The 288358-nt window shown below is 40.9% G+C and overlaps 3 protein-coding genes, 2 long non-coding RNA genes and 1 other non-coding gene across 9 annotated transcripts; 4 read left to right on the forward strand and 2 right to left on the reverse strand.

Annotated features, from left to right (window-relative positions):
* Positions 1–1158: 1158 nt before the first annotated feature.
* Positions 1159–101589, reverse strand: UBE2H (ubiquitin conjugating enzyme E2 H). Its single transcript, XM_055590907.1, has 7 exons — positions 101456–101589; positions 45188–45264; positions 44345–44419; positions 27341–27380; positions 25977–26029; positions 9732–9860; positions 1159–5477 (listed from the first exon to the last, which is right to left on the reverse strand). Exons 1-7 carry the CDS (start codon positions 101506–101508, stop codon positions 5353–5355), a joined length of 552 nt encoding a protein of 183 aa, XP_055446882.1. The 5' UTR covers positions 101509–101589; the 3' UTR covers positions 1159–5352.
* A 2701-nt stretch (positions 101590–104290) lies between these two features.
* LOC129658638 (uncharacterized) lies at positions 104291–105905 on the forward strand. Of its 2 annotated transcripts, none has more exons than XR_008717472.1 (4): positions 104291–104519; positions 104894–105029; positions 105139–105263; positions 105514–105905. It is a non-coding gene; the product is annotated as an uncharacterized LOC129658638 (long non-coding RNA). The 2 variants fall into 2 exon arrangements; XR_008717473.1 differs by having other exon boundaries at positions 105145–105263.
* Positions 105906–172452: 66547 nt separating this feature from the next.
* Positions 172453–188583, reverse strand: ZC3HC1 (zinc finger C3HC-type containing 1). The gene is made up of 10 exons (XM_055590908.1): positions 188157–188583; positions 186052–186163; positions 182614–182764; positions 181986–182069; positions 179226–179353; positions 177768–177922; positions 176544–176787; positions 176001–176213; positions 175333–175539; positions 172453–172888 (listed from the first exon to the last, which is right to left on the reverse strand). Exons 1-10 carry the CDS (start codon positions 188300–188302, stop codon positions 172820–172822), a joined length of 1509 nt encoding a protein of 502 aa, XP_055446883.1. The 5' UTR covers positions 188303–188583; the 3' UTR covers positions 172453–172819.
* Positions 188584–212704: 24121 nt separating this feature from the next.
* On the forward strand, positions 212705–274341 carry KLHDC10 (kelch domain containing 10). Of its 3 annotated transcripts, XM_055590909.1 has the most exons (10): positions 212705–212984; positions 248322–248408; positions 263872–264093; positions 265463–265617; positions 266762–266910; positions 268505–268589; positions 269456–269522; positions 270152–270199; positions 272002–272141; positions 272758–274341. In XM_055590909.1, exons 1-10 carry the CDS (start codon positions 212819–212821, stop codon positions 272965–272967), a joined length of 1329 nt encoding a protein of 442 aa, XP_055446884.1. In that variant the 5' UTR covers positions 212705–212818; the 3' UTR covers positions 272968–274341. The 3 variants fall into 3 exon arrangements, with proteins under 3 accessions (XP_055446884.1, XP_055446885.1, XP_055446886.1); XM_055590910.1 differs by lacking the exon at positions 248322–248408 and having other exon boundaries at positions 212706–212984; XM_055590911.1 differs by lacking the exon at positions 248322–248408 and having other exon boundaries at positions 212706–212888.
* A 5257-nt stretch (positions 274342–279598) lies between these two features.
* Positions 279599–283967, forward strand: LOC129659496 (uncharacterized). The gene is made up of 2 exons (XR_008718093.1): positions 279599–281114; positions 281500–283967. It is a non-coding gene; the product is annotated as an uncharacterized LOC129659496 (long non-coding RNA).
* A 1606-nt stretch (positions 283968–285573) lies between these two features.
* LOC129659774 (U6 spliceosomal RNA) lies at positions 285574–285680 on the forward strand. Its single transcript, XR_008718243.1, has one exon. It is a non-coding gene; the product is annotated as a U6 spliceosomal RNA (small nuclear RNA).
* Positions 285681–288358: the final 2678 nt, after the last annotated feature.

Below are 288358 nucleotides of genomic sequence, written 5' to 3' on the forward strand. Positions count from 1 at the left end.
GTCTTGAAACCTCGGTGTTTTCTCAGGTCGAGACATCTTCTTCTCTCAGGATACTAAGATATGATATCATTTCAGAGCCCAGATGGAGTTGTGAGTCCTAAAATGTCAGTCAAAGCCTATTAGTTTAGGGACTTGATGTTACAGATGAACCTGAGGCCCACGGAGCTCAAGGCCACACAGCTGGTTTCAACAGGCGAGATGGGACCAGGACTCACAGCGCTGGTCCAGTTCTTCCGTCCCCTGCTCCCCTGGCGGAGAACTTAGTGAGCTGTCAGAGCCGGCTGTCAACTGTTTTGTTTCTGAGCACTGCGGGCAGCCAGGGGAGCTGGACATGCTTGCTGGCACCAGAGCAGGGTTCCTAGGTGGTCCTGCCCTCCTCTCTGGTAGATAAAAGGCTGTGCCTCCAGTTGAATGCACTGGGATGCAGTGAGGAAAAAAAGAAGTGTGGGGGAGATGAGTAAGGAGAAAACAGTGCAAGAGAGTTGGGGGGATGAGGGCATGTCACCAAAGGAAAACTCTTCCCTTTGTCTGAAGGGTCTTCAAACTTAATCCAGCGTAGGACAAATGAGGAAACATCGCCACCTGCTGGCCGATATGGACAAGTGCTGTAGAAAAAGAGTTGAAATGTCAGGCTAATCCACTGATTAGCTTCCGACCCAATACCCACTACTTCCTCCCTTCCTTGTTGAGGCAGATGAGCCCTGGCAGGAAGCTGTACCGCCTGTGAACTCCAGGCCAAGGGGGTGCCTTTTGCTCAGCATGAGTTATCAGGGTCTAGAGGTCTGGGCTGAAGAGCAACACAGGAGCCACGCCTGCTGAATCACATGGGGTTAGGCCAGGTCCTCCAGCCTACAGAACAGATGGCTTTTCAAGACGTTAGTAGGGAAGCCTCAAAGACAGCCCCGTTTATAGCTGGCAGTCACCTGCCACTCCATGTGTAGGGACAGGGCTCTGTAGGCAGTTTCTACTGTCTACACACGACCCTCCCTTCCCAAACTAACCCAGTCATCTGCCTTGTAAGAAATTCTCAGTTAAAAAAAAAAAGTCAATGTCTGCTGCTCAAAGGAGCCAGATGAACAGGGCGGGTGTTTTTGAAAAAATTGGGATCAGTAATCACAGGGGCTATTATCTTATTGATCAAGGTCCAGCCATTTGCCAAGGTATATACACATTTTATTTAAAAAAAGTTTACAGTTTTTCATTATACACAACTATTAAGAGGTTATAGTCAGAAGAGGCATTTGTCCTGTTGACAGAAGTGCCCACTAGATCATCACAATGCAAGGAGAAAGGTGGGAGGGAGGACAGGGGGCAAGGAAAAAATAAGTGATAAAAAGCTTAGATTTCAATTAAGGGCTGGTAAATCCCTTTTATCTCTTCAAGTATCACACAATATGTACCAAATACAATCAGTAAATAACGGCCATTTCTTCCCAAACCCACAGCCAAGACGATTATTTGCTGACTTAAGAGAGTCCTGGCCCTTCCTCAGGTGAGTGGAGAACCTGCACCCCTTCCCCAATGGGCCTCCACTCCATCCAGTCCCTAATGGAATCTCCAAGGTGTTCAGTGGCCAGAGAAAATATGAACATGGATTCAGAAGTCCAAAGAAACGCAGGTCTGCGTCCAATCAGAAATGATTTGATTTCAGTCAGTAAGGCCGTGAACCCAGGCAGGAAGATAATGAGATGAATAAAACTCTTACTAACTTTTGTTAATGGCTTTTACCTTTCTGATTGAGTCCCCAGAACACAGAAGGGTCACATGCCATTTAAAAATCAAACACGAGTTCCCAGAAAGTTGGTGTCTAACAACTTCACCATGGAGGCTAGCAGAGGATCTGTTTTTCATGATTCTCAGCCACCCCAACAGGACGCCTAATAAAAAGCAAGTGTCAGGTCAAGGCCAACTAGGGCTTCTGGGAGCCTTGTGAGGGGGAAAGAAAGATTGCTTCAGAGGGAGACACTCTTTTGGAGCTTAGATCAGCCTGTTGGCAATTAGAACCGCTTTTGGAGTGGAAGAAAAATGTTAGGTACTGGAGAGATATATGGCAACTTCTGATAATTATCTCACTAATATGAAACGCTGGTAACCTGCACAGTAACCTCAAGGAGGGTGATACAATTGATGAAAATGCATAAATGCCAGTGTCTAGGTTGGCTACCATAAAATGCAGCCCGTGAGGCCCCGGTGCTGGGGAGGCTGGAGGGCAGTGGGCCATGGTGAGGCCATCTCGTCTGTTGTGTTTGGTGAGAGATGGAGCTCGGTCATTTGAACAGGGGCAAAGAATGCTTTGTGCTGATAAGCCACCAGGTAGGATTTCAAAAGTGAGGGGTACTAAAGAAGGGGAGGGAAACTGCCGGAAGCAGCTCTGATCTACCACTACCACCTTTAAAAATGTGCAGCCTTCCTGAGGGGCTCTGGATGCTTCTCGAGAGTGTGGCGATGGGACAACGTGGAAAAAAGCTTTTGGTGTCATACCACCCCTTGCTCCAGACTCACTCGACCATCTGTTATTGGGGGCCTAGAGTCCTCAGAATCACAGCCAGACCCTCTTCCAGCTTCCTCTCCTACCTCTCTCAGGCACAGGGAAGGGACAAACGTTAGTGTAAAAAGGGAGTCTGTTCAGCTTATCAAAAGGCAGTTTCCCCGTGGAGAGGAAAAGCTTCACACAGAGCCCAACACATGCACGGGACCAAGGTTAGTGCCCAGAAAGCACAGGCTTGAACAGAAGGCGGGGGAGTTCAGTGTGACGCGGGCAGCTATTCCAGGAGCTTCCAGTGCTCACAGAGAAGCCTACAGGCACCATCACCACACAGACTCGGGTGGGCGCGCACACACACGTGCACACACACACACTGCAGCCATACTCGTACCAGCTTCTGAACCCCTGCAACCGCCCCCAACAAATCTCCAACTGGGAAATCCTGCACCACCAGACTCCTAGTGCCAGTGCTCTCGAGTGCAGCGAGCTGGAGTCTTTTTGTTAGACCAACACGGATTTAAGCTGGGGAGGAGAGCTGTGGCACGCTCGCGAGCCTTCCCTCAACTTGCTTCTGCTAGTTTTGTTGCTTTGTTTTCTGACAAGATTAAAAGCAATTTTTATCTGGACATTATTTTTTTTTCCCGAAAGGTAATTAGAACACTATTGTTTATACAATATTGAAAAAATACAATTTTTTATTGTTTGAACTCAGATCACCACCCAGCACTTTAAGCCTACCCTAAGTCGCACCTACAGATTATGGTTATAGCACAAGCAAACTGCTAATTCAGCAGGTAAGCAAGTTAGTGCCAGCAGAGACCCTCCCTCCCCCAAAGTAATGAGAAGACAACGTGCTAGATAAGAGTTAAAGTACACCATTACATGTTAAATAGTTAATACTACCCTTCCAACAAGCCACAAATGCTAGAGAGAACTCAGTACGTGAACTAACCACAGCCCTACTTGACTGCACTTTTCTTTTTTTTTTTTTTTTTTAAGAAAACCTTTTGCTTCATGCCCGTAATTAACATAAGTAAATTATTTGCTTTTTATTTAGGAAAATAATCATGCTAAAAGCAGGTTGTATTTCATATAGATTTTCAAAGAAAAGACTGATTGTGCTTTCTGAATAAAAAAGATAGGGTATCTTCCAACCTCAATGACTCATATCTTGTGGAATATAGCACTTCTAAACTAAAAACACACATCAAAAAGAAAGATTAAATTCTCCCAGTAGGACATTCAAAAATCATCTTTAGAAGATTTTAGGATTGGCTGATTCTGCTATTGTCCTATTGGTTGTGGCAAAAAATCAAAAACAAAAGTCCACAGAGCTACTGTCTGAAGTTCTCCAAATTCAGCAGGCAACACTTGGATCTGAAAGAAACTCTGCCAGCAACCTGGACACATGGTTAGCTGAATAAACATTTGATTAGCAGGCATTGAAACTGTCTGATTTCCTTTTAACATACACAGGAGAGAAAATTCTCTTCCTTCAAAACCTGTTCTACATCGTATTTCTGAATCCTTTCCTCCTATTCAGTCTCACTCAGGAAAAAAAAAAAAAAAAGCTGTTTTTCCCATGGAGAGTCACTTTAGGTACAAGAACCTTTATTTGTTCCAATTATTACTCATTATAAATTTAGAATGTGTGTTGGGTCTACAATACCCGTTTCCCATTTCCACAGGCAGATGATGACCAGGCTGCTGTCAAGAGCGCCAGCAGAAGGGAACACACACTCAAAATGTGAGCGAGAGGACCCAGGAGGCACAGCCGCCAGCAGGGTCTTCTTCCCGAGTCTAATGGTCCACTGAGCGGCTGTCCAAGGGGGAGGCCATCTCTTGGAAGGTGAAGAGTAAATGTGCAACCTAAGCACGATGCACACACACGCACACACGCCAAAATTAAAAAAAAAAAAACCATCACCAACCCGAAACCTTGAAACAAAACCCCCCCACGAGCACCCTCAAAGTTAAAGCTCTTAGTCCAGGGCAGCGGTCTCACAGTGGCCAACAGCACAATGAGGGCGGACTCTGCCGCAGGAGAGGAAACTTCTTCCCAGTCACTTTTCTCCTCCTGTCCTGTCCTCTCAAAAAATGGTCTGAAAAATAAGTTCTACCCCAAAGAAAAAAGAATCCAATTCAGCAAAACCATTTCCAAAAGGTTCTCCAAAGCAAAAAAAGAAACAAAACACTTGTGGCTGCAGGGCCTGGTAGCAAGAAGGGCAGAGATCTACATATAAAAATGTACTTAAAATCCAAGTCGAAAAAAATCGTTTTAAGTTTCAATACTCCAATGAGCTCCCTGTTTTATATTGTTACTCCACAGAAGTGGGGCCACCTGGGATGCACAGGAGGGAGCAGCTCTGATCCTAACGTGGCTGGCTCTAAATGCTCCCACAGCAGGCCTTTTCCTCCCCAATTTTTTCCTTTCCGTTTTGAAAAAGCACTATTCTATCTTCACATCCGAGAGCTGGTTGGTTTTGGTTTGTTTCTTTGGGACCATCAATAAAAGAAGCGACTTTTTCCTGTTATTTTGACTCAGGCCTATCTATCAGAGCGGCTATTCCTTTTGACAGTTCAGTAGCACACAGGCTGACTTGGCCAAATGGACTTATCAATGCATGCATTCGGACCGCATATTGCTACCAAAATGGAATGTGGGAATATGCTATGCACCTCAGGTTGAGAAATGACCAAGAAATCAAGATCTAAAGGGTGATATATAATATATATATATCAATGCTATTATTCATAAAAACCTTGTTTAGTAATAAAAAAAATTGCTTTGTTTAAATATGAATATTATAGTCTGCTTCTCATGGTTAGGAAATAATAGTCTTTCTGAAAAGCAGGTGCTTTTTCTACTACAACTCCATATCCTGGGCCTCGTCTTCCGAAAAGTCAGACATAGAACTCTCCGATGAGCTGTCTCCAGTGCCCTCTTCCTGCTCTTTCAGTGCCTCCTCCGTTGCATATTTCTGGATGTACTCTGCACGGGGGGTGGGGAAGAGAAAACACAGTAAGCAGGCGGGCATGTGCTTCAGTGACCCCCAAAGCTGCCAAGTCCAAGGGAGCCTCCGGCTCTCCCTGTGCTGCAGGGGTGGGGGACAGGCTGACAAAGATGACAGTTACAGTCACTAGACCATAAGCAAAGGGGGAAACGGCACAGGGGATGTCTTTGGATGTTATGCATTTTGCCCGCTTGGTAAGAGAGGCAGAGCTGAACACCTGATTTGCAGGGGAAGAGACACTGCACCACCACCCTCAAGTCTCCTGTGGGCCATCACCTCCCCCGTGGGCATCTATGAGATAGCTGACCACCCCTGGCATCGGCAGCAAGGCTCAGGACAGCTGGCACACGTCCGGGCCCCTGTCCTCCAGCCACGGTGCTCTCCCTCTCTCCTTGCTGTCTACTGATATGGCTGCACTCCTCCAAACTTGGTGGACCAGGGAAATGCAAACCCCACTCTTTCTTTTTACTTCCCATATTCAGAAAACTATTCACCACTCCCCCCTTCCCCAGACAGAACAGGGCTAATTATGATTTCATAGTCATGTATAAGGAAATCCCCCATCATTTTTTAGGGTTGCAGTTATGTAATTACAGTCAGCCCAAATCTATTATTTTAGAAGTAGGTTTTAGTCTAAACAGATCCTGCCTGTCAGGTTTTGAAGCAGTGGGTGAAAACAGTCTCTTGATCTGCTCAGGAATGAGCTGCTATCTGGGGACACAGAGAGCCTGAGTGTGACTTCACCTCCTATTCATTTATTTACCTGAAGATTTAAGTTGTTGTAGCCTAGGCTGAATCTGCTGGTTCAAAAAATGTTAAGAACTGCTGAATAAACAAACTTTTCCTAAAAGCTCCAGGTGCAGACAGTTTTCAAGTAAACAGCCTATGCGTAATGTGAAAGGCAGGGCAGACTCCCACCCAGAAGAACACATCCTCACGTTCCTATGCTGGTTGTTCCCCCTCTGGGGTGGTGGCGGTGAGAAGAGAAGGTAAATGGGCCAAGTCTGAATGATTCGGTGCAGGGCCAGTGAAAAGTATTTTTTATATTTTCAAAGGATTGTTTAAAAAAAAAAAAAAAAAAGAAAAGAAGAGTATGTGACAGAGTCCATATGTGACCAAATCTGGGCCTTAAGAGAAAAAGTTTGCAGGGTTCTGACTTACACCCCTGCAGATTCATTACAATGAAATTTCATGCTGAAAACAGGATTTCAAAAGCCCCTGGCTAGGTAGGAATCTGCCTTAATTCTTCTTAGTGTGAAAGAAACGTTTACTGAAGTCTTAGAAATTTTATTTTTATTCTCTGATGGGCTGGCTATTTTGTTTCTTTGTAGAAAGAAGTTGCTGCATAGTGACATTGCTCTCGGACACTGTAATTCCACACTATCAGTGCATTCAAGGAGACCATCCTATATTAAGGGCTTACTGGGAGGAGGCTTTTCAGGAGACAGAGAAATGCAGAGCAAGGTCACTGATGAGCAGGAGACACACAAAAAAGCAGTTAGGTAGGGGGTTCAGTGCCAGGCAAAGGGATGCAGGAGGAAGGGACTGTGGTCCTGGAGAGCCAGGAAGGCAGAATCTGCCCTGAACCTTCAAGCAGCTCCTTGAAGCAGCACAGGAGATGCCACCCCAGGGGAAAGGCGTAGACAGCCCCGCCCCAAGCACAGGGAGGAGGAAGTGGCTGGGATGTTGAGACACATTCAGACAGAACTTTACATTTGTTTTTTCTTTTAAAAAATCTGAAGCAAACAAGGCAAAAGGTACAGGCTTTGCTACAGTTGGATAGTGGGTACACAGTTAAGTTATTCTGCTTTTCTGCATGGTTGACAACTCTCCCTGACCAACTACAGAAGCAGATACAGTTGGGTATCTGAAACTCTTTAGAAAGCTCCAGTGGTGCTCCGTCCTACAGACAGTTCAGTATCTACAAGATAAAACAGCACCAACTAACTATGAATCATGCACACGGTAAGAAAGGTTACACTTACCTACGCTGACACTGAAACAGTAAGGGGTGAATTAGCTTCCTAATGGGTAGGTGGAGTGGAGCGGTGAATAGAGAGACTGAATGGAAGTCTGGGACGGGAAAAGTTCTCAGAAAGGCAAGGGGTAAAAATACCACAGCTGCAGGGAGGAAAATGTGTCTTGAGAAAAACCCAAATGATTAAGAAGAGAGGAGGTCACGGATTCAGCAGAAGAGGGGAAGAGAAGCTAAAGCTAGACTCCATGAGTTTCAGGGAAGGAACCGAGAAGTTTGAAAATTAAGGGAAATAAACAGCGGGACTCGAAAGGAGTCCACAGGAGCAGATGAAGGCTTTTGACACGGGGAGACCTCTGACAGTCTGGGGATGGTGGGGAACCAGGAGGAGGAGGAAGACTAACAGTGCTAAGAGGAAGGGGATAAATGAAGAACAAGATCATGTTGGTGGGGGGACTGGGTCTGAGAAATAAGACAGGATCTCCTATTTCCTATAGGAGGAACCAGAAAAGATGGGGATATATATATAAAGGTAAATTTATATACCTATAAATATATATATATATACACCTTTAAATATATATATGTACAAAGGTACAGTAGGAAGCTGGGGTGTGCTCAGGTCTGGTAGTCATGATCTTCTCACATTTCTAAGGAACACAAAGTGAGACTAATGTTTTGGATCTAGAGCCCCCTAAGCTGGAGCTTGCTGCTCGAAGATAAAAAAGGAAGTTAGGTTCCTATAGCAGATATGTACTAAAACAGGAAAAGTGCTAAACAGAGAGGCATAATGACTGTAAGAACTATAGAAATATGCTCTGCATAGAGATATCTGTGGGTTGCAGACACGAAGTGATTCTTATGTCAAAATAATACAGTCTCGTAACAGAATTTTATCTGGTTTAAAAGGAAAAACATGTTTTCTTGAAATATATGTTTCTTTGGCTATGTCAATTTCTGGCTACATAAATTAGATATTAATTGGCAAAGCACTTGAGACTTAGGTAAGTTAACAGAGTAGATTTATTTGTATTTCATTTCAACACAAAGTACCAAATACCCTAAGAGACTAGGGAAGAATGAGAAAACAAAGGAAAAACACTGTTCAACAAATAGCCCCAGATGACCCCATGTGTCTCATACTTTCACATTTGAGACTGAAGACCTATGCATTCTGGGCTTTCAAATTATTTCTACTGCCATCGCTTGCAAATGTACTCAGAGGGGCTGGCCACTTTGCAGAAGCTCCTATTCTGAGCAGCTCTGCAGATGAACAAGTCAAGCTAAAAACTGGGTAAAAACCAATGCCTGCCATTTGTTAAGAGCCTGTTTTCATGGACTTTGAAGGCCTCTCCTTTCTTGTAGAACTTTATGTATCTAGACCTTCCACTACGACAGGTCTCAAACATCTACAGAGACAAAAGAATGTGATGAATGCCAGTAACCCAGTGTGTCGCTTTAGCGGCTCGCTCACAACCCCCCTTTCATTCTAATGAGACTCGTGTCCCGTTCGCACGTACGCTTAAGAACGGGAAAACAGGATTCTAAGTCGTAAAGGATGAGCCACTACCATTGGCACAGATCTCAGCTTCAACAGCACATTCTCAAGTTTTGATAGAAAAATCCACAGCACCAAAGCACTGAGACAAATCCCTGCAGCAGAGAGAAAAGTACCTTAGATGCAAACTTCCCCAAATGCAGGCAAGCCAGTATGGGAACAAGAAGTGAGTTCTTGGGTAGTTGGGTAATTTTTAATCAACGGGTAAAATGATATAATAAAAAAAAAGTGTAATGATGAATTCAATAATTATTCCCCAACTCTCAAAGTTAACTGCTGTCCTGAAAGGCCAAGATGATTTCATGTATTTCAAAAATGTGAGATTATGCCTTTCAATTAATACTTTACCCTCAAGTAAATTTTCTAAATTACAAGACAAGAGGAAGCAAGTGAAGGCAAAAGTTCTTTCCGATAGGGGGTCACAGGGATTTCTAGCAGGGTTATGTCTGCTTCTACCCAACTGGTAAGTCTCCACTTCCTCATCCTTTGTTACTCTGCTTTCTCCTCTTCTTTGAAACCTTCAGCTTTTTAAAGGTGTCTCTGGCCCTTGAAGCTACAGAGGCTAGTGAGCTCTGCTTCAGCCCAGAGCTGTCTCTTTTTAGGCCTGAGAAAAATTATGAGTAACTAAGAAGGGTTTTTAATGATGAACACCTAACAGACTTAAGTTCTTTTGTCTCCAGGCTAAGCTATTTGCCTTACCTTTAATTTTCTGCTTGTATTCTTCTGGTCGATGGAGGTACATAGCTGCAGCGTCACCATTGAGAGGATCTATGGGGTTGGGATAGGCCAACAACTGGGGCAGGAAGGACTCAAATATATTGGTAAGATCTGAAAAACAAACAGAAGTATGTCATGTGCATCAAGTATGTCAAGTTCACCTAAAATTCATTTGACTTCAGTAGTCAAAGCTTCTTACCTTCCAACATATTTAACTACATGGAAATTTTCCATAAAACCGTGGTCTATTACATGTGACTTATATTACATATTCGTTTCAACACCAATTTTAAAATTTAATTTGAAGAAACAGATCAAGGTACACTTGATATTCTCTATGAAAGGCAATTGTCCCAATTCTAATTCACTCCACTCTGTAAACTGTGAATTCAGAAATACTACAAGGTTTATTAAAACTTGTACCCCAACACCGTATAAGCACTCTACATTCTTACAAAGTGAGCAGTTAATTTCTTAGCATCAACATTTTCTATGATTTTGTAAATCCCCATTCTGAAAAGTATTCAAGCACCAGGTCTTATGAAAACTGAATACAATTTTATGGGCCTTGACACTTACTTCAATTCTCCTAACTTCTAATGGAGGTAAATATAATCAGTTTTTCAATTATTCTGGGCAATGAGGGTAGGAACCTATATGGACCATTTAAAATCATAAACCATTGTAAGACAGATAAGTACCAACTTACTCCTTTTATTAATACTCATTTAAATAAACATTATTAACCCCCTCCTTACCAGATTCAGCATAAGGTGCTGGGTGTACACGGATGACATCTACATATACAGCAAAAACAACAAAACCCTGTGGTTACCTAGCATTTTATGAAGGAAGTAGGCCTTGAAAACTTCTTAGCACAGCCACGTAACTTTAGAGATGCTCTGACTTCCATCCTGTTCACTGCTCAGTTAGCAGACAGTGGACTGCGGAACCTTAGCGCTTCCATCTCTTTGCCCACTCTAAGTTAGTCACCATGTTTTATAAAAAAACATTTCTGTTTCTGGAGGGAATGCTGAAGAATAGTAGCATACGAACTACTTTTCAATTTATTCTGCTCTTTTCATGGATTTTGTTTTCGAGTGGGCGCTCTCATGCAGTATTTTTTTTTTTTTTTTTTATGGTTAGTATTATCATGCAGTATTATAAGTGAATGTTTTGTCAAGCCACGTCACTTTAGTGATTCCCAGCCAGGGGTGATTTTGCTTCCCAGCGGCCACTTTAGCAATGTCTAGAGAAATCTTTGGTTGTCATAACTGTGTGGGGGAAGAAGTAGGGGAGGCTGGGGTTCCACTAGCATCTAGTGGCCAGAGGCCGGGGACGCTGCTGAAACGTCTTACCACGCAGTGCACAGGGCAGCCCTCCACGATGATTATCTGGGACCAAAATGTCAACAGTGAAACACCCTGGTCTAGATAAAAGGGGTCAGCAAACTTTCATAAAGGGCCAGAGCAAATACTAGTTTAGGCTTGGTGGGCCACACTTGGTCGGTCATAGCTACTCAACACTCAGCTCTGCCATGCAGCACAAAAGAAGCCATAGATAACTGATAAACAAATGGGTGTGGCTGTGTGCCAATAAACCTTTACATACAAAATCAGGCAGCCAACGTTTGCTGACCTCTGCTCTAGAAAAATCCTACAAGAAGCAGATTGTCCTTGTTGTTATAAGGTTAAAAAGCTGAGCACTCAAAAAACTCTATGACATCATGGATGGACCGGAATGGCATTATGTTAAGTGAAATAATTCAGACAAAGAAATACTGTATGGTTTCACATGTGGAATCTTAAAAAAAAAAGAAAGAGGAAGAAACAAATAGCGAACAGACTGGTGGCTGCCGGAGACAGTGGAGGTGAGGCGGGCGAAACGGTGAAGGGTGTCAAAGGCATGCGCTTTCAGCTATGGAATAAACAAGTCCTGGGAATGTAATGCACAGCACGGGGACTACAGTTAACAGTACTGGATTGCAGATTTGAAAGTTGCTAAGAGAGGGGATCTTAGAAGTTCTCATCACAAGGAAAAAAATGCTTTCATTTAGTATGTATGGTGGCTGACATTAACTAGGCTTAATGCAGTGATCATTTCTCAAATGTATAAAAACATTAAATCATGTTGTACATCTGAAATAATGTCATATGTCAATTATACTGCAATAAAACAAGAAACAGAAAAACAAAACAAAGCCTATAATTGCACTATTCAGCAGAACTTTCTGCGATGATGACAATGTTCTGGATCTGCTACTAATATGGTAGCCACTAGAAACGTGGCTACTAAGCACGTGAAATATAGCTGGTTTGACTGTGAGGACTTAGTTTTTCATTTTATTTAATTCTCCTTAATTTAAATAACATGTAGCCAGTAGAGCCCATATTGGACAACTCAGGTCTGGAGAGTGATCTATGGAGAGTCCCATGATGGCCAAGTGTATTAGTCACATAGTCGTGTCCAACTCTTTGCGACCCTATGGACCCTGCCCACCAGGCTCCTCTGTCCATGGAATTCTCCAGGCAAGAATTTTGGAGTGGGTAGCCGTTCATCCCCTTCTCCAGGGCATCTTCCCAACCCAGGGGTTGGCCCTGGGGTCTCTTGCGCTGCAGGTGGATTCTACCATCTGAGCCACCAGGGAAACCCCAAGCACAGTCCTATTCTCATGTACAGACACTGACGCAGAGCAGGTTTACCTTCAACCCCAAGTTAGGGACTCGGTATTACTGATGAGGCTAACTTTCCAAAGAACCACATTACAGTACAATTCTCACATACCAGAAAACAAATGTGGATATCCTTAATCAAAAAAGAAAACCAAAATGATCCTCCAAGATAGCCCCAAACGTTCAGCAGGATTTTTCACTGTTGTTTTATTTTTTTTTTTTTTTAAGGAAGCAACATATTTAATAAACCAACTGATGGTACGAAATCATTGAAAACTATTTGTAAAGCTCAGGGACAGAGAAAAATGCTTATGTTATAATACTGAATAGAGAAAGTCTGTAGAATATTATGTTCTCTAGAGTTATAATGATGTACTCAGTATGATGCATAAGAATATTTTTAAAGTTATGTCAAATTACAACAGGCTTGTAATTTCTACTTTTCACACTTCAAATAACACTTTACCTTTTTTTAACCTTTAAAAATAGCCATTTGCCTATAAATATGTACTTTCTACTTTTACATATGTTTAAAACATTTAATAAAACATGACAAGTCTGAAAAAATTTTTCCTCTCTTTAACCTTTAGTAGGTGGGTTATCAAGGCAATGGTAGAAAATGTTAAAAGGTAGGCAAATTAAGGGTAGCTTTGTGGGTAGCTCAGCTGGTAAAGAATCTGCCTGCAATGCAGGAGACCCTGGTTAGATTCCTGGAATGGGAAGATCCCCTGGAGAATGGATAGGCTACCCACTCCAGTATTCATGGGCTTCCCTGATGGCTCAGATGGTAAAGAATCTGCCTGCAATTCAGGAGACCTGGGTTCGATCCCTGGGTTGGGAAGATCCCCTGGACTGGGCTTTCCAGGAGGCGCTCTAAAGAACCCATCTGCCAATGCAGGTAGACATAAGAGATGTGAGTTTGATCCCTGGGTCAGCAAGATCCCCTGGAGGGAGGGCACCCACTCCAGTATTCTTGCCTGGAGAATCCCACTGACAGAGGAGTCAGGTAGGCTGCAGCCTATAGGGTCGTACAGAGTCAGACACAACTGAAGTGACTTAGCACTAAATTGAGAAAAAAAACAAGGGGTGTGAACCCCGAGTTTTACAGCTTAAACAAGATCCTAGCACAGAGAAGAGTTACAATAACACTAATGACAGTAACGTAATAGTACTGGCAGTAAGAGTTCACACTTACACAGCCCTTACTACAAGCCAGGCCCTGCAAACACTTTACATACATACTCTTCGTTTCACTACAGCCAATGAGGTAGGCACCATTACCATCTCCATTTTACATACAGGGGAAATGAGGCAGAGAGGGGTTAGGTGTCCATGGGACTGGGTTTCAAACCTGGGCTTTTGCACTATGCTGCTTCTGTTAGTGGATTAAAGGAACGTTGTTCTCAACCATGATGGCACAATCTCCCTACATCCCTGGCCATCCCCCTCTCCGAAGGTTTTCTTTCTTGTATGTTCAAGGCCAACAGGATGGTCTCTAAGCAGAGAATGTTCAGGAGCTTCTTGGTTGAACTGTCAGGTGTTTCTTCGAGTAGCCCAGCCCCAGGAAGGAGCCATGGCCACTCACAGATACACACGCATAGTAAACTGGGAGCCTCTCCTGCCACATGAGCATTCTAGGCGCCACCCTCAGAAGATTAACAGCTGAATGTTCCTATCAAATGGAAAAAAAAAAACCTTGAAGATTTTACTCTTTGTAAGTTCAAAAGTGTTTCAGGACTTGAGAAATATTGCAGACATGTCTCATATAACTAGGTGTTCCATGTGTTCCAGGAAAAGACTTTATACCCTTCCCCACTACTTTTAAAGTTTTTCAAGCTATCAATAGATGGCTTTGCCTATGTATTTGTTCCAAACAAATAAAAGAACAAATAAAAAAACAATTACTGCTTTTTCCTTCTTGTGTCTGTTGTCTTCCTATATTAATATACGTTTGGTCCATTTTACAGAGGTGCTTAGTCACACCTCTAAAGACAGAAGAAAAGAAAAAGGAAAGTATGCAGCCCAGTTTTGGGGACGATGGCAGCTTCTGGAGGCCAAGATGCTGCGGCCACGGCCACTGCAAAGCAGCGAAGCACTCCTGAGAGTGGCTGACAGAGCGGCTGACCACTGAGAGGGCCCTCCCCAAAGAAACAGCTCTCAAACATGCCGATGTGCACAATATCTTCAAGATAAATATTTTGGCAGGAGAGACATAAACCATAAACCAAGTATCAAATAAAGATACTCATCTTTGGAAAAATCCATCATAATAAAATTTTTTTCCCCTAGAACTGTTAATAATAAAAAACTTTGATCAGTTCCGAAGTCTTTCAAAAAACACTGACCTTTCACTTTTTGAAAGGGAGAGAGCCAGACATGGATCACCCAATCTAGAGATTACAGTCAGCTGGCTCCATTACTGGATACCTTAATTTTTAAAGCAAGTCCCAAGATCCCTGAGAAGTGTGGTTTATGATGAGCAAACAGCTTTTCTTTTCCCTTGAACTAAATCAGCACTTAACAAAATGCTGTCCATTAGGACTGAGTCTTCAGCCTGATCTTACAGTATTAATGTTAACAATATTACTACCGTCATAGGCTCAGTTCTGTTGTTCAGTCACTTAGTCATGTCCAACTCTTTGTGACCCCATGGACTGCACCACACCAGGCTTCCCTGTCCTTCACTATTTCCAGGAGTTTGCTCAGACTCATGTCCATTGAGTTGATGCAAGAATACTGGAGTGGGTAGCCATTCCCTTCTCCAGGGGATCTTCCCGAGCTAGGGACTGAACCCGGGTCTCCAGTACTGCAGGCAGATTCTTTACCATCTGAGCCACCAGGGAAGCCATATAGCTCAGTTTAGGCATATAAACTAATGGTTTATAGCCGTATTTAATTATAAGCAAGACAGTTCCAGAAAAACATCTATTTCTGCTTTATTGACCACACCAAAGCCTTTGACTGTGTGGATCACAACAAACTGTGGAAAACTCTTCAAGAGATGGGAATACCAGACCACCTGATTTGCCTCCTGAGAAATCTGTATGCAGGCCAAGAAGCAACAGTTAGAACTTGACATGGAACAAAGACTGGTTCCAAATTGGGAAAGGAGTACATCAAGGTTATATATTGTCACCCTGCTTATTTAACTTATATGCAGAGTATATCATGAGAAATGCCAGGCTGGATGAAGCACAAGCTGGAATCAAGACTGCAGGGAGAAATATCAATGACCTCAGATATGCAGATGACATCACCCTTATGGCAGAAAGTGAAAAAGAACTAAAGAGCCTCTTGATGAAAGTGAAAGAGAGCAAAACAGCTGGCTTAAAACTCAACATTTAGAAAACTAAGATCATGGCATCTGGTCCCATCACTTCATGGCAAATAGATGGGGAAACAATGGAAACAGTGACAGACTTTATTTTCTTGGGCTCCAAAATCACTGTAGATGGTGACTGCAGCCATGAATTTAAAAGATGCTTGCTCCTTGGAAGAAAAGCTATGACCAACCTAGACAGTATATTCAAAAGCAGAGACATTACTTTGCCAACAAAGGTCCATCTAGTCAAAGCTATGGTTTTTCCAGTAGTCATGTATGGATGTGAGAGTTGGACCATAAAGAAAGCCATCCGCCGAAGAATGGATGTTTTTGAACTGTGGTGCTGGAGAAGACTCTTGAGAGTCCGCTGGACTGCATGAAGATCAAACCAGTCCATCCTAAAGGAAACCAGTCCTGAATATTCATTGGAACAACTGATGCTGAAGCTGAAACTCCAATACTTTAGCCACCTGAGAACTGACTCATTGGAAAAGACCCTGATGCTGGGAAAGATTGAAGGCAGGAGGAAAAGGGGACGACAGAGGATGAGATGGTTGGATGGTATCACCAACTTGAAAGACAGACTTGAATTTGAGCAAGCTCTGGGAGTTGGTGATGAACAGGGAAGCCTGGCGTGCTGCAGTCCATGGGGTCACAAAGAGTCAGACATGACTGAGTGACTGAACTGAATTATTAAAAACACTCAAATCATACTGATCTCTCACCAAAGCAGCAGTTACCCAACTTGGTCTAGAGCAATGATTCTTCAGCAAGTCTAAGTCCTGGATGTTCATCCATTAGAATTACCCGTGGAGTTTTTCCTATGTACCCTAGGGATTCTGATTTAGGATTGGTTGGCATCAGCATGTGTGTGATATGTGTACAGAAATGCACCACCTACCCTACCCCCAATGACCAAATGAAAACAGTTATGTGCTGGTGGGTTCTTCAGCTCAAGAAAATGTTTAGGTCTTGGCAGCTAAGCTGCTGCAGAGGCTCTAATTTAGCGGCCCTCCCCGACCCTCTCATCATTTTTTTTTCCCTGCACACTGCTATCACCATCACTTCCTCCAAGTGGAAGCATTCCAAACTATAAGTAGGAAAGGCAGGTCTCTTCCTCTCTGCATCTCAATTTCTTCATCTGCAAAAAGAGAAGTATAATACCACAATTCCTTACAAGAAATATACATCTCTAAAAATGACTGTAAAATAGTCTTTGAATTGCACCAAAATATTAATTTAGACTAAAATATTAATACTAATATGCCATCTTCCCAGAAGAAATTTCAGTTACCTGTATCCCTCAAGTGATACGTATTAAAAATTAAAATGAATCACATGCACAAAAATGTACCAATTCTTAAAGTAAAGCCACCCTACTCCAGGTGACTCACAAAAAGATGGGTACGTGGCTTAAGGCAGAAGACACACAGGAGAGGATGAATCACATATCTCACATTTTATTCTTGGCTGTTTATGAACCAGTGACCGTAAGTTATTTCTTCTGCCTCTATTTCCTTTGAACATTAAAATGGAAACTTTTGTAAAGCATGCTGCTATCTTCAGGTTAAAACCCTGTGAATGCCAAAGCTTGACGTGGTCAGCCCCACCAGGAACCACAATTACCAAGCAGGCAGTCCTCTTAGAGACCTAAACGTCATAATCTTCGTTTGTTTTTCATATTTAACATCCAAAATGCTGTGACTCAGAAAATACCACCACTGTACAGCGCAGTCGTGGACAGGTCCCACCAACCGTGAGAGCCCTCCTCCATTCTCCAATGCCACCTCTCACGCCCACTTTTCTCAACACCCTTCAGATGCCCAAGGCCCTGGGTTCCTTCTCATTAAAGCTAAACAAACAACACACAGAAAAACTTGTTTGGAAAGACATCGGCCACCTGCACAGCAATGTGAATTCTGTGGTCTTTGTATTAATACAAAGAGTGTATTTTACACTCTTATTCCAGGAAGTTCATCATCTCACAATTTTAAAGAAATTAAGTCTATGCTGATAACTACCAAACCAGTCTTTTACATTTTTGGTCTTAAACTCGACATGGCCTACAATTATTTCCCTGAATATGCCTTTCTCCTAACACCTACGTTGACTGCTCTAAACCTCTGGAAGGACCTTGGTTAGGTTTTCCTCCTTTATTCCATGTACTCAATCAATTTTCCAGACTCACTATTTACCTTAATGAAATGCCTCTAGTTCCTCTTCTATTTCCCCTGGCATGTAACTATATCAAGTCCAATACATCTTTCTGGCCACACCACGCAGTTTCGGGATCTTAGTTCCCTTATCAGGGATTGAACCCGGGCCATGGTAGTGAAAGCGCTGAGTCCTAACCACTAGACCCCCAGGGAAGTCTTCCAGTCTATCTTTTTAGATCTGCATCAGGACAACCATCTCTGGCTTCAACCTTCCAGTCTCTAAACGCTAGCCTTTGGAACCAGAGAACATGTCCTTAAAACAATCACTCAGGTTATTTCCCATCAAGAGCAAGTTCCTCTCATTTTTCCTACAGTACTTTGTATTCCAGAAGCATGTTATCCAAACAAACTTATATTTTACTGACCCTCTCCCTCCAAGAGAAGGACTCCTGGCTTCCCAAGCTGAGAGTCACTAAGTTAGCCACAACTCCTTAAGGTGTTTAACTGTTTTGTAATTCAATAGGAAGCAGGGCTAAAAGAAGAGTAAAAAAGGAAAAGTACCCCTTACAATCAGAGAGGTAAAAAGATGGGCAAAAGCAACAGGGTGTAGATTCTGGTGGCTTAGGACTCTTGACTCTGTGACCTCCTCTTTCCATGGCTTTAGGCCATTATAGTTGAAGCTGATGGCTAAATAAGTTGAGATCACCAGGGAATTAAAGCTATGTTATCCTTGATTTGCCAGAGAAAATCAGCAGCTGACCTTTTAAAACCCCACTGACTGACTCTGCTTATCTTATGAAGAATTAATTCAACATATTGCTAAGTAAGCTATGGATTTACAGTTATATGTTCAAAATAAAGCCAACCATAAAATTCCATCTTGCTTACTCAAGTTTTTTTTTTTGGGGGGGGGGTAGGATCTGTATGTATAAAAACACACTAACATACATGTAGTCAATGTTTGTAAGATTGAATCAGGGCAAATACAATTTCCAGGTTTCCTCAGGTTATTTAAGAATTTGGGGTTAATTAATAGATCTTTACTTTTCTACTCTTGTCAGCTCCTAAGAAGCTGTACTACTAATGATGGATTTGAGTTTTTTTAAACTTTAATTTTCTTCTGCTTACAGTCTGTGAATATGAAAGCCAATCAGGAGGAATGCCCTCAGATAGGTAGGAGGACTTGAAAAAAGAAGTGGCTTTGAGATGAAATATTCTCTAACTAACACGAACCTAACTTAATATGGAAAGCCTATTTCTATAGCTGTTTGAGGGCACATATGTGGCAAAATGAAGCAGATTACTACGAAGACCTGCTGTGGTACCGTGATACAGAACCAGCTGGCCACAAGGTTTGTATTTAGTATACCAAATGCTAACATGCTTTAATGGAATACTATATCCAGCACACCAAAATGCTAGATGACATACTCAAGAATGTATCCAATCACTTTACTGAGAGGGTCTTCTGTGTGGATAAAACATAGGAAAGGTCTGAACTCATTAGATTTATGCGTGTTCTCGTGTTAGACCATGAAAATGAAAGTCACTCAGTCATGTTCGACTCTTTGCAACCCCATGGACTGCAGCCTGTCAGGCTCCTCTGTCCATGGAATTCTCTAGGCCACAATACTGGAGAGGGTAGCTGTTCCCTTCTCTTGGGAATTTTCCCAAACCGGGGTCTCCTGCACTGCAGGCAGATTCTTTACCAGCTAAGCTACCAGGGAAACCCATGTTAGTCCATGGGGATATTTTAAAGACAGAATAAGGTCTCATGCATGCAAAAAAGCAACTTCCCTCCTCATACCTTCTACACAGAATTAGTAGGAATTAGTAAGAATTAGTAAACACTTGAAGAATTTTTGCAATATTCATGATATACTTAATCTCACTATTGAAAGCATTACACTTTTAAGTATTCCAAGCTAAAAACAAGTATTCCTGTCATACGTGGGAAAGAGCAATGTCAAAGACATAGGGTGTTAATTAAAACCTGGAGGAATACCAGATACATTCTGCCAAGTGTCGGATCACCAGGTCACCGATTAGAGGTGTAGTTTTATAACATGGAATGTTTTAAAGCATTCTGCTATCTTAGAAAATCATCTTTCACCCACTGCCTAATTACATCCCCTCCCAATAATGTCTTTAAACTGCAGAGATCTGCAGAATGAAATGAATGCTACTACACAGATCGGAAGGAATAAAAGAGACCCTCGTTCAACAAAAACATTCCCCTTGTTGTCATATCAATCTCGAAACACTTTCCACCTTACCTAGGTGTTCTTTAGAGGTCATTCATCCTAGTTTAAACCTGGCATGACCCTGCTTACCTTAAAAGATTGCAAGCTAAAACATGGTAATAGGATTTGTTATTAGCCTTCTAGAAATGAGGGCAGTTAATGTATAATTAGCTAGTTGGATTGGAAAAGGCAATGGCAACCCACTCCAGTACTCTTGCCTGGAAAATCCCATGGATGGAGGAGCCTAGCAGGCTGCAGTCCATGGGCTCGCTAAGAGTGGGGCACGACTGAGTGACTTCACTTTCACTTTTCACTTTCATGCATTGGAGAAGGAAATGGCAACCCACTCCAGTATTCTTGCCTGGAGATCTCAGGGACAGAGGAGCCTAGTGGGCTGCCGTCTATGCAGTCGCACAGAGTCGGACACGACTGAACTGACTTAGCAGCAGCAGCAGCTAGTTGGATATTCTTACAGTCATACTAAAACTCATTTTTAAAGTTTTAAATTACTAGGCAACAATTTAGTTTGTCTTTAATGTCAGAAAAGAACAAGATAACTTCATGGAATTATAAGATAAGTGGCCAAGAATGGGGAAAAATTTTACCTAGACACACTGATCACAAGCAAAGAAAGAAAAAACAAATCTATAAAGTCACAGTCACTTTCTTTGCAGCTATAGCCCCAAAGAAAGAAGAACATGGCTGTGGCTGTCTTTCAGGACCATAGCCTGGTTCATGTCCCACGATCCACAAAGCCTGGACTACTCCATGGTTCTAATGCTGACCGTCAGCAAATGTGAATGTGGTGTTTTTAATGAATTTCTGCTAAGTTGTTCAACCCAAGGAGGCCCCAGTTTTCTGTGCATAGCTAGTTAAATTCTTGGGCCACAGGCCAACACCAAATCTAAATATCTACAAACACACAAAGGAGGCGGATCATGAAGCTAGCACTGTAGAAACCATCAAATCCCAAACTCCAGCATATTTCTTTTTTATCTGTTGCAGGTGACATCTCTCCCTTAGTCCGAGAAACAAACTGTTCTACCTGGCCTCAGTCTAGACTCATAATGAAATCCAGCTGCTCCAAAAGCAGGATGACATTTGTGATTCCAACACGGATCAATACTGAGCTCTCAAGCCTGTTCAAACAGTAGTTGTTGGCGAGTCAATCATCCATGCAGACAGATAAATGTATCTCTTATCTCTACAACTACACTAAAATGTCTAGAAACATACCAAGCAAAACTCTGAAACAGCCTAAAGCATTATTGTAAGATACAGTTACCCTCAGGTACAATCTGAGTAGTCTGGAAAGATTCACAGACTACCTGATTGAAAACAGGGGTGTAACAACAATGTATGTCCAATATGGAAAGGCTTAAATTCACTTAGCAGCTTAAAGTCATTAAGTTATAGCACAGTACTATTAAGTAAATTTATGACTTAAAATTTTTCTAAATGCCTAGTAAAAGAAGCATTGTTTCTTCTGCCTAATTCCAATCTCAAAGTCCCCGAAGTACTCCTTTCATTGTAGTCAACTTCATTTGTCTGTTATTGACTCTCCAAATGACTCCAGGGTAAGTAATTTCCCAAATGTTGATTATTCTCACCAGCAAAATAAGAGGAGTATCCAGTCCATTGGCTAGCAACCCTAAGGGTGAGAATAAAATTATAAACTGCCCAATTTTATAAGAAAATTGTCTTCCACATTACTTGTTCACACTTAATCCACAAATAAGTAATTTATCAAGTCAGTCGAAAAATGAGTAAAAGGAAGGCTAGAGACTGAAACATAATTTGTGAGGATCAGGTATGCATGGGCCAGAAGAGTGAGAGAGAAACTCAAGTTGTATAATGCAGTAAAGGTACCTGACCTTCCAGGAGTGTGGGTTGAAAATACAATGATGGATAAAATATATTTTGGAGTAATAAGGAAGACTGGAAAACAGAAGAGGAGCTAAGAAAGCTACCTACGGCTTAATGAACTTTCCTTTCACCAGTCTTTAAAATTACAGTTGTTTTTGAAACTGAAATCCAGATTCCCTTGGCTGAACTGTAAGTTTTCCAAGCTTTTATCACTGCTGCCTGCAAGAGCAGAAAGGGATATAAAAAAGGATGCTATCATACAGGAAGCCAAAATGAAATCAATCTTCTGATGGCATATGCTACTTTCCTTTTGATGTTGCAAAGAGTGACAACAGTAACTCCAAACTCAACAGACAGCTTCATATTGATGACAAGCAGCATCTTCAGAAAATTAACCATATTACCTACTATAATTCGTTCTCTGGTAAGGTACATAAAATTTAAAAATTACTGGGTGATTCAACTACAATTATACCAATTTTGAGCTTCTGAATGAACAAACTGCATGTACACTCGGTAAAGGAAAAGCAGGAGGAGAAGAGAGGCAGTAAGTCAAATGGGCTGCCAGAAATCAATTTTCTTTTGCAGGGTTGCAGGTGGTAGTCACGGTGGTAGAGGAATAAAGGACTAAATTTGCTACAAACATAAACACTGTTTATTATCAGGTAATGATGAGTATAAATCTGAAATTTCAACTAGGAATTGCCATTACAATAAAAATATGTATACATATTGCACAGTACATACCCAGGGCAAAGTTAATTGCAGGAAATTTCACAAGTACCTCCCTGCTCCTTACCATATTATACAGTAGAGGTGCTGAAACAAGTTTTGGTTACCAAGCTAAGCCTTTTGCTTTTCAGTTGAACACCCATGTTAACTTGCCAACTTTCTCCTATTAGTTGTTTCATATTAGGTTAGATTTTTTTTGTCCTTTGAACTAGAATAAGAATCACAGCAGGAGACTGAGTGATTCAGAATTTACCAATTATGAACTAACCTTCAGCCAGAGGATTTAGCAGTTTGTAATAAAAATTCAGTTCAGATCTCAAGGTCAGATAAGTCTAAAAGAAACTTCAAGGTCACCTGAACCAATCCTTTCTACCAGTACTTTTATTAAATACATAAATTGTAGTTACCTGCTCCTAATAAGACTTTTCATAGAAGAAATGCTGGATTTTCTTGAGGAATAGTTTGGATTTGAGCAAAATGTCAAAACAATTCTCCCGTGATGAGTATAATTTTAACTGTACTCTAAAAATATTTCCTTCCTAGTTTCCTACACTTACCTATGTGTTCATGTTCTTGTATTATGGAACACTTAAAGGTAACTCATACACATGTAATTGGGAAATCAAAATTTGCTCTGATCAATGTGGTTTAATTCTTGTTACTAAGTGCTTTGCAAGGTAATACAAGAACATATTCTAAAATTTTGTAGATGTGATGAAACCTTAGTCATATTGGCCTTATGCTTGAAAGTCTATTATTAACCTTATATATTATGACTGTTGGTGGGAATCTAACATGGTACTATTTCGGCAAATAGTTCCTCAAATGGTTAAACAAAGTTATTGTATCACCCTAGGTACATACCCAAGAGAAAGGAAAACATATCCACATAGACTATGTGTGGACAAATATTTATAGAGGCATTATTCATAATAGCTAAAGGGCATAAACAACTAAAATGTCTATCATCTGACAAATAAAAATGGTATCCGTGCTGTAGAATATTACTTGGCCATAAAAAGGAATGAAATACTGATACATGCTACAATATAGATGAATCCTGAAAACACTGCAAGAAGTGAAAAAGCCAGTCACAAAACACCATATATTATATTAATATAATTCCATTTATAAGAAATGTCCAGAATAGGCAAATCTATACAAACAACAAGTAGGTTAGTTGTTGCCTAGGGCTGGGGGAGGGGCTGGGAAATGAGGGGGTGATAGCTAAAGGGTACAGGATTGCCTTTTGAAGTGATGGAAATATTCAGTGATAAAAACGTGGCAGTGGTGTAGTGAATAATTGTGAATATACTAAAAACTATCAAAGTATACACTTTACATGTGTATATTTTACGTATGTGAGTTAAAGTTCAATAAAACAGTTATTTAAAAAATCTATTCTGAGATGTGAGATGCTTGAGAATCAGCAAACCTCGTCCCCAAAGCTCCTCTGGTCAATAGTAAAAAAATTAGTCAAACTGAAGTCCAATTTACTTTATTGTAATTGGAACCAGCTTGCAGTATTTAGTTATGTACATTTCTAAAATGTGAATGCAGTTTAAGACAACACATCATTACATCAGATATTCCAGGCAGCCTGCCACGAGACATTTTTACCAAAAAAACCATCTTGAAGGGAATTCATTTAATAAACCTCAGAGTAGATGTTCTTTCCTGTTCCCTCATCTCCTTATAAGCTGCCGTTTCCCTAAACTCTCATGTTAAACAGTACTGGGCATGGTTAAGTCACTTATTAATTCAACAAATATTTGAACCCTTACTGTACACGAGGTACTGCTTTAGGCACTTGTACCTATGTGCATACACACACGAGACAAAGTCCCTGGTCTGGTGGAGCTTACAGTCTGATAGGACAAGATGAACAATAAACAAATTTTAAGGTTTTTAAAATAGAGGGTGCTGCACTATGGAGGGACATTATTTTAGGTGAAGCGGCCAGGAAAGGAGGCGTCTCTAAGAAAGCATGTTTGAGATGAGAAAAGAAGGTGCCAATCACACAGAGATCGGGGAGGACAACTCCGGGCAGAGGAAATTATTTCTGAAAGAATCGGGAGGAGGGAAAAAGAAGGATTAACTGTGCTGCTGATGACCAACCTCTGTGGTTCTTATCACCAGGTCAGTGCAAGGTGACTCGCAGATGGAGTCACCAAGACCCCTGGAATAAGGGGTCTTGTGTACCTTCAGACCACCAGAAGGTCTCATAACAAGAGGCGGCCGTCTTTGCTTAACCCCTGCCTGATGTGATCTTTCCCTCTCTGCACCTCTCAGTAAGTGTCTGCTGTCTGGACCATTCATTCTTACAAACACACTGGTGCGAGGCACTGTGCTAGGCATGCCAGGACTTAAAAGACCAATCAGAAGGGTGCCTTGCCAGCCCTTAGGGCAGCAAATAATCCAGTAGCACAGACAATGTCGGGGCAAACAACAAACACTAAGTAGAAAGCAGAAGCCACCACCGCCCCCTCGCCCCAAAAAAAAGAGCTGTAAAATTGAGCCAAGTCCAAAGATTACTTCCAGCTGGAGCATCAGGGGATGCTGATGAAGTGGGGGCATGAGAACAGGGAGACTCTGGGAAGCCTGAGAACTTGGTCATGTGGGGAGAACACACAGACTGATCTGTTGTATCCCTAATTAGCTTTAAATATATTTTAAAATATTTTTAGCTCCCCAACCAAGTTATAAGCTCAGGGAAATAAGACCTGATACTCTCTCTCTGTGACCTCAATTTACGTGCAGATTCACTGTAAGAGATGTCAGTTTCAGCAATGAAGGTAAGGCTAAATGATTCTTTGCTTCATAACAAAGTTTTGATTTTTGAAACAGATGATCTCCCAAACCTCCTAATTACATCATTTCATTTCAAAGGGATATTCCTAAGGGTTTTCCCAAAACTAAAAGGCATTACAGATAAACATGTATACAATGTGCTTCAGAATAACACATATATGTTTCTGTTTGTATTTGTGTGTCTGCATGTGAGTATCAGTATACCTTCATTTCAGAATCTTAAAGATTATTTCAAACTTTCACTGCTAAACCAAGTCTGTACTCATGAGAAAATATGTTTTTTCACTGATTAAACTTTCCCACCAGGCCTTCAAAATCCCTTCACATTCCCAACAAAACATCTTAAACCAGAGAAGAAAATCCAAACAACTTTTTTTTAGGCATTGTCTCAACATCTCTAAAAAATATTCCATAGCCAAACTCACCATAGAGAGCTGTCCAAGTTTGATTAATTACATCTAGACACACAGTTCCTGACCTGAAACAGATGGAAAGAATGGCATTAAAAAAAAAAAAATCAGAAAGTTAGTTGCATGTATCAGACAACTAATTTTATCATCAGAAATATTTTTAGTAGATCATTGGGGGAAAAAAAAAAACAAAAAAACAACTCCAAAGAATCCCAATTGGTAAAAACAAGATGAGGAGCAGAATATACAAAGTCTTAAGGGTCTCTTTGCAAACTGAAAGGGAAAACCAGTAACTATACAGTGAAGAAACCAGACAACACCACAGCCAGGTGATGAGAATTAACACTGTAATCAGGGTAGACAGACTTGTGTGCCTCCAAATGGAATACCCTGGGGAGGACACAATCTTATCTTTCGGTTTTCCAGTCTTAAGAGCATACTCTGAACCTAATAAGGGAAAATCAGACAATCCCAAATTGAGGGATAGTCTATGACATAACTGGTCTTTATTCTTCCAAAATGTCAATTCTGTACAAATCTGAGGAATGGTTTCAGATGCAACTACTTTAAAGAAACATGAAAACTAAATGCAGTAGATGATACTAGACTGGATCCTTTAATGAATGAAAAAGCACATTACCAGAATACGGCAGTAGATGAAAAAGTACTGCATTAATATTCATATTCCTGAATCTTATGACTATATTACAGTTACAGAAGAGACCATCTTTATTAGGATGATTGACAGTTTTAAAAGACAATGGGGCATGATACACACACACACACACATATATATACATACAACCTCTCAGAGTTCAGAATACTTCACATGTATACACGTGTGTATATATGTAATATCAAATTTTAATGCTATGACAATGAAAAACTGTGGGACAAATAGTATTCTAAATTGCCTTGGAAGTAGAAAATAGGAGGCACTTTTAGCACATTTTAAAATACCACTAAGAAAATATTGGAAAGAAAGGGGTAATTGTGATTGATTAATTGTTTGCTTTACTCTCAAGAACTGAGAAATACTTCAGGGGCTGAAAATAATACACTCTGTACACTGAAGACCAATCTCTGGACTGTGTCTATGCAAAGAGATGGAGATGCGGAATAGTACAAATGTTAGCTGGATATCAAGGGAAATGAAGGACTCGTTCGTGACAATGGAAAAAACCAAGGAGTCCAATAGCAGACTTTGAACTAAGTGGTTTAGAATATCATATTCTTGGATTCTATAGTGTCAGTGACCTTTCTGACAGTCCTATCTGTTGATAAAATCCAAAAAGATAATTGAGACTTTTTTACAATACATAAACTCTAATCAAGGGCAGTTGCTGCTAAGATTTAAACATTTTAAAATAGTTACTTACGCTTCATCAATGTTGGGATGGAAAATTTTATTCATGAATCCTGTAAAAAGAAATGTTAATTAGCAGCAAAAAGTATCCAGAGAACAATTAAAGTATTTCAGTACTGGAAATAATTTCAGTATTAGGATAACTCACTACTTTCAATCTTAGATCTTTGGTTACTGATTAGACTATATTCTCCTGACAGTGTCAATTACTTAAAATATATCAGCATTCTATTAATCAAATGGGCAAACTTTGAGAGCAATGAAGCTTCTAATAATCATTAGATTATTAGAATAATCTAATGAAGCTTCTAATAAACACTAAAAGAATTATTTTCTGAGTTATGATGATACTTGCCAAGAAAATGTATAGTATTAAATGGTTTATAACTAGTGCCATGATAAAAGTTAAGAAAGCTACTCTGACTTTCCTCCCCCAAAGTTTTATTGTTCAATTTCTAAATGTGGAGGTTCTGCATTTGAACTTCTCCTTCTGAAGCTCAGTTACTGGCATCATTGTGCTACACTGTGTGCGGAACATGAATGAAGCTGTTGAAACACTGAAGGAGTACTGCTTCCAAACCACAAAGGATTTCATAAGAAGAGTGACCAAAATATTTCCTTTAACTTTAGTCTACTCATTCCAGGAAACCCAGTTTTGATTAAAATTGGGGCAACCAAGAAATTGGGCAAGGTGTTTAAAAAAATTCTGTAAGATGGCTATATTTGTCGGGGATTCAAGCTTTTTGATTTATTCCTAGAAAAACAAGTAGGTATAGACTTTTAAACAAATGTATTGGTATTTAACTTCTGAAAAGAAATTATTTTCTAACATAAAACCAGTGATTTAATCCATTTGCATACGAGCAAATGACGCCCTCTCAAGCAGAGCCCACCGTCAAAGCTGGCGTTTTGTCATCTTCACCGCCTAACTCCCTTTTAAGACTTCCTTATTCAGCTCCCTAGTTTCAATAAATTGAAGTTCCTTACTAAGGTGAGCATCACCACGTCCCAATCCCACCCTCCCTCACCCCATAGCTCACATTCACCTCTTTCATTCATTCAAAATATATTTGTTCAACATCTGTGTATCAGGCACTGTGCTTATTTAAGGTGCAAAACCAAATAAAGACAGTACACTATTCTTGAGGAGGTCACGAGACAGGAGCAATGGGACAGGAGACATGAAGAATAATTGCAAGATGCACAAAGAGGTGACAGGGAAGCATGCATGAGGAGAGGAAGATTACAGGAAAGAGGCAGACAAGCGGAATCAAAGGAGGATTCTCAAGGATGAGGAGTGACAGAGGTCAGCTCCAAAAATCTAAGAAATTTCTCTAGACTTAGAAAATGGGGATTAGACTAGATGAAGTTCCAGGCATTCCAACCCTTACTTGCTCAAGCCACTCCAAGTACTAATCATGGTTCCGATTTTTGTTCTTTAATCTTTGGTGTTAAAATAGCTTAATGCTTTATCTACCTACTATTAAGAAAGTCCATGCAATCTTTAAATTACTCTGATGCAAAAGGATTTGTGTCCAATTACTATGTCATATTAATTTTTCATTAAAGATGTCTCAAAGTCTAGATTCCCAAAGTATGTGTTTATAAGGAGATTACAGTAAGCCAATGGAAACATTCATGCCTTAAATGTTAAAAGAAAAGGCAGGATAGAAGTTCTACCTAACCTTAGAAAAACACTAACACATGTATACAACAAGACCCGTAAGGATACCTTTTGCTGTAGTGTTTATAAAAACCAAGAACTAAGTTCAACCCCATCACCAAGGGACTGGAGAGATGTTGCACATCCTTGTACTGGGAGTCCTATACGGCTGAGGTAGTGAACTAGGTCGGTATGTATCAATTAGGATAGAGCCAAGGCTGAGGGGAAACAAAAAAACTGCAGGATGATATATATATGCATCATGACACCGTTCAGATAAATGAAAACAAAGCAAGACTGCATATTCTCTATGGTAACAACAACAGAAAACTCTACTGGACCAGCATATACCACATTTACAAGAGCGATTATTTTAGTGAGGGTGCAGGGTCAAGGTCATGGTGGAAATGGGGAACAAAATGGGGAACAGTGATCAAGGATGAATTTAATTTATAGAACTATACTCCTTTAAAAAAGAGATGGTGCTTGCTTTGGCAGCACATATACTAAAAAGAGATAATGTGCTTACATATTATTTGCTCTTTTTTTTTAAAGTGTGCACACAGATAAAAAAACTGGAAACAAAAATGTACAAATATTAACAGTGCTTCATTCTCAGGGGTGAGGATATTTTCTCCACAAGTTCTAGTGAGGTGGACACACCCAGAGCCTGTTACACAGAGTGAGTAAGTCAGAAAGAGGAAAACAAATATCATATATTAACACACATGTATGAAATCTAGAAAAGTGGTACTGATAAACCTATTAGTGGGGCAGGAAAAGACACGCAGACATAGACAACAGACTTGTGGACACAGCAGAGGACAGAAGAGGGTGGGACAAATTCTGAGAGTAAAACAGCTAGCTAATGACAAACCAGAGGGTGTGGGATGGGATGGGGAGTGGGAGGGAGACTCTAGAGGGAGGGGACGTATGTATACTTATGGCTAACTCCTGCTGTTGTATGGCAGAAACCAACACAACACCGTAAAGCAATTATCCACCAACTAAAAAAAAAGAAAAAAAAAAGCACCTCCACCTCTGTACCAGAAGTAGGACTACAGCAATGGAAATGGGCTAGAAGCAATGAACTGTCAGAAAACTAAATAAAGCATCACTGTTTAATCTAGGAACCCCACTCCTGGCTTATATCCAGACAAAACTTTTAATTCAAAAAGACACAGGCACCCCCCATGTTCATAGCAGCACTATTCACAACAGTCAAGACATGCAGACAACCTAAATGTCCACTGACAGATGAAGCAATAAAGAAGATGTGGCATATATACAACGGAATACTGCTCAGCCATAAAAAAGAACAAAACAATGCCATTTGAAGCAGCATGGATGCAACTCGAGATCATCATATTAAGTGAGGTAAGTCAGAAAGAGAAAGACAAATAGATACCACATGATATCCCTTATATGTGAAATCTAAAATATGAACAAATGAGTCCATCTATGAAGCAGAAACAGAATCATGGATGTAGAGAACAGATAGGTGGTTGCCAAAGGAAGGCTGGGGTTAGCAGATGTAAGCTTTTATACACAGGATGGAGAGCAACAAGGTCCTATTGTATAGGATAGGAAACTATATTCAATATCCTATAAGCCACAATGGAAAAGAGTATTAAAAAAAGAAAATATATGTATAACTGAATCACTTGGTACAGTAGAAATTAACATCACATTGTAAATTAACTATATTTCCATAATAAAAATAAAAGAATGAAGCTTCAATAATGTGATGTCACCGGGGACCTCAAAAGTATAAGCCAAGGAAACAGCCATGGTGAAACAAGCCTGAAATGTTTATCAAAACTGTCTCTAAAAGAATAAGGTGCCTGACTCCTTGTACAAGGTCTGGAGATTACATTTGGCACCAATACAGTTTCCACACCGTTTTCAATTAAATCTAGATTTTGGCTTGGTTGAGTTCAAAACTACATAAAAAAGAGAACCAAAAAGGGCTCAGTAAACATATTCTTTAGTAACAAATGGGTTGGAGCCCAGTCCCCATTGTCCCTGCTGAACCCCATCTAGGTGTGATGTGGAAAGCAGAACCTGACTGGAAGGGTCAAAGTGCTAATAGGGGCTTGACTTCTAGTCCCAACTCTGCCTTTTAACTGCAGGCCTTGATCAGGTCACTACACTTCTGTGGGCCTGTTTATTTACCTGCAAAGAGAGAAAGCTGGACATGATCTCCAAACCCCCTACTCTTATTTCTGTTTGTAAAAGGACGATCAGTTCTAAAATCTAGGATTTAATAACAATGGCCAGAGCTCTGAGAACAGAGAACTTAAGGAGAAATGGCCAATGGTTAAGTCCATTAAGGAAATTAATTCTGTGAGGGCACATTCTAGGTACAGAAGTATTCTGGAGAATGTAATACAAAGCTTCTAACATGCTAAAATACCACAAAGAGATACAAAAATCTGCTGACTATTCCAAAGTAGGCAGAAATGGAGTTTATAACCTTGCCACTGAGAAACAAGCACAGCCAGACCAACTCTACCAAAAAAAACAATTTCCACAGTACAGTCATCTCTTCCTACACCAGTTTTTTTCTATTGTTAGAAAAATTACCCGATGCAAATAAATGGAAAGGGGTATGTGTGTGTGTCTGTATACACACACACATACATATATACACACACGTCCTTTACATTTGTTCTTGGACAAGCTGTGGGAAGCATTTCTGGCAAAGCTATTTACATTCTGGATAATGATGGCAACAGTGGAACTTTTGCACAAGGAGGGGAGGAGACGGATAAAGAATAAGCTAGGAATTCAGGGAAGGAACGTTCTCAGGACTGAGCGTGTTTGCCCTGGCACGTTTTCCTTCCTTTTGGCAAAGCTATCACCACCCTAATGAATTTGTCTGCAACAACAGAATTTTCCCAACACTTGTTTCCATTCGACCAGGAACTATTTTGAAGATATTTTAAGAGAACATGTTTTGAAAACTGCTTTTATGGAAACATGACAAGTGGAAGCAGCAAGTCATTTTTAATCCACATAAGATTTTATTCACTACCAGACATCTTCTAATGGTACATTTCAGTGATTTGTTCAGATAAAATTCAGAACTCGTTCCAATTTTTTGGACAGTTATTCTCTGGTATGGCTCAAGCACTTATAAAAAGGGGGACAACAGGTACAAACGTTTAGCTGAACAGCTTACCCCCTCTGTCCTCTATCTTTTATCAGAAGGAAATCAGATTTGTAATTCTGGAGGAGGAATCCAAACCATGCTAAGCTGACGCAAAACTACACATCTTAGAAAATAAAAGCACAGATTATTAAAATAGAAAAATATGCCATGCTTTTGCTTGTTTCACTCACTCCAACAACTCAACTGCTCTAGAGTTGACCCACAGGCTAATAAGCAGAGAAAGTAAATAATACCATGCCGAGTCATGCTGAAAACTTTTTTTTTTTTTTAAATTTCAGACTGTTTCTGTATCCAATCCCAGGAGGGGATCTGTACAAAGTTGTACACACTTTCAAATAACTGATACTGGATCAATATATAAATAAAGGAGGCAGAAATTAACCATACTTTCCATCTTTGTTCCTTTTATTCGTGGGGATATTTTTAGTGATCAAATTTGTGGGTAGAATGAAATACCAAGGGCCAATCACCTATTCAGAAATTGCATCCAGAATAATCTTGGAGAAATGAGAGGTCAAACAAGGTGACTCATGAAACAAGGTAAATCCACCCTAAGGTAAATGGGTGAAAAGCATGAAAGGCAGAAATGAGAATTTTATCCTAGAGAAGAAATGAACCTGGACTTCAGATGGTTGGGGCAGCTGTGGCTGATACAATTTAATTATAAGCTTATGAATCTCTGTAAGAAAGTATTAAGTTACTCTGGTGTTTCATCTTCAGGACAAATACCCACATAAAGTAGACCATTCAGAATAAAAATGATCAATTCTCTATTTTTAAAGTAGATAGAATTATTTAAAATATATTTATTAAAGATTAAATCCTATCTTCCCTAGCAGTGTCTCAGACTATAAATTTTTAAGGGCAGTAACTCGGGTCTTCATTCCTAGCGTGCAGGAGGTGACTGGACTTAGGATGCTCCAGCTGAAAAGGGGCGTGGATGCTGCCAGCTTCGTGGTGACCGCTCTGCTGCCAGCTTTGTGCGTCAGTGCTCCTCAGACAGATTTTTCATCTTACCTCAGCCAGCCAGGCCCGGCCTGTGGCAGCCCGCACCCAGGCAGAAGTCTCTTCCGAGAGCTGAGCCTTTCCTACTCAGGACAGCTGGACCTGGGCCGGTCTCTTCTTGAGTGAGGAACCAAGCAAGGAGTTCACTCTCATTGCCCTGTGTCATGGGAACTTCTGAACTGATCTTGTGTGTGTTCAGGAGATCTAAACTCAACAAGGGGTCCTCTTTTCTGTTTCTTCCTTTCTCTCTGATAATATGGAATCTGAGGAATGGGCTGGATGGATAAGAAAAGTTTATTTATAACTAAGAAAAGGTGAAGTGTTATCCTTCAACAGTACAACTCTTCTACCAGCCTAGTAGATTACCAAAACCTGCTCTCTGGCAGTTCCATTTTTTGGAAGATCACCTTCTTTTTCCTGTCTCCACAGTTTATCTTTCACTCTCCTGGTCACTCATAACCACACTGACTCAATCAGGCAGGATTTATTTTCATGGTCAGAGGCAGGGGAGTATGAGCAGAACATCCTGGACGTGAAACTTCAAGACTTAATTTCAAGTCTCTGCCACTTACTATACAAAGTTGGGGTTAAAATATCAGGCTCCAGTCAGGCTGCCTAAGTTCCACTTAGACCTACTGAATCTCTTAGCCTGTCTCCTTGTTCATAAAGCTGGGTTAAGTAATGGTATCCACACATCACAGGAGTGTCACCAAGATTTAATGAATATATGCAGAGCATGTGACCAGTAACTGGCACACAGTAAGTACTCAGTAATGTTACTATTAGCTGATAGAGTTCAGGCACATAATTTCATATCACTTTCCTCATCTTAAAAATGAAAATATCTGCCCCAATATAACCTTCTCTTAATCCTTCAGGAATTGTCAAGCGCATTATAAGGTATTTTGATTATGGGATATTAGTTTGTTTGTTTTTTTTAAATAACCCTATCACACTGGAAACGGAAAATACAGCTACTCTAACATTTATTATTAAAAAGACTGTTCTGATTGCATTGGCATATGGAAAGAACACTGGAATGGAAGCTAGAAGGCAGACTCTGCAACTAGTCAGCAATTCTGCATCTCTGCCTTCCTAGGTCTCATTTTTATCATCTTTCAAATAAGGGAACTGGATGGTATAAAACACCAAAGTTCCTTCTAGCAATATGGTTTTCACCAACCATGGTATTCACAAGAATATGAACAAAATCTTCAACTGCATGAACAAGCTTTCCCAAAGGAACCAAGATATTATTTAGTTTTTAAAGTTTTAAATGAATTTCATTTAACTAAAGAAAAATGAAGCTAAGAATATATGTTTTCATTAGACTACCAGTCCTAAAGGGAAAGTGAATTTTATGCCCAGAAAACGACAGAATAACTAATCAGCTCTAAAGCTAGAGGTTATCTACTATAGTTAAAGTAGGACCTAACCTAAACAGTGAGTGAGGTAGGATTTCTATACAGCAAATGGAAAGACTATATAATCATAAATTGCCAAAGGTAGAATCAAAACTGACATCAGCCAGCTTCAGGAAGGAAATGGGTGAATCTTCTCACAGAAGCAAGCAAGAATAAAAGCAAAGCTACCCCTCAGAGGTGACATGGGGAAGGGAAATGAAACCGACTACTATTTTTACTCTGGCTATACAGCAAGATGAAGCTAAGTGGACTTAGATATTGCAAACTGTGCACAACAGGTTTTTCAATGAAAGGGCCAATTTGGCAACTGACTTCTTCCATCACTGAGAACTTCAGCACTTGGCCCCCAAGTTTCTCCCCCATCAACTCCGGTCATTTTTAGTGACATTAACTGCCTATACAGACCATCCTCTTCATACCCTAGCCTTTCAGTTATCTCAGCTTCTCCTCAATGATCTTTCCTCAGTTCTATCTCATTCACACTCTCAGGACATGCTTTTGAAGTCTGTCATCCCTACAGACGGCTTCACTTTCAAAATCACAAATTCAGACATCCCCTCTCCAATGACAGTCTCCTATCCTTGTCAAAGCGCTTCCCACCCCCATGCACAATTCTTTGGTCTGTGAACTCTAATCCACTGGCCCTCCCCTTTTTCTACCTGTGTATGTGCACGCATGCACACGTGCTCAGTCGTCTCTGACTCTTTGCAACCCTATGGATTGTAGCCTTCTTCCTACCTACCACCCTATTTTCACTCCTTCTCCATACTAAGTCTAAGAGCTATCACCATCATCATTCTCTAGAACTCTACTAATTCCCTGCCCTCTCCCCTCCAAAATGCCCGTCTACAATGGAAGGATACCAATCATTCACAATGTCTATACTTGGACTTGAGGATGCCACTAAATAGGCATTCACTCACTGACTCAAACAATATTCTTCTGCAGAACAGGCAATGCACCAAGTCCTGAGTTGGGGAGATAGATTTTTAGTGAACCATACCCAGGGACTGTCTTCATGTATCTACTGGGTTGGCAGGGAGAAGAGATGTTAAGTAAACAAATATACCAGTTTTTAAAAATACACTCTATAATCTTTTGTGGATTCAACATTCCCTATAATTTTCCTCTCTCCTTTTTGTAGTAGCTTGCTCCCCCATTCTCCAATGACTTGTACATTTTACCAGTATGCTTCAAATCTCTCCTTCCCTTTGGTCCTCCATTTCTCACTTAATAGGACTTAATAGCCCTGTGTATTTTTCACGCGAAAGTGGGTGCTAATCAGCAGGACCCCTCATTGTCCCCAACAACCCCCCATGCTAATTTCTCCTGCCTGAACAGCTTGCTCATATGTCCATGGTCTTCTCAAGTACCAGTCCTATCTTGTCCCTTCCTACAGTGTCAAAGGCACCACTCCTTCATCCTCTCTTTCTAGACATCACCAAGCTTTCCCTCTCTTCTAGACAACTCGCTACAACGAGCATATAAACATCCTTTGAAATCTCCTAGAAATAGAAAGCAAAGCCTTCCTTTTATCTTCCTCTAGGTACTAGCCTCCTTTGTATGCTTTACTTAATACAGACGGATTTCTTCAAAGTAACGTGGATCTACATCACAGATTTTCAACCTTGGCACCTTGACCCAACCCACTAGTATCTCTACTATTTCCCCACAACAGCAGAGTGGTCACTGAACCTGTTTAAAACACTGTAATGATCTTTTCCATTACATTAAAAATATAACTCAACCCTTTAATCTGGCCTACGAAGCCCTAATAGGGCCTCGCCCTGCCTACAGTTTGGACCCTTTCTCATATCTCACTCTCTACCCAGCCTTCCAGCCTCATCTCTCTTCCCTGAGCAAGCCAGCTAAGTTCCTGCCTTAGTGTCTTTGTCTTCACAGTTTTTCTGCCTAAAATGCTCTATCTCTGACCTTGGAAGATCAGGGCTGGCTTTTTCCCCCTTTTCATTTAAACCCCGGCTTAAATTTATTTTGTCAAAGATCCCTTTCCTGAACACCTAATCTAAGACAGCTATCATGACTGTCAATTCTATTACATCAATTCTCTAAATAAACCTATCAAGACATTAAAAATTTTGCTTTATCAGCCCCCCATCCTCATTTACCCTAAAAGGATTTAAGGGTCAAGAGACCAATCTGTTCACTTCTGTGTCCCTAGCACCTAGAATAATGCCCTGCACATAGCTGGTGCTGATAAATTTGTGGAGCTGATGTGAAGAAATAATATAAGCTGTATCCATTTTATGAGAAAGTAGGTTCTATCTCAGATGCCAAACATAATCTTTTCAAAATCATATCCCCAAAAATTTCATTTTCACAACACCAGTAAAAAGAGAGCTTTTAACAATGGCTTATGGTCTCATAGCATTATCTTAACATTTTTTTTAAGGAAATTCTTCTACTAGAACCTTGTTTCTATTGGAATTCAAAAAATATAGATCACTACACAGTAGCACTTAAGTAACTATTTTTAAACAGGAACTACATTCAAACCCAAAGTTATAAAAGTAGAGAAGTATACTGGTGATCTTAATGGACTTTAGCTTCTTCAGTCTAAGAATTCATTCTATTTGTGGAAATACTGTGGTTCAAATCAGTCTTTGTTAAATGACTGACCCCAAACCTCTCATGAATGACACTCCTCTCTATTTCAAATCCTGGTCCACTCCTGACTAAACATCACTCACTTAAAGTCACTCACACTAGTTCCTGAGGGAGTAACTATACAATGTTTCCAACCAGGAAGAGGCAAAGGAAAATGCTAAGTATTCTAAGCTCTAGAGTTAGTCATACACCATATTAGAGAACTCCATTCCAAAAATACTGTGAGGTAATTTCTGGCCATGGTGAAATAAAAAGTGTATTATGCCAGAAGAGTCTGCTAAATCTGTCAATGAAAAAGGTGAAACCATTTCCCTTAACCACTGGCACAAGTAAAAAGAACACGGTACACTGATCATCAGAATACCTTTTTAATTAAGAACTGGCAGCAGGCTGGGAAATTCAGAAGGAAGTCTGAGAGGTTATCTAGTCTAGTTTCCTTTTGGAACAGAATGACCTAAAACCATTCTATTTAGATGATAGTCTGAACTAGTAAAGGCCACTGGTATGGCTCAAAATAGCATTCTAATTTTTGTTATTGCCCATGACTTTCATTTTGTTTCTATTTACTTAAATGGATTTGACTACCTCCTGCCATATGCTATTGACATCAATCATACTGTGGAATGAGCTTGGTTTTCCCCTAGCCATTCTATCAACACTTGGCAAACCATGATGTGGTCTCTCCAGAATCTTGCTCTCAACCAACCACTCCTTTTACACAGTCAGCTTTGGTATCATCAAATTACAGTCCCGACACACAGTGCATGTAGCCTGCTCCTGGGAGAAGGTCCTCCTCACTGTTCACATGGAGATACACACATGTAGTACTTCGTAGTCAGTTTCGAGACTCGTCAGCTGGCTCTTACAACACAGTTTTCCATTTTAAGAAAGTATCAATGGTGACAGAGTTCTTGAGCTTGTCTTAAGGTTACTTACAAAAGATTCTGTAATACTCTATAGTTCTATCTGAAATCAGTAGAATGTATGTCTCTTAATATATTAGCCAGTAGTCATTTAAAAATAAGGTTCAATCACAACTTTAAAATATTCTCTCGAATGCTATTGTTCAAGTAACATAGGTAGATCTGATGGATACTAATGCAGATCTTGGACTGACCTTTTCAAGACCTTTAGAGGCTAAAAGCCTTAAATCCAATATGTCATATTTTATTAAAGGCATAATTTTTACCCCTTGGGTTAGGTTTATCAAAAGGATTACTGTTATTAATAGCTACAAAGGGGTCTTTCTGGTTCACATGAAGAGAAACATGGAACAAAGGAGAACAAGTGGAAGAGTCAGACTGAAAAAACAGGTAAGAACTGCTCAAAGTAACAGGACAGGAGAAGGCAAAAGGGGAAGGCCAAAAGGAGAAGAAAGGAGTGGAGAATGGTTACATGGAAAGGTGCAAAGATGCTCCAAGAGGGAGTAAACCAAACTGTAAGCAAGAGAGACAAAGGACACAGTATGTACACTTACACGCTGCTGCTAAGTTGCTTCAGTTGTGTCACACTTACATGCACAAGTAATTAAAACTGAAGGAAAAAAATTAAGGGGAGTGGTGGGAAACATGGGGGCCAGTAGGCCCTTAGCAAACTGAGAATTCTGACCAAGGACTGCTTGATGGCTTTCTGGAACAACAGACAGGAAAAGCACAGACTCAGACAAAGATGCAGACAGGACATCCGAAAGACACACACTTGCCATAAGTTTCTTAAATACTTACTTTTTTAATAAAAGGGAACTTCATATAGACTATTTGGGAATTACAGGAAAATGGCTTTAATTCCTTTAACAGCAATGGATAACTATAGCCAAAATTTGGCATTCAAACTTGGTATTTGCATAGAAAAAAATTATAGTTACACTATTTTATCTTTTTTTTTTTTTTCATTGTACTGTGTGCAACTTGCAGGATCTTAGTTCCCTGACCTGGGCCCCTGGCAGTGAGAGTACCAAGTCCTAACCACTGGACCACCAGAGGATTCCCTTTTGTGTGTTCTTTCATTAAAGATGGTGTTAACTATTTACAATAGCTAGAACATGGAAGCAACCAGATGTCCATTGACAGATGAATGGATAAAGAAGTAGTGGTACATATATACAATGGAATATTTCTCAGCCATAAAAAGGAACGCATCTGAGTCCTAATAAAGTGGGTGAACCTAGAACCTATTATACAGAGTGAAGTCAGTCAGAAAGAGAAAGATAACTATTGTATTCTAATACATATACAGAATCTAGAAAAATGGTACTGAAGAATTTACTTATAGGGCAGCAATGGAGAAACAGACAGAGAATAGACTTATGGACATGGGGAGAGGGGAGGAGAGGGTGAGATGTATGGAAAGAGTAACATGGAAACTTACATTACCATATGTAAAATAGATAGCCAATGGGAATTTGCTGTATGGCTCAGGAAACTCAAACAGGGGCTCTTTATCAACCTAGAGGGGTGGGATGGGGAGGGAGATGGTGGGGGAGGTTCAAAAGGGAGGGGATATATTTATACCTATGACTGATTCATGTTGAGATTTGACAGAAGATGACAAAATTCTGTAAAGCAATTATCCTTCAATTAAAAAATAAATAAAAAATAAACATAGTATTAAAATATTAAAATATGAGTAATGGCTGTAAAACATTTTGTCCATTAAAATGTACTGTAATTTGGACATTCCTGGCAGAATCCAGCGGTTAAGATTCCATGCTTCCACTGCAGGGAGCATGGGTTCTCTCCCTTGTTGGGGAACTAAAGGTCCTACATGCTATGCGGCCTAAGAAAGAGGGGGGATAAAAGGAACCATAATTTAACTACTTTATTTATCAACTGAGTCGTTAGGTTGCTTCCAACTTTTAAGTTTTAAAAATAACACTGCAATTTACATACTCCTGTGCATTAATCTTAGTGTACAGGTCTGAATATTTCCTTATTTTAAGTAAAATCATTCAAAGGATATAAAATTCTATCAATATATACTGCTAGGTTGGCTGTATCATAATACCTTTGCCAACAATGTTTAACTTGCCAATTTAGAAAGTCATATATTTTCTCATTTTTCAATCTTTGCATTCTTTGGATTGGATACAAAACTATTTTGTATCCTATGCTAATTGGTTATTTTTCATTTTTAGGAAAACACTGCTCTACGTGACGTCTTTATACATGGAATCACTCATCTTTATTTCCCCCCAGGCAGCAACTGCAAGTCTGTTTCCTTAGATGGGTAAAAGCTTTTTCTTAGTTGAGCACATGTGTAATGACTGAAAAGTGTGAATCTAGAGAAGTACGGAAAATGACCGTCTCCGCAGCCATTTCTTTGGATAGAACAAAATCTTCATGGACTGGGCATTACTTGCAGTTTTGAAAGAGTATTTATAAAGTCCTTATGTTCACCTTCACCTCTCTGAAGCTTTGTAAAGACTCTATTCTCAATACATGAGATACAATTCGTGTAAACATCTATCTCCTCCATATATTCTCTTCCTCAATTGAGGTGCTGAGTCACACTTCTAAAAAGCAATGAAATGCTATCATTAGAGCAAATGCAATATTTTAAATACATTGATATTTTTTCCCTCCCATCTAGTGAAAGCCTTATATACAGCCTTCCTAAGTATCTGGTGGAATGCCATATATCATATATCCTGAATATTTAATACACTGGTCAGTATCAAACATGCACAGTCCATTTAATCACAGTATCTCATTTTCTAGAAGAGGAAACAAAAAGCTAAGTATCATCCGAGTCAAGGAGAACTGGGGCCAGAACCATTCTTTCCTGATAACCCAGCCACTGACCAATCAGACCCTCCTAACTACACGGTGACACGCCCAGCAGCGCTGCTCTCTCTCTAGTTTCTGAATGAGGAGAGAAAAGTCTGGACCTTCAAATAAATCAGAACTCAGAGATTCAAATATGATTTATATCAAAGCAGTCTCTCTGGAAAACGATGCCAATATTTCAATGATGTTACAACTGATTAAAGGAGTTTTAGAATTTTTTTCTGAAAGAGCCCAAAGGGCCAGTTTAAAAAGTAAATCATAACTCTTAAACTTCAGTCAGTTTCATAATCATATATCATTATAGACTTCAACTGATGTTACTCAGTTTTTCAATTCATCTTATTCTCTGGAATTAAATGACCTTTAGCCATTTCAAAAATTTATATCCAGCTTCAAAGCATCAAGACTTGCCATCACTCATGATATTCAAAGAGAATGTAAAATTCCAAAAGATGAGCTTATTAAGATGTTTGGAACAATGATGGCTTTTAAGAGTAAGCTGGTAACTTCCCCAGGAGGCTGTTAATATTCCTTCTCTTTCCAAAGAGGAGTTAAGATGTAAGTAAATTAAGGAGTTAATTTACTTACTTAAAGATGAAAATTGTTTTTAAAAGGACTTTTTCAGTTACACGTCAAGCAGTCAGGTAACTATTGAAAACTCCCTTAAATTGTGTTTGGAGTTTACAGTTTACCTGTAAAAGTACATTGCATATACACTTAGAGAAAAATGTTTTAAAATACATTTTTATGTACTTTATGTAAATAATAATATCCACTGAGGGACAGGATTAGAAGACATTCTAATTTTTCTTTAGTTTTGCTCACCTGGACCTTCCTACATTCTTATAGATAAGGAGCATTTATACAATTAAAAAATATACACAGCAACATGAAACAAAAAAGTATACACAGATATATATTTTAAAACCCGAAGCAAGACCTAATCATCAAAACACTTAATCTATGGAGGCAGGGTTTAAAAAGAACAGTGAGGTTGGATTTATCTTATCTCCTCTTCTGTATAGTTCTGCAGCTATCTATACAATTCAAAAACAAACCCTTGCCTACTCGGCAGGACCCACTACCTCTCAAAATGTTTAAAGCACATTGCAACAGTAATTACATTGTTGATGACCTGAAAATGGGTCACCCCACATGACTGATTAAAACTCTTATGCAATCTTCCTCTGGAGGAAACAAGGACAGCTTGTAAAATATTTCAACTAGATCTACTTCCCTAAGAAAAGATGGTACATACACATTTGTAGGTATCATCAAGGTCTAAAAGCACACAGAAAGGGAAAGGAAAAATTATCAAGAAGTTAAGTTAGCCTAGTCATTTGTCCTAACCAATTTCATGTTACATCATTAACTTAAGAAAGTACAGAGGCTTCTGTTGCATCACTTGTTAACAAACTATGTCTGAAGTTCAGATAGTTTTGCTTTGAAAGTTATGATGAAATAATTGTTACCTGGCAACAGGCTAAGATTTGAGAATCTTACATTTCTGTAGGATATGTAATTGCACTTCTTGGTTCATTGTCAGTTTCATCAAGCTATACTGTTTCCTTTCTGACTAGGAATCTAGGGTAACAAAACTAAATTTACTGCTAGATTTAGCAAGCAAAATTTCAGTTCTATAGGTAAATAGTTACTTATGAAATATACCTGAATGAATTTATATGGTTTGGATATTCTGTTTATAAAGGTTTAAAGATTCTACCTATATCCCACCACACTAGAACTGAGAAACAGCTGCTGTCCCACCTGTGCTAAGGTATTAAGTCAGATACACTCAGGAATTGTCTCAAAGATTCAACACCTCAGAGTACCCTTCCTATATCACCATCTGATAACTCTACAGTTGCAGGTTCTGATAGCAATGGAAGATTTCCAATTCAGTTATCCATAAACTCCTCAACTGTTGTTTAGTTGCTAAGTCATGTTTGATTCTTTTGCGACCCCATGGACTGCAGCTCGCCAGGCTTCTCTGTCCATGGGATTTTCCGGGTGTGAATACTGCTGTGCATTGCCATTTCCTTCTCCAGGGAATCTTCCCGACCCAGGGACTGAACCTGTGTCTCCTGCATTGGCAGGTAGATTCTTTACCACTGAGCCACCAGGGAGGCAAGCCCATCTTGTTAATTACCAAGTTTAAAACTCAGCTAAGAGCCCTTCAGAGGAAATTACCAGTTTATTCTTAAAATGAACATTAAGAGTTCCCAGACTAAAAAGGAATTATAGATGCTCTATAGTATTTTTATAGCCTTAAATTGTAAAACATATAAAGTAGCTAGATGTAAGGGGGACAGGTCACTGCATTTGATTGGGAATTACTAACATTTTCACATTATTTATCCCAGACAGAAATATGGGGGCTTAGAATTAAAACACAAAGCTCAGAATGTCTTTGGTTCATCTCTTTTAAAAAACCCTTTTTCAGGGGCAAGGGAGAAGTGTAAATTCCAAGAGTTTTGGCATTAGCTCTGACAATTCTGAATAAGTGATTCACTGTGAAGGAGAACGCTCTAAACATACTCCAATTTTATTTTCTTCTTCCTTCTTAAAATTGGCCAGTTCTTTGTAACATATAAAAATCATCTACAGAATGAAAATTTTAAAAGCTGGCTTAAGTTAGCTAAGTTACTACCATTCTACAGTCTCAAATTTAAAGGTATCAAGCTCAACCAAAATATACCCCCGCAGTATCTGATGCTAATACCTAAACTGTCAATGCCTTAATGGGGGTGGTAAGTTAATATCACCAATTATGGCACAAGATGAAGGTGAGGAAAAAATACCCCACTGAGGGTATTTTATGTAACCCTACTGAGGTTTGTTTCTATTCTACTTTCTTTAGCTGTTTAGAGGGTTAAAAAGATTTGGAGTGGAAAGAATGGAAAACGGTACACAGAGTTGGAGTGAACAAAAGCAAAAGTAGGGAATAAGGAGGATTTTTAAATGACAGAACTAGAACAGGCACTATATAATATTCATTTCAACAATCTGGCATTTAAAATGAGATTTAAGATGTTTATTATTTTACTGCTAATAGCCTGAATGGACAGTGGGTCTTAAAATTATTTGACCCTAAAAGACAGAAAAATCTAGAGTTACAGTCATTATAAGCATGCAAAGGATATATTTAAACACCTTTTTATCACACTATGGAAGTCCCTCCTTAAAATTACTAAATAACCTAAGCCAAAAAAAGGGGGAAAATTCAGTTGAGTAAATACTTCTGGAATTAATTAACTCCCATAAAATGTAGGCTTGTTGTTTTTTTTTTTTCCCCTCCATTTCAAAATTCTCTAAGGAAAGAAAATGGGTAGTTACATACCTATAGAAGGAGATTTGAAAGGGTATTTATCAGGAAGATCCACTCTAACTTTCCATACTCCGCCTTCATATGGTGCTGAAATAAAAGCAAAAATGTTAAAACATTAGAATTGTCTCCAAATTAGAAAACAGAATCCGACTGTAAGTTAAACATTAAATTCTAATCTCTTTTGAGAATCTTGCAAATTAATTCCTTCAAAAGTCAGGGAACTCTTATAACTAGTAGGTACTCTATGTTCAAATGTAATGCTTTCCTTTAAAAAAAATCTAGAATTAGCATAGATTCATTTTCTCTCTCAAATTTACCTGATTCTTCAAACATTGTTCAATTATTTGGTAAGTAATAGCTTACTATCTCAGTCTATCCTGTGCCTAACCCACCTCTCCCCCCAAACAACAAAAACATTTCCACAAAACCCAGAATTCACAATTTATGTTTAATACTGTCTCACAGGGCTTCCCTAGTGGCTCAGATGGTAAAGCATCCACCTGCAATGCAGGAGACCCAGGTTTGATCCCTGGGTTGGAAAGACCCCTGTAGAAGGGAATGGCTACCCACTCCAGCATTCTTGCCTAGAGAATTCCAAGGACAGACGAGCCTGGCAGATTACAGTCCATAGAGTCGCAAAGAGTTGGACATGACTAAGTGACTAAGTCAGACTAACACAGAGATAAGAGAAAGCATATAGAATATTTATCCTAATAGCAAGATTTCCTTACTGGTTCTAGAATTCAATTAAATTTACTTTTCAAGAACTATACATATCACCATCTATCTTGATATTCACATTGTCTATTAAGGAATATAAGTAAAATAGAAAAACATACCAACACATATACTTACTTCCTTGTGGTCCATAAAACTTCACTACAAATTCATTGAGTCCTCCTAGGATAGTAACCTCATGCTTACTCTCAATACTAAGGTGGAAGGTAAAGGAAATTACACAGGCTTTATGTTACCCAGAACTAAAGATGGTACCCCTAAGATATGCCAATGAAAGTGTTACCAACAGTCTACCAGAAACCAATAAAATATAAAATATGATAATAATTCTGGTAGTTTAAAAGGCAATATATAATCCTGTGAAAAGAATATGAATGAGCTTTAGATTCAGAGAGATTGGTGCTCAAATCCCAGGACTGCCATTTGGTGGGTTTGAGGCTAGACAAAATAATGTAAACTCACTCCCTGAGCCTTTTGTTTTTGGCAAATCAGGAAAACACCATTTTACAGACCTCTGTAAAGAATAAATGGGTTAAGTATGTAATATGTGTAAGACTACATTGTGTATGTAAGTAAATGAAAAACAGGAACTTAATTTTAGCTTTTCTCCCCTCTGTTCTCTCCCCACCCCAACCTCTTCCCAATGATCCTTTAATATAAACCCAGTGTTCCCTTTAGTCAAATTCAAGCATTCAGCAAAACACTGATTTTCTTGAACTGGAAATGCATGCCTAAAATTACAGATTTTCTAAGGAAGTCCTGATAATTTTCTCCTGGCTTAGAGAACAACTGAAATGACTAGTGATGTAACTGTGCTATAAGTAGCACTGCCAAATGCAAAACAAACAAACAAACAAAAAAATATATATATATTTTTTTAAACTTTGTCTGTAGTATTTATTTTCAGCTATTCTTTTCCTCACTCACAAACCTCTATCCTCCTTAGGCTTGCCTCTAGTTCTGTGTGTTTGGGGGCTCGAAAACACAGAGCACCGGCACTTCTGTGTTCTCTTCCTCATCAATTTTATGTGTCCTGAGACTCATTCTTTTAAGGTACTAAGATTCAATTACAGAAACCAAAACAACCCATTTCCAGATGATAGGGCTTCTGGTCTAATTTCTGTTTTGTCTCTGCTTTGTGGTCTAACCCAATAATGACTTTGGTGATAAAAATTTTAGGTGGTGGGGGCTTTGGGGAACTCTCAAATCCCACTGGAACATTAAAAAAAAAAACAAAAAACAACCCACCACAAGAAGATACGACAGACTGGCCTCATCTTTCTCAATCAGAAGTACAAATTACATTTTAATTATGTGTACTATTATACAAAAAGAAAAATGCCAAATAAAATTTAAGTGATCTCTTAAATAGAGAAAAATGTTATTTTTTAAGGCTTGAAATTTGACTCTCCAAATCCTCTGTCCTGTAGGTCACAGAACAGAGGTCAGGTGTATTTTTGGCAAAGTCCTTGCTTAAGAGCAACTAGAGATATTAAGTAAGATAATGTAGTCTATTTGATCTCATTCTTTTCTAAACAAAATCTACTTTTAATAACATGCACATTGAAAGGATTCAAATGGCAACTACACTGGAAAATTGGCTTCATTTCTCATGGTCAGATGACACATGAATGTAAGTTTTGGTGTACTAACTTCTTCCTGGCCAGTCACACTCTGACACCCCTCTACAAATATTTCAAAGCTAATGCTAATGTAGTAAGTTAAAGTAAGTGCTTGCTTTAAAAAACAAAACAACCAAAAAAGCTCCCTTGCATTAGTGAAAGAAAAAGTCAAATCTAGTTACAATAAACAAAATTAAAATTAAGTTCTCAAAGAAAAGAAACAAAAAAATTTTGGAGATAAAAAGGTTTAAGAATGACACCAAAGGCAGAAACCACAGGGGGAAAAACTAGCAGATGCAAGCACACATGCACATTTAAACTTCTTTATTATAAAAAACCAAGGACAAAGCACAAACTAGGAAGAAAAGGCCAGAACAGCCAAGTTAAGAAAACTGAAATTAAGCTATAAAAAGCCCAACTCATCAAAGTAGTTTAAAAATGAGATATTTTCCATTATTAATTGATAGAGATGAAGGAGCTGGATAAAACCCAGTGTTCAGTGGAATATAAATTAGCATTCCTGAGAACAAATTTAAACACTATACTCTAAAACTTAAAATGAATTTACTCTTTCACTTAAATTTCACTTCTTTGAAGTTATTTTAAAAAAAACAAAACACAACACTGCTGGCAGGAGTGATCCAGTTTCAACCATGTGAAAACTGCTGGCGCGGTGAGCTGCACACAGATATGCCCTATATCCATCAGCACTATTGCTAGTAGACAGGAAGAGCTATGTTCACCAAAATACATGTTTAAGAATGTTCATAAAAGGCCTCCCTGGTGGCTTAGTCAAAGGTAGAGAATCTGCCTGTCAGTGCAGGAGACAGAGGTTCGATCTCTGGTCCAGGAAGATCCCACATGCCTCAGGGCAACTAAGCCCATGCACCAAGATCATGGAGCCTGTGCTCTAGACCCTAGGAACCAAAAAGCTACTGAAGCCCAGCTGTCCTGGAGACTGTGCTCAGCAACAGTGAGAAGCCCCTGCACTGCAACTAGACAGGAGCCCCCACTTGCCACAACTAGAGAAAAGCCTGTGAGACAGTAAGTACCCAGCCCAGTCAATAAATTTAAAAAATTTAAAAAAGAATGTTCATATAGCACTATGTGTAATATCCAAAAGTTAGGTCACAACCCAAAAGTTCAACAATAAAAAGAATAAATTATGGTACAGCTGGGCTTCTCTGGTGGCTCAGTGGGAGAGAATCTGCCTGCGAATGAAGGAGACCTGGGTTCAATCTCTGGGTCAGGAATATCCCCTGGAGAAGGAAACGGCAACCCACTCCAGTATTCTTGCCTGGGAAATCCCCAGGGACAGAAGAGCCTGGTGGCCTACAATCCGTGGGGTCACAAAGGAATCAGACACAACTTAGCGACTAAACAACAGTGGTACAGTCACCCAACAGAGTATTACACAGCAATAAAAAATGAACCCGGAACTTCCCTGGTGGTCCGGTGGCTAAGCCTCTATAGTTCCAACGTAAGGGGTGAGGGTCCGATCCCTGCTGGGGGAACTAAGATCCCACATGCCCTACAGTATTGTCAGAAAAAAACAAAAACAAAAATAAAAACCACCACTACAAGTAAATGGATGAACTCTCACAGACATTACAGTTGAGTAAAAGAAGCCAGATACTAAAGAGCACATACAGTGTGATTCCATTTACACACAGTTCAAACAGGCTAAATGAATCAAGATGCTAGAAATTAGGACAGTTACCGGCTAGTGGGGACTATGGTCATTGTAAAGGGGTTTGAAGGGGATTTCCAGAGTGTGGATTACACGTTTACACTTCCATTTATCAGTGAGCTACAAAAATGATTTGTGCCCTTTCTGTATATCTATTTAATTAAAAAGTTTACTAAAAGTAAGACTATCTGATGTATGTATAATTTTTTTTTACCATAAATCTTTAAAATGAAAATAATTTGAGTATTTTGAGTATTTTTTTGTCTTGAATTTTTCTTTTGGCCATGCCACATGGCTTGTGGGATCTCAGTTCCCCAACCAGGGATCGAACCCAGGCCTTCAGCAGTGAAAGCAGAGTTCTAACCACTGGACTGAAAGGGAAGTCCATAATTTAAGTATTTATGACTAGGAAACTGGTTGAAGAATTATAAGCCATTTATACAACAGGCTGTTATTAGTGTCTATTAGTGTATACTAATGCCTTCTCACCATCTAGAGCTCCTCTAATATATGCTCCTGTTTAATTGGGAGGTATCCAGAAGTAGTCAAAATGAATATACTGTAGTGCCACATAAGATATCTCAGATCTTCAACTAAAAAAACTGCAAGGATAATAATGGAGTAAGGTAGAGGATTAAATTGGAGAAGGCACTGGCACCCCACTCCAATACTCTTGCCTGGGGAATCCCATGGATGGGGGAGCCTGGTGGGCTGCAGTTCATGGGGTCGCGAAGAGTAGGACGCGACTGAGCAACTTCACTTTCGCTTTTCACTTTCCTGCATTGGAGAGGGAAATGGCAACCCACTCCAGTGTTCTTGCCTGGAGAATCCCAGGGACGGGGGAGCCTGGTGGGCTGCCGTCTATGGGGTCACACAGAGTCGGACACGACTGAAGTGACTTAGCAGCAGTAGCAGAGGAATAAATGAGTTTAATAAAAGAAGTCAAACTAATTTTACAATATAAAAATCTGTAGAAGCAGCATTCCCTATCAGACCTAATTTGCTATGAATGACATTGATCTATAGCAATCAGTTAATTAATTATTTAAAACTATAAGTTATCTACATGAATGTCCCCTCTGGAAAATTGAAGATATCTTTTCTATCCTTTAGGTGGATGCAGTAAATGTGAGTTTCTTTCATTTTGTGATCTGTCTGGGATTAGTTCATGCTTTTATCTATTTTCCAAAGAAGATTCTCCTTTCGAAAAGGTCATGTTAAAACGAGATTAGAAATTAATGCTCCAGATCTCCTCTTTCCCAGGATCCCAGGTATAACCCACATTCCAGATACACTGGGTCTGTCTTTAATTACACTTATACTGTAAATTAAAGAGTTCTTATGGTCCATTTCATATGAAAAGCTAAAAGTAAACTGAAAGAAACCTTTAAACACTTCTACAAAGTTGGTAAAACGAAGAAGCTGTGCTAAATTTATGCTACCTTGCAATGGTACAGACACTAAATCAGATGGGAAAAAAAATTTTTTTTAAGTTTAGTTGAAAGAAAAACACTGCATTAAAAATAAGTCATTCCATCACCATGAATGAATGACTTGCCCAGAAAAACTATAAAATTACTTGACTACTGTTACCATGTGTATTTACGGTACAGGCCATGAGTTTCTTTCTGCTCTCTGCTGTAAAGTCAAGGGCGAGGAAGGCAAATGAGAAGGCAGGTTACAATGACAAAAATAATGATCTATTTTGGATATGTGCTGGTCAGACTAGTAGCCTGGTGGGAACTCACTAGAAGGTTCCTTCATTACTGCCTCACTTTCAAAGTCTGAAAATATAAGACACCCTTCAGATACTGGTCTGGTAAAAATATGTTAAATCCATAAAACCCGCATTTTACTCACCTCTAAGTTATTTGTAAAATACTGCTTTTTACTTACTTAATGTTTCACTATTAAGGAATATCAGCATTTTCAGTAGAATAATGATCAACATTCCCAGGAACCCAAGTTCATTTCACTTTTAAAATGCCAGCCACCCACCACTTTATTTTCCCTGAATGGCACTATGATTACACAATCTAATATTTAAAGGTTAATGCCAAACTGTCAAGAGATAATTGACATTCTTGGCAAAACGTGTCTATTGGGATTTTAGAAATGATTTTTATGTAGTTCTGGGATTTTCCAGAAAGCGAGTCAAGGGCTAAGTCTGTTAAACAGGTCAAGGATTCAGACGGCATGATTTCCTAAATTTGCTGATAATGAGTTATTAAGATAAAAGATGGTGACCTCCCTGAGCTGTGTCCATGACAGTAAGTGACCAGGATAAAGAATGGGCTTCTTTTGTGAAGAAGGTAAAGGCTATTTGCATGGCTTTCTATCTACATGTTCAGATCAGTCTGCTTCCAACTCTCCTTGAGATTAACTACATTACGAAAGTTCAAGAAACTAGGCAACTTTCTCTACCTAGCTTTCTTTTTTTTTTTTTTCTACCTAGCTTTCTTGATAAAAATATGGTATGTCTATTAATCCAGTAATGTTCAAAAATAACAAAGATAATACTTTGGGCGTTATGTTTACAAAGAATTCTTTTCCTTTAGAGATATAAACTGAAATATTTATTAAAACATATGTGTATGATTTACTTCAAAATAACTCATTTAGGAGAGAGAGATACAGAAGAAAGGACACTGACCTCGAGTCAACAATTACTGTATCTGATGATCAGTACATGGGGGTTCATTATACGTTCTCTCTCGTTTGAAATTTTGTTATAAGTTCTGAAAAGCTAATGTAGTCAGTTATCAGAACTTTAGTATTTAACAAGCATGACAATTTAGAAGAACTTAGCTACTGTAACTCTTTTAAGGGCTTACAAAACAATCCAACATTTTCCTGAGGTCCAATATTTAGTTTGAGGAAGAAAAAAATTAGCAAACGATCAGGTCTTCCCTGGTAGTCCAGTGGTTAGGTTTCCATGCTTCCACTGCAAGGAGCACAGGCTGGATCCCTGGTCAAGGAACTAAGATCCTGAGTGCCGTGTGGTGTGGCCCAAAAACAAAAAATTTAGCAAGTGATCTAGTACTTAAGGAAACAAAGACTTCACACTGAAAGAGAAGAATACTGTGTCAAGATAGTCAAATTCTAGAAGAATCAAATTTAAGTGGATTCAAAATGATGTCTAAGAAAAATCTAACCACAATGAAGGAAGATGAGCATGGCTTCTGCATATTCATGACAAATAGCTTCTGGGCAAAATAATAATTACAGACATGGCTTTGCTTAAATTATAAGAAAAAAACGGGTCATGTGTAATATCAAAGGCTCCTTGTTGAGATGAAAGTTTAAATTTTTTAAAAAAGTTTTTAAATGTTTGTGTTCTTTGTGTTAAGAGGAAGGGAGACTTCTATTCAAAGGAGAAATAATAAAAATAGCAGAAATAAAAGCTACTGAGAAAATAAGCATAGGGCAAAAAAGATGAAAGGTAGTAAGAGGGAAACATACACACACCATGTACAATACAATGTGTAATACAATGTCAAGAGGAATCACCAAAACAATATACTTGTGCCTTATCTCTTAAGTTCAGCAGTTTTATTCCTTGTATTTCCCACCCCCCATGAAATACTTATGCTTTCTACATGACTTAACAGAAATCCATAAGCTGGGCTATGCAGAGTATAATGTTAGCATCTATTAAATTCACAAAGATCACAGGCTTTAATTTCTACTGAAAGTTATGCTCCACATTTCCCACACACATATTACAAGGCAAATAAAAACCACTCTGAAACTGAACCTGCCTTCAAGAAGCTTAAATTTTAGCAAAAGATTCTAAGATCTGTACAAGTAAACGCAAAAAAAAGTTTGCATAAAGTGTATTAGAGTTTAGAGTAGAAAGAGTACAGCTAGGTAGACGGAGAGATGGTTTGCTATGGAAACGCAGGATTGCTGCTATACAGTACTACAAAATACAATGATGCCCTTTAAGAAATATACTTCTTTCCTGAAATAGAAATTTCCCACACTCTTAGGCTGAAGAGATTGGCAGGTTCTTTTCCTAGTTTCTCTTCCTTCTCTAGCCACGTTTGAGAGCTGTCACTGGGCTACCATTCCTTAAAATGGATCTATGGTAGCTTACAAAAATCAGATAACCAAAGTTCATGAAATTTTGTTTTTTAAAAAAGGGTAAGTAATTCTAAGTAAGACATTCTCCAATACATAATTTTTAGCTGTTATGTTTTCAGGTTTAAAGCAAGCCAAACAACTCTGGAGGGAAACGTGTGCTCAGTTGTGTCTGACTCTACAACCCCACGGACTGGAGCCCACCAGGCTCCTCAGCCCACGGGATTTTACAGGCAACAACACTGGCGTGGGCTGCCTGCCATTCCTTTCTCCAGGAGATCTTCTCAATTCAGTGATCCAACCCACATCTCTCGTGTCTCCCGCATTGACAGGCGGGCTCTTTACCATTAGTGCCACGTGGGAAGCCCAATGTGTGGTTATCAGAGGGGATGTGACTTATTTTAAAATAGTCTCTTCAGGGAATTCCCTGGCAGCCCAGTGGTTAGGTCTCTGTGTTTCCTGTGCAGGGGGCACAAGTTTGATCCCCTGGTTGGGGAACTAAGATCCTACAAGGCACATGGTACAGCCAAAATTAAAAAAATAAAAAAACACCTTCTTCAAAGTAAATATGTATTGTCCGGAAGTAAGTAGAGCAAAAAATTTGACAACTTATTATGATATACTGAACACTGAAAGCCTCATTATCTAAGTGGTAAAAAGTAGCATGCATGATTTTTTAAATTTAACAAAGATAGTCCAAAAATTAAGTTAAAAACCAAGCATGTTCATTACCACCCAGCACTCTATAAATTACACTATCCTTTGGAGTTTTTCTGTGTGTGGGTATTTTTTTCTTCTCAAGTTTATGCTTTTACTTAAAGCTTCCATGTCAGACACCAAAGCAAACACTGGCAAGACCTAAGTAAACATTGTTTTTTTAAATGGGAAAATCATTATAACTTAGCTCTTCCCTAGAAGCATTATTCTGCTACTAGGTTCCCAAATAATAAAGAAAAAAACTCAAAAGAAAAATTAAGAGTCATATGTTATGGAAAATAATTTTTTTGAGGTGGGTTTTAGAAAAAGGAAGTGTATCAGAAACACACATAAGAAATCTAAGACCCACTCCTACTCCACAAAAATTTTTATACAGCAGGTTTACAAAGTCAAATAGTCAGAGATGACCCAGATGCAGAAGTGAGAGAAAACAAAGGGAAATATGGAAAAACTATGATACCATCTTGAGACCAAGAAAATATAGTCAAAACAGAAATAAGATTTACATTTTCTAAAAAGCTTTAAAAACTAGAAACTTTTCTAAAAAGTGAAAATTCAAGTTAACCACCTAAAAATATTTAGAAGGCTACTGATAAAATTGCAACAGCACTTTACTTTACAAATTTTGATGCTTTGCTATTTTATGGCAACAACACATTGTTCATTATTAACTAAAAATGTATAAATCCATGTACACAAATTAATAATGTATTACCTAATAGTATATTACTCTTGCTTGTTGTTGTTGCTAAGTCGCATCAGTCGTGTCCGACTCTGTGCGACCCCATAGACGGCAGCCCACCAGGCTCCCCTGTCCCTGGGGTTCTCCAGGCAAGAACACTGGAGTGGGTTGCCAATTCCTTCTCCAACGCATGAAAGTGAAAAGTGAAAGTGAAGTTGCTCAGTTGTGTCTGACTCTTAGCGACTCCATGGACTATACTATAGCCTACCAGGCTCCTCCATCCATGGGATTCTCAATAACTCATAAAATTTTTCGTAGTTTGGTTTGTTACAGCTTGATTCACAGCATGTTAAAAATAAATCACTGTCCTAGTATGATAATGTTATTATGGTTACTTAAGAAAATATTAGTATTTTTAAGAGGGGCCTACTGATAGATGCAGGTAACAATGTCTGGGATTTGCCCTAAAATATTTCAGAAAGAAGAGAAACAGATGTGGGAGAAAATACTGATATTAACAAAATTTCAATTTGGGTAATGCGCATTCATTAAACCTTTAGTTTTGTGTACACTTGAACATCTTAATGAAATTATTTCTTTTTATTTAATATCCAATACTTATCATTTTTTAAAATCAGAAGCCTATATATATATTTAACTACACTCTACTTCTGTGGAAAGGGGACACTCACTGTCAACTAAATCAGCTGGTCAAATGTCCAATTTAAATCTGCAAACTTGGAATACACCTTTGAACTGCAGAGAAAAAAATAAAAGACTGGCAAGATTCTCAAGTCACAGAACATTCCTGAGACATCAAGTCCACAATGAAAATCAAAACCAATGATCTAGATAAATTGTTAAAAAAAAAAAAAATCTGGGGAAAATTTTAGAGATAGGACACATTGAAAGATTGCTATTGTTGTAGTTTAGTCACTAAGTTGTACCTGAATCTTTGACCCCATGGACTGTAGCCCGGCAGGCTCCTCTGTCCATGGGATTTCCCAGCCAAGAATACTGGAGTGGGTTGCCATTTCCTTCTCCAGGGTATCTTCCTGACCCAAGGATTGAACCCACATTTTCTGCTTGGCAGGTACTGAAAGATACCAGTACTTAATTACAATCTCCAGTTCTCCTGTCCTCAGTATGGAGGTACATGAAACCATGCTTCACATGCCACAGAAGGAAACAGAAAAAAGAACCCCGTCATTCCAAAGGCATACTACCTAATCACAGCAGGCTGGAAAAAAACACATAAATCACAACCCTACAGATGACAATAGTACCTGAAAACTTCAGAGTCACAGGCAATGTATAATTTCCCCAGAGATGATAAAGAAACGTGAGTGGTCATCTGCAAAATCTTAACGGAAACATCTATTTAAAACACATTCTACCTTCTCTTCTGTGATGCATGCGACTTCACCAAGCCATCCACAGTGCAGGGCAATGCACATCATGAAGCAACTTCTCAGTAAGAAGCTAATACGGATTTATGGAATATCTATGCAGTATATTTATATTCATATTTCCAGCATTCTTCTCTTCTCAGAAAATCCTTGACAACCTACTTCCTTTGTTGGTTTTAAATGTAGCAGAGCAGTTTTTACCCTAACACCTGACATATAGCTACAATGCCAATCAATGAAAATAAAATTAAGTTATGTGTTTCATAACACATAACAGATATTCTAATCAAGGCATATTCATTCGCAGTAAGCAGTGACATTTTAAAGGAAATATTTTCTCTGTACTCTAAAAGTGACATATAGTATATTACAACTGCAAAGTGATGTGCAAAAATTAATAAATACTGAGCAGTGGCACCCATTCAGGAGATGAAGATTATGGACAAGTGAAAAACAAATGGATCACAGAAATGAGAAGGAGAAGATCTTAGGTATCAATGTACAGTCAGTCACCTCTTAAAAAGAAAAAAAGAACAGTCAACACATCTTAAGGTCATGGAGCTACAGATGGAAAGACCTAGATGTGCAACCCAGGCCATGGCTCTTCCTCCTTCCCTCTCGGCACTGGCTAATTACGAGCTTGTGTCTCTGGAGACCAGTTTTTCCCCATCATAATTTTATGACTTCAATAATCTCAAGGAAAATTTCTTAAAGCAAGCTCTTTAAAATTAAAACAAATGCCTGTAAACCCAGATGAAAGAACGGAAGATAACAACTGGCTTGTTCTTACAAATCACTGCTCCATGGCCCTGGTCTGAGCCTCCTCACCCCATGCTTCTTTCCCAGAACATGAATGACCAACGCCTCCATTCCCTTTACTTCTCCAGCACGGTCACTGGGCAAAGCGGGTGTCAAGCATTAACAACCTTGATTTCATGAAAACTGTAAGTTGGAAGTGAGCAGCACAGACTCAGGCTTTTTAAAGCAATATATGTACAAAGGAATAAGTAACAGGTTCAAGATCATTGTCAAGATTTTACACTGAAAAAGGCAGAACTACAGATAAATACACTGGATAGGATGCTAAATTAAAGTGCAATCCACCACGTAGAGAACTCTGCATTCCAAAACAAATGAATGTGCCTTCGTTCAGTTGAGTCCAGTCTCCATTACCCATTTGGAAGACTTATGAGCGGTAATAGCTCTGTTGGAAATTTAATAAAGGCCTGGATAAAGTACGGGGAAGAAAAGGATTAAAAAGTAATCTAAAGTGATATAGAAAATAGCATTGTCTTCTCGACTGAAATTCTGCTTAAGAACTATAGTATATAAAAGGGTACTGAGTAGGCAAATGTCCTATTTGATAGGATCAAGTAACTAGCTGCCTTCATTTATTACCTTTATACACAATTAGAATGAAAAAACTCAGATAAAAAATTTCAACAGAAACTGGACTGTTGCTTTAAAAAAAAGTCCATACTGAAAAGAAGCAAAAGAAACTTTAAAATGGTGGTGGGGGTGGGTTGGGGGGGAGCTGCTTTTAGAGAAACATCCTACCATAAGAAAATAACCCCAATATGACTGAACAGTAGAAAACCCTGGAAAGTCAAGAGACGTGAGGTGAAAGTGAACTGTACGCTAGGTTTGCAATGCGATACAACCACAGGGAGGCTGCAGCTATTTAAAGCACCGTCCAAGGAACAGGTGACGGAGCTGAGACAGGAAGCCTTCTTGCCATGCTAGTGAGCTTGCTAGCTTGAGACCAACAGAAATGGTTAGTGCTTAGGAAGAAATGGGTTGTTGGGTACAATGAAGAGACATGGGAATGGTAAGTAAGTGATATGGAAGCTAGATTAATAATAATTTAAACAGAGGTTTGACGTTTAAATATATACAAACAGTAAATAGAAGAAAGGCTGTATTGCTATGAATCATTGCTAGGAAATTTTAAAAAATCAAGGTTCTCACAAGGATTACTTCCTGAATAATTAAACAATGTGGAAAAAAATCAAGTTATTTAGCAAAACAAGAAAAAATAAACCCAGACATACACAACAGTGGGTGTATATATAGTAAGAAAACCTGGCACTGAAAAGGTGACAAATCTATTAGGTTTCCCTCTCCTGTGTTTACACCATGGGGACAGGAAGGATTGACAGGCTCAGGTGCCACTAAGTGAGACAGTGTTCCGGGACCACAATCACAGGGCAGAGCGCAGTTCTGAGAACACCTTAGAGTACGACCAAATGATCTCTGGCAGTGAAGCACTGAGTGTTAGGCTTTTAAAAAATTGTCTTTTAAAATGTGACTGGGGCATAAAGCAGCGTCCCCATTCCTCTCTCTAATCCCACTTGCCCAGATATTACTACTGTTTATATTAAGGCTTATATATACATACATTAACATCATCATGTACACCCAGACACACAGGTGTAAACTCTTCTGTAAACACCTTTCTTTGGGTTATACACAGAAAACATCTTTATTAGTACATACAGACCTAAGCTCCCTTAAAAAAATGCCTGTGAAATATCTCTGTACTATAAATTAAATAAATAAGAATCCATTACTGAACAGTAGGTTGTTGCTGGTATTTTGCTATTGCAATGTTACAATGAACATCTCAGTACATGAATCTTGCTGTACTTTTGACAGTGCCTAAATGTCCTTCAAAAAAGGTTGCGTACAATCACTTTATAACACTGTCATATGAGCCAACCTGTTTTCCTGATACTCTCACCAGAATTGGCACTCAAGCTTTTAAAGTGAAACAAAGTTAATCTTTAAAAACTACCCCAATTGCCATCTGAGCTTCAAATTGGCCAGTGCTCTTTCTCACCAACTCAAGTGAGGCCCTGGCTGGGTCACCCAGAAGAAAAGGATCCACCATGTTGGGCAAAAAAAACTGAAAACAAGGCAAGTTTAGTCTAACATGGCATCACTCAGTTAAATGACCGGAGTAGTATCTTACTTATTTCTCTAAATACTTAGATCATTTATACTTTTACTTATCCCCTCAAGTAGAATGTTAACTTCTTATTTCTTGGGTGCTTCTGATATTTTAAATAGCTCCCCTTAGACTGAACTACTTTTGCTGTTACAGCATACAAAATAATGAATTCTCACAAAAGAATTACAGAACTGAATCCCTCAACAACAGATAGTCAACATTCAAAGAACTATGTTAGTCTCCAACTTACTAAACGACACAGTTTACCTGACTACAGAAAACAAAAGAAAGATCTTGTAATAATGGGCATATAAATATTACTGCTAAGCCAAATATCAATAACCTCAGATATGCAGGTGACACCACCCTTATGGCAGAAAGTGAAGAAGAACTAAAGAGCCTCTTGATAAAAGTGAAAGAGGAGAGTGAAAAAGTTGGCTTAAAGCTCAACATTCAGAAAACTAAGATATGGCATCTGATCCCATCACTTCATGGCACACAGATGGGGAACAGTGGAAACAGTGGCTGACTTTATTTTTTGGGGCTCCAAAATCACTGCAGATGGTGACTGCAGCCATGAAATTAAAAGCAGCTTACTCTTTGGAAGGAAAGTTATGACCAACCTAGATAGCATATTAAAAAGCAGAGACATTACTTTGCCAACAAAGGTCCATCTAGTCAAGGCTATGGTTTTTCCAGTGGTCATGTATGGATGTGAGAGTTGGACTATAAAGAATGCTGAGCACCAAAGAATTGATGCTTTTGAACTGTGGTGTTGGAGAAGACTCTTGAGAGTCCCTTGGACTGCAAGGAGATCCAACCAGTCCATCCTAAAGGAATTCAGTCCTGGGTTCATTGGAAGGACTGATGTTGAAGCTGAAACTCCAATACTTTGGCCACCTGATGCGAAGAGCTGACTCATTTGAAAAGACCCTGATGCTGGGAAAGATTGAGGGCAGGAGGAGAAGGGGGCGACAGAGGATTAGATGGTTGGATGGCATCACCAACTCGACGGACATGGGTTTGGGTGAACTCCAGGAGTTGGTTAATGACGGGGATGCATGGTGTGCTGAGGTTCATGGGGCCACAAAGAGTCGGACATGACTGAGAGACTGAACTGAACTGAAGTCACAAAGTACTATAAGATTTTTTTCTTTTCAGGATTTTTTTTTCCCAAAGAAATAATCACCACCCTAAAAAAACTAAGCAAACAAAGAAATAAATGTATCTATCATTATTTGTCCTTCAACTGCGACAGACTGTCTCCTGATGCTTAAACCCATCAAGATGAGTATCTGAGTATCTGCATTTGAATGTTTTCCCTCAAAAACTTACCTTCCCTACTCTTCAGGCTTGATCAGGTGGCGTGTGTTCCCCAAGTATACGCTGGCTAGACAGCCAAGGAAGGTGACTCACGAATATCCCAGCTGACAGAAAGGAAGCCGCCCAGGGATCAATCAATACCTGACTACTCTGCCGAGTGTAATGAAGAATTTTTCTATTAAAACCACTACGATCACTTTAACAGCAAGAGACAATATCCAGCATTGGCATTATTCAGACAATAAAATCCAGGGCTGCATAGGCACGGGCTGGAGACTGACAGGGTGGCAGAGAATTCGTACCAATCCCTGCCACTCAGTTTCACATCACTGGGTTGCAGAGTTCCGGTTCCCCAAAGGTATAGGGCTCTTTTCCAGGAATAGAGATCTCACAATAATACTGTCTGGAGTTCTAGTGGTTAGAGAGGGGGTTCATTAGCGTGAATCTCAAGATGCCACACGGGTCTTGGGCAGGCCACTTAACCTCTCTGTGCCTTCGTTTCCCTCAATGCACAAAGGAGGCAACAGTAAATATATCATAGGATTAAGGTTAAGGCTCAGTATTTGCTATTATCATGAATACTTCCAAGACAGTAACCTCAGATTTAACAAGGTACATCTATTCATCTAATCTACCTTAGTTACTAACCTACAAAGCTGAAATTACAGCTCTTCAATCTTGAGAAGAGTTAAGCACATAATGACTTTTTACCTTTAATATGCCTAGGTCCTTAATAATATTGATGTTAGCAACTGCTAATGAGGGGATAATTAACCTATAATTTGTTCCAAAGATAGCATTCAGCCCAATTTCTATGCCGGTGCAGCCCCTCCCCAATTTAAGAAATTGCTACTTCCCCTTTAGTCACAAATATTAACAGCTAGCCCTTTCAACACTTACAATGCCCTGAGCACCATTCTAAGCCTTTTGTACTAACTTACAACCCTCACAACAGCCCAGGGAGACGAGTTGTTATTACAAAGACAGGCTAAGTAACCCTCTCAGGCTCCTGCAACCAGCAAGTTGTAGAGCTGGGGCTGAAACCCAGGCAGCCTAGTTCAAGTCAGTGCTCTTAGCCACTCAGCATATAGACCAGAGCTTTTGGAGAAGGGTGGAGTATGCTCAGTCTTGTCTTGATTTAGGAAGATTAACTCCAGTGAGGCTGCAGAGCTGTCTGGGAGCCAGTGATGGGAAGGCCAGCTGGGATCTGATCAGTAAGAACAGGGAGGAACCGACTGGGAGCAGGAGGACAGAAAGGAAGCCATGTTTCAAAGAGATTTCTAAGAGCTGAATGAACTTTATGACAAATTATACGTGAGGGGAGAGAGGACTTGGTGCTGAAATAGTAGGTGGACCAGCAGAAAATAATGATGGTCAGTAAGACTAAGAGAAAAATTCTCAATGATACAGAAGGCTAAACTGGCTGTATTATAGGTTCCTAGGGAGATAAATTTAGGCATAAAAAGGCACTTCCTATGAGTGTCTGGCCAACTGTAAGCTGTTTCACACGTTAAGACTGAAATTCTCAGTTCTCTTCCAATCATTATTTGTGAAAACTATCTTTCCAGAAAAGAATACACAAAAAGAACATCTAGAATCACAAGTTCTAACAAATAATGCTGAATCCAGTTGCAAACAAATCTTAACCTGTATGAATCACCATATCAACAGTTGTCTTATTTTACTCATCCAAACCCATAATATAACCAACACATTCATGCCCTACTCTGCCTCCCTTTCAAGCTATGCTGGTCTTTCATTTCCCTGCAATACAAGCTCTTGCCCTTCTCAGAGCCTCTGCAATGGCTACTTCTGGCTAGCCTTAACCTCCCTGTTTCTACAGATACTTTGCTTCTTCTTATCCTTTATGTTGTGTCTTAAATGCCACTCACTCACTGATCTTTCTCATCACTTGGAGTGTATACCCCAACAGACCCCCAACTATTCTTTACTTCAGCCTAAGGTCTGTTTCCTTCTAGGTCTTACTATAGTACTATTTTGTCTAATCTCATTCTCCCTAACCTCCAGAAAATGTAAGTTCCAAGATGGCAGGGAACCTAATATCTGACTTATTCTTTGTCTGGAGTATGGTGGGTGCTCAACAAACACTTGGTTAAAGTAAATAAAGTGAGCGCCAGGCACCATGGCTACAAAGTGGGATCTGCTCTCAGAGAGCTCAAGTTCTTGTGGGGAAATAGGCAACCAACTACCAAGTGGTGAAATAAGTGAGTGTTACGGTAAGGGTTACCCAGAGGTGCTACAGAGGAGCACAGAGGATGCTCTAAATTCAGGAGGGTGGGGTACGGAGAGGGTGTTTTCAGGAGGTAATGATGCTAGCTAAACCCAAGGGGAAATGAGCCTTTTGCTCTTGGCAGCTACAATGAAGTTTTCTCTAAACATAAGAAATAAGAAGGCCCTCAAAGTTCAACTGAAGATCAACAGATAATGGCTAATAAGAGAGAGGCACAAGCCATCTAAAACAGAAAGCCTGGTTTGCTGCATAACAAGATTCAAGCAGAGCCAGAAAGAATGTACTTATATATGTAAAGAAACGAGGTATTCAGTGACTTCACTGGGGGTCCGGTGGCTACAACTCCCCGCTCCCAATGCAGGGGGTCCAGTTCAACCACTGGTCTAGGAACTAGATCTCACATGCTACAACTAAGACCCAGCAAGGCCAAAATAAATAAGTAAATATTTTTTTAAAAAAGAAAGAAACAAGGTATTCAACAACAAGGGTCTGCCCTGCAAGCACTGAAGAACAATGGAAAAGAGAAAGGCTGGTAGGGGCCACTGAAGTAAGTGGGCAGGAGAAGAGGACCTTTTGCTCACGGATGAGTTTTCTGGTCACAAAGGATCTCCCTGTTTGTTACGAGACGGACGGTAGCATCATTTGATCATGACAAGCCATTAAATACTTGATTCATCACATCACTTTTGTTCTGACTCCTTCTCGGATAACATTCTAATTATGGTATAGGCTTCTAGCTATGTCTAGGAGAGAATACACTGAAAATTATATACTAGCTTTCCAATTTCAGACTCACGAGTTTGGTTAGTCTGAGGCCAGGGAAATGGATCTGCTCTTAGTCCACCCCCCAATTAAAGACTCTCCCAACAAAGCATGAGGTTAGCCTATCTTCAAACAGAGTTAAGGAAAAGGATTTAAGGAAAATGTTTGAGGTGGATCTGACTGATTGGGAAGGTGAGGGAAAAGGGACATGCTAAGGATGAGTCCAAGGTTTTAGCTTCAGTTATCTGGGGATGGTTGATACCATTCAGCAAGAAAGCAACAACATGAGAGTGGGCATAAGACTTATAGACGATGTACCATTTAGGACATGTTGAATCTGTAGTCTCTGAAGGGTAGGTAACTGGAGATGTTCAGTAGGCATTTGGCTATCCGAGACTGGAACGCCAGAGACATGGAATTTTTAAAATTTGGAGACATTTGTATTTGAGCAATCATAGATGAAAGCACCCAAGAAAGGCATGCCAACTACCAAAAGATGAGGAACCTGAATACATCCATTATTTAAAGGACGGAAGAAAAGAAATCTGCAAGGTAGGCTGTGAAACAGAGAAAGGCACCTATAATTGTCCTAAATATTTGTTAGGTTATCTTCAATGTCAGATTTCAACAAGCACATCTGCAATTTTTTTTTTTTTTAAACAGATAAAGTAAAACAAATTGCTTATAGTAAAGTCACTAAAAAAGACACAAAAGTTCTTTCAGAATACCATAATATGGCTTCCTGGAACAGGAAGGAAATCAATGAGATACACCCTACAGACTTCTTACTAGGACTTGAAAACGTGAAATAAGGCTGGTTGAAAGGAACAAAGGCTTTTCTTTTGGGACCTACTTTAAATGTTTAAGTCTTGCCAAGAGTTCAAAGTCCATGATGCTAACCACCTTTGGATGAATGTGTGAGGCAGAGATAAAAGCGCCAATGTGCATCTTAATGACTAACACTGGTTTTGAGAAACTTGACTGTCCATTTATACGTTTTTTTTCACTCTGTGACAAATCAAACTTGCATCCCCGAAGAGATCTATAATACAGCACAGTACTATTCACCCCAACAGTGTCACTGAGCTGGTGACTGATTTTGAAGAACCACTGAAAAGTTTACTGTCAACAAGAACAATTTATTGTCTTTTTTTTTTTTTTTAAAGCAAAGCCATGTGCTGAAAATTGAGCTGTACAACATTTTCTACCCTATTGCAGTTAACAAGTTTGCTAGACAAGACCAAATTACTCCACAAAAAACCTGAGATTTCAATATAGATTGCAAAGTTAAAAGGCCGAACAGCAGTACACTCAGTCAGATGAGGGTGTAATTACTCAAGACCTGATTGTACAAGAAGAAAATGGGGTCTAAGCCAGATTTACGGAAAGGCCAGACAGTCGAGAAAAGAAGCAAAGTGAAGGTACAGCAGTGCTACAAGCAGAGTACAGATACAAGCAATGGGACGGATGCAGGAACTGTGCCAGGAATCAGCTGAACAGGTTTTGTTTGGTTCTGTTTTTTTTTTGAATAAGAGATTCATGTAGTTGAGCCGTAATAAACAAGGCCAGAGAAGCCAACAAGTGGCAAGACAGCTGAGCACAAGGCCATGGAGTTTTGTCCTTTATCCTATGGACAGTATATGGCCAGTGGTGGTTTTATGCACAGATGGGTGGTGGATGCAAAGCAAGATTTTTGGAAAAATCAATCTGGCAACTGCATGGAGAAGAGGTAACAAGACTGCGGTGTGTTATACATTATGGCAACCCACTCCAGTACTCTTGCCTGAAAAATTCCATGGACTAAGGAACCTGGTAGGCTACAGTCCACAGCGTCGCAAAGAGTCAGACGTGACTGAGCGAATTCACTAGCTCACTAGCTATTCATTTGTCAAAACTCACCAAATCTACACTTGAAATTGCCAGATTTTATTGTATGTATTAATACATTATACATCCCCAATGCTAATTTTTGGAAAGCAAAGGACAATCGCCAAGTCAGGAATGAGACAAGCATTAAAGGTACAGGCTGTAAAACTCCAAACGTTTAGTGACTGCGGTGAATTCAACAGTGTGCTGAAGCCTGCTGATCACATGCATCTCTTCTCAAGTTCAATGACCTCCCATCTGTAGTCTAAAATCAGGCATGATGGAGTATTTGTACCTCAAAAATCAGTAACTGCTACAAATAAGGGCTTTATCCCCCCATGGGTGGTTGTTCAGCATTCACCAGCACACCACTATGTCAATTCTACACAAGGTCTCCTATGAATATGGCACTAAATGAAGAGTCCCTCGACACTTTTGTCTAATTCAAAATAATGACATTGTTCTGAAGCACCATTTCTTAATCTTACCATCGACAGATGGTTACCAAAAAAGTATTAAGATTTTAAAAGCCTAACATTTATTTAGTTTCAAGAACTAAAGCATGCCTATGAGTAAGACAGAAACCTTTGTCTGCATCTCTCAATCAAGGTTTTATAGCTATTATGTGGTTGCCCTGGGACTAACACCAATTGATGATGATAATACACAAAAAATTCCAGCATTCACTCCAATATAGTAGAGGCTAATTGCATGGGCCTATTATTGGAATATGCTTTCCAAGTTCAAACTAGTTGCATTTCAATAGAGTTCAGAGGGTTTTCTGGGGAAACCCTATTGTGAAAAGATGAACTTTGTCTTAACAACTTTAGTTTCAAAAACTATTCACTTATAGATGCCTATTTCACATCTCTGAAGCAAAATGGCTCATTTGTTATGTAGATTACTAAGCAGTCACTTAGGAATAAAGAGATTTTTTTCTTTAGAGGCTCCAGCTAACTATCTGCATAGGCTTACATTCAAAACGAGCAAAGTGTACTCTAAATATGACAGCAAATAATTGTTTGAACCTTTCTGATTTAACTGCAGAAAGTACAAACATGCACCTCCTTCCTATTTTCCAACCAACTTTCCAGGGGCCAACCTGGAGTTCCTCCCAAGAAAGGCTGCCTTTCTATAGAGCCCCTAGTGAATGTGAAAGTGAAAGTCGCTCAGTCATGTCCGACTCTTTGCGACCCCATGGACTATACAGTTCATGGAATTCTCCAGGCCGGAATACTGGAGTGGGTAGCCTTTGCCTTCTCCAGGGGATCTTCCCAACCCAGGAATCACACCCAGGTCTCCCGCATTGCAGGCGGATTCTTTACCAGCTGAGCCACAAGGGAAGCCCAAGAATACTGGAGTGGGTAGCCTATCCCTTCTCCAGGGGATCTTCCTGATCCAGGAATCGAACTGGGGTCTCCTGCATTGCAGGCAGATTCTTTACCAACCGAGCTATGAGGGAAGCCCCATAGAGCCCCTAGGTCACCTGCAAAGCTAAGCAATCAGGGTCCACAAAGAGGTGGGGTACAACAAAGGGCAAAGGTTGATGTTCACCAAGCAGGCAAGCCCTTGGTGAACAGACAAGTTTTGTTTCAAAAGTTCTTTAGTTCATTACTTAAAACTCAGAATGTTAATTTCTCACAAATAAAAGCCAATTAAACTCATCTTTATTTTCTTGGGCTCCAAAATCATTGCAGATGGTGACTGCAGCCATGAAATTGAAAAGATGCTTGCTCCTTGGAAGAAAAGCTATGACCCATCTAGACAGCATATTAAAAAGCAGAGACATTACTTTGCCAACAAAGGTCCGTTTAGTCAAAGCTATGGTTTTTCTAGCAGTCATATACAGATGTGAGAGCTGGACTATAAAGAAAGCTGAGCACTGAAGAATTGATGCTTTTTTTGTTTGTTTTTTGTTTTTATCTTTATTTTTTTATTTTTTAATTAATTAATTAATTTTACTTTACAATATTGTATTGGTTTTGCCATACATTGACCTGAATCCGCCATGGATGTACATGTGTTTCCCATCCTGAACCCCACTCCCACCTCCCTCCCCATCCCATCCCTCTGGGTCATCCCAGTGCACCAGCCCCGAGCACCTATATCATGCATCAAACCTGGACTGGCAATTCTTTTCACATATGATATTTTACATGTTTCAATGCCATTCTCCCATATCATCCCACCCTCGCCCTCTCCCACAGAGTCCAAAAGATTGTTCACTACATCTGTGTCTCTTTTGCTGTCTCGCACACAAGGTTATCGTTACCTTCTTTCTAAATTCCATATATATGCATTAGTATACTGTATTGGTGTTTTTCTTTCTGGCTTATTTCACTCTGTATAATAGGCTCCAGTTTCATCCACCTCAGTAGAACTGATTCAAATGTATTCTTTTTAATGGCTGAGTAATATTCCATTGTGTATATGTACCACAGCTTTCTTATCCATTCATCTGATGATGGACATCTAGGTTGCTTCCATGTCCTGGCTATTATAAACAGTGCTGTGATGAACATTGGGGTACACGTGTCTCTTTCAATTCTGGTTTCCTCAGTGTGTATGCCCAGCAATGGGATTGCTGGGTCATATGGCAGTTCTATTTCCAGTTTTTTAAGGAATCTCCACACTGTTCTCCATAGTGGCTGTACTAGTTTGCATTCCCACCGACAGTGTAAGAGGGTTCCCTTTTCTCCACACAAGAATTGATGCTTTTGAACTGTGGTGTTGGAGAAGACTCTTGAGAGTCTCATGGACTGCAAGGAGATCCAACCAGTCCATCTTAAAGGAAACCAGTCCTGAATATTCATTGAAAGGACTGATGCTGAAGCTGAAACTCTAATACTCTGGCCACCTGATGCAAAGAACTGACTCACTGGAAAAGACCCTGATGCTGGGAAAGATTGAAGGTGGGAGGAGAAGTAGACAACAGAGGATGAGATGGATGGATGGCATCACCGATTTGATGGACATGAGTGAGTAAGCTCCAGGAGACGATGATGGACAGGGAAGCCTGGCATGCAGCAGTCCATGGGGTCACAAAGAGTCAGACAAAACTGAGCGACTGAACTGAACTGAAACTCATCTCTGAAGTATACTATTTTACTTCGAATTGTTAATCCTCATCTATACCAACATTTCTATTGGAAAGGACACACACATCCATACTAAGATGCTAACATCATGATTTGAACCTCACTGTATCTAGAGCCCCTCTGTCAGAAGAAGGGAAGTACGATATAGAATCATCATCATGAAGAACTCTGAAATGGAAGGAGCAGGGAGAAAACATCAGGTGGGAGAAATAACAATTACCAGGATATTAACATCCCCTGCCCCTACTGATAACTGGGTGGGGACAGTGTGGGGTAGGGATTCATCAGACGTGTGCACACACTCCTTGAAGCTCCACTGCTCTAGGGAGTGACCTGCCAGGCCATGAAGAGCACACAAGGGAATGGTTCTAAGCCCCAGGCCTGTTCACTGAGCATTCTTTGTACCACAGACCCTAGCCGAAACTTTCCTTTTGACACTTTCCTTAGGCTTTTAATTCCCTTGGAAGAGTAGAAATAAGAACTCCCCAAAAAGGAAAGAAAAACGTACATGTGTCCCTACCTCTTTATTAATGAACATTTACCATTCTTCAAAATGTCCAAGCCCAGGTGTACCAGCTATGGTTCTAGCAACGGGGGACAAAGGTATAAAAGATTCAGGATCTATTCTCCAAGGAGCAGCTTAAAGAGGTGGGAGTTGGATATACAAGCACAAACTGATTATAAACTGAGGGGAACACAAAGGGTGCTATTAAAATAATGCAGAAGGCAGGAAAGCATCTAAGGCAAATACGGAGATGGGGCGTTTGAGGAAGAACCAAGACTGGAGGAGTGGAAATTGACAGCAAAGGACTTATTAGTAAAGATATAAGAATTCATAGACTGGATCATTTTTGAGAGAATATTGAGGAAAAAAATCCTGGGGGGGGAGGGGGAAGATTAGTCATTACAATAAAAATTCAAAGAAAAAAAAAAGAATAAACCAAAGTTAGCCAAAAGAAGAGAAAGGAACTGCATAGATAAGTTAGGAACTGTCCTCTCCAAAGGCTGGTGTACTGCAAAGCGGGTGCAGCACTGCATCTCAGACTCTCACAGTAGGAAGGCAATACCTCTCTACTGAAATGACCTTTACACCAAGGGTAGGCTTTAAACCACAGGGACTGAAGAACAACCGAAGGTTTTTAAGCAGGAAGTGGTATGATCAGACGTAATACTAAAAACAGGATCACTCTAGCAGCAAAATGAAAGGCAGACTGGAAGGAGATCAGAGGCTAGACACAGGGAGCCCTGAAGTGAGGTGATTTGCAATAGTCCAGGGAGATGACGGGAGGCTGAATAAAGCAGTGGTGGTACGGATGGGGAGAAGCGGGGGAGTAAAGATTTCAAGGGGGGCAGAATAAACAGGACGAGGGAGGAGTTAAGGGAACATTCCGGTTTCCCACTTGGAAACAGATGACTGACCACACATAAAAAGACTACAGTCTGACTTTGAAGAATACAGTACTAAAATCAGTATCAGAAATGTTAAGGGGCTTGTTGGGATATTTATTCTTGGAGAGAAGTTGGAAGGCAGGCAGCTATACTAATCTAGAGTTTGGGAAACAATTCAGCTGAAGGTGTGTGTGTGCATGCGCATGGATTTCCCAGGGAAGAATACTGGAGTGGGTTGCCATTTTCTTCTTTAGGGTATCTTCCCAACCCAGGGACTGAACCCGTGTCTCCTGCACTGGTATATTCTTTACTGCTGAGCCACCAGAGAAGCCCAATTCATTGTATATATGAATCATTTTATGGTAAGGAAAGTTATGTGAAAAGAAGAATGAGGATCAAGCCCATGGGAAAACCAACCTTTAAAAAATCTACATCAACCTACAAAGAGAGATGTAGGCCCAAGACAGGGCTTTAAAATGAGACTGAACCAAGCAATTTTGTTTAGTCCAGGTGTCCACAAACCATGAACCATCATCTGTTACTACAAATATAATTTGACTCTACCATGCCAAGCCTACCCACTTATAAATAGCTGATGGCGGCTTCTGTGCTGCAAAAGCAGAGTCGAGCAGAGTTGCAAAAAAAGACTGTATGGTTGACAAAACCTAAAATATTTACTATTTGGCCCATCCCTGTTTTAGTTAACAGCCCTTCGGCAAGAGTCCATCCCTACTTCGTACCTCAGTTTCTCCATTTGAAAAAAGTACATGTTTTTAAATGCAGCAAAAACTTACAAGGCTCATGAAAGTTGTTAATATCAAAGCCTTTCATCAACCAATGTATTTCCAGTTAAAATCAAGGTTTTAAAGTATATAAAAATTTACAACACATAATTTAAGAACGCAGTATTTAAATTACAAAGCAATTTACTGATTCCCATGACTATAAAATAAATGGAATCCCAAACTGTACCTTAAATCCAATTCCGGTTACAGCACAGTCTACTCTAGAAAGTATTCACCGCTACAAAAACCTTTGGTAACAGAAGAGATGGTAACAGAAGCAGAATAAAACAGCACCATCTCCATCACCACTGCCATCATTTCCAGAACACCTTTCATGTTCAGACATTACGCTTAGCACTCAGTGCCTGTTTGTCTCTCATTCCAGCACTACAGCGATGGTACCCATCCATCTCACAGATGAGGAAACTCAGCCTGAGGAAGGGTAAAAGCCTCCTCTCACTCTCCTAGTGGAGAGTGGGTGGAACCGGTCACTAGCGCAGCCACAGTCAGAACCAGGTCTGACCTCAGAGGCTCTGGACTTATCCTAAAACCCATTCTTTTTAGTTTGTTACCCACACCAAGGGAGATAAAATCTGTAAAGGGACAAACGGAACCTGGAAACAACCAGGAACACATACCTATCTGCTTCTCTTACTCTCTTGAAACTCAAAGATCTTAGAACCCAGGTTGGTATCACAGGCATAAGAAGGTGAAATGTATCAATTGCCCTAAGGGGCTATGGCCTTGGAAGGACAATCAGGTACAACACTTGTTGCCAGAAGACAACGTACTCTGAGTTCCAAACTACCATCTCACAAATGAACTTTTTAAGCAACTCTTTGTGTAAACTGAGGGCAGCCAACACAAGAAATAAAAAGATCTCAGTAAATCAGATATTATAATAATAAAATAATAATAATCAGATATTATAATGTACTCTAAGAAGTAATACAATACACTTAATGGAAAGAACATGGGTGTTCCCTTTAAACTGACCCAGGTTTGAATTCTTGTTTCAACACCAGCCTCATGACAGTAAACTACTTATCTTTTCTGAGTAGACAACCTCCCGGAAATAAGACCATCCATCTCTCCACGTGGTCTGGGGTAATACCGGTACTACAGAATTGAGTGGCCCAGAGTCAAAGAGACTGGGTTTATCAGCCAGCTCTGCAACTTAACTTGGCATAAGCTGTTTAGTCGCTAAGTCATGCCGACTCTTTTGAGACCTCGTGGACTACAGTCCACCAGGCTCCTCTGTCCGTGGGATTCTCCAGGCAAGAACACTGGAGTGGGCTGCCATTTCCTTCTCCAGAGGATCAAACCTGCATCTACTGCATTGCACGTAGATTCTTGACCACTGAGCCACCAGGGAAGCCTGCAGCCTAAACCTCAGGTCCCTCAGCTGTGACAGGAAAAATGACAGTAGGATTTCCTTCTGGGGTTATTTTGAGGACTAAGATATCAAAAGCGCCACAGGCAAACGTCCGGCATATAGTAAACACTCAAAAAAAAACAAAAACCCCACTTTTTATCACTTTAAGTTACCTAATGACAAGTCAGCTTCCAACCCTCCTAGAACAGATCTCTAAGGGAGGCAACATCTTTCCCTGAGGATATGACATTAACTTTTATAGCTTTAAAGGAGTCATAGAAAAAACACTGCCACCACCACCACCCCCCCCCCAAAAAAAACAACCATGGCTTGGCTCCATTTTGTTAAATGTGAGAAGTTTTCTTCATCTCTTGCCTCAAACCTTAAAATAAATATTAAATAATACTACTGGTGCTTTCAGGAGGGCAACGCCCTTAACCTTAAAACAGAACAAGACTCTCTTCCCCCACATATGGTTTTCAGAGCACCAGGAAGAAACACTGGAAAGGCATCTGTTAGAAGCAGAACTTTAACTCTTTGTAAAACAGTCTGCGTGCACCTGTGGCCAGAGCAGAAGCACAGGCTGAGTGGGCCACGACCCCTGCCCAGAACTACCCCCGCCCTAACATGCAGTAGTACCCTTTAAGCCCCACCCCCTCTCAAAAGCCATAAAAATACTGAGTTCCACAGATTTTTCTTTCAATCATTAGCTCAAGATACAGAAACAGATCAAAGGAACTGCAAAAATAATCTATAATTTTAAAAAAATTCCTTGTCCTTTACCAGTCTTGTAAATCCATCCAGCTAAAATATATCTTTCACACCAAGTTTAATTATTAATGACAAGACAGAAGAAATCCATAAAACATTTTGACTCTCAGAAGGCTTTCTCAAATGCACTTTACATTTTCAAACGGCTTATAGCACTGCACCTGTTCATTTTCCTTCAAATGACTTCTGCTTTTTCTTTTTTTTAAGGACTCTCATACTCTAAACATAAAGTTTCAATGGGCAGTATAACTGGCTTAACACAGAAATCCTCTGCCATTAAATATAACCAATTCCAAATGGATCTAAGAAAATTGGGAAAACAGTCTTCAGATACAGCACTAGTTTTATCTAACACAGAAATCAACAAGCTCAGCCTTTACAGCTCTCAACAGATTTGGTTTATATTTCTCAGCCATTTTCTACAGAATATGCACAGTGATTAAGTCCTGGGCTTTCCTCTCACTCTTCCAAAACCATTTATCTGTGTTCAAGTTCTAACAGAATTTTTTAAAAAGAGAAATCCTCCCCAAAAATCAAACCCAGGACCAGAGCCATCATCTCCAGCACTAAGCAAATAGTCTAGTTCAGATTATTAACCTGACTTTTGTTTTGAAAGCTAAAGGGAAGTAGCTTTTCTGTTTTAGATTTCATTCCTGGGGAAATGGAAATAGATGCAAGATTTCAAGGTTATACAGTACACACAGAGAACATCCTGTCCACTTGCCTAACATACTCCTAGCATGCTTAGAGTTAATGGCCAAACCATCTGCAAGTCTCTTTTGCTCAGTCTCACATGTTGCCCACAAATTCAAGATTACACTGTTTCATTTTGTTTATTTTAGAACAGTTACCTTGTATCCAACTGATCCAGCCTACTTCTGCTGCCAAGGTGTTAACATGTATTATACTTGCTAAAGGCAAAAGTAAATAGGACAGGCCCAGCTCCCATCCTGAGGACAGACCCTCACACCCCTCTCTTCCCTCACCCAGTGAACTGTGTGTATTTGTGTGCGCATGTGTGTGTGTTCGCGCGTGTGTTACAGGCTGGGTGGGTGATAGGAGGATAAGGCTGAGAGAATCAACACTATGGGGGGTTTTGAGATGAAAGACACAGGTAGAATAACGGCACCACAAACTTCTGTCTAGTTCTTTTAATCCCAGCTATGATTCCCTCAATGAGCGCTCTCCCTGGATTAAGTCCTAAACTAATAAAAAGCCTTTTTTAGAGATCTCATGGAGGGAAATAGGTATTTTTAGGGTATCAAGTAGCTAGGAAAAACAACAAAGACTTTGCACTGTAAAGTTTAGAAAAGTTATTTTAGGTATCTACTTGCATATGATTTTCCTAAATTAAAAATAACATCTATGCAATAGTCAGTGTTGACCCAGCATCTCAAAGAACATACCTCTCCTTAAAACAAATGCCAAGTGTGACATTTATTATGAGTGCTAACTGTTCTGTGCTAGATGTTTAACATTTATTCTTTTAAGGCATGGAGAATTTCAAAACACATTTGGTATCTCCAACCTGGTCTCTAAAATTGTCCTATTTAAATTAGGTGCTGGCAGGCCTCAACTTTCACGCCTTAAAGCAAGATGAATGCTCCTATGAAATGCTACTATGAAAAAGAACTGGCAGCTGAGGGATGCCAAAAGCAGATAGGACCTCAGAAAGACCTGTCATATCATCTATACACACACAAGAGTTGATTGACAGAAAACACTCAAGCTTTCTTAAGGAAATTCTTTCAACTACACTCGTATTTGCTATGAAGCAGTGAAAGAGATGAAGACTGAAAATATCACCATGAAAGATTGTCCAGAACCACAAATTCCTAAAGTTACCAATTCTATGCAAACCTATACCCATTTGACGATAGAAAGAAAATACCATGAAGGCTGTTTGCTGTCCCACGTAAAACCAAGCAGCATGGATGAGAGCAAATGCATCGCATGCAAAGCTACAGATATTTCTGTTTTGGAAAGCAAATGACCAATTCCAGTTCGGAGGAAAAATATCGCTTTCTATCATCTGTTTCAAAAGGCAGTAATAAATAAAGAGCCAAGCTAATGAGCCTGAAACCCAAATTAAAAACAAAAACTAGATTAACTTTTAAAATACAAAAAATTCATTTTTAGACTTAAAAAAACCAAAAAAAAATTCCTGTTTAATACCCTGCTTAAAACTTTCACTGACGCCTGCGAATGCAGGCAGTGCTCAGCTCCTTCAGCCTGCCCACACGTCCACAGCTTCTCCTCTCCCTCGGCCGCCCAATCCTGGGACTCTCCACAGTCATGAACACTCAGTCAATTCTTAGAATGATTGGTTTTACACCTCTATGTCTTTGCCTAGTTCCCTCCTCTCCACCTGGAATGTCCTTCAACTTTTATGTGCTGTCTGAAAATGCCTGCTCATCTTTCAAGACCAAGGTCAGACTTCTTCAAGATCATTCCAACCGTTGTACTGCAACAACAGTACCCCGTGGGCTGCATACTGCTCCTTCCTCTGCACCTCTGCCAGTCATAGGCTGGCAAAGTTCACCCCGCTCTCCTAAAACAGAGAAGCCATGTCTCTTCTTTTGGTAGCATCTCTACTGCTTTACAAAGGGTCTGACAGAAAAGGCACTCAAAATATTTGATTAGAAAACAGGCTGAGAAAAAAACCCTGGGATACCGTTTCACATCCAGTAGACTGGCAAATGTTAGAAAGCTAGACAAGTGCTGGTGTGGGTATGAATAAACAGGAAGTCTCACAGGCTGCTGAAATGTAAAGTTTGGTACAACCACTTCCAAGAGCAATTTTTTCATGTCTATCAAAGCTGAAGATGTGCACCGTTAAGAGCAGCAATTCTGCTCCAAGTTATATACACTGAGCCATTATCTGTCAAATGTAGAGCCTGATTAGCATTTTTTGAGAGAGGTATCTCAAGGGTTTATGAGTAATCACTTTTTCAGGGTAAATATTATTATTACAAAAGGAAAGTTTCTGTTTTATATATATGTATACATATATACATTTTATTTATATACATGCTGCATCTCATTGTAAAGTACATTCCTTATTGTGTTCGATAAGCAAAAAAGCCTGATAAACAGTGCCCTAGAGAAACATATGTGGTCAAAAAGATTTTCACGAATGTTCTTTACAGCGCTATATATAGTGGTGAAAAACTGGAAATAACCTAAATGTACATTAACAAAATGGATAAGTAAAATATGGTAAATGCATGCAACTTTTACAAATGATCTACCGGAGAGCACCAAAGATGCATGCCTCTCCCTGACCACTGCAACAGCAGTAAAAGTACCAACAATGAGAATGATGATTTGTAATAAATATTATAATGGAAAAAAAAATGAGTTACAAATGAAGTAGATCTACTCCTGTCAACATCAAATCTCAAAAGTAGTAAGTACTGATATCATTTAAACATGCAAGATAATGCTACATATTTATGGACATATACATATACTAGAAAGCCTTTTAAAATGATTGGAAAGATAATTCAAGAAAGTTGCTACCTCTACTTCATGAAGAGAGAGAGGGAAGTGAAATCCAGGAGGATTCCAAGGGGGAGTGAAAGTAATCAGATCTTATTTCTTTTTTAAAAATAAATTTTCTGGGGAATTACCTGGCAGTCCAATGGTTAGGACTCTGTGCTTCCAATGCAAGGGCACAAGTTCAATCCCTGGTCAAGGAAACTAAGAACCCACAAATTATCAATCAATCAACCTTCTGAAGCAGTAAGGCAAAATGTTAAGATCAGACAAAATTGGGTAATGGATTCTCTTTTACTATCATTCTCTTATTCCTCATATTTGTTGTGGTGCTCAAAAAATTTCATCATTTCAAAAACATTCTTAAATGAGTAAATAAATAGAATACATCAAAAGGAAAAAAAAGGCAATCTTGTAAATGTCCTGGTGTTTACAGCTTCAAATCAATACACATTCCACATTTTTCCTTAAATTTGAATGCTTACAGATCAGACACTGCGGTAAGCCTTAAGTACACAGTCTCACTTAACTGATTCAATGGCCTCTGTGCCAGTCACTATTATTTTTTATTAGGATGACTGCATAGCTGCCTCTGGTCTTTAATCTTGAGGGTCCAACTGTACTTACCATTCCACATTTTCTGAGGGCAGAAAAATGGATTAATCTATTTTTTAAAGATTTTAATATATATTCAAATCAAAAGGGTTCCTTCTGCTCAACTTTCAATTAATTCAAAGAATCTACTCCAAAATCATACACAACTGAAAATTTACTAAAATGTATCCTACCTTTGCAGCTTTTTGTAAAAAATAAATATATGTACAATGAATGAATGCTAATCTAGGCTCCATTTGGTTGCTTTGCTTTAAAAAATCAATTCAATGAATATAGGTACACATGAAGTTCATTCTATGTAAATTGCTAAATGTTTAGAAGATAAGCAGCTGTAACAGCTAATTTAAATTCTAATTTAAATGCTGAATTTACAAATTATTAGAATGTGTGAAAAGTATTTTCCTTACTAGGATAGCATTGATTTTAAAGTAATCTTTTGGCACTTTGTCTTTTTAATACTGTTAAATTATTTAAAGCAAAAAGAAAATATGCTTTCTTACTCTGAAAATGAATAAACAGTCTCATCACTTGAATATTTTCTCCGTGGAAGTTACATGATTTAAGTGCAATTATTGTTAAAAGTATTTGATGTGATAATGGTTCTATGGTTACATAGGAAAAGTCCTGACTCTCTGAGGATGTATGTTAAAAGTAGTTAAGCTAAAATGCCATTATTTTTGCAACTTAGAAATGATTCAACCAAATATATATAATTACATGCTGCTCCCGCTGCTGCTAAGTCGCTTCAGTCGTGTCCGACTCTGTTCGGACCCCATAGACGACAGCCCACCAAGCTCCCCCGTCCTTGGGATTCTCCAGGCAAGAACAATGGAGTGGGTTTCCCTCTCCAATAATTACATATTTATATATAAATATATTTTTATAAAATGTTATATATCTATATTAAATATATAATTATTTATTAGTTATAAATATATAATTAAGCAAATATGGCAAAACACTTATTATTGAGTCTAGTGGGAAGATATACAGAATTTATTTATATTCTTCCCACCCTTGTTTATCTGAGATTTTTCATAGTAAACTAGAATGAAAAATTTCTGGTCAATACCTGCTGTGCAAATATAATACTGCCAACATCATGCAATTCTATCTGAATTACCCTTATCAATTAACAACCAGAATATAATGAAATTTTACCTGCTTTTGTAGTTTTATTCATAAAAATGTATAGCTGAAAGAAAAAATATTTACAATGTAGCCAAATTCAAGGCATACCAGTGTATTTTAACCAGTAAGTATTATTGAGAACCTAGAACTGATTCCTTAGTATTATTAGTCATAATTTAAGGCAGCGTGGACAAGCTTAGACTCTTTTTATGTGATTAGAAGTTATGTAGCAATTTAGAAAAATCATAAAACTGACAACCAATTTTCTCAATCACAACATTTCCAATAAGCCAAAATTTGGTAAAAGGATCTATAATTTAATACCTTGGTTTCATCTATCAGTGAAAATATCCGTAAAAGCAATTACAGATATCTGAGTTGATTTATATTAGATAGGACTGGTTCTAAAACACAGCTGCATTCTCAAATATTGTTCATAATGCCAAGGATCAGAGACCAAAGATGAAAGAAATTTACTGATTGAAATTACATTATTTCAAGAAATTCTAACACAGGCCTTCTCCCATCTACTATACCATACCGCTTCTCAAAACATACTCTACACAAAAAACACAACTGAAACAAGACATGAGGTAACCACAAGCTTCTCTCTCCTAAAACATACAATGAACAGACACACTCACCCCCTGGACAAAATCAGAGTGTATTCTTAACTTGGCTGCTCCCCATTATCAATGAAGGACCATAACATCTTGCCTCAATTTCATCATCTACAATAATGATAATAGCTGCTTCATTCACAGAGTTGGTCAAAATTTGACCTAAACATGGTAAACAAAGCACTTGTATTCTCAGGTAAATAGGTGATGAGTTAACACTGAAGAGAGTCTGAATAATTACACTTTCATAATACTTCAACTAATTCCAAGGATCCATTTTTAGAAATGAAAGAGCATTTAACAGGCTTTTCCTACACAAACTTAACATTAATACAGGTTTATAAATATGAAGCAACATTTTACTACCATATTTCAGAGTCAGAAATGAAGATGTCAGGGTTTCCTACTTTACTAAAAGCCCTAGTAAAAATTCATACCAAGAAAGTACTAAACTGCAAAAACTTACTTATTTTTGCTACCCCTATCTGCAAAAATAGTAAGATTCAAAATAAGATTTTAAATTTATGCTATAAAGCTATTTTCAACTCTCTAGTCCCTAGAAGGCAATGCCACGTATACATATGGCTGTGAAGGTCTTTCACTTCCTTTACATATATATATACATACATATATACAATTAAGAGTTATATACAAAATGCCTTCAGATAAAATCAAAATATTCAAGTTGCAAACACTCAAAATGTCTAAGCCAACTCCTTCTTTGATAGGTGAGGAAACAGATATCCCCAGAAGAACACGAAAGGTACACTACACAGCAAGCAGCAGCCGAGCCAAGGGCAAGCCTTTCAGGGAGTCCTCCTTCACACTAACGCGCTGCCTCTCCACCAACCTCCCGTGACCAAACTCCCAAATTAGGTCCTCTGAGTTAAAGTTTGAAGATACCAGCTAAATTATAAATGAAAAGTGCCAAGTGAACGTCTTCCTTCTTCTTTAATGCCCAAGTAAATAATTTATCACACCATCCCAGTCCCGCAACAAAGCAGAACCTAGAAGACATGGAATAAGGGTTAAAAGATCAATTTTTGTGAGCCAAAACGCAAGGCATGGAAAACCAAGCCTAAAATGATAATGCTCTGAAATATGTATGAAAGAGAAAAAAAACAGCAACTTAGCACTCACTGTGGCAAAGCACTGCTGGTTTCCCAACCCAATACCTATTCTCCCCTTCTTTCTTACTAATAAAATCCTGACTTTATTAAGGGTAGTCAAAAAGCAGTGTTTCCCAGCCTCCCATGCAGCTAAGGTTGGTCAGTTGACATTTCGTGCCTGGGATATAAGAAGTGCAATTTGTAGGAAAGGATGCTCAGAAAATCTCCTTAGAAGTCGAGGGAAGGGGAAGGGCTGTCTTAGCTAGTGCATATCCCTTTCACCTTACTCACTCCTTTCTTCCTCCTCTTGCATGAAACATTAATGTGATGATAGGAAAGACCCCTTAAGGAAGTGAGACACACACAAAGACGGTTGGGGGAAAAAAACAGAAAGCTGGGTCCTTGCCAACATCAATCCTGTCCTTATCTGCCAACCTGCTAACTCTATGTTACAGATATATTATTTTAGATCTTTTACTAGCGTGCGACATCGCTTTAATCGTGTCTGACTCTGTGCAACCCTAGGGAATGTAGCCTGTCAGGCTCCTCTGTCCATGGGATTCTCCAGGCAAGAATACTGGAGTGGGTTACCATGTGCTTCTCCAGGGAATCTTCCAGACCCAGGGATCAAACCTGCATCTCTTATGTCTCCTGCACTGGAAGGCGGGTTCTTTACCACTAGAACCACCTTGCTGCTACTGCTGCTAAGTCGCTTCAGTCGTGTCCAACTCTGTGCGACCCCATAGATGGCAGCCCACCAGGCTCCCCCGTCCCTGGGATTCTCCAGGCAAGAATACTGGAGTGGGTTGCCATTTCCTTCTCCAATGCATGAAAGTGAAAAGTGAAAGTGAAGTCGCTCAGTCGTGTCCGACTCTTAGCAACCCCATGGACTGTAGCCCACCAGGCTCCTCCATCCATGGGATTTTCCAGGCGAGAGTACTGGAGAGCGCCACCTTAGCCAACTACAATTTCTGAGTTAACTAAGCAAATACATAGTAAACGCATTTATAAACATTATTTCAAATAATCCTTCACACAATTCTATAATGTGGTATTTTATTCATTTTTTGGATAAGGAAACCAAATGCAGATGCAAATCCAAGTATGTCACTGAAACCTACAGTCATCCCACTGTAATTTTTCAAAAGTAGTACATATCTAGAAAAGTATATGCATTTCAAAACATTACCTTAATCATTCTCATGTAACATGCCATAAAATCCATGCATTCCCTTCTACTAACACCATTAAAATCCTGCCAATTCATGATCAGATTTCAACAACCTATGTGTGTAAATTCTTTTTACCAAGAGTCCTTCTTCGGTTGACTAAAGATGCGAGATCATACCTCTAGCAAATATCAGGTGTACACTACTGGTTCCATAGTGTCCATTAGATGATAAAAGGTAAAAAAAAAAAAAGCTCAGCCTATTCACCTTATAGCAACCATATAATCCTGATCACACACACTGCACTCTAATATATACATATTTACAGTGACAAATGTACAGCCTCTGATCCTTTCATCAATCTAAGCCACCAACCACCTGCCATCCCCACAGGCGCCTTTTTGCTTCTTTACCTCCAGTCTCTATGACATTCAGCTTTCTCCTTCTCTAACAGACTTAACTCCTCACTTTTCTAGGCTCTCTCTTTTTAAACTTATTTTTAAGGATACCTATTTCTACAATATCTTTATATCTTCATATCATGGTCCTATTCATTATTTATAGACACCGAATTAAACAGAGGCACTGGAGAAGGAAATGGCAACCTACTCCAGTATTCTTGCCTGAGAAAGCCCTTGGACAGAAGAGTCTGGCAGGCTGCAGTCCATGGGGTCTCAGAGTCAGACACAACTTAGCAACGAAACCACCACAAACAGAGGCACAAGGTTAATAATAGAACCTAGTAATTTATCTTTTACTAGAATTATTTAACAGAACAGAAAATGCTCTAAGATGAAGAAACAAGCATCTGTACCTCGCAGGTTCTCATGAAATCATGCAGAATACATATTAAGAGTCTTCAGACTTAGAGTAACAGATGCCAGGGCTTCCCTTGTGGTCCAGTGGTGGCTAAGCATCTGCCTTGCAACGTGAGGGACACTGGTTCAATCCCTGGTCCAGGAAAATTCCACATGCCGAGGAGCAACTAAGTCCATGAGCCACAACTACTGAAGCCCACGCTCTAGAGCCTGTGCTCTGCAACATGAGAAGCCACAGAAATGAGAAGTCTGTGCATGGCAACTAGAGAGTAGCCCTTGCTCACAGCAACTAGAGAAAGCCCAAGCAGCAACAAAGACCCAGCAGAGCCAATAAATAAATAAATATGTCAATTAAAAAAAAAAAAGATGCCAAAAGTAAACTTGTAAATTTCCTCAAGCTTCAGTAAATAGATTAAAATTTTTTAATTAAAAGAAAAAAATTAAAAAAAAAAAACTCAATTCTGCTACTCTCCTTCATTCATTTTCTAAGAGCTACACAGTAAAACCTTCCAAAGCTTGCTTTACCACAGAAATGGAAATAACTCAATACTCACCACTGTGGTCCAACATTATGATTAAATAGAAAAACAAAAAGCTTTATATATAAAAAACAAAATTAACATCATGCCTTACATTTTATTTTAAAAGCCTGAATTCAAGGATTATAGTCTTCCAGCCTGGAATAAAGATACGTGCTTTACGAATGGAATATTCTGACAATGGACCCATTGTCAACTGCCCATAGTCAACTCGGTGCCTGAAAAAAACATTTAATGCATCATACCCTGAAGCCCAAGAAGTAAACTGCTATCCAGTGTGTTTCCTCATCTCCACACAAGTACTATCTTATTTCATGACATCTATGACACGCCAAGAAAGAAAAGAGCTGACAAACTGATTCACAACCAATTCTAAGACATCTCAAAGATGTTAAGGGGAAAAAATGCCTTAGAATCTATGTAACATGGTGTAAACCTGGCATTCTTTACTAATATAAAAACACTTGCCATCTTCACACACCTATTTTCCTTCTTGGGTAAATGTGTATTTACATGGTTTACTGTATAATTCAATTCAATCTGATTCAAATATGTTATTAAAGAACCTACTATTTTGCCAACGCTATGCTAGGTACAAATAAAGCGCATCCTAGGCTTTATAATAACATGACAACTTCTCTATTGACACACGTTTGTTAGAGCGGCAGTTCTCAAACTTTTTGGTCTTAGCACCCTTTTCACTTATAAAATTGATGACCCTGGACTTCCCTGGTGGTTCAGTGTCAAGAATCTGCCTGCCAGAGCAGGGGATACAGGCTTGATCCCTGGTCCCAGAAAATTTCACATGCCACAGAGCAACTAAGCCTGTGTGCCACAACTACTGAGCCTGCCTGATGCAAATACGAACGTTTGTGCACCCCAGAGCCCATGCTCTGCAACAGGAGAAGCTACCACAGGAGAAGCCCATGCAACACAACTTGAAAAAGCCTGTGTACAGCAACCAAGACTCAGCGCAGGCAAGAAATTGAAAAATTTTTTTTAATTAAAAAAAATTGATGACCCCAAAGAGCTTTTTTGGTATATATATCTATTGATATTTATCATTGAAAAATGTTTAAACATTAACCCATTTAAAAGTACTAATAAATCTTATGCATGTTAACATGTTTATGAAAAAACATTTCAAAAAAAAAAACAATTTAGCAAATCTCTTTTATGTCTGGCTTAATAGAAGTGAGCTGGATTCTCAAATTTGCTTCTGCATTCAACTTGGTACAATATGTTTCAAATGTAGTTAGGAGACAGAAGAGTAGTTCAACAGATTTTTCAGAAAATTCTGAACATTCTGGTATCACACCAAGACTTAACAAGTGGTAGATTCCTAAAGGCTACCTGCAATGTGGAATCTGAAATAGTACAAATGAAATTTTCATAGTTACATTAAAATCCACTGCTCTACCTTGTATTTTAAACAAATCTTTTACCCAACACATGACTTTCTATCATGCCACTTAGAAAATACTAGTTTACTGACTTCTATAAATCTTCCCAACACTAACACATTTCATTACACAACATCAAAAAAATCACACTACTATCTTCACTGATCTCATCAGAAATGTCTAAGTATTAGACAACTGTCAAGCTCGTGGTGCAGATAAAAGTTTTTCCAAATTCTGATATTCACTTTAAAGCTTATATTATTATCACTGGCAACATACATTATCAGTTTTGCTTAAAGTGATGGGCTCACTTTGTTCCTTTCTGAGAAAACATCTGCCACACATCCAAGTCTGAATAACCAGTTTGTCATCCAGTCACACTTTCAAGTTCAAATGGTGTTCCATTAATTAAAAAAAAAAAAAAAAAGCAGCTAGTTTGGCTGGCAAGTCACCTATGTGCTTTTTCTGGAAACCACCACCATACTTTCAGTATGCAGGAATAGTGCTCCCCATTTTAACACAGAGAATATAGTAAGGAGACAGGTACTTGAGAGTTAAAATTCTGAGTAACTGTCAAAATTTCGAGTACCTGTCTTGATAAGTTACTCCTTATCAAGAGCATGTTCAAGTGAAACTGCCTTTTTAAAAAATTGTAGATGTATGGTGGCAAAAACTATGACAACCACTAATATGGTTCTGGTGTGCTACGGGTTCGATGGTGTACTTTGTGGCGGGGTGGGGGGTGGGGGGCCGGTGGTGTGTGGCCTGCAAGGTCTTAGTTTCTCCACCAGGGACTGAATCTGCGCCCCACTGGATCGCTAGAGAAGTCCCAAGGCTTTCATAGTTTAATCCATTATTGGTTTTGGCCCTGCATCATCAGTACAAAACATCACTACTGAAAAAAACAGAAAAGGGGAAAAAAATTAATGTAACTATGAAACAAGTTTTCGTTTTACCATCTCCCTGAAAGTATCCTGGGGTCCCCAGGGGCCTGCAGGCAACTCTGGAACCTCTGCATTAGAGAATTCAAACGACTGAAGAACTTACCAAAAACCTAAGGAACAAAAATTTGTTCTTCCCTAAGAGCCTGTACATGCACACAGAAAGAAAAAAGTATACTTATGTGCATATACAGTTTAAACATATCATTAAAGTTCTGCATTTGCAAAATGAGATTTTAAATATCTCACTATAACAAAGACATGGAAGCAAACGCCCAGTGACAGATGAATGGATAAAGATGTGGCATACATAATACAATACTACTCAGCCACAAAAAAGAATGGAATGACATTTGCAACAACATGGATGGACCTAGGGATCATCATACAGAAGAAGAATGACACTAATACATGTACTCATACATGATATCACTTAACAGGTGGAATCTAAAGTGTGACACAAACAAATTTATTTCCAAAACAGAAACAGACTCACAGACAGAGAAAACAAGGTTACCAAAGGGGAAAGGGTGTGAGAAAGGGACAGATTAGGAGTTTGGGATTAGCAGATACAAACTACCATATCAATATTTAGTATGGATAAACAACGAGGTTCTATGTAGAGCATGGAAAACTATATTCAGTACCTTGGGATAAACCATAATGGAAAAGAATATGAAAAAGCACATACACACATATATGTAACTGAATCACTCTGCTGTATAACAGAAACTAACACAACATTTTAAATCAACTATACTTCAATAAAAAGTATTCTTTTAAAATCCAACTATTACCAAGTATTCCTTCCATGATTCTGCCTAACTAAAAATAGGCCACGTATGACTTTTATAGCTTGCGTGAGCTGTTAAAGCACTTCTTAAAATCTTCTCTTTCCTCACAGAGTATGGGTAAAAGGTAAAAATAAATACAAAATGAAGGTCCTCAGCGAAATCCTGAACAGACCAACAAGTTCACGGTATCAAATATTAAGACAGTAAAAGTCATCTCTAGAACTACTAATTTGTAAGGGAGAACTTGAAACAGTTTATAAAGTACAAAATAAGAGTACTAATAAGCTAAATGATATGATGAGTTTAAGGTATTCAATTTTACAAATGGAATAACCAAAGTTTCAGCTGTTTCTTTTCCCAATCTTAAAAATTTCCTTTGATCTTAAATAAAACCAGCAATCAAAGAATCTTTAAAAAGAACTCCCCTGAAAATGCCATTTAATAAACAAAAGTATTATCATTTGGGACAATTTCAGAACACAAATACATATTACATGTGGACAAATGAACAATTTCCAGAAACAGCAGATGGCTCCTGCACGTAAAGGAACTTCAGTCCTCTTCATGTGAGGGGGATCCGCCTCTCTCCTGCGAGATTTCCATATTGCTTCTATAGAGAAACAATGTTTAATCTAAAACTGATCTAAGCGAGGACTTGGTGGAAACCTGTGGTATATTATTTATCAGAATTCATTGAACAGGTGTTTCCTGAGCACCTACTTCATATGCAAAGCTGAATATATGCTAGAAGGGACGGAAGCATGAGAAACTCTCATAGGCTCCAGACCTGTCACTAAAAGGACTTAATGCTATCATCTCAGCACTTTCAACCAATCTGTGCAGCTCATAAAAAGTGGGTCATAACATCTCAAAACGCAAGGCTTCTAACAGACTAAATGTGAAATATACCAGAATGAGAAGTAGCACATTATAAAACAAGTATCAGGGGATAAGAAAGGTAGAACTGAGGATAGAACAGGGCAGCTGTATAAAACTCAGCTACTTGCTACTAAGAGTTTTTTGTTGTTGTTTTTAAGCACAAAAGCGTATCTGGAAAAACAATTAAAAGTTATTATTAGCTCTGGTCACAAAAAAATGGCTCACCAAGGTGAATGGATAAACTGTGGCACATTTAGACAACGAATTATTATTCACCTCTAAAAAGAAATGGTTATTGGGCCAAAAAAAGACATGAAGGAAACTTAAATGCAAATTGTTAGGTGAAATAAGCCAATCTGAAAAGCCTACCTACTGTATGATTCTGGAAAAGATAAAACTAAGACTGTAAAAAAGATAAGGACTTGCCAGGGGCTGTGATAGGGAAGGGAAGAGTGAACAGGAAGAGCACAGAGAATTTTTCAGTTCAGTTCAGTTGCTCAGTCGTGTCCGACTCTTTGCAACCCCATGAATCGCAGCACGCCAGGCCTCCCTGTCCATCACCAACTCCCAGAGTTTACCCAAACTCATGTCCACCGAGTCAGTGATGCCATCCAGCCATCTCATCCTCTGTCGTCCCCTTCTCCTCCTGCCCCCAATCCCTCCCAGCATCAGAGTCTTTTCCAATGAGTCAACTCTTCGCATGAGGTGGCCAAAGTAAGAGAATTTTTAGACAGTGCAAATACTCTGTATGATACCACAGTGACAGATCCATGTTGTTATACACATGTCCAAACCCACAGATGCACAACACTGAGGGCACCCTAGTATAAACTTCGGACTCTGGGTGATAATGATGTGTCAGTGTAGGCTCATCAACTGAAACAAATGCCGCACTCTGGAAGGGGATACTGATAAGAGGGGAGGCTGTTTATGAGTGGGGCAAGGGGATACAGGAAATCTTTGTACCTTCCCTTCAATTTTGCTGTGAACCTAAAACTGCTCTAAAAAAGTATTCTTGGGAATTCCCTGCTGGTCCAGTGGTTAGGACTCTGCACCTTCACTGCCAAGGGTGAGGGTTCAATTCCTGGTCAGGAAACTAAGATCCCACAAGCCACTCAGCATGACCAAAATGAATGAATAAACAAACAAACTTAAAAAAAAAAAAAGCCTTCCAGGGTACTCAAACTTGAGAAAGTGAGCAAAGAAAAAAGGAGTACAAAAGAAAGAACCAGCTGAACATCTGCCCAGAGTCGTCAAACCAGGAAGATGTCACTGAGTGCTACACCACTGACTCTTAGCACTGACATGACAAGCAGGTGCTGTTAGGTCAAAGGTCTAAAAATGCACCACCAGAGTTACTAAAACAACAAACAGCTGGTTACAAACACTTCTGACTTACATACCAAAAACCCAGGTGTCCTCATGAGTTGAAAACATAAATTCTGAACTATTCTCTACAGTCTTAAACAATTTATTACCACTACAAATATTATAATATTTAGAACTAGCAAGATATTTACCATTAACATTCAGTTTCTACCGTTCTTCCTCACTGTCTTCAAGGAAGCCCCTGAGAGCTAAATATTTTAGCTTAACTTTTGAGCCTAGAAATCAAATGGGTTTGGTCAAATTTTAATATCTCATTATTACTTTTTCAGAAGTCACCTACCCAATAACCTCAACTATAAATATACTCTGCTGAAGAAAACAATGTATTGTAAATATTTTAATACTTTTATCATATGAAAATCAGTGTTATTCCTAGGGAGAAAGGAGAAAACAGCAAAAAAAGAAAACAGTCAAAATAAAATACACCAAAAACTGTCAGAGTAAACAAGTTCTCTTAAAGAAGAATTGCTTTGAAAATTCTCAGGAAGTTCTATGCAGTTTATCTTTCCATAATAATTGAATTTCTGGGTTAAAACTGTCAACTATATCCAAGTTTTCATTGAAACTACAAATAGAACTGCCAAAAACAAGAGAAAAAGATATCGAAATGGTGAAAAATACACCCCTTTAAGATAGAATAAAATGTGTCAATGGGTCAAAATAAGGACCCTTTGCTAGAATTCACAGCTAATAATATTTTTTTTTCTGTTATAAGTTAACTACATAACTAGTTAATAACAGATACACAGAATGTAATAACATTTTATCACTATCTCACACCCAAGTTCTCTTTCTGATCTAAAACTCAAGATGATAGAATTTCTTGAACTATAAGGTTTTAACTAACACTAAGGTTTTTGCAACTCATCCTAAGTTTATCTTCATTTCCACATGTTATTCTAGATCTAAAAACAGCCAAATGCTGAAAGGTAAATTTGCCATGCAAATTGCTAAATAACCAAACACACTAAATCTGTGTGCTCCAAGACCACATTCTCATATATCTACATCCCATTTTTTAAAAAAGGCAGTACCATTTACACTCCACTCAAGAGTAAGTTCTGTACAAAATCCACTAATAACTAAGATTAATGCATTACTGTGTTACAATCAGAAGTCAAAAACAATTACTCCCTCCAGGAGGTGAAGCCTACCTCCTCTGGCCTCCTTGACAGTCAGCTGCTGCTGCTGCTAGGTCGCTTCAGTAGTGTCCGACTCTGTGCGACCCCATAGACAGCAGCCCACCAGGCTCCCCCGTCCCTGGGATTCTCCAGGCAAGAACAATGGAGTGGGTTGCCATTTCCTTCTCCAATGCATGAAAGTGAAAAGTGAAAGTGAAGTCGCTCAGCCGTGTCCAACTCTTTGCGACCCCATGGACTGCAGCCTACCAGGCTCCTCCGTCCATGGGATTTTCCAGGCAAGAGTACTGGAGTGGGATGCCATTGCCTTCTCCATGCAAGTCAGCTAACACTTGATAAAGAATCTGCCTGCAATGCAGGAGACCCTGGTTCAATTCCTGGGTCAAGAAGACCAGCTGGAGAAGGGATAGGCTATCCACTCCAGTATTCTTGGGCTTCCCTTGTGGCTCAGCTGGTGAAGAATCAACCTGCAATGCGGGAGACCTGGGTTCGATCCCTGGGTTGGGAAGATCCCCTGGAGAAGGGAAAGGCTGCCCACTCCAGTATTCTGGCCTGGAGAATTCCATGGATTGCATACTCCATGGGGTTGCAAAAAGTCGGACACGGCTGAGCATCTTTCACTTTCACACTTGATGACTAGCTTTTGAAGAACAGAACACAGAAGGGAAAAACTAACTTTACAGTGGAGAAACTTGGCAAGGGCAACCTAAGCCAAGTGGATCAAAGTTAACACCACCAGTGAAGTCATGAGGACATAGGTACTCTCCCCCATACACACCCCACTTGTGATAAAAAGGGCACTTCATCTCTGCAGTATTCTTTCCAAAACCCACAAGAAGTTTGGCTAAATTTTAATACCTCACTATTATGAGGTCTAATCATGAGGGGGAAAAAATGAGACAGACTGGAATTGAGCACTCCAAAAACTGCCTGACCAGTGCTCCAAAACAGTCGAGGTCATGCAAAACAAAGAGAAACTGTCACAGACTAGGGAAGGCCAAGGAGACGTGACCACTAATACGGAAAACCTGCAACAGAAAAAAAACATGTTCATGGAAAAACTGGTGAAATCTGAATAAAGCCTGTAGTTTAGTTTGTAGTGACATACCAACATTGATTTCTTAGTTTTGAAACACGTGCCTCAGTAATATAAGTAACACAGGGGTAATGAGAATTAGGTGGGGCATAAGAACTCTCTGATCTTTGCAACTTCTCTGTAAATCTAAAATTATAAGTTTATCTTTAAAAATAAAAGCTATCAAAACATTAAGGCAAATCAGTAGAAAATAAGAAGGGCAGCTTACATCCTAAGCCTTCTGTTAAAATCACTCCAACTTTTAAAAAATTAGGCATCTAAAGTGTTTGTACATCCTTGACCATCTTGAGACTAATAATTAAAATTACCATAACACAAAGCAAAACTGAATCACTACAGACACTCAGTTTAAATATCAATAAAAATGCTGGCAACTAAATTTTCTTCAACAGATGTATCTTCAATATCTGGAGAGTATTAAGACATAAAGGTGTCTAAGCACTATTATTTCCACTTCATGATTTTGCAGAATGCAAGGTATTTCGGTAATGCATTTGTGGCATTATAACAGAAGTACCTCTATGTCAAAATTTAAACTACAATCTGAAAAAAAAAAGGACAAAGGTAAAAAAATATTTAGATGCTTAAATACTGAACTGTCTCAAACTCTTATGGGATCCTGTTGTGGCTGGGCATATTCTTTTACTCAATTATACCCACATTCCCTAAGTTTACCTTTTAAAACCTGAAATATAATTCAGGTAATTAAATACATAAAATTTTGAAAGGAACAGCATGCTGCCATTCTATCTTGATAAAAGCTTCCATAAATCAGGTACTTTTACAAGGCTTACTTTCTTCTAAAATTATTGACAGGGCACATACAATTCAGACATCTCAAGAATACCAAATACAATGCCATCTAATCTACTGTTGTAAAGAGATATCAGAACATTTATATTAAAAGCTATTTAAGTCAATTTTTTTCTTTATGATACATTCATAAATAGGATTAACTGACGCATTGGGCTATATACTGCTTTAAATCTATTTTTCACGTAATAAATGTGACTATAAGTAGCAAAACTGATTTTATAAGTCACAGATGAAAAGCAGATTCCTCTATCAACTTTGGGTTCTATTTTTTCCATCAATAACAAAAACAAAGTTACCAGAGTTTACTCTCCAAATCTGAAGTAGTACAGACAAGCATTAGTATTTCTCAAAGTGTTAGCTAAGGCCACAAATGATATTCCCTAAAAAGAATACAATTGTTACTTTCAACTTTCAATTACAAGGAGCCCTCATATTTAAAAAGGGCTTTGTAATACTATTATCTGCATTCCAAGTTTACTCCAAGTAGAACAATAGGTTAAAATATCTATGAAAGTGTAACATCTACTAAAATTTAACTTCAAATAATAAAATGCCATCAGAACTTCATCAGAGCTGACAAAACACTCTAAGAATGACATTTGAGAACTAAAACAGCCAGAACTGACAGACTAAAATTGTTACATTTTACCCAATTCTTTCAAATAATAAGCCAAATTTAAAAGCATAAATCATACACTAATTTTGATTCTATAAAAAAGATTTTTATTTCCCATTAAGCAGAAAGATAAGACATGTATCTCTTGTCAATTAAGATAAACCAGTTCAAAGGCTTACAGATCAGATCAACCCCCAAAATGGAGAATAAGCACAAGTAGATACGGTATTTTGTTAGTCATTCTTTGAGTTACAAGATGCAAAGGGGGGAACCCCCTGGAGGTTCAGTGGTTAGGATTTCATGCTTTCACTGCATGGGGCATGGGTTTGATCCCTGGTTGGGGAACTAAGGTCCCGCATGTCTGTGTGGCGTGGCCAAAAGAAAAAATGTAAAAGGGCTAAAATTTAATCCTGGGAGTAAGCTCCCAAGGGGCAGGAGACTCCCATTTACCTTGCCTGAAGAGCACAGGAGGATGCTGAGAGGGACCTCTAGACTCCCTACCTTGAGGACTTAAAGAAAATAGCAGCTCCTCAATCTCCAACACTGGCCAGGTTGCATAAAACCAGTTAGAAAAACCAAATTCTCTATAGCGATGAGAGATGAAGATCTTTAAAGTGTAAGAACTCAAGATTCAGGTGCCAAGTTCCACCATGTCTCAACTTCACTGAACAGAGTTAGGGCAAATCTAAGGCACAGCCTATTTTTACCTTTGGAGAATGGGTATCAAAGTTGTAAACTACTACTATGTTTTTAGCATAAGTAAGTTCAAGTTTGATAAATAAATGCCAAATTGCACAAAGTGAAATAGGCCAAGCATATTCTGATTTTCCAACTTCTAGAAAAAATAATCTGACTTTACTTCTACTTTTAATTAAGGAAATACCTTCTCTCCAAAGGTTTATTTGTGTACTTTCCTGCCAGTAAATTCAACTCTTTTGTCTGATTTCTAGAAATTAGTCACAGTATAAGAGAGGCACACTAATAGAAAACAGACATACAGAATGAAATATATGAAAAGAATTTAGTCTTTTTGAGTCACCAATAGTCTTCCTGATATGTCATTGTTAACATATTATAAAACTCTTGGCTAAAACTCAAACAAAGGAAAAGCCACGTTAATTACTCAAAGATTGATAGAATCTGTCTATTCTACTTTAAGAGCCTATAGAAAGAAAAAAGCAAGTAAATGTTCACAAGAAGGTGAATGACTCAATACAGGTATACTCAAATATACATCTTTTGATAATCAAAGGCAGCATTCAAGGGTAGCCTTTCTTCAGTACCAGAAGAAATGGGCAGCAATCCAGGTAATTAGACTAAAGAACACACTTAAAGGTCTACTTCCTCTCCTCCTCCCATTCATAAAATAAACCTGACTTAAAAGAAAAGTACTTTGTTTTTTAATTTCTGAGGATACAAATGAACAGAAAAGCAAAATACAGGGTTTGGTTTTTTCTTATTATCAAGATGGTGGCTCTGGTGAACTGAATGAATTAATTGGTAAAATCAACAGATGCTAATAATGCCAAAATCAAGTTGTCAAGATCAGTGATTCTGTTATCAAATACACATTATGTTCTACATTTTAATATACTTCCTTAAATATACTCAAAAGCAACATTGAGATGGGTCACCAAATTAAGATAAACAGTTAAAACTCCTCTCATAAGAAAACACTACAAGCATTTAAAATGCATTTCCCTTCTGTGTTTATCTACTTCATGTAAGTTTGTAATAAAGACCCAAAATGTACAAGAAATTCATGGGATGATTTCATTGTAGGAGCCTTAATCTACATTAACAATGTGACCAAGTTCCAAATTCCACTTGTAGGACTCTCAAGGTGACCATTTGTTAGAGAAAAAAGGAAATTCAGTCTCTTTCCTTTGGAATGAAATAAAAAGTATGACCTAGTTTCAAGCTTTGTTGCCAAGGAGACTTATTAATTTATTTACAGATTTAGATTAATAGATTAGCAAAAGGGTACTAAATATTCAGTAGTCTGTAAAACCGTAAAACAATGTATCTAACTATATTATACCTAGTGATCTCTTATGAACACAGTTCTAACCAAGTCAACTTTCTATAGACAGACACTACAACAGAAAGGTCTACTCAAATCTCTGAATTAATTAATCCTTCAAATTAATCTACACAACAGAAAGTCAACTGATTAAAAAGCAAAATTCAGATAACCAAAGTTATACTGAACCATCTGAATAAACAACTAAATCCATATTCACTAAGCTGAGTAGTAACCCAATTGCTTCTGAAGTAACATGAACCAGGCACACACTGTATCTAATTTTCTGTTTATATTACTAATCAACTAAGATTTTATCATCCAAGAAGCCTTGAAAAGCATGCATGATAAAAACATAATACACAGAAAAAGAAACATTTTGCCTAATACTAAAGCCAAAATGCAAAATTTACAATATTAATAACAATTTCTTATAGGGAGTATCTCTTACTGATACATAATGCTTTCTTAAAAATGTTTTACAAGTTGGAAACCAGGAAGCTGAACGAACAAAAGCCATTCCATTTCCTATCAATTCAATTTCCTATCACTTAAATAATATTCTGAATCCCTAAATACGGTTCCTCCAAGTGCAACAGCCCAGGTATCTTTTGAGAGCCCAAAGACAGACCCACCAGTCATGCCTGTCCTGACAAAGTGCAGCCAAGCCTCTCCACATTACATGGCTTTCCTATGCCTCCTGGCTGCTCTGCGGGACAGGTCAAAAGATCAGTAAGCACCTATTCAAACCACCCGCTTGATGCCCCAGATACCTAAAAGGCAGGGTAAGGCGGAAAGGATCCTTCACCCCTCATGAGCATGTAACTGCCCCGTGGGACTTTCCACCACCTGGGTCTTAAGGATTTGGGTTCTGCCCGACCACAAGCACCAGCCTGCAAACAATCTGCCAGCTTCCCAAGTATCCGATGAGGCACAGAGAAGAAATTATAATAACCATAGCACCCCCATAAAAATATAACAATTCTTCTCATACCCCACCTGAGAATTACCAAGGTAACAATAGCCTATCAAAAGTACACACTGACTTGCCTGTGTTTCCAAAGATTTCTACATTGCACTTAAATTACACTTTGGCAATCTGGAAATAATACTAACATATATGCTCAGAGCACCATCCTCATGTTTGAGGACTGAACCAAAGTCCACCCAGTGAATAAACTGTCACTGACTCCAACATAAAACAGGTTATCTTTATTCTTGTTAGCCAAGCTAAAAATTCCAGTTGTCAGTAGCTAAGATGTTATTTGAGCAACATGCATATAAACTAGTATACATTCAAATATTGGTAATGTATAAAAATGTGATAGTAAAGCAACATCTAATTTATTATTATAGCAATGTTTATTAATTATCAAATCACTTATATAGGATGCCAAAAGTTAAAAAACAAAACAAAAAACCCCACTATTTTGCTAAATATTAACTTTTTAAAAAAAGATTCCAGGAAAACGTATTAAGGGATACCCTCTTAGAATCTGTTTCCAGTTCTGCCACTGGGTTCCTCTTGGTTCTTTTTATCTGAGTTTTTAGTCCATAGGAAGGGGCTTCCCAGGTGGCGCTAGTGGTAAAGAATCCACCTGCCAATGCAGGAGATGCAGGTTCAATCCCTGGGTTGAGGTCTCCTGGAGTAGGAAATGGTAACCCACTCCGGTATTCTTGCCTGGAAAAGTTCATGGACAGAGGAGCCTGATGAGCTACAGTCCATGCAGCCACAAAGAGTCGGACGCCACTGAGCAACTAAACGCATACACAGTCCATATGACAATTTAGACCTTAACAGGGTCCTATGTAATTATTTGTAAACTGGAGGTGATAAGTAAAACTAATGTTAAAAAAATTATTATCAATACTTTACAAAAAGCAAGAAAAAGGTACCATCAACAAAGAGGGTGCTTACCATCTCACAAAAATACAGTCTTATTAGCAAATGCAAAAATAAAAGTTATTTGTGACCATATTTCTTGAAGTACCATTTCAAAGGGCCACAAAACAAAAATATTTCACAATGAAAATTTAACTAACTTTGAACGAGGGAAAGGGAAGGGCAGCCACAGAACTAGCTTTGACAGTTACGTTAGAAATCAGTGTTTAAACTTATGTTATTTAATGGGACTCCTTTAAAACACACAACTGAAGCAACAGTTCAATGCCACAACCATCCTCATTTAACTTTTTTAATTCAAGCAACCTATTATAAAGTTACATCTGTATCTACCACATGATCCAGCTATTCCACTCTAATATATTTACCAAAAGAAAAGGAAGCATATGTCCAGAGCAGCTTTACTTGTAATAACCCCAAGCGGAAAACAACCCAAATGTCCACAAAGGGGTGAACGCATAAACAAATTATGGTACAGCCATACAGTGAAATACTACTCAGTGGTTTAAAAAAAAACAACTACATGATAACAAGGGGGGATCTAAAAAATATGCGGAAAGAATTCACACAATACAGTATATGATTCCATTCATATAAAATTCTAGAAAATGCAAAATAATCTACAGTGACAAGAGAAACTGTGGGAAAATGAGTATGTTCACTATCTTGACTGTGGCAATGGGCTTCGTGAGTGATACTTACGTGAAAACCTACCAAATCTATCACTTTAAACATGTATAGTTATTTTATGTCAATTATACCTCAATAAAAAACAAAAGGAAAAATAATCAAGTCACTAAAACTCTACAGCTCTTACCAATCAGACAGCTCATGAATATATTATGTGCAACCTACCAACTCAGAGAAGGCACTTTGAGAAGTACAAAAGTATCCCTAATGTAAGAATCACTATTTTCAAACACACACAAAACAATATCAAAGTTTAAACAAAGAGATCAGAACTCATTTTTCATTACTATGCCAGGCTGACTGCTTCAGTGCTGAAAGGACACCAGCTAAAACACAATATAACAAAGTGAGAATTCACTGGGTGTGGACCTCAAGATTTTTAATTAAATATTTTAATTCAAAAGCTTACCTTCTCTGATCTAGAATATCATTTCTAGAAAAGAGAAATAATCCAAAAATGTAAGAAAAGCCTTATGCATGTTAATTTCAATCTTATTTATCACAGGAAAAAGGCAAAGAATTAAATCAATGGCACAGGCATGCTTTAGGTCATGGTTTAGCTCTTGTAATAGCCTATTACATGAGCTATTATATTTATAAATGGGAAAAACAGCTGCAAAAATATTAAGCAAAAACATGGCACATACAATATGATCAACAGATTGAAAATAATATATCCTGGGTGGGGGGGGAAGCACTGATAAGAAAAAACTATATAATGTTAACATTTCAGGACAATGGTTCTCAAATGGTGGTTGCTGGACAGAACAGCATCACCATCATCTGGGATCTTCTCAGAAATGTACATTCACAGGCCCCACTCTAGACTGAGTGAATCACACTATTTCAGGGGTGGGACCCATTTTAACAAACCCTCCAAGTAGGCTTCCCCCATGGCTCAGTCAGTAAAGAATCTGCCTGCAATGCAGGAGACCTGGGTTTGATTCCTGGGTCAGGAAGATCTCCTGGAGAAGGAAATGGCAACACACTCCAGTTTTCTTGCCTGGAGAATGCCATGGACAGAGGAGCCTGGCGGGCTACAATCCATGGGATCCCAAGAGTCAGACGCGACCTAGCGACTAAACCACCACCACTACCAAGTTGTTAAGATCACACTGAAGTTTGAGAACCAGTATTTATTTAAAGGATAGGCTTATGGGAGATGGTTTTCTTTCCCTTTTTGTAACCTATATTTTCCTCAATTATCTTACTACTCGTATAATCCAATTAAAGTTTTTTCATTTAAGTATTTTACTAAAATGTACGCTGCAGGTCTACAGTTAAAAAGCTACTCCACTGTAAGCACTTTCACAGGTCTGAATCATATGCCAAAAAATCCAGTGATTCTTGGAACCATTAAAATCTGGTAAGACTGAAACAAGATACTAAATTACATATAATTATGTATCTATAATATATGTAGATATGTACAGGTCAAGGTGCTGGGGAAACTGCACAATACTAGAAAACCAACAAATCCAGGTTCCTTTAACACACTCATACACACACACGAAAACAGGTAAGGGATTTTTATGGGTCACATCTGCAAAGATTGTTTTCCCCTAAAAGCTGAATTTTTAGGCTTGTGTGTAATTTACTAGAACTGCAGTGCAGGAATCAGATGTTCTGAAGCTGTGAATGCTTACTCATGCAGGTTCCTGCTTAACCAAAGTGCCAGTACGTTATATTTGTCACCAAAATCTAGGCAGAGAAGACAAATTCAGAACACTGAGAGTTGCCAAAGCTTTAACTTTTAGCTTGAAGACCATAAAACTGTTTCACCTTCCATCTTTTCATCTCACTAAAACAGAGATCACAGGAAATAAAAGGCAAACCACACTTTTCCAATGACACTGGAGTTAGTTAAAAGATAATAGAACCGTCTACACTTTTAGCACAAATAAAAGAGCAACAAACACTACTAACTTAGGGACAGAATAACTATGGATCAACAGCAAAACACCCAAGTTGAAGACAAATGGCTACACATTTTAATATTTGTTTTTCAGTTTTTAACATCAATCTTTTAAATAACAGGAAGAGAGATCCCCATATATCCCATCACATAAAATTCACTTTAAACTTTTTTTTTCACTTTAAACTTTCTATTCCTTGAAAAATCAATTCTGAAAGTAAATATGAGTTATTAAAAAAAAAAAAAAGGTGATACATACAGTCCTCACTTGCTATAACACAACACATACTTTGATTTTTTTTGTTTTAGTTACATAAGCACACACCAAATTTTTCACTACGAAACCCCCAGCATCTAGCCCCAAGGCTGGCACGAGAAGAGTGCAGAAATGACTGAGGGGATGAACCTGTTACTGAAAGCTTCTGAAACCCTAAGGCAGACAACTAGGATTCTATAAGATTCACTAATGCTGATAATGAATTTAGTATAAGACACTGGCCCTTTCTGATCACTGCTCTTAAAGCTTTTACAAAGGAAGCTTACCTTTCTACCATACTTATGAATCCCTGCAGGAGTCGGTTAAATACATTTAAAGTGGTGACTATCCGTTTTTAGCTACCACACTCCCTCTGAAAAAGGGACTCTTTGAAACTCTTGGTATTATAAAATTAAGTTCCAAAATTTCACACCAATAACAAACACAGTGCTTGCCAAGTTCTCGTTAGCATCAGATCCACTTTTCTGATTTAACCCTGAATATTTCTTGTACTCTTAACAGGTCAGGTTTTCCTCTCCTCTTTTTACCCCTTGAAAATACACTTGATCCTGTGACACCACTCACAAGGCCTCCCCAGCCCCAACTTCTTTTGTATATAAACACACTGGTCACACATTCCCATCAGCTGTTTGGTAGCTCCGCCCCTCCTCCTTTTCCGGGTAGTAACAGAGCAGCCAATAAGCTGTGAGGAGCTGTGCCTACGGCCTTTTGCCTGCATAGGCTTTTCCAAAACAAGCAGTTCCAGCCTTCAGCAGGGGCCACTGGTTCACAGATAAAAGGATCACCAGGCTGTGCAACAGGGTGAGACGAGTAACCCCCACCAACAAGGAAACCCGTGTAATCTGAGCTTGTTTGTTCCTCTACCCAGGAGAACTTAAACCGATATTCCTTTAGGGCAAATCACGCTTTAAGGTCACCAGAGTCCCAGTTCTCAGACAATCTAAATAATCAGCCGGTTCGAGATAGAAACCTCAAAGCTTGCCAGGCTGAGAACAGCACAGTATCACCCACCCACCTCACTTTGCAAAACAAATGGCAACACTATTATTCAACCACCATTCCACAGGATTTGGGCTTTTTGCAAGTTTTTTGATTGGGACACATTCCTACAGGGCCCAAGTCATGTACATCAGTTTCTAGGCTCCTGGAGAGGTTTGCACAACCCTCAGCAAAGGATCAGAAGAGAAACAATGAATGAGTCAGAGTTTCAGAACATAATCGCCCAGCAGACTATTAAGTGCATTGGTGCAAAACACTCACTCCCTCCATAACTTGGAAGTCAGCTCTCCTCCTACCAACCCGTCACAAAAGAAATATCACCAAACAACAACCAGAGAGGGTGTCTCTGAAAGGACCTAACGAGGTGCTGGAAGGCAGTGGCCAATTAGTTACACATCCTCTTCTTTCCCTACCCCCACGCGCTACTTTCCTACTATATAGATTCCCTGCCAGGCTGTAAATCCTGGTGGCATAATTATGCTCAGGAGACATCCAAAAATGGGCTGAAACAGGAGATTTCAACAAAACCAGCTATCAGCCTACACACCAAAGAAATCAAGGGGGCACTGAGGGGCAAAAAGCAAGTACATTCCTCCAGACCTTTCCTACTTCCTCCACACCATCTTTCATTTTCAACCCTCGACTGTTTCACACAATTGTATTCATTTTAGCAGTATCCTGGTAAATACACCTTGCTTAAATTTCATGGTAAATATACCTTGCTCAAAAAACTGTTGTCTCCATTTGGGCCTACTAATGTGAATTCAACAGAGAAACGAGGCCACAAAATCTCTCACACACCCACCCCAACACACATGCACAACAAAAGGAAATACAAAAAATTTAACTCAGACCAGAAAATAACAAACATGAAACAAAGATAACCTCTGGCTTTTAAATCCCGAGACTGTTGTCCTCCTATCTCAGACATGTACAATTTTAAAGCGCCTCTGCTTTCTTTTGTCAGAAAGGAGGAAGGTGGGGAAAGAACAGAAGGCCAATGCATCTTTGCCTTTCTTCATCTTCTACTAAAAATAAGCTATGAAATAAGCCACTTAGGGGAAGAAAAAAAAGAAAGACACCCTGCTGTTCTTTGTCTGTTTTCTTCCCCCTCTCCACCCCCCACACCCCGACTCCTAAATACGGTAATCATTCTAGATGCCACAACTACTAAATGAACAAAAGGCACTGTATGGAAAAGGCATCAGGTCAAGTAAGGCCTCACCCTCTTTATCCTCAGCCTTCTAAAAAAATATATGTAAGTATATAATTTGAGAATCTGACATTGATCAAAGACAGCTGGAATTCTCTCTCACCCCCATCCCAATTAAACATTAGGTAGAAATTTGCATTAGGTGTGACAGTAAGTCTCAACTCAAGATAAAAATAACTCAAGATTCTGCCACCATGTCATTTCCTAGTTTCTAAACAAAAATAAAACCCGAAACTGCTTTGTGTAAAATGTACACACAGCCATAGTTACAAGTTTTCCTGCCACCTTATGAAAAGCCAACATTACGGCTATCATTCACACATTTACAAAACTCAATCATAGCCACGAACAGCTCATAAAGAGTCAGTTTCACTTGTGCCTAAACATATATTTGGTACATAATATATACTTTATTACTTGCTCCTCTAATTCCCACTCCCACCTCCCCCAAATTCTAAACTTCTAACCCTAAACTGAGACGTTCATGTACTGTTTCTAATTTCTAATCAAGTTTTCCTGAGTGAAGAGAAAAACATCTTATTCCTGAAAAGATTATGGAGTTGGGGGGGGGGGTGGGGGGGGAGAATCACTTGCCCAGGCAACTTCCCTTCCATCCCCCACTTCTAAACCAAATGAAAAAAACTACTTTTTTAAAACTTCAGCGAATTCTTTAAGTGAGTGTTCAACAATAATCATCGATCTCTACAAACTGGTAAAACATCCAATCAAAAACAGTAAAAATAAAAGGAAGAAAGAAGGAATTCACCTGAAGAATCTAGCCAAACAACTTGAGTTATATAAACAAAACCCAGCAACAGGGGGAAATGGTGGGGGGATGGGGGTAAAGGAGAAACAGAAGCAGGAGACAGGACTTTTTAAACTGCGTTTCACACACTACCACTCTCCAGCCCCAGGTTCCCCCTCTTCCGAGGGATTTAGTCTTTCGGAACCCTGGGCTCCTCTCTCTCATCACTCTCTAAATTACCCCTCAAAAAATGTCTCGATTTGTCACAGGAACCTTCGCGAATTTCTCTAGCTGGTCATGAAATAATGGGTCTGGACTCCAACCAAAACCACTGCCTGAAGGACTCTTATCAGTTAGAGCTTTCCCACTGCTACCTCCAAAGTACATAAAGTTGGGGGTGGGGGGAGTAGGAAAATAAAGGGTGTCACTTAGCAAGAACAGGGCAGTTATTATGAGCACCTTATTCTCATACAGGGAGTTTGCTTAACTGGCTAGTGCAGGGGCTATTTGGTCAAGGAGATCCTCTTTTTCTCCTTCCCCCTCAGCTGTCATAGCCACAATATGGAGGGTGGCTTGCTGGAGGGCCTGGGGGTCCTCACCACATACTATGGGTGGGATAGGCTTTGTCGGTAGGAAGAAAAGAGTGGGGTTCTTCTAAGGACCAGAAAGCTTAATAGGGGTAGCTGATCTAAAATATTCAGAGCTCTTTAATACAAGAGGGGGGCACTGAGCAGACTACTCTCTTCCTAATATAGAAAGGAATTAGGGATAAAGGAGGTCACTTGAGTTACCCCAGTTCAAGAAGCACTGTGAGAGGAGGGAATGAAGGCATCTCAAGAAAAGGAGAAAGGCTTCGCCCTACGGAATTTCTATCTCGAGTCCCCAAATTCAGAGCGAGCAAACAGGAAAAAGAAGGTGGGCTTGGTGGTGAAGAGAGAGGGCTAGTGCTGCAAAAAAAAAAAAAAAAAAAAAAAAGGCCCATTTGGGAGTCCAAACGTCGTGGAGAAAAGTCACGGGGACTAGGGGTACGGAAAAAGCGTGGAACAACGCACATTTCGGGGTGCTGCAGATAAAGGGGGAGCTGAGAAGGATCTCGGCTCCTGGGAGGTGCCAAGGAGCCTCCGTAGGCACTGGGAAGAGGGAGGGGTGGGAGGAAGCCTTGGACAGTGGGCTGGAGTGCCACTGGGCCCCTGCTTAGGTTTCAGGGGGTGCCCCGGGCATCCCCATATCGTCCCCCACGTAGAACCCGAATTCCGCCCCCTCCACGAAGGATACAGCTTGACCACGTCCGTGTCCATCCGCCTCTTGCCCGGACTAGGGGATGACATGGTGTCGCCGCTGCCTCCCCGTCGCCTGCGCCGCCGCCGCCTCTCGCCCTTCCTCAGCCCGCCTGTCACGGGCCCCGGGCCCCGGCTCTGAGGAGCCCGCGGCCGCGCCGGCTCCTCGATGGAGGTGGCAACACCCCCGCGGTCCTGTTTGGTCCCGTCAGCCGCCGCCGCCGCCGCCGCCCCCCGCACGGGGGGGAACACCGGGCACTGTCCGGCCGAGTGGGGGTGGGGACCCCGCGGCGCACGGCTCGGGCTGCCCCTCTCCGGCTGTGGGTTCCGCCGCGGCCCGGACCTGGCGCTCCTCTGCGCCGCGCGTCGCTCCCTCCTGCCTGCTCTAGCTCTCTCGCCTGCTCGCCCGCTCACCCTCTCGCCGGCTCCCAAGCCGCCTCCACGACAAGCGGACGACTCCTGCTCAATCGGCCTCTCTACCCCAGCCTCGCTCTGGGCGCCGTGACGTCACCTCTGTGACGTCATCGGCGGGGCGGGCCCAGCTGGCGAAAGGGGTGGGGTGCCGCGGCGGCGGCGTGGGCTTTAGCAGGGGATTCTGGGAGTTGTAGTTCCTCTTTTTCCTGCCCGCCCAGCTTTCTACCCCCTCCCCCAACTCCCTCACACACTTAATCGCTCAACTGTCAGCGTCGTTGTCATCATCAAAAACGATAATGGTTAAATAATGGCAGGATCATCATATTCATGTGTTTCAGGGTAATGAACCTCCTTCCCACATACACTGTTAAAAAGTCTGTTTATTTGATTTAAGGAAGCCAAGGTGGCAATTAACCCAAACAGGCACCAAAATCTAGAAATTCCTAAACCAGCAGGTTCCCTGCCCTCTGCTCCCACCTTGAAAGGAGAGAATAGCCAGGCTTCTTCAAGCTTGCAAATCAGGGTTTGCTATCCTTCATGTGTATAGGGTCATTTTTTCAAGGATTAGAGTTGAGACAGCATGATGGCAAGTTGGTTGTAACATCTTTAATCTACACAGTATGAGGTGATTTCACAAAGTGAATGACTGAAAGAAGCAGAAGTACCCCAAATATACTGTTGTTTAGGACAGTTTGTTCTGCCTTCCAAACTCCTAGAGCAAACCTATAACTTCATCGTTCATTCAGTAAGCATTTATTGATTACCCATTGTGTGGTAATCACTCTGGTGGACATGAGGATATCATGGTGAACTTTAAATTTACACAGCCCTCCCAATGTGGTCTAGATCTAGACTGTCAGCATCACCTGGGAACTTGTTAGAAACGCAGGCTAGAACTTCACCTCAGACCTACTGAATTAGAATTTGCAATTTAACAAGGTCCCCCGGTGATTCCTTTGTGCAGTAAAGTTTGAGAGACACAGCTCTACAAGGCGGAGAAGGCAATGGCACCCCACTCCAGTACTATTGCCTGGAAAATCCCATGGACGGAGGGCCTGGTGGGCTGCAGTCCATGGGGTCACTAGGAGTCGGACACGACTAAGCGACTTCACTTTCACTTTTCACTTTCATGCATTGGAGAAGGAAATGGCAACCCACTCCAGTGTTCTTGCCTGGAGAATCCCAGGGACAGGGGAGCCTGGTGGGCTGCCATCTATGGGGTCCCACAGAGTCGGACACGACTGAAGCGACTTAGCAGCAGCAGCAACAGCAGCAGCTCTACAAGGCACTCCAAAAGAACTGATGTGGAATCCTGGAGTCAACCAGGCAAAGGGGCCAGGAAGGAGTGTTCCAGGCAGCTCCTGCATTTATATCACATTTTCGCTACCATCTATTTTCAAAATTTTTATCTATTCCCTTGTCCCCATGAACACGCTTGTAGTCTGTCAAACCACGTGCTGTGAGTTGGGTCCCCTTATGTAACCTCCTATGCATGCTCGCATGCACACACACATAAACATACACACACACACATGAACCTGGAGCAGCAGCAATCACTTAAAATTGAATGTTGTTTGTGCCTGTCATTTCATCCCCCAAAAGACCCATTATTGTTGAGTGTGTGTGTTAATTATACATAACACAAAATTTGCCATTTTAACCATTTTAAAATGTAAAATTCAGTGATATTAAGTATATTCACAGTGTACTACAATCATCATCACTACCTATCTCCAGAACTATCACTCTAAACAGAAACTCTGTATCCTTCAAACAATCATTTCTTACTTATTTCTCACTCTCCGCAGTGCCTGGTCACCTCTATTCTGTCTGACAAATACAGGCTATTTTAACTGCTTCTAAAAGGGCTGTATTGCTCTTTCCTATTGCACATTGCAGTTCTGTCAGAAGGAACACATGTTTGAATGACGAGATTTCTAACCCCCTTTATTTGACCACTTTGTTAAAGGGAGATAAGGCCAGAGCAGGGAATTGTTCATGACTGTGTCTCCTTTAGGCTCTCCAGGCTCCCGTTGCTGCTCCCTCCCCTCCCCACCTGGTTCCCTGTTCCCCTTCACCTGAGTGATTCCCAAGCTTTGGTGTGCTTCATAATCACCTGGGGAGCTTGTTAAGCTCACAAATGTCCAGAGCCCACCCATGGGGATTCTGATTCCAAAGGTCTGGGATGGGGCTTGGACATCCAAGTCTTTAACAATCTCCCCAGATGATGCTGATGCAGGCCAAAGTTTGAGAACCACTGCTGGAAGATTCCAATAGGCATCAGCACTATCAAAACACCTGCCTGACCCTCTAGGTGGGTCCTGTGCTTCCATAATGTCCTATGTAAATAAGGATGTTTTCTTCCCCACCTGATATCAAGTTAGCAAGCTTATAGAGGACCCGAAGGTATTTTGAGCTGGTCAAAGGTGGAACATATGAGAAAGAAGGGCATAGGGTGGATCTAGACATTTTCCCTGATGCTTTAATCTTTACAGATGTTATGCTGCTGTGATCTAAGTACTAAGCAAAAATCATCAGGGGAGTGATTAGAGAGGCTTGCTCTGGATCACTCTAGGGAAGGTGGGGCTGCTCTACCTAAGAATGCATTTAGCCTCTGAGCAATCCTTGAAAAGGAATCACCCTTCCTAGTAAGCATCTTAGCTCTGGGTTACTTAGGACAAACCTGCCCCTCCCCAGACCATAATTATGCCTCAGTTAATTGCTTATATCCTCCCTGAGCCTCAGTTTTCTCATCTGTAAACTGTGGCTCATAATGCCCTACCCACTTGAGTGGGTTGGTGGAATCAATGGAAAAGATTAATGTGAAAGCCCCTTGTAAACTATAAATTGCTTTTCATAATTATAAGTGTGACGATATTACTGGTGGTATTATTAATATCAGTCTCCCATTGCCCACTCCTTATATGCTGTAAGTCATATAAGAAGAAAAGCATTCACTTTCAGGGGGTATTTTTAATTTTATTAATATTTATTTATTTATTTGGTCATGCATGGCATGCAGGATCTTAGTTCCCCAACCAGTGATCGAAACTGTGGCCCCTGCAGTGGAAGCATGGAGTTCTAACCACTGGATCGCCAGGGAATTCCCTTTTCTGGTATTGTTTTAAGGATGTCATAGGGTCCATCTTTGCGTGAAGGTATGTTCACATTTTTACTGAGTTTCTCTCTGGGCATTTTGCCATCTGCTCCTTCATAAATCCACTGCCCCCTTTCTGACTTCTTCTCCATTCCCTCCTCTTTCTGGAGCTTCAGAGGGCTTCTGAACCCGCCCTTGACCACATAGGTTCAAAAGGTGGCTCCAAAATGGTGCCAAGTGACAGCCCTGGTTTGACATCTTTTGGCTTCTGGACCTGGAGCTCCTCTTGAGCAGAGTAAGTTTGTGCTCACCTTTCCCCCCAAGGTTTCAGCTATTCAGAATGTCAATAATTTACTCTAAAACAACACCAGGGCCTGGGAGTGTCTGTTTATATGTGTGCACTCATGGCAGTGCGCTAGAATGAGCCATGTTCTTCCTTATCAGGGACAACCAGTGGCGCTACGAGGGCACAGCTGTTCAGCCCTGACTGACTCGCCACTTTTGCAATCTGGGAAATGTATTCAGGCCTGTTTATCTCTCCCCAGGGCAGGGCCAAGCTTGACCAAAGGAGTCTCTGATCTAAGGAGCAGCTTCTCAAAGGCAAGAAAACAAGTTTGCAGAGAATATACTGCTTTGAGCAAGACATTCAAACGGAGTAAGATGAACCCATCATTCCGCAGAGTATGTAAAAGAGCCTAGCCCAGAAGCTTCTCTATCTCCGGAGGTCCCTACTAACACAATGGCCCTAAAACTAAAGTGAATTTATCACGGTCCCCACCAGATGTGAAAGTCCCCCAGATAAGGCCTTCTGATTCTGTTTGACCATTTCTGTCGAGAAATAGTCTCATTTTTAGTCTGGAGCTCTTTGTATCAGAGATCACAGATCCAGAGCCCTCAAGAGGGCAATAAATTCAGCAGTTTTCTTGCTGCCAGGAAATGAAAGCTTAAAACTCATTTCAAGTCTCCTCCGTGTAACCCTGTTACAACTTGTCCCCACAGAAGCAGTCAGTAGGGCTCGAATAGCCAGCAGTGGCCAGGATGGCAAGATTGCATCTCCTAACTGCTGTCATTCTCTTGGGATTCTCTGCATACTCCCTCTAACAGCAGGCCCCCTGGGGAAACACCAACACCCCCCCACCTGCACCAAACAAGCATGATTCATGTGGAACTTGGAGACAGATACCTTGATGTAACTTGGGCAAGAAACCTAATCTTTATGTCCCAGTTTACTCATCTGTAAAATGGGATGATAGCACCTGCATTACCCTTGCCTGGATCAAATAGAAGAAGAGATGCTATAATCTCTAAAGATCTAGCCTTGGATAAGATATTACCATGTCCTTCTTACACACACACACACACACACATACACACACACACACTCCATAATGCCAAGGCTCAAGGAGAGAGGGAGGTTGGAAATTATCCACACCTACATTATTCATTGAGGCCAGTTCCCTGTTTGGAACCCTTGTTTTGCCAGTCGTGGCTTCCTGTGTTTCCTTTGCTGCTTCCTCATCTCTCCGATCTGGAAATGCTAGAGGCCCCTGGCCTGCTCCCCAGGCCTCTGGGGAGCAGAGGCCTCTGTTCTCCTTTGTCTATGTTTAATCCCTATGTGACCTCATCCAGTCTCAGAGCTATAACTGCCCTCTGTGCTCTGACTCCCTAATGTACATTTCTGATTGGGACCTCGCTCCTGAACTCCAGACATGAATATATGGCTGCCTGTTCAACATCTTTTCCTGTCCAAAAATAAACTGCCGATAGCCTCCCCACCACCTCCTCACATAGTTTTTCCCTTCTCAGTAAATGGCCAGTATTAAGTTGGATACATGAAATGGTTACTTTTTAAGGCCAAGAACAATCAAATATCAGCAACATCATTTGGTTCAACTAAATACATCCTTCTAGCTGCTGAGGTCAAAGGCCATGGACTTTACAATCCTTGACCCCTCCTTCTAATACTGAAATCGGCATCCTTACTAGAATTGCTTCCCAACAGGCCTCCTCTCTTTAACCACTGAATTCACACAGATAGAAACCAGTGATCCTTTTAAACCATAAACCAGATACCCACTGTTCAAAATCCTTTGAGGACTCCCATTTAACTCCATACTAAAGCCAAAACCATTGCAGGCTTCCCATGCCATATAGGAGCTGCTCCTACCTTCTTCCCTCACTCACACTTTTCTAGCCATACTGGCCTTCTAGCTGTTCCTTAGACATACCAAGTATGCACCTGCCTCAGGGTCTTTGAACTTGCCACTTTTGGTCTAAAACATTCTACATTTAGCTTAAAAACTTGGCTTCCTCCCTTCTCTCCTTTAGGGCTTTACAGAGATGTCACCTTCTCAGTAGAGTCTTCTCTGGGCATCCTATTTAAAATTGCAGTCCTAGCTCTACCCCAGTGTCTCCTCTTCCCCTTCCCTATTTTGTTTTCTCCCTAGGACTTAGCACCATCTCATATATACATTCGGAGAAGGCAATGGCACCCCACTCCAGTACTCTTGCCTGGAAAATCCCATGGACAGAGGACCCTGGTAGGCTGCAGTCCATGGGGTCGCTAGAGTCAGACACGACTGAGCGACTTCACTTTCACTTTTCACTTTCATGCATTGGAGAAGGAAATGGCAACCCACTCCAGTGTTCTTGCCTGGAGAATCCCAGGGACGGGGGAGCCTGGTGGGCTGCCGTCTATGGGGTCGCACAGAGTTGGACACGACTGAAGTGACTCAGCAGCCGCAGCAGCATATATACATTACATACTGTCTATTAATTAGTTATGTTTGTCTTCTCCCTCCACCAAAATGTAAGCTGCAAGAAGGCAGGGATTTTGTCTGTTTCACTCACTGCAATTCATGCAATGGCTAGAACTGCATGTGGCACACAGTGTTCAAATATCATATAAATAAAAGGAAGAAAGGACGACTCTAGCTAAAAAGGCAACCAAAAATAAGCAGCTTAAAGCAGTCCTTTGGATGCTCACAAAGTTACTCCTTCCTAATGCCCTCTACAGAGTAGCAGGAAACCCTGTATGTTGAGCACCTTCTCTGTGCCAGGCACTGTGCCAAGGTGTGTTACAACCTAACACCTGAAAGGACAGATGTGATTTTGCCTATTTTATGGATGAAGAACCTCAAGTTCAAAGAAGGTAAGTAATTGGCCCCCAGTCACATAGCCAGTAAATGTCAGCACCAGGATTCAGATCAGCTGGGCAACCCTGTTTGTTAACTCACATGAAAATCTTCATTTGCTGACATTGATGAACTCCTTATTCTGAAGGCCAACCCCAATTCCACTTCCTCCATGCCTGACCTCCATGCATGACCATGAAGACTTCCAGGCCATTCTAAACCCAACTAATGTTCCTCTGTAAAGGAAGAGTCTGTGCCTCCGGTCCAGAGTTCCCCATCTCAGCAGATGGCACCACCATTTGGCCAGAGGCTCAGGCTGTCCTTGGAGTCTCCCTTAACTGTTTTTTCCCTTCATTCCCACGCCCATCAGCAAACTCCATAAGAACTCCCCTTCTGGGACACACTTGGCAAAACTAAGTCCTTTGCCCTGTGCCATCACCTAATCTGAGACGCCATGAAATAAGGTGAAGTGAAGTCACTCAGTCATGTCTGACTCTTTGCGACCCCATGGACTGTAGCCTACCAGGTTCCTCCATCCATGGGATTTTCCAGGCAAGAATACTAGAGTGGGTTGCCATTTCCTTCTCCAGGAGATCTTCCTGACCCACAGATTGAACTCAGGTCTCCCACATTGTAGGTAGATGCTTCACCATCTGAGCCACCAGGGAAGCTCTGCAATAAATCCTACTTATCAGCCTCTTTGCTTCCTCTCTTGTTCCTTCTGACCACCACACTCACCACCCAGGAGCCAGAGAGATATTTTAAAATATAATTTGACCCAAGGAACTCCTCACTCATGATTCATTAGTAGGTCATCCTTAAATGTAGACTAAAATCTCAATTCTGTGATGCTATATAATCTGGATTTAAGCTACCTTTTCAACCTCATTTCCTGCCTCGATGACACGCCCTCAGGCTCTGTCAGTGCTTGTGTCCAGGGACACACCAAGCCTGTTTCCACGTCAGGGCCTCTGAGCTGGCTGTTCCTTCTTGCTGGAATGCCCTTTCCTGAATCCTTGTGGCCAACTCCCTCCTTAATGCATTTAGTCAATGTCTGCCTTCAGAGAGGCCTTCTCTGACCCCCTTTTGTAAAAAGATTTACCCTTGGGATTTCCCTGCTGGTCCAGGGATTAAGACTCCATGCTCCCAGTGCAGGAGGCCTGGGTTCTGGGTGTGCAGGTTCTATCCCTAGTCAGGGAACTATAATAGATCCCACGTGGTCTGCATGCCCCAATGAAGGTCCAGTGCAATTAAGACATGGCATAGCCAAATACATAAAAAATAAATTTAAAAAAGATACACACCCCTAACCTTTATCTCCTTACCTTGCATTAGATTTTTTGCTTTGTAATTATTTTAGATTTTTATTTTGGAAATGTTCAAATATGCTCAAAATATGAGAAAACACAACAATAACCACCCAAATACCCACCATCCAAATTTAACAACTTTAACATTTTGCCATATTTGTTTTACTTGCATATAGAAGGCAATGGCAACCCACTCCAGTACTCTTGCCTGGAAAATCCCATGGACAGAGGAGCCTGGTAGGCTGCAGTCCATGAGGTCACTAGGAGTTGGACACGACTGAGCGACTTCACTTTCACTTTTCACTTTCATGCATCAGAGAAGGAAATGGCAACCCACTCCAGTGTTCTTGCCTGGAGAATCTCAGGGACAGGGGAGCCTAGTGGGCTGCCGTCTACGGGGTCACACAGAGTCGGACACGACTGAAGCGACTTAGCAGCAGCAGGCATGTATGTATATGTACATTTTTTGGCTAAACTTTTTGAAAATAATCTTCAGACACCATGACACTTCAGCCCTGCATACATCAGCATGCATACCTTGCAAACAAGGACATTTTCCTTTATAACCATATCATTATCACACATAAGAAAATAAGCAATGAGTCTCTGTTGTTGTTGTTCAGTCACCTAGTCATATATGATTCTTTGCAACCCATGGACTGCAGCACTCCAGGCCTCCCTGTCCCTCACCATCTCCTGGAGTTTGCCCAAGTTCATGTCCATTGCATTGGTGATGCCATCCAACCGTCTCATCCTCTGACATCTCCTTCTCCCCTGCCCTCGATTTTTCCCAGTATCAGAGACGTCTAATGAGTCATCTGTTAACATCAGATGACCACAAAATACTGGATCTTCAGCTTCAGCATCAGTCCTTCCAGTGAATATTCAGGATTGATCTCCCTTAAGATTGACTGGTTTGATCTCCTTGCTGTCCAAGGGACTTTCAGGAGTCTTCTCCAGCACCATGGTTCAAATGCATCAATTCTTTGGTGTTCTGCCTTCCTTAGAGTCCAGCTCTCACAACCATACGTGATCACTATATGGACCTTTGTCAGCAGAATGATGTCGCCACTTTTCAACACACTGTCTAGGTTTGTCATCGCTTTCCTGCTAAGAAGCAACCGTCTTCTGATTTCATGGCTGCAGTCACGGCCCACAGTGATTTTCAGTTCAGTCACTCAGTCGTGTCCGACTCTTTGTGACCCCATGGACTGCAGCACACCAGGCCTCCCTGTCCATCACCAGCTCCTGAAGTTCACTCAAACTCATGTCCATTGAATCGGTGATGCCATCCAACCACCTCATCCTCTGTCGGCCCCTTCTCCTCCTACCTTCAATCTTTCCCAGCATCAGGGTCTTTTCAAATGAATCAGTTCTTCGCATGAGGTGGCCAAAGTATTAGAGTTTCAGCTTCAACATCAGTCCTTCCAATGAATATTCAGGAATTATTTCCTTTAGGATGGACTGGTTGGACCTCCTTGCAGCCCAAGGGACTCTCAAGAGTCTTCTTCAACACCACAGTTTAAGACCATCAATTCTTTGGCAGACAGCTTTCTTTACAGTCCAACTCTCACATCCATACATGACTTCTGGAAAAACCATAGCCTTGACTAGACAGACCTTTGTTGGCAAAGTAACGTCTCTGCTTTTTAATATGCTATCTAGCAACAACTTTTCTTCCAAGGAGCAAGTGTCTTTTAATTTCATGGATGCAGTCACCCTCTTGCAGTGATTTTGGAGCCCCCCAAAATAATGTCTGTCACTGTTTCCACTGTTTCCCCTTCTATTTGCCATGAAGTGATGCCATGATCTTACTTTTCTGAATGTTGAGTTTTAAGCCAACTTTTTCACTCTCCTCTTTCACTTTCATCAAGAGGCTCTTTAGTTCTTCTTCGCTTTCTGCCATAAGGGTGGTGTCATCTGCATATCTGAGGTTATTGATGTTTCCCCTGGCAATCTTCATTCCAGCTTGTGCAGTGATTTTAGAGCCCAAGAAGAGGAAATCTGTCATTGTATCCACCTTTTCCCCTTCTATTTGCCATGCAGTAGTGGGGCCGGATGCCTTGATCTCAGTTTTTTTTAATACTCTTAAGCCGGCTCTTTCACTTTACTCCTTCACCCTCATCAAGAGGCTCTTTAGTTCCTCCTCACTTTCTGCCATTAGAGTGGTATCATCTGCATATCTGAGTATCTGAGATTGTTGATGTTTCTCCCGCCTTTCTTGATTCCAGCTTGTAACTCTTTGAGCCTGGCATTTCTCATGATGTGCTAAGGGTATAGGTTAAACAAACAAGGTTATAGCAGACAGCCCTGTTGTACTGGTTTCTCAATCTTAAACCAATCATGTGTTCCATTCAGAGTTCTAACTGTTGCTTCTTGACCCGCATACAGGTTTCTCAGGAGCCAGGTAAGATGGTCTGGTGTTCCCATCTCTCTAAGAGCTTTCCACGGTTTGTCATGATCCACACAGTCAAAGGTTTTATTGTAGTCAATGAAACAGAGATAGATGTTTTTCTGAAATTCCCTTGCTTTCTGTCTAATCCAGAGAATGTTGGCAATTTGAACTTTAGTTCCTCTTCCTTTTCTAAGCCCAGCTTGGACATCTAGAAGTTGTTGGTTCACATAATGCTGAAGCCTAACATGCAAGATTTTAAACATGACCTTACTAGCATGTGGAGATGAGTGCAACTTCAATGGTTAGCACATTCTTTGGTACTACCCTTCTTGGGAATGGGATGAGGATTGACCTTTTCCAGTCCTGTGACCACTGCTGGGCCTTCCAGATTTGCTGACATAATGAATGCAAAACCTTGATGGCATCATCCTTTAGGGATTTGAATAGTTCTGCTGAAATTTCATCGCATCCACTAGCTTTATTAACAGCAGTCCTTCTTAAGGCCCACTTGACTTCGCACTCCAGAGTATCTGGCTCTGGGTGACTAACCACAGTATCATAGTAATCTGGTTCATTAAGATCTTTTTTATACAGTTCTTCTGTGTATCCTTTCCATCTTTTCTTGATCTTTTCAGCGTCTACTAGGTCTCTACCATTTTTATCCTTTATTGTGCCCATTTTGGGGTGGAATCCTCCCTTGATGTTTCCGATTTTCCTAAACAGATCTCTAGTCTTTCCTCTTTTGCTGTTTTCTTCTATTATTAAGCACTGTTCACTGAAGAAGGCCTTTTTGTCTCTCCTAGCTATTCTTTGGAACTCTGCATTTAATGTGATGTACCTTTCTCTCTCTCCCTTGCTTTTTGCTTCTCTTCTTTCTTCCGCTGTTTATAAAGCCTCCTCAGATAACCACTTTGCCTTCTTGCTTTTCCTTTTCTTTGGGATGCTTTTATTCACTGCCTCTAATATCATCTAATTTCCAGTTCATAATCAAATGTTCCTAACTGTTCCCTCTATGGCTTTTTTTTTTTGAGCCAGAATCCATTGAAGAGTCACATGATGTATTTTGATTTTATATCTCTTTAGTCAGAGGACATTTGGGGAATTATATTTATATTTATAGTTCTTAGGGGACTTCCATGGTGGTCCACTGCAGGGGGTGCAGGTATGATCTCTAGTTAGGGAAATAAGATCCAACATGCAGCGTAACATGGCCAAAGAATAGAAAAAAAAATTTTTTTAATAAAAAAATAAAACATAGTTCTTTGGGTTTCAACCCTCCTACATCTGTTCTCTCACCCCTACAGCTATCACTATGCTATATACACAGAGGCAGTCAATAAATAATTGATAAGGACTAATTGAAAAGTCCTACTCTTGCATATAAATCTTGTCCATGAATGTTTATAAGCACCGTTATTCTTAATGGTAGAAACAACCCAAATGTCAATCAACTAATGAATGGATAAGTAAAATGGTATAACCATTTGTAAATGGTATAACCATCTGTAAATAATGGGATATTGTTCAGCAGTGAAGAGAAATGAAATACTAACTCACCCTGGTTGAGCCTTGAAGATATGATGCAAAGGGAAATAAGCCAGTCACAAAAACATTGTAAAATTTCTTTTATATCAGATGTCACAATGGAACTAGGTACAGAGACAGAAAGTAGATTGATAGTTGCCTAGCGCTGGGGAAATAGGAAGTATGGGGGGAATGACCACTGGCGGGAAGAGGTGTCTTTTCAAGGTGATGAAAATGTTCCAAAAATGTGGTGATGATTGTAAAACTCTGTAAATGTACTAAACAACATTGAATTTCACACTTTGAGTGGATGGTATGGTATGCGGCTTACAGCTCAACAAAGATACTACTTTAAAAAAAACAAAGCAAAACCCTACTCTTCCTTGTTGCTCTGGGTCACAGCAAAAACAACTGCTGACCGAGCATCCTCTTCCCTCCTCTCCAACTTCTCCTGTCCTCTGTTCTCTGCTCAACTTAAAGAGCCACAGCTTTTCTTTTCACTGAATGTCCTACTTTGCCCTCTCTGGGGCAGAACTCCCCATTCTTGTCCCACCAAATGTGGGGCTTACCCTTTCCTCCAGTGTGTGGGGCTGCGGGAGGCACAGGTCCCTTGCAAGGGCACACACAGCTGCCCATCTGAGACCATCGACTGGAATCACAGGCAGCTTGCCAGGTTCCGTGTGTGCCCAGCACTTCTAGCTTGTGGGTGTCACATGGTTGGCATAGCTACTTGTTTCTGGTGCAGCTTCCCTACTGCACTGTGAGCAGGAGTTGTCTCATTCCTCTTTATATTTTCTGTGCCTAAAACAGACATTTGCACTTAAAAGGCAGAACGTATGGAGACAAGGCTTCCACAACCAGTGCCCTGACCTGGCTCTCTGGGAAGGGAGGAAGAGGCTCTGGTTCTGAGGCATGTGTGTGTGTCTCTGTGAATGTGTGTGTGCTCAGTCACTCAGTCATGTCTGACTCTTGGCAGCCTCATGGATTGTAGCCTGCCAGGCTCCGCTGTACATGGAATTTTCCAGGCAAGAATACCAGAGTGGGTTGCCACTTTTTTCTCCAGGGGATCTTCCCAACCCAGGGATCAAACCCACATCTCCTGTGTCTCCCGCATTGGCAGGTGGATTCTTTACCACTGCGCCACCTGGAAAGCCCCGCCCTGAGGCAGATGGTTTCAAAATCTGAGGTTCTGAATTTCAGTCCCAGCTGTCTCAGGGCACCTTGGGAATTCATCTGCTGGACCCTGATAGACTAGGGGAAATTGGCCTAATACCAGGAAGGTTACACATACTTTGAGTCAGGACCTTTGAAATTTTAAGTCTGAAAGGACTTAACCAAATTTTTCTTATTCCTCTCAATGCCAGCCAAGCCTCTTTTGCTATACAAGAGGAGAAATGGAATTGTCTTAGGGTAAAGTGAGATGTGAGAATCTGCTGAGTTGAACAGAGAAAAAGCAAAAAGTGAGAAAATAGGACTCCTGGTTCCTTCTCCTTCCTAAATTTTCCTCCTCTGACTTTCTCCCAATATCTCAAGAGGCAGTTTGGTTTTTCCCAGGCACTCTGGTTGCTTGGGTCTTATTCCGGTGGTCACGTGGCAAAGGGGTGCCCTCAGCTGACTGGCCCACAAAGGCAGATGGTGGTGTGTGGGGGTAGGTGCGGGGGTAGAGGTGAGGGGAATGTTACCAAACTTTATGATAATAGCTTTAATTCAATCAACATTCTTCTTGGTTAAAAATGATCATATTGAAATATGTACATATATCAAATCACTATGTTGTACATCTGAAGTGAATATAATCTTATGTCAAATATTACTGAGTTTTTTTATACAGTACACATTGATATATGCATACATAAAGCAATAAAAAGATGTGCCTCAAAATATTTTTTAATTTGAAAGTTTTGTACTTCAAAGGACATATCAAGACAGGAGAAGGAGAATCCAGAGAGTGGAGAAAGAATTTGCAAACACGTATCTGACAAAATCTATGTAAATGCCTTTCTTGAATTTTGCATAAAGGTGGAATTGGTGGTGGCTGTGGTTTAATCCATAGGTCATAACTGACTCTTTGTGACCCCATGGACTGTAAACCACCAGGCTCCTCTGTCCATGGGATTTCCCAGGCAAGAATACTGGAGTGGTTTGGTGTTTCCTTCTCAAGGGAATCTTCCCAACCCAGAGATTGAAACTGGGTCTCATGTCTCCTGCATTGCAGGCAGATTCTTTACTGACTTGAGCTACCATGGAATTCCAGCTGAGCTATCTAAAATCCTAAAAGATAATGCTGTTAAAGTGCTGCGTTCAATATGTCAGCAAATTTGGAAAACTCAGCCATGGCCACAGGACTAGAAAAGGTCAGTTTTCATCCCAATCCCAAAGAAGGGCAATGCCAAAGAATGTTTAAACTACTGCACGATTGCGCTTACTTCACATGCTAATAAGGTAATGCTCAAAATCCTTCAAACTAGGCTTCACCAATATGTGAATCAAGAATTTCCAGATGTACTAGCTGGGCTTAGAAAAGGAAGAAGAACCAGAGATCAAATTGCCAGCACTCATTGGATCATAGAGAAAGCAAGGGAATTCCAGAAAAGCATCTACCTCTGTTTCATTGACTACATTAAAGCCTTTGACTGTGTGGATCACAACAAACTAGAAAACTCTTAAAAACGTGGGAATACCAGTCCACTTCACCTGTCTCCTAAGAAACCTGGAATATATCAATATGTCAGCAAATTTGGAAAACTCAGCAGTGGCCACAGGATGGGAAAAGGTCAGTTTTCATCCAATCCCAAAGAAAGGCAATGCCAAAGAATGCTCAAATTACCACACAATTGCACTCATCTCACACGCTAGTAAAGTAATGCTCAAAATCTCCAAGTCAGGTTTCAACAGCATGTGAACCATGAACTTCTAGGTGTTTGAGCTGGTTTTACAAAAGGCTGCTAAAACGAGCAGTTCTTTTAGAAAAGAACCAGAGACCAAATTGTCAATATCTGTTGGATCATTGAAAAAGTAAGAGAATTCCAAAAAACCATCTACTTCTGCTTTATTGACTATGCCAAAGTCTTTGACTGTGTGGATCACAACAAACTGTGGAAAATTCTGAAAGAGATGGGAATACCAGACCACCTGACCTGCCTCTTGAGAAATCTGTATGCAGGTCAGGAAGCAACAGTTAGGACTGGGACACGGAACAACAGACTGGTTCCACATAGGAAAAGGAGTACGTCAAGGCTGTATGTTGTCACCCTGTTTATTTAACTTATATGCAGAGTACATCATGAGAAACACTGGGCTGGAAGAAGCGCAAGCTGGGATGAAGATTGACAGGAGAAATATCAATAACCTCAGATATGCAGATGACACCACCCTTATGGCAGAAAGTGAAGAAGAACTAAGGAGCCTCTTGATGAGGGTGAAAGAGAAGAGTGAAAAAGTTGGCTTAAAACTCAACATTCAGAAAAGTAAGATCACGGCGTCTGGTCCCATCACTTCATGGCAAATAGATGGGGAAACAGTGGAAACGGTGTCAGACTTTATTTTGGGGGGCTCCAAAATCACTGCAAGAGGGTGACTGCATCCATGAAATTAAAAGACACTTGCTCCTAGGAAGTAAAGTTGTTGCTAAACAGCATATTGAAAAGCAGAGACATTACTTTGCCAACAAAGGTCCGTCTAGTCAAGGCTATGGTTTTTCCAGAAGTCATGTATGGATGTGAGAGTTGGACCATAAAGAAAGCTGAGCACCAAAGAATTGATGGTTTTGAACTGTGGTGTTGGAGAAGACTCTTGAGAGTCCCTTGGACTGCAGGGAGATCCAACCAGTCCATCCTTAAGGAAATCATTCCTGAATATTCCTTGGAAGGACTGATGCTGAAGCTGAAACTCAATACTTTGGCCACCTGATGCGAAGAACTGACTCATTTTAAAGACCCTGATGCTGGGAAAGATTGAAGGTGGGAGGAGAGGGGATGACAGAGGATAAGATGGTTAGAGGGCATCACTGACTCAATGGACATGAGTTTGAGTAAACTCTAGGAGTTGATGATGGACAGGGAGGCCTTGCGTGCTGCAGTCCATGGGGCCACAAAGAGTCAGAGATGACTGAGTGACTGAACTGAACTGAACTGAAGAAACCTGTATGTGGGTCAAGAAGCAACACTTAGAACCAGACATGGAAAAAAAGACTGGTTCAAAATTGGGAAAGGAGTATATCAAGGCTGTATATTGCCACCCTGCTTATTTAATATATATGCAGATTACATCATGTGAAATGCCATCCTGGATGAATCACAAGCTGGAATCAAGATTTCCAGGAGAAATATCAACAACCTCAGATATGCAGATGATACCATTCTGATGGCAGAAATTGAAAAGGAACTAAAGACCCTCTTGATGAGGGTGAAAGAGGAGAGTGAAGAAAGCTGGCTTAAAACTCAACATTCAAAAACCGAAGATCATGGCATCTGGTCCCATCATTTCATAGCAAATAGAAGGGGGGAAAGTGGAAGCAGTGACAGATTTTATTTTCTTGGGCTCCAAAATCACTGCAGATGGTGATTGCAGCCTTGAAATTAAAAGACACTTGCTCCTCGGAAGGAAAGCTATGACAAACCTAGACAGCATATTAAAAAGCAGAGAAACCACTTTGCCTACAAAGTTTCGTATAGTCAAAGCTATGGTTTTTCCAGTAGTTGTGTACACATGTGAGAGTTGGACCATAAAGAAGGCTGAGCACCAAAGAATTGATGATTTTGAATTGTAGTGCTGGAAGAGACTCTTGAGAGTCTCTTAGACTGCAAGGAGATCAAACCAGTCAATCCTAAAGGAAATTAACTCTGAATATTCACTGAAAGGACTGATGCTGAAGCTGAAGTTCCAATACTTTGGCCACCTGATCAGATCAGATCAGATCAGTCGCTCAGTCGTGTCCAACTCTTTGCAACCCCATGAATCGCAGCACGCCACGCCTTCCTGTCCATCACCAGTTCACTCAGACTCACGTCCATCGAGTCAGTGATGCCATCCAGCCATCTCATCCTCTGTCATCCCCTTCTCCTCCTGCCCCCAATCCCTCCCAGCATCAGAGTCTTTTCCAATAAGTCAACTCTTTGCAGGAGGTGGCCAAAGTACTGGAGTTTCAGCTTTAGCATCAGTCCTTCCAAAGAAATCCCAGGGCTGATCTCCTTCAGAATGGACTGGTTGGATCTCCTTGCAGTCCAAGGGACTCTCAAGAGTCTTCTCCAACACCACAGTTCAAAAGCATCAATTCTTCGGCGCTCAGCCTTCTTCACAGTCCAACTCTCACATCCATACATGACCACAGGAAAAACCATAGCCTTGACTAGACGGACCTTTGTTGGCAAAGTAATGTCTCTGCTTTTCAATATGCTGTCTAGGTTGGTCATAACTTTCCTTCCAAGGAGTAAGCATCTTTTAATTTCATGGCTGAAGTCACCATCTGCAGTGATTTTGGAGCCCAGAAAAATAAAGTCTGACACTGTTTTCCACTGTTTCCCCATCTATTTCCCATGAAGTGATGGGACCGGATGCCATGATCTTCGTTTTCTGAATGTTGAGCTTTAAGCCAACTTTTTCACTCTCCACTTTCACCTTCATCAAGAGGCTTTTTAGTTCCTCTTCACTTTCTGCCATAAGGGTGGTGTCATCTGCATATCTGAGGTTATTGATATTTCTCCTGGCAGTCTTGATTCCAGCTTGTGTTTCTTCCAGTCCAGTGTTTCTCATGATGTACACTGCATATAAGTTAAATAAACAGGGTGACAATATACAGCCTTGACGTACTCCTGATACGAAGAGCCAACTCACTGGAAAAGACCTGATGCCGGAAAATATTGAAGACAAAAGGAAAAAAGGGCAGCAGAGGATGAGATGGTTAGGCAGCAACACTGACTAAATGGACGTGACTTTGAGCATACTCCAGGAGATAGGAGAGGACAGAAGAGCCTAGTGTGGTGCAGTCCACGGGGTTGCAAAGAATCGGACATGACTTAGCAACTGAACAACAACAGCAAACACTTCTCGCCCACTTGGATGGCTATAATAAAGGAGACAGACAGTAAGTGCTGGTGAGGATATGTAGAAGCCTCATAGATTGCCAGTAGGAAAGTAAAATGGTGCAACCACTTGGAAAACAGTCTGGCAGTTCCTCAAAAAGTTAAGCATGTAGTTAATGTATGACCCAGCAGTTTCATTTTTAGGTGTGTACCCAAGAGAAATTAAAACCCAAAAAGCTTGCAGGAGACATAAGAGACGAAGTTTTGACCCCTGGGTCGAGATGATTCCCTGGAGCCTGCCAGGTTCCTCTGTCCATGGAACTCTCCAGACAAGTATACTGGAGTGGGTTGTCATGCCCTCCTCCAGGGTATCTTCCTGACCCAAGGATCAAAACTGTGTCTCTTATGTCTCCTGCATTGGCAGGTGGTTCTTTACCACTGCACCACCTGGGAAGCCCAAGATGGACTACTAATCAGGCATTAAAAGTACTGAAGTTCTGATACATGCCACAACATGCATGAACATTGAAAACAGACTCAGTAAAGAAGCCAGTCACAACAGGCCACGTACTGCATAATTCTACTGACATGAAATGTCCAAAATAGGCAAATTCACAGAGAAGGAAAGTCAATTAGTGATTTCCTGGGGGGAATGGAAAATGGAAAGAGATGGCTGATGGGTATGGGATTTCTTTTTGGGTTAATGATAATGTTCTAAAATTAATTATGTTGCTGGTTGCACAATCTTGTGAATGATCTAAAACAACTGAACTGTATATTTTAAAAGAATTAATTTTAAACTATGAGAATTCTATCTAAAAAAACAATAAACCATACACAGCTTGAAATAAATAAGTAACTTAAAATGATGCCGTACCCATATGTAAAATAGATAGCGAATGGGTAGTTGGGAAGCCCAGGTGGCTCAGATGGTAAAGAATCTGCCTGCCAATTCAGGAGATGCAAGTTTGATCCCTGGGTCAGGAAGATCCTCTGGAGAAGGAAATGGCACCCCACTCCAGTATTCTTGCCTGGAGAATCCCATGGACAGAGGAGCCTGGTGGGCTATAGTCCATGGGGTCGCAAAGAGTTGGAACGACTGGATGACTAAACTCAGTGAGAAGTTGCTGTATAACACGGGGAGCTCCACCCAGTGGTCTGTAACAACCTAGAGGGGTGGGATGGTGGAGGGGAAGAGGAAGGTTCAAGAGAGAGGGGGACATATGTATAGTTCTGGCAGATTCACACTACTCTATGGCAGAAACCAACACAGCATCCGTAAAGCAATGATCCTCTAAAAAAAATCATCATATTCTGATGACACAATAAAGCAGATTCTCCTTCCACTTAAAAAAAAATCATGCCATACCAATGCCATGTGTTTGGCTACCTGGTAAGCAGTTGGACCCACGGCCCAGGCTCCTGTGTTGTTGTGGGCTCCAACGGGCAAGGCTCTGGGTCCTTGCAGACAGTTGCAGCAGCATTTCATCAGGAGAGAGCACAGCTCTTTGTTTCGGCCCGTGCTTACCAAAGTTGCCGTCAAAAGACATCTGACTGCCCAGAGCATCAGGGGCCCAAAACGAATTTTCCTAAGGGACTGTCTGAACCCAGTTTATATACCTTCCCAGACTGACTAAGCCCCACCTTTTTTTTCCCTTCAGTCTCATCTTGCCCTGCCTCCCAGCCAGAGAAGTGCTGGCTTCTTTCTGTGGCCCTGCAGCCACAGCTGCTGTCCTGGTCAGGTGTGACCTCAGCCGCCCCGAAGGAGCCAGGGGACAGCATCCAAGTCCAGCCCAGCTGGCCACCAGGACCTCTGCCTGCCCAGCTGCTGTTCGGAGGGCTTATACCACCCAGATGAGGGGAGTTAACAGCCAGGGGGTAAACTTGGACCAGAAAAGGAGAGGAGACTAGGAGGGGCTGGCCGTTGCTCGCCCTGCTTCTTTCTCCCCAACTGACTCTTCCAATCCCTGAGCCGTCCCAAGGGAGGGAGGGAGCCGCTCAGTGTATTTTCTTGTGAGGCTGCTGCCAGTTTGATAACGCATGACCTTGTGTTTGCTTCCCCTCCTTCCTGGCCTCACCTCTCTTCCTCACTTTGCTGCTCAGGGCTGACAACCTCTGCACTGAAACATTAACCCTTCGGCTCTGCCCAAGCTTTGTTTTCCAGGAAGCCAAGCCACACTCAGCATGTACTTGAGGGTAAAGGGTTTATAAACCCTCAAAGGGCTCTTTGGGCTGTTTTCATCACCCTGCATTCCTCTCCTGCCCCATTAAATAGAAACTTCTGCTGGTTTCTCTGGGAGGGAATGGTATTGGAAAAATAACTTGAATTCTCAAGACCTCCCGCACCCCATGGGGTAAGCAGCCAATCCTGGCAGGAAGGATGGGGGGTTGTTTGCCCTGTGGTGATCCAGCTGCTTGGCTGAAGACTTGTGTGGGTAAGTTTAAATCTGAGTGGAAAAAGTAGGAAGCCCGTTTGGATGGAGGGATCAGCCACATTTTTCCAATCTAGCTTTATCAGAAAGAAAGTTATATTTTCATTTCAATTTTTCACATTCCTAAGATTTGTTCTCTTTTGGTTCAGAACCAGTAGTGGTTAAAAGGATATTGCTATGGATATTACAATAATGATGATAAGCCCTTAGTTCTCCCCCCAGGTTAGAACAGACATCTAGACCACCAGGGCTCTCCCAACATAGTCCAGGCATAGCCTACAGGTGGGGACTTCAGCATCCTATTAAAATGTCCTTGTTTTCTTCCGGGCATAAAATGAAAATGTGTGCCCAGGTGGCACAGCACTGAAGAATTTGCCTACCAGTGCAAGAGACTCAGGAGACTTGGGTTTGATCCCAAGACTGGGAAGATTCCCCTGGAGTAGGAAATGGCAATCCATTCCAGTATCCTTCTCAGAGAATGTCATGGGCAGAAGAGCCTGGTGGGCTACAGTTCATGGAGTTGCAGAGTCGGACACAACTGAGCACACACATACCCAATACTTAAGACATATAGTTTAGGTCATTGTGTCTCTGACAGACATGTCTTCCATTTATTAATTCTAGGGATTTTATTTTTTAGTGGCCAGGCTCCAAGCGTTAGACTGGGGGTTCCCAATAGTGTGCCAAGATGTGGTTTACAGGCATGTGGAGGAGATGAACCCATGCAACCCTGGAGTAGCTGGCTCCTGGTGACAGCTTCCAGCCTTACACAATCAATTTATCCTTCCTGTCATATAAATATTAAAGTTTCCATGACATGTGCTGTGACACAGAAAAATCTGGCCAGCACTGAGATAAATCACACTTCCATAGGGGCTATTTTGCCTTTCCTGAAGTGGCCTGCTAATTGAAAATGTTTGGGTATTAGTGATAGAAGAAGCAGGTCAGAGGAATAGTTGCTGAATGAATCAGAGAGGCAGTGACACAAAACGAAGACAACCTGTGTCTTCTTATGGTCCCCTCTGGGGAAACAAACCCAATTAACCTGCACAGAGAGGTGATTTGGAAAAGGGTGATGGAGTGGGGTGGGTAGAACTGGAGGACCTGCAGGAGGAAGGAGGGAAGGCTGTCTGGAGTTTTCCCCTCAAGCCTTTCCACTCCAGCCCTAAGAGATCTCTCTTCCATTCCTTCCTTATTTGCGTCTCTGGACACAAATAGAGGCTCTGGCTCCACCTCCCTTGAAGTTAATGGTAAACTTTCTGGTCCCCTGAGGCCAGCGTCTTCTCCCTCCTACCTCTAAATAGATAATCCCGGTTTCCCCAGGAGGCCCTAGTGCTCACCTTTCTTCTCCTCCTCCCCTCAGTGGTTGGCTGTGCCTTTGTTTGCAGCCCTGTTCATCCCTGGGCTGCTTGAATATTGAACTCCTGAAAAGAAAACCTTCTGGTATTCACTGGCACTGATTAAAGACTGGAAACACTCCTGCGCTGTGGAAGGATCCCAGTATGTGCTGCATTGTCTAACTGTCTCCTCGCCCAGGATTTTCCACCAGCGCATAAACAGGGGATAAAGCTCCCTCATCCAGTACCCAGGAGCTTCTGAAACACACTGAAGGTCTCAGAATCACTGGCCTGGCCTCTTCCACTGAGAAGGCTGGTTACTGGTTTACCAATGCTTACCATTTAGGTGAAATTGTTAGTCGCTCAGTCGTGTCCGACACTTTGTGACCCCATGGATTGCAGCCTGCCAGGCTCCTCTGCCCATGGAATTCTCCAGGTAAGGATACTGAAGTGGGTAGCCATTCCTTTCTCCAGGGGATCTTCCTGATCCAGGGATCAAAGCGAGGTCTCCAGCATTGCAGGCAGATCCTCTGGAGAAAGGAATGGCTACCCACTCCAGTATCCTTACCTGGAGAATTCCATGGACAAGAGGAGCCTAGCGGGCTCTGTGGGGTCACAATGAGTTGGACACGACAGAGCGACTAACATTTTCTCCAGTTGGGTACAACAGTTCACCCAGCCCAGACTCAGCTAGGATTTATCTATCATACTTGATACTTCCCTTGTTTCATTCCTGATTTCTAGGTTTTACCTCAAATTCGCAAATGTTCCTTTCTCACCTTGAAAAGGAAGAAAATGAACACAGTCAGTAGCTGCTGGGAATGCTTGTCTTTAGTGTAAGGAAGTGAAGTGAAGTGAAAGTCGCTCAGTCGTGTCCAACTCTTTGCGACCCCATAGACTGTATAGTCCATGGAATTCTCCAGGTGAGAATACTGGAGTGGGTAGCCTTTCCCTTCTCCAGGGGATCTTCCCAACCCAGGGATCAAACCCAGGTCTCCTGTATTGCAAGCAGCTGAGCCACAAAGGTGCTAGGCAAAGTCTCTGCCTTTCCCACCCCAGACACTTTACTGCCCAGCCCCAGCTGCCCTGCCCCCTCCCCTCCCCCTCCCCTCCCTCCCCCTTCCCCTCCTTCTCCCATCCCCTTCCTTCCCCTCCCCCTCTCCCTTCTCCCTCCTCTCCCTTCCCCTCCTCCTCCCTCCATCCCCTTCTCCTCCCCTCCCCTTCTCCTCCCCTCCCCCTCCCTTCCCTTCCCCTCCCCCTCCATCTCCTCCTCCTCCTCCCTCCCTCTCCTCCTCTCCCTCCTCTCCCTTCCCTCTCCCCTTCCCCTCCATTTCCTCCTCCTCCTCCCCTTCCCCTTCCCTCTCCTCCTCCCCCACCAGTGGGGTGTGGAGACACCTGCTCTCCTCCCTCAGAGGGTGGCCAAGCCCTGGGGAGTGGCTGTTTTCCAGGGGTGCCAGGAGGCCCTTCAAAACTTACTAAACCAAATACTCACCCTCACCTTGCAGGCCCTTAGTTCCTCAAATGGAAACAAAGCGAAGAGGGAGGCAGCAGGAAAACAGAGGAAAAACTTAGAATTCCAAATTCAACTACAGCTGTTTATAGGCCTGAAATTATTCTTTTTCATTGGTAATAACCCTTTTCTGATTTTAAAAGTGATTTCCTCCCAGGGGGGAAAGCTTAAAACATGTGGGAAAAAAAAAAAATTGCAGTCATGTGTAATCTCACTTCTCAGAGCAAACTTCCTTAATATTTGGCATATTCTCATTTTTATGTTCATATATTTTTACATAGTTGAAGTATATTGTATATATGAGTTTGTATCAATTTTTTTCACTTACTAGATCATGACCACCTGCTCCAATTGTTTTTAGCTGTTGCAAACTATTCCATCATGTAGATGCATTTAACTGTTGAGAGGTTCCTGAGCACTTGTATGCTTTATTATTGTTGTTATTATTATTAAAACAAGGAGATCAAGGAGATCAAACCAGTCAATCCTAAGGGAAGTCAACCCTGAGTATTCATTGGAAGCACTAATGCTGAAGCTCCAATACTTTGGCCACCTGATGGGAAGAGCCAACTCATTGGGAAAGACCCTGATGCTGGGAAAGATGGAGGGCAGGAGGAAGAGGGGTCAACAGAGGATGAGATGGTTGGATGGCATCACCGACTCAGTGGATGAGAGTTTGAGCAAACTCTGGGAGATGGTGATAGACAGGGAAGCCTGGCGTGCTGTAGTTCATGGGGTTGCAAAGAGCTGGACGTGACTTAGCGACTGAATAACAACAACAAACTGTAATTAGCACTGCATGCTTACGCATACAACTAAGTTTTAAGAATTTCTTAAGTTACATTTCAAATAAAGTGGAGCCCCTGGGCAAAACTCCATGTGTATATGTGTTTTAGTTGCTCAGTAGTATCCAACTTTTTGTGATCCCATGGACTGCAGCCCGATAGGCTCCTCTGTCCATGGGATTTCCCAGGCAAAAACACTGGAGTGGGTTGCCATTCCCTTCTCCAGGGTATCTTCTCTACCCAGGAATCAAACCCGGATCTCCTGCATCACAGGCAGATTCTTTACCATCTGAGCCACCAGGGAGAGTCTTGATTTTCAGAAATCAAGTGGCTGCTTTACAGCCACCAGCAATAACATTTATACCAATAATTGACATCCACCTCCATCCCAAATGAGCTTAATTTTGTTCACGAACAGTTCGCCTCTCTGGGCGTTGAGAGAAGAAAGGAGATAATCCTGTGAGATCTTCAGAATGTTGCGTTTGAGCTGAATCTGTCTTTGGTCATAGTTGGAGAAAGCAGCTGGTGGCAAGTGGCCAGTACCAGGAGACTAGAATTATTTGTGGAATGTCAAAGTCCATGACTGTCTCTGTAGAATTAATTAACCGATGTCCAGCTCTCTCACAGTACAGGAAGCTCCATGAGGGTGTAATCAGATCTCTCTTACAATCTATTCTTGGCACCCAGCAGAGTCACTGGCCTTTGTAATCATGTGCTCAATAATTAGTTGTTAACTGATGCTTAGATGGAGTTCTTCACCTTCTTTGTTATTTCACCAGGCCCTTTTCCTCAGTTCTGTCAGGAGGCCACTGCCCAGGTTCACGCGGAGAATTTTTCTCCTCAACTTCCTTACCATCTAAGGAAGCCCTTGGGGATTCCTGTAGCAGACAGGCATTCAATCCACCAATGACTCCCCATCCTCTTCATTTCTCCTTGTTGCATTTTTTTTTTAAAGATTTTTTTTTTTTTGATAGGGACCATTTTTAAAGCCTTTGTTGAATTTGTTACAATATTGCATCTGTTTTATGTTTTGGATTTTTGGCCAAAAGGCATGTCTAGCTCCCTCCCTGACCAAGGATCAAACTTGCACCCATTGGAAAGCAAAGCTTCAACCACTGGACCAACAGAGAAATCCCCTCTTCGTTGGATTCTGTGTGTGGCAGATACACAGTGTCCCCACCGGGCACGGGTTTCCCACAGGCCCCTTTCCGCGAGGAGCCTTCCACTTCCCCCAGCTGGTGCTCTGGTGCTCTCCCCCCAACCACCCACCTGCTGTCACCCAGGTACAACAAGCTCACGTCTAACCTGAGAGCGGCTGCTTTAGCATCGAGGAGGGAGTGTTTCTGATTATAGTTGGAGGGTTTGCTTCCCACTGCATTCCAGCTATCTACCAGATCAGTAATTAAGTCAAGGAAAAAAGAAAAGAGTGTATAAATGTGTTTGGTGTGACCTGTTTTGGAGAAATAACCAACTTGTTTGTTGGTTACTAGATACCTTACTCTCTCAAACCAGCTGGGTTTTGATTGGTATCCCTTGAGCTCTCACACACAAATCACTGGAATTAAATTTGTCTCACCGAGGGATTACACTTTGCCTGTTATTGAGATAACTAAGTGCCTTCCGGAGCCTTTCTGTGTTTCCAGGGGGAGGGTGGAGGTCTGGAGTCACAGGTGCCAAGAACAGTGTGCCAAGCAGCCCTCCTTAGGCTGCCTACCTTCTGGAATGAAAACTCTGCTTGCTGTGGTCATTTGGGCTTCTTATGTTCTTTTTCAGCACAGGTGGAAACATTTCATCCCATGGCACCTTGGTTTCTGGGGCACTGCTGATTCAACTGTTTATTATTAATATTTGGTCTGTTTTATTAACACCCTGAAGCCAAGGTTTTGATGGAGCAAGTCCAAAACAAAGCACAACAAAAACAAAACAACCGCCCCCCCCACCCCAACACACTTACATAAACACATGAACAAATGAAAAACTTGCCCAAGCACGTGAATGGCCTTCCAGTGCTTTCCTCAGATGAAACTGTTCTCAAGTTTTACTAAATGATTTGTTAAATTATTGACACTGGCTATTAACTGCCTGGAATCACGAAGGTCAAGTCTATTGACCGACCATGAAACTGATGTTCACAAGCTGACAAAGACTTGGCCACACATGATATAAAATTCCTATACAAGCATTCTGTCTCAGACAAACTTGTTCCCCAGTCTAGGAGACAAGCTGCTCTCAAGCTCTGAAAAGCAGGAGTTCTCTGTCAGTAAAAAAGAATGCCAAATAGACCTTGATGTTTAAGGCTTGTAACATGGCTGGTGAGTACAAGATTGCACTGAGTTCTGAATTCCACAGGCAATTCATTTGTTCACCCAACATTTATTTATTAAGCACTCATCTTGGGAATAGAAAGATCTGTCCTCAAGATAGTTATAAAGCTATTTTTAAAGAGAGTGAAATGAGTAATTACAGTACAAATGAACCTTCTTTTTCTTGTTTTCTTTTCTTTTTGGTTTGGATGAGATGTAAACATGCGACATTGAAACAGAGTAATCTCTTAAGAATTGGATTTTGCCTCTGTGGATGCCCTAGAAGAGAATGGAAGACGTTTCCCCCTTTCAGGATGGTAAGCAGGCCTCTATTCAGATTCCTTGGTGGCTCAGTGGTAAAGAATCTGCCTGCAATGCAGAAGACGCTGGGGACGCAGGTTCGATCCCTGGATTGGGAAGATCCCCTGGAGGAAGAGATGGCAACCACTCCAGTATTCTTGCCTGGGAAATCCCATGGACAGAGGAGCCCACGAACCACAGCCTGTGGGGTCACAAAGAGATTCCTGAGAAATCTTCACCTGTAGGAGGTGACCACAGGAAGTGGTGAGGGTCATTTGTGTAATCTCGTATGAGTGAGATTAGATTTCTTTGTCTAAGAAAAGGGTGGAGGTTCAGGGGGTAGGAAAGCGGCATCAGCCAGACCCAGGAGAGCCTCAGTTCAGTTCAGTTCAGTCTCTCAGTCGTGTCTGACTCTTTTCGACTCCATGGACTGCAGCACGCCAAGCTTCCCTGTCCATCACCAACCCCTGGAGCTTACTCAAACTCATGTCCATAGAGTTGGAGATGCCATCCACCAATCTCATCCTCTGTCGTCCCCTTCCCCTTCCCCTTCTCCAGGAAAGTTCCTCAATGGTTAATTTCATGTGTCAAGTTGGCTGGGCCACAGTGCCCAGTTTTTTTGCCAGAGTTGTGGTAGCTGTGAAGGTTTGATTCTTTTTTTTTCAATTGAGGTATGGTGGATTTACAATGCTATATTAGCTTCTGGTGTATAGAAAAGTGATTCAGTTATATTTGTTGTTCAATCCCTCAGTCATGTCTGACTCTTTGTGACCCCATGGTCTGCAGCACACCAGGCTTCCCTGTCCTTGACTATCTCCTGGAGCTTGCTCAAACTCATGTCCATTGAGTCAGTGATGCCATCCAACCATCTCATCCTCTGTTGTCCCCTTCTCCTCCCACCTTCAGTCTTTCCCAGCATCAGGGCCTTTTCTAATGAGTCAGCTCTTCACATCAGGTGGCCAAAGTATTGGAGTTTCAGCTTCAGCATCAGTCCTTCCAATGAATATTCAGGACTGATTTCCTTTAGGATGGACTGGTTGGATCTTGCAATCCAAGGGGCTCTCAAGAGTCTTCTCCAACACCACAGTTCAAAAGCATCAATTCTTTGACACTCAGCTTTCTTTATAGTACTAAACTCACATCCATACATGACTACTGGAAAAACCATAGCTTTAACTAGACAGACCTTTGTTGGCAAACTAGTGTCTGTACTTTTTAATATGCTGTCTAGATTTGTCATAGCTTTTCTTCCAAGGAGCAAGTGTCTTTTAGTTTCATGGCTGCAGTCACCATCTGCAGTGATTTTGGAATCCAAGATTTGTTTCCATTTTTTCCCCATCTATTTGCCATGAAGTGATGGGACTGGATGCCATGATCTTCGTTTTCTGAATGTTGAGTTTTAAGCCAAATTTTTCACTCTCCTCTTTCACTTTCATCAAGAGGCTCTTTAGTTCTTCTTCGCTTTCTGCCATTAGGGTGATGTCATCTGTGTATCTGAGGTTATTGATATTTCTAATGGCAATCTTCATTCCAGCTTGTGTTTCATCCAGCTCGGCATTTCACATGCTGTACTCTGCATAAAAGTTAAATAAGCAGGGTGACAATATACAGCCTTGATGTACTCCTATCCCTATTTGGAACCAGTCTGTTGCTCCATGTCCAGTTCTAATGTTGCTTCCTGACCTGTAGGATCCATTTCTCGGGAGGCAGGTAAAGTAGTCTGGTATTCCCATCTCTTTAAGAATTTTCCACAGTTTGTTGTCATCCACACAGTCAAAGGCTTTGGTGTAGTCAACAAAGCAGAATGTTGACTGTATTCTCTCTGGATGTTTCTCTGGAACTCTCATGCTTTTTCAATGATCCAACGGATGTTGGCAATTCGATCTCTGGTTCCTCTGCCTTTTATACATCCAGCTCGAACATCTGGAATTTTACGGTTCACATACTGTTAAAGCCTGGCTTGGAGAATTTTGAGCATTACTTTGCTATCATGTGAGATGAATGCAATTGTGAGGTAGTTTGAACATTCTTTGGCATTGCCGTCCTTTGGGATTGGAATGAAAACTGACCTTTTCCAGTCCTGTGGCCACTGCTTTTTCCAAATTTGCTGGGATATTGAGTACATCACTTTCACAGCATCATCTTTTAGGATTTGAATAGCTCAACTGGAATCCTATCACCTCCACTAGCTTTATTCGTAGCAATGCTTCCTTAGGCCCACTTGACTTCTCATTCTAGGATGTCTAGCTTTAGGTGAGTGATCACATCATGGTTATCTGGGTCATGAAAATCTTTTTTGTATAGTTCTTCTATGTATTCTTGCCATCTCTTCTTAATATCTTCTGCTTTTGTTACTGCTACTGCTGCTAAGTCGCTTCAGTTGTGTCCAACTCTGTGCGACCCCATAGATGGCAGCCCACCAGGCTCCCCCGTCCCTGGGATTCTCCAGGCAAGAACACTGGAGTGGGTTGCCATTTCCTTCTCCAATGCATGAAAGTGAAAAGTGAAAGTGAAGTTGCTCAATCGTATCAGACTCTTCACGACCCCATGGACTGCCGCCTACCAGGCTCCTCTGTCCATGGGATTTTCCAAGCAAGAGTACTGGAGTGGGGTGCCATTGCCTTCTCCGCTGCTTTTGTTAACTGCACACAATTTCTGTCCTTTATTGTGCCCATCTCTGAGGAGAGCTTCAGGCACTAGGAAGAACTGGGTGGGAGAGCTCTCAGAGTTTAGAGAAGGGTGGAGATGCTGTGGAGCCAGCCTCCATGGGGGACATCCTTAAGGTATGAGCAGGGAGCTGGAGAAGGAGGCTGTAGGATCCATGGGACAGCAGTGACAGAGAGTCAGTGGGGAACAGGGCTTGAAGCAGCAGAACCAACCAGGCCTCTTCCGGCTGGAGCATGGGGAGTCCGGGGGACCCCTTCTAAGCACTCCAGAGTTGACCAATGAGCCAAGGGAGTGGAACCCATCTCTGGAACAACTGGTATCGAATTTCTCTTCAATTTAGGTGGGTGGGCTTGAGGTAGTTCTAGTTAATGTCAAGAACATTTTTAAAGTACCATAATTGGTACCTAATTGTTGAATAGTTCATATCTGCTACCTGTGTGGGATGCTCAGTCTGGACCCCTAACCCAAAGTGAGGAATTCAGGGCGGCTTCCTGGAGGAGGTGACCCTTTGGCCAAAGCCTAAGAACAGGTAAGTGAGCAAGGTTAAGGCAGGATTTGGGGCATGGGAAGAGGTATTTAGGGAAGAAGGAGAAGAAACATAATTAAAGAGCAGGAGAGGGGAGAGGGATAAATTGGGAGACTGGGATTGACATATACACACTACTATATGTATATATATATGCTGCTTGCTGTGCACAGTTGTGTCTGACTCTTTTGCAGACTGTCCTCCAGGCTCCTTTGTCCATGGGTTATTCTAGGCAAGAATACTAGAGTAGGTTGCCATTTCCTTCTCCAGGGGATCTTCCCTACCCAGGGAATGAAACCAAGTATTTTGTGTTTCTTACATTGACAGGCGGATTCTTTATCACTGAGCCACCTGAGAAGCTTCACTATGTATATGCTACTGCTAAGTCACTTCAGTCATGTCTGACTCTGTGGGACCCCATAGACGGCAGCCCACCAGGCTCCCCCGTCCCTGGGATTCTCCAGGCAAGAACACTGGAGTGGGTTGCCATTTCCTTCTCCAGTGCATGAAAGTGAAAAAAGTGAAGTCACTCAGTCGTGTCTGACCCTCAGCGACCCCATGGACTGCAGCCCACCAGGCTCCTCCGGCATAGGATTTTCCAGGCAAGAGTACTGGAGTGGGGTGCCATTGCCTTCTCCTCTCTCTATGTATAATAGATAACTAATAAGGACCTACTGTATGGCACAGGGAATTCTACTCAACTGTAATGACCTATAATGGGCAAAAAAATCTAAAAAAGAGTAGATTTACTGACTTACTTTGCTGTACAACAGAAACTAACACAACACTATAAATTATACTCCAATAAAAATAATTTTTAAAATTAAAAATGTGTATATTTAAAAAGCGGGAGCAGGAAGGAGATAGTAGTGTCAAAACCTAAAGAGCCCAGGATGTTAGATGAATTCCGTTTGTTTTTTTTTTTTTTTGGTCAAAGGACATATGGGATCTTAGTTCCCCAACCAGGGGTTGAACTCATACTTCCTGCATTGGAAGGGTAGAGTCTTAACCCTTGACTGCCAGGGAAGTTCTGTTAAAGGAGTTGCTGATGGTTTAACGTGGAAGGAGGAGCGAGAGAGGTTCCACAGTCCGTATTCCACAGAGTCTGCAGGCATGTCAGTTCGCTATGCACTCTCTCTGTGTGAACTCAGACCCAAACCCTGACAGCCATTCATTGTTGAATGAAGAAGGGTAAGATATACACCCTGGAAAATCCCAGCCAGTCCTGAAGCCAGGTGAGGTCTGCCCATTTACCTCTGCTTCCAGCATCATTCATTCTCCCTGTATCTTGTCTCTCTTAGCCTCCCAGCCAAACACTAGTCAAGCTAGTACAGCTTTGGATCACTAGTAAGCTGGGAAAATAGGCAAACAGACACTCCGGACAGAGTCAGGATTAAGTCACACAGGATAACTATACAATCCTATCTATATAGAACCCCGTATCTATCTATAGAGCTCTTGCCTTTCCAGTGCCCCACATAATCACAATATCTCACACTGTTTAGGATTTTTCCACACTTCACATAGGGCTTTTACAAGTGTTTCCATATTTGATTTCATTTTCACAGGAATCCTGTAAAAAAAAAAAGGCATGCCGGGTGTTATTTATTCTAATTTTTTAGAAGAGAGAAGTGGATTGCTCACCACATGCAGTGAGTGGGAAAGCTGATTTGAACCTCTGTTTGCTCACTGCAGACCACCTCTGACTCAGTGAGGCAAGCAAGGCCATGACCCAGATTTCCATCCACTTAGGTGTCAGGATTCCCGAAGAGAGATGATTGTATACCAGGCTCTTCAGATGCATTTAATTTAGAGGTATTACCTGTGTTCAAGCAGTTTGCAATCTAGTGGTGACAAAGGAAGGCAGGTCATGGGATGGTTTTAGAAACATATACAGAGATAAAATTCAGAAGCAGAATGTGACAGGGTCAAAAATATTAGAGCGCAAGTACTTGCAACCCTACTCTTCTCCCATGCTCAACCTGAGAGCCTGGGTACCAGGAGCTGGAAGCTTGTGTCCACCCCAAGTCCATGTTGAAGACCTCACCCCTAAAGTGATAGTATCTGGAGGCAGGACCTTTGGGTGGTAACTAGGTTCAGATGAGGTCATGAGGATAGAGCCTACTAATTCCATGTTGGGATTAGTGCCCTTGTAAGCAGAGAGAGAGACCAGAACATTCTCTCCCAATTATGTGAGGACACAGCACGAAGGTGACCAGGAAGACAGCCCTCATTAGACACCTTAATCTGCCAGTACCTTGATCTTGGACTTCTCAGCCTCCACAGCTGTGAGAAATGAATGTTGTTTAAGCCACCCATCTATTTTCCTATTACAGCAGCCTGAGCTAAGACCTCCAGCCTTTTCAGTTGTGTGGCGTGGTGCTCTAGGATTGGAAGACACTTAGAGAAGGCAAGGAAAGAGGAGAGGACAGGAAGATGGAGAGTGTCTCTGCCACAGGGAGGCTCCAAAGGTAGAAGCCATAGAAGCAAGAGATTTAATAGGTAGCTGGGGGCAGGGTGAGAGCAATGCTCATTTCTATCTCCCAAACTTGACTGGAGAACCTGATAGAAGAGGTGCAACATCTCCTTCCAGGTTGTGTGTGTGTGTGTGTGTGTGTGTGTGTGTGTGTGTTTGAATTCCTTGGGGGGCAGGAGAGGTGGTAGAGTAAAGCCTTTCAAGGTAGAACTTCTGCTCAAGCATCAGAGACAGCCCCACCATGGGCCTAAGGAAGGAAAGGGAATCCACACACAGGTTGCAAGACTATCTGGAGGGAGAGAAAACCAGAGCTTCAGCCACTCCTACTTGCCACCCTCTCCATCAGCTCCTTCCTTTCTTTTCTTCCAGGGCTGAGTGAGACTGATTCTCTGGGCTCCTTAGACTGTTACTGAAGAAGAGGGTCACAGGAAGGAGATGCACTGAGGCAATTTGAGAGGATGTTCTCTGAGCTGACTGAACAGAAAAGACTCAAAGATGGGGGCAGATTTTGAAAGATAAGTTATAGAACCAAAGCCTGCCTGGGCAGAGACCACAGTTTCAGGTCCAGACAGCTTGAGTGAAGGATCTGAAGTGACGTCAAAACCAGCCAGTGGTTACATTGATGGAACAGATGACTTACAACATCTTTGCTAAACACGTAGAATAGATTGAAGTGTGGAGGACGTGCGAAGGTAAAAACTTTTCTCTTGAGCTCCAGGTCCACATTTCCAACTGTCTGCTTGAAATCTCCAAATAGCAGGCTCAAAACCTTATCCAGTGTCTACCTCGCAGCCTGCTGGTGTGTTCTAAGCCCCTTCTCTTCCCCCTCACTCACGTTAGGTGCCTCCTCTCTCTGCCTCATCCTCATCCCAGAGATTATCAAGTGCCATGGATGATCCCACCAGAGAATGTCTCTCACAATGCCCCCACCCCATCTCCTGCTAGCCTGGATCAGGTCTTCCTAACCTCTGATTAGATCTCGCCCTTGGCGATTAGGACAGTTGCCTAATAGACCCCTCTTCTAAGCTCTCCTCTAATCTAACCTTCAGCTTAGCTATAGCTGTGCTGTGTTCAGTTTTGTCCAACTCTTTGCCACCCCATGGACTGCAGCCTGCCAGGCTCCTTTGTCCATGGACTTTTCCAGGCAAGAATACTGGAGTAACTTACCATTTCCTCCTCCAGGGGATCTTCCTGACCCAGGATTGAACATGGGTTTCCTACATGTCCTACATTAGCAGGTAGTTACTTTACCACTGGTGCCACCTGAAAGCCCTAGCTAGGTACCATTGTCCTAAAGATGGGGTGCCCGTTCCCATGAAACTCCCGGCTATCTACTTGAACTCCCCCTCACAATTGGAGACATATTTCTGGTGAGTTTGGAATTAGGGGGACAGAAGGCCCCCACCCCAAAAGAAAGACTGTTCCCCCATAGGAAAAAGAACCCCATGCAGTAGCCTTGATGTTGTATCAGAGCCCAACAATGGCAGGAAGTGGTGATCCTATGAGCAACATGCAGCCTGAGTCCAGAAAACAATAGTTCATGTTACCTCCCTGCGTAATAAATGTAGTCTGGCTCCCGTTGCCTGTGGGATAAAGCCCGGCTCCACAAAGTCATTCGCCGTCTGATCCCGCCTAGCCTCCCTCCCATCTCTGCCACCCCAGTCTTACTTTAGTCTTCCTGCACTTGTCTCCCTGCTCTGAGCAGGCCATGACCTCTGACAACAGTTTCCACTTGCCCACACAGTCCTCTCCTGGAATGCCCGCTTCCCGTATTTCCCTGGCAAACACCTGCTCCTCCTGCAGATGACCTTTTCCTCTGGGAAACTTTCCCTAACTCCCAGGCCTGGGTTCACCTAGACCTTGGCTCATTGGTACCAACTGTAGTCAACTACAATTTACATGCTTACTTGTTTCCCTCTACACTTGGCATATTTTAAGGACCCACCCTCCCATGTCCCCTTCTGGGAACATGCCTGCTCTCACAGGCGCTGAAGGAGCCATCAGTTCAGTTCAGTTCAGTCACTCAGTCGTGTCTGACTCTCTGCGACCCCATGGACTGCAGCATGCCAGGCCTCCCTGTCCATCACCAACTCTGAGAAGGAGCCATACTTTGTTCTTTTTTTTAAATTGAAATATGGCTGATTTACAATGTTGTATTAGTTTCTGGTATATGGCAAAGTGATTCAGATATATATATGTGTGTGTGTGTGTATACATATGTGTGTATATATATATACATGGGCTTCCCAGGTTGTGTTAGTGGTAAAAAACCTGCCCGCCAATGCAGGAAACATAAGAGATGTGGGTTCGATCCCTAGGTGGGGAAGATCCCCTGGAAGAGGGCATGGAAACCCACTCCAGTATTCATGACTGAAGAATTCCATGGACAGAGAGAGGTGTCTAGTGGGCTACAGTCCATAGGGTCGCACAGAGTTAGACACTAAAGTGACTTAGCACACACACACATCTACATGTATGTATATATACTTTTTAATATTCTTTTCCATTATGGTTTATTACAGGATACCGACTACAGTGAATATAGTTCCCTGTGCTGTGTGGTAGGACCTTGTTGCTTATCCATTTTATATATGTTAATCCCAAACTCCTATCTTATCCCTCCCCCTCCCTCTTTCCCCTTTGGTAACTGTAAGCTTGTTTTCTATGTCTGTGAGCCTGTTTCTGATTTGTAGATAAGTTCATTTGTATCATATTTTGGATCCACATATCATATGATATTTGTTTTTCTCTTGCTGACTTACTCCACTTAGTATGATAATCTCTAGGTCCATCCAAGGTGTTGCACATGGCATTATTTCATTCTTTTTTATGGCTGAGTAAGTCCTGGGTGTTCTCTGGAAGGAATGATGCTGAAGCTGAAACTCCAGTACTTTGGCCACCTCATGCGAAGAGTTGACTCATTGGAAGACTCTGATGCTGGGAGGGATTGGGGGCAAGAGGAGAAGGGGACGACAGAGGATGAGATGGCTGGATGGCATCACTGACTCGATGGACGTGAGTTTGAGTGAACTCCGGGAGTTGGTGATGGACAGGGAGGCCTGGCATGCTGTGATTCACAGGGTCGAAAAGAGTCGGACACGACTGAGCGACTGAACTGAACTGAACTGAATATTCTACTGTGTGTATATAAATATATACACACCATATTTTCTTTATCCATTCTTCTGTCAATGGTCATTTAGATTGCTTCCTTGTCTTGGCTATTGTAAATAGTGCTGCTATGAACATTAGGGTGCATGTATCTTTTTGAATTATAGTTTTTGTAGGAGCCATCATTTAGACAAGACTGCTACCCATGTCCACAGTTAATTGGACTGGAGCTAGATACTGAACCAAGGGCAGCAAGGGAGAGCAGGATCTGCTGGATTTTCTTTCTCGGGGCCCATTCTCATTGCTGGCTCCTGCAGCTTGGTCTGGGATACAGGAAGTAATGAAAGATTCAGAGAGCACACAGTGTGTCCTTCCTTGGGGCCTGATGTTCCCATGAAGCTGGCCTTCTTCTCTCTACCTTTCAAAGTCTTTTTATATTTCTTTTTATTTAATGTCCAGACTTTTTAATTATAGTGGTGGAAGGAATGGGTAAAATTTTGTCTACTCCATCTTGCCAGAAGCAGAAATTCCTTAAAGAACAATTTTAGGGACTTCCCCTGGTGATCCAATGGAGAAGGCAATGGCAACCCACTCCAGTACTCTTGCCTGGGAAATCCCATGGACAGAGGAGCCTGGTAGGCTGCAGTCCATGGGGTCCCGAAGAGTTGGACAGGACTGAATGACTTCACTTTCACTTTTCACTTTCATGCACTGGAGAAGGAAATGGCAACCCACTCCAGTATTCTTGCCTGGAGAATCCCAGGGATGGGAGCCTGTGGGCTGCTGTCTATGGGGTCTCACAGAGTTGGACACAACTGACATGATTTAGCAGCAGCAGCTGGTGATCCAAAGCTAAGACTCTGAGTTTCCACCACAAGGGTCATGGGTTCAATCCCTGGTCTGAGAACTAAGATTTGACATGTTGCATGGTGTGGCCAAAAGGAAAAAAAAAGAAGAACAATTTTACAAAATGACTACCAATGCACCTTCCACCCCACCTACCACAGGGCACACCACACATGGCTTTGTGCCCCTTTTCCTCCACCCAGTGAGAACCTCTTTCCTCTACTTTCTTTAGTTTTCCATATATGCAGGAGACCTGGGTTCGATCCCTGGGTCAGGAAGATTCCCTGGAGGAGGGCATGGCAACCCACTCCAGTATTCTTGCCTGGACAATTCCCATGGACAGAGGAGCCTGGCAGGCTACAGTCCACAGGGTCACAAAGAGTCAGACACGACTGAAGTGATTTAGCACGTACATTGTACGGTGGCCAGTTTTGCGCTCCTACCAACAATACTGCCACAGACATCCTTGCACACATCTTCTGCAAGCACATGAGTTTCTCTGGGTGCACACCTAGGAGAGGGATTGCTGGGCCACAGGATGTGGACATACCCAACTTGATGAAGTAAGGTAACTTCCAAAGTGGCCGTAGCAATGTGCCAATGGGACTTTACCTTATTTATTCTGTGTATGACTGCTTTATGCTCACTGTTTAAGAATGAGAATATAAAGACATACTAGTAGTTAAAGAAAAGAAAAACAGCAGATGAAGCAGGCAGAGGGATGACACCAGACATCCCTTCCAGCCTGACATCTGGTGAGGCCATGCCTTTTCCCTGATGCTGGATGCACAGCCCTGAGTTCTGAGAGACTGGGGTCTGCTCCCCACACTCGCCCCTGCTCCCTGCCTAGGCAGAAGTGATGTGAATGAGACAGAGGGGGATGTGAACAGCTGGCACATGAAATTTACCTTCCTGGAGGACCTGCACACACATTTCTCAAAGGACCCAAGCATATACCTTTTTCTTCATCAAACTCTGCAAATTCTCCTCCAGTAGGAAAGCTCAAAAGTCCAGGTCCTCACCCACAAGGATCCTTGGACTGGCTTCCATTTGTGGAGTTTTCCCATCCTCCTTGGAAGAAAACACCTGTGTGGTTTTTACTGGGCTTTCTGCTTTTGTGACATAAGAGACAATAGCCAGAATGGAGTCCACCCCAGTGATGACTCAAGCACATGGTGACAATCTTCATTCAACCCCCTCTTCAGGTAGATAGACTGAGGCAGAAAGGGAGGAGAGGAGGGAATGGAAGGTCTTGCTGGAGGTAATGCAGTCCTACTTCTTACCACTGATGGAACACAGCCAGCTTATTTACACTCCCGGGCCTCTGCAGCCCCACTGCCTGGATGCTCTGAGCCCTGGTTTTTGCTGCTGGCTCCTTCCTTTCAACTGGAAATCAGCTGAAGCATCTTCTCAGAGAGGCCTTGCCCGGCCTCCTGGTCTAACCCTGTCACCTTCAACCCTTACCTCCATCGCTCTTTATCACATCAGGCTGCTTTTGGGACTTTCCTGATGGTCCAGTGGTTGAGAATCCACCTTGCAATTCAGGGGACGTGGGTTTGATCCCTGACGGAGGAACTAGGATCTCAGATGCTGTAGAGCAGTAACTAAGCCCATGCACCAAAACTAGAGACTCTGAGTGCCAACACAAAAATCCCACACTACACAAGGAAGATCCTGAGTGCCACAACTGAGGCTCGATGAAGTCAAGTAAGTAATAAAGGAACAAAAATGTTAGAAAAGTCTGCTTTCCTTTTCTGCAGAGCACTTCATAGCAGGCACTGTTAACTGCCTCCCCAAGGCTTATTTCTCCTTCCACCTTGCCCACAGAACTCTGACTTGTTCAGGTGATAATTCCTGCCCTCACCCTCATCTCAGGCTTGTGTTCATGTGTGTTCAGTCATGTCTGATTCTTTGAGACCCCATGGACTATAGCCCACCAGGATCCTCTGTCCATGAGATTTTCCAGGCAAGGGTATTGGAGTGGGTTGCCATTTCCTTCTCTAGGGGATCTTCCCAACCCAGGGATAGAACCTGAGTCTTCTGCATCTCCTGCATTGGCAAGCAGATTCTTTACCACTGATCCTCTTAGGAAGCCCTCTCATCTCAGGAGTAAATCCTAATTCATCTAAGCCAATTACACTGCTGCCCATCCCATTGCCAGTGCTTGGTTTGGGACTGAGCACAGAATGACATTCTGGCCAAGGAAATGTGAGGGTAGTCTACAGGGGGCTCCTGGAAAACGCTTTATTTTTCTGCAGGAGAGACACATGGCTTGGAAGAGTTCCTCCTTCCTTCCGGGGAGTGTTGTCCTGAGTGTGACGCCTGGAAATTTACCAACCAGCTTACAACCCTGTGAGGAGCTGAGGGCCAGGCAGAGACAGAGCCAAAGGATGAAAGGGATGAAGGCTCTGAGCCCCTGCATTTTTCAAGCCCGAAGCTGTCTGACCTCAGCAGCTCTCATTGGGTGGGTGTATTAGTCTGTCAGGGCTGCCATAATAAAGTAACACAGACTGGGTGGCTTAAACAAATGGGAATTTATTTTCTCACAGCTCTGGAGGCTTGAAGCCTGAGATCAAAGTGTCAGCAGGGTTGGTCCTTCTGAGGCCTCTCTCCTTGACTTGCAGACAGCGCCTTGTCTCTGTGTCCTCACGTGGGCTTCCCCTGCACTTGTCTGTCCCAATCTCCTCTGCTGATAAAGACACCAGTCACACAGGATCAGGACCTGCCCCAAAGACCTCATTTTAGCTCAGTCAGTCATCTCTTTAAAGGCCCTACCTCTGAATACAGTCACATTCTGAGGTGCTGGGGGTTAGGATTTGGGGCAGGGGCCAATTCAGTCCCTAACAGTAGGGGAAGAAAGCACTCTTTTTTTTTTTTTTAAGATTTTTTAATGTGGATCATTTTTAAAGTCTTTATCAAATTGGTTACAATAGTGTTTCTATTTTATGTTTTTGGTTTTTTGGCCACAAGGCATGTGGGATCTTAGCCCTTCAACAGGGATCGAGCCCCACCCTCTGCATTGGAAGATGAAGTCTTAACTACTGGATCTCCAGGGACGTTCCAGAAATCACCCTTATCATTTAAGCCCGGTCCTTTGGGATCTGCCGTTACTTGTGCTGGAGAACAACCTGATTCAATGACTGCCTGACATTATCTTGCTTACTTATTTGCTCATTTATTGACTGTCTCTCTCACTAGGATGTCAGCTTCATGAAGGTAGGGACCCAGCCTGGCCTGTTCAGTGCTGGATCCCTGGTGCGTAGAATCATATCTGGCTTAGAATAGCCGCTCAAGCTACACTTCTGGTTTACGTGAATCAGACAAGGCCATCTCTCCTGACTCTGTCACTCCTGCTAATCACCCTCATGTTTTATATTTAAAAAGTAGAGTCTGATATGCAGGAAATGCCAATCCTAGGCAATCAGGAAGTTCTTCATGTTGGAGACCTGCTGTCTGCACAATTTCAACAGAAAACCTTACTTTTTAGAGAGGCGGAAATCATATGTGGGTCCAGTCAGAGCCTCAGGGGTTTCCAGTTTCAGTCAAACAAGGAAGTGAGGATCAAAGAGAACCTGATGGATGCAGGCACTGACTCTGGCGTGAATCAGAATCACGTGGAAACTTGTTTCAATAATTCAGACGCCTGGCTCCACCGCCGAGACTCTGATTTAATGGGTTAACCATGGGGCCCAGGCCTCTGAATTGTTAACAAGCCACCCAGGTGATTTTAACAAGCCACCTGTGTTTTGAGAACGACCTGCCTAGGGCCTGCGGGAGGAGTATGAATTGAGGAAGACGGCTGGATTCAGCTGCCCTGGGGCCTGGAGGGACAGAGGCCTAGGAGATGGTGCCAGTCTCTGTTTGGGTACAGTTGCACCAGATCAAGCATGAAGAGTAAGCAGTCGGGCTTCACTGGTGGCTCAGTGGTAAAGAATCCACCTCCCGCTGCAGGAGACATGGGTTCCATCCCTGATCTGGAAAGATCCCACAGGCCTCGAAGCAACTAAGCCCCAGTGCCACAACTACTGAATCAGTGCTCTAGAGCCCAGGATCTGCAACTACTGAGCCCATGTGCTGTGACTCCTGAAACCCTCGTCCCCTAGAGCCCACGCTCTGCCAACAAGAGAAACCACTGCAATGAGAAGCCCCTGAACTGCAACCAAGAGTAGCCCCTGCTCTCCTGCAACTAGAGTAAAGCATTTGCAGCAACGAAGACCCAGCACAGACAAAAGTAAATACAATTATTAAAAGAAAAAAGAGCAAACCATCACCACAGTTTAGGACCCGCACCCTCAGAGAGGCCCCCGAGCATTTGACCTTTCACCCTGCACTGTGACCTTTATGGTCATTTCTGGGAGAAAATATGGACGTGGCCTGAGTTGCTGTAAGTTCTGCTGTGGCTGGGGAGGATGTTCAGAACAGGAGATAGTCTGGCCTACTGCAAGTGTCTAAAAATAGAGCCAAGCCAGCGAGAAGCCACCTGGTTAGGGACCCAGAGGCCCTTGCAGGTGATGGAGAGGCCTCTGAGGCATTGCAGAGACAACAGAGAGGCCTCGGAGGCGAGGAGTCCTCTGTAAGTCACAGCTTCCTTTCCACACTGCCTCTGGCAGTGCCCAACGCATCAGGCAGCTACATGACTTGACCCCAAGAAAAAGCCACTCTTCTCTAGAGCAGCCAGTCAGGCTGGCAGGGTTCAGTCTCACTGCCATGAGTTGGGCCCCAGTGGTCCTTGGGATGGTACCCTGGCACACCAGGAGGGCTTTGTTTTCAGTCCTAATAGGATGGGCCCCATGGAATAGCTGAAGCAAGTGCTTAAAACAGAGGGCCCTGTTTCCTGATCCCACCCTGCCCCTGGCTCACCCTGCTTTCAGCCCCACCTGCTGTCACTGCACCTGGGCAGAAGGGGAGACATTATTGCAGTGAAAGTACCCAAGACGAAAGGAGCTTAAATAGATGTGTATGTCAGAAAACAGAGCTCTTGGAGGCGTGGCTATGTGTGTGTGTGTATGCATGCATACATGCACTTTATCCTGGAATAAGTTTTTATTGAGCATGTACCACGTTGAGGAGGAGGAAATGGCAATCCACTCCAGTATTCTTGCCTGGAAAATCCCATGGACTGTGGAGCCTGATGGGCTCTACGGTCCATGGGGTTTCAAAGAGTTGGACATGACTGAGCATGCACGCATGCACTATGTTGATAGTTCCATGCTAGGAACCATTTGAATCCCAAAAGAGCATGCCTGGTCCCTGCTCCTGAAGAACTGACAATAGAAATCACTCGTTCACTTCCTGAGCCTGACTGTGTGCCAGGCACTATTCTCAGTGTCTTACAATGTCCTAACTCATTTCTTTTTCACAGCTATCTTCTGCAGTGGTTGCAAGGTAGTCTCAATTATTATTATTCCTATTCTAAAGATGACACTGGGGCAGAGAGAGACTAAGCTATTTGCCCTGGCTCACAACGTGCAAGGGATTGAGCTGGGATGTGAATTGGCACCTGGAGCTGGGCCATCACCCTGGCACTAAACTGTTCTCAAGGTGGTTGCCACAGCCTGGGGGCTAGGAAGATGCTGCCTGAGGCCCCTTCCTCCTCCTGGGAGTTCATGAAGTCATGAGATTGTTTTTGGTATAAAAATAGAGCCATAGGCTCTCAAGTTTAAAGGGAACTCAAATGTTGTGGCATGAACAACCCAGCCATTCTCTGGAACTTCGTATCCAAATAAGAGTCACCCTTTCACCTTTGGAAGTGATGCTGTCATGGCTCCAAAATTCTTGGCTTTCCAGTTTTGGAGTTGCTTCCAGATGCAGTTTTTGAGCACGACAAGAAGTCTCCAGAGAGTTACATTAAAAAAAAACAAAACAAAACAAAAAACTTTTTTTTTCCAAACAGTGTTATTCCCTACTTTATCGTACAAATTATTTCCCAGACTTAACTCTGAATACCTTTTAACTATTTCTGAAAGTCAGATCTGCTGTAAACTGTTCAGGGTTTTGCCACCACTGAGGTTACTCAAAAGAATACACCAGAGGCTCCAAAAGCTATTTCATGGGAAAAGTTAAACAAAATCAAACCCTCTGAGCAGTGGCAGCTTGGTTAGAGGTGGGCAGGAAGGTATCGTCTCCTGTTGGGACCGTTGGAGGAGAGCTGGATGCCTCAATTACCCTTGCTGGTTAGAAAATCAATCTCACTGCCTTATGGTCATCCTTCGTCCACTCCTAGCGGACTAGGTTGTCTGCTCTGGAGGCACGTGTCCATTTTGCCCACTATTGTTGTTCCAGCACCTAGCACAATGCCTGATATACAGTAGATGCTCAATAAACGCTTGTTAGATGAATGAATGAATTGATGCCCCAAGTAATATTAGGAGCTTTAACCAGCAAAGCAAGATTGTAGGCAGCGTATGTCTGTCGGGTATCATCAGAATTTGGAGACGGTTACCTCCCCAGAGAAATGAAAAAGAACACACTTGCCAGATGCAAAAGTATTTCCCCTCAAAGTGGCTTCAGGGGTTCAGCGTGTTGCTAATGAAGACTCAGGAAGCCCTGAGGGCCATTCAAGGGTGTACTATCAGATTTAGAACTAAAAGGGCTTATAAGTGAATTAATGGTTTTGTAATTTGGTTAAGGGCTTCCCAGGTGGCTCAGTGGTAAAGACATGCCCTGCAATGCAGGAAATGTGGGTTTGATCCCTGGGTCGGAAAGATCCCCTGGAGAAGAAAACAGAAACCCACTCCAGTATTCTTGCCTGGGAAATCTCATGGACGGAGGAGCCTTGTGCACTACAGTCCATGGAGTCACAAAAGAGTCAGACATGACTTAGCAACTAAAGAACAATGACAACTTGGCTAAAGACAGGATGTTCAACAGAGTGCGGGTGGGGAAATCCACCTGCAATTTGGAAAAAAAGGCAGCTGAAGGGCAAAAAACTAGTTGGTGTGATCTCTAGTAAAGGATCCCAGGGAGATTGTTTTTCAAGGAGGCTTTCTGAGCATGTACATCTGACGGTCTAGTTGCGTTTCTAGGGAATTGACTTAACGAGTCGATTTTCCTAAGCATGATCAACTCCAGAGGCACTGATAATGTCATACTGTTGGATCCGTGTGGTCCAGCCACGGTGATCTCCAAACCGCTGCCACCTTCTCGCTTTGACATCTATTCAGTTTTAACAAAGCCAAAAATATGAGAGATAATATTTATTTATTAATGTTTATTTATTATTATAAATGTTAACAGCTAAAAAATGTTAAACATTTATATATGCCAAGTATTGTTCTAAGCATTTGGGAGGGGCTAAATTGTGGTAAAATACACATAAAATAAAAATTTCCATTTTAACCATTTTTAAGTTTACAATTTAGTGCTTCTCAGGTGGTGCTAGTGGTAAAGACCCCACCTGCCAATGCAGGAGATGTAAGAGACATGGGTTCAATCCCTGGGTTGGGAAGATCCTCTGGAAGAGGTCATGGCAACCCACTCCAGTATTCTTGCCTAAAGAATTTCATGGACCAAGGAGCCTGGCGAGCTACACAGTCCATGGGATCCCAAAGAGTTGGACATGACTGAAGCCACTTAGCACGCATGCGGCATTAATTACTTTCAGTGTTGTGCACTATTCATTTTCAAAAGTTTTTCATCTTTCCAAACAGAAATTCTACGTCCATTAAATAGTAACTCCCCATTTCTCCTTCCTGGAACCTCTATTCTACTTTTCTGTCTCCGTGAATTTGCCTAGTCCAGGTACCTCACATAAGAGGAATCATACAATATTTTTCCTTTTGCATCTATGTCTTTCACTTAGCATAATTTTTTGAGATTTATATATCTCACATGCTAGTAAAGTAATGCTCAAAATTCTCCAAGCCAGGCTTCAGCAGTATGTGAACCGTGAACTTTCTGATGTTTAAGCTGGTTTTAGAAAAGGCAGAGGAACCAGAGATCAAATTGCCAATATCCGCTGGATCATGGAAAAAGCAAGAGAGTTCCAGAAAAACATCTATTTCTGCTTTATTGACTATGCCAAAGCCTTTGACTGTGTGGATCACAATAAACTGTGGAAAATTCTTCAAGAGATGGGCATACCAGACCACCTGACCTGCCTCTTGAGAAATCTGTATGCAGGTCAGGAAGCAACAGTTAGAACAGGACATGGAACAACAGACTGGTTCCAAATAGGAAAAGGAGTACATCAAGGCTGTATATTATCACCCTGTTTATTTAACTTATATGCAGAGTACATCATGAGAAACGCTGGACTGGAAGAAACACAAGCTGGAATCAAGACTGCCAGGAGAAATATCAATAACCTCAGATATGCAGATGACACCACCCTTATGGCAGAAAGTGAAGAGGAACTCAAAAGCCTCTTGATGAAAGTGAAAGTGGAGAGTGAAAAAGTTGGCTTAAAGCTCAACATTCAGAAAACAAAGATCATGGCATCCAGTCCCATCACTTCATGGGAAATAGATGGGGAAACAGTGGAAACAGTGTCAGACTTTATTTTGGGGGGCTCCAAAATCACTGCAGATGGTGACTTCAGCCATGAAATGAAAAGACGCTTACTCCTTGGAAGGAAAATTATGACCAACCTAGATAGCATATTCAAAAGCAGAGACATTAGTTTGCCAACAAAGGTCCATCTAGTCAAGGCTATGGTTTTTCCTGTGGTCATGTATGGATGTGAGAGTTGGACTGTGAAGAAGGCTGAGCGCCGAAGAATTGATGCTTTTGAACTGTGGTGTTGGAGAAGACTCTTGAGAGTCCCTTGGACTGCAAGGAGATCCAACCAGTCCATTCTGAAGGAGATCAGCCTTGGGATTTCTTTGGAGGGAATGATGCTAAAGCTGAAACTCCAGTACTTTGGCCATTTCATGCGAAGAGTTGACTCATTGGAAAAGACTCTGATGCTGGGAGGGATTGGGGGCAGGAGGAGAAGGGGACGACAGAGGATGAGATGGCTGGATGGCATCACTGACTTAATGGATGTGACTCTGAGTGAACTCCGGGAGTTGGTGATGGACAGGAAGGCATGGCGTGCTGCGATTCATGGGGTTGTGAAGAGTTGGACATGACTGAGCGACTGAACTGAATTGATACACATTATCTATAAGAATTTCAGTCCTTTTTAAGGCTGAATAGTATTCCACTGTATGTGATATCATATTTTGTCTATCCGTTCATTAACCGAAGGATATTTGGGTTGTTCCAACCTTTCGATCATCGTGAAAATGCTGCTACAGACTTTGATGTGCAGGTATCTGTTCAAGTCCCTGCCTTTAATTCTTTTGGGTACACATCTAGAAATAGATTTGCTGGATCATATAGCCATGCTATGTTTACAAGTACTTATTTATTTACTGGCTGTGCTGCAAGGCACGCAGGATTTTAGTTTCCTGACCAAGGATCAAAGCCATGACCCCAGGAGTGGAAGTGCCAAGTCTTTACCACTGGACCATCAGGGAAGTCCTACTTTTTACATAGTGAAGTTAAGTGAAAGTCACTCAGTCATGTTCGAGTCTTTGTGACCCCATGGACTATAGAGTCCATGGAATTCTCCAGGCCAGAATACTGGAGTGGGTAGCCTTTCCCTTCTCCAGGGGATCTTCCCAACCCAGGGATCAAACCCAGGTCTCCCGCATTGCAGGCAGATTCTTTACCAGTAGAGCCACCAGGGAAGCCCAAGAATACTGGAGTGGGTAGCCTTTCCCTTCTCCAGCGGATCTTCCCGACCCAGGAATTAAACCAGGGTCTCCTGCATTGCAGGTGGATTCTTGACCAACTGAGCTATCAGGGAAGCCCACTTTTTACATAAAAAGTCATTTATTCATTACATCAAATCCTATAAAGTGAATCATATTAATATCTTCATCTGATGGATGGAGGTACAGAGAAGTTGGGTAACTCAGTCAAGAAATGGCAGTCAGGATTTCAACTCAGGGTATTGTGCTCTAGAGCCCACATTCTTTTTTTTTTTCTCCATAGTTCACATTCTTAATTACTTTGGCAGAGCAAAGATGTTGCAAGATGATAAGTGAGCAAGAAATAAATAAACACATTGCAGGCAGAGAATACCATAGGAGTTCAGAGCCGGTGAGGTATGTGAGCTGAATGAATTTACAAGGGTTGTTGACACCGGACTGAGAAAACCCTAGTCGCATTACCTAATGGTGAGTTGTTGAAGAATATTGAGAATGACAGTGGCTTGGTAAAAGCAATTTGGAGTGATTCATCTGGCAAGAATGTGTGCAAGACGGGTTAGGCCTGGTAAAGTCTGGAGGCAGAGCTGTTCTGAACAGCAATCTAGACAGGATGCCAAGAGGGCCCGGGCCAGGGGAGGGCAGTACGCGTGGGAAGGAAAGCTGGGGGGCTGTGAGAGATGCAGGAAGAATGAGACAACAGGGTTTGGGGACTGATGGACAGTGATGAGAGAGAAGGAGATACCAAACATCAAAGGTGACTCGGGTTTCCAGCCTGAGTGACTGGGATAATTATGACGACACTGGAGGAACACCGGAAATGACCTTGTTCACGTGGAGTTTAAGGTGACGACAGGACATCCAAATGGAAACATCCTGGAGGCTGTTGGAAATGAAGGCAAGGAGCAGAGCAAAATGTCTGTGCTAGAGAAAGAAAAATTGGGAAAAAAATCTTCCTATAAAGCAAACAAAGAGGAGCTTGCCAGGAGAGGAACTCTGGGGCCCCCACTCGCAGCTCCAAAGCTCTCTGGCCCCTGTTTGCCAGATACTCGCATGCTGCCAGCCAGTTGCGGGGTTGAGCCCTCCCTGACCTGACAGGTTGCAAAAAATTTCCTTTTCTCTTTAGTTCAAAAGGACAAGGTTCAATTTTTCATACCAAGCACTTTTTAAGATGTTGGTTATACAGCGGTCCCTAACCTTTTTGGCACCAGGGACCAATTTCATGAAAAACAATTTTCCCACGAATGGGGGGCGGGTTGGAGGGATGGTTTTGAGATGATTCAAGCGCATTACATTTGCTGCGCACTTTATTTCTAATCTAATGCTGCTGCTGAATGGACAGGAGATACCGGTTTGTAGCCCAGAGATTGGGGACCCCTGGGTTAGAAGGTTTGGGGCCACATCTATCAAAAAAAAACAAACAAAAAAGCCAACCCTTGTCATAGTAAAAATTGGTTCAGGCAAGAATGGTCATGGATGCTAAATACGGGAGGGGCTTTAATAAGACACATACGAATACTTATGTGTCTCAAACTATGTTCCCACTATTGTTTAGTCGCTAAGCTCTATTTAGTTGTTTAGTCGCTAAGTTCTGTCTGACTCTTTAGCAACCCCATGGACTATAGCCTGCCAGGCTTCTCTGTCCGTGGGGTTTCCTAGGCAAGAGTACTACAGTGGGTTGCCATTTCCCTCTCCACTAATTACATATTAATTACAAAAGGTTATTACAAAAGTAATAAACATTGGGTAGAGAAACCAGATAACACCTTAACCAAGTGATCAAAACTAGGGGCAAAAAGGTATCATGGCTTCCCTTGTGGTACCCTAGAAGGATACCTCATCATATATAAATATTTAATGTCACATATAATTCCAGTCATAAATATATTGCTGTTGTTCAGTTGTTGTGTCTGGCTCTGTGACCCTATGAACTGCAGCGCACCCTATGAACACAAGCACACCTTGTCCTTCACTATCTTCCTGGAGTTTGCGTAAACTCATGTCCATTGTGTTGGTGATGCCATCCAGCCATCTCATCCTCTGTTGCCCCCTTCTCCTCCTGCCTTCAATCTTTCCCAGCATCGGGGTCTTTTATGATGAGTCTGCTCTTCACATCAAGTGGCCAAAGGATTGGAGCTTCAGCATCTGTCCTTCCAATGAATATTCAGGGTTGATTTCCTTTAGGATGGACTGGTGTGATCTCCTTGCAGTCCAAGGGGCTTTCAAGATCTTCTCCAGCACCACAATTCGAAAGTGTCAATGCTTTGGTGCTCAGCCTTCTTTATGGTCCAAATCTCACATCCACACATGACTACTGGAAAAACCAGTCTGAATCTAATCATGAGAAAACATTCAGTTCAGTTCAGAATTATGAGGAAACATTAGACAAACCAAATTGAGGGACATTCTATAAAATAACTAGTCTGTTAAAAAGAGCAATGACATCATGAAAAATTTTAAAAGGTTGAGAAGTCAAAATTAAAAGAGATTAAACATATGACAGTTATTCATCCTGAATTAGATCTTGTGCTAGAAAGAAAAGAAAACACACTTTAAAGGACATCATTGAGACTATTGACAGAATTAGGATATGGACTGTGGCATAAATAAAAGTATTATATCAATGTAAATGTCCCTGACTTTGATAACTGGACCATGAACAAGAATATGCATGTTCTTAGGAAATACACTGATGAAGTAGAGGTCTAAAGTATAAAGGGACATGAATACGTAGTCCATTCTAGTATAATCCAGAAAACAAGTGTATGCATGCACACACACACAAACATTTAAAAATTAGTGACTGAAAGTATATAGGTGTTTTCTTTACTAATATTGCAACTTTCCTGGAGGTAATAATATCTCAAAATAAAGTTAAAACAACAACCATGCCTGACTTGAGCCAACTTAAACAAGAAGGTAGTTTACCGTCTCATGTAACGGCAGGTCCTGTGGTAGGGCAGGCTGCAGGTTAGTGGTCCAGGGACCCCACCCATCAGAGCATTTTGGTGCTTCTTGTCTCTCCATCCTGCAGCCTTCAGCACAGACTTTGTCCTCGGATGGCCACAAATGGTCGCAGCAGCTCTAGGGTTGACCAGCTGTCTGAAGGAAGGAAAGCGCTGGTTCCTCACTATTGGCTCTCAATGGACATGGGTTTTGGTGGACTCCAGGAGTTGGTGATGGACAGGGAGGCCTGGCGTGCTGTGGTTCATGGGGTCTCAAAGAGTCGGACACAACTGAGCGACTGAACTGAACTGTTCCTCTATCCTGCAGCCTTCAGCACAGACTTTATCCTCAGGTGGCCACAAATGGTCACAGCAGCTCTGGCTAACCAGCTGTCTGAAGGAAGCAAAGAGCTGGTTCCTCACTATGGCTCTCTTTCATTTGCACACTATTCCCTCCTTTCTACTCAAACACCTTGCAACAGTACTTAACTCTCCCCCTTTTGTAGCACCCTTTTCATTGTCAGTGTTTCCACCCCTACTGGATTATTTCTATCAGCAAAAAGACTTTTGATAATGTCTTTATCTTGTAACAAAACACAAGCAGAGTTCCTGTCTGGCTACCACTCCAAAACTCTTTATAGCAAAACCCCATCATGGTGTTGCACGCATGCGTGTGTGCTAAGTCACTGTCGTATCCAACTCTTTGCAACCCTATGGACTGCAACCCCACCAGGCTCCTCTGTCCATGGGATTCTCCAAGCAAGGATACTGAAGTAGGTTGCCATGCCCTCCTCCAGGGGATCTTCCCGACCCAGGGATTGAACCGGCATCTTTTACATCTCCTGCATTGGTAGGTGGGTTCTTTACCACTAGCGCCACCTGGGAAGCCTCATTATGGTGCTACCTATCACTGCCTCCATTTCTCATCTCCCCCAGTGTTCTTTCTCCTCCCTTCTAATCAGGATTTTGCCCCCATCACTCCGCTGAAACCACAACCTCCAGCTTGCCAAAGCCATGGCCAATTCTCAGTCCTCATCTTATTCAAATGGTCAGGAGCACTCAACATTGTTGATCATTCCCCCTTAAAACTCCCCCATCACCTGTCTTTCAGGACACACTCTCTTCAAGTCTGTGTCTCTTCCCCTCTTATCTCTCAGAGTTCCCAGGGCTCAATTCCATGATTCTTCTAGGTGTCTTCCTCCAGGCCCATGATTAAATACCAAGTGTACTGTGATGACCTCCAAGTTTACAACCTCTTGTAAAAGGTTTCCAGCTCTTCCTGGAGTTCCAGATTCCTGTGATGAATTTTTTTCTTTTTTTATTATTATGGAATAATGCAAACATGTAGAATAGTGAACTCCATGGTCCTCAGTGCTCTCATACTGTCTTGTTATGGATTTCTAATGAGCATCTCAAAGTTATCTACCATCAGATGAGAACTGTTGGGAATTCCCTGACAGTCCAGCGATTAGAGTTCCAGTCTTTCACTGCTGGGGGCATGGGTTCGATTCCTGGTTGGGGAATTCAGATCCCACATGCCATGGGGTGTGACAACAAGAACAACAAAACCCTGACTCTCCCCCAGATATGCTCCTTTATCAGTCTTCTCCCCTCTGTGAGCTCAGACCCAAATCCTGATTGTCATCTTTGTTGAATGAAGGGTAAGCAAAGACCATAAAGATTCTCAGATATCCACCTTGTAAAATCTCATCCCTGAAGCCAATCAGGGCTGCGCATACAGCTCTGCCCACAGGGTAAGTACATACCCTCCATAGACTTGAGGCTGTAGAGCTCTGACCTTTCAATGCTGGGGTAGACACACAAGCCAAGCCCCAGATCCAAGAAAAGCTGAGACCTTTTGGGAAGGAAGAAGGGGAAATGGGTGGATGACGACTAGTCCACTATTCCCCAAGGAAACAAAATAAGAACAAAGGGCAAAAAGTCAGTTCTAGTTTTTATATCTATCTTTATCTTTAGATATGGGGCTTCCCTGGTGGCTCAGTGGTAAAGAAACTGCCTGCCACTGCAGGAGACACAGGTTCGATCCTTGGATCAGGAAAACTCCCCTGGAGAAGGGAATGGCATTCCTACTCCAGTATTCTTGCCTGGGAAATCCCAAGGACAGGGAAGCCTGGCGGACTACAGTTCACGGGGCCACAAAAGAGTCAGACACAACTTATCGACAAAACAACAACAATATCTATAGATATATAGATATATGCATACACATACATACCGGGGCAAGTCTTTCCTTATCTGTAAAACAACGTTCATATAATATCTTAACTCAAATCTCATAATACTGTGATAAAGGTAAAAGCATAATTAATATCTAAATTTTACAGATGTAGAAACTGAATTTCAGAGAGGCAAAATGATATGCTTACTGTGGCAAGGCTAATAGGGGCAGAACTGGAACTAAACCCCCAGATTTTGCGAATTCACATCTGTTGCTACCCTCCCCTGTACCCTGAACTATATACCAGTTGGGCGGGTTGTTCACTGTATAAACAGTTCATGATCTGCTAGAAAGACTTCATATGGACCAGCAGTAGCCCTGGCCATATGCTGTATTATCATAACTAAAAAAACTTTTATGTATATATAAAGCTTTATGTTTTACAAGGAGTTTTTTAAATGAATTTTTCTTTAATTCCCTGTTGTAGTGTTGTAATACAAAGAATACAAAGTAAAACACATACAGTAGAAAAAGTGTAGAGCTCTGAGTTGAATAGGCCCTGGTTGGAGTCTTCATTCCCTTTCTCTGCAGGTCTCACTTTTCTCATCTGTAAAAGGAAGGTGAGACTACACCTAAATTCTGTGGAGGTTTTGGAGGGTCAGATGAGACAACTGTACATGTTAGGGTTTTGTGAATGGTAAAACTCATTACAAGGTTAGTTACCCTTATTTTAATTAAAACAAAAGCAAACAACCACTTGCACATAAATTCTCTCACCTGTGCCATGTTGAGACCATGAGAAGCTATAGAAGTGTGCCCGTGTGCTCAGTCATGCCCGAGTCTTTGCGATCCCATGGACTGCAGTCCACCAGGCTCCTCTGTCCATGGAATTTTCCAGGGTGCCATTTCCCACTCCTGGAGATCTTCCTGAGCTGGGGATCGAACCCACATCTCTACACTGGCAGGCAGATTCTTTACCACTGCGCTACCTGGGAAGCCCTGATTATAGAAGTGTATGTTATATCAAAAACTTTTCTAATGTTACCAAAGTCAGGCCACATACTTGCTGGGACACATGGTTCCCCTCTTCATTTCTCAGCCTAAACATAGCCCCAAATTTCCCCTTTCCAGCCCTCAGGTAATTTTCCCTTCCACTTCCTAGACGGCTCTGCCCTCTTCTCATCAGCAGAAGGGGAAATCTTGTCTTCAGACCCCTTTCAGAGGACCAGAAGGGGACCTCTCAATCCTACACCAGGGCTGCGATACAAAGTTCTGCCTTCAAACACCGACACCAACTGCAAACGTCCATTTATGCGGTAAATCCTTCCTGAGCATGTTGTGCCAGTCCCTGGGGATAAACACTGGGGAAGAGCCATGGGGCAGAGGGTAGGTGAAGCTGCTGAGAAGTTCTGAGAGACCCGTGTGCTCTTCCACGTGGTTCCACATCTTTCAACACTCAACACGCGCCTTGTCTTGTCTATCCCTCCTGCCCTTATGTAATGTTGAGCCCTGTTGCAACTCAGTCCTGAGATTTCCAGAGCCCAGGGGAACAATCAAAACCAATTTCTTGCTGGAAAACGTTGAGGGCACCATTTTCTATTTCAGAAAAAAGCACTAAAATCAGTCTTACAGGGTCTTCTCTGGTAGTCCAGTAGCTAAGACATCACACTGCCAATGCAGGGAGCCCGGGTTCGATCCCTGGGTTCGCATGCCACAACTAAGATCCAGCATAGCAAAAAAAGGAAAAAGAAATTGAATTTGATCTCTTAGAAATAGAAAAGTAAAGAACAGCTTCTTCTGAAATGGAGCTGTTTTGTGTCCTGATTCCAGGAAGCTACAATGGGCTTTGGGTGCTAAAGGAAGAGTTTGGAGGGAGGATCCCAGCAGAGAGGAGGCGGGCTGACTGGTGGGTGTCCCTCCCCACAATCCTTGGTCTAGGATTAGGCCCTCGTGGTTGGAGAGAGAACCAGAAGCAAACCAAACCGACAACAAAGGGCGTTAAGACTGGACCATGCACTGCAGCTTCCGGGTGTACTGACAATGTTGGTGCTGAACTGGGGAGACACAGAGACGAGGAACCCAACCTCTCGGGGTGCCCGAAGCATGGCAGCTTTGGCTGCCTCAAGTGACTCTGGGCTGTGTGAGGTCGGCTGGTGGGAGCCGAAGCCAGAGACAAAGAGCTTGATGGAAGATGCCCTGTGACAGATTGGCTCGTGGACATGTGTGAAGCACTCTCTTGGGATTCCCCAAAAGATCTGAGGATTCTGGGTGTCACTAATTTCCAGCCTGGGCAGTCAACAGGGCCAAACATCAGAATTCCCTCAGAGGCTTGTCTTACTTGTTGAGGATGGGCCCAAAGCCTGGACTTGGTGAGCTGTTTCACAGAGTTGGCGTCAGGTCTGGCTTTCACAGCGGTCTGTCAGCCTCTGTGGCTTGCTTCCGGCTCAGCGAGCAGTGGCTTCGAGCCCCGCATGGCCTGGGAGCCCCGCCATCGTGTGCCTCAGTTGGCAGGCCCGGCACTGACTGCAGGCCTGTGGGCCTCCAGAAGCTGCAGGGAGAGAATGATCCCTACCCAGGGCACCACCCGACTCTCTTCTCTCTCCCAACCCGCAGCCCCAGAGCTGCACAGCCTCAGAGCTGCACAGCCCCAGAGCTGTTTCTCAGGGCTCTCCTCTGGTCCTTGACTTTGCACCATCATCTCTCATTTCTGCTCTTTCCCTGTTCCTGATGCAGCTGTCCCCCATCTGTTGTCCCCTACCCCTCTGGTGGTAGCACTTCCGATCCCCAAATCAAGTCCTTATGTAACCCTCCAGACTCCTTTGTCCATGGGATTTCCAAGGCAAGAATACTGGAGTGGGTTGCCATTTCCTACTCCAGAGATCAAACTCATGTCTCCTGTGTCTCCTGCATTGGCAGGTGGATTCTTTACCACTGAGCCAGTCAGGAAGCCTTTCATTTTCTAAGAAACTTGCAACTAGTTGATGTAAAAATTCTGGAGATCTAATGCACAGTGTAATGATTATAGTCAATAATACTGTATTATATACTTAAAACTGCTGAGAGACTAGATCTTAATTATTATTAATTATTCTCACCACAAAAAAAATGATAATTAATTACATGAAGGGAGGGGGGTGTTAACTAACTCAAAGGTGGTAACTGTTTCACAGCATATAAATGTATCAAATCAACACAGTGTACTCCTTAAACTTCCACGATGTTACAGATCAATTATTTGTCAATTTAAAAAGTATATTGGATTTGATAAAGTTGATAATTATTGACTAAGATTTGGTGGAAATAGAGGATGAAGAAAAGAAAAAAAATACATAGACCAAAATTTTTTGAGGATTAAGACATATTTCATGATCCTTTAAGAATTTATAATTCTTTAGAAGAGTCAGTATACATTAAAATTTTGGACATGTCAGAGAGAAGAAATAGAAAAGTTACTTAATGAGATATCAGAGGAAATCAAGGATCTATGTGAAGGAAATAGTTTTGAACAGCAAAATAAAGATATGTGAACCTGAGTTGAACAAGAGAAGTGAGTTTCCGTGTAGCATACAAGTCTCAATTTGCAAAAGGAAATGGTATGTGAGCACACACGGACGCACCCACGCGTAGAAAGGGGAGAGGAGGAATTTACAGTGTATTCTGCACAGCCCTTAGCATTTCAAATGTTTAATTACAGTTTTTAATTTTTATATAGTTTCAGGTATCTAAAAAGCTGTAATAAAATCCATATTACCACACATTTTAAATAACAAAGGACATGTCAAGGTATGTTCCCCAATTTAAAGCTGCTGGAGACCATTGTTGCAGTACCACGTGCTGCCAATTTAATATTTTTGAAGAGGACACCTTGTGGAAAATCTCTCCGCATACCTTGTTAAATTGAACATATTCTGAGATTGCAAGTTGAATTGTTAATAAAAACAAAATAAAACTGCTATCATTTGAAACTAAAAAAGAGAAAAGAAAGAAGAGAGAAAGAAAAAAGAAAGAAGATGGAGGTTGGTATTTGTTTGGTATTTACACATATTTATTTATGGGGACAGAGAAGGCAATGGCACCCCACTCCAGTACTCTTGCCAGAAAATCCCATGGGCGGAGGAGCCTGGTGGGCTGCAGTCCATGGGGTCGCTAAGAGTCGGACATGACTGAGCGACTGCACTTTCACTTTCATGCATTGGAGAAGGAAATGGCAACCCACTCCAGTGTTCTTGCCTGGAGAATCCCAGGGATGGGGGAGCCTGATGGGCTGCCGTCTATGGGTCGCACAGAGTCGGACACGACTGAAGCGACTTAGCAGCAGCAGCAGCATTTATGGGGAAGGATACAATGACCTGATGTATCTGGAGCCCCCTGTATATGTATCGTGTAGCCCCATAGCTACACTAGGGACACTTCTTTCAACATGCTGAAACATGTATGACTTTTTCTCAAGATTTGGGGGATATAACAGGATAACCACAATAGCATACATGCATGTGTGGTCAGTCATGTCCAACTCTTTGCGACCCCATGGACTGTAGCCCACCAGGCTCCTCTGTCCATAGGATTCTTCAGGTGAAAATCCTGGAGTGGGTTGCCATGCCCTCCTCCAGGGGATCTTCCTAACCTAAGGTCTGAACCTGCATCTCCTGCATTGCAGGTAGATTCTTTACCACTGAGCCACCAGGGAAGCCCTACCACAACAGCATAAAGAATATTAAATAAATTTAAATCTATAGACAATGTTACCCATCCCCCAAAGACATGGGACTATGAAAGAAATGATAAGAATGGCATACCATGGCTAGAAAATTCCTTTGTATGCATTATTCTGGGCCAGATATATTACTTCTTCCAAGGTTCTGAGGCCAAAGTCTTTGGGAACAATTTTTATTCTTGGTTATTGACTCAATTTTGTTTCTTTTGGACATAGACTGTCACTGGCTCCAACTCCAATTTTGAATAGACAACTCCTGACCCGGATTCTTTATCATAGATGTCCTGTTTGGCATCTGATCTTTAAAAAGTTAGTGAGTGAGCCGTGAGTTCAATGCTTGTTCTGTAATGGGACATGTAAAATAAAAGACTCATCTGCTTCTCCAATAATAAAATAAAATTTAAAATAGAGACTCACCTGCTTTTTTAAAAATTCTATTTGAACTATAAGAACGAAACAAACAGTGCGCCTGTTTGTTTCTCCCCTTCTCCAGCCTCCACCTCTGGCAACCACCAATCTGTTCCCTGTATCTGTGAACTTAGTTTTTTACTTTATTTATTTAGATTCCACATGTAAGAGCAATAATATGGTATTTGTCTTTCTCTGTCTGATTTACTTCACTTAGCATAGTGCCCTCAAGATCCATCCATGCTATCACTAATAGCAAGATTTCATTCATTTTAATGGCTGAATAATATTCTATTGTATATGAAAATATATATATACTATGATTTATTTATCCATTCATCCATCTATGGACACAGGTTGCTTCCATATTTTGACTATTGCTGCAATGAACATGGTGTGGCAGGGGTATATATCTTTTCAAATTGGTCTTTGGATAAATACCCAGAACTGGAACTGATGGATAGTATAGTAATCCCATTTTTAATTTTTACGAGGAACCGCCATACTATTTTCCATATTGTGCATAGTGGCTGCAGTAATTTACATTCCCACCAACAGTACACCAGGGTTCCCTTTTCTCCACATCCTTGCCAATACTTGCTATTTCTTATCTTTTTGATGACAGCCATCCTGACAGTGTGAGGTGGTATCTCACTGTGGTTTTGATTGGCATTTTCCTGATGATTAATGATGTAGAGCATCGGTTCATGTACATGCTGACCATCTGTATGTCTTCTTTGGAAAAATGTCTATTCAGATCTACTATTTTTTAATTGGATTATTTAAGTGTTTTGCTATTGAGTTGTATGTGTTTTGAATATTAATCTCTTCTCAGATACATGATTTGCACATTTTTTTTTTTTCCCATTCAGTAGGCTGCCTTGGATGAATGTGGACTAAGCTGATGGTATTCAAGCCGGAGTTCTGTCTTTGAGTTCCTTATTCCTGTGTGAACTCTCACAGGTGATTCCATTGTATTGCTTTACTTCCAGGAAGTTGGCTTCTCTTCTCTCTCTCATGCATGTGCTGTGCTGTGCTTAGGTGCTGCTGTGTCCAACTCTTTGCAACCTCATGGACTATAGCCCGCCAGGCTCCTCTGTTCATGGGGATTCTCCAGGCAAGAATACTAGAGTACGTTGCCATGCCCTCCTCCAGGGGATCTTCCCAACCCAGGGGTCGAACCCAGGTCTCCTGCATTGCAGGTGGATACTTTACCATCTGAACCACCAGGGAAGCACACCGCGCCCACCGCCCCCACCGCCCACCGCCTCTCTCTCTCATACCTTTGTTCTAATTGAAGAATTCACTTACGCCCTTAACCTTTAATGTTTTCATCCCAGAGAAGTTGACAAGGGAGGCATAGTATTTTAAAAGACGTCCTCAAACTGTTCGACATTCCTCTCTTTGAAAGGTGGGGATGCTTGTCTTTGGATTTGAGTTGACCTTCATCACTTGCTGGTAGCCCACACAATACAGAGGAAGTGATTCTGGGTAACCTGAGGCTGGTTCAGAACAGACCATGCGGCTTCGGCTTGGTGTTTATAGCCAACTGGTTCTGGGGAAGGCCACGACATTCTTTATAAGGCTGTTGAAAAGGTCAGGGCTGGGAGTCACCCCAGGTTGGTAAGTTAATCAGAAAGCCAGTTATTAGAGTTAAGTCTTCCCCTCCCACCTGCTTTCCCTTCCCTCAGGAGACAGTCTGTCACCAGCCTCACTTCCCACCAAACTAGAAAGACGAGGGGCAGTGGGTGGGCAACAGAAATAGAGAAGCTTTAAGGGTTCACAGTTTGCACAGCACGGGGTGTCACTGCCAAGCCTCCAGTTTCCTGAGGGAGCTACAGGAGCAGAGGGGCCCCAGCCACAGCTACAGCTGTGGGGAGTGAGCCTGACGGAGTCCCCATCTCATGTCCCCAGGGAAGCTGGCATCCTGACCAGCGCTTCAGTTCATGGGGCTTTTTAGCTCTTTCCTGGAGGAGAGCCATGTTCCCGGGCCGATGAGATTTGCTGTCTGAGGGCGCTGTTCCCCGTGTCTCTTGTCCCATCCACAGGTGTCTTCACTAGGCCTTTTCAGGCTACTCTTCCCTGGCTGTGCCACAGAGGGTCCCCTCCTCCCCCGCTATGGAAATCACCTCGAGGCAGTAAACTTCTTCCTCCTGGGGCCTCCCACATCTTTTCTCTTCGGTCAGTGCTCTTGTTTCCCTCACCCACTGAGTCAGAGAAAGAACAGGGGAGTTTCATCCTCATTTATTAAATCTTTTGAAAGACATTTTCTAATTCTATTGTAATTTTAAAAATGTGTGTGTGTGTGTGTGTGTGAAATACAGCCCCTATTTTCTTCCTCATCTTACTTTGGAGAAAACCCAGACTGAACTCGTGGGAGGTGACTCAGATCACTGCACAATCTGCGGGGGTGGCCTGGGCAGTGTTGGGGTTTGGCAAACGTGCCTGCCACCATCCCAGGGCCAGGGGCACCAAGAAGTGGCTCAGTGGTGTTGGGGGTGACGCAGAGGCGAGGAGGAAGCTGTCGCCCCATCTCAGTTTCATCTCAGATCCCTGGAAGGGTTTTTCTGAAGATTCTGAAGCCTCTGGTTCTGTTCACCCCAGGACGGGCCCTGGAGCCTTTGGCTTGTTGTCAAGCCCCTCTCTAGGCTCTTCACTCACTTTGGAGCTGTGTCTCGACTTGCTTTCTGAGGACAGAACAAGCAGAAAGTGCTGGCACTTGCCAGGGCAGCCTGCAGGAGGTGTTCCAGACTCCTGGCAGCCTGCTGGTCCAGCTCCAAGCCCAGGTGGCTACAGGCTACAGGCTGGATGACTCAGGTGAGCTGTGCTGGACAAACAAGCCCGTATTCTTATCCTGGCAGGATGACGGCTGTAATGAGCTCTCCTGTCGTCATAGCACCACCACCTTCTGAAGGTGGGCTTGCCAGGCCTGGAGCCAGGACCCGAGGAGACTGGCAGGAATGTGGTTTTCTGGCTCTGTGTCTTCTTGCCCAAGAAGTTCCCTGATGCTTCTACAGCTGGGCTTGGAGCTGAGTCACCAGCACCTACACGGTCTGATGACATCACAGGGGCTGTTGGGCTAAGAGCCCTCCTACTCAGAGCAAGGACAGTGTGCTGCAGAGACTCCGGTGGGTCTCTTCCTCCTGACCCAACACCTGCTGTTTCAGTGCTCTCTTCCCTGACAAGACCCCAGGTGAACTGGAGGAACTTGGCCAGGGAGACTGTTGAGCTGAAGCCAATGGGATGGCTGAGTGGCTGGATATGCAGCTAAGTGCTATCATACCTGGCTTCCCAGGTGGTGCTTCTGGTAAAGAACCCACCTCCCAGTGTAGATGTAAGAGATGTGGGTTCCATCCCTGGGTCGAGAAAATCCCCTGGAGGAGAGCACAGCAACCCACTCCAGTACTCTTGACTGGAAAATCCCATGGACAGAGGAACCTGGTGGGCTACGGTCCATGGGGTCACAAAGAGTCAGACACAACTGAAGCAACTTAGCACACACACATGCGTTGTCATACCTGCCTTATTTAAATAATACTGAAAAAAAAACAAACTAGTATACCTAGCACTTACTACATGCCAGACACTATTCTAAGGACTTCACATACCTCGCTTAATTCTCAGACATCCCCGTGACAGCTGCTAGCATTATCGCTTTTTTACAGATGAAACTGAGGAACGGGGTCCTTGGCTCAGAAGCACACAGGTAACCAGGGGATCTAGAATTTGAACCCAGGCTACGGGATCTGGAGCCAGTGCTCTTACCCCCCTTCTACTTATTGCCTCTCCCCCCGGCAGCAGGGCTGTAGCGGGAGAGGACTGAGCGTGGAACCTCGCGATTCCTGGTGCAGCCACAATACCCCATGTGCCACCTTGGCCCTCTCTCTCCCAACTCTGGCCTTCAGATTCCTCACCACCGTAGAAGCAGCCGGTGAGGGCAAATAGTCAGCAACTTGCTGTTGTTTTACATGGCACTGTAGAGTTTTAACAGAGACGGACGTTCGTGACATTGTACAGGAGACAGGGATCAAGACCACAACCATGGTAAAGAAATGCAAAAAAGCAAAATGGCTGTCTGGGGAGGCCTTACAAATAGCTATGAAAAGAAGAGAAGTGAAAAGCAAAGGAGAAAAGGAAAGATATAAGCATGTGAATGCAGAGTTCCAAAGAATAGCAAAGAGAGATAAGAAAGCCTTAACTCAGTGATCAATGCAAAGAAATAGAGGAAAACAACAGAATGGGAAAGACTAGAGATCTCTTCAAGAAAATTAGAGATACCAAGGGAGCATTTCATACAAAGATGGGCTCAATAAAGGACAGAAATGGTATGAACCTAACAGAAGCAGAAGATATTAAGAAGAGGTGGCAAGAATACACAGAAGAATTCTACAAAAAAGATCTTCACGACCCAGATCATCACGATGGTGTGATCACTCATCTACAGCCAGACATCCTGGAATGCCAAGTCAAGTGGGCCTTAGGAAGCATTACTACGAACAAAGCTAGTGGAGGTGATGGAATTCCAGTTGAGCTATTTCAAATCCTAAAAGATGATGCTGTGAAAGTGCTGCACTCAACATGCCAGCAAATTTGGAAAACTCAGCAGTGGCCACAGGACTGGAAAAGGTCAGTTTTCATTCCAATCCCAAAGAAAGGCAATGCCAAAGAATGCTCAAACTACCGCACAATTGCACTTATCTCACATGCTAGTAAAGTAATGCTCAAAATTCTCCAAGCCAGGCTTCAGCAGTACGTGAACCGTGAAATTCCAGATATTCAAGCTGGTTTTAGAAAAGGCAGAGGAACCAGAGATCAAATTGCCAGCATCCGCTGGATCATGGAAAAAGCAAGAGAGTTCCAGAAAAACATCTATTTCTGCTTTATTGACTATGCCAGGGCTTTCACTGTGTGGATCAGAATAAATTGTGGAAAATTCTGAAAGAGATGGGCATACCAGACCACCTGACCTGCCTCTTGAGAAACCTGTATGCAGGTCAGAAAGCAACAGTTAGAACTGGACATGGAACAATAGACTGGTTCCAAATAGGAAAAGGAGTACATCAAGGCTGTATATTGTCATCTTGTTTATTAACTTATATGCAGAGTACATCTTGAGAAACGCTGGGCTGGAAGAAGCACAAGCTGGATTCAAGATTGCCAGGAGAAATATCAATAACCTCAGATATGCAGATGACACCATCCTTATGGCAGAAAGTGAAGAGGAACTAAAAGCCTCTTGATGAAAGTGAAAGAGGAGAGTGAAAAAGTTGGCTTAAAGTTCAACATTCAGAAAACGAAGATCATGGCATCTGGTCCCATCACTTCATAGGAAATAGATGGGGAAACAGTGGAAAACAGTGTCAGACTTTATTTTTCTGGGCTCCAAAATCACTGCAGATGGTGATTGCAGCCATGAAATTAAAAGACGCTTAGTCCTTGAAAGGAAAGTTATGACCAACTTAGATAGCATATTGAAAAGCAAAGACATTACTTTGCCAACAAAGGTCTGTCTAGTCAAGGCTATGGTTTTTCCAGTGGTCATGCATGGATGTGAGAGTTGGACTGTGAAGAAAGCTGAGTGCTGAAGAATTGATGCTTTTGAACTGTGGTGTTGGAGAAGACTCTTGAGAGTCCCTTGGACTGCAAGGAGATCCAACCAGTCCATTCTAAAGGAGATCAGTCCTGGGTGTTCTTTGGAAGGACTGATGCTAAAGCTGAAACTCCAGTACTTTGGCCATCTCATGCGAAGAGTTGACTCATTGGAAAAGACCCTGGTGCTGGGAGGGACTGGAGGCAGGAGGAGAAGGGGACGACAGAGGATGAGATGGCTGGTTGGCATCACCGACTCGATGGACATGAGTTTGAGTGAACTCTGGGAGTTGGTGATGGACAGGGAGGCCTCGTGTGCTGTGATTCATGGGATTGCAGAGTCAGACACAACTGAGCAACTGAATTGAACTGAACTGTAGAGTTTTATGGCTCTACCCAAGGAACTAGCACAAATTAAAGGTCCCCCCTCCCCCTCCTCCTCTGGACCCCTCTTGGGAAGTGTTTGCTCCTGGTTTTCAAGGGCAGCTTCATGGGTGTTCGCTGCTTCAGGGCCAGCTGCCACTCATGGAAGCAAAGCTGCTTCCCCACTCCATTCCTCAGTTTCCCCACTCAACTCGGCGGAGACAATGACCTTGTTGTGCTCAGTGCTACAGTGAGTCAGGGTTAATTAGCATGAGTCACAGACCTTGGAATCCTCACAAGGAAAGGGTCATCTGCTGGGTTCAGGCTGCTCTGTGGCCCTGGTGACACAGCACTCTGGCCTGTGCTTCTAAGAACACCTCTGCAAAGCTTCATGAGTGGCTTGCCTAACTTTGTGGGTTGGCCCTGGGGTGACCCAGCCCTGAGTCCTGGTGCTGAGATGGGGCACAGAAGGGCTGCCTCATGAGTGCCAATGTTCCCCACCAACAGCTTTATCTTCCCCTGGGTTTCCTCTTGCAGCTTCTTGTCCTTGCTACTTGTTCCCCTAATCCTGGACACAGGGTCCTAACCCTGACCTTAAACTTTTTTACTTCTGTGGCTCCATTTTCTCCCTTTATCTCTGTCTCAGTGCTTTCAGTCTGTCTCTCTTGTTCCACGCTGTATAAGCCTACATTAGAAACAAGATAGCTTCTGCCTTCGAGAGGTTTGGTTAGGAGAAGGCCTGTAACAAAATAAGAACAAAGTAGGAATGATGCTGAAAATGAGACTAAGCCCTTTGGAAAAGTAAGTGCTGACTCTCCGCCACTGTTTTTCTGCTAGTGATGAGCCATCAAGGGCTGAGGCCAGGTGTCCTGCCTCGGCTGGTCCACGCGGCAGGGAAGTCAGGGGTGGAGCATGGGGGCCACCTACTGGCTCCGGAAAGTACTGCTGCATTGCTGCTCAACATCCCTGATCTTGACTCTGTGTAGATGTCTTCCTGGTCTGATAATTGGGGAAGGGAGATAACCCTTAGTCACTTAGTATCTGATAAGCCGCCTTTCACTTGACATCTAATTTTTTTGTATGTACAGAATAAAGTTTTCACATCGGGTTTCACACCCATTTCCTTCCCATATTAGAGAAGGAGCAACTTCAAGCTCACAGATAATCAAGGCCATGGCCCAACTGAAGAGCCTCAGAGCAAAGATGCACCCAGACATGCCAGCGGAAGGAAAAGGGATGATGGACGAAGCTGCCCAAGCCTAGACTGGAAGGATGAAGGGCACAGGGTTCAAGTTGTGATCCTGCTCTGTATACAGAAAAGGTAGGGGGTGGTACGGAGAAGGCAATGGCACCCTACTCCAGTACTCTTGCCTGGAAAATCCCATGGACGGAGGAGCCTGGTGGGCTACACAGTCCATGGGGTCACTAAGAGTCGGACACGACTGAGCGACTTCACTTTCACTTTTCACTTTCATGCATTGGAGAAGGAAATGGCAACCCACTCCAGCGTTCTTGCCTGGAGAATCCCAGGGACGGGGCAGCCTGGTGGGCTGCCGTCTATGGGGTCGCACAGAGTCGGACAAGACTGAAGCGACTTAGCAGCAGCAGCAGAGAGGGTGGCAGAAGTGGCCATTTCTTTTTAATGTGGTTTTAAAATACTAACAAAATTTACCATCTGAACCATTTTTGAGAGTAAGAAGTAGTGTTAACTACATGCATATTGTAGTGCATAGATCTCTACAACTGTTTCTTTTTGCAAAACTAAAATTCTAAGCCCTCCGGACAACTCCGTATTTCCCCTCCCTCCCAGCAGCTGGTCACCACATTCTGTTTTGTGTTTCTAGGAGTCTGACTTCTTTAGCTGTCTCTTTTAGATGTAGATGGAATCAAGCAGCATTTGTCTTTTTGCAACTGGCTTATTTCTCTTAGGAGAATTTACAAGACTCCTCCATGCTGTAGCATATGACAAGATTTTCTTTTTAAATTTTTATTTATGCTGAAGGTTCCATTTCATATTTTCCACATTTTCTTTATTGATTCATCCTCTATGGACATTAGGTTTCCACCTCTTCACTATGGTGAATAATGCTTCGATGAATATGGGTGTGTACCCATCTCCTTTTTTTTTTTTTTTAGAGTTTTTAAAATTTTGTTGTTTTCTGTCAAACATCGACATGAACCAACCATGCTGCTGCTGCTAAGTTGCTTCACTTGTGTCCGACTCTATGCGACCCCATAGACGGCAGCCCAGAGGATCCCCCGTCCCCGGGATTCTCCAGGCAAGAACGCAGGAGTGGGTTGCCATTTCCTTTTCCAATGTGTGAAAGTGAAAAGTGAAAGTGAAGTTGCTCAGTCGTGTCTGACTCTTAGCGACCCCATGGACTGCTGCCTACCAGGCTCCTCCGTCCATGGGATTTTCCAGGCAAGAATACAGGAGTGGGTTGCCATTGCCTTCTCCACCCATCTCCTTTTTAACAGCTATGAAGATACTCAGCTCAGAAAGGATTTGACTAGATTGTGTGCTCAAGTGAAGGTGGGTTGAAGGTGAACAGAGGAAGGTAGGAAAGGAGGGCCCAGCTCCTCTATTCTTACTACTCTATGATATAGAACAGGTAGGTTTCCTGTTCAGTCTATAAACTGTGTAGAATGATATCCAGTACAGCCAGTAAATTACCAAGAATGGTTCTTTTTTTGTGTGTTTACAGATAAAACATAAACCAAAACTAGGCAATGTATGTGGCAACTTTCAAGCTAACACTTCATTGTATTCTATCTTAATGTTTTCACTTAATGCTATTAATCACTTTTATCGTTTCTCACCTACCCTATATCAAATGCAAACAAAAAGTACAGGAAAAACAAAATATAAAAACTTTTATCTATGGCTTAAGAAAAGAACATAAAGTTTACCAGAAATCTTTGCTAGGCCACAGATTACTGGTTACAGAATTATAAAGATTTATTTATTTATTATTTCAAGTCACTCAGTCATGTCCGACTCTTTGTGACCCCATAGACTATACAGCCCATGGAATTCTCCAGGCCAGAAAACCAGAGTGGGTAGCCTATCCCTTCTCCAGCGGATCTTCCCGACCCAGGAATTGAACCGGGGTCTCCTGCGTTGCAGGTGGATTCTTTACCAACTGAGCTATGAGGAAACGGAAACAAAAAAAATTTCATTGCACAAACAGTATATGTGACAAAAAGAATCCAAAGAAAATTATATAATTCTATTTTAATACTTTGACTTTTGATTTTTTTCAAGTTTTCTTCTAGACATGGGTATATAAATCACAGTGGAGATATAAGACCTGGTATTGTTTTTCATGGATATTGCAAATAACTTTCTATACCAACAGAATAATTACAACTATCATTTTAATAGTTTGAATTATATTCCACAAATTTATACTCTATGTAGTTAATCATTCTCCAACTGTTAGATGTTTAGGTTATTGTCAGCTTCTTATTGTAAGTAAGCATGTATTGAACATCTTTCATGATGTAATTTCTGCTCTTTTGGGCTAGGCTCCTGGTTAGGAGACAGACAGTAGTGTTAGGGACACAGGCTTTGAAGGCAGTGTTAGAACAGTGCTTGGTTAAACACTAAGCAGAGTTTAGTACGTATCTGGAGTAACAGCTCTTTGTCATAGTAGGAAAATCAATTTTCAGAGGCTCTCCTGTTCTAGACTGTTCTCGTCTCCTCTTTCAGTCTAAGACGCAGCCTCTAGCTACAGTCTTTACTTCACTGTCACTTCAAAATGGCTCAAAATCCATCCTGCCACCCAAGATTTTTCCCCTCCCATGGTTTTGTTAAGCTGGACAAGATTGGCTAGGAAATGGAGCTGGAGGCTAAAAATGATTTTGCCTCTGTGATGTTGGCTTCCTCGTGAGAATGGTGAAGGCCCTGAAGGTATACCTAGAATTCCTTCCAAATCTAGTATTTTATGCTCTTTTACCCTCTTGAGGGCTATTACTGACCTACCTAGAAAACAGTCCATTTTTTCCTCCCATATCTCACTCTATTGCTAGATAGCTGACTGAAGTAAGGACAAAAAGCTTAAGAGTATATTAAGGTGGTCTGAATCTTGGGATAATTTTTGGATATACCACCAGTCTCCATGACCTACCAGTCCTCCTCAGAGACCTTCCTACAGGTTCCCCTTTTCCTCTCATCCGAGGTGGCTTTAGTGACATGACAGTCAATTCAACCAGAGGCACTATGAAAAGAAAAACAGTAACCACCACCACTTCAGCCAGGAAGCAATGAGAGAAAAGACAGCATGGGATAAAGACGGAATGATGGCCTTTAATTAAAGGGCTTGGGTGCAGCATTCATTTCCAGGGTATGGGTCACCCAATCCAGATAACAGCTACACAAAGCCAAAGAAAAATCTAAAATAGGAATAAAACTAAAAATAGCAAGGAAAACTGAGGAGGAAGAAATGTTTGTACTTTTGCCCTTGGTCAAGTTGTACAAGCAGCTGTTTCTGTTCTAAGATGGAACGGGGTGGAAGGGATTTAAAAGCTGGCTCCAAAGCAGCCACAACTGGTTTAAGAGTTTGATGAGTAAATGAGGAAAGCCCCCAAAGAGAATGTTCCACCTGCTAAGTCTATGCGAGTTGGCTAAAATCCAAGAGCCCCGTGACAGATGCATTCTGGTACTGGTATCCCATTAGAGATTTTAAGATACTCCTTTCCCCTGTGAGAGCAGGTCTTGACTTGATGCTCAGAAAAGGAAAACCTTAAGACTCACTGCGCTGAAAGGTATTCCAAGCTGTGTCATAACGCAAAGAACAGAGGCTGGGGAACATGGGTTTAAGTGGGGGCTCTGTCACATTCTGTGTTTCCCAGGTGGCGCTAGTGGTAAAGAACCCCCCTGGCCAATGCAGGAAACGCAAGACATGTAGGCTCTATCCCTGGATCCAGAAGATGCCCTGGAGGAAGACGTGGCAACCCACTCCAGTATTCTTACTTGGAAAATTCCATGGACAGAGGAGCCTGGCAGGCCACAGTCCATAGGGCTGCAAAGAGTCGGACATGACTGAAGCGACTTAGCACACACACACTGTCACATTCTAGCTGTATGACAGAGCAAGACGTTATTCAATGTCTGAGCGCCAATCTTAACCTGTGAAAAAAACATAATCTACTTGGATGGGAAGTGTAACTTGTGTTAGAACAAAACACAGAATCCTAGAGGCCTCAGTGGAGAAAAATAATACAAGGAGAATCTGAAGGCTGGCAGGACTGGCCAAACTAGGAAGTCTGAATAGACTTGAACAGCTGGGGGTCTTCAAGGTACCATCTGCCTTGACTCCTGGGACCCAGACTGCAAAAGGTTCTGATGTGGGAGGGAGAGAAGAAGGTGTTGGTAATTCTATTTACCTGTGAGAAAGCCAGCAGTAGATAACACAGAGATTATATAGTACCTCTGTAAGCTACCTAGTTTGGCTAGGTATAAGTGGGGAAATTCTTTATAATGCTATCTTTAAGATAGCAATTTCCATCTTTAAAAGGGTCTGCCAAGTGAAACAATTTTTTTTTTTTTCAAATAAAGAATCAAATAAGGAAAAATGGGTTACCAGAAAGGTCAAACCAAACACTTCTAGAGGAACAACCCACAAGAATGAATAATAACTTGAAGTGGAGTCCTAGTGTGTGAAAGAAATCAAATGCTTTGGAAGATGAAGCTTGTAAGTTCACACTCATCTGTATCAGTCAGCAGTCTCCAGAGAAAGAGAATCAATAGGGTACATATAAAGAAAGAATTATTATGGGATGTGGCTCACATGATCACAGAGACTGGGAAATCCTATTACCAACCACATGCAAGCTTGGAGGCCCAGGAAAGCCGGTGGTGGAGTCCCAGTCCAGCTCCAAAGGCCCAAGAACCAGGAGCCCCAATGTTCCAGGGCAGGAGAAGACAGAGGTTCCAGCCCACAAAGAGAGCAAATTCGCTTTTCCTTAGCCTTTTCGTTCTGCTCAGGCTCTCAGTGGGTGATGCCCACTTGCATTGGTAAGGGTGATCTTCTTTACTGAGTTTACCAACTCAAATGCTAATCTGTTTTGCAAACACCCTCACAGGCTGATAATCTACTATTATCGGAAAATAATATTATTTTTGGCTGTGCTGGATCTTCATTGTGGCGTGTGGACTCAGTAGCTGTGGTACTTTGGCTTAGTTGCACACATGGCATGTGGGATCTTAGTTCCCCAATCAGAGATCAAAACGCTGTCCTCTGCTTGGAAGGCAGATTCTTAACCAGTGGATCACCAAGGAAGTCCCCAGAGATAATGTTTGACCAGCTATCCATTAACCAGTTAAACTGACACATAAAATTAATCATCACCCCATCTGAGACCACACACTACTATGTGAAAGTATACTCATCCAGTCTAGTAGCATATTCACCAGAAACTTGACAGGCAGCCTCAAGCCCTCAGGCACAGGCACACAGTTAAACAAGCTGGCACTGAGAGTTCCCTGGTGGCCTAGTGGTGAGGTTTCCGGGCTTGCAATGCCATGGCCTGGGTTCAATCCTAATTGGAAGACTGAGATCTCAGTTGGCGATGTGGCACAACCAAAACAAACAAATAGGCTGGCATTAAGATCCTTGTGAGGTGATATGGGTGACAGTATCACTATATGCGGCTTTAGAGTCTACATATCCTGAGCATTTGAAACAATGATCCTTGACTAGTGCACTGAACTCTCCTGACCTCTAAAACACCATTTCCAGACAGGTATTTTTACATAACTGAACTCACAATGTTTAAAAATAAAACGACTGTCTTCCCTCCACACCTGAGCTCTCTGCCTTGATCAGGCAGGCCACAAACCTCAGGGCCGTGACTCCTCCCATCTTCTTCACCCCAAAGCAAGGCTGAAGTCACCACTGACATTTCTATCCAAGCACCCACTTTCCCAGACATCACACGGCCCTCAGATTCCCGTCTCCCTTAGCGCATGCGCTACACACACCAGGATTGTCCTCCTGAGCAGAAACGTCTCTTCCCTGCTCAAAACATTCTTCCATGGCTTCTCTTCCCACAGAACTGCCTCAGTATAACATGAGACTTCAAACTGGCCCAGACTGCATTCTTTCAGCTGTTCTCTTCTACTCAATGCAAAGGTCTTGTCACGGCCGAACACCTGCTCTTTCAGGAACATATGAAATTCTGCTCCTTTGTTCAATGTTCCTTAAGCCTCAAATATCCTTTTTTCATTAAGCGTCCACCATGTGCAGGGCAGTTTTAAGTGTTGAGATGATAAAACAAGACAAGGTCCCTGTTCTCATAGAGCCTATATCTCCAACTCATCTTTTAGGCTCAGCCCAAATCCACACCTTCCCCCAATTTCTCTCCAATTCCATATATTCCATAGATGAGAATTAACTTATTTTATACTGTTTATCACTCTTTGTCTTGTGTAAGATTTATGTACACATATATCTTCCAGGCTGGACTTGGAGGGTGGAACTTCTTGAGGGTGGAAACCAGGTGATCATTCATGCTTGTTATATAAGGGCTTGGACAGTGCCACACACATGAGACTTAAGTTTCTTAAATGATATCAAGTCTATCCCAATTTGCTTCCATTTATAATTTTAAAAAATCCTACAAAGCCAAAAATAGTATGGAACTCTATTTTAAAGAGTAAAAACCTTTTTTTGGTGGGAGGTATAAATTAAAATTATAATATAAAGACTCCAAAGAAATACCCACATTATTACAATCTGAAACTTAGGCTTATAGTCCATTTGAATACCTTGTGTTAATATCTCAAAACTACTCCTTAAGAAATTGTGACCTAGAGGCGATGAGCTTCTAGTGAGCAGACTTCTACAGTCACTAGTCAGCAGATGGCTTCCCATCCTAGGCCAGAAGTCTCATTACTAGAACATTACAAAGTTACCTGTTAACCAGCCTGTAAGGGGACCATGGAGACTGAAGAATGAACAGTGAAGCCATTCATCAGTGCCAAAAGCAAAGGAGTGCCCCTAGAAAAATAACTTGGAAGCAACCTCTACCAGTCTTACCCACTGATGGAAGCTTGATTTAAGAGCAAATTCAACGCAATGTACCCTCTTTAAAAGTCAGGATTGAAAAAATTAACATTTAAAATCTAACATACATGAAAAAAAGGGGGCTGTCCTTTAGACTAAAGAGATTTATGCAACCCATTATTTTTTGAATTGGATACTGCTATGGGCAAATCAAATGTAAAGGACATTTTGGGAACAACTGGGAATTTTGTATATGGACTGAGTATTAGATGATATTAAGGGTTTATTTTGTTGGGTGCAATACATAGAAAAAAAATTTTTTTTAGAGATATCAAGTTTAGCATGGGTGGAGTATTATATTACATACTATGTTCCTAGAATACTTCAGTATAAAACAAGTGAGTTATAAAACCAACCTACTGCAGCTACTGAAAGAAAATATGACATTTGGCAGAATACCTAGTTTCCTTCATGGTCGCTTGCTCGGTGGGTAGTCTCTTTAGTTGGGGCAGGTCAAGGTCAACTTCTCCACCTTGGAGACAAGTCCCCACCAGCAGTGAAAGAGCCCTGGGGAGCCCCACTCAGGGAGCCTTGCATGGAGGGGGTCTCTTTTGAAGAGCCTGCCTTCCTTCGGCATCTCTCATTCTCGTTATTATCAAGTGAAGGGAGAAAACCATGAGCTTACCATTCACTATAACACATCAGGAGGTCTGGTGATGCAGGGAACAATGTCTTGTCTTTGTTCAGGAATATCTCTTTGACTAGAATCACAGATAAACTCCAGGCTTTGCAGCCAATCTGAAAACTAAAATTTTGGCTTTGTTTACTGCTCCACTGTAGTAGTTTTCTCAGTCTCAGCTTCCTTTATATCAGCCCATTAGACAAGGAGGAAAATAGTTCTCCAACTGTAAGACTCTTAACAAATGTTTTATTAACACACACTTACATATTCCTGGGACATAAGAGTCTTCAAAACACTGCCCCAACCTCAGACACAAAACCCACTCAAGGCCGGGGTCCTCTCTGGAGTTCTGGAATCGTGCGCTCCTTTGCTACAGCCAGGCTCGCACCGCCTCTCCTGCCCGCATCCCTGTGCTGCTAACAGATTTCCTCCTGTCAGGTGCAGGTGGTGACACACGTCTGCAAGGGCAGGGGCTCCTCGTGATTAAACCAGAATGGAGAAAACCTTAGCATCAGCTGCTCAAAAAGGAATTTAGGCTTTATTTTTCAAAGCCACTCATTCCAGTTCTCTGCAGGAAGGGCTGGGATATCTTCAGGATGAGCAAAGAGATTCCCACTGCCGGAATATTCGGAATACCTTCCTTGATTTCTCAGAGAGACTCTGTAGATAGAAAAGTTCAAAAAAAAAAAAAAAAAAAAGAAAAGTTCATTATTAGAGATTAAATTCCTTTACAGAGACAAAGGGTAATAGCTTTAAGATGTGGTCTGTAAATTTCTCCCACAATGATCTAGATATGTCTAGGAGTAAATAAAACAAGTTAATTGTATACTGTGCTATACACAAAGTGAAAGTGAAAATTGCTGTCATGTCTGACTCTTTGCGACCCCATGCACTATACAGTCCATGGAATTCTCTAGGCCAGAATATCGGAGTGGGTAGCCTTTCCCTTCTCCAAGGGATCTTCCCAATCCAGGGGTCAAACCCAGGTCTCCCGCATTCAAAGAGGATTCTTTACCAGCTGAGCCACAGGGGAAGCCCAAGAATACTGGAGTGGGTAGCTAAAAGCCAGACTAAGAATCAAGAAGCTTGAGTCTGCTGTGATACCACTGCTAACACACTCGGCGCCTCAACAATACGGCTTATGTCCTCCTCCAAGCATCCGCGTGTGTCCTCATCTTTGTATGAGAGACAGCATGACACGTGTGACCCGCCATCAGTGGCGCCACACGCCAAAGCACCATACACTTTGCACTGACTTCTCATCTGTGATGCTGAACTGGCCCTGTGAACAAGGATTCATATTCATAAGATGCCTAGCTGGTACTCATGGAATAATCTAAGGTTGAGGAATGAAACAAAGTTAAATGACTCTGAAGAGTTTAAGCTATGACCTTGGCCTTCTCAGCTTCCTGTTTTAGCCAGCAGAGCTAATAATAGGAAGAATCTCACTGCCACTTGATCATGCCTGCGAAGTGATCTGAGATTCTGAGAAATGGTGTTACAGGGAGACAAAACAGTTCACTGAAAGATAAAAGTTCTCAGGGAAGCAGAACACTTGGTTCCCTCTGCCTTGGAGTGTCACAGATGAGCACAGGGTCTCGGTGAGAGCACAAACACATCTAACAAGATAACCCACAAAGTTCCCTCCAATGTCTGACAGAAGATGACATTTTCACTGTTTCCTTATCCTCTTTGTGGCTGAATGTCTTAATAAAGCTCTAGGAGGGCAAAGCTCTAGGAGGGCAAAGTTTGAACTCTTACTCGTGACTGACGGCAATTTAGTTAATACAGTGACAAAACTGAAAGAAATTTAAGTTGGAAAACAGTGTAAACTTTTTTCTAGCTTCAAGATCCTTTACAGGAGAGCCTCTTAAATTTTATAATTCCCAGTCACACAACAGCTGTGGGGAATCTTAACAGACAAGTTGCCAAAACAGACCTTCAAACTCCTGGAACTCAGGGCCACTTCTGAGGCCAAATTTTCCCACTACCAAAAAAAAAAAAAAAAAAAGCCCCGTGGGGTTTCCAGTTAGCATAACAGTGACAGAGGGGAGTTAATTCGAACTGCCATACATTTTTTCATGAGGACCCAGGCAGAAAGAACTCGTGCAAAGACAGTCCTAATCTCTCCCATTTGCAAGGTGGGCCAAAACATTTGTCTTCAGATAGCTTTATGTATTTTCAAGGTTTTAAACTGGAAAAATGCAGGGTTTTTAATTTTTTTGGCAAAAACTTGGAAAACCATCATCTGCATATTTACTAAGGGTATGAATGTACGTTCTTGAGCTTTTAGCATCACAGCAGCTCCCTCCAGTGGAATCCTGTAACCCTACAAAACCATGAATCTGGGAATGCTTCTGATAAACAGCTGCTGGCAAGTATTATTTTACTTTGTCCTTGGAGGGAACAGAAGTCAGAAATTACTATATTTATATCAAGCAAGTGACAGGGCAAATTTGGAAATGAGCCAGCAAAGGAAAGAGAATGCAGTTTTCATGATTCCTTAATGCCCACCGTCCTCTCGCTTCCATACTTGGCATAGAGCAAATGCTTGAGTTGCTTTCTCAGCTTTCGTGACTGGTTTGCTTTTACCCACAAGTGGAACCAGCAGTAGTCATTCGTGTGATGGCAGCTGAGGGTCAGTACACAAGCCTGGGGCCTCGGAACACAGCAAAGTAATGTGCCCGCCATGAGGAATGAAGTTGTGCTCATGGTAGCAGAGCACAGAGCTCCGTGCAGACAGCTACGTTAACTGGCCAGGGCTCCAAGTCCAAGAGACAGCAACTCAGGTGGAAAAAGCAGCTGCTCTGCAACACGAGGCTGGAGCAGCGGCCTGTTACCTCTTGCTGTTTCTCTATCCCTTTTCTACTTCAAGTCATCTAAGTAGAAAAGGCAAAGAATTTTTCAGAATTTGGCGGAATGCCAAATGCTAAACTGCAGAAACACTGAACCAGTCCCGTGTTTGTTCTCTAGGATGAACCCAGACTGAGTCCATCTTGACTTGTGAAAACTGAGGGCAGGCAGGGTGCTAATTATAGGAACAGCCTCTCCTCATCTCATAAACAGCAAGCGCTGCACATGATTAGGGCAACGGCTTATCTCACCATGGAGTCGGTTTCAGCGGGCTGGTTAGACTGTTTGTGGGCCAAGAGGATGTTCAGCACTGCCTTCCAGCCTGGCTCTGCCGGAGTGCTGGCATCCACCTCCGTGCCACCATTCTCCCTGGTTTCTTTGCCGAGTGTGATGTTCACCCAAGGGCACCAGTCTCTATGCTGAGATGTGGGATCAAAGAAGCTTCGGGCAGAGGCGTCCTGAGGGAGGAGGCAGAGCAGTCAGTTAATGAAGAGCAGACACTGTGTAAGTTCAGGGAGGCGCTGCTCTAAGTCATAAAATTCAGAATCTCACGATGCTCACATTTCTAGTTTTATGTTCTCCTTTAAACTCTGCCCATCTACCTCCCTCTCATTTTAAAAATTCCTTCACTCCCTTTGTGTTAAACCACAACTTATCAGGTCTGTTCCCCTTTCTCACTACTGTCCCTTGGGCTAGACAAATTTATCATGTCTCCAGTAGCCATCCCAAAGAAACAAAAGGCAAAACCCTTTTTTTCCCCTCTCTAGTCACCCAACTGTCCCATCTTTAAACTTATTCCCACAGCCTCCTACAGCTGCAGGACCAGGCTCGGCTCACGCCTACTTCTCCATGCTGTATGCACAATGAGGGCTCGCATGCTGCAGTGCTCAGGGACCTCCAAGCATGCAGGTGGGCTCACCAAGCTGCTGGAAGAGCAGAGGCGAGCCCGTTTGGCTTTTCGAAGAGGACTAGATGGCACTTCCAGGCCGGCGCTGTCTCCTGTTCCCATACTGCGGGTCACTGGGCGTGTTCTGGTGGCGGGGCTAGCAGCCTCCAGCTCTGGACGGTCCACAGGACTGGAGGAGTCCCCACTCCGAGTTCTGGAGATGATGGGACCTGGGCTCTTTTCAGCCTGAAGGAAAGGGGAGATGTTGGACAATGACATTAATGACTATGGTCAGGAGAAATATTTCTAGAAGTATGTGAAAGGTAACATTTTTTTTTTTTAACATTTTAAAAACTATAAAATTTAGTTTCTGAACTATGTAACCAAACTCTTCAAAGAATAACAGATTTCCATACACAATAATGAATTTAGCATCTTCAGTGCAACTAATGAATAAAACCATTCTATGGTATTCTGATCAATTAACCTAAGTTAATTTCCAATTTTTCACCAACATTTTTGGTAAGAATGATGTTTTTAAAAAGTCCACCCCAAACAAGCCAAAGGAGTCTATACCTGCTCTGAGCCTGGGGAAAAGATGGTATCCTGGCTCCGAGTCACCATCCTGCGAGGAGACTCAGGCACCAGAGGGGAACGCTCTGGTCGGCCCTCAGATCCCGGGACGGGGGAGGGGGTCAGGCCCAAGGAAGCATCCAGGTCGGTCATGGACGACTCAATCTGCTGGAAGCCCCAGAGCCCCACCTTCCTCATACACTGTGAACAAGTTATCAGGGAGAGCTGCATGGGTTCCAACAAAGAACTATGTGAGAAAAGAAAACAGAGTGGGTTTTCTCAGAAGGTAATACTGCAAAGGGACTAAACATGATGATTTGTGAGTATGCTTCATCTCATCAAACAAATCTCTGGGCGGTCCAATGGCCTGGGGACCACCTCCTCTCAGGGCCCCTATCCTCCAGTCTCAGGACCTAACTTCATCACCTGTTATGAATTTCCTGTAGGAAGATCTAGGGTTCTTGGTGTGCCGTCTATGGCAAGATTATTTTAAAGATGAAAGTGTTAAGTCACTCAGTTGTGTCCAACTCTCTGTGATGCCATGGATTGTAACCTGCCAGGCTCCTCTGTCCATGGGATTCTCCAGGCAAGAATACTGGAATGGGTAGGCATTCCCTTCTCCAGGTTATCTTCCCAACCCAGGGATCAAATCCAGATCTCCTGTGTTACAGGCAGATTGTTTACTGTCTGAACCACCAGGGAAGCCCCATTTTAAAGGTATGTTTTATAAATTTCTCATGTCCCTTTTAAAAGTCTTTCCCTATAAAAGAACTGTCCTTAATGTACCAAAGAAAGCATATTTAAAGTAAATCAAAATTGGTTTGACAGTCTTCTGTCTCAGAAGGATTCTGTGCTAAACTGAGCAGCTGGAATGGAAACACCAAGTTGAGGCCTAGAGGATTCAGTTGGTGCTTCATTGGTAGATTTCATCAATTAAACTGATTTTTCCTTTCTAAAACTAGAAAGGAGCTTCACTGTTTACAGGAACACAAATTTCTTACTGGGAAGTGACAGTAAAAGAAACAAAGTTCAGGTGTGTTCACAAATTCCTGAGTTCTAATTCTGGTTTGGTTGCTAATTCTTACTATCCCTCTTCCACCCACTTAGGTTTTCTCTGTCACTGTCTTTCTCACACAAATACCGCGTGATCTACAAATGTTAAGAGTAACTGATATACATGGATATATAGTGTCATCACGGTTTATGTCCCCAGGCACATTCGCTAACCTACACGCCCAGCCACACACGGAGAGAATACAGGCAGTGACGTGCACTTGGATGTCTGAGCCTAATTTGGTTGCAGTTTTTCTCTCATCAGTCCGGTGATCAAGTTCATCTTCAAGCAGGTGCAGGAGAAGACTGATCTTGTCTTCTGTCAAGCACTACAAAGGAACCAACATGAAAGACTTACACAAATTTCAACCACCATGAACAGAAGCCATAGATAATGATGCATCTAGATGGTACAAGGCAAAAATCATGGAAAAAATGATAAACACAAAGACAATTCTCTTCACTCAAGTAGACTTACTTCTAGCAGAGGCTAAGGTATTCATAGGCACTTCCTGACCTGCCCGGGGTCTGCTGTGAGAAAGGGAACAGTTTTCTTGGAACTACCTCATCTTTTCTTAGTACCAACTTGCTTTCAAATCACCAACTCCATATTTTCTCTGAAATCTGTATACTTCAAAACCAAATAATGACTACCACTTATATCTTGCCCTGACACTGACTTGACTTTACTTTTGGATGTGCTGGGCCTTTGCTGCTGCCTGGGCTTCTCTCTAGTTGCGGTGTGCAGGCTGCTCACTGCAGTGGCTTCTCTTGTTGTGGAGCATGGGCTCCATGGCGTGTGGGCTTCAGTTGTTAAGGCCTGTAGGCTCACTATAGTTGTGGCTCCTGGGTTCTACAGCACAGGCTCAATAGTTGTGGCACGTGGGCTTAACTATTGCACATCATGTGGGATCTTCCTGGACCAGGGATCAAACCTGTGTCTCTTGCATTAGCAGGTGGATTCTTTCTCTCCGAGCCACCAAGGAAGCCCTGAATTTGCTTTTGACACAACAGAAGAGCTTGCCAGAATCTTTACTTTTGTTCTAAGAATAATACGGAACCATGACAGGGTGAAGAAAACTTGCCTTGGCTAGGGACAAGTGGACATTTATAACAGGCATCAGATGTTTATAGTCTGATGCTAAAATACACAACAGCTTCTCAATTGAAGAAGCAAAATAATAGCTTCTATTTCCTTAAAGTCTGTCTTGATAGAATAATCACACGATGACAAACAGGACAGTAAATGTTCAAAGTACAGATGGGCCAAAGCATTTCAAAATTTCTATTTACAAGGGAGAAGGGAGTTTACAACTTTTCTAACACTTTCCTTGGAAAATGGTATGCAATAAGCCATATGAAGCCACATTTCAGTATCTTCTGTTAAGTAGTTTAAGTAACAAATTGAGATAAAATTGAATTTATGCCACTTAGAGCATCATATCTGAAAGTGTAAATAGAACTCATTTATTTAAACCCTCAAGTCACCTTTCCAGTAGAGATTGGAAAAGGTCAGTTGAGAGACAAACAAGTAGTTCTCTTCTTAGCTATCTTCATCCTCTGGTCATTAAAAGAAATGCTTCATGCTGGTGACAGCTGAAGGCCACTGTATGCTAGCCAAGAAAAACTCACCATAGTTTTTAAGTCCTCTGGCCTCAAGGAAGGAAGCTGGAGGTCCAAGTGACAAAGGCTTTGAAAACGATCTAGGAATTCACTAACAAGAACAGTGGGCTCATCCAATGGCAACATCCCAAATCGATCTGTGGAAATAGTAAACTGAAGATATACTGGTGCAAATTACTTTTAAAAAGAAAGCATGCATAGAGCAGCAGGGGAAATGTAAAACAGATGATATTTGATGATATTAAGAAATTACTGATTTTTTTTGGATAGGGCTGGGATGATACTTTTGTGATTGTTTTATTTTTTGGCTGCACTGTGGGGCATGCGGGATCTTAGTTCCCTGACCAGGGATTGAACCTGTACCCTCTGCATTGGGAGCGTGGAGTCTTAACCACTGGACTACCAGGGACGTCCCTGTGATTATATTTAGAAAGCAGAGTCTCAGGAAAGGTTTCTCAGAAGCAGTCAGGTCTTAGCTGAACTGGAAAGACCAACAACAATGTGTAAAGCCCTAAGGGACAGCATATGTGGGGAATTTTAAATAGTTTCTCAGACTTGGAACACACTATTCCTGTGGGGAGCTGAGTCGAAGAGAAAGTTAAAGTATAGACAGCAGTCAGGCCATAATTTTATTAATGTATGTTGATGAGAAACTACTGGAAGAGTTTTTTAAAGGAAAAATACATAGAATATATGCACTAGTTTAGAGACTAAGGGGTTAGCCTAGATGCAAAGAAATAAGCTTAGCAGACAGTGGGGTGATCTGAAGTAGTAATCCCTCTAAGATATCAGTGGCACAAGGATGGAGAGAAGGAGCATCCATGTGGAATGAAGGAAAATGAACAGAGGCCTGTGGGACCCAATCAAGCACACCAACAGCTGCATAATGGGAGACCCAGAAGAGAGGGAAAGGGGCAGAAACAATATTTGAAGAAATATGATCTGAAAACTTCCCAAATTTGATTAAAAACATTAATCTATACATCCAAAAGCTCAAAATCTGTGTAAAGCAGAGAAAGAGCCACTATGTTAAAGTAGGAAGTGTACCAAGAATGAAAGCTTGATTAACACCTGTGATGACATGTAACTTGGTGAAAAGGGTGTTCAAGTTACAGTCACACACAACAATAATGTAGAAAGAGGGTCTGACAGGAGGTTCTAAAATGAATAAGCCAGTGTTCCCAAAGGGAGAATCAACTAGATAAACACTATTCCTCAGCTCTCAGATTAACATTTTAGATGGTTCTATCAATTATAAAGCTTCAAGCCTGCTACATATGCCAACATGGATTAATTTCAAAAAAGCTGACTCCCCCTATGGAGGATAGGTTGTAGAATATATACAGAATGATAACATTTATAGAAAAATGTAAAACAAATAAATAGTACCATATACACTGCCTCTAGATACTTGAAAATGTTGTAGATACAGAAACCATGTAAACAAATCATGGTCACTAAATTCACGACAGTAGTTACTGCAGGACAGGGAGGCAGGGAATGAGGCTGGGGAGGACTACACAGCTGTATTTGTAATTCTTCCTGATTAACAGAAAGAATGCAAGGTGGGTGTTTACAAGGGTAGCAAAATGTTAGTAATTGGTGAGGTTGGGTGGTAGATACAGAGATGCTTCTTATATTACCATTTACATTTTTTTTATACTTGAAACACTAAAATTTTAGAAATTACTTAAAAAGTTAAAAATAAAACAAACAGACACTTTCTATGGGTCCAAAGAGTTTTGTCTCTGGTCTTGGTGAGCCCCCCAGAAGGCTGTGCTCTTGAGGCTTTACTCAACAATATGCCTCTGAGACCAGCAAAATATAAACAAGTACCACTTGAGACTACATTTTGGGCTCCCTTGTTTTGAAGAGCTTTGTGCACACACGAGTGGTTTCTGATTCGAGAGAAAGGGCGTACTGCCACAGCTTTTCCACGGGAAGCTCGAGAGGAGCCTGCACCTGGCCTCTCCAGACTCCTTACGGCGGGGGAGTCCTTGGCTGTGATAGCCTTTGTTGTTGTTGTTTGGTCACTAAGTCATGTCTGACTCTTTTGTGACCCATGGACTGTAGCCTTCCAGGTTCCTCTGTTCATGGGATTTTTCCAGGCAAGAATATGGGAGTGAGTTGCCATTTCCTCCTCCAGGGGATCTTCCCAACCCAGGGCTCGTCTCTGGAGTCTCCTGTATGCAGGTGGGTTCTTTACCGCTGGGCCACCTGAGAAGCCCCTGTGATACCTTCACTTCAGTGCTACTGATACATTGTGCTGTTTTACTGTCACAAACTGGAGATTTGTAATCACTCTCATGTGCAGTCCTGTGAGCCTTCCTTAGCAACTGAACCCGTTTAACTGCCACCATTAATGCCATTAGTGTACCAGGAAGCCTGGGTAGGACATGGGGCTGGTTTGCTATGTAAGAAAGGCAGAGTTTGAAATCAGATAAAACCACGGTTATGGCTCCTCACTAGTTGGTTTTAAGACTTCTGATTCTCAGTTTCCTTACCTAAGAATCAGATTGATAATATCTACCTCCCAGGGCCCCTGCAAGGATTAAACAGGATAACGTAGGCATGGTTTAATCTCTGTCATGTCAAATGCATTTAATAAAATAATGACATAAGAATAAATTAATGTCAGTGCTTCTTGTAAAGCACAAATAGAAAGGAGGAAAGAGAAACTTCAAAGACTAGATTTTTACAAAGAAATAGACAATACTAGAAATGCAATGACCAAAGAGATGATAAGGGGGAAATGCTGGGAATAAGTACCTGGAGAGGGGCTGTCTGGCCAGAAACAGAACTTCTCATGGGCAGTACATAAGGCTTTCTTCAGCTCAGCACATCGTTCCTTATCTGAAACCCATACAGGTAACAATGCCTTAAAAAACACTATCACAGATTCAAAATCCAATGGCCAAGAGCCTTTAAGAGTATAGATACAACTAAAAATAAAAATAAGGCAATTTTGAAAGATATGAAATATTAGTAACTGCATCATCTTAATATTTGTCACAAAACAAGTTTTAAATCAAGATTCTAAGACCAGTTAACAAGGAGCTATTCTGTATCTTTATAAGGCAGAGCATTAAAAAATGTGAGCCTTCATTAATGCCCTGTGTTTCTTAGCCTAAAGTATAAATTTCAGAATCCTAATATAAACATACTGCTGTTAAGTTTCCCAGAATGCATACAGACAGGTTCACTCTAAAGTAGCTGAGCTTCAAAAAAAAAGTAATGACTGAAGCTAATAATTAAGGTAAAGAAAATCACAAATTTACCTTGTTATATATAGAAGGACACATTCTTTGATCAAACACAAGTGGCTAGTCTTTTCAGAAAAGCTAGCATAGACACCTTTTGAACTTGGAGAAAAACGTTATTTGTACTTTATACTTACATCTGTCAAAATCAAAAGCTGGTTGTAAAGTGGCACAGAGGAAAGCCTGACAGCTGGAGCACTTCAGCATATCACACTCAACTGTGACCCAGCCGTATTTTGCACAGACAAGTGGAGACAGCTCAGAGGGCTTGCCTGCCCATTTCAGAGAGTATTCATGTTAAGAAAAACATGAGTACATTAAAATGAATAAGTCAGAAATGAAAACTTTAATTCACTCTTAGTATAGTTAGGAATAAACACATTCAGAGGAAAAGCTATGGGAAGCCCTATATATTTTATATGCTTAAAATGTTTTTTATTATCAGTTGTGGGATGGAGTAGTGAAGTCATTCTATTTTGCTTAATATGAAATACTAGGGACTGCCTTGGTGGTCTAGTGTTTGGGAGTCCACCTGCCAATGATGGGGACACAGGTTTGATCCCTGGTCCAAGAAGATCTCACATGCTATAGAGCAACTAAGCCCGAGGTCCACAACTACTGAAGCCCGAGTACCCAAGAGCCCGTGCTCTGCAATGGAAGCCACCACAATGACAAGCCTGTGCACTGCAACGAAGAGTAGCCCCTGCTTGCTACAACTAGAGAAAGCCTGCATACAGCAATGAAGACCCACTGCAGCCATAAATAAATACAATAAAATAAAAAAATTCTAAGGATTTGAAAACACTAGTGAAAGTACCCGGATTTGCCTGAGCAACAGGGGATGGTGAAGGTCAAACAACAGAAATATTTATCACTCCTCTGTGCTGCTGCTTTTACCTTCTGAAGAATAAAGTCAGTAAAATTAAAAATATTCATTATTCATCCCTGCCCTAAATTTGACTGTTATATACTAATGTGTGTAGGTGGTATGTGTGTTTTAAATAGGCTGAGAGCATTAAGAGCATTTACAAGTATGGGGAAAATAAAATCATTTATTGATCTTTAACATGCAACACTCGGTTTTTTCTGTTTACCTACAGAGCTCTTGTTTTACAGAGCACACACACACAAAAAGGAGAAAACATGAATGTTGCAGGAAAGTTCTGTATTTTTACAAGGGATATTGGAATTTGAAAACATTTGAATAGCAGCAAAAGGACTGAAGGCTAGAAATAGAATCTAGATATAAATGTTAAAGGAGTTTGAATTCTGTAGAATAAAAGAAGGAAACAACAAAATTCTGTGAAGCAATTATCCTTCAATTAAAAACTAAATAAATTTTTTTTAAAAAGTAAGAGAATCACTTAACTAGCTTAGGTCAAATAAATAATTATCGTATCAAAGTGGCAATCAAATTAAATTCACTGAGAACAAAAAATAACAAAATGAAATAATTTTTAAATGCTGCATCAATATTAGGAATTAATCCAAGGAACAGCAGTACAAGGATGGTTAAAATACTTTCTCCTTCCTGAACAATTTAGTCCTAAAGCCACCAGGGGGTGCAAGGCAGAGGAATAAGCCAGGAGGGTGAGGGAGACAGCTCAGGGCAAGGCATCAAAGCCGAAGTAAAGAGGGAGTCCACATAGAGGGGGAAGTTGGAGCACCCTGGGGTGCTGTAGCCAAGCCTCCCACTCACCAAATCAGGGGCACCTGGAATTTCAAAATATATAATAATAGTAATGGATTAAAATCCATTGAATAAAAAAGGAAATCAGGAGACCAAGCTACTACAAACAAGTAAGTTATATACAGTTTAATGAGGAATTATATTTATGTAGTTTCAAAGCACATTCCCACAAAACAGCTTAATTACAAAGGAGGAAAAAGTTATTTTACAACAGTAAACACCCACTTAATCAACTGATCAAAATGATCATCCAGGTAAAGGGGCATATCAAAAGCATGTGCCACCTGACAGGATGCAATGAGAACACAGCATCACAACTTGTGTCTCATCATAACCAAACATCAGACAAATGCAAACTGAGATACGCTGTATAAAATAACTGGCTTATCATCTTCAAAAGTATCAAGGTCATGAAATTCAAAGAAAAACTGAAGATTTTAACTGGATCTTCTTAAGAAGGTTATGATGACAACTGATGGAATGATTATGATGTGAGGGTTAGACGGTAGTAATTTATTATGTGAATTTCCCAATTTTGATGATTTCATTGTAGTTATGTAAAAGAAAGTCATCGTTTGTGGGAAATATCTGGGAGTCATGAGGTGTCATTTTGGCAACTTACTTTCAAGTACTCAAAAGGTTCTTTGTAACCTGCACAACTTTTCTATTAAGTCTGTAATTGCTTTTAAATTAAAAACAGTCTAGCAAATAGGAGAAGGCAATGGCACCCCACTCCAGTACTCTTGCCTGGAAAATCCCATGGACAGAGGAGCCTGGTAGGCTGCAGTCCATGGGGTCGTGAAGAGTCGGATACAACTAAGTGACTTCACTTTTACTTTTCACTTTCATGTACTGGAGACGGAAATGGCAGCCCACTCCAATGTTCTTGCCTGGAGAAGCCCAGGGACAGCGGAGCCTGGTGGGAGGCTGTCTATGGGGTCGCAGAGTCGGACACGACTGAAGCAACTTAGCAGCAGCAGCAGCAAATAGAAAACAGCAAAAGTGATATGATGTTGCTTGAGACTAGGTTATAAAAATAATCTAGCTTCTATCTTGCTCTCTCTTGCTTGCTCACTCTGACTGAAGTCTGCTGCCATGTTGTAACTATCCCTGTGAGAGGTCCATGTAGCTCCAGTCAAAAGCCAGTAAAGAACTGAAACCCTCAGTCCAATAGCCATGAAGAAATTAATCTTGCCAACAACATGAGTGAGCTTAGAAGCAGATCCTTGACTAGTCTAGCCCTGGCCAACACTTTGATGACAGTCTGAGAGAAGCCCTGAACCACACGACTTAGCTAAACTGTACCTAGATTCCTGATCCACAGAAAACGAGAGATAATAAGTGTTTGTGGTTTTAAGCTACTAAGTCTGAGGATAATTTGTTGTGCAACCATGGATAACTTTCAGAGGAAAATCTTGAAAGAGACAGGAAATGTACTGCAGTCTAAAATAATATTAGGTTTGAGCACTAAAAGCCTTACACCATAATTCTGGTTCTACCAGTTACTAGCAAGTTGACCCTGGGTAAATCAAATAATCTACCTGAACTGTTTCCTCTTTGCAAAATGAGATTAAGAATACTTATTTTCATATGTATAAGATGAAGCTCAAATGTGATAATAAACATGAAAACACTATATACAATGTCAGTTATTATTCCTTTTTCTCTCAGGCTCTTAGTTTTCTCTTCTGTGAAGAAAAAAAAAAAGATTAGAAGTCAAATGTCCCTTAATATTTTATGATGTTAATTTTCCTAAAAAAAATTCTTACCAAGTTTAATTCTAAAAATTAAAACATCAGAGTAAGTGGTCTTATTCCTGGGAAAAAAAAACCCCAATAATTCAGCAGCAGGAGAACATGCAACTCACACAAACCTAAAAGGATATAGAATATGTTTCCACTCTGCTAAAGAAGGCTTCTTTGCTTGTAGATTCCAACGGAGGTTCTTCTGCTTGGGGTGATCCATTAACTGACTGGAATGTGGCAGATGTGTCCTTCCTAAAATAAAGCGGCAGAACTACTGGTAATCCTTTCAAGGCATCACTTTGCCTAAACATTTTGTATCTGGCTTCTCTGTACATCATAATATCAATCACACCACTCTAGATTTTAAACTTTCTAAATTTCACTTCTCTACTTAACATTTTCAGTAGTTTCACAGAATCCAAATTCTTCAGTCTGACATTCAAATCTCTTTACACTTTGGCCATAACTAAGTTTCAAGCAATTTCTACTTCTACCATGCTCTGCTAATCCTGTACTGGTAAACAGTTTTACCTCACTCTCTGGTCTCTGACAGCACTTTGCATAACTTTTGTAAACACAAAGCAAGACTCAAGGCTTCTATCCATTATACAACTTGAACCACCTTACAAATTCAACTCTTTTAACAAGCAGAAAATAAGTTTTTATATTTCTACCTAGATTGATACTTGATACCCACTTTTCCCCCAAAGGAACTAATTTGAAAATTTAAATCTAAGTAAAGATTTTTAGGCTATTTCATGAAAAAATGCAAGGAGAAAAAAAAAGCAAAACAATTCTTTTATAGTCAATGAAAGGCACTTCAACAGAGCCTGGATAGGGTAAAGGGAGGAACTGCTGTTAGACAAAAGTAATTTTAATAAAAGTAAGATTACATCAGGTCATCCCTGGTGGCTCAGCTGGTAAAGAAATCTGTCTGCAATGTGGGAGACCTGGGTTCCACCCGTGGGTTGGGAAGATATGCTGGAGAAGGGAACTGCTACCCACTCCAATTGTCTGGCCTGGAGAATTCCATGGACTATACAGTCCATGGGGTCGCAAAGAGTGGGACAGACTGAGAAACTGATCTGATCTGATCTGATCTGATCTGAATGACTTTCACTTTCAAGATTACATCAATTATTATAACTCAAAGTAATTTATTCTAAGAATCCTTCTGAGAGTCACAGAGAGCCTCAGGGAGGTTGGATCTTGGAAAAAATTCAGAGGATTCAGAAATTTGGATAGAAAAAAGTGACATTTATTTCAGTAACCTCTAAATCCTGGGTTTTCATTGGAAGGACTGATGCTAAAGCTGAAACTCCAATACTTTGGCCACCTCATGCGAAGAGTTGACTCATTGGAAAAGACTCTGATGCTGGGAGGGATTGAGGGCAGGAGGAGAAGGGGACGACAGAGGATGAGATGGCTGGATGGCATCACCGACTCGAGGCACAGGAGTCTGGGTGAACTCCGGGAGCTGGTGATGGACAAGGAGGCCTGGCGTGCTGCGATTCATGGGGTCGCAAAGAGTCAGACACGACTGAGCGACTGAACTGAACTGAAATGCAGCACTTCTTTCCATTATGAATGAAGATAATTTAAAAAACCACAGTAGCATCAGCAGTATCTGTATACGTCACCATGGAAGTCACAGATATTTGGTCACCACATTATGGTTATTGCGTATGTTCTGAAATACCGTTTATGCTTAACACTACCTCAAAATTACAGTAGACAACATATCTACTACTAATAAGCGTTTTACTAATGAAGCGTTTTACTGCATCACTTTTTAAATCTTTTACTTCCTGATAAACTGCATTCCAAAGTAAGTGGTATCCTTTATAATCCTATGTATTTGCTTCATGTATTGAAAAATATAACTTTCTGAGGTGTTCATAAACTTTACCAGGCCGCCAAAAGTGTCTAGGGCTTTAAAAAGGTTAAGAAGTCCAACCAAAAGAAATCGGGTGCGCATTTTTAGTTAGCGGTCCTTTTTTTCCCTCCCGCCCCGCTTAAAAAAAAAAAAGAAAAAGTCTGCTTAAGGCAAAATTGTGCCCGCGGCGTGGGATCCAGTATCTCCTGAGTAGAAGATTAAAGGCGGCAAGGCGAAGTAATCCCAGTCTCTTCAAGACCTGGGTCGAAGCCACCCCCACCGCCTGAGTTACAGACCCAGGTATCCCCTCTGCTCCGAATCCCCTAAACCCTCTTCAATTTGCCGTCGCCAGACACAGGCTACACTCACGCTTCGGCGCCTCCCTCTTCCGGGGCAATTCCCTCATCTATCAGCTGCCGGACTTTTTGGGGAGTCCCTTCTGGAGAGCACACAACCGCACTCCAATTCTTTTCGACCCCCGCAGTAAAGGCAGTCCCCTCACTGGGCGCCGCCATCTTGGTCCGTGACCGAGTTACTTCCCCGCGGGTGTGAAGGCTCAGGAACTTCCGTTCTGGGCGGTTAAGATCGTTCTTTGGCTTCCCGCTTGTTAGCCCGAGAGACCTGTGGGGGCGTCACCGCGGGGCCCAGCGCTTCTTGGCCACGTTAGAAGGAAGCAAATTCTCGTTTTAGAGCGAGCTAGGGACTTCTCTGGAGGTCCAGTGGTTAGGACTCCGCGTTTCCACTGAAGGGGGCGGGTTCAGATCCCCGGTCGCAGGAACTAAGATCCCGCGTGATGTGCAGCGTGCCCCCCGCCTCCCCCCAAAAAAACACACAACGAGATAGACCCTCGCGGGAGGGCTCTGGTTAAACACGAAGTTTAATCGTTTCTTTTATGTACGAGCATATCTGGGTTGATAGGTTTTTAGAGCGCTGTCTCTCCGAGTTCAGCAGGGGTGAGGTGCTCGATTTAGTCTTAAGGTAATTAACTGATAAGGTTTAAAAGTTTTAACCCATAAGTTTAAAAAGGTTTAACTCAAGGTTTAAAAGATTTAACTCAAAAGGTTTAAAGTATCTTTTTACATGTGGCAGAATTGCGACTTGAGAGTAAATAATTTCGAATTCTTCTTAGAAACAGTGTTATGGGTGGATTTAGAAGTTTCCAGGATTTGCCATCATTGAACACTTCTTCCCTGCTTTGTCCAAAAAATATTCAATGAGGGTGTTCTACTGACGCTGTCCTCAGCGATGGCAATGACAACAATGAATAAAGGAGACATAGTTCTTAGTGGAGTTAGACATTAAAAAAAAAGTTTTCGTGAACTTTTGAAATTAAAAGTGCTTCAAAGGAATACCAAGGGTATAAAGGACCTAATTCAGTCTGCAGATTCTCCTGAGAGCATCAGTACCGGAATTAAAATAGATGAGATGGTGGGAAAGAGAAATACACAGACTCTTAAGAGGAAAAAAAAAAAAAGACTGATATGAGTGAGCAATAGGCAAAGTTGAAAGTGGAACCACTCCGACCCTTCTAGCTCACTTTCTGTGGGCTCCTAACTCCAATAATGTTTCCACCCACCAGGACTTTAACCTATAGCTCTAAGTCTTTCCACTGATCCTAACTCCACCACCTGTTGTATTTCTTCTCTCCTGAGCCAACTTCAGTTCGTTGCCAATCATTATTATCATTCCTTTGCAAAATTTGAATGTGGACTGATAGTTAATATTAAAAACTTATTATTCCTTTTGTTATATGTGATAGTAGCATTATGATTTATGGTTTTTAAAAGTCCTTAGGTACATTTTGAAGTATTTAGGGATGAACTAGAATGATGTCTGGAATTTACTTTAAAATTCTGGATGAAAAGAAAATGTAAGAATAGATGAAAAAAGATGGCAAAATGTTTTGTTTTTTTTTTTCAAAATGCTTTGGGTGATAGATGAGGGCTTATTATTCATTATATTATTGGGTATTTTTGAAAATGTCATAATAAAAAGCAAAATATATAAGCTAAAAAGCATACATTCTCTTGAATGTACTCTCAATTTCTTGGAACCTTTCTTGATTTGTAGTTCTCATTTGGCAAAACCTCAATCACAATAGAATTCAGTGTTCCACCACTCTGCTCTTAAACCCTGTTAGCTGAATATGGTTAAAGAAAAATGAATGACATGCTGATTTGTATCTCTTTATTTTCGACCTCAAGTGGGCCCTTAATTTTGCCCAGTAATCATACTACATTTCCCTAGAGTACCTCCTCTCCTGCCTTCATAGGTGACTTTTACATCTCTTCGAATCCATCCTCCCTGTCTGCTAATGTTCTTGTTTCCTATTTCACTTAAAAAACTTAAGCAATCAGAAGAGAACTTTCACAAATTTCCACTCCACATCTACCCATTAGTGTATAGAGTACTAAGAATTTTTTTTAAGTTCCCATATTCTCATGGTAGTAGGCTTCCCTGGTGGCCCAGATGGTCAAGAATCTGCCTGCAATGCAGGAGACCTGGTCAGGGACGAGCCCCTGGAGAAGGGAATGGCTACCCACTCCAGTATTCTTACGTGGAGAATTCTAAAGATGGAGGAGCTTAGCGGACTACAGTGCATGGGGTTGCAAAAAGTCAGATAGGACTGAGTGAATAATATTTTCACTTTTTTCTTTTTTCATTCTCATGGTAGTAGCCAGAAATCAGAACCAGTTTTAAGTTCAATCAATTGATAACTCATCCCAGTGAAGGAGCTTTTGCAAACCCAAAGACAACTCATTGATTCTGAAAATCAGCCAATCACAGGCTCACTTCAATAAAGTGAAAGTGAAGTCGCTTAGTCATGCCCAGACTCTTTGCGACCCCATGGATAGTAGCCTGCACCAAGCTCCTCCGTCCATGGGATTTTCAAGGTAAGAGTACTGGAGTGGGTTGCCATTTCCTTCTCCAGGGAATCTTCCCAACCCAGGGATTGAACCCAAGTCTCTCACATTGTAGACAGACGCTTTACCATCTGAGCCACCAGGAAAGTCTTCAATAAACACGCCACCAAATGCCAACCAATCAATAATAGTCTCACCCAAGTTATCACTTGTAGGGAGAATGTCAACACACTTAGACCTCTGAAAGGTCACCAATCCCTGAACTCCCCACTTGCTCAAAATCCAGTATAAGAGTAGCAGTTTGGTTTTTTTCCTGAGCTTGTGCCACACTGCTTATCAGTTCAGTTCAGTTCAGTCCAGTCGCTCAGTCGTGTCCGACTCTTTGTGACCCATGAACTGCAGCATGCCAGGCCTCCCTGTCCATCACCAACTGCCGGAGTTCATCCAAACTCATGTGCATCGAGTTGGTGATGCCATCCAGCCATCTCATCCTCTGTCGTCCCCTTCTCCTCCTGCCCCCAATCCCTCCCAGCATCAGAGTCTTTTCCAATGAGTCAACTCTTCTCATGAGGTGGCCAAAGTATTGGAGTTTCAGCCTCAGCATCAGTCCTTCCAATGAACACCCAGGACTGGTCTCCTTTAGGATGGACTGGTTGGATCTCCTTGCAGTCCAAGGGACTCTCAAGAGTCTTCTCCAGTACCACAGTTCAAAAGCATCAATTCTTTTGCACTCAGCTTTCTTTATAGTCCAACTCTCACATCCATACATGACTGACTACTGGAAAAACCATAGCCTTGACTAGATGGACCTTTGTTGACAAAGTAATGTCTCTGTTTTTTAATATGCTGTCTCGGTTCGTCATAATTTTCCTTCCAAGGAGTAAGCATCTTTTAATTTCATGGCTGCAATCACCATCTGCAGTGATTTTGGAGCCCCCCAAAATAAAATCAGCCACTGTTTCCACTGTTTTCCCATCTATTTGCCTTGAAGTGATGGGACTGGATGCCTTAGTTTTCTGAATGTTGAGCTTTAAGCCAACTTTTTCACTCTCCTCTTTCATTTTCATCAAGAGGCTCTTTAGTTCTTCTTCACTTTCTGCCATAAGGGTGGTGTCATCTGCATATCTGAGGTTTTTGATATTCGTCCCGGAAATCTTGATTCCAGCTTGTGCTTCTTCCAGCCCAGAGTTTCTCATGATGTACTCTGCATATAAATTAAATAAACAGGATGACAATATACAGCCTTGACGTACTCCTTTTCCTATTTGGAACCAGTCTGTTGTTCCATGTCCAGTTCTAACTGTTGCTTCCTGACCTACATACAGGTTTCTCAAGAGGCAGGTCAGGTGGTCTGGTATTCCCATCTCTTTCAGAATTTTCCACAGTGGATATTGATCCACACAGGCTCCTCTGTCCATGAAATTCTCCAGGTAAGAATACTGGAGTGGGTAGCTGTTTCTTTGTTCATCGGATTTTCCCAACCCAGGGATCAAACCCAGGTCTCCCACATTGCAGGCGGATTCTTTACCATCTGAGCCACCAAGGAAGCCCATTTCTACATAAGACCCACTTTATATACTCAACTTAATACTGTTTCCCAAAGGCGTCCTGCATCCAGAGATTAACCAAGACAGATGTTTAAAAGGCCTAACCTCTTCCTAACTCTGGACGATGCTCAAAGGCCATTAGCTTTAAAGTTGCCTGTAGGGGCCCCTGGGGCCTCCCTTAAGACTGCATCCCAGTCCTGCCTCTCCCCCTGCCATCCTGCTTCCTCCCACTCCTTTCCATAGTGTTGTTCTCATGTGCCCTCCCCCAAAACTTGCATCATGCTAATCACCCTCTCAGGATCAGCTTATCCATTTTTTTTTTGTCCCTGTGAAATTAACAACTCTGCTGATAGCTCCAGCTGTCACACCGTCTTTGCTGTGGGTTTTTTGGGTGGTGAGAATATACAAAAAATGTATGTGGATAAGCCTATTCTGCTATGTAGGACCTCTCCTCTTAGGAATATGCCAAACATACTACGTTTGCTCATATCATTCTTTCATGAAGTAGAAAAAAGTACCAAACAGCAAAATTTATATTTTTAGTGAAGATTTAGTTTCTATAAAACATGATACTCAATAGGCTTTTAAGTGGCCACACATTTATCAAACATTTTGATGCCTTATGTTGTTGTTCAGTTACTAAGCCCGACTCTTTGTGACTTTTTGTCTGATTCTTTGAGACCCCATGGACTACAGCATGGCAGGCTTCCCTGTCCTTCTCCTCCTGCCCTCAGTCTTTCCCAGCATCAGGGTCTTTTCCAATGAGTCGGCTCTTTGAATCAGGTGGTGATTTCTTATGAGCTACTTTTTATTGATATATAACTAAAATAACAAGATTCCCCCTTTAATAAAGTGCACATGTCAGCAGTTTTTAGTGTATTCACATGGTTGTGCAACCATCATCACTATCTGATTCCAGAACATTTCATCACTCCAAAAAGAAACCCTGTCCATCCCTATCCATACCCAACAGCAGTTACTTTCCATTCCTCCCTTCCCCTAGCCCTTGGCAATCACTTATGTTTTAGTCACTATGAGTTTGCCTGTTCTGGACTTTTCATACAAATGAAGTCATACAATATGTGGCTTTTTGTGTCTGGCTTTGTTCACTGAGCATGATGTTTTCAAGGTTCGTCTATGTTGTATCATGTATTAGTACTTCATTCTTTTTTATGGCTGAATAATATTGCATTGTAAAGATATATCATATTTTGTTTTTATCTGTTGATAGACATTTGGGTTTGTTTACACTTTGGGGCTGTTGTGAATAATGCTGCTATGAATATGTACAAGTTTTTGTGTAGATATGTTTTCAGTTCTCTTAAATAGAAATCAAGGAGTGAAATTTTGGGGTCATATGTTTAACTCTGAAAAATATAAGTGGTGGTACCACTTTATAATCCCATTAGCAATGTATGAGTGTTCTAATTTCTCTGCATCCTCCCTGACATTTATTCTTGTCTTTCTGATTTTAGCTATCCTTGGGAATGTGGAGTGGTATCTCAGGTGGTTTTGATTTGCATTTCCCTAACAACTAAAGATGTTGAGCATCTTTTCATGTTCTTATTGGCCATTTGTGTATCTCCTTTGGAGAAATGTCTATTCAAATCCTTTGCCCATTTAAAAAATTGAGTTGTCTTTTTGTTGTTGAGTTTTAGTAGTTCTTTATGTATTCTTGGTATTAAACCCTTATTATGATTTGCAAATATCAATTAATTTCTCCTATTCTGTAGGTTTTCTCTTCACTTTTCTGATAATGTCCTTTGATGCATAAACATTTTTAAGTTTTGATGAAATCCTATTTATTTTTTCTTTTGTTGCTCATGTTTTGGTGTCATATCTGAGAATGAAGATTCACCTCTGTTTTCTTCTAATAGTTTTATGGTTTTAGCACTTATATGTAGGTCATTGATCCACTGAGGATTAATTTTTGTATATGGTGTGAGTTAGGGGTCTAGCTTGATTCCTTTGCCTGTGGAAATCCAGTTACTGCAGCACCATTTGTTGAAGAGATTATTATTTCCCCTTTGAATGCACTTGACACGCTTGTCAAAAGTTCATTGCCCATAAATGCATGGTTCCCTGCCTCTTTCTAACAAGGTATGTTGACTAGTGTTTTTAATCTCACTGTTACATGGCAATTGTAATTTGTTTTTATCCAAGGATGCCTAAGTCTAGGAGACTTTGGTAACATTTCTCTTATATTAAAAGAATTAAACATGACTATATTTTTTCTTTGAGAGAGATTTTTTCAGGTTAATCTGAAACTTCACAGATGTATAAAATCAGGAGTCTTACTCCTCTTGCTGTCCAAGTCCCTTTGTCTTTATGCTGTTGAAATTATCCAAGGTTGAATTCAGGAGAAATTATTATCTAAAAAGTTGCCAATGCTTAGAATCAATATCATCATTATTTCTTTATTAACTTTTTATTCTTAAAGTAATATAATCTTATTTTAGAACATTCTGAAAGTAGAGATAAGAAGAAAAAATTCCATAATTTCACTCTCCAACACGATAATCATTAGAATTTTCCATCATTTCTCTCTTGCAAACATAGTACTGATTCCATTTAAGCTAGGGAGTCTGTGAACTTGGATTGGTATACTGGGTTGAATAGTGTCCCCCCAAAATTTATGTCCACCTGTAACTTCTGAATGTGACCTTATTTGGAAATGGAATTTTTGCAGACGGACTTAGTAAAGATGATATCACAATAGATTTGGGTGTACCCTCAATCCTATGTGTCTGTCCTTACGGATGTCCTTATAAGAAGAGGAAACTTTGGACACAGAGATGCACAGAAAGAGCATAATGTGGTGATGAAGGCAGAGCCTAGAGTGGTGCAGCTGCAAGCCAAGGAATGCAAGGGATTGCCAGCAACCCCACCAGAATCTAGGAGAGAGGCTCAGATCATATATTCCTCCAGAGCCTCCAGAAGGAACTGATCCTGTTGTTAGCTTGATATCAGATTTCTAGCCTCCAGGGCTTCAGTTTTTTGTTCCTCTCTGCCACCCTCCCCTCCTGGCACTGCTTGGAAATGCTTGATCTTAGTTTTCCCTCTAGGGGTCAAACCTGTGCCCCATGCAGTGGAAGTGTAGAATCTTTACCACTGGACTGCCAAAGAAGTCCCAGGCTCCTAGGCTCCAGAACTGTGAGAAAAAATAAATTTCTGTGTTTTAAGTCCCCTGCTGCTGCTGCTGCTAAGTCGCTTCAGTCGTGTCTGACTCTGTGCGACCCCATAGATGGCAGCCCATCAGGCTGCCCCGTCCCTGGGATTCGCCGGGTAAGAACACTGGAGTGGGTTGCCATTTCCTTCTCCAATGCATGAAAGTGAAAAGTGAAAGTGAAGTCGCTCAGTCGTGTCCGACTCTTAGCGGCCCCATGGACTGCAGCCCACCAGGCTCCTCTGTCCATGGGATTTTCCAGGCAAGAGTACTGGAGGGGGGTGCCATTGCCTTCTCCTTTAAGTCCTCTAGTATGTGTTATTTTGTTATAGAGCCTATCAAATTAATATACCAAAAAAGCTAATATAGATAGGGCAAAAATACCATTATTTAAAAAATTCTCTAACTGAAAGTTAGCATTTACATCAATTATGTTGTTGTTGTTGCCCAGTCACTAAGTCGAATCTGGCTCTTTGCGACCCCATGGACTGCAGCACGCCAGGCTTTCCTGTCCTTCACTATCTGCCAAAGTTTGCTCAAACTCACATCCATTGAGTCACATCCATCTCATCCTCTGTCGTCCCCTTCTCCTCCTCCTTTCAATCTTTCCTAGCATCAGGGTCTTTTCTAATGAGTCAGCTCTTCGCATCAGGCAGCCAAAATGTTGGAGCTTCAGCTTCAGCATCAGTCCTTCCAATGAATATTCAGGGTTGATTTCCTTAAGGATAGACTGGTTTGATTTCCTTGCAGACCAAGGGACTCTCAAGAGTCTTTTCTAGCACTGCAGTTCAAAAGCATCAATAATTCAGTGCTTAGCCCTCTTTATGGTCCAACTCTCATAGCTATATTTGACTGCTGGAAAAGTCATAGCTTTGACTATACTGACCTCCTTCAGCAAAGTGATGTCTCTGCTTTTTAATGTGCTGTCTAGGTTTGTCATAGCTTTTCTCCCAAGGAGGAAGCATCTTTTAATTTTGTGGCTGCAGTCACCACCTGCAGTGATTTTGGAGCTCAAAAAAATAAAATCTGCCACTGTTTCTACTTTTCCCCCATCTTTTTGCCATGAAGTGATCTGGTCCCATCTATCAGTTATAAATGTAAGCGACAAACTACAGTGGTATTAACTGTACTGTGACTTTGTCACCAGTAGAAATCCAGATATTTTTGTATCCCATTACACTTACTGCAAACATCTTGAAGTATTGTTTATGCTCTATTTTAAATTATAGTAGTTATTAGATTCCCATTTGACCTTGTTATTTAATGTGTTGATAGGGAGGTACATGAACTGCTATATCACAGATTTAATTATTTTAATATTTTGATAGCTACATTTTAGTATAATTGGTTTCTTTGGTCAAAAATTTTGCTTTATGCATGAAAAATATTATTCTGAAAAAGTATCCACAGACATCACCAGACTGAAAGAGGTTCAAAACCCCCAATGTAAGTGAAATTTGCATGGAGAAACCAGAATATTGTCCTGTGAACAAGTCTTTCAGGGAAATGAAAGTCAGTGGGGCTTTTCAACCTACTGTGCAATGCAGTCAACAAGGGTATTCCCAGATCCTCTGAGACCTTGAAAGCTATATTTCTCATTTGGAGAAATTCCCCCTCCCAACCCCAAATTTTTTTTTTTTTTTTGAAGGAAAAGATTTTTCAGGTGCTGAAGGCAACTCTAACTTTGCTTGAATTTGTTTGGAATCCTTGGATTTCTTTAACACCTTCTTGTTTGTTTTTGCTGTGTTTGTAAACTGACATTCCAAAAGACAATGTGCTGATTTGGGGCTTGAAGGTCTTGGCTCTTTTTTTTTCCACCAAAAGGGACAGAAGAATGGCTGTAGGTTTTAAAAAAAGAATGACCTGTTAATGAATACAAATGTATCCAGTGTACTCAAGACATATTGTATAAAAAGAACAAAAGCCATGCAGAAGACATTCTGTAAGATCCCATTGATGTAAGGAGCTAAAATAGAATAGATGCCAGGATCCACATGTGCATACATGTCAATACATAGAAAAAACCTGGAAGGCTAGACATTGAGCTGTTAACAGTCTTTTGGAGTAGAGAGTAGGATTGAGTGGAGGGTGAAGGGGAGAGTTTAATTTTTTTTATGTCTTCTTCCATTTATTGAAGATTATACAATAAGTTTATATTCATTATTTAAAAAATGTAAGTTTAATTTAAAGACACAGTATAGTTATCCATATAGCTTTTGGGCAATATAGCTATCTTAGAAGTATTTACAACTTTTTATATTTACTATCTTATTTTGCCTCGCTTCAGTTTAGTTCAGTCACTCAGTCACATCCGACCTTTGCAACCCCAGGGACTGCAGCACACCAGGCCTCCCTGTCTATCAACAACTCCCAGAGCTTGCTCATACTCATGTCCATTGAGTCGGTGATGCCATCCAACCATCTCATCTCTGTCGTCCCCTTCTCCTCCCGCCTTCAATCTTTCCCAGCATCAGGGTCTTTTCCAAGGAGTCAGTACTTCACATCAGGTGGCCAAAGTATTGGAGTTTTCAGCTTAAGCATCAGTCTGGCTGATGAATATTCAGGACTGATTTCCTTTAGGATGGACTGACTGACTGGATCTCCTTGCAGTCCAAGGGACTCTCAAGAGTCTTCTCCAACATGACAGTTCAAAAGCATCAATTCTTCAGTGCTCAGCTTTCTTTGTAGTCTGACTCTCACATCTATACATAACTACTGAGAAAACCATAGCTTTGACTAGACAGACCTTTGTTTGCAAAGTAATGTTTCTGCTTTTTAATATGCTGTCTAGATTTGTCATAGCTTTTCTTCCAAGGAGGAAGCATCTTTTAACTTCACGGCTGCAGTCACCATCTTCAGCGATTTTGGAGGCCCCCCAAATAAAGTCTGTCACTGTTTCTATTGTTTCCCCATCTATTTGCCATGAAGTGATGGGACTGGATAGGCATGAAATTCATTTTTTGAATATTGAGTTTTAAGCCAGCTTTTTCACTCTCCTCTTTTACTTTCATCAAGAGGTTCTTTAGTTCTTCTTTGCTTTCTGCCATAAGGGTGGTGTCATCTGTATATCTGAGGTTATTGATATTACTCCTGGCAATATTGATTCCAGCTTGTGCTTCATACAGCCCAGCGTTTCTCATGATGTACTCACCATATAAGTTAAATAAGCAGGGTGACAATATACAGCCTTGATGTACTCCTTTTCCTATTTGGAACCAGTCTATTATTCCATGTCCAGTTTTAACTGTTGCTTCCTGACCTGCATACAGATTTTTCAAGAGGCAGGTCAGATGGTCTGGTATTTCCATTTCTTGAAGAATTTTCCACAGTTTATTGTGATCCACACAGTCAAAGGCTTTGGCAGAATCAATAAAGCAGAAGTAGGTGTTTCTCTGGAACTCTCTTGCTTTTTCAATGATCCAACAAATGTTTGCAATTTGATCTCTGGTTCCTCTGCCTTTTCTAAATCCAGCTTGAACATCTGGAAGTTCATGGTTCATGTACTGTTGAAACCTGGCTTGGAGAATTTTAAGAATTGCTTTGCTAGCGTGTGAGATGAGTGCAATTGTGTGGTAGTTTGAACATTCTTTGGCATTGCCTTTCTTTAGGATTGGAATGAAAACTGACCTTTTCCAGTCCTGTGGCCACTGCTGAGGTTTCCAAATTTGCTGGCATATTGACTGCAGCACTTTCACAGCAGCATCGTTTAGGATTTGAAATAGCTCAACTGGGATTCCATCACCTCCACTAGCTTTGTTCATAGTGATGCTTCCTAAAGCCCACTTGACTTGGCATTCCAGGATGTCTGGCTCTAGGTGGGTGATCACACCATCGTGGTTATCTGGGTCATAAAGATCTTTTTTGTATAGTTCGTGTGTGTATTCTTGCCATCTCTTCTTAATATCTTCTGCTTCTGTTAGGTCCATACCATTTCTGTCCCATCTTTGCATGAAATGTTGCCTTGATATCTCTAATTTTCTAGAAGAGATCTCTAGTCTTTCCCATTCTATTGTTTTCCTCTATTTCTTTGCATTGATCACTGAGGAAGGCTTTCATATCTTTCCTTGCTATTCTTTGGAACTCAGCATTCAAATGGGTATATCTTCCTTTTCTCCTTTGCCTTTCATGTCTCTTCTTTTCACAACTATTTGTAAGGCCTCCTCAGACAACCATTTTGCCTTTTTGAATTTCTTTTTCTTGTGGATGGTCTTGATCACTGCCTTCTGTATAATGTCAAGAACCTCTGTCCATAGTTTCTCAGGCACTATATAGCAGATGCAATCCCTTGAATCTATTTGTCACTTCTACTGTATAATCATAAGGGATTTGATTTAGGTCATACCTGAATGTTCTAGTGGTTTTCCCTACTTTCTTCAATTTAAGTCTGAATTTCACAAAAAGGAGTTCATGATCTGAGCCACGTTCAGCTCCCAGTCTTGTTTTTGCTAACTGTATAGAGCATCTCCATCTTTGGCTACAAAGAATATAATCAATCTGATTTTGCTATTAACTACTGTGATGGTTTCTGGTGATGACCATGTGTAGAGTCTTCTCTTGTGTTGTTGGAAGAGGGTGTTTGCTATGACCAGTGTGTTCTCTTGGTAAAACTCTGTTCGCCTTCACCCTGCTTCACTTTGTACTCCAAGGCCAATTGCCTGTTACTTCCAGTGTCTCTTGACTTCCTACTTTTGCATTCCAGTCCTCTATGATGAAAAAGACATCCTTTTTGGGTGTCAGTTCTAGGTCTTATAAGTCTTCATGGAACCATTCAACCTCAGCTTCTTCAACATTACTGGTCGAGGTATAGACTTGGATTACTGTGATATTGAATAGCTTGCCTTGGAAATGAACAGGGATCATTCTGTCGTTTTTGAGATTGCATCCAAGTACTGCATTTTGGACTTTTTTGTTGGCTATGATGGCTATTCCATTTCTTCTAAGGGATTCTTGCCCACAGTAGTAGATATAATGGTCATCTGAGTTAAATTCATCCATTCCAGTCCATTTTAGTTCACTGATTCCTAAAATGTCAATATTCACTCTTGCCATCTCCTGTTTGACCACATCCAATTTACCTTGTTTCATGGACCTAACATTCCAGGTTCCTATGCAATGTTGTTCTAGAAACTAAGACAGTGGAGTAAAAGGATGTGTGCTCATCTTCTCCTATGAGAACTCCAAAATTCCAGCTTGCTGCTGAACAACCATTGACAGGAGAATATAGGATCCCACCAAAAAAGATACCTCACATCAAAGGGCAAAGGAGAAACCCCAGCAAGATGGTAGGAGGGGCAAAATCACATTTAGAATAAAAATTCATACCCTCTAGAGATGCTCGGAGGGCTCAAACTAAACCTTGTGTGCACCAGGTCCCAGAGACACCACAGAAGCTGAGCCAGAACTGTGTTTGAGTGCCTCCTATGGAGGTACGGGTCAGCAGTAGCCTGCCACAGGGGCAGCAACTCTGAGTACAGAAGACCTGGAGACACTGCCTGTGACATAAGCCCTCTTGGAAGAGGTCGTCATTAACCTCACCATAGAGCTGCTGAGCAGATGACCCACAAAGTGCAGAACAATTATACCAAAGAAATTCTCACACTGTTAAGAAAGTTCTAGGACCCACAACAGATTTCCCAAGCTGGGGATCTGGGCAAGGGATTGAGAACCCCTAGGGAATTTGACTTCAGCAGCCAGTGGGATTTGATTACAGAACTTACACAGGACTGGAGAAACAGACTCTTGGAGGGCACAAACAAAACCTTGTGTGCACCAGGACCCAGGAGAAAGGAGCAGTGACCCCACAAGAGACTGACCCAGACTTGCCTGTAAGTGTCCAGGAGTCTCCGGTGGAGGCGTGGGTCTGCGGTGGCCTGCTGCAGGGTTGGAGACACTGAGTGTGGCAGTGCATTCATGGGACCTTTTGAAGGAGGCTGCCATAATTTTCATCACCTCCACCATAGTTTGGTCTCAGGTCAAATAATAGTTAAGGAACACAGCCCTGCCCATCAACAGAAAATTGGGTTAAACATTTACTGAGAATGGCCCCATCCATCAGAACAAGACCCAGTATCCCCCACAGTCAGTCTCTCCCATCAGGAAGTTTCCATAAGCTTCTTATCCTTATCCATCAGAGAGCAGACAGAATGAAAACCACAATCACAGAAAAAATTAATCAAGCTGTTCCCATGGACCACAGCCCTGTCTAACTCAATGAAACAATGAGCCGTGCTGTGTAGTGCCACCCCAAACGGACAGGTCATGGTGGAGAGTTCTGGCAAAAGGTGGTCCACTGGAGAAGGGAATGACAAACCACTTCAGTATTCTTGCCTTGAAAACCCCATGAACAGTATGAAAAGGCAAAAAATATGACGCTGAAAGATGAACTCCCCAGGTTGGTAGGTGCCCATATGCTACTGGAGAAGAGTGGAGAAATAACTCCAGAAAGAAGAGATGGAGCCAAAGCAAAAACAATGTCCAGTTGTAGATGTGACTGGTGATGGAAGTAAAGTCTGATGCTTTAAAGAACAATATTTGCCTCTCTTAGCTGGCCAACTAAAAAGCACTTCTTAATCTACTTTGTGTAGTAAATATCTCACATTTGTTGTTTACTTTATGGTTTGCATCTATTTCTCGCAACTCTAGAGATAGTGTATTAATTAGGATTTTATTGACTTCAGGTAACAAACCTAATTTAACTTGAGAAGGAAAATTTGGTAGAACAGTATTTCTTAAAATTGAGTAATGTTCATTCCATGTTTTTTGTTCTTGTTTCAAACAGAGAAAAAGTCCCCTCCTCAACTTGTTGACAAGTTATTTTTATCAGAATATTACTTAAACACATAAATTATTTAAAATTCCTTATGCTTATAGTACTTATAAAATCAGAATACACATGTAAAGTAAATAACCATAAACTCAAAACAGTTCACATTAATGATATGACTCTGATGAATGATGTTGCTTTGCTGAACTACAATCACCAATATTGGAGAAAAGTAGAAAAATATATCCCAGTGTAGGTTCTCTATTTAATTTGCTTGTGTAATTTAGTTTCACTGATATTAACACATGCAGAGAGTGCTTGTTCATGCAAGCCTGTCACATCAAAAATACAAAATGATATTAATAATTTCAATGCTTTGTTTACTGGTTCAGGATAATCTGACCCAATACTTCAGAAATCTGTGCCAGACAGCATTCCTCTAAGGTCAATTTAATGAGATGTCAGTTCACATCTTCATAAAACTGTCTTGTTCCCTTGTAGTTGAGTTAGTGATTTTTAAATCTGCATTAAATGAGTATACAAGGCAACTGTTCAGGAACTGGGAACGGGGAATAATATCTGGACTTCAAGTTCAATATTGCAGATATTAGAAAAAATTGTCTAGTTTTAGCCCAGAACTTTCTATTAGATTATTGAAGGAAGTAAACACTCAAATGACTCATTTGCATAATTAAGAATGATTGACTCTTATTCAGTTTTTTTTTTTAATAATCTTATGCTTTTTATTGGACTTGACTTGCTTTGGGGCTGTGATGTCAGATAGCTTTCATTTGTTAAGAGTGAACATTTACATGTTATATGTCAGCCCTTGTCCTCGTTAGCCTGCAACAATTAAAGTAATTGATATTACTGCATTACATTGGGCTTCCCTGGTGGCTCAGATGGTAAAGAATCCACTTGCAATGCAGAAGACCTGAATTTGATCCCTGGGTTGGGAAGATCCCCTGGAGGAGGGCATGCAACCCATTCCTGTATTCTTGCCTGGAGAATCCCCATGGACAGAGGAGCCTGGTGGGCTACAGTCCATGGGGTCGCACAGAGTTGGACACGATTGAGCGACTAAGCACAGCAGAGCATTACATTATGTCATTTTCCTGATGGCAAGTAAAAAACCTAATGTATTAAATAATGAATTTTAATTTTGTTCAGCTTTCAGTTACAGAACACCACTACAAAAATATTGTCTTCATAATTCAAGGTTATAAGACCTTGAGGCTCAGTGTTAGAACACTATTGCATTTAAATCATAGCCTAAACAAGAATTCCAATCTTTAGTTATATTGCTTGCAAAAATGCATAATGTAAGCTGATAGATCTTTAGTGAGGCAGGTAGAGGATATTTGGGAGTAGAGGTCTTTCCCCTGAGGCTGCTGCCTATAGGCAGGTGCACCTGTCGGGGTAGACAGTCTCCAGGATAAATCCTCAACCCAATTCATTGGAGTGATCTTTGACAACATAAATCTGATCATGTCACCTCTCTGCTTAAAGCCTTCAGTTCCTTCCCGCTCCATTAGGATTCAATCAAAGCTCCTGGATGAGGCTTACCTTTCCAATGTCATCTCAAGTAGAATTGTTTAACTCCTTCCCCAGTCCAGAAAGAAATCTTGGTTTTACCTTTGCAAAGCCCAAGGTAGTTTTTCCAAACCTCAACGGCAAATTCAGGCTTTTACCCACAGAGCTACACAAAGAAACGTGAGAGCTTTGAAATTCATTTTGTTTCCTTATTTTGTTTTAAATGGGTGTAGGAGAGGGACAAAGAGTTGCCTTCACAATTTGCAGATTGATTTCTGAGACAGGGTTTCTGAGAACCTAAAACTTCGCTAAACATATTAGTTGCCACCTCTAATGTTGATCAAATACCTGCCTGAGAATCATGAGAGGGGAGGGTAAGAGCTGTAGAGTCTACCCGTTCTTCCCCAACAGGCTCTTCAAACAAGAATACTTATAGATAAGGTGTTTTCTTCAACCTTTCCACACAGCATGTGGGATCCCAGTTCCTGGACCAGAGATCAAACCGGTGGCCCTTGCATTGAAAGTGCAGAGTCTTAACCTCTGGACTGCCAGGGAAGTCCCTTTGTTGTTCAGTCACTCAGTCCTGTCTGATTCTTTGTGACCACATGGACTGCAGCACGCCAGACTTCCCTGTCCTTCAGCATCTCCCAGTGCTTGCTCAAACTCATGTCCATTGAGTTGGTGATGCCATCCAACTATCTCATCCTCTGTTGTCCCTTTCTCCTCCTGCCTTCAATCTTTCTCATCATCAGGGTCTTTTCAAATGAGTCAGCTCTTCACATCAGGGGGCCAAAGTATTGGAGCTTCAGCTTCAGCATCAGTCCTTCCAATGAATATTCAGGATTGATTTCCTTTAGGATTGACTGGTTGGATCTCCTTGCAGTCCAAGGGACTCTCAAGAGTCTTCTCTAACACCACAGTTCAAAAGCATCAATTCTTCGGTGCTCAGCCTTCCTTATGGTCCAACTCTCACATCCATACATGACTACTGGGAAAACCATAGCTTTGACTATATGGACTTTTGTTGGCAAAGTAATGTCTCTGCTTTTTAATATGCTATCTAGGTTTGTCACAGTTTTTCTTCCAAGGAGCAAAGGAAGTCCCTAGACAAGGTGTTTTAAGATTTCCTGGGTCCTTTTCTCCTGTTCATATTTTTATTCTTCTTTTTCCACTGTATTTCATGTAAGACATTCTGCTCATGAGTCATGAGTATGAAAGGTACAGTGTGGGGAACATAGTCAATCACTGTAATATCTTTGAATGGTGACATATCATAGCTAGACTTATAGTTGTAAAAAAAGAAATTACTGGTCATAACCCACTAAACTAATTTCATGACTTAATGTCTCAAAAAATACCACAGAGATAATACACAAAGTATTTAGTTTACAAAAGGTGGCCAACAGTTGGAAACCCTCTTCTTTCTTTCCCTAGGGCAGTCTTAGCTATAATTTGTACTTTGTGCTTCTATGATGTCTATATATAGGTGATGTATGTGTGTGTAATCCTTGTGTGTGTGCATGCATGCTCTGTCACTCAGTTGTGTCTGACTCATTGCGACCCCATGGACTGTAGCTTGCCAGGCTTCTCTGTCCATGGAATTTCCCAGGCAAGAATACTGGAATGGGTTGCCATTTCCTACTCCAGCTTGTATGTGTAAATGCTTATAATTTTTCATAACTAAGTAAACTAAGACTCATTACTTTGGGCTTCTTAGTAGCAATGCCCCATTTGATGCCAGGTGGCACAGTGGTAAAGAATCCACCTGCCAATGCAGGAGATGCAGGTTTGATTCCTGGGTCTGGAAAGTCCCCTGGAGGAGGAAATGGTAACCCCCTCCAGTATTCTTACCTGGGAAATCCCATGGACAGAGGAGCCCGGCGGGCTACAGTCCGTGGGGTCACAAAAGAGTCAGACACGACTGAGCACACAGTGCATGGTGCAATGACGGGTGGTTATCACCTTTGACTATTCACCAAAGAGTTTATATGATCCTGGGTTACATTTAATCTATGACAATAACCAACAATCCAAGAAGTAAACATTTTTAAAGGATTGCTGTACCTTGATTGTTAACATGGTAATATGACTTTACATTCAGGTGAAACATTATACTTTTCCATGTACTTTCACATATGCTATTTCATTGATTTCTCACAATAACACTAAGATATTGCTAAAACAGAAGATATTACTCTCATTTTGCATGTAATAAAACTGGGGTTCAAAGGATTGATTGCATTTGTTTCCTCAACTCTGGCTGTAGATTAGTATAATTCAGGGAACTTTACAAAGCAAAAATAGAGATACAGATGTAGAGAACAAATTTATGGATAATGAGGGAGGAGAGGGTGGGATGAATTAGGAGGTTGGGATTGATGCACATACACAATTGATACTATGCATAAAATAGATAACTAATGAGAATCTACTGTATAGCACAGGGTGACCTACACGGGAAGGAAATACAAAAAAGAGGAGTTATATGTATATGTATAGGTATAGCTGATTCACTTTGCTGTATAGTAGAAACTAACACAACATTGTAAAGCAACTATAGTCCAATAAAAAATAAAACAAGTAACCAAAATAAAATGAAATTTAAAAAAAAGTATGGACAATGTTTGTGCTACAGAGATTCTGATCTAATTGGTCTGAATGGAACCTGAATATCAGTATTTTCCAACATGGTCTAAGGTTAGTCCAAAATGCAGTCAGTGTTGACAGTCTTTGGGTTTCCCAGTGCAGTGCTGAGTTTAAGACATCAATATGATAAATAAAACTCGATTTCATATATAGTAAGTACTTGTCACTACTTACCCAGTCCTTTGCTTCCTCACTACATCAAATGCTGTAGTTACAGAATCTCTGCTGGAAAATAATTCTGGAAATTTGTTTGAATCATTGTATGTATTTAACATTATAGAACAAAATTTCTTGGAAAGTATTCTCAATGTAGATTTCTTGCTAATTCCGACTGACTTGTTTTCTGATTTGGAATCTGTCGCAAGTTCTACCCGCATATCATGATCATGGGTAAGCCTCAGGTAAGTAGAGATGGTCCTGCTGCCTGAAGGCATAGAGATGTAATGATGTTGTTTGGTGCCTGAGTTGTGTCCGACTCTTTGTGACCCCATGGACTGCAGCATGCCAGACTTCCCTGTCCTTCACCGTCTCCCGGAGTTTGCTCAAACTCTCATCCTCTGTCCCCACCTTCTCTTCCTGGCTACAGTCTTTGCCAGCATCAGGGTTTTTTTTTTTTTTTTTTTTTTAATGAGTTGGCTCTTTGCATCAAGTGGCCAAAGGGTGGGAGCTTCAGCTTCAGCATCAGTCCTTCTGATAAACATTCACGGTTGATTTCCTTTAGGATTGACTAGTTTATTCTTGCATACTGATAGTCCAACCTTAAATATTTTATTACACATGTCTAAAAAATAAAGGAATTTTCTTACAGCATCTTGATATCATTATCACACCTACCAAATGGAACATTAATACCCTAATATCCCAAGAAAAAGAAATGCAAAAAGGCAAAATGGTTGTCTGAGGAGGACTTACAAATAGGTATGAAAAGAAGAGAAGCAAAAAGCAAAGGAGAAAAGGAAAGATACACTCATTTGAATGCAGAGTTCCAAAGAAGAGCAAGGAGAGATAAGAAAGCCTTCCTCAGTGATTAATGCAAAGAAATAGAGAAAAACAATAGAATGGGAAAGACTAGAGAGCTCTTCAAGAAATTAGAGATACCAAGGGAATATTTCATACAAAGATGGGCACAATAAAGGACAGAAATGGTATGGACCTAACAGAAGCAGAAGATATTAAGAAGAGGTGGCAAGAATACACAGAAGAACTATACAAAAAAGATATTCATGACCCAGATAACCACGATGGTGTGATCACCCACCTAGAGCCAGACATCCTGGAATGTCAAATCAAGTGGGCCTTAGGAAGCATCACTATGAACAAAGCTAGTGGAGGTGATGGAATTCCAGTTGAGCTATTTCAAATCCTAAATGATGCTGCTATGAAAGTGCTGCACTCAATATGCCAGCAAATTTGGAAAACTCAACAGTGGCCACAGGACTGGAAAAGGTCAGTTTTCATTCCAATCCTAAAGAAAGGCAATGCCAAAGAATGCTCAAACTACCACACAATTGCACCCATCTCACATGCTAGCAAAATAATGCTCAAAATTCTCCAAGCCAAGATTCAACAGTACGTGAACCATGAACTTCCAGATGTTCAAGCTGGATTTAGAAAAGGCAGAGGAACCAGAGATCAAATTGCCAACATCTGTTGGATCATCGAAAATGCAAGAGAGTTCCAGAAAAACATCTATTTCTGCTTTATTGACTATGCCAAAGCCTTTGACTGTGTGGATCACAACAAAGTATGGAAAATTCTTAAAGAGATGGAGATACCAGACCACCTGACCTGCCTCTTGAGAAATCTGTATGCAGGTCAGGAAGCAAAAGTTAGAACTGGACATGGAGCAATATACTGGTTCCAAATCAGGAAAGGAGTACGTCAAGGCTGTATATTGTCATCGTACTTATTTAACTTATATGCTGAGTAAATCATGAGAAACACTGGGCTGGATGAAGCACAAGCTGGAATCAAGATTGCCAGGAGAAATATCAATACCCTCAGATATGCAGATGACACCACCCTTATGGCAGAAAGTGAAGAAGAACTAAAGAGCTTCTTGATGAGGGTGAAAGAAGAGAGTGAAAAAGCTGGCTTAAAACTCACCATTCAGAAAACTAAAATCATGGCATCTGGTCCCATCACTTCAAGGCAAATAGATGAGGAAACAATGGAAACAGTGAGAGACTTTATTTTTGGGGGCTCCAAAATCACTGGCAGATGGTGACTGCAGCCATGAAATTAAAAGACACTTGCTCCTTGGAAGAAAAGCTATGAGCAAACTAGACAGCATATTAAAAAGCAGAGACATCACTTTGCCAACAAAGGTCTGTCTAGTCAAAGCTATGGTTTTCTCAGTAGTCATGTATGGATGTGAGAGTTGGACTATAAAGAAAGCTGAGCGTTGAAGAACTGATGCTTTTGAACTGTAGTGCTGGAGAAGACTCTTGAGAGTCCCTTGGACTGCAAGGAGATCAAACCAGTGCATCCTAAAAGAAATCAGTCCTGAATATTCACTAGAAGGACACTTGCTGAAGTTGAAACTTCAATACTTCGGCCACTTGATGGGAAGAACTGACTCATTTGAAAAGACCCTGATGCTGAGAAAGATTGAGGTCAGGAGGAGAAGGGGACGACAGAGGACGAGATGGTTGGATGGTTTCACCGACTCAATGGACGTCAATTTGAGTAAACTCCAGGAGCTGGTGATGGACAGGGAGGCCTGGTGTGCTGCAGTCCATGGGGTTGCAAAGAGTCATACACAATTGAATTGAACTGAGCCTCTAATAATCTTTCCAAATTCCAATTTTTCTAGCTGTCCCCCCACCAGTTTTTTAAGGTTGATTTTTTCAAGAGGACCACATACATTTTGTTGTAAATTTCCTTTAACCTGGAATTGTTCTTTGAAGAACTATTTTTAAAAAACCATTTCACAAGGGAAAAATTCAAATACACACACACACACACAAAAACCAAGAGAGAATAGTGGGACAAACTCCAAGTACCCATCACCTAGCAACACTAAGCATCAACTCATGGCCGTTCTTGTTTAATCTTCATTTGCATCGTCTTTCCCATGCCCCACTTCCTGGATTATTTTGAAGCAAATCCTGGACATCATAGCATTTTACCTGTACATATTTCAGTCTGCTTCTACAGAAGTTGAGTTCTTAAAAAAAAGAAAAACTACAGTACCCCCCAAAAAAATTAACAATGATTCCTGAACATAATCCAACGTCCAAGCATATTTTCCCATTAAAAATAGTTGCCTTATTCTAATCAAAGTGCAAATAAGGCTCAAACACTGCATTTGGCTGGTATGTCTCTTTGTTGTTGTCGTTTAATTACTAAGTTGTGTCTGACTCTTTTATGACTCCATGAACTGTAGCCTGGCAGTCTCCTCTGTCCATGGGATATTTCCCAGGCAAGGAATACCGGAGTGGGTTGCTGTGCCCTCCTCCAGGGGATCTTCCCAACCAGGATCCAACCGAGGTCTCCCGGGTCACTGGAAGATTCTTTACTGTCTGAGCCACCGGGTAGTTAGAGCTAAAACTTTTGATTTTATTCAATTTTTTTTTTTTTGTACAAATACTCACCAACATAATGTCTTCTTTCTTTTTGTTATGCTAGCAGCCATTGATTATCATTGCGTAGGACTATTATGTCACAAGGGGTTACGATCCTCCCGTTTTTTTTATGTTGTTTTTTGTGACATTGACTTACAGACAAGATCAGTCTAGATATTATGGAGACTGTCTCCTTGGATTTATTAGATCATTTCACATGCCATTTAACTTGTTACTTTGACCCTTGAAAGTTCCTGTAAACTGGATAGTAGCACTTAAATCTTCATTAATTCAAGTTAATGTTTTTGGCATGATTACTTCATAGATGATATTGTGTACTTCATAGTACATCATTTGAGCAGGTACATATTATTCACGTGCACTTATTTTGAAGGCCTCTCTCCAAATCATGTCTGTATTCATCAGTGTATCCATATTCTACATTAAAAAATTAAACCGTAACCATTTTTAAAGACTTAAATTAATTTCATAATTTTAAATTTAGTTCAGAATAAAATTTTCATTTTGTTACTGGAATTTTAAATTGATTATTTATGTAACTATACGAGATGGTTTTCAGTTGATTGGTTAATATCACCTTATTTTTGAAGATTCTTTTTTTCCTTTTTATTATGAAGAATTTCAATATATACAAAGACAGGCCAGCTCCCCAGCGACTTCTCCCTTCTTGTATTATTAATTTTTTTTTTTATGAGCTACAATTCACATACCAGAAAACTCACTCTTTTCAAGGGTACAGTCAGTGATTTTTAATATATTACAGCGTTATACAACAATCACAAATCTCTTTTTAGTCGAGATTTTTTTTTTCCTCCAAATCTCTTTTTATTTCTTTCTTTTAAAAATTGTATGTATTTAATTTTTGGCTGCTTTGGTTCTTTGCTGCTGTGCGAGAGCTACTCTCTAGTTGTGGTGCGAGGACAGGTTCTAAGTGCCAGGGCTTCAGCAGTTGCAGGGTGTGGGTTTGGGAGGACAGGCTCTAGGTGCCAGGGCTTCAGCAGTTGCAGGGTGTGGGTTTGGGAGGACATTTGGGCTTAGTTGCTCGCAGGCATGTGGAATCTTACAGAGTAGGGACTGAACCAGGTCCAGTGCATTGGCAGGCAGATTCTTTACCATGGGTTACCAGGGAAATCTCCAAATCTTTTTCCTTTGTAATTTTTTTTGAAGAAATTTGCTTTATCCTGTAGAATATTCATAGTCTAGATTTTGCTTTTTGCATCTCTATAGTATTTTTTAACGTTTCTCTGGCCTCCATATTTCTTATAAATTGGTAGTTAGATATAGATATCTGATGGGATTCCAGTTCAATTTTTTTTCTACAAGAGTACAGTCATGTTTCCATTCTAAAGGCACATGTCTCAACTTTTTGTGATAATATAGTTGATGCTCAATGGCTTGATCTCTCAATTCATCAGAGGTTACAAAATGTTGATAGTCTTATCACTCATCATTTATTACTTGGAATACTCCTATAAAAAGAAAATTTTCTTCATCTACTACTTGGTTACTCAATGGTACAGATTCTTTATAAATATTAACATTTTATTAATTTTAATATTTTAGAGCCAGAGACTTTCCCCCCGCAGATCTCAAACATTTTCTTAAGTAGTGCTATCTAATGCTTCATGGGAAAAATTATCTGCCCACGGGGCCTAAAAATAACAAAAGAAGGAGGCAGGGACAGTGAAACTCCAAACATGCACCAAGAGGATACACATCCTCAGCAACAGCAGATTTTCTTTTTTCTCCGCATCACGTAAGGTTCTCCTGTATGAAAAAAAAAAAAAAAAAGAAAAAGTCACCTGATCTAAAAATCTTGAAAAGTTTTGTTTCTCTTGAGGAATTCATATGGTTTTCTCTTACCATTCATAAACATCAGTGAACAATCTATTTTCCTACTTTACACTGTGCCCAGTTAAGTTCAAAGTCAAATTTTCCATTTAATTTTGGACCAGTAGAATTCCTGATCTCTGCATCTACTTTTTTCTTTGATCTTTATCCTCTGTACCTGTTCCTGTCTTCCAGCTGGTTCGAATTTTCTACGAGCAAAAAGGAGTTTCAGCAAAAACATTTACAGTGCCGTCAGTCGTCTGCGAAAGAACCTTTTTCTTGGCACTCTAATTCTCTGCTGGATGTTATTTAAGGAATCTAACGTTATAGTTAGCTTGAAATGGTTTCTCATTGGGATCTCAATTTGTATTTCTACGGTTATTGGTGAGCTCGAACATCTTCCCACATTTGTTAACCAGGTTTTAAAATTGTTCGTTTGCGTGAGACGTGGCTTGTATTGAATCAGGGAGGAATTCGCCAGTGGACTGAAAGACAGGACAAATGAAATCTCATTCTTACATTTAAGCTTTGACTCTGCCTCTGCTTTTTTTTCCCCCGTCGAAGAGAGCTCTTTGAAGAACACTGTATTGCCTCAAAATATGGGTATTGTGTCAGCGTCCTGTTTCTGGTTTCAGTGTTTATGCGGAAGAGTTCCTGAGTCTTGAATACGCCTGGATTCCCGGCTATCGGCGGGACTCTTTCTGCAGGCGTGGCCTCTCTCACTCGGCCTTCGATTGGCCCGCCTGACCTCTCAGGAGTCACCGCGCCTTGCTTAGCGTGGTGGATGCGACTGATGAGTGGCTGCTTCTGCCTTTCTCCAACACCCCCCCCCCCCCCAACTTTTTTCTTTTCTTTTTTTTTTTTTAAGCCATAGCTATGGTTACCACGTCTCTCCCCGCCTCCCTCCACCTACCAAGAAGACGACTGGCCATTGGCTATCTGTCACCAAGTTACTCGGTCATTGGCCGCTGGTGAGACCGGGCGCTCCCCCTTCTCCGGTCTCCCGGGTCTCTTGAGGAGCCCAGGAAGGAGCCTCCGCTAGTGCCGCCGGGCCACGGGCTGCCGCGACCAGGCTGCGGCAGTCGTTAGCCGGTCATGTCGGCCGCCCAGGGCTGGGACAGGAACCGCCGGAGGGGAGGAGGCGCAGCCGGCGGTGGCGGCGGAGGTAGCGGGGCCGGCGGGGGCAGTGGGGGCAACGGGGGTCGGGGGACTGGTCAGCTCAACCGCTTCGTGCAACTCTCCGGGCGGCCGCACCTGCCAGGTGAGTGGTGGGGCACGGTCCTGACAGCTCGCAGGCGGGGTGGGAAGGTGACTGCTCCCTTTTCTTTTCTCCCTGCCTTTCTTTTCTTTGGGAGGAGCAAAGGCAGGCCCCACGCACAGCAGAACGATGGGGGGCTTAGAGAAAAGGAAAGGTTTCTTTGAGGTCAGGGAGGGAACAGGAGCACGGCGGAAAAAAAAAAGTATTTTTGATCTGTTGAAAGCTCTGTGTTGAAAGTTGTTGTGTTTTCTTTTCAAAGGAGAGGCCGTCGTCTCATTGACATTCCCAAATGTTTGGCTTACTCGGTTCCCAGTCTCGTCCTCTTCCGCAGTTTGATCTTGTAAAAGAAAGACATTGGCGCCTAGCTGTGGGAAATTATTTTTAAAGAAAGAGGGAAGAGCATTCCAAGGAGTGATTTTTGTAAAAACCACCTCGAGTGTGTAAGAGTTAGGCATTCTGAAACAAGAAAGGAGGAAGAAGGGGGTGGGTGGGAGGTGGGTATGAAACAGAACCACGAGAATACGGGAAAACTAATTATTAATATTTTGGAATATATATAGAATGGATAGCGTGTATGGATTTTAACGGGAAAAAATGAAAATCAAGAATATCGTTAGTGACAAAATTATGCTGTGTCTACCATATGAAATCCCATGGACAGAGGAACCTGGCAGGCTACAGTCCAGGGGGTCGCGAAAGAGTCGGACCCTACTTAGCGACTAAACACACACACCTCATATGAAAACAGCTTATTGAGAACTGGAAAATGTACCCAGTGTGATTATTTAACGTTTTTGTGTAAATTTACTATCCCTGTGTTCCGATGCCTTGAAAAACAAATCAAATCGATGTGTGTGTGCAGCAAATTTTAAAGAGCTACATTTGTAGGTGAATATTCAGTATAGAGAATGAAGGTGTACTGCCCAGAATGTCAAATATTATGTTAGGCCAGCTTATTTTTACCATGAAGAGAACTATCAAGAATGTGTGTTAATCATTCACCATGTTTTTTGTGAATAAGATTGAAGTTGATTTTATCAGTGATTTTATATTTGTTTAGCTGATGAGTTTTGAGAATGAGGGTGTTTACTACCATGCCTTGTACTAAGTAGTAAAAAAATTATTTGATTAATTTGAAGAGAAAGGGAATTTTGCATATTCAGTGCGATACTTGCTTATGTTTGTGATAAGGTTATTGATTTATGCTAGAAATGCACATTAATCCATTTATATGCACGATTAAAATTAACTGTGAAGCAGTATTTATATATAATACACCAGGCGTTGGGTTTGATATGATTGTATCAGACTGGGTATTCTAAAATTGCCAAGTATGTACTCTTTAACATCAAAAAGGAAAAAGGAGAAATCTTCTTTTTTTACTCCAAAGTAGTAGCAAAAACTTTCATTTTTGTATATTGACAGGTTAGAAGATACCAAAGACTGTAACTAGTTTGTTCTCTATTACTGCAATGTTAAATCTTTGAGTTTAGATTGATTATACCATAGACTTCATATTGGCATTCCCAGGCTCCAAGAAACTGGTTGGTGCACTTCCTCATTGCCACCACTTGATGGCAGTGGAAGCCTTGGTTTCTGAAAAGGGGCTTCAGTGTGGAGCTATTTTTGCATTCTCTTTGCACACAAGACCAGTAACAGCCATTTGTCCAGACGTAAAGATAAACGTGTTTAAACTGTGAAAATTCATGCAATGGGGCCATCAGCTCTTTTTTCTGCTTTCTTTCCCCCTTGACTGGCGTTTCATTCTTTCTTCCCCAAGTAGAAAGCCTCAGTCTTCTCTTGACTCTCAAAAATTGGAAACATCTGATATTTCAATATATACTTTGAAATTCTTTCACACCAATTATTTTTTTTTTCTCCCCAAGCATTTCATTTTAAGCCTTACCTCTCTCCTTGATTGAAAGGTTTTATTTTGAGATATTCAACAAGATTTTAAGTGAAAGGGAGGGGTAGAAATATCTAGGCTTTTTTATGTCTGACCCTGGAGATTAAAAAATAATAGGAATAATACATCTTTGTAGGTAACTTTCTCCCACCTTTGATTTCTAATCCCATTTAATATTTTTCCTCCTGCTCTACCAAGATTTTCAGGTACCGGGCACTGAGCAACCCTTCTTACTTTTTTGCGTATCTACCCTCTCTCCAGGGAGCTCTGGTGGCTCAGAGGTAAAGAATCTGCCTGCCAATGCAGGAGATGCAGGTTCAATCCCTGGGTCAGGAAGATCTCCTGGAGGAGGAAATAGTAACCCATTCCAGTGTTCTTGCCTGAAAAATGCCATGAACAAAGGAGCTTGGCGGGCTCCAATTCCATAGGGTCAAAGAATCGTAGTCGACTGAGCATGCACACAATACACCCTCCTCCAGCCACCAATGAAACAAAAACAGGACTATCTGGTCTTGAGGTTGTCTCTCTTTCACCAATACCATCTTTATCCCTGCAGTTATGCAAGCCTGAAACTTGGGCATCCTCCTTAACGGTTTCCTCTTCTTTGCATTTCTGGTATAATCAGTCCCCAAGTCCTATTTATTTGATTTGTGCCAGTCGATGCAGCCATTATCCCTGCCTTAGGTCTCCTACACTAGCTTTCTAAGCAGTCTTCCTGCTTATACTCTTGCCTTCCAGTTTGTACAGCACACTAATCTTTTGCAAGCACGAGTCTGTTTTCTTCTCAGCTTACAACCCCTTACTAGCTTTTCGTTCCTCTTAAAATAAGGCAAAAATCCTCAACGTGGCCTAAAAGCCACTGAGTGGTATGGCTCCTCTCTAGCTCTCCAGATAACCCTACATCATGTTGTCTTGTTCTTTGATCTTTTCCCATGATCTTTAGATCATGCTCCCTTCTGCCACAGGACCGTTGTACTTGCTGTTCCGTCATCTAGCAACCCTCTTAATCCTCATTCTGTTCTCTCTCTCTCTCTTTTTAAGCTTCTCTCCCATTGGATCTCAGCATGATCACACTGTTTTTCAGAAAAGTCATCTCTGACCTTTTATTTGTTCTCTCCATACACGCTAGTAGCCCCATGTGGTTCCATTTGTATGTAATTCTTTGATATGCATGATGTGCTACTCTTTACATATATTTACACACACATACATCAAATATATATGTGTATATACATGTATTCATATACAGACACATATGTATTTTAAAATTCTAAATTAATACATTGGCATTATGTGTAAACAATTAAATTCTTGTGAATGTGATTGATTAGTGTGGTTCAGTTCCATATTGCCCCATTGACTCTGGACAAATGGATACAATCAATTTCTTGAACATAAAGATAGTGGACTAGACTTTGCATCTGTGGTGGCAGCACAAATAATGCTTTGTGAAACCTTGTTTGAGCAGCTTCTCACCTTTTTCCTGTCTCCTAAATTACAGTAGTGATTATGCATTTGCCCCGTAGCTTCTTAGACCTGGGTTTCTGCCTACTCAGTCTTTCCACACGCGGTAAAGAACGGGGACAGTGCTCTTGCAGTCATAGAGCTCAGGGGCATGGAGATCATGGAGATCATGGGGACAGTGGAACCCACTTATTATTGTGATTTAAGTGTGTAAATTTGAGTGAATGCCATGTGTTACCTAGGGAAACAGTTAAATGATGTTGCTAATATGGGGACTGGAAAACTGACAAAGAAAAAGGAGGAAAAATACAACAATTGGTAAAGCTGGGTAAAAATAATACTGAAAATATTAACTGAGAATTTTTCTTGTGATATATGTTTATAATATAAGGCACAAATGGTAAAAGGCAAATTTTCCTTCTTCCTTTGACCAATAATTGGCTTCTTTCCCTTGAAGGAACTGATTTCGTATGTATCTTTTCCAGAAAAGTGTGTGAGTGTGTGTGTTGGAGGGAAGAAAAATGGTAGCATTTCTTTGTTTGGATGGGCATTTAAAACATTTACAGTCTTACTAACACAAAGGATGATACTGTTAATATTTTTGTATGTATATAATTTTGCACATTAGTGAGTCTGTCTTTAGAATAAATTCCTAGAAGTACAATTGCTGGGTCAAAGGATATGTACTATTTAAATTTTGATAGATATTGTCCGTTGCCTTTCATAGAGGTTGTGCCAGATTGTGTTCATTGGTGTTGGAGTTCTGGCTTCCCATAGATTTGGTAACAGAGTGGGTTATTAAACTTTTTTTATGTTGCCAATTTAAAAGGTATATTTTCTTCATTTTTTCAATAGGTATGAAAACCATACAGCCATATTTGTTTCCTTTATTTATAACATCTGCTTATATTTCCTATTTACCTGGTTATATTCTTTCTCTGTTGGAATGTTTAAAATTGTTTGCAGGAGCTCTGTTTTACAGAAATTATTTCCTTGTCTCAGTTATGTGTTGCAGATACTTGTCACAGTTTCATTTAGCTTTTGACTTTGTTTACAGTATATTTTTTCAGCAGAAATTAAAATATTTGTGTAGTTTAATTATTAATCTTTTTTTGATTTTAGGTTTTTTTGATCATAAGAAAGGCCTTTCCTATTTCAATATTATTGATATTTCTAATTAAAATTAAAATTCTTGTGTTTTTTTTCTTGGTAATTTTATAATTTATTTTTAAGTTAAATGAATTTATTGGTACAAAATTTAGTTAGGTAAAGTATTTAGACAGGATTTAACTTCACTTTTCTTCTAGGTGGCTACCCAGTTATCACAGTATTGAAATATTATCTATAATATTATAATATTATAATCGATTATAATATTGTAATATTATATAGATTATAATATTATCTATAGGTGTGCTTAGTTTCTATATATAATTTGGTATTTTTACTAGACTTTTATTCTGTTTCATTTATCCGATTACTTATTTATACCTAATGACATCATTCTTTGATTATAATCCTCTTTCATTCTATTTTTTGGAGTTTTCCTGGATACTCTTTGTTCTGTAAAACTTAGTTTATTGAGCTCCCTCCCCCCATCTTCTGGTATTTTTATTGATACTGCATTATATTTGAAGATTGATTTAGAGATGATTGACTTCTTTTTGAGGTTCAGTCTCCTGTTCAGGAAGAGGGTGTACATTCATTTCTTGTTTTTCAAATTTGTTTTTGTATCCCTCGACAGCAATTTAAAGTTTTTTTCGTGTAGACCTTTTTACATTTCTTTTGTATGTATTCCTGGTATTTTACATTTTATTGTTGCTATTGTAAATGGGGCTTCTATTGCTGTTATATCTTTTATCTTGCTCTTTGATCATGGTAATGCTATTAATTTCTGAGCATTAATTTTGTACTTGGCCACCTTTGGAATCCCAGTACTATCTGTTATGGTTCCCCAGTTGTTTTTCTAAAGTTTTGCAGTTAAATAATATCACTGGGCTTCCCAGGTGGCTCAGTGGTAAAGAATCCACCTGCCAATGCAGGAGACGCAGGAGGCGCAGGTTAGATCTGTAGGTTGGGAAGATCCCTAGGAAGAGGAAATGGCAACCCACTCCAGTATTCTTGCCTGGAAAATTCCATGGGCAGAGGAACTTGGCGGGCTACCGTTCACAGAGTCACACAGTGTCAGACATGACTGAGTGACTGCACACAATATCGTTAGCAAATAAAGATAACTTTATCTTCTCTTTTCCAGTTTTTATACTTATTTCTTTCTTTTGGCAAATCAATTTGGTTAGTACTTTCCAAAAATATTAAACAGTAAAATAGTAGTGGATTTTTTCTTACTCCTGACTTAAATGCGAGTTTTTTCATGCTTTCCTATTAAGCCTGACTTTAGGTTAAAGTGTACATACTATGTTAAAGTAGTCAGCTCTTACCATTTTATAAAGATTTTTTAAAATATGGAAGTTAAACTTTCAGCCTCTGTGGGAATTGTGTGATTTTTCTCCTTTGTTTACTATTGTGGTGAGTTGTCCTAATAGATTTACTGTTACTGGACCATCCTTGCTTTATTGTGTATTATTTTATATGTGCAGTTGGATTCTGTTTGCTAAACTTTATTTAGAAATTTTGCATCACTCCTCTTAAGCTAAATTGCTTTGTAGTTTTCTTTTATGTATTTTATCTTTGTTGGATTATGCCACTTTCGTAAAAATAATTTCAAACTTTTATTTTTCTATGCTTTTTTCTCCTCTCTGGTTAAATGGCCTTCAAGTTAAGTGTTTGGTTGAATTGCCTGTGAGATTATTGGACCTTGAGTATTTTGGGAGGAGACTAGCTCTTTGACAATTATCTCTTTACTTCTATGATAATTTGAATGCTTATCGTTTATATCTTTGTGAGGAAGCTTCGCCAATTTATATTATCCTACAAAATAATCTGATTCACCCACTTTTTCAAAATTATTTGTGTAACATGAGCAAGGTACTCTTTTATGATTAAAAAAATTTCCTGTGTCTGTGACTACACTGTCATTTTACTCATTATCACTTCTTATTTAGTATATGTGAGGCCTTGCCCTTTTGTTGTTTGCAACCAAGTCTTGGATTTTTTAAAAAATTAGTTCTCTTATTTTCTCTTTTCTTATTTATATTTTTCTTTCACTGTTTTAAATCCTTCCTTTAGCTTTTGTTATGTTTATTTGGTGGCTGTTTTCCTGTCTTCTTATGTGGAATCCTTAATGTTCTTTACATTCTTGTGTTTGTGTATGTTTGTGTGCATGCTTAGTCATATCTGACTCTTTGTGACCCCATAGACTGTAGCCCGCCAGGATTCTCTGTCCATAGAGAATCCAGGATTTCCCAGGCAAGAATACTGGAGTGGGTTGCCATTTCCTTCTCCAGGGGAATATCCCCGACCCAGGGATTGAACCTGCATCTCCTACATTGGCAGGCAGATTCTTTACCACTGCACCACCTGGGTGTTAAATTTGAGTTTTCTTCTGAACAGTACTTGAGATGTGTCTTGTAAGTTACAGATTTCTTGTATTTATTTTCTGAATATTTTTGTAGTTCAATTTTTGATTTATTTTCTTTAGCACAAGAGTAGTTAATCCTTTTAAACTTTAACATATCCATTTATATGGCTTTAGTAGCATTATTGAGATTTAATTCACATACTGTACAGTTCACTATTTAAAGTGTACAGTTCAGTGATTTTTAGTATATTCAGACTTGTGGAATTATTACCACAGTCAATTTTAGAATATTTTTATCCCCTCAAGAAGAAGCCCTATGTCCCTCCCTTATCTTCCTGCTCCTCTTCTCCCCCACCCACTAAGTAACCATAATATACTTTCTTTCTTTCTATATTTCCCTGTTATGGACTTCTTCCTATGAATGGAACCATAGTGTTTTTGACTGCCATCTTTCACTTTCCATACTGTTTTAAGTTTATTAATTTGATGCAGATATCAGCACTTCATTCCTTTTTCTGGCTAAATAATACTCCATTGTATGAATAGATCACATTTTGTTTATCCATTAATGGACATATAGATTGTTTTTCACTTTTTGGCTGTTGTAAATAAACATTTGTGTATAGATCTCTGTGTGGACATATGTTTACATTTCTCTTAGGTACATGCCTAAGTAGGATTTCACTGGTGGTGCAGTGGTAAAGAACCTGCCTGCCACCACAGGAGACATGAGATGAGGGTTCGATCCCTGTGTCAGGACACAGGGATCTGTGTCCTGAAATACATCTCAATTTTCCAGCTGAGATGCAGCCTCAGCCTCACGCGGTTACAGGTGTGGATAAAGCAGATAGCAAACCCTTCTGTGTGCAGCATGTTTTCTGGGAGGGCCTCTTACCCTGCCAGGCATGTGCTCCCATTGCAGTGGGTAGGAAGGTGGTCATTTGTATTTAAAACAAATGTATCAATACAAAAAGGAAATGTATCCTTGCCTGGGAAACCCCATGGATAGAGGAGGCTGGCAGGCTACAGTCTATGGGGTGGCAAAGAGCTGGACATGACCGAGCAGCTTTACATACACACATGTACACACACACATATCTAGGTGTAGAATTGTTGGGTCAGTTAGTAACTATGCTTGACATTTAATCATTTCAGAAACTGTCAAACTTTTCCAAAGTGGGTGAAATTTTACATTCCTACCAACAGTGTAAGAGGGTTCCAGTTTTTCCACATCCTTGTCAACACTTGTTGTTATCTGACTTTTTGATTTTAGTCACCCTAGTGGGTATGAAGTGGCATCTCATTGTACTTTTTGACTTGCATTTCCCTCATGACTAATGATGTCAAGCATCTTTCCTTGTTTTTCCCTTTTCTTTCCTCCTCCTTTCTAGTTTTTTTTCTTTTAAGGTATGATTGACATTGTTCATCTTTTCATGTACTTGTTGGCTAATTGTATGTCTTCTTTGGAGAAATGTCTATTAGATCCTTTGCTCAATTTTTAATTGGATTATTTGTCTTTATTATTGAATGGTAAGAACTCCTTATACATTTTAGCTCTCTCTACATTTTTTTTTTTCCAGGTGGGCCTAACATAATCGCAAAGTTCCTTTATTTATTTTTTCTTTTCAATATTGTATTGGTTTTGCCATACATCAACATGAATCTGCCACAGGTGTACACGTGTTCCCCATCCTGAACCCCCCTCCCATCTCCCTCCCCATACCATCCCTTTGGGTCATCCCAGTGCACCAGCCCCGAGCATCTTGTATCATGCATCGAATCTAGACTGGCAATTCGTTTCACGTATATTATACATGTTTCAATGCCATTCTCCCAAATCATCCCACATTTGCCCTCTCCCACCGAGTCCAAAAGACTGTTCTATACATCTGTGTCTCTTTTGCTGTCTTGCATACAGGGTTATTGTTGCCATCTTTCTAAATTCCATATATATGCGTTAGTATACTGTATTGGTGTTTTTCTTTCTGGCTTACTTCACTCTGTATAATAGGCTCCAGTTTCATCCATCTCATTAGAACTGATTCAAATGTATTCTTTTTAATGGCTGAGTAATACTCCATTGTGTATATATACCACAGCCTCTCTCTACATTTTATATTTTATGTATTTCAAGTCCTTTGTCAGATATATGGTTTGTAAATATTTTTCCTGTTCTGTGGTTGTCTTATCAGTTTCTTAATTTTGAAGCATAAAAGTTTTAAATTTTGGTGAAGACCGGTTTATCTTATTGTTGTTATTTATTTATTTGCTTTTGCTTTTGTTGTCATGTCTAAGAATCTTTTACCAAATCCAGGGTCATGAAGACCTGTGTTTTTTCTAAGAATTTTATAGTTTTGCTCTAACATTTATGCATGTGGTAAAGGTTATCTTAATTGACTGTCCTGTTGAAAAGACTGTGCTTTCCGCCATTGAATAGTCTTGGCATTCTTGTTGAAAACCTGTCAACCTTAAACATGTATAGGTTTATTTATGGACTTTTAATTCTGTTCCATTAATCTGTATGTCTGTCCATGTGCCAGTGCCATGGTGCCTCAATTACTGTTGCTTTGGACCTGGTTTTGAAATCAGAAAATGTGAGTTCTCCTGCTTTATTCTTTTTCAGGTTTGTTTTGGCTATTTTGGGTCCCTGCAATTCCATATAAATTTGAGAATCAACTTGTCAATTTGTAGGAAGAACTCAGCTGGGGTTCTCATAGGGATTGCCATCTGTACGTCAGTTTGAAGATGTCACCATCTTTTAATGTTGTCTTCTAATCCCTGAACATGGGATATTTTTCCATTTATTTGGATCTCCTTTAATTCTTTCAACAATGTTTTATGGTTTCCAGAGTTTGTTTATATTCATATCTCGCTTGCCTTTCTCAAGCAAGAAAATGTTGTCCAGGTGCTTTACTCTACTTTCAGCAGGGTTTGTGCTCCTTTGTATTGGTTACAATGAAGATTTCATTTCTGCGTTGGTTTTATTGTTTTCCTTCCATTTCTTTTCTGTTCTCTGCCTGCTGATATTTTGTCTCTGTTATCTTGTCTTCTTCAAGTTAGAATTACTTGTCTTTTCTGCCCCTGAGGCAGCATTAATTTTGGTAAAGCTTATTGTCTTCCACTTACAAGCTCTCATAGTGGCATTATTTATAAAAGCCAGTATATGGAAACAGCTTAAGTGTCCATCAACAGATTAATAAAAAAAGAAGATGTGCTGTATATATACAATGGGATACTATTCAGTCATAAAAAAGAATGAGATTTGGCTATTTGCAGCAACATGGGTGGACTTGGAAGGCACTTTGCTGGGTGAAATAAGTCAGACAGAGAAAGACAAATACTGTATGATATTACTTATTTGCGGAATCTAAAAAACACAACAATCTAGTGAATAGAGCAGAAAAAAAAAGGCAAGCTCACAGATACAGAGAACAAGCTAATAGTTACCCGTGGGGTAAAGGAGGCGGGAAGGGCAATACAGGGATCGGAGATTAAGAGGCACAGAATACTAGGTAGAAAATAAGCTGCAAGGATATATTATACAGCCTATGGAATATAACAAAGTGTAAATATATAATCTTTAAAATTGTACATCACTATATTGTACATCTGTAAAATACATAATACTGTATATCAGCTATACTTCAATTTTTAAAAAAGGAATACAGCTCATTATTAAAATTTGGAAAATAGTGAAAACTTGAAACAAGGAGAAAATCATCTATAGTAATTCCATTTGATACTTGTGTCAGCATTTTGATATTTTGCTTTTTTAGTTCTTTATCAGTGAATTGTGTTTTATTTAATATTATATAAATCATTACATACTACTAGTGGCAACTTGGGATTCTCTTAAACTTGTTCTGTATTTAAATGTTTTCTCTTATTTTACCAAGTAGACTCTGTTTCTCCTCAATTTATCATACGAATAACTGTTCAGATTTTTTTCTAGCTGATGTACTATTTTACTTCTTTTCTTCACAGCCAAGGTTTTGGAAGAATAGACTCAATTGTTTAATTTCTTTTTTTCCTCTTCAGTCTATTGCACTTCTCACTTCTGCCTCCATTGTTCTACTCAAGTCTTCTTGCTAAGGTAATAACTTATTAACTGCCAAATTCATTAGATATCTCTTAGTCTTCATCCTACCTAGTTTCTCTAGATTTTGATTTCGACTAGCCCCTTTACTAAAGCCTGGGAATAGATAACTAGACACAGTCTGTATTCCTCAAGAGCTCTTAGTTACCCTTTTTATTGCTTGACTTTCTCATTAGTTTTTCTTTATCTGGTGCTTAATACTGATATCCAAGAGTATATCTGTTTGTTTCCCTCCTCATTCTTATATTTTCCCCTGGGTGATGTCATTAATATCCTGACAACATACAAATCTGTCTCTAGACCAGACCTCTTTTCCTGGCCTGTTTGCCAGTGGCTACTAGACAGTGCCACTCAAGTGACTGAGTGCCTTAAATTCAGCTTGTCTGAAAACAATTTCATCATCTTTCCTGCCAAACCTGTTCTTGCTTCTGTGTTCCTTATTCTGATTAATTTAATGGCTACCTCATCAATTTAGTGAATCAAGCCAGGAATCTGAGAATCACATTAGATTCCTTTCTTTTGCTCACCCCTTGTACAGTTGGTCACAAAGTCTTGCCAGTTTTTCCTCTTTACTCTAATTTTTCTGACCTTTTCTACCACTACAGCCTCACCACTTAGGTCTTTCATTTTATATTTCAGCTATAGAACTATTTGCAGTTAGTTGCTTTAAATTCTTAGAAGAAGTTAGGTTGGGAAGGAGATATTTTTTAAGTTGCAATTTCTTGCAGTACCACACTGTGTCATGATTCTGCACATAACCATTTTTTCTTAGACTGCCATTTCCTAAATCCCTTCTAAGACCCACCCAAGTATACGTTACACAGCTGTTTTTCTGTTCTCTCTTTTAATACAAATAGATTACTTATACTGGGTAGTTACTGTGTGTCTGCCTCTGTTCAGGGTGTTTTACAAATATTAATTCATTTAATCCTCATAACTTTGTGAGGTAATTAGCTTTCTCATCCCCTTCTGTGATGAAGAACTGAGGCTTATAGAGAAGCTGCAGAACTTGCAAGAAGTGCATATAGCTAGTAAATGTCAGAGTTAGGATTCAGACTGTCTTTTAGACTTCAGAGTCTGTGCTATTGTGCCTCTTCTTTGTGCCATCACCTTCTTTTGTTTATACAAAGGATCACAGTACTTATATTGAATTGCTTTGCAAGTATTTGTTTTCGAACTTATCTAACTATGGGCTTTTTTAAAATAATTGGAAGACAGTTGCTTTGCTTCTGCCTTACAATGTGGATCAGCTGTTAGTATACATACATATATCTCCTCCCTCTTGAGCCTCCTTGCCACCCCCTCCTCATCCCACCCCTCTATGTTGTCACAAAGCATTGGGGATTGAGCTTCCTGTGTAACTATGGGCTTCTTAAAGGGAAAAATAATGTTTTATTCTCTGTCACCTTCCACAGGACTAGAACACTGCCCCATTTATAGCAGACTTTTCATAAATATTTATTGAATGAATTAGTAATTGTCAATATCTATAGTTACTCAGGCAGAAGAGTTGAGTTTAGGTTATTTTACATTACATAAGGCTAAATAAACTTTTTTAACCTAGGAATTTAGCACATACAGTTTTTGCATGGCTTTTCCAAGTACAGTTTTATGTCTCATCTTATCAGTGGTTGTTGTATCCTTCTGTCTTTTCCTTGATTCCACCCCTTCCTGCCTTTTCAGACTTTTCAGAATATTTACATTTTTATCACTTACCTGTCTTCTGATCCTTTCTGTTGATCAAGTCATCCCTTTAGCATTTGAGCTTGCTCAAGTTTTATCTTTCTGGTTGTGCCCTTTTCTTCAGAGCCAAATTTGTGAAAATATTGACTAGAGTTGAGGTCTTCATTGCCACAATTCCCCCTCTTTTCTTTGAAGTAGCTCTTGTTAAAGTCACAGGTGACTTATGTGTTGTCAAATCAGGTGATGTTTTTCAGTTTCCACCTTACCTGATCTCTCTTCATTTTGAAACATCCTTTTTCCTTTGCTTCTCTGGCATCAGCTCTGGTTTTCTTTTTGTGTCTGGCCACTCATACTAAGTCTTCTTCGTTGATCCTTCTTCTACCAGGCCTTTAAGGAGTTGGAGTTCTCAAGTCTTGGTCCCATGCCTCTACCCTTCTTTTTTCAGATTATTCTAGGTATTTTTTTCATAAATCCATGGTGTTCATTTTTCAGTTATATATGAAGAAATCAGGCCACTTTGTAATTCTGCCTAAATCGCTCTTGAGGGCCAAATAGTTGCCTTCTTCACGTCTCCACTTATGTGGCATTTACCCCTCAAGTTCAGCATGTCTAAAACGGAATTTGTGACGTTTCTTTATTCTAAGGGGGGATCTATTGGACAGTTTTAAGCAAGGGAGTATGTGATGTGATTTACATTTTTTTGTGTATGTGTGATTTTCATTTTTTAAAGCTTCCTGTAACTGCCAGGTGGAGAACGGATTGTGGGAAATGGTAAAAGTGAGGCATAAAGGCTATTTAGAAAAATACTGCAATAGTCTCCTAAAAATATGGTAGTGGCTTGGAGCAGGGTATAGTGGTATAAGTGGTGAGAATAATTAAATATGAGATATATTTTGAAAATGTATGAACAGGATTTATTGTGAGATATGAAGGAAAGAGAAGAATCAGGATGACTGCAAAGTTTTTGTCTTAAGCAACCGGATGGATGATGGCGTCATTAAATGTGATGGAGCAGACTGAGACAAGAAGGATTGTGGAAGTCAGTCAAGAGTTCTCTTTTGGCTGTGTTAAGCGTGACATGCCTATTTGACATCTAAGTAGAGGATATAAGGTAAACAATCCCCATATATAAATCAAATCAAGGGAGAGGTAGAGGCTCAGGATATAAATTTCGGAATTATTAGCATGCAGATGGTACTTACAGTCACTGTGGAAAATTCTAAAAGAGATGGGAATACCAGACCGCCTTACCTCTCTTCTGAGAAACCTGTATGCAGGTCAAGAAGCAACAGTTAGAACCGGACGTGGAGCAATGGACTTGTTCAAAATTGGAAATGGAGTACGTCAAGGCTGTATATTGTCACCCTGCTTATTTAACTTATTTTCAGAGTACCTCATGCAAATGCCAGGCTGCATGAAGCACAAGCTGGAATCAAGATTGCCAGGAGAAATATCAACAACCTCAGATATGCAAGATACGCAAGTGATACCACTTCAGTGGCAGACAGTGAAGAGAAACTAAAGAGTCTCTTGATGAAGGTGAAACAGGAGAATAAAAAAGCTGGCTTAAAACTCAACAGTCAAAAAATTAAGATCATGGCATCTGGTCACATCACTTCATGGCAAATAGATGGGGAAAACAATGGAAACTGACAGATTTTATTTACTTGGGCTCCAAAATCACTGAACAATGACTGCAGCCTTGAAATTAAAGACTCTTGTTCCTTTGAAGAAAAGCTATGACAAACCTAGACAGTGCATTAAAAAGCAGAGACATCACTTTGCTAAAAAAGATCTGTACACCCAAAGCTGTGGTTTTTCCAGTAGTCATATACAGATGTGAGAGCTAGACCATAAAGAAGGCTGAGCACTAAAGAATTAGCTTTCGAATTGTGCTGTAGAAGACCCTTGAGAGTCCCTTGAACAGCAAGGAGATCAAACCAGTCATTCCTAAAGGAAATCAATGCTGAATATTCATTGGAAGGACTGATGCTGAAGCTGAAGCTCCAACACTTTGGCCACATGATGCTAAGAGCTGACTCATTAGAAAAGACCCTGATGCTGGGAAAGACTGAAGGCAGGAGGAGAAGGGGGCAACAGAGGATGAGATGGTTGGATGACATTACCTACTCAGTGGACATGAATTTGAGCAAACTCTGGGAGATAGTGAAGGATAGGGAAGGCTGGCATGCCGCAGTCCATGAGTTGCAGGGAGTCAGACATGAGTTATCGACCAAACAACAACAGATGCTGTTTTTAAGATCTTTTTTTTTTTTTTTTTAAAAACAGTCTTTAGTGTTTTTGCACACCCAGATCTTTAGACTATTACCAGTATCTATACTGGGCAAACTTGTAGAACACATAAAAAAGTTATGCTCACTTACATATGTAAATATGATTTCTTATTATTGAACTCAACCTTACCTGCCTGTCATTTTTTAAAAATTATTTTTGTTAAACTGAAAAACACTCTATAAGCGTGATAAAATAGTATACAAGAGAGACCAAATCTCTCTTCTCCTTAGATCACTAATTCTCCAGAGGTATCACATCTGTTAATTTTTAGTGTATCTTTCCAGAATTAAAATTTGCATATGTATACATATAAGTATGGGGTTTCCCTGATAGTTCAGTTGGTAAAGAATCTGCCTGCAGTCAGGAGACCCTGGTTCCATTCCTGGGTTGGGAGGATCCGCTGGGCAAGGGATAGGCTCCCCACTGTAATATTCTTGGGCTTCCCTCATAGCTCAGCTGGTAAAGAATCCGCCTGCAATGCAGCAGACCTGGGTTCGATCCCTGGGTTAGGAAGATCCCCTGGAGAAGGGAAAGGCTACCCACTCCAGTATTCTGGCCTGGAGAATTCCATGCAGTGTATAGTCCATGAGGTTGCAAAGGGTCGGACATGGCTGAGTAACTTTCACTTTCGCTTCACATGTAGATATGTTATCTTTATTTTTGAACAAATTAAAGTAAATACATAAAGGATACGTGGAGTACCTATTCTTTCTGCACCTTTTTTTATTTTTACTAAAAATATATTGTAGGAATTGTTCTATATTAGTATATTTAGATTGATCTGATTCTTCTTCATGGCTGAAAGTATTGCATTGTATGGATGTATAGTAATTTATCAGCTGCACAGTTTTTTAAAAACAATTTTATTGGAGTATAGTTGGTTTTCAATGTTGTGTTCTTTTCAAGGTATATAGCAAAGTGCCAGCCACACAATTGATAGATACTTACATTTTGTCTGGTCTTTTACTCTTTAAAAAGATTGTGTAATGCATGGTGGTAAATATTGCTGACTTGCCCTTCAATATCTTTAAAGTTTTTCTGTAATTTAAAGTTTTCTTTAAGTTACAGAATTTTAAAACTCACACTGATAGTTATCTCTTTACCTTACTCAACTTTCCCATCCAGCTAGTCTTTAAGCCCTTGTGTTTTATCCACATATAGTAACTATTATTAGCTAAGAATTTTTATAAACATTTACTCATAACCTAATGAGGAGTAGGTACTGTTATTGTTCCCTTTTCATAGAGAAAGAAACTGAGGCCCAGAGGGTAACACCTTTTCTAAGGCCATATAATTCACAAGGGACAGAACCCTTATGATTTGGATACAGGCAATGTGGTTCCAGTGTCCATGCTTTTAACTACTGTGCTGTCCTCGTCTCTGTTGCCTGTCTTTCCCAGTAGTGCCATAATTCAGGTGTTCATTGCCTCAAATTTGACTTTATTAATACAGGTAAAGGCTTCCCCAGTGGTTCAGTGGTTAAGAATCTGCCTGCCAAGCAGGAGATGCAGGTGCAGTCTATGTGTTGAGAAGATCTCCTGGAGAAGGAGATGGCAACCCACTCCAGTATTCTTGCCTGGGAAATATGGACAGAGGAGCCTGGTAGGCTGCAGTCTCAGGTCGCTGAAGAGTTGGACATGACTTAGCAACTAAGAAGACAAATAGACAAAACAAATATGGGTTATTCCCCACTTTTCCAAGTTTACTTTACACCGCTTTTAAGGAAGTCCTATGTTAGTGTCTGTTTTCACTAACTGAAAGAAATTGAAAGAGGATTGTCATTTTTATGATAAAGCAAAAATATGGGTTCAACATTTGTTTTGCAGTGAGCTGGTACAGAGGCAGCACACACCCTAAGCAGCGTGAGTGGCCCTTCCGGGCCCCTTCCCTGGAAACTACACTAATCATCTCAGCATCAGGCCACCATAGTTTTGCACTGTGTCTATGAGCATCTGGGCTTTATCAGGATTTATTTTGTACATCAGTTAGCACAAAGGTAATTAAGGTAATTGCTTCTTCACATAACACCATTTTGCTTAGGAAAGGTTTCATTGGGAACCGTCTACTTTAGGATAACAGGGGAAACCTGTAATGTTTTTGTCACTTTCAGTCTTCCTTTTCTATTTCATTCTATATACTGAAACAAGATTAATCTCCCCAAAGTGTAACTATGATTATTGCTTCCCAGATCAAAATCCTTAGTAGCTTCCTGCTGCATTTAGAATTCAGCTCTATCTCATGCTCTTCTTTTTTTATACTGCTGTACTGTCAGTCAGTTTGCTCCAAGCTTAATCTAAGGTGTGATCATTGAGTTGTCTAAAGACTAGACAATGAAATTAGAAGTAATTAAGCAAAAAAAAAAAAAAAAAAAAGATGAGGTAAACAGTCATTGGAGTTGAATGGTGCTTTTTTAGAAAAGTTGTTTTCCCTTTTTACTTCGTGTCTCTTGCCATATGGTTTCATCAGCAAACTATCAACCCAGTTAATTTGAATCAGATGTGTAATTGATCAAAGCTTAGCTGCACACATCTTGGTATCACATAAAATAAATTCCTTAAAACACACGGAAGTACACAAACTTGATGCAGGAATATGAATTTTCTAATATGAATTGAAAAGGACAAAAGAGAAGCTCCAGCAAGACGGTAGGAGGGGCAAAATTGTGTTTAGAACCAAACCCCATACCCACTAGAGACTCTCAGAGGGCTCTAACAAAGCCTGGAACACACAAGGAGACCCCACAGAGCCTTAGCCAGACCTGCCTGTGAGTGTTTGAGTGTCTTCTGTGGAGGTATGGGTCAGCAGTGGCCTGCCGCAAGGGCAGGGACTCGGTGCAGCAGACCTGGGTGTGGCATAAGGCCTCTTGGATGAGGTTGCCATTAACCCCACCATAGAGCCGCCAGAACTTACACAGGACTGGGGAAACAGACTCTTGGAGGGCACAAACAAAGCCTTGTGTGCACCAGGACCTGGGAGAAAGGAGTAGTGACCCCATAAGAGACTGACCCGGACTTTCCTGTAAGTGTCCAGGAGTCTCCATCGGAGGCGTGGGTCTGCGGTAGCCTGCTGCAGCATTGGAGGCCTGCTGCAGGGTTGAGTGTGCAGTGCATGCATAGGACCTTTTGAAGGAGGTCACTATTATCTTCATTATCTCCACCATAGCTTGGTTTCAGGTCAAACAACAGTTAGGGAACACAGCCCTGCCCATCAACAGAAAATTGGATTAAACATTTACTGAGAATAGCCCCACCCATCAGAACAAGATCCATTTTTCCCCACAGTCAGTCTCTTCCAACAGGAAGCTTCCATGAGCTTCTTATCCTTATCGATCAGAGGGCAGACAGAATGAAAACTACAATCACAAAAAACTAATCGAACTGTTCACATGGACCACAGCCCTGTCTAACTCAATGAAACAATGAGCCGTGCTGTGTAGTGCCACCCAAGACAGACAGGTCATGGTGGAGAGTTCTGACAAAATGTGGTCCACCAAAGAAGGGAATGGCAAACCGCTTCAGTATTGTTGCGTTGAGAACCCCATGAACAGTATGAAAAGGCAAAAAAAATATGGCACTGAAAGATGAACTCCCCAGGTTGGTAGGTGCCCAATATGCTACTGGAGAAAAATGGAGAAATAACTCCAGAAAGAATGAAGAGATGGAGCTAAAGCAAAAACAATGCCCAGTTGTGGATGTGACTGGTGATGGAAGTAAAGTCTGATGCTATAAAGAACAATATTGCATACAAACCTGGAATCAAGGTAAATTGGAAGTGGTCAAACAGGAGATGGCAAGAGTAAACATTGACATTTTAGAAATCAGTGAACTAAAATGGACTGGAATGGATGAATTTAACTCAGATGACCTTTATATCTACTACTGTGGGCAAGAATCCCTTAGAAGAAATGGAATAGCCCTCATAGTCAACAAAAGTCCAAAATGCAGTACTTGGATGCAATCTCAAAAATGACAGAGTGATCTCTCTTCATTTCCAAGGCAAGCCATTCAATATGACAATAATCCAAGTCTGTGCCCCAACCAGTAATGCTGAAGAAGCTGAAGTTGAATGGTTCTATGAAGACCTACAAGACTTTCTAGAACTAACATACAAAAAAGATGTCCTTTTCATCACAGGGGACTGGAATGCAAAAGTAGGAAGTCAAGAGATACCAGGAATAACAGGCAAATTTGGCCTTGGAGTACAAAATGAAGCAGGGCAAAGGCTAACAGAGTTTTGACAAGAGAACACACCGGTCATAGCAAACACCCTCTTCCAACAACACAAGAGAAGACTCTACACATGGACGTCACCAGATGGTCAATACCTAAATCAGATTGATTATGTTCTTTGCAGCCAAAGATGGAGAAGCTCTATACAGTCAGCAAAAACAAGACCGGGACCTGACTGTGACTCAGATAATAAACTCCTTATTACAAAATTCAGACTTCAATTGAATAAAGTAGGGAAAACCACTAGACAATCCAGGTATGACCTAAATCAATTCCCTTACGATTATACAGTGCAAGTGACAAATAGACTCAGGAGATTAGATCTGATAGACAGAGTGCCTGAAGAACTGTGGACAGAGGTTCATGACATTGTACAGGAGGCAGTGATCAAGACCATCCCCAAGAAAAAAATGCAAAAAGGTGAAATGGTTGTCTGAGGAGGCCTTACAAATAGCTGTGAAAAGAAGAGAAGCTAAAGGCAAAGGAGAAAAGGAAAGGTATACCAGAGTTCCAAAGAATAGCAAGGAGAGATAAGAAAGCCTTCCTCAGTGATTAATGCAAAGAAATAGAGGAAAACAATAGAATGGGAAAGACTAGAGATCTCTTCAAGAAAATTAGAGATATCAAGGCAACATTTCATGCAAAGATGGGACAGAAATGGTATGGACCTAACAGAAGCAGAAGATATTAAGAAGAGGTGGCAAGAATACACAGAAGAACTATACAAAAAAGATCTTCATGACCCAGATAACCACAATGGTGTGATCACCCACCTAGAGCCAGACATCTTGGAATGCCAAGTCAAGTGGGCCTTAGGAAGCATCACTATGAACAAAGCTAGTGGAGGTGATGGAATTCCAGTTGAGCTATTTCAGATCCTAAAAGAGGCTGCTGTGAAAGTGCTGCACTCAGTATGCCAGCAAATTTGGAAAACTCAGCAGTGGCCACAGGACTGGAAAAGGTCAGTTTTCATTCCAGTCCCAGAGAAAGGCAATGGCAAAGAATATTCAAACTACCACACAATTGCACTCATCTCACACGCTAGCAAAGTAATGCCCCAATTCTCCAAGCCAGGCTTCAACAGTATGTAAACCATGAACTTCCAGATGTTCAAGCTGGATTTAGAAAAGGCATTGACACCAGAGATCAAATTGCGAACATCCATTGGATCATCAAAAATGTAAGAGAGTTCCAGCAAAACATCTACTTCTGCTTTATTGACTACTTCCAAAGCCTTTGACTGTGTGGATCACAACAAACTGAAAAATTATGAAAGAGATGGGAATACCAGACCACCTGACTTGTCTGCTGAGAAATCTGTATGCAGGTCAAGAAGCAACAATTAGAACTGAACATGGAACAACAGACTGGTTCCAAATAGGAAAAGGAGTTCGTCAAGGCTGTATATTGTCACCCTGCTTATTTAACTTATATGCAGAATGCATCATGTGAAATGCCGGGCTGGATGAAGCACAAGCTGGAATCAAGATTGCTGGGAGAAATATCAATTACCTGAGATATGCAGACGACACCACCCTTATGGCAGAAAGCTAAGAAGAACTAAAGAGTTTCTTGATGAAAGTGAAAGAGGACAGTGAAAAAGCTGGCTTAAAGCTCAGCATTCAGAAAACGAAGATTTATGGCATCCAGTCCCATCACTTCATGGCAAGTAGATGGGGAAACAATGGAAACAGTGAGAGACTCACTTTTTTGGGTTCCAAAATCACTGCAGATGGTGACTGCAGCCTTGAAATTAAAAGATGCTTGCTCCTTGGAAGAAAAGCTATGAGCAACCTAGACAGCATATTAAAAAGCAGAGACATTACTTTGCCGTCTGTCTAGTCAAAGCATGGTTTTTCCAGTGGTCACGTATGGATGAGAGAGTTGGACTGTAAAGAAAGCTGAGCACTGATGAATTGATCCTTTTGAACTGTGGTGTTGGAGAAGACTCTTGAGAGTCCCTTGGACTGCAAGGAGATCAACCAGTCCATCCTAAAGGAAATCAGTCCTGAATATTCATTGGAAGGACTGATGCTGAAGCTGAAACTCCAGTACTTTAGCCACCTGATGCAAAGAACTGACTCATTGGAGAAGACCCTGATGCTGGGGAAGACTGAAGGCAGGAGGAGAAGGGGATGACAGAGGATGAGATGGTTGAATGGCATCACCGACTCAGTGGACATGAGTTTGAGCAAGCTCTGAGAGTTGGTGATGGACAGGAAGCCTGGTGTGCTGCAGTCCATGGGGTCGCAAAGAGTTGGATACGACTGAGTGAACTGAACTGAATGTGAATTGGGTACCTTTGAAAGAGGTAATGTCTTTAGCTTTAAATACAATGCATATACAAAGGAAAACATTGAGGAAAGTATTCAGGGAGAAAAATAACTTCTCAAAGCTGTAACAAAATCTTTTCTATTCAGTTTTGATTTTAAGTCCAAAATTTATCTGTGCATTTTTAGAAAGAATACTTCAGTGCAAGTGTTCTTGTGAAATGTTACTTTTTGTAATTTTTGTTTTTAAGTAAAGAACAGCTATTTCTGAATATAATGCTTCATGCAAACATCTTACTAGAAATCATGTGTACTTTGGCCGTATTAATATCTGGCATTTTTTTAGTTTTGCATTTAAGATATTGGCTCTCTGCTTATTACATAACAGGATTATTATCAATTTTTCAGGATAGTTTGTTTCTAAATTCAAAATTTTAAGAGTTTTTAAAAAATCCAATGTTAAAAATTAATTATTTAATGAGTGTTTTGTTCTTTTTGGGCAGATTAGTCCACCACAAGCTCTCATTGCCATTGGTCAAGTCTAGATCTTTTCTTGGAAGACACTGCATTTACCAATAGAAAATGGTGACTTGAGAGAAAGCAAAGTTAATTCATATAAAACAGTTGTGTCTTCACTTTCAAAACTGATCACTTTTCTAGTTTTAATCAAGAAACAATGAATAGCAAAAATAATAAATGGCATTTCTGGATACAGTTGTTTGACTGTTGGAATTTTTGGATTTCCTTCTCCTTAGGAGTTCCTCAGTTTCACTTGCAGAAATAACATGGACTCTGTCTGTAAGGAGCTACCCATCTTCAGTGTTCCTTAAAGGAGGGAGGTTGCAAAATTTTAGATCAGCAGGCTTTGTCAAAATGATTTGATTTAAAAATCTGTTTTTCATATTTAGTCTCCTAACATCTGTACTCATAGAGTACGTAGTCTTTTTTTTCTCTCTCTTTCTCTCTCAGAAATGTTTTTTGGGAAAGAGGTTATTCTCTGGAAATTCAAGTTACAGAGTACAAGAAATCCAGGAGCAAGTAAAGACCAGTGTAGTCTAGCTCTTGGGTGAATTATTACTATAAATTTTCATTTCAGTATAATTAGGATTCAGATATGTAGTTGTTAGTAAAGAAACTGATCAGATTGTTTTTTAGGGTTGTAGAAAAATATTTGATATGCTTAATACAGATCCTTTTGCTATAGTTTACATTTCTAGACAGGTGCACATCAACACGACATTGTAAATCAACTATACTTCAAAAAAAAAAAAAAGCCACATTGACACAGATAACTTAGAGCACAAATGCAGACTCTTTTTTAAATCTTTAAACATAGAAAACAACCTATAAGGAGTAAAAAAAAGTTTTAAAATGACTTTTAATTTTTCCCTTTTCCCCTCCTCTAAAACATCTTAGAATCATAAAATATTAAAATTGAAAAAGACCTTGGAAGTCATCTTGCTTTATCTTCTACCCATTGTGGAAATCCTTTTCACAATAGGTCTAATTTTTTTAAAAAAATCTCTTATTTAAAGAGATCTTATTTTGATCTCTTCAGTTAATGGGTTGCCTATTTGCAGAGAGCTGTCAGATTATTTGTTGTCTCTAATTGTTACAAAGATATGCCTTAAATTCAGCTGCAACTTTGAGTTTCTCCCAGTTGTGTTTTCTGGTAGAATACTACCCTTTGACAACAGTTATAACATTCTGGGTCTAAAGTCTTTTCAGTTGTATCTTCTGGTAGAATATGGAATAAATCCATTCCTTCTTCATTTAACTACCCTTTGAAAATTATTGTAACTTTCTGGGTCTAAATTCTTTTTAATTTTTTAACTTGGGGGTCTATAAATTCACAAGTCTGTGGATAGTCTTCAGAGGATTGTATCATATGTAAAATTGTGAACATATATGTGCTTTTTTTCTGGGAAGAGAGCCATAATTTTTATTAGTCTCAGTGGAACCCAATTCCCTACCAAAGTTAATGTACCAGACCTACTGGAATGGACCTGGTAATCTGCTTTTTGTTTTTGTATTTTTTAATAAGCTTGCAATGAGCCATCTAGTCCAGCATCTCAGGAACCATTGTACTGGGTAAGTTCTAAGAATTAAAGCCTTTCTGATTCTGTTGAAAATGGTAGAATTTTTAGAGCTTTGGAGATAGTCTAGTATATATATAGTTTGTGATGTGCTTATAGTTATATCCTTCCTATCAAAAGATTAAACTGGTCCAAAAAGGTGGGGTTTTTATTTAAAACTTTATTTCAAAGTCTTGGGAGCCTGTGATGATGTTATTTTAGATTAGAAGTGTTCCTAGAATTTTTGTTTGTTAGATCTGGATATAGTATTTCAATCTAACAGAAGTTTATGAATTACAGTACTTTTTGATTAATTTTTAATCTGTAAAAATTTTAGCCTCTTTTGTTTTTACTATTTCTAAGGAAGGATAGTATCATTTATGAACACTGGTTTCAGGGCTACCTTTTGGAACAGTTTAATTACAGCTCCCCCTGTGCTCCCTCCCTCCTCTGAAGACAAAACTACTCACCCAACAAGCCCATTTTTTTTTTTTTTCAGTAAAGTAGTACTTGAATAACTAATAATATAAACTGAAATGACAAAGAATAGCTTAAGATTTGAAGATGTCTCTCAGTGTGCTGTGATTACTTTATTTTTATAGAATAAAAGAAATCTATGATAGGCCTACCTTTTGCTACACGTGTTAGAGGAGTAATGTCAGAAGAACAAAGAGACTAAAGTGAAAGAAAACAGAAAAATGAAGCACGGCAAGGGAAATGAATATGTTTTAATGACCAATAGAAATGGCAAGCAACAAAAAGGCGAGAACCAGCAATTTTCATTCATTTACCATTTATTTATAGAGTTGGCTTATAAGCAGATACATGTGAAAATGGAATATTTAAAATAAATAAGGAGTGTGGTTAAAAAACAGAAGATATAACATCTGATGTCTGGGGGAGCAAATCGCTGCTTTTGCCTCAATATTGTTAGTTCCCTAAAGATACATTTCCTTTGCATGTATTTGGGAAGTACAGTAGAAACCAGCAAGTAGTCAACAGCTGCTTGCACACTATTTGAAGGCCCCTAAAAGAATCAGAGTGAGCTTCAAGTTGCCAGCACAGTTGTTCCTCACCAATTTTGACTCCTAAAAACCTAAGGGATGGGAATTATTAGCAGTTATTCCAGTAGATAGCATTTTCAAAAGCAGAGACATTACTTTGCCAACAAAGGTCTGTCTAGTCAAGGTTATGGTTTTTCCTGTGGTCATGTATGCATATGAGAGTTGGACTGTGAAGAAGGCTGAGCGCCGAAGAATTGATGCTTTTGAACTGTGGTGTTGGAGAAGACTCTTGAGAGTCCCTTGGACTGCAAGGAGATCCAACCAGTCCATTCTGAAGGAGATCAGCCCTGAGATTTCTTTGGAAGGAATGATGCTGAAGCTGAAACTCCAGTACTTTGGCCACCTCATGCAAAGAGTTGACTCATTGGAAAAGACTCTGATGCTGGGAGGGATTGGGGGCAGGAGGAGAAGGGGACAACAGAGGATGAGATGGCTGGATGGCATCACTGACTCAATGGACGAGAGTCTGAGTGAACTCCAGGAGTTGGTGATGGACAGGGAGGCCTGGCGTGCTGCGATTCATGGGGTCTCAAAAAGTCGGACACGACTGAGTGACTGATCTGATCTGATCTGATCTGATTCCAGTAGTTAGGAATAACTTACTATGGTTTTATTCTTAAGTGGCAGTATAATGATACAGTTAGCTTTCTTTATCCACGAGTTCCACATCCATGGATTCAGCCAACCTTGGATCCAAAATATTTCGGGAAAATAAAAAGTTTGAAATAGCAAACACTGAAACACCTGGAGTAACAGGCAAATTTGGCCTTGGAATACGGAATGAAGCAGGGCAAAGACTAATAGAGTTTTGCCAAGAAAATGCACTGGTCATAACAAACACCCTCTTCCAACAACACAAGAGAAGACTATACATGGATATCACCAGATGGTCAACACCAAAATCAGATTGATTATATTCTTTGCATCGAAAGATGGAGAAGCTCTATACAGTCAGCAAAAACAAGACCAGGAGCTGACTGTGGCTCAGACCATGAACTCCTTATTGCCAAATTCAGACTTAAATTGAAGAAAGTAGGGAAAACCACTAGACCATTCAGGTATGACCTAAATCAAATCCCTTATGATTATACAGTGGAAGTGAGAAATAGATTTAAGGGCCTAGATCTGATAGATAGAGTGCCTGATGAACTATGGAATGAGGTTCATGACATTGTACAGGACACAGGGATCAAGACCATTCCCATGGAAAAGAAATGCAAAAAAGCAAAATGGCCATCTGGGGAGGCCTTACAAATAGCTGTGAAAAGAAGAGAAGGGAAAAGTAAAGGAGAAAAGGAAAGATATAAGCCTCTGAATGCAGAGTTCCAAAGAATAGCAAGAAGAGATAAGAAAGCCTTCTTCAGCGATCAATGCAAAGAAATAGAGGAAAACAACAGAATGGGAAAGACTAGGGATCTCTTCAAGAAAGTCAGAGATACCAAAGGAACATTTCATGCAAAGATGGGCTCGATAAAGGACAGAAATGGTATGGACCTAACAGAAGCAGAAGATATTAAGAAGAGATGGCAAGAATACACAGAAGAACTGTACAAAAAAGATCTTCACGACCCAGATAATCACGATGGTGTGATCACTGACCTAGAGCCAGACATCCTGGAATGTGAAGTCAAGTGGGCCTTAGAAAGCATCACTACGAACAAAGCTAGTGGAGGTGATGGAATTCCAGTTGAGCTATTCCAAATCCTGAAAGATAATGCTGTGAAAGTGCTGCACTCAAGATGCCAGCAAATTTGGAAAACTCAGCAGTGGCCACAGGACTGGAAAAGGTCAGTTTTCATTCGATCCTAAAGAAAGGCAATGCCAAAGAATGCTCAAACTGCTGCACAATTGCACTCATCTCACACGCTAGTAAAGTAATGCTCAAAATTCTCCAAGCCAGGCTTCAGCAATATGTGAACCGTGAACTTCCTGATGTTCAAGCTGGTTTTAGAAAAGGCAGAGGAACCAGAGATCAAATTGCCAACATCCGCTGGATCATGGGAAAAGCAAGAGAGTTCCAGAAAAACATCTATTTCTGCTTTATTGACTATGCCAAAGCCTTTTGACTGTGTGGATCACAGTAAACTGTGGAAAATTCTGAAAGAGATGGGAATACCAGACCACCTGATCTGCCTCTTGAGAAATTTGTATGCAGGTCAGGAAGCAACAGTTAGAACTGGACATGGAACAACAGACTGGTTCCAAATAGGAAAAGGAGTTCGTCAAGGCTGTATATTGTCACCCTGTTTATTTAACTTATATGCAGAGTACATCCATGAGAAATGCTGGACTGGAGGAAGCACAAGCTGGAATCAAGATTGCTGGGAGAAATATCAATAACCTCAGATATGCAGATGACACCACCCTTATGGCAGAAAGTGAAGAAGACCTAAAAAGCCTCTTGATGAAAGAGAAAGAGGAGAGTGAAAAAGTTGGCTTAAAGCTCAACATTCAGAAAATGAAGATCATGGCATCTGGTCCCATCACTTCATGGGAAATAGATGGGGAAACAGTGGAAACAGTGTCAGACTTTATTTTTCTGGGCTCCAAAATCACTGCAGATGGTGACTGCAGCCATGAAATTAAAAGACGCTTACTCCTTGGAAGGAAAGTTATGACCAACCTAGATAGCATATTCAAAACCAGAGACATTACTTTGCCAACAAAGGTCCGTCTAGTCAAGGCTATGGTTTTTCCAGTGGTCATGTATGGATGTGAGAGTTGGACTGTGAAGAAGCCTGAGTGCTGAAGAATTGATGCTTTTGAGCTGTGGTGTTGGAGAAGACTCTTGAGAGTCCCCTGGACTGCAAGGAGATCCAACCAGTCCATTCTGAAGGAGATCAGCCCTGAGATTTCTTTGGAAGGAATGATGCTGAAGCTGAAACTCCAGTACTTTGGCCACCTCATGCGAAGAGTTGACTCATTGGAAAAGACTGATGCCTGGAGGGATTGGGGGCAAGAGAAGAAGGGGACGACAGAGGATGAGATGGCTGGATGGTATCACTGACTCGATGGACGTGAGTCTGAGTGAACTCTGGGAGTTGGTGATGGACAGGGAGGCCTGGTGTGCTGCGACTCATGGGGTCGCAAAGAGTCAGACACTACTGAGCGAGTGATCTGATCTGATCTGAATCTGCTTCACTCCCGCAACTATTTACAGATAATTTACATTGTATTTACAACTGCTTATATAGCATTTACATTGTATTAGGTATTATCAATCTAGAGAGGATTTGAAGTATACAGGAAGATGTGTGAGTAGGTTTTATGCGTACTTAAGCCTTAACCTTTTTATAGAATAAGGGAGTTGAACATCTTTGGGTTTTGGTTTCTGTAAGGGGTCCTGGAACCAATCTCCAGTTGGTATTGAGGGATGACTGTATAATGGAGAATCTTGGGAGAGGAGAGTAACTTCTTTAAGGAGTTGAGAGAGTGTACCTTTGGTTGAGAATTACTGCCTCAATATTCATTCATTCATTTAACAAGTATTTATCAAGTGCCTCTGTTACACATACTTTTTTTCAGGTGCCAAATTGAATTGAGGTTATGAGCATTATTGACTGCATGGGTTTGAATCCCGGAGTTTTTACTTATTACTTGGCTAAGTGACCTTGGGCAAATTACTTAGTCTCTCTGTGTCTTAGTTTCCTCATCTGTAAATTTGGGATCATAATTTTTATCTATCTCTGAGTTGTGGTAAGGACTAAATGAGTTCTTGGAAGAGTATTTTTTTAAGGAATTCAGTTGTTTTCACACACACACATACAGACATATATACATATACATAATGCATGACCAAACCAGAACACAGTACAGTGTAGCACTGTAACTCATATTTTGGTTTGTATTAATTTATGTACTGCTTTGTTTCAAAAAGGATTTGAGGCAGAACCAAAGTCTCCTAAGAAATATTCTGTACCCAGGCAGCACAGCAGAATCGATACAGGTTCAGATCTTATTTTGAAAGGCAAAGGCAGACATTTTAAAATGAATGTATATACATGCAGGAAATAGAGTGTATACTCAGTAAATGTCATTTCTCTTATGTTTAAAAGGAAGTAATTTACTTAACAAGTTGGTCACTGTCAGCCCAAAGTGTGCCATGGCACAGGTAGACATAGTTCTGTGAGTACATTAGGAGTAGAGTGCAGGCTAAATTTTAGCTCCCATTTATCCACTTGGCATGGAGTTCTCATGCAGTAACCAGTCTGCACAACCATGAAGTGATTCTGAATACAGTATTAATTTGCTTCTCTTTGGAAATTCGTTATGAATATTGAATTGTTTAAAGCAGTAAGACCATATCATCTAAACTAGAATTCTTAGATCGAGTTCTCTGTCAATAGTTCTGATTGTTAAAATATTCATTCTTGTTTCTGATAGGTCATTTTGAATGCAGTCTGCTCCATATCAACATAGCTAGGTTTTTCTTCTTCATTCTGGTTTTTATTTTCCATACTTTTTTACCTTGGAATATTGTAAATTTACATGCAGTTGTAAGGAATAATTCAGAGAGATCCATATACCCTTCATCCAGTTTCCCAGATGATAATATCTTATTGCTATCGAATAGTAACACAACCAGGAAATTGACATTGATATCATCAACTTACTTTACTCAGATTTCATTAGTTTTATATGCACTAATTCATGTATGTGTCTATACATGTGTTTTGAGTTCTGTGTAATTTTGTCACATGTGTAGATTTTCATGGCTGCCTAGTCAAGATACGACACAGATCCATTTACAAGGGCCCCTCATGTATTGCCACCTTTCCCGGCAAACCTCTGGCACCCACTAGTCTGTCCTCCATCTCTATGTAGTTTCATCATTTCAGTTATGTTATATAAGTGGAATCATGTAACCTCTTTTTTTTCCCATGTATCCTTTTGACGCTGGCTTTTTTTATTCAGCATAATTCTCTTGAAAGCCATCCAAGTTGTTGCCCCCATCAATAGTAGTTTATTGGCACTGAGTAGTCTGCCATGGCATAGACGGAACCACAGTTTGTTTACCCATTCTGATTCATTGGAAAGTTGGTCAGGTTTTGGCTGTTGCGAATGAACTTTCTGTGAATATTTATGGACAAGTTTTTGTGTAAGCATAAGTTATTTTTTTTTCTCCCAGTTTGCTTGGTGTTGAATTTTATCAAATGCTTTTTCTGCATTTATTGAGATGATGGTATAGTTTTTCCTCTTTATTCTGTTTTTGTGGTGAATTATACTGATTTTTGAATTTTTTATCAGTCTCACATTTTGGGGACAAATTTCACTTAGTCATGATGTGTTATCCTTTCTATGTAATTTTGATTTGATAATATTTTGTTTAGAATTTTTGTGCCTGTGTTTCTAAAAGATGTTGACCTGTAATGATTTTTAATATCTTTATCAGACTTTGATATGAGGGTTCTACTAGTCTCATAAATGAGACGATTCTCTCTTCTCTGTAAGCATTTTTGTCTGCCTTAAATGTTTGGAATGATGCCATCTTAAAGTCTTTACATAATACTTAAGTTTATATTTTCTATCAATATTTGTATTAGTCACCCTCTGTATCTTTTTTTTTTTAACCATTCATGAACTTACCCTTCTCCCAACCCTTCTTTTTACCCTTACAATTATTTGTCAGTATCACCTGAGAGTACACTTATGAATGTTAGTAAGCTTTTGTTTTACTAAAACACTTATTCAGTAAGTCAGCACTTCTCTGCTTACTCTTTTCTTTTACTTTGATGATGATTATTGAATTTTTTAAAAATTCTAGATATATATCTCTGAGTAATTCTTTCACCAGAATTCTTGAGAGAAGCAATAATTTTGTGTCTTTGTGCATTCAAAAATGTCTTGGGAGGGACTTCCCTGGTGGTCTAGTGGTTAAACCTCCATGTTTCCTTTGCATGTGTCATAGTCCCCTGGTTGGGGAACTAGGATCCCATGAGGTATGCAGTACAGCCAAAAAATAATAATAAAAAAATTTTAAGAATGTCTTAATTTCACTCTCATAATTGACTGAGAGTTTGAGTTGATACAGATTTCTCATTTTAAAAGTATATCTAGTTGTCCCAGGACCATTTGTTGAAAAGATTATGCTTTTCTCATTGAGTAATCTTGTCACCCTTGTCAAGTCAATTGACCAGATGTACATGGATTTACTTGTAGACTCTTTAATTCTGTCCCATTAATACACATGTCTATCCTTATGCCAGTACTACAATTTTGAATACTATGTCTTTGTAGTAAGCTTTGACTCCAGGAAGTATAAGCCTTCCAGTTCAGTTCTTTTTCAAGATTGTTTTGGTTTTAGGAGTTCCTTGTGTTTCCATATGAAGTTTCATATTAGCTTGTCTGTTTCTGCAAAAAAAAGCAGGTGGAATTTTTATAATCATTGCTCAATTCCCTTTTATATCTTATTAAAATGCTTCCTACCTCCTTTTCCTTTTATACTGTATTCAGGTGAATTTCTTTGGCTCCATCTTTTAACTAGTAATTTAATTCGTTCTTTTTTTTCATCCTTAATTAATTTTTTTGTTAGTTAAATGAGCAAAATTTAATTTCTAGAAGTTCCAATTTATTTCTTCTTAAATAAATGTATTCAGTTTAGTTCAGTCGCTCAGTCGTGTCCGACTCTTTGCGACCCCATGAATCGCAGCATGCCAGGCCTCCCTGTCCATCACCAACTCCCGGAGTTCACTCAGACTCATGTCTATCGAGTCAGTGATGCCATCCAGCCATCTCATCCTCTGTCTTCCCCTTCTCCTCCTGCCCCCAATCCCTCCCAGCATCAGAGTCTTTTCCAATGAGTCAACTCTTTGCATTAGGTGGCCAAAGTACTGGAGTTTCAGCTTCAGCATCATTCCTTCCAAAGAAATCCCAGTATTACTGTCTGGTATATCTCAGGATAGTAATTGTACCTAACCTAAGGTCTTACTCTATTTAATTTGTTAGCTCTCTTTCTTTGGGTGTGAGTTCTTCTTGTAACATTAATAACTTTTTCATGTTTGGGTCTTGGTTTTGTGCTCACTCATCTTTATTTGATAGTCCTTGTTAGCTTTCCTGTGAATGTTAGATCTGTTTACTGCAGCAAGTCTCCACTGACTGTGGGTAGAGATGGAATATGCAATTGCCAGTCTTCTCTAATGTCTGTCCCCTTTTTCCTAGGATTTAATATACACTCAAAGCTCTGTCCTATCTTTTTTTTTTTATTTTATTTTATTTTTAAACTTTACAATATTGTATTGGTTCTGCCATGTATCGAAATGAATCCGCCACAGGCATACATGTGTTTCCCATCCTGAACCCTCCTCCCTCCTCCCTCCTGTCCTGTCTTTTTGATCCAAGTGTTTATATACTCATTGTTCCTACCTGGGGAGTGACACCTTTCTAGTTTGATGCCATTGTTCTTATCTGGAAGCAACGACTCCTAACCAGTTATGCTGAAATTCTGTAAATTATTTCCGTTCTTTCTGCTTTCACCTCTGGGCTTATTTAGTTAACTCTGAGGGCTGCTCAGATCACTTGCAATAGCCTTCTACTCTGGGTGTGTAGGACTGTGATAAACCTCCTTTAAGCTGATTCTATCAGCTTTTCATTTTTCAGTGATTGACTAAGACCATTTCTTGCTCTTTTTTGATTATATATTTTTTAAATGGCTTTTGTGTTATTTGTGAGGTTTTGGGGAGAGGGGAGTTGCTTACAGTGTGCTCAGCCTACTGTCTTGATTATTGATGACTACATCATATTTATAGTGCAATAAATAAACAGGAAAAACTTAAAAGCTAGCCAAAAATAAAATCTTGATGAAATGATTGGAAAATTATGGTTTTTGTTTTGAAGAGTAGAAGCAATCACAAATGAAGATTGACACTCAAATATATAAAAATTAAAGCTTCAATGAACAAAATTTCAGGAATATGTTTACTTAAAATTGGAAAGATATATTTGGTATGTTGCTGGTTTCTCATTTTATCTGCTCTTTGGCTAAAGGAAGAAAACAAGGCTTCTGAAGTTAGTGCCTACTTCGCCTGAATAACCCTCTGCAGAGTCAGTATTAGCCCCTGCCTTTGACAGACTTATGTTGGTTGCTGACAGAGAAGCAGGCCAAAGATGTATGACAAATTCTGAAAAAACATCAAAAAGCATTTTTGATTACAACTTTGGTTCAGTAATTTTCAGTATTACTCCCTTACTGCTATCTAAATTTGTTTTATATTTTTCCACTATAAAATAATGTATGTCTTAGAATTTTGGGATAATATAAAAGGAGTGATAATCCTCAACCTGAATCATAACCACTGTTAGCACTTTGATATGTTTCTTTATAGTATTTTCTTATCATAGCTTCAAAAAAAAATTAGTAATATGGTATTGTTTTTCTTCCCGTCCAAAAGTAATACCTACTCAATGAGAAAGCTTGGAAAATAGAGACAGCACTAGGAAAAGAAAACAAAATTGCTCTTAATAACTGCCCAAAGATAACCACAAATAAAATCTGATGTATATCTTGCCTGAATTTTTCATGACTATATATACTTTTTTCTTTGTTAATATGGTATAATACACTACTGCTATTTTGTACCTGTACTTTTCATTTGCAATATATTGTGAATGTCTTCTCATGTTAGTAAATACTCTTGTATGTATTTTTTAGTGGTGCGTAGAATGTGAATATATTTAAGTATGTTTACTTAGCATACTTAACCATTTCCCTATGATTGGACTCTGAAAGTGTTTCAGATTTTTTACCATTATAAATAATACTGTAGTATCTTTGTCCATACGTCTTTCCATGCATCTATGATTGTTTCTTTAGGAATAAATTCCTAGAAGTGGAATAGCTGGGTCAAAGGGTATGTACATTTCAATGCTTTTGATACATAAAGATGTCAAATTTTAAGCTAATCACTTGTTATATTTTGTCTCGTATTGCTAATTGTTTTATGTGTTTGTCTTGTCTCCCTAATTAGAATATAAGCTCCTTGAGGGCAAGGGAAGTTTCTTACGCATCTTATGTATCCTTTGATAGTGTGGTTTTACAATGTTGGACTTATGAGTGATCGACAAGTATTGTATTGATTAAAAGCTGTGGTTCTCCAATCTTTGGATGCCATAAACCTATAAATTAAAAAACATATATCTATTTGGGGATACAAACAGGCTTGCAAAATTTCTGTTTTTCCAAGAAAGAATATTAAAAAACAAAATCAGCTACCATTTTTTATCACCTTCATCTCACAAAAGAATATTTAATAACAGAAGTTTCTAATTTCTGAAAAAAGGATAGACTTTTAAATGGAACATTTTAGCATTTAAAAAACTCACTGCCTTGTCCATATTTTTCTTATTTTGTGTTGTACTGGTAAATCTTTACCTTAGCCTAGCAGTGGTCCATAGGCCAACATTTGGGAACTGCTGATTTAAAAGACTTAGAGGATTAACAGATAAACTCTTTGCAAAATAAATAATTCTTTCCTTTGCCCACAAGTCTCTCTCCTCCACAATATTAAGTATACATGTACAGGTAATGCCATTTCATTACACAGAATTTGTGTATCTCTACGTACAAGTACTACATCTAAGATATTTCCAGTTGCCAAAATAAAAAACTATATGCTTTCTAAGGAATTTGAGACAGGTTAAGTGTGATGTAGTAGAAACAAGGCATGTATTAAGAGTCAGACTGTCCAGACTTGACTCCTGGCTTTGGCATTAAGTCACTTAATTTTTTTTTTTTTTTTTAGCTTCCTTACTTATAAATTAAGATGATAATATCTTCCTTGAAGTGTTTTTATTGCCCCTGTTATAGCAGTTACCTCAGTGTAATGTAATTATTTGTTTAGGCATCTGCCTTCCTCAGAAGACCATGAGTTCTTGAGGCTAGGAGTCATATCCTCCTCCGGCCTGGGGCTCACAGCAGAGCAGGTGCTTAATGAAATGACTGTTGAATCCGTACAGGCTTATTGTGAGGATCAAATGAGATAACATGTATAGAAGCTCTTTGTAAACTTTAAATTCAATACCAATGTTAATTGTTTTTATTGCCTATAAGAGCTGTCTTTGGGAGCTATCAAAACTTTGAGAAGAGACAAAATTATCCCATTAACACTTTGCATTTTTCTTCTATATTATAAGAAAACAAGTTTTAATTGGGATTAATGTGCAGTTTGCTTCCTGTGAAGACAGAAAAATTTCCTTGTTTTTCTCCCCCCACTGTGGAATTGTCAAATGTTAAATGTTTGTTTTATTCGTTTGCTATCATAAAATTTTAATTTAGCGAGATCAGCTTATTTCATATTTAAAGAATGATGCCCATTGCTTTATCCTGTTAACCACAAAACTGATAAAAGAATTACCAAACCCAGAAGAGAACAGGAGCCTACGTTATATCAAATTAGTTTTAGTAAGAGCTCCCTTTTTAACATTCACTGACTTTTAAAAATGTCATCGCTTCTGATCTGTTTATAAAGCTCCTGGTAAATTTTTGCCACAAGATGGCATTGGTGATTATTGAATGCATGTTCTGTTGAACCAGAATTTTGAAAAATGGTGCACATAATTGTTCATATTCTTTTGGGGATGAATTGAAAACCTTCATCACTGCTTATATATTAATTTGATTTTGTTTTGACTTCCAAAACAGGGTTAAATGCTACTTTACATCATTTCTTTCTGTATTCAAGTATTGTTTTGTTTCCTGTTTTTCTGTCTTTATAACTGCAGTTGCTATGTATTATTTGCCATGTGTTGTATGTGTCTGACTTATTGCTGATAATTGTGGTAACAGGTAAGAAGAAAATACGATGGGACCCAGTTAGGAGGCGCTTCATTCAGTCCTGTCCCATCATAAGGATCCCTAACAGGTTTTTGAGAGGTGGGTGATAACTAGCAAGAGATCTGTGCTTCATATGGGTTAAAGGGAGCTTTGAATTTTCTAAACTCAAAACTCTGGTTTTTAAAAATTGTCTGAACAGCTAAAATTGGATTAAGGGAAGTCTAGAATTTTAATTTTAAACCTGTATTTCATATTGAGCACTGTTGGAACTGTAATTATAAATTTTGGGAAGTTAGAATTACTTCATGTGTATTAGATGGTAGAAATAAATCATCTCACTGTTATCAGTATTATTCCCTTGTAAGTATATTAAAAAGAACTTTGAATAATTTATAAAATAAGGGTATGGGAAATGCTTTTCTAAATATGATTTTAAGGAAGAAATAAAATTTATATAACTGTAAATTTGTATGTCAGAAGCCATTAATAAAAAGATAAAAGGGAGAAATATTTGTAACAAATGGTTAGTATCATGAATATATAAAGAGCTCTTACAAATCAATAGTTTAAAAACAAATACCCATTGGAAAAATAGGCAGAAGAAAATGAACAATTAATAAAAAATAATAAAAAGCTCAATAAATATGAGCAGATGTTTATTTTCACTATTGTTATAAACATAACTGAAATAATAAGATTGTTTGCCTATTAGGTCAGCAAAGACTAAAAATAAGAGTACTCAGTGTTGCAATGGTATGGGGAAATCCAAACTCATATACTGAAGGAAGTATAAATTTAATACCGCCTTTCTGGATTTAATTTGGCAGTATGTATCAAAAGCCTTAAAAATGTTCACATCCTTTGACCTAGTAACCTTACTTTTAGATTTCATTCTTTCTGTTTTTTTTTTTTTTTCAATAAAACATATTCCTACTGAAAAAAAGAAAATCTCAGAAGAGGGTTGAAAACTCTGGTTCACACTATTTTTCTAGATATAACAAATTGTCAGACAAGCATTCTTAATATTATAATTTAGACCTTATTTAAAAGCCAATTTATCTAATTTTGACTGAAGAGATTATTATTTTTTTTAAAGTCTAGAAAAAAGTCCTGCAGCAGCTAAAGACATTTCCTATATCTAGTGCCTAATCTATTTTTAGCAGCCAAGCTCCAGATCATGAAAAAATAAATAGGTCAAGATAAGATACAGAGAGTGCTATGCTACCTTTTTTTAAGAATTCTCTTTTTCTTTTATTTTTTGGCTGCACTGCATGGCTTGTGGGATTTTAGTTCCCTGACCAGGGATTGAACCTGGGCCATGGAAGTGAAGGCACCTAGTCATAACCACCTGACCACCAGCGAATTCCTGCTATCCTACCTTCTAGCAAAAATAATTTTATTAATAGAAACTAAGAGATAATTTTAGTGTTATGTGACCAAAAACAAAAAAACAAACCATTGTGTACACGTGGCCAAGCAGTACATCTAATTCTATAACATGATTTTTCTTTTTCCTATTTAAAAGATTAAAATGCTAATTTATTGATTTATAATGAGAAAGCTAACTTAGGCTGACTAAACAAGTATAATTAAGCAATTGTGTAATTAGGATATAAAATTCAATATGATATCAATTTTGTATAAACATAAAAAAACAAAGGAAATGGTGAAATAACATTTTGTCTGGTTGGTGGGATTTTATTTTCTTTTGTATATGCTCTGTTTTTCAATGTTTTAATCATGGAAAAAAGAGATTAGTACAGGTAAGTTTCATACCTTTGGTTATTTTTGTAAGCCCTAAATTGCCTCAAAAAATGGCTGAGGAAGATGGACTGACTGTGCTGAGAAGAGTGAGGTGGGACTAAACTCAGCACTAGCAACCTCAGGACCCCCAGTGGCCGCCACTGATGCAGGGGCCTTGTCTTACTTCTCACCTTTGACCTGTTTGTAGTGTTTGATCTGTTGACCACCTGCACCTTCTTAAATTTTTCTCTCTTTTTGGGTTATACCTTGATGTACAATCTGAGATGTTTTCTTCCAACCTCTTTGATTGTTCATTCTGTTTCCTATACTAGCTTCTTTTCTTCCTGCTTACTAAAGATGGGTATTACTCCAACATTCTGTCCTCTCCATTATCTCCTCCTGTTATCTCATCAGATTTCACAGACTTAACTAACCTTGTTCGTTCATTCATGCTTTCATTCTTTCAGTATTTTTTGATTGCCTCCTGAGTAATAGGCTCTATGCTAGCTCAATAATCTAGATACTAGAGAATCAGGTAAAGAAATAATTACAGAATAATTTGAACATATAATTCTTTGTGGTAAATGTCCTGATGAGGTAGTAGGGTGTGGGAGCGCAAGAAGAGGTACCTGACTCAACATGTGGGAAGGACAGAGGAAGGGAAGTCATCAGGATGCCTTTTCAGAAGAGATAACACTGAGTAGTCTGAGTAGGTGTTAACAGGGCAGGGTTGGAACGTCTCACATGGGGACCAAGCAGCTTGAGTAAGGCAGTTAGGCGGAACAGAGTATGGTCTTTCAGAGGAACTGTAGGAAGTTCAGCAGAGTGGGAAAGAGTATGGATAGAAGAAGCTGGAGAAGGTCCAGATCAAGTTGGGCACCATCCCCAGCGAGTTTTTAGGATCAGTTTATTTAACTAGCAAAGAGATTTAATTGGAAGACCGGTTAGAAGGTTGTTAGAGTTATCAAGGTGAGAAATGATGGAGACTACAACTAAGGTAGTTATATATAGTAGGACTAGAGAGTACATAATCAATTTAAAATGTAAAGAAGTGGAATTAGATGAGACTTGGTGACCACTTGAGGAGGAGGGAAAAGCCAAGAAAGCTTCAGCTTTCTGTGTGGACCATTTTCTCTTTACAGGTGTTGTATTAGATGGATGGAAGGGCAGGTTGAGGGAAAAGATAATAAATTCAGTTTAAACTCCCCAAACCAACAATAGCATGTCCTTGGACACTCAGTCTAAGAATTATTTCTAGGGAAGCCTCTTTGGAAGCCTGCCTCTTTGTTTTGATTGCACCCTCTGTGTACCTACCTGTATCATAATACTTACCACACTGAATTATAGTCATGTGTTTACTTGTTTTGTGCCTGCCTTAGACTGTAAGCTCTGTAAGGGCAGGGACAGTGGAACACTGCCTTTCATTTCTTTATCTCCAGTTTGTAGCACAGTGCATGTGGTAGGTGTATCACATGTATTTGAGTTGAATTTGTTATTTGTAAAGCTGCTGTCAGGAGAATAGGATGGGACTAAAATTTTAGTACATATTTTACTTCCTTCTGGTGATAGTGACAGCAAACTAATGAGTTGCTGAGAATATGAAAATGCAGTATAGTGTTTCCTTAGTTTTGTTTTGTTTTTTTTTTTAAGTTATCTATACTCTTGAAATTGCCACTTTTAAGCCTCTCATTTTGGGACTACTACACATTACCTCTTTTGATTCTGATTAAACAGTTTCATGGTACTCATTTTCTGTCACTAGATTCCTTCACTAGATCCTGTATCTTTTCTAATTATTTTCTATCCGTGTAAAAAGTAGTGTGAAAACAATATCAGTGTAGTGAAGACAACGTGTTTTCATTGCAAAATGATGGTCTGATTATACCCATTTCCTCTCCCATACTTCTCATATATTACTGAAAATTACAAAACAGACATATAAAAAAGAATGAATCATAATTGTATTGAACAACAGTAAAGGGAGGCTTTGAAGCCAGATTACCCATGTCTGAATCCAGGCTCTGGCATTTACCAACTATGTGACTTTGGGCAAGTTGCTTATTCTTTTTTTTTTTTTTTAACCTCAATTTCCTCATCTGCAAAATTAGGATGATGATAATGATGCCAGCTTTCTAGGGTTGCTGTGAGTATCAAGAGAGGTAACATGTGCAAAGCACTCAAGAGCTTTTACGTTCAGCCAGTATTGACTTAATGTTAGCTGCTGTCATTCTTGCTATTGTTATAATACCAGAAAATTGGTGGAATTTCAGGGTAATAGAAAACAGTTGGACTTATAATGATTGAGAAACCAGAACAGAATAAAATGCAACCCCAAGTAGGTACTCCTGCTGCATGCTGAAAGAGAATTGCTTAATGGAACTTCTTTCCTGAAACTCTAAGCCTAGAATCAGCAGGTGTAGGAGGAAGGAGAAGGTTGGGGAAAAATGGAACATCAGGGCAAATAATTAAGAGACTGCCTTCAAAACTCTTATTTCCTCTACTTCTTCTGTCCCTCCCTGGCAATGGCTTTGTTATTGTTGTTGTTTGTCACATCCAACTCTTTGCCACCCTGTGGACTATAGCCTGCCAGGTTCTTCTGTCCATGGGATTTCCCAAGAAAAAAATACTGGAGTGGGTTGCCATTTGCTTTTCCAGGGGACCTTCCCCTCCCTGGGATCAAACCTGCACCTCCTGCATTGGCAGGCAGATTCTTTACCTTTGAGCCACCAGGGAAGAGCAGTGGCTTTTGCTCTGAGGACAGTTCTTCAAGCAAAGTAGGGGATTTGTTGGAGGGAGGGTTGAGCAGACAGTGGACCTGGGATTGGAGAGTGTGAACGCAAAGCAGAGCTTTAGGTAGTGGATCTCCACAACAGATTGGATGAGGTGGATGGAATGTGGGAGAAGAAAGTGAGCGCCACTGAAGACTGAGGTATGTTAAATGACTGTACCATCAAAATACAGCCTTCCTTATTTTGGAAAAACTGGGGTTTTTCTCCACTTCTAAAGAGAAACCTGTCTGTGAGTATACCATATACCTGCAGAGACCCACAGTCAAACATATCTCCCATTTGGAAGTTTGGAGACAGAGTAATACAACTGTGGAGGAAATCTGTTATTTTGAAGAGCAGACTCATTGGAAAAGACCCTGATGCTGAGAAAGATGTAGAAGGCAGAAGGAGAAGGGGGTGGCAGAGGATGAGATGGGTAGATAGCATCACCAACTCAATGGACATGAATTTGAGCAAACTCGGGGAAATAGTAGAGGGCAGAGGAGCCTGGAGTGCTGCTGAACCTGGGATGCTCAGTTGGGTCGCAAAGAGTCGGACACTACTGAGTGACTGGACAACAACAATAAAACTTGAAAAAAGATTAGTAAGCTGAATAAATGAAACAGCTGACTATGGAAATAGAGATTCCGAGGAAACAGAATGGAACTTGAGGAAGTTCTGAACACAGCAGGTTCCCTCAGAGTCAAGAGAAAATTAAGGAGTGGTTAAAGAATTAGTTCCAATTGAAATTTGATTGCTGAAATAAAATGCAGTTAGTTAAATAGTACACAGCTGCTGCTGCTGCTAAGTCACTTCAGTTGTGTCTGATTCTGTGCGGCCCCATAGACGGCAGCCCACCAGGCTCCCCCATCCCTGGGATTCTCCAGGCAAGAATACTGGAGTGGGTTGCCATTTCCTTCTCCAGTGCATGAAAGTGAAAAGTGAAAGTGAGGTCGCTCAGTCGTGTCCGACTCAAATAGTACACAGACTTAAGACCAATTTTTACAAAACTAAAGTAGGGGAAATTTACAGACCATAAAGCAACAGGACAAAAAGAGAAAGTGCGAAAGGAAAATTATGCTATTAGGATAAATCTAAGTGATCCAGTATCCATTTTATAGGGGTACATATGGAAAGACAGTGAAAGAGAAAATTAAAGAATATTTCCCTATGCTGAAGAAAGACTGAATTTTCAAGTATAAAGAGCCCACCAGGGAACAAGCTAGAGAAATGTAAAAGCAAAAAGCATCTATCTGTACATTACTGAACTACTTATGATTCCAAAGATGGAAAACAGGCTACATAGACGCAAGACTAAGTTTCAGATTGGTTTTGGGTATAACATAGTTTCTAGAAAATAAGTGCCTTCAGTGTTCTGAGGGAAAATTATTTTGAACACAGAACTGTACCTAGCCTCACTAATATTTGAATGTTTAAATAGGGGTCAAAATAAATAAGGACTCTGAAAATATGTGAACACACCTTTTTTGAGAAAATTACTTGAGATATTCCCAGTAAAATAGAAAACAAATCCAAGAAAGAGGAAAATTTGGACACAAGAAGTGGTGATGTGCAAAAAACACAGTAAAACTTTAGAGTTACATTGAAATACAGGAACTGTGAAGGATGGTATAATTGATAACAAAAGATTTCTAAATACACAGAATAATAATAAAAAATATATATGTGTGTGTGTGTATATATATATGAAATATTTCCTAACATTTCAGATGATTTAAATAAACTAGGGAGAAAGTAAAACTGCTAAAGATCTTATAATTTTTTGTTTTAGGATTTATAGGTATAATGTATGCTTATTAAAATTAAAATAATACGGAAATATATAGGGTGAAAAATGAATGTCCTTATCTCAAGCATATATAACAAATTTGTACAAATCAATCAGAAAAAGACATCTCAGTACAAGAATGTATAAAAGGCTTGAGCAGACACTTCCTAAAAGGATTAATCCAGTTGGCCAGTAAACAAGAAAAGGTGCTCTACCTCATTAGTAATGAGATAAATGCATATTAAAACCATGGTTAACTAGGTCTACAAGAATTGCTAAATTAAAAAGACTGAAGACATTAATACTAAATAATTTGTAAACAGGCCTTAGCTAGTAAAGATTTTCATAGCTTATGACTTCAGAAATTCCATTTCTGCATTTACAGCCAACAAATATAGGTCTCTCTACACCTGAAAACATGTACAAAAGTGTTTATAGCAACATTAAGAACCACTGATTTGAACAAGCCAAATGTCCATTCACGTAACATAGACTGGGTAAATTGTTGTATGTATTCATACAAAGACATACACTATTTGGCAGTGGAAATGAACAGACCACCTCTAAGCCCAGCAACATGGATGAATCTCAGAAACACAATAGTGAATGAAAGATCCAAGAAAGAAAACATACTGTATTATTCTATACAAATACACTTTAAAACTAGGCCAGAATAAACAGGACTGTTTAGAGGTGCATACTTAGGTATAATTAGGCTGTTAAAGCAAGTTTTATGATTGCTATAAAATATTAGGAAATAGGTTTTCTCTAAAAGTGAAGCCAATGGGATGGAGAGAGTTGTAATCAAAAGGGGCAGGTAAGGGGGGCATCTGTGTGCTGGCAATATTCTATTTTTGGACCTAGATGATGGGTCCATGTTATCTTTCTGATAAATTTGTTAAATCGCTGCTGCTGCTGCTGCTAAGTCGCTTCAGTCGTGTCCGACTCTGTGCAACCCCATAGACGGCAGCCCACCAGGCTCCCTCGTCCCAGGATTCTCCAGGCAAGAACACTAGAGTGGGTTGCCATTTCTATACATTTATAATTATGTATGTCTTATATTTGACATATCTATACATGTCTTATATTTCACAATAAAAGAACTTAAAAAAGCAAGATGCCATTTCACATCTTTACTCCTCACCTTATTCCCCTTCCCAGAAGTAACCACTGTTAATAGCCAAGTTTCTTTCCAGACCTCGTTTACTCTTAGTATTGTTAAAGAAATACAAATTTATGGGTTTTTAAAGAATATTAGGGGGTAATAGTATGTAGCTCTCCTGAGGGAAAAAAGAAACCTTGATTATTTTAGTAAGATTAGGTAAGTGGGAAAATGAAACAATAAGAAAGAATGACAGATTTTTTAAGAACTGTGTGTGTATATATATATATATATGTATGTATATATGTATATAAGGTGGCGGGGTAATATAAAGAAAATCAAGATCAAATTGGGTTTATCTGTGGAATGTACTGTAAAAGCTTAAAAGAAACAATTTGATTTTTCTGATATCAAATAACATTTAATAAAATTTGATACTCAATGCGTTCATTTTATTAAAATCCATCGAACTATACTCTTAAGATATCTGCCCTTTTCTATATATACATTTTAATAAAGACTTTTAAATCATTCCTGGTTATGATATCTACCCTTTTCTATATATACATTTTAATAAAGACTATTTTAAATCATACTCATTCCTGGTTAATAAAAAAATTTGTAGACATCCAGGAATAAAAAGAAAGTTTGTTTTACTGATAGACCATCTATAAGAAACCAGTCGCAAATTTCATATATAATGGTGAAACATTACCAATATCCTCACTGAAAAAGTGAAAACCAAGACAGAAATGCCCATTGTCATCTCCACCATTCAACCTTGTTCTGAAGGTTTCAGCCAATACAATAAAAGATGGAGGAAATAAAGGTATGTATATTAGAAAGAGCTGCAAATTGCCATTAATAACAGGATGACTACTATAAAATTCAAGACAATTAACTAATGACAACTAATACTAGAATTTAGAAAATTTAGTTAGATAAAATTTAAACATTAAAAATGAATTACTTTCCTGTATATTAACAATTGCCTGAGGGCTTTCCTGGTGGCTCAGACGGTAAAGAATCTGCCTGCAGTGTGGGAGACCTGGGTTCTATTCCTGGGTTGGGAAGATCTCCTGGAGAAGGAAATAGCAACCCACTCCAGTATTCTTGCCTGGGAAATCCCATGGACAGAGGAGCCTGGTGGGCTACAGACCATATATTAACAACCAATTAAAAAATCAAACCAGTCAATCCTAAAGGCAATCAGTCCTGAATACTCATTGGAAGACTGATGCTGAAGCTGAAGCTCTAATACTTTGGCCACCTGATGCAAAGAACTCATTGGAAAAGACCCTAATGCTGAGCAAGATTAAGCAGGAGGAGAAGGGGACTACAGAGGATGAGATGGTTGGATGGCATCACTGACTCAATGGACATGAGTTTTGAGCAAGCTCCCGGAGTTGGTGATGGACAGAGAAGCCTGGCGTACTGCAGTTCTTGAGGTTGCAGAGTCAGACATGACTGAGCAACTGAACTAAATTAAAAAATAGATGTCGATTTACAGTTGTACAGAAAATTTTAAAGTACTTAGGAATAAAAATCAAGAAAACAATGAAAGCATACTGATGATACAAAAAGATGAGGATAAATGGCTAGAGATTATATTCTTTTTATATAGTTTCAGACTTACAGAACTGTTACAAGAATGATAAAATTTTCCTGTATTCTATACCTGGATCCCACAGATGTTAACATTTGATCACATTTGCTTTATCCTGCTCCCTCTCTTTTCTTTTTCTTCTCCCCTTTCTCCCCTCTCTAATACATATGCATATACATACTGTTTTTCTGTTTGAATCATTTGAGATTAAGCTGCAGACACAATGCTCCTTTACCCCTAAATATTTTGGTGTCTGTTCCTGGAAAACAGATACTCTCTTACAAGTATTAAAATCGAGAAATTAACACTATAAATAATGGGCTGAATTAACACTATTATCAGCTTTATAGACCTCATTTTGGATTTTGCCAGTTCTTCCAAAAATGTCCTTTATAGTAAAATAAAATCCCTGATCACGTGTTGCATTCAGTTCTCATGTATCTTAAGCCTTAATATTGATATTCTTGAACAGTACAGACTAGTCATATTGTAGTATGTCCTTCAGTTTGGGTTTCTCTCATGTTTTTTCATGATTACATTCAGCTTATACATTTTGGGCTGAAATACCAACTGAAGTAATATTGTGTTCATTTCATTGCATGTGGTGTTGATTTATCCCATTACTGGTGATGTGAACTTTGATCACCTGGATACGATGGTATCTGCCCACGGGGCCTCATAGATTTTAACATACTGATTCTAAAACCCAATGCAAGAGTACATGGAGAAAAGTAGCTGAGAAGTTTTGAAAAAGAGTAACAGCAGGGAATTTGTCCCATTAGATGTTAAGATACTTCAGAGCTGTCATAATTAAAACAGTGTAGTAATGGTACAGGTATTAATAAATAGCAGGACTGAACAGAGCCCAGAAACCCAGGCAAGTAAGTAGTGACAGCTATCACAAGTACACTTTGCTCAGCACTTGAAACGAACTCACGGCAGCACCAGTGTCTGTCAGACCAAGTTTCTTTTATTGCTGCCAACTTAGACTTAAGATTACTCTGCTCTTAGAAACCAGATCTTATATAAGTCTTACACAGGGTATGGAAGCCCTGCAGTAGGAGACGCTTACATAACCAAGAATATTGTGTGCTGCTGTTAATGGATGGCCTTTGCCTGAGCAGCTTGGACTCTGGGAGTAGTAAGAAGGCCTGCCTACCAGTCAGGGGTGGGAGCCAGCTGGCACAGTCCAGGCTTCCAAGTGTACAACAGAAGACCTGTCTTCTCAGGTAAAGGTAATGGTAAGCTTTATATTTGGAAAGAAGTAACCAGTTAAGTTGGTTGGATGTCATCACGGACTCAGTGGACATGAGGTGGTTGGATGTTATCACGGACTCAATGAACATGAGTTTGAGCAAGCTCTGGGAGATGGTGAAGGACAGGGAAGCCTGGCGTGCCGGAGTCCATGGGGTCGCAAAGAGTTGGACACGACTGAGAACTGAACAAAAGCAACCAGTTAAACTGAATTCATCCTTTAAGCTATATGATATTTATAACTAGTTAATGCTTTTAGAAGTAAAGGTCTTAATTTTTTTTTTAATGACCTTACCACAAATGTTTCATAGCACATCAAGAGGTGGCTTCATCTTGTAAGTGATAGGCTTATTAAGCTAAAATGTTATATTCTGTTTACAAGCTTTTGCATTTGAGTGTGTGGAGTCTTTATGTTGATTGTATGCATTCTTAAAGAGCAATAGATTTTGTGTCCATGGTGATTAGACCTGGATATTGAGATTTTCCTAATTCTACTCTAGAACTTGTCAGTGTAGTATACAATAAAGACTAAGGGTAATGGTACAGTTGGACATGACTGAAGTGACTTAGCATGCACACACTACTTTAGCTTCAAAGACAGCTTTTAAGTTCAGTGTTGGAAGGATAGCTTTCCATAAGGGGTTCAGGGACAACAGCCTATCCATTTTGTGAGAAATATTAGTACCCTACCTCATAAAATATACAAAAATATGTTTTGAATGTATTCAGGTTCTGAATATGAAAAACCAAAACTAAAAATTTATTAGAAATAAATGAAAATAGTAATCTTATAATTACGCTTTCCAGGTGGCACAGATTTAAAAGAATCCTGCCTGCCAGTGCAAGAGATGCAGGTTTAATCCCTGGCTTGAGAAGATCCCTGGAGTAGGAAATGGCAACCCACTCCAGTATTCTTGCCTGGAAAATTCCACGGACAGAGGAGCCTGGTGGGCTACAGTCCATGGGATCGTAACGAGTCAGATGTAACTGAACAGAAGCACGAGGGCACGGGATCTTATAATGTAAGATGTAAAGCAAATGAGCCTTTTGTTGCTGTTGTTGCAAAGGAGCCTTGAAAGACTGAGAGATTCAGTTGTACAAAAACTTCCATATGTTAAAATATACCATAGACAAAATTAAAAGACCAGAGTAGGCTGGAAGAAAGAAATAGAATAAATAAATAATTTCTGCAAATCTGTGAGAAGACAATACAGTAGACAATGGATATATGATCAGGTGGTTCCCCCCAAAAAGAAGTACAAATGGGCTGATAAACGTGATAATCAGGGAAATGCAAATTGGTCTGATACCCATCAGATTGGGCTTCCCTGGTGGCTTAGAGGGTAAAGCGTCTGCCTGCAATGCGGGAGACCCTGGTTCAATCCCTGAGTCGGGAAGATCCCTTGGAGAAGGAAATGACAGCCCACTCCAGTACTCTTGCCTGGAAAATCCCATGGATGGAGGAGCCTGGGAGGCTGCAGTCCATGGAGTCGCAAAGAGTCGGACACGACTGGGCGACTTCACTTTTACCCATCAGATTGGCACAAACTAAAAAGGTTGAAGAGGGCATGAAGAAATGGGCACTTCTATACACTATTGCTGGGTGTATACATTGTTCCAGTCTTCTTGAAAAGCAATAGAGCTCAGCTGTAACCCGCTGAATCTGTGACAACTGTAAGTGTATATTCCTTTGACCCCAGACCCAAAGAAATCTTTAGTCACTGACTAGAGAAAGAATGGTTAGCTTTTCACTCCCAGCCCTAGGACTTCTTGACGGGATGTTTAATATTTATCGAACGTTGATCAGATGCTCATAACTCAGCAGTTTAATTTGCATAGATAATGGCATTATTTACAGAAGCCAGCAATTGAACTAGACCAGTGCTTTTGATATAAATATTATGTGAGCCACAAAATTTTAAATTTTCTAGTAGCCTTATGAAAAAAGTAAAAAACAGGTGACATTAATCTTAATTTTTATTTGATCAGGAGGTCAAAAATATCACTATACCTATATTCAGATAGAATTTTGGGAGTTGGTGATGGGCAGGGAGGCCTGGCATGCTGTGATTCATGGGGTCACAAAGAGTCGGACACGACTGAGCTACTGAACTGAACTGAACTTTACATTCATTTTTGGATACTAAGTCTGTTAAATCCAGGGAGTATTTTACAATTAAAGCATAACTCAGTTTGGACTAGCCTCATTTCAGATGCTTTGGAGTCGTATCTCCGTTAGCACAGGGCTAACTCTAAGCCCCAGAGGACAGAAAGAGGAATGATCTTATCATTGTGTCCTTAGCACCTAGTACAGTACCTGCCATATAGCAGGCACCCAATAATATTTTTGGCTCAACGAATAAATGGATAAATATAAAGTCATCTTTTCATTCACTTTTCAACCTTTAATCATATAAGTTATATTTGTCTCAAAAAGAGTTGGCAGTAAACATAAAATGGAATGACTTCTCTGCTGTGCAGTCATTTAGAGAAAATCCTAGAATATACTATATGTCTTTTCATATCTGCCCAAAGGCAGTTTCAGAAATTTCTGTTGGTTCCAGGTAATCAAGCAAATGACACTATAGAGAATCCTATCTGTTGACCATAGGAACTCGTTGAGTTTTTTTCATTAAATTTGTCTTGCTAATCCTTATAAGCATTTATGTTTTAAGAAGACCATTGCATAATCCAGTTCCTGTCCCCCAAATTGTATCTCATTCTAAGCACAGTATCAAAGTCCACTGAGAGCTGTACACTGTTCTGATCATCCCTGTTACTGTTAACTTTGACCTGAAGTTAATATCAATGAGACTTCCAGTGTCTGTTATACATCTCTGTTTTAGATGTTGTGGTGATACAGAAATAATTGCTATATGTGATATTTGCCCTTTATTTGGAGAAGAAAAATAAATATTAATGAAATGAATAGAGAAAAATTAAAATTTGTAAATTTGTTCAGTAGTTCCTGTGTTCCTTAGGCCTGGTAATAGAAAGATAAATACAAATACATTCTGTTTCCCTCAAATAGTTTATTGCCTCCTGCTGCTGCTGCTGCTGCTGCCAAGTCGCTTCAGTCGTGTCCGACTCTGTGCGACCCCATAGATGGCAGCCCACCAGGCTCCCCTGTCCCTGGGATTTTCCAGGCAAGAACACTGGAGTGGGTTGCCATTTCCTTCTCCAGTGCATGAAAGTGAAAAGTGAAAGTGAAGTCGCTCAGTCCTGTCCAACTCTGAGCGACCCCATGGACTGCAGCCTACCAGGCTCCTCCATCCATGGGATTTTCCAGGCAAGAGATTGCCTCCTAGGAAGATGCATATATTAACCAATAAACATAGTTTAACAAAATAGCAAGTATAATAATCTGTGAAGTACAGAAATAATATTCCTTCATACAAAAGCAAGCTGAGACTCAGTGAGGGTCAATGACTTGCTCAAGGAAGTAGTTAGAACCTGGATTCAAATCTAGATATTTATATAAGTTATTGTTCTTCCTTCCACACCACATTTTCTGCTTCAAGATTTTTAGAAATAGAAATTTAGCTCTTGACTTGAGATAAATCGTAGCTCATGAGTAAACTCCAAACTGATTATAGTTTGTGTAATGTATTTATTATGTACTTACCTAGTTATGGTGTAATCATCTTATTAATTGTCCACGTCTGTCATAACATTTGAGTGGTGTGGTACTGAACAGTAAGGGCTGCAAGTTTTCTTTTTTTGTCTGTGCCACACAGCTTGCAGTATCTCAGTTTCCTGACCAGGCATTGTACCTGGGCCATGGCAGTGAAAGCCCAGGATCTTAACCACTAGGCCACCAGGGAACTCCCAGGGCCATAAAGTTTTATTGATGAGACAGCTGTATGGACTGAGCCCTGAGGTCTTGCCACACCAGACTTTGAAGGCTAGGTAGACCAGGTCAAGGGCTAAGGGAAGGACTCGGCTTTCCAAGCAGAGAGACAGACTTAAACAGGCAGGATGTGAAGGAGCATGGAAGGCTCTGAATTGCTGTTTGAGAACTTCTCAGGACCTACAGGTTGGACTTGAGTGATTTGATGGCCATGGTTTGTTCATCTGGCTTTTAGTTTTTCTATATCTGTGCAGTTTCATTTCAGTTCTTGTTTCAAAGCATACCGTAGGAAGTAAGATTTTGATTAAAAAAATATATATGTGAGGCCTGTATTAGGCTGGTAATGTTTATATAACCGTGTTTGTTAGGTGTCCAGCATTGTCATAAATGCTAATGTTACACTAGTATCCATTCGCAATATATGAAAGTAGAGAAGTCGATAACAGACAAAACCTAGTACCTCACTCCATCCAGTGTATATTTAATCATCTTTGGTTCTAATAGCTATGTAAGGATTTGTGTAGACTGGTACAAAAATTGTGAGGATAGTAGAAATAATATAAATTTGGGGGTTTTTTACTCTAAAATAATCGAAGTAACTTTTAGTGAACTAGTTGACAATTTAAACTTCAGAGAGCTTGCAAATATAGATTGTAGAAACAGCTTTTTTTTTTTTTTTTTTTTTTTTTGCGTGGTTTGTGGGATCTTAGTTTCCCAGTTAGGGATGGAACCTGGGGCCCCAGCAGTGAAAGTACTGAATCCAGACACTGGACCACCAGGGAATTCCCTGAAATAGCTTTTCTTAATAAAGTTCTTAATAGGATGAAAGATGCTCTTTAAGATAAGGACAGGGATATTCTTTGTTAACTACCGTAATGTCTGGAATGGTGTTTAAATTCTAAACTTTGCTATAACTCTTTGAAAGCCAATTTTATTTTTAAGTGTATAATTATATATTGTAGAAAAATCACAGGTTTTATGTATGTGTATTTTTATTTATACATGACTCATTCACATTTGTGATTATATTTATGTAGTTCTCTAATACTTTCAGTTTAATTTAGTTGGCCTGTGTTTTTCCTCCTCTAAGAAAATAGAAAATTCATCCTTTTAGCTTTTGGATTTTTAAACCCTTCCTCCTCCTTTTCTTGAAAATTCCGTTACCAGCCATTTTCTCAAGTTTATGATGTTGTTTTGCCTCCCTTGGGAAAAATCCTTTTCCAGTTATCAAAATTTGAAAATAGTTTTATGAAATAGAAATGGAGACTAGCTCCTTAAAATCCTAAGTAGTATGTGTGAACATTAAAAAATAACCTAGTTTAAAAAAAGTGCATCCACATCATAAATTTTCCCTGATTACCTTTTTAAAGATAAAATGCTTGTTACCAAATTTTGTGTGTGCTTTTAATCTGCTGGGCCACCTGTGGAAAACTGTCCTCTTCTCTCCTAGGCCACAGACCTCCACCAGCACGAAGTGGACATCGTTGTGTGGCAGATAATACCAATCTGTATGTGTTTGGAGGTTATAACCCAGATTATGATGAATCAGGAGGGCCAGATAATGAAGACTATCCTCTCTTCAGGGAGCTTTGGAGGTATCATTTTGCTACAGGAGTATGGCACCAGATGGGCACAGATGGCTACATGCCCCGAGAATTGGCATCTATGTCACGTGAGTGCAAGCAGTTCTGAACTTTGGGCTTTATGAAATATCTGAGAGGTCTGGTTCAATGTAAGGTGATTTTCTTGTTAATGATTTTTAAGAATACTAAATCATAATAGTAATATGATTAAGCCCTGTTAATGGGTAGACTCTCACTATGATAATACTATAGCATTGTATTCAGAATTAATTGTGAGTTGGATTGTCCTGAGTTTGAATTTGGCTGTATGTTACGTACTTGCCTAATGATTTTTCGCTTCTAGCTCCTTACCCATAAAATGGAATTAATATCTAGAGGGTACAACATAAAGCATCATATATAAGCTTGGCAAAATGTAGTAGAAAATCAACAAATGGGGTTTACAGCTGTTGAGCAAAGTGCTTCACACATGGCATCTGTTTAATCCTCACAGCATCTTTATAGTGTCAACACTGGAATTCTTGCCATTGTACAGATAAGGAGACTGAGGCCTTAGAGAGGCCCTAAGAACAGTGGCTGTGAGTGCAGGCTCTGGAGCCAGACTGCCTGGGATTGAACCCTAGGTTGGCAAGGTTCTTTTTAGAAAACCTTCAACAAGTTATTTAAACCTTTCACCACTTTCTATTTCATCATCTATAAAAATGAAAAAGAGAATAATAGTTCCTACCTCATAGGGTTGTTGGAAAGATTAATTTAAAGAGATTAAATAACTTTCCTGAGGTCACATGAGACTTAAAACCCAGCTTTCACTGTCTCTAGAGCTCCTGCTGTTGACTCTAACACTATCAATCGAAGAACTGGTTAAAAAAAAATCATTGAAATGATACAGTAGCGGTATTTTCAGAATATTTGCCATAAGAGAAAGAATATACAAGTGTGTTTGATGACAGGAACAGAAAGTTGCCAGCAGGATATTCATGTTCTTTTTATCAGGTGTAGGATTAAGATGACAGAAACTATAATTTAACATGTAGAGATCATTCCCCTGGAAAAAACAGAATGATCCTTTTATCCCTTCATCCTGAGTCCCACTGGGTCTTTGCTAAGGCAAAGATGAGCCTTCATTTTATTTTCTTCTGCTCTACTGTGTACTTGAACTGTGTTAAGCAGCAGTGGTGGATTGTAGTTCATATCATTCTGTATTGTTATATACAATGTTTCATGAATTCCACAACTGTGTATTGAATACATGTCACGTATCAAAGAGTGAGCCATGTGATGTAGTGTGAATTAGATCTTTTTCTGTAGAACTTACAGTAGTTATATGTCAGTGGTTTGAGCTATTTTCTGAAAGCATTAAAGCAGACATTTTTGAGTTTTTCTGATATCCTGGGTTAATGTGAGAGTACCGTGCAAGTAGCCAGTACGAAAATGAAATTCATGCTTCTTCTTTCCCAGTTGTGCTGCATGGAAACAACCTGTTAGTGTTTGGAGGTACTGGCATCCCATTTGGTGAGAGCAATGGCAATGACGTCCACGTCTGCAACGTGAAATATAAGAGATGGGCTTTGCTCAGCTGTCGGGGGAAGAAACCCAGTCGTATATATGGACAGGTACCAATCTATGGCCAGTCATGGTGGATGAATTTGTTCAGATTCTTTAGTTCCAGGAACAATGTCAGAATATTTATATTACCACCAACTTTTTAAATGGAAAATAAATGCATTGTTACTATTCGATTTTTCAGTTCCAGTGTGAAATTGTGAATCTGGTTGCTTACCTTCTTCTTTCCGTTCTTCCCCCCCCCCCCCCCCCCTTTTTTTTTTTTTTTTCCTACTCAACTTTTAGGATCAATGATCTAGACCTATATGGAAGTTTCCTTAAATGTCAGGACCTCACTTACCCTCAGTGAGAGACTGGGCTATATATGTAGTCCAAGTTCTCTCGTCTTTAGAGTGATATGATGCTTTGAAGAGCTTTCTAACCTAAGTTTAGAGTAGATGATCCCTGTACTTGGTTAAGAGACTTTTATACAGATCTTGGCTAAAACACAGATTACACAGAAATTAGCTTCCAGTTAGGTTCTAGTACTTCAGACCTTAGGTTTGAAAAGTTATATGCAAAAAGGTAGGAAGCAACTCATCATACATCAGAGACCCTTTGAGAATAATGGGCTGAGCTTAAAACAGCAAAAGCAGTGGTTTCTTTCTCAACTAGCTGGCATTGATACTGATACGTAGCTTCTGGACTGTGTGTAGAAGCACAGACTGGATGACTGTATCCCACCACAGGTTAAAACACTAAGAAATGACTATAGCAAAAGCCAAACTTACATTGAGAAGAATCTGGTGGAACATGTCAAGTTTTGAGAACTTTCTTACTTTAGGGATTTTGGGGTCTTATTTTCATATCTGCCCCTTCTTCTTAAAGACATTTTTCTCTAGACTGCTTAAAAAATGAAGCAGCTTTCAGTGGAAATGCTCATGTCCATGATCTGTAAATTTTTTGGTTGGCTAAGACCCCTAAGGAGCCCTTTGCCCATCTAGACAGAACTTGCTTTCCAGTTGAGCAAAAGTTATTTTTCTAAAAACAATCTCTGTGTTCTCTAAAATCTTTAATCCTTTAAGGGTCTGATTTTTAGAAGATTAAAAAGTACAAGAAAACTTCATAAAACTTGATTTTTGGGTATCTAATAAGTTTACATTCTTTAATCACGTGTTAATGAGCCAGTCTTGTTCACATCTCCTCATTATCCAGGCTATGGCTATCATCAATGGCTCCCTTTATGTATTTGGAGGGACAACTGGCTATATTTACAGCACAGACCTGCACAAATTAGATCTCAATACCAGAGAGTGGACACAACTGAAACCAAACAACCTATCCTGTGATCTACCAGAAGAGAGGTGAGATTCTAGAATTAAAGCATATTCTTTCTTGCTAAGATTTTACTTTTTTTTAGAATATTGGCAGTATGGTTTGAAGAAGCCCTTTGCCCTGGTTGAAATAGCTCACTGGCTATTAGATCCTTGTTCAGCATTAAAGGGTTTTCTGGTGAGGAAATGATGTTTCCCTCTGAACTATAGCTTTTTTTTTCACGTTATTTCCTTTTATGCTTCAATTTTCCTGCATTAAGAAAGTAGTAGCCCTTTAAAAAAAAAAAAACAGTGGTAACAATTGTAACTAAATTTCATATTACCCACACAACAGTTACTTTCTAGTTACTTTTTGATTTCCCTTCTTAACTTGCATATTAGGATTCTTTGGCTCCCTTGCTTAACAACCTATCCCCAGGAAGGACACAGTGCCTTGCTCATGTGGTACTCAGTGAATGTTGATTGAATGGGTGGTTGGATGAATGGAAGAAAGGGAGGGAAGATTGTGTATTTTAAGTGCTCTATTAAACACTCAGACATCACATGATTCTCTTTAGTTACCTTTTAGTAGCAGTCCTAAATAAACTCTTTCATTTTTCTTTCCTAATAGCAGTTGCCTCTTCTTAGAATTAAACTCATCAGAAAACTTAAAGAGGTGTTTTTTTTTTCTCCCCTCTAGTTTAAAAGCAAAGACAGTAAACAATTTTTTATTTACTGTTAGACTATTTGTTGGCTTTTTAAAAATGGCATATGGGTGCTAAGGAAGATTTATCTCTATTGTAGAATCTTAGTGCTCTGATTATTGCAGAACTACCACAGGAGGACTTAGGAGATGGCTTGGTACAGGGAATCATTTTGATGTAATATATTTTATCAGCACCAAGGCCTTCAGGAAAGGAGAAACTAGATTAAGTTTTCAAAGTATTTTCACATAGTTGCCTTCTTTGAGTAATTTTATGGATATATTATAAATTGTTTCAGCTTTTAGCTAAACTACTTGGATAAAAATTCTGGTAGATGTTTCATATTATATTCACAGCTTTATGTAGCATGATTTTTCCTGATAATCTTTGTATCTGTTAAATAAGCATCTTAATTTGAAAACCCATAGTCTAGACTTTCTGATTAAATGTAGGCAGATCACTTTTTAAAACTCTGTAATATTTTCCCCCCTTATACAGTTATCACAAAAAGATTATAGAAAATCTAGAAGATACAAATAAGCAAAATGAAGAAAATAAAAAAATAAAATCTAAACTCAGGGATAACCAGGGTTAACATTTTACATGTATCCTTATAGTCATTTTTCTGAGCATTATTTGTATATCTGTAAATTTTTAGTAGGATTATAACCTATCTGCTCTTATCTAACTTGATTTTTTTCAGTCAATGACATGAAAAGTTTTCAGTATATTAACATTCTCTGTGTCTACATTCTTATTGGTTGCATACTAATCCATTTTTTATATTGTATAATTTATTTAACCAATTCATTATTATTAGACACTTGAGTCATTTCCAATAATTTATTATTATAAATAATGATGCAGTAAAAGTCTTGCAGCCAACTCTTACGTAGGTCATTTCCCCCTTAATTATAAATGTATTTATTGTATATTTTCAGGTACAGACATGAAATAGCACATGATGGGCAGAGGATTTACATCTTGGGAGGTGGTACTTCTTGGACAGCTTATTCCTTAAACAAGGTACATTAAAAAGGAGAGAGAGAGGAAGAGGGCCAGAGGAAAGGCATTGTTATACTGAGCATAATAAGTAACAGTTCTGTTATGGTAGACATTTTAATTTTCAAGCAGGTTCTTTATGAAGACCTATTTTGTGTTGGATGCTCTTTATAATATAAGGTTGAACTCTGCCCCTAATGTGCTTTCCCGTTGACAGTTGTGTAACCACACACTGAAAATCCTTTATTAGAATTATCCCTTTGTGCTAGATGAGAAAAGATATTAAAAGAAAGATACAGCAGCTCAAATGGAGCAACTAATTAGAATTGGAACCAGGATTCTCAGAATGTCACATTGCTCTCATTGTCAGTGCTGCATATCTAAAAAGAACAGGCATGTTTAGGACGACACATCACTAACCTTAGAAAGCTGAGCTCTGAAGGGCTTCTGTTCATCCATCCCTGTGGCATTTCTAAATCCACATGTCCCAGAGGAAGTCTGTAGGCCTCAGAGCTCCTGGTCTGCTTTGGAATCTTAATGGTCCTTTCCAAGTTTTGTCAAAACTGCATTCTCATATTTACTTACAAACAGTTGCTTTTTTCTGTTATAAAAATTATATATGTTTATCACAGAAAATGTGGAAGCAGCAGAATTCCAACTTTTTTCCTCATTTTTTTCTATGACTTAAAAATAATAAAATTATGTATGTGTTTAACTTTCAACTGCTTCACTTAATGTTTTGCTTTATATTAGAATTAGGAAAGATCAGAGAATAGCAAAGGAGAAGAAGCATTTTCAACCAGGAATATGTTTGTACAGGCTGTTGTGAAAAATCCAGTTTTGGGGCTAACTAAAGTTATTTGTGTGTCTTCTTATTTTCTGTCTCCAAGATTCATGCATACAACCTTGAAACAAATGCATGGGAGGAAATTGCAACAAAACCCCATGAAAAAATAGGTAAATTTAAAATATTGATTCATTTATCTTTAATAAATGTACTTTATAGTTGGTTCTGAAAGTGAAAAAGTGATTTTATTGCATTATATGACAAGAAAAATATCTGTTGAACTGATATTCGAGATTACTTATGGGATTTCCCTGGCAGTTCAGTGGTTAAGACTTGTGTTTTCATTGCAGGGGACACGAGTTTGATCCCTGGTTGGGGAACTAGGAAAAAGAAAGAAGGAAATTACTTGTATTCCTTAGCCCAATTATTCTTCCTCAGCAGCTGAGCAAAGACTTTTAATGGGGATTGCTGAATTCTGTGGCAGAGGGAAATCTGGGTAGGATAAGAAGTAGGCACTTAAATCAAGATGTACCTGTCTCTTTGTAGGTAAAAGGGCTTGGGAGAGCCACTGGTAACCCTTGCCCACTGCCACCTCACTTTATTTTGCTGACATCTTAACATTATATCATTATGATGGAACTTCTGATGGCTTTATTTGAGTGTGAAATAAGGGAGGGTTGGAAGGACTAGTCAGTGTTTGCTTAATGCAACAAAGGGATTGTTTTAAATAACTTATTCATAGTTTGTCTTTTGCTGTATCTTATGAATAATGGAATTTCCATGTTTATATGTTTGGCAGGTTTTCCTGCAGCCCGGAGATGTCACAGTTGTGTTCAGATAAAAAATGGTAAGGATTTCAAATAGCATGCTCTTTCCATTTTTGTAACTGTATATTCTGAGAATATCTTATTTCTTAATGATCACCCTAAAAGAGTCATAGCATACCTTTGGGGAGAGTCTATTTCTTGTAGTTTATACTTAAAGGGAAATCCATAAAGTTATGCTTCTCTCAGGAATTTTCATAAAATAAACTAATGTGCTTGGGTTCCTTCTTATCAGAGAACTCAAAAATAAGCGATAAGTAAGCTTTTACTATACCACCTAATCTTTCAGCACCGTACCTTAACAGATGTCTGTGGTTATTATGGGTAACACTAATAATCCTGACATACAATAGAGACCTTGGTAGACATTGTATTAACATTGTAATAACTCCTTCAGAGTGTTATTTCATAAAGTTTATTCTGTTCTCCATCTGATGCCAAATAGAACTCTTAGCTCATTCTTTGGCCGTATTACAACACAGGCATTGTATGGCTTCAGAAAGCAGCTGCAGCTCCTTTATCTAAGTGTGATAAATGACTCCTCTTTGGACAACCTTCCTGTCTTTTAATTTACAGTTTATTTTATAGTTGGATATACCGCCTTAAAGTTTTGGAGAGGAAGAAGGTGTGTATAAACGAGTTTGATAGCCTATATCCTTTTAGCAGCTTAGTTCAGATTTTACTAGGATTATGCTGCCATCTCTAGTACAGAGGTGCTTTTTATTATGCTTTTGCTCTTTGGGCAAGATTTATAGATAGTGGCATTGTTCAGCTTTGCCTCTCTAAAAATGGAACCATACTTTTTTTTGAATCCGAGCCAAAAATGTTTCTAGTGTATTTTATAGTTTAATTAGGTATTGGCTTAAACTTGATCTAGACCTGAGTTAAGGCAAGGGTTCATTTGGTTCTTTGACTCCAGGCACCATACAAGCTGCACTCAGCTGTAGTTCTGAGCATTTAGTTTGAAGTTTCACATAGCCTTTGGTACATGTTGTATACTTGGTAATAACTGATTTTACAAAAACAAACAGAAAAATAACAGCGATTTAAAAAAAAAAAAAAAACTTTGGGAAGGTTTTTTCCTGACATTAATAACTAGCACAGATCAACTTGGGCTTCAGACTGTTCTCTTTGGGCTGAAGAAAGCTTGGAAAAACCTCTGTGCCCCGAACTGAACATTGCAGGCTAGTTATCTACATAGAGAATGTTTGTCTCTATGGGCAGATAAATGTCTATACTTTTAGGGACATTATTTAAAAGAAGGGTTTGCAAACTGGTGGCCTGCAGTTGTGTTTTGTTTGGCTCATGTGTGTATTACAGTTTTTGAATTAGTGGCCAATACTTAAAAACCAAAAAGTTTCATTTTTCAAAAAAAATCAATCTGAATTTCCAACTTCTCTTACAAAATTGGAAGGTCTGGCCATTGCTGACCTTAAGTCCTGCGTAGCTCCATCAGCTGGAGCTGCATCACCATCTTCCCCGTTAGAGCAAGTGCGCTCCTGTTTGTTACCTGGCTTGTCTATTTTCCCTGAACCTTCTTGCTCATTGACTTCCTATGCCTGGCACCTGAAGGTGTTTGAATTTAAGAACCTGGACATGAAGCCTCCTTAGAGGCTTGCATCCTAGCCCTAGAAAAAATCCAAACACTGAGTTCAGACTCTAGTGAGGGGCAAGGCAGCAGAATGAGCAGCCCACCAGCTGAAGTCCCCTATGGTATGGAAACTGGACTGGCCCCATGTCAGCTAGCCATGAGAGCTACGACAGGACATGCTGTCACTGTGGCTCTTTTCCTTTGTCTGATTTTGGTTTTCTCTTCCACTGATAGATGTGTTTATTTGCGGGGGCTATAATGGAGAAGTGATCCTGGGAGATATCTGGAAGCTGAATCTGCAGACTTTTCAATGGGTTAAGCTCCCAGCTACCATGCCGGAGCCAGTTTATTTTCACTGTGCAGCTGTTACACCAGTAAGTTTTCATTTTCTTATCTTCTTTATGTAGTTGCAGATGATAAGGAAATACTTTTAGGGATAGAGCAAGAAAAAAAGATGTCTGATATTAGCAAAGCTTGGATTAAGAATGTGTTTTTAAAACCTTTCTTCCAAAGCTAGCTCTTCCTCTGAGAAAAAGGGAGAAAATCCATCATATACAAGCTTAAAAGAGCTGCATAAAATGTAAAAGAAATGCTGCATGTGGTATTCAGGCCCTGACAGTGATATCAAAGATGTTTTCTGGGAGGGCAGAATAATTTTACCCCCAAAATGCTGTGTTATTGAAGATTCTACTAGCTTCTTGAATGCTAAGAGCTTTATTTTAAACTCTGTATTCTTATCTTTGGCATGATGGGTACTTAATATAATCTTAGTTTAATGATGTCAAAGTTGTTGAAGTAAAAGTAATCTCTAGTTTTTCCCTTAGTAACTCATTCATTATATAAATCTTTCTTGATCTCTGCACTGTGTTGGGATCAGTGAGAAATTTTTGATTTTACTTCATTCAGTTCAGCCTGCCATGAATTTTTTTTGCTGAATCTTCAGCTTAAGTCTCTGTTATTTATCCTCTTTTGACTGCCATTTGTTCATAGGCTGGTTGCATGTACATTCATGGAGGAGTGGTGAACATCCACGAAAATAAACGGACTGGGTCATTGTTTAAGATCTGGCTGGTGGTTCCTAGCCTGCTGGAACTGGCGTGGGAGAAGCTGCTTGCGGCCTTCCCCAATCTAGCAAACCTCTCCCGAACACAGCTTCTGCACCTTGGACTCACACAGGGACTCATCGAGCGCTTGAAATGAGGATTACTGGACTGTTCATTGATACTGGAAATGTTAATTTAAAGAGACTCCTTTATTTATGGGCAGTGTAGAATGTGCTACAGAGAGAATTGGTTACCCTGATCAAGGCCTTATTCAGAAAATACATCAGATGCCTTTCTGTAAATTGTTTTAAGTTTATGGAATCTCACTTTCCCTTGTGCTTTTTTCTTTGCTTCTCTCCCTTCTGCCCCAGTACACACACATACTCACATACTCCCTCTTCCCTGATGGAAGTTGAGGGAGAGTCTGAAAGTACTTTCATAATGTTAAATGAATCAAGATAAGATAAAGAAAATGTTAAAGGAACTCTCAACATATGACCATGTCAGGCATTGCTCTATAAATTAAGCAACATTGTCAATAAAAACAAAAATTAAAAAAAGTAAATCCAGCAACAACGAGAAGCAGCATTGGGGATAGAACAAGAAGGCTAACCTTGAGAATCCTGCAGATTATAGGGAAAGCTGAATGTTTAACTTGCTGTTTTCAAAGGTACATCTAATTGAGTAGCTGGATCTAATGGCAGCAGTGGTTGGTATCTTTCAGCCTAGATACCCAAACCTATCCTTTAACTTACTTTAGAGGATAGTTAAGCAGCTCATAACCTATCTTTTAACTTGCTTTAGAGGAAATTAAGCAGCTCAACAACTCTCAATCAGTGATGTCTTTTCTCATCCTTCTGGTGCCAGCAGTGGTTAGAGTTGACTTGTCTAAAGACTTCATCGTGTGTGGTGGTTGTGCTGTTTGTTGTTGTTCTTAGAAATTATGGCATGAGAACATTTCAAATCAAGAAACTTATGGTGGTCAAAGTTCTTCATTCTGGGAAGTTTTTAAATTCTCCTATGCCTGTTAATGGTTTAAGGTATCTTTGACTCCATCATAGGGAACTGCAGACCCTAAACAGGTATGGCATTTATGCCGTGGGACATAAAGTTCGTGAGAGGCCAGAGAAGAGCAGGGCAGGAAGGGCTTCTGCTCTTGGGCTGTGAGCTTTGGCTGTCATGCTGGCCATTTCCTTTTAGAATGCTTCTTTTCTCACTCTGGGCCATGCACCTACCGTATTCTCAGGCAATGGGTTTTATCTCTAGAAAGCCAATTGGCCCTTGATTTTTCTCTTAGCTTTTTGCCTCGTTTTCTGTCTGCTTTAATGTGCATGGTGCTGTAATTGCCTAGTAATTGGATAAAAGGTCTTGGGGAAAAGCCACAAGTCATTCTTCCTGAAGAATTAAGAATCATTTTAAAAACTAGCATGCGGAAGAAAAGAAACTGAGAATCATTCACTTCTTTGGTGTGAAGTTTTAGTTCTGGTTTGTTTTATATTGTATTTTAATTTTAAAACAGAAATGAATTAAATTTTCACTTGCTTTGCCATCAGTGACCTACTGAGACACGAGCAGTTGGAGGTCCTTACGTGTATGAAAGGTGCTAAAGGTGTGCAGGCAGGGACAGTGCTGATCATCCTGTTGGTGACATCACAACAGGAGACTCAGACAGACTGGGGACATATTTTTCCTTTAAGTGCCTCTTTTTCACTTAACTTTTAAGATTATTCTTGTTTTCCTTCATCTCAGAAGGGAATCTCTTAGGCTCATGTGTGGATTTAAAATCACCTTTGAGTTGTAGCTGAAAAGTTACTATCTAGTTTTGTTCGGCCTCTGGACTTGGACTCCTAACTTCCAGGCCTTATTATAATCTCCCAACAATGTGGGATTGAGTTCATGGAGCCTGTGTTCTGAAGGGTCTTATAATCTTTCATCTGTGAGTTTGGGTCCTTTGTGGGGGTGATGGAGTAGGGGAGAGGAGGAAAGGAGCAATTCCTCTGGAGGCCTCACCCCCACATTGCCATGACCAGTCTGGCCTTTTAACCTCTTACCACCGACTGCTAGGCTTGTTCCTGTGAGGAGCTCTTTCCAGACCAAGTCAGTCTGAGCAGCTCTGTTAGTTCAAAACAAAGCTTTGCTGCATGACTCCAGTCTAGTCTCTGGATGTTTGGGGTGGGGCAGGGGGGACTATCCATAAATAAGTCATACTACTCAGGGTGGCAGAAAGATCTTTGTCATGGTTTCATAGGGAACAAAGACTGAATGCTCAGCCTCTGTGCTTATCCTTCCATAGTCTTGGGGTATAAGCAGGTCTCTACTTCTGCGACACCAGAGAGCTAAAAGAGAGACTGATTCAATCCACACTTGCTAGCCTCCTTTTTAAAGCCTTCTGAAGGCAGTCTTCTTTGACATGGACTTTGGAGGCCTGACATCCAAGACCTTGTGTGTGACATTTTCATAAAAGTACATACCCTTGGTCTAAAGTGTCTTCTTTTAATATAACACTAGTGAAAATGATGTAGTATGATCAGCTCTGAGTGCTATAGAACCACACAGGTGCACATGTTCTGGATGCCAAATGAGACTGTGTGTATGATGACTTAAATGTAGATGACTAGAGTTTTATATAGGGGATCACCAGGCATTTAGTATATCCATAACCAGCACTCTGAATGCCTGACACTGTTACTTGATTTAGAAAAGTTTATGCCTGCTGCTTCTCTGCCTCTTTGAGGTACTCCCAGCCATCTTACTGCAGTCCTATAAGTTTAAGTGCAATATATAGAAACACATATGGATATATACAGATTATATATAGGGTGTGACTGTAAAGCAGGTAGACTACTTTTTTGTATCTGTCTTGGGGAAGCCAGCTCACTACATTAGAGTTAAAATTATACCAGAAATTTGAGATGTGATTGGCTGACTTAGGCCAACTCTTGGCAAACCTGGATTTCAAGTCCAGTGTCTCCTTACTCCAACTATTAGAGATTTATTGTTTCTTGGGCTTATTAGCACTGAGACTTTTCCCCAGTCATCTTTGTACTCAATCTTATGTTTGCATATCTTCTTAAATTTCTTTGCCCAGGAGCAAGGAAGTCTACCTGTAAGAAGTTTTTAAAATGGAGAATTAAAACCTAATATTTAATACTATCAGTTCTCCCATGTATATACTAATTTATCTGTGAATGTAATACTTTATTACCTGAAGAAAATGATGACTTTCTTCATTTAATAAAGTATTTTCCATATTCTGGAAAATCTATAAACCAATATAGAATAGATTGAAATTTTAACTGTTTTTCAGGGGCCAAACTGAAACCCTTTCTACTGGCAGAATCTTCTTTTTTTCAGGGCCCTGGAACATGATATAAAAATTTGCTCTAAACTATTCATGTCCAATATATAGCTAATTTTAAAATATAATAATAAACATTAACATTTCTAAGCAAAAGGTATATTAACAGTGATCTTTGGTTACCCAGAGTAACCAGATTAAAGCACAGATAATTGCAATCCATAGATAATCAGTGTTTCAACTTTCCTATCAAACAATTGATTCATTTATAGTTCTTCCTTCTCCCTACCCCTTTCCCACAAGTACCTCATTTTCAGTGGAGTGGGGCTAATGCGTAGTTAGAAATAGAAAAGCAGGAATCCCGGAGGGGCTAGAAACCAGCGAACATGAAAACAGCTCGATTAGCTGTAATTGGTCAACAAGATGACAGCTGTTAATGCTGAGTTTAGTATCACTCTTTGCTCTTCTGCTTTGGCATAGTCTCCTGCCCTGAGTTCTAGGCTGTCTCTCCTATAACCACCAAAGAACTCTTAGCACATATTAGAAGAAAAAGCTATGTATGATGCACAAGAAATCCCATCATTTGAATACATTTCTTTGGCTCTCTTTGCAAACACTTGCTTTTCCACTGTTCATGAAGGAACCTTCATTTTCCTTAGGAGATACCTTTTCCAGCCATACAGCTTGGTTTGTAGAAAAGGTTAAATTATCTTTAAGACTATGTTGGTCTTAATTCTCTAAAACCAGTTTGTTTTTATGTGTCTTACAGATGCTTAGAAGGCGGTATAGGTTATTGAATTGTCTACCTGCCAGCACTCTGATGTAGCACAATAAGCCATTTTCCTTCTTCTTCATTGTTCTAGCATTGAGCTCCAGGATGGATGAGGGTTTATGGTCCTGAGATCATAAGCTTCCAAAACCAGTCACCATTGGCTTCAATTGCTTAAGTTCCCCAAATGCCTTGGGGCTCCAGGACCTTGGCAAGGCCTGAGGTAGGTTCCATGACCTCTGTGCGTCGCCACCAGCTCATGCCCAGCAGTGGTGTTTCCCTTCTAAGGTCATTAGATTCGGTGGAAAGTGACTTCTTCCCTCATCTGGTGTTAAGAAAAAAAGTTTTGAATTGTGCTTCAAAAAGTGGTACCATCTTTTTAGTATAATTTTAATTTTTTTATCTTTTTTCTTCTTCACTTTTTATAAGATTTGAAAAGGACCTGCTTAGTCACTGTACAGGGTGAGTCGGAGGCAGTTTCACCAAGCTGTAGTAATTGCTGTTTTACTAGTTGCACATTTAGAATACAAAGGAGGCATCAGAAACACACTGACTTTCTCTAAAGCCACTTCCTTGTACCCAGAGTCTGAGCAGGGACAGTGCCAGGCATCTCCCTCTAATGGCACCTGCCAGTGAGGCTTTCAGTGGAAGGACGTGGGCACAAAAGGGAACCCCCACTCAACAGTCTCTGAGAATGAACCTGGGCTTGGCTCTTGGTACAGGGTATGCTTAGGCCACACACGATGCTTGCCTTACCTTAAAGCTACTTGCCACAGTCCTGTTAAATAGTGTGGAAGTCCTTTTGCAGTCTGGTGTGCATGCCATATGATCAGGACAGCTTTTCCACCTTACCTGGTTTCCTACAAGCGTAGGAAATATAGTGAATTTACCCTAAAATGTCCAATCTGTATTTATGTATCTTGTCAGTGTTTTGCTGTTGGTTTTCTAAAACAATCTGATCAATAAATCTTATCCAGATCTATTTGGTTTAAGGCCACCTTGATTGTCTCATGGTAATGTGATTGTCTGATGGTAATGTGAGCTCACCTGTATGACCTAAGCATCAGTCCCACCTGCCGCCACCACATCCTTTACCACCCACAGGGACAGCTTTTCTCTGTAATATCTGTGTGTCTTCCACCTTTCATGCCCACAGGCACTGTGTGTGCCTTCTCTCTGCTCCCGTTCTGGAACTCCTGGACATACGTAGTCCCGTCAACACAACTCGGCTCCCTCCAGGACATCAGCAAGGGAGTGACTGCAGCACAAGTCATATTCCCTTTTACTGTCTCGCCCCATATATTCCCCAGACCACTGCTAGACAAGTTTATATGGATGTACCAAGACTTTCGAAGGGTTGGAAAAGCTACAGGGAATTCAGAGGAAAAATGTGCATCTTTACGTACAGAGTCACGACTATCTGTATGATTCAAGGGAAAAACCACTGGTTTCTAAGCATGAGACATGACTGTTAAAAACAGAGATTCCTAGGTCCAAATCCCAAAGATTGTTTTTGTAGGTGAGTTACTTTAACAAACTCCTTAGTTGATTGCATTTTAGCTGATCAGTGACATTTGGGAATCCCTGTCCCACAGCTAAGCTAACTGCCTGGTGCTGGCTGAGATGACCAGGAGACCTCTGTACCTTACTTGTCACCGTCACACTTATTGGCCCAACAAGGAACTAGAGCAAAGACCAAAATGAATGCTTCCAAAAACTTTCCCTGTTAGAACTGAGTGCACAGATGGCAGATTGGCCACCCACGTTTATCTCCTGTCCCTCTTGGTAAACCACTAGTGATAACAGTAAAATAGTCCTAGTCTTCTTTTCCCTAAGATGGGGCTAATAACTATAACCCATCTCTTGATATTATCGTGTGGCTTAAACATATGTGTAAAGTGCTCAGAATGATGTTCGGCACATAATAAGCATTATTAGGTTGTTCTCTAGAGATGATGGAATAAGAAATAAAGGTGAAGTACCTTTACTTATTAAAATTATAAAGATAACCCAGTAAAGAAACTAAATAGAGGAAGCTGAGGGTAGTAGAGAGAGTGAGTGTTGGAAGAGAGATAAATCCTCATTTTCCATGTCTGGAAGGAAATACATAGAATACCTAAAATAACCAGGGAAGCATATTAATTAGAAATGTAAAGAAGAAACGGGGCTTTCCTGTTGGCTCAGTGGTAAAGAATATGCCTGCCAATGCAGGAGACACAGGTTCGAGCCCATGGGAAGATCCTACATGCTGCAAAGCCACTAAGTCCATGTACCACAACTCCTAAGTCTGTGCTCTAGAGCTGGGGAGCCACAACTGCTGAAGCCCTTGAACTCGAGAGTTCATGCTCCACAGAAGAAAGCCACTATAGTGAGAAGCCCTATGCCCCACACCTAGAGAAAATCCTGCGCAGCAACCAAGACCCAGCACAGCCTAAATAAATAAATTTTAAAAAAGAAGAAATGGAGGAAAAAAATAGATGAAAGAGCTAATAACTGTAAGAGAGTTTGGGAGATAAGATGGGCTGCAGAGGGAGCTGCTGTTTCCTTAAGTGTGTATTCTTGGATTTTGGTGGTTTTTTTTTTTTTCCTTTATAATGCAGAACCCTGTGCAGCTCTTTCAATTTAGTTCTTCAAGATACTGTAACTCTGGGTCCCTTCTGGCCAAGTCTGCTTGTAAATGACTGGATGATTGAAAGGATGGAGAAGTCTTACCCTCCTTTCACAGACTGTGAAACCAAGACAAGCCAACTTAACGTGATTTGCCACGAGAGTTATCCAGACCTGCAAAGCCCAGAAAAAGGGCGCCCTGCCTACAGTTCCGAGAGGTTTTCTGTAAGAACTGTCATCCACCAGGCAGGGCCTGGCTGCAGACAGCAGGTCATGACCAAGAAAATCCTAGTGGAAGGCCATCTGGAGAACCCTTTCCCCCCACCCCCACCTCCTGGGGATGGGCCGTTTGGGGCGGTGAAGCCCTGGCATTGGAGTTACACCTCAGGATGCAGGATACCCCGCATGCCCCCTCCACTCCAGGACTGAGATTCCAGCCGCCCTGCCATCCTGGCTTTTCCCCATTGGGCAGGGTTGGGGATGCCTGCTGCACACACTGGGCAGTGTTTGTCAGCAGCAAGATGGCCTGGTGGGGACTTCCCTGGTGGTCCAATGGTTAAGACTCCGAACTTCCAATGCAGGGGGTACGGATTCAGTCCCAAGTTGGGGAATTAAGATGCTGCAACCCAATGCTGAGGCCAAAAAAAATAAAATAAAGGTGGCCTGGTGCTCAACTCAGGCATCCTGAAGAGCTGTCTGGGTGGCTCCCCTGCCAATTCCCCGCTCTCCCCCCTCAGCAGAAATGAAGCCAACGGAGCTCCCCTAGAGGAGGCAATCGCCTCCTGGTGCGCCATGCAGCAGGGAATATGGCCCTGCCTTCAGGGAGCTCCCATCTGGGGTGGGTGGAATGGGGCTGATGTAAATATGAACTATTTTACGTTTTACATAGAAAAGCTAGATAAAAACCTAGGAACCCACTGAATGTGCAGGAAGCTAGAAAGCGCCAGTGAGGGCGAATGTTATAACGGACCAGAGCGTTTCAAATGTTGTTATAACGAACCTGACACGGACAAAACCCAGCTCCTGGAGTCTTCTAGAAGGAAGGAGCAAGGGGAACCCGGAAGCAGAGGTGCGGAATGCGAGAAAGGAGAGGCAGGTGAGGCAGATCAAGAAGAGCTGGGCAAACAGTTTGACTTTTATTTAGGAGCAAATGAGACGCTTTTCAGGCAGGGAGAACTCAGAAGGATGCTTCTGGCTGCCCCAGGGAGGGCGCGAGAGGAAGCAGGACTCTGTTGGGAGGTCATGGCAGTGGTCCAGGCAGGGTGAGGACGCTTCCGCCGGCCAGGGCACACCGGTCAGGGCTGGATTTCAACTCTCCTCCCTTCCCACCCTCAGCAGGGTGCCCCTGTGTAGTGAACACCTGTCTAGCTCTGACCAGAGGCCGGGGAGAAGAGCCTCGGACCGTCTCCACTAACGCTACCGGAGGGCCCAGAGTTTCCCACTGCAGACCACCAGGCCTGGCCGAGCGGCTCCCGGGATTGGAAAGGGGCGGGGGAGAGGGGGTGGGGACCACTCTGAACCGGAATGATCTGGTTTAGAGCAGGCTGGCTTTCTCTCCTCCCTCTCCCCGTCCCTCCGCCCTCCCTCCCCTTCCGCCGCAGGCTGGTTTTTGCCGCAGTCCCTTACCAAGGTAAACAGAGAGGAGGGGAGGCGGGAGGAATGCTCTGTTTCCATGGCAACCCTGAGGGCCGTCGATAATGGCGCTCTCGGGTATGTGAGCGTGACTTCTGGGGGAAGGAAAGGCTCACTAGGAAAGCCACGGGGAGGAAGGCCGGCTCCACCACACACCCGGTTGGGGTGGGGGGGATTGTTCTGGAACATGGTGTGGGCCTGGAGGAGGGGAGGAGAAGAGGCAGGAGTTGGGCCCTCTCGTGGGGGAAGAGGCAGATAAGCCAGAGGGCAGGGGACACACACAGCTATGGCGCTGTCACGCATCCTCAAACCCAGGGGAGCAGAAAACAGCTGCCAGAGCTCTCCCAGCCTCCCCGGACTCACACTTCGCTATCTCTTTCCAGAAGAATCCTTCCGTGGGGCAGCTCAGCAGAGGGGCAGTCACAGATGCGCTCCCGAGCCGCAGGCCCAAAGACAGGGTTTGTCTGAAACGAGCAGCCTGCGCGGGAGAGCTAGGGGGCACACTGCGTTCCCTGCCATGCTCCCCTCAGAAGCTTTCCTGGGCTCTTCCTGTCCCTCCTTCAGACCCCGGGAAGGCTTTGACACCTCGATGTGGCGTCATGACTGGAAAAGTCATCCTTTTGTTGAAGGGGTGAGGGTAATGAAATAACAGGCTGACTTCCACACAGGACTTCGGGTGTGGGGGTCACAGAGGAGTGCCCCCCTCAGCCCTCAGGCCTCCAAAGGACAGGGACTGCCTTTCACCGCGCCTCGCTCCAGCTGCTGACCTCACTGTTCCGCCCTCAGGAGTGGAACGTGAGGGCATCCTTAACCGCTTCGCCTTCCACCGGAGGAGTCGGCCCAGCAGCTCCTGGGACTTTATCTCGCACCTGTGTGCGCAAGGATGGGAGAAAAATCCCCGACAGAGGTAGCTTGTAGGTGGTAAACTTCCTGCCCCAGTGAAGCAGAAGGAACCTGCTCAGAGGCGAAGCCTGCCCTAGTGACATTACAGGGGGAGCCGCAGGGAGAGGCCCTCTAACCTCAGTTTCCTCAGGCCCGTGGAGAATCCTGGCAGCGGAGCTTCAGAGCCCGCCCCCTCCGCATGCTCTCCAGCCCAAACCCTTCTCTTAGCCTGGGCTGTGGTCTGCCTGCGGACAGACACCTTCAGGGCAGGCCAGAACCCCAGGGGAGCACGGGAACAAGACGGAGAGATGCTTTCTTCCTTTAAACACCCAAGTGGCAAGTTTACTCAGCTCTCTCCATGGCCCGTGGATTCCAGACTTCTCTGACTCAACTCCTGCCACCCTCTTCAGCCACAGCACCTCCTCGCTGTTCCTCGACCAGTCAGGCATGCTCCTGTGTCAGGGCCTTGGCACTGGAAGGTTCCCTCTGCTTGGAAGGCTCTTCCTTCCAGTTTCTGCATGGCTCAGACTCGCACCTCCTTCGGGTCTTTATTCAAATGTCATCTTCTCCATGAGGCAGAGCCAGGGCTAGGGTGAGGTTAGTGAGGCAACTCAGCCTTCCCTGACTCTTCTATTTAAAACTGTAGACTGCCACCCACACTAGTAGTCCCTATCCTCATCCAAAAGCATGGAACACCACCTTACTTAGTATTTATCTTATTTATTGTCCAACTTCTCTATTAACAGTATCATCTCTGGATACAGATACAGGCAGGAATCATCTCTGCCATGTTCTCGTTCTGTTTTCCCCAAGAGCCTAGAGAGCACCTTACATGCAGTAGGTTGCTCAATATACACTGATGGATGGATGGATGGGCTGATGGATGGATAAATGACGCCACAGGTTCAGTGTGCTTAGTTGTGTCCAACTCTTTGAGACCCCATGGACTGTAGCCCTCCAAGCTCCTCTGTCCATGGGATTCTCCAGGCAAGAATACTGGAGTGGGTTGCCATTCCCTTCTCCAGGGGATTCTTCTCAACCCAGGGATCGAACCTGTGTCTCTTGTGTCTCCTGCATTGGCAGGTGGATTCTTTGCCACTGGCAAAGAAGTGCGAAGCCCGATACAGGTTCAGTGTGTTCTGTCTTTCAGCTGTTCTCAAAACAAGTAAAAGGTGTTTTGCATGCAGCCTGAGAAGGGACTGGCAGTGTGACCTCTAACACTCTCCTGGTTAGGGTTAGGGTTAGCACACATGGGATGCTCAGGATTTACTACAAAAAAGAAGGAAAACTAGCTTAAAAAAAAAAAATGGAAGATTGACACTGCTGTTTCTACCAGGCCTGAGAGCCTCTGCAGGCTTTAAAATTCCTTCTGTGGGGCAGCGTTGATGGAGCCTGGAGTCCAGGAGCCTGCCCACTGGGTGGAGTAAAGCATGGTGGAGGGCAGTAGCTAAGGTGTGCTCCCTGCTCCCTCCCCAGGCCTAGGAGTTTTGGGGACTGCTCAGGGTGGGCAGCCATGAGGCAGCTCTCTGTGGGCTTTGAGTCCAAATGGGACACCAAGAGACTCAGGAGGTGCACTGAGAAAATGCAAGAAAGGCAGTGGAGGGGATGAGGAGAGTAGGGGGAGGGATCACTCTTAGAACACTAGTTCTCTCCAGCTGGAGCCCTGACACCTGCAACTGCGGGTTCCACACGTCCCTCTGGTTCATGAGGCTGCCTGTGTACTGCTCACTGACTCACTGATGCCAAGTCCCCTGATGGTAACCAGCAACAGAAGGTTCTAACAATCCATCAGTCTAACTCCCACTTGCGGTGTGAGTCACCTTCAATTTCCTGCTTCCCACCTCTTTCCTAATTAACCTGATAAATTCGGGACAGCTTTTATTGCTTTCGGCAAAAAACAAAAAACTGCTATTAAGATTTACAGAGCCAAAAGCTGGTACAATGTAATCTTCAGAGTAATTTACACAGTGAGTTTCAGAAGACGAGAAGTTAGCATTTCAGAGGTAATTTCATAAAAAGGATGATCAGATTAATCACTGTGTCAATTTAATAGTGGTGTCTAAAATAATTAATTAGCTTTCTTGGAGTCAGCAGTGCGAAAAGGGACTCTAAAAGATATAAAAACGACTGTGTCAGACAGTAAGTGTGTTTTGGGCAATAGATCTTGAGAAAATTCTCACTGGTGGAATGTCTGGCATGGCTTCTGTGCAACAGAGACAGATGGGAAAGAGAAAAGCTCTGAGAGTGCCCAGGTTCCCTGAGACCCTCTGGTGGAGACTTGTCTGTGCTTGTTGAATGCAGGCTGACCTGCCACGTGTAGAACTGTCCAGTGACACCTGGAAAATGTGTCTCACCACGCTGCAGGCTGACAGGCTGCTCTAATGGGAGAGCAGGTGTGAGTGGCAGTCTGCTTGTGAGATTACCTGTGAGACTCTGAGATGGAATAAAATCCGCTTGGCCGGGGCTAGTTATAAACACTGTCTGAATGGCGCCATAGCAACGTAGCACTCAACCAGCTGCCACATGTTGGAGCAAGGCTGTGTCCTCAGCAGGCATTATGGGTTGCACTGTGTCCCCCAAAAAAAGATATGTTGCAGTCCTAACTTGTAGTACCTCAGAAAGTGACCATATTCAGTGATAGGGTCTTTACAGAGGTAAATTAAAATGAAATCATTAGGATGGGTCCTACCTAATCCAGCATGACTGGTGTGTTTAGAAAAAGGGGAAATTTGAACACACACACGGACACACGGAGAACAGCATGTGAATGTGAAGGCAGAAACAGGTGATGCATCTGCAAGCTGCTGCTGCTGCTGCTAAGTCACTTCAGTCGTGTCCAACTCTGTGCAACCCCATAGACGACAGCCCACCAGGCTCCCCCGTCCCTGGGATTCTCCAGGCAAGAACACTGGAGTGGGTTGCCATTTCCTTCTCCAATGCATGAAAGTGAAAAGTGAAAGTGAAGTCGCTCAGTCGTGTCCAACTCTAGCGACCCCGTGGACTGCAGCCTACAAGGCTCCTCCATCCACGGGATTTTCTAGGCAAAAGTACTGGAGTGGGGTGCCATATCTGCAAGCTAAGAAACACCAAAGATTACCAGCCAACCACCAGAGCTAGGAGAGAGGTATGAACCCTGTCAAATCTTGATCCAGAACGGGTGGCCTCCAGAGCTATGTAACAATTTCTGTTGAAGTCACCAGGTTTGCGGTATGTTGTTATGACTGACCTACAGAACTACTTCCATGGGGGCACTGTAGAGGCTTTGTGTCATCAAGACTTAGGTGTTATTGTCCTTAATGTTTCTGTACTTTTTGTTTTTTACAAGATTATCTTTTTTTGGAGCAGTTTAAGGTTTACAGCAAAACAGAGAAAGGTACAGAGATTTTCCATATACTCCCTGCCTCTACACAGCCACAGCTTCTTCCACTACTAACGTCCCCCACCAGAGGGGTACGTTTGTTGCAAAGAATGACACATCACAAGCAGGCATAATTCAGTTTTCCTTAGGGTTCACTCTTGTACATATATGTATTTTATTAAAGAATACTTTTTTAAAATTAAAGATACATATTACAGTGCTTGCTTCAGCAGCACATATACTAAAACTGGAATGATGCTGAGAATATTAGCATGGCCCCTGCTCAAGGATGACATGCAAATTTGTGAAGTGTTTCATATTAAAAAAAGAGACAGATACATGTTACATGTATCTATCATCACAGTATCATACAAAATAATGTCACTGCCCTAAAAATCTTTTGTGCATTACCAATTCACCTCCCCTCCCCTCATCCCCGGCAACCACTGATATTTTCACTGTCTACATGGTTTTGCTTTTTCCAGAATGTCATAGTTGGGGTAATGCAGTATGTAGCCTTTTCAGATTGGTTCACTTGGTTTCCTCCATGTCTTTTCATAGTTTGATGGCTCATTTAAGTGCTGAATAATACTCCTCTATCTGGATATACTACAGTTTATCTATTATTTTTTTTTTTTAATTTTTTTTTCAACACCAACTCAGGGCTGAGTTGTAGATATAAGACAAATCTGAGTAGTAAGTATAAGAGTATTCTCTATACTTTCTCTTAAAGCATTAAAAAAGAAGACTCAGTGTCTTTTTACTGGCATGGGTGGTGCTGAGCCTTGGGTCATGTGATTTCCGCCTGTGGAGAGCCTGCCCTGAAAAGGACAAGCCAGCGGCTGAGTGGGCTCTGACGCCCTGGGTGCACCTGGACCCAGCTGGCCAGTCCCCGGGGGTTAGTTACATGAGCTTTAAACCAAACGTGACTTAACTCAAAGATTTAGTCTTTAAAGATTGAGAATGTGATCTTCTGGACCTTGCTTTCCTCCTCTCTGAAATGAGAAAAACTGCCCTCCAAAGGTTATGAGACCCTAGCGCAAGAAGAAAAAAAGAGTGACCTGTAAAGTGCCAGTGTCAGCAGGTATCTGATTTGATTCTTCCTGGGTGGTTGTCATACTTTACAGCCTGGGAGGAGCTCCAGTCCCAGCCTCAGGAGCCGCACCATCCACCCAGTTGCCGCCCCATTCCCACCTCAAGCCCTTGCTGACCTCATGAGGCTCCCTCTCTGGGATTTGCTTCTCGTGCTTCAGGAACGAGCTCTTCCTCATCACCACTTCTTCCCACCACAGTCAGGCCACCCCAACGTCTGTAGCTCAAGCTGCTCCCTGGGAGGATGACTGACGGTCAGTTCCTTCAGAAAGGGCACGAGTGGACAAGACGCTGACGACCTCCAGGGCCGGCTTGTGGTGTCCTACCAGTCAAAGGGGACAAAGCTTCCAGGGCTGCAGAAAGGAGTCTGAGGGGCAGCGAGGTGAGAGGGCGAGCTGGCCAAGCAGCGCAAGGCTGCAGCGTGTCCTTCAGTGGGGAGATGTCCCCCAAACTGCCGCATCATCTACATCCCTTTTGGGAGAGAAGAGCCCAGCCCCTTACGGTAGCGCTTCCAAGAGCAGAGCCTGAGCATCAGCCCGAGTTTCAATCCTGCCTTCTTCCTGCTCCCTTAGCCTCTTCTTTCCAGGGACAAGGTGGGGCAGGGGCTAGTCAGCCATTGCCGGGGTTTGGGGTGGGGGGAGGCATGGGAGTTTAGGGGCGGCCTCCCAGTCTCCAAATTCAGGCTTCCTGTCAGTGGTTCCTCAAAAAAGGAACACTCCTTCTCGCTCCTGCCTCGACGGTCACCGCTGGGAAGATTGTTCTAGCTTTCCTTCACAGATTTAGCTGTAAGTTCTCCCAGTGACAGCAGGATGGCCTCCAGAAGAGGCCTGGGAAATCCTGGACTTGGATTTGAGGAAAGAATTCACCCCTTTTCTTGTCTTTTCAACCAGTGTTGTTGACTTCCTGCTTTTTAAGACTTCCACATTTCTTCCCTGGGAGCCCTCTTGTGAAGGCCATAAGCCCTTCCCAAAGATGCCATGTTGGAACTGTGGACCTGGAACAGGGCATAGAGGAGGGCTGGGGTGGGGTGGGGGCAGTGGGATGCAGGAAGCAGATGATACTTTAGATATAAGCTGTTTGGGACCACAGCTTATCTTTGGGTAAACTTGGATCCTAAAGTGTTGCAGTCACTCACTTTTCCCCAGGAGGGAAGTCAAACCCAGATGGTGCCAGCCATTTCCCTTGCACTCTGGCAAGGTCACTGGAAGGGCCAGCTGGCAGCTTTCTTGTTATTGTTACTATTTAACTCTTTAACGTTCTACTGATTAAAGTCCTTAAATCTCAAGACGCCAGATAGAAGCCAAGTAATAGAGCCCTTCTGGTTTCCTTTTCATGAGATCAGGATTGGGAGAGGACTCGGATAGGACAGAGGATGGAGACGCTGTTGGCTAGGTGCCCTGGAGTTCATTGTCCAGAGGGCTTGGTGAGCCGTGAATGACTTTCACAGCTCCTCCCTACAGGGAGTGTTGTCAGTCTCTATTTTCCAGAAAGCTCTCATAATAGTTTCCGTATGACTTTGGGCTTCACAGGCTTCAGTTAAAAATCTGACTCAGTTAAGAAACCTGCCCAAGGCCACTTAGCTGGTAAGCAGGGGAGTTGGAGCTCTGAATGCAAAACCTAAATGCTTTTGCTATAACATGAGTTAATCTCCAGCTGAAGCTCAAGTTCCAATACTTTGGCCACCTGATGCAATGAGCTGACTCATTGGAAAAGACCCTGATGCTGGGAAGGATTGAAGGCAGGAGGAGAGGGGATGACAGAGTATGAGATGGTTGAATGGCATCAATCACTGACTCAATGGACAAGAGTTTGAGCTAGCTTGGGGAGATGGTGAAGGCCAGGGAAACCTGACGTGCTGTAGTCCATGGGGTCACAGAGTCGGACACAACTAAGCGAATGAACAACAGATT

This window comes from Bubalus kerabau, chromosome 8, assembly GCF_029407905.1.
Source record: "Bubalus kerabau isolate K-KA32 ecotype Philippines breed swamp buffalo chromosome 8, PCC_UOA_SB_1v2, whole genome shotgun sequence".
NCBI lineage: Eukaryota > Metazoa > Chordata > Mammalia > Artiodactyla > Bovidae > Bubalus > Bubalus kerabau.

Bases quoted from the DNA above. Each gene is read 5' to 3' on its own strand.
- UBE2H (XM_055590907.1), bottom strand. From the start codon at position 101,508: ATGTCATCCCCTAGTCCGGGCAAGAGGCGGATGGACACGGACGTGGTC. The intron at 27,381-44,344 runs GTATGTAACTAC...TTCTTTTTACAG, and splicing joins TTTCAAATCTCCTTCTATAG to GATTCATGAATAAAATTTTC. The intron at 9,861-25,976 runs GTGAGTTTGGCT...TTTGTTTTTCAG, and splicing joins AACTTGGACAGCTCTCTATG to ATCTTACCAATATATTTGAG.
- ZC3HC1 (XM_055590908.1), bottom strand. From the start codon at position 188,302: ATGGCGGCGCCCAGTGAGGGGACTGCCTTTACTGCGGGGGTCGAAAAG. The intron at 182,070-182,613 runs GTAAGTATAAAG...TATGGGTTTCAG, and splicing joins AGCTTTTGATTTTGACAGAT to ATAAGGAACGATGTGCTGAG. The intron at 176,788-177,767 runs GTTAGCGAATGT...TTTCTCACATAG, and splicing joins GTGTGTGGCTGGGCGTGTAG to TTCTTTGTTGGAACCCATGC.
- KLHDC10 (XM_055590909.1), top strand. From the start codon at position 212,819: ATGTCGGCCGCCCAGGGCTGGGACAGGAACCGCCGGAGGGGAGGAGGC. The intron at 265,618-266,761 runs GTACCAATCTAT...CTCATTATCCAG, and splicing joins CCAGTCGTATATATGGACAG to GCTATGGCTATCATCAATGG. The intron at 269,523-270,151 runs GTAAATTTAAAA...TATGTTTGGCAG, and splicing joins AAAACCCCATGAAAAAATAG to GTTTTCCTGCAGCCCGGAGA.